General features: G+C 43.0%; 13 protein-coding genes across 16 annotated transcripts in view; 11 read left to right on the top strand and 2 right to left on the bottom strand.

Moving 5' to 3' along the window:
- The window catches only part of LOC110537935 (trypsin), a 10,251-nt gene extending 3,258 nt beyond the window's left edge, over nucleotides 1-6,993 (top strand). Inside the window, exons 2-6 of the mRNA XM_036938007.2 lie at nucleotides 1,808-1,828; nucleotides 1,951-2,113; nucleotides 2,608-2,876; nucleotides 3,869-4,017; nucleotides 6,378-6,993. Of these exons, the coding sequence (XP_036793902.2) occupies nucleotides 1,808-1,828; nucleotides 1,951-2,113; nucleotides 2,608-2,876; nucleotides 3,869-4,017; nucleotides 6,378-6,695 (920 nt within the window). The 3' untranslated portion in view covers nucleotides 6,696-6,993. The remainder of the gene's footprint in view (nucleotides 1-1,807; nucleotides 1,829-1,950; nucleotides 2,114-2,607; nucleotides 2,877-3,868; nucleotides 4,018-6,377) is intronic.
- A 15,521-nt stretch (nucleotides 6,994-22,514) lies between these two features.
- Nucleotides 22,515-26,200, top strand: saxo3 (stabilizer of axonemal microtubules 3). Its single transcript, XM_036938009.2, has 5 exons — nucleotides 22,515-22,848; nucleotides 23,555-23,734; nucleotides 23,834-23,950; nucleotides 24,274-24,368; nucleotides 24,601-26,200. The coding sequence occupies exons 1-5, from the start codon at nucleotides 22,747-22,749 to the stop codon at nucleotides 24,974-24,976; spliced, it is 870 nt and encodes a 289-aa protein (XP_036793904.2). The 5' UTR covers nucleotides 22,515-22,746; the 3' UTR covers nucleotides 24,977-26,200.
- A 31,848-nt stretch (nucleotides 26,201-58,048) lies between these two features.
- On the top strand, nucleotides 58,049-159,344 carry kcnc3a (potassium voltage-gated channel subfamily C member 3a). Of its 3 annotated transcripts, XM_090193002.1 has the most exons (5): nucleotides 58,049-58,681; nucleotides 102,590-103,550; nucleotides 122,893-123,096; nucleotides 149,007-155,157; nucleotides 157,357-157,489. In XM_090193002.1, exons 1-4 carry the CDS (start codon nucleotides 58,064-58,066, stop codon nucleotides 149,150-149,152), a joined length of 1,929 nt encoding a protein of 642 aa, XP_090049128.1. In that variant the 5' UTR covers nucleotides 58,049-58,063; the 3' UTR covers nucleotides 149,153-155,157; nucleotides 157,357-157,489. The 3 variants fall into 3 exon arrangements, with proteins under 3 accessions (XP_090049128.1, XP_021480088.1, XP_021480086.1); XM_021624413.3 differs by lacking the exon at nucleotides 149,007-155,157 and having other exon boundaries at nucleotides 58,064-58,681; nucleotides 157,357-159,344; XM_021624411.3 differs by lacking the exons at nucleotides 149,007-155,157; nucleotides 157,357-157,489 and adding an exon at nucleotides 125,896-126,042 and having other exon boundaries at nucleotides 58,064-58,681.
- A 3,958-nt stretch (nucleotides 159,345-163,302) lies between these two features.
- Nucleotides 163,303-171,871, bottom strand: LOC110537938 (apoptosis regulator BAX). Of its 2 annotated transcripts, XM_021624415.3 has the most exons (6): nucleotides 171,535-171,819; nucleotides 171,337-171,367; nucleotides 168,524-168,688; nucleotides 166,527-166,665; nucleotides 166,323-166,427; nucleotides 163,303-165,819 (listed from the first exon to the last, which is right to left on the bottom strand). In XM_021624415.3, the coding sequence occupies exons 1-6, from the start codon at nucleotides 171,554-171,556 to the stop codon at nucleotides 165,679-165,681; spliced, it is 603 nt and encodes a 200-aa protein (XP_021480090.2). In that variant the 5' UTR covers nucleotides 171,557-171,819; the 3' UTR covers nucleotides 163,303-165,678. The 2 variants fall into 2 exon arrangements, with proteins under 2 accessions (XP_021480090.2, XP_090049129.1); XM_090193003.1 differs by lacking the exon at nucleotides 168,524-168,688 and having other exon boundaries at nucleotides 171,535-171,871.
- On the top strand, nucleotides 171,566-185,454 carry aldh16a1 (aldehyde dehydrogenase 16 family, member A1). The gene is made up of 17 exons (XM_036938011.2): nucleotides 171,566-172,288; nucleotides 175,351-175,450; nucleotides 175,609-175,735; nucleotides 179,294-179,451; nucleotides 179,597-179,674; nucleotides 179,966-180,153; nucleotides 180,603-180,761; nucleotides 181,072-181,230; nucleotides 182,009-182,165; nucleotides 182,262-182,337; nucleotides 182,555-182,660; nucleotides 182,842-182,969; nucleotides 183,090-183,260; nucleotides 183,641-183,845; nucleotides 184,032-184,217; nucleotides 184,347-184,472; nucleotides 184,619-185,454. The coding sequence occupies exons 1-17, from the start codon at nucleotides 172,202-172,204 to the stop codon at nucleotides 184,784-184,786; spliced, it is 2,379 nt and encodes a 792-aa protein (XP_036793906.2). The 5' UTR covers nucleotides 171,566-172,201; the 3' UTR covers nucleotides 184,787-185,454.
- Nucleotides 185,455-197,840: 12,386 nt separating this feature from the next.
- On the bottom strand, nucleotides 197,841-202,189 carry LOC110537941 (ferritin, middle subunit). Its single transcript, XM_021624417.3, has 4 exons — nucleotides 201,824-202,189; nucleotides 201,370-201,516; nucleotides 198,497-198,622; nucleotides 197,841-198,194 (listed from the first exon to the last, which is right to left on the bottom strand). The coding sequence occupies exons 1-4, from the start codon at nucleotides 201,929-201,931 to the stop codon at nucleotides 198,039-198,041; spliced, it is 537 nt and encodes a 178-aa protein (XP_021480092.3). The 5' UTR covers nucleotides 201,932-202,189; the 3' UTR covers nucleotides 197,841-198,038.
- A 7,663-nt stretch (nucleotides 202,190-209,852) lies between these two features.
- Nucleotides 209,853-227,647, top strand: LOC110537940 (ferritin, middle subunit). The gene is made up of 5 exons (XM_090193008.1): nucleotides 209,853-210,244; nucleotides 210,539-210,685; nucleotides 214,987-215,112; nucleotides 215,383-215,555; nucleotides 227,473-227,647. Exons 1-4 carry the CDS (start codon nucleotides 210,137-210,139, stop codon nucleotides 215,536-215,538), a joined length of 537 nt encoding a protein of 178 aa, XP_090049134.1. The 5' UTR covers nucleotides 209,853-210,136; the 3' UTR covers nucleotides 215,539-215,555; nucleotides 227,473-227,647.
- Nucleotides 220,139-227,647, top strand: LOC110537942 (ferritin, middle subunit). The gene is made up of 4 exons (XM_021624418.3): nucleotides 220,139-220,492; nucleotides 220,800-220,946; nucleotides 226,871-226,996; nucleotides 227,292-227,647. The coding sequence occupies exons 1-4, from the start codon at nucleotides 220,391-220,393 to the stop codon at nucleotides 227,445-227,447; spliced, it is 531 nt and encodes a 176-aa protein (XP_021480093.2). The 5' UTR covers nucleotides 220,139-220,390; the 3' UTR covers nucleotides 227,448-227,647.
- A 24,690-nt stretch (nucleotides 227,648-252,337) lies between these two features.
- LOC118937702 (ferritin, middle subunit-like) lies at nucleotides 252,338-254,284 on the top strand. Its single transcript, XM_090193007.1, has 4 exons — nucleotides 252,338-252,629; nucleotides 253,010-253,156; nucleotides 253,387-253,512; nucleotides 253,925-254,284. Exons 1-4 carry the CDS (start codon nucleotides 252,528-252,530, stop codon nucleotides 254,078-254,080), a joined length of 531 nt encoding a protein of 176 aa, XP_090049133.1. The 5' UTR covers nucleotides 252,338-252,527; the 3' UTR covers nucleotides 254,081-254,284.
- Nucleotides 254,285-258,685: 4,401 nt separating this feature from the next.
- On the top strand, nucleotides 258,686-260,632 carry LOC149979250 (ferritin, middle subunit-like). The gene is made up of 4 exons (XM_090193004.1): nucleotides 258,686-258,977; nucleotides 259,358-259,504; nucleotides 259,735-259,860; nucleotides 260,273-260,632. The coding sequence occupies exons 1-4, from the start codon at nucleotides 258,876-258,878 to the stop codon at nucleotides 260,426-260,428; spliced, it is 531 nt and encodes a 176-aa protein (XP_090049130.1). The 5' UTR covers nucleotides 258,686-258,875; the 3' UTR covers nucleotides 260,429-260,632.
- A 4,463-nt stretch (nucleotides 260,633-265,095) lies between these two features.
- LOC100136295 (ferritin H-3) lies at nucleotides 265,096-266,983 on the top strand. The gene is given in 4 exon segments (NM_001124549.1): nucleotides 265,096-265,329; nucleotides 265,710-265,856; nucleotides 266,087-266,212; nucleotides 266,625-266,983. Coding segments are annotated over 4 exon segments (531 nt in total). The 5' UTR covers nucleotides 265,096-265,227; the 3' UTR covers nucleotides 266,781-266,983.
- A 4,405-nt stretch (nucleotides 266,984-271,388) lies between these two features.
- LOC118937701 (ferritin, middle subunit) lies at nucleotides 271,389-273,335 on the top strand. Its single transcript, XM_036938017.2, has 4 exons — nucleotides 271,389-271,680; nucleotides 272,061-272,207; nucleotides 272,438-272,563; nucleotides 272,976-273,335. Exons 1-4 carry the CDS (start codon nucleotides 271,579-271,581, stop codon nucleotides 273,129-273,131), a joined length of 531 nt encoding a protein of 176 aa, XP_036793912.1. The 5' UTR covers nucleotides 271,389-271,578; the 3' UTR covers nucleotides 273,132-273,335.
- Nucleotides 273,336-277,742: 4,407 nt separating this feature from the next.
- On the top strand, nucleotides 277,743-279,689 carry LOC110537949 (ferritin, middle subunit-like). Its single transcript, XM_036938013.2, has 4 exons — nucleotides 277,743-278,034; nucleotides 278,415-278,561; nucleotides 278,792-278,917; nucleotides 279,330-279,689. Exons 1-4 carry the CDS (start codon nucleotides 277,933-277,935, stop codon nucleotides 279,483-279,485), a joined length of 531 nt encoding a protein of 176 aa, XP_036793908.1. The 5' UTR covers nucleotides 277,743-277,932; the 3' UTR covers nucleotides 279,486-279,689.
- Nucleotides 279,690-283,384: the final 3,695 nt, after the last annotated feature.

The following is a 283,384-nucleotide window of genomic DNA, read 5'->3' on the forward strand; positions in this document are numbered from 1 at the left end:
CTTAATGAGTATGATAATTAAAACATCATATTCTTCACAGCAATGTCCCAAGTTATGCTATTGTTTCAAATAACTTTTTTTTGGTTTACACACAGAATAAATAAAAGACTATCCCTCAAACTACTGTTGTATATTCCCGTCATGATTGATTTGTTCTTTAACGATGAGAAATAGACTAGTCTAGCCCAGCCCACAATCTTCTGTCATTCACTGCTGAATTTCACCCACTTTACACAGTGATGTTGTTGGTTTAGATATTAAGATAATGAGAGTGAGAATATTTCTAACACAGGAGGTCGGTGGCACCTTAATTGGGGAGAACAGGCTCGTGGTAATGGCTTTAGTAGAATTAGTGGAAAATGATCAACTACATCAAACACATGATTTCCATGTATTTGATGCCATTCGTTCCGTTCCAGCCACTATGAGCTGCCCTCCCCCTAAGCAGCCTCCACTGAGTTCTAAGTAAGAGGGTTCAAACTTGAAATTCTGGAAATGGCTGTTTTCTTTCATTCCATCCTCCCTTTGGCCTTAGAATTACTTCCACTGAGCGGCATTGAATAGTATGAGCAAAGGGAGGTTGGTATGGCAAAAAATGCATCCGGTTAAACCACAAGTTTTGCCTATGACGATAACAGAAGGGTAACATTTCCAGTGGTGGAAAAAGTACCCAATTGTCATACTTGAGTTAAAGTAAAGATACATTAACAGATAATGACTCAAGTAAAAGTGAAAGTCACCCAGTAAAATTCTACTTGTGTCACGCCCTGGCCATAGAGAGGATTTTATTCTCTATTTTGGTGTAGGCCAGGGTGTGACTAGGGTGGGTATTCTAGTTTCTTTATTTCTATGTTTTCTGTTTCTATGTTTTGGCCGGTTATGGTTCACAATCAGGGACAGCTGTCTATCGTTGTCTCTGATTGGGAATCATACTTTTTTCCCTTTTGGTGTTGTGGGTAGTTGTCTGTGTTAGTGGCTTGTATAGGCCTAGTCAGCTTCACGTTAGTTTTTTTTTGTTGGCGACATTCAAAGTAAAAAGAAAATGCACGCTCACCACCTTGGTCCGGTCATTTCCCTGACGAAGTTCGTGCCCACTTGAGTAAAAGTATTTGGTTTTAAATATACTTAAGTATCAAAAGTAAATGTAATTGCTAAAATATACTTAAGTATCAAAAGTATAACTCCTTTCAAATTCCTTATATTAAGCAAACCAGATGGCATGATTTTCTTGTTTACATTTTTTTTACGGACAGGCAGGGCACACTCCAACACTCAGACATAATTTACAAACAAAAGCATTTGTGTTTAGTGAGTCCGCCAGATCAGATGACCAGGGATGTTCTCTTTACGTGAGTGAATTAGACCATTTTCCTGTCCTTCTAAGCATTGAAAATGTAACGAGTACTTTTCGGTGTCAGGGGAAAATGTATGCAGTAAATAATGGACTACATTATTTTCTTCGGGAATGTAGTAAAGTAAAAGTCCTCCAAAAAATAAATAGTAAAATGCAGATACTCAAACTACTTAAGTAGTACTTTTAAAGTATTTTTACTTAAGTACTTTACACCACTGAATATTTCTGGTTAGTGGGCTGTTTCAGTGAATGTCCTGTTTGTTATTTTTCCCTCTTACAAACCCGTGTTTTGTAAGATTTCACAGGCACTTTCTAATTCCAGCCAGGGTTAGTTCAGTGAATTTTTTCTTTTTACATAGTATTTAAATATTAGCTTATTAGCATGTCAATTTAAGTACTATAACTTGGTAACTGAAAAAAAACTTTAACACCAATCCACTTTCCCTCACCCAGGTGGCCATGCGCAGTTGGATGGTAAGTTATTACATACAACTGCAGAACTTCAAATCAGCTTTTGTTTTTTGTTGCTCTTTTTATAATGTGAGGGATTTGTGTGTTCTATCATGAGCCGCCTCTCATGGGTTTGTATCCTCCAGTGTGCGGCACAGCTCCTCTCAACACAAAGATCGTGGGGGGTCATAATGCAGTGGCGGGGAGCTGGCCATGGCAGGCCAGTCTGCACAGATCCAGTGGACATTTTTGTGGAGGCTCCCTTATCAACAAAGACTGGGTCCTGACTGCCGCTCACTGCTTCGCCAGGTAGAATGACATAACCTATCCCATCCGGGGTTGGGTTAAATGCAGAAGACACATTTCAGTTGAATGCATTCATTTGTACAACTGACTAGGTATCCCCCCTTTCCCTTTCCCCCCAACCTGTATATTATGCCAATGTGTGATTGAAACGTCTCTATACACTGTATTTGCCTATGTACTATTTTATCTACTGTATTCATGAATAATCACTTAATTCAGAGAGTTAATTCAAATGATAATGTATCTTGGTAATTTGAGGACAACTCTACCATGTAAATACAAAAACTTGAGTTAAAAACTTGAAAATTAAATTTCCTAACAAAAATGTATGTGCTTGCTAGCTTCTATGGTAGTCTGTCGATGATTGTCAAATAAGTGACTCCAGAGAGGTGACATTATCTCTCTAAAATACATGACAGAATTAGGTCAATTGTAAGAAAGCACACTAACAATCACACTTATAATCTTTAGCCTCAACTCCCTCCCTTCATTCTCAGCACCAGCACGTCTGGCCTGCTTGTCTACCTGGGCCGGCAAAATCAGAAAAGCGCCAACCCCAACGAGGTGTCCCGAACGGTCTCTCAGATCATCCGCCACCCCAACTACAACAGTGCAACCAATGACAATGACATATGTCTGCTGAAGCTCTCGTCATCCGTCACCTTCACTAACTACATTCGGCCGGTCTGTCTGACAGCAGGGGGCAGCACAAACTACAATGGCACCACTAGCTGGGTCACTGGCTGGGGCAATATCAATAGTGGAGGTTAGAACTGTTGGTCCCAATGCCGACTTTGCATTGTCAAGCCACAGTCAGGTCCAGAATTATTGGCACCCTTGATAAAGATTATTATTTTTTTTTTTAAACAATGAAATAAATCAAATCTTTCTTTCAATACCTCACCTTGCGAGGATAACGGCGCTGAGCCTTTTCCTAATATGAGGTATCTCAGACCATTCCTCCGTACATAATCTTTCCAGATCCTTGATATCCTTCATTGTCAAACCACAGGTTATCAATGGGTTTAATGTCCGGTGACTGCAAAAGGTTAATTTTGTGGTCAATTGACAATTTCTTTGTGTATGTTGATGTGTGCTTGGGGCTGTAGTCTTGCTGGAAGATCCACTTGTGGCAAAGTTTCAGCCTCCTGACAGAGGCAATAAGGTTTTTGTCTAAAATGCCCTGGTACTGGGTGAAGTTCATGATGCCATTGACCTTAACAAGTGGCCCAGGACCAGTGGAAGTAAAATAGCCCCATAACATCAAAGATCCACCACCATATTTGACAGTAGGTTTGCGGTTCTTTTCTGCTTATGCATCCTTATTTCGACGCCAAAACCACCTCTTTGTGGCCAAAGAGCTCTCTCTCTGTACTCAAATCTCATAAAACATATTAGGAAAAACGCTCAGTGCCATTACTTTTGCACGGCAAGGTATTGAAAAAAAGAGGAGCTAATCATTTTCACCCCTGTGTTTTTCAGATCTTTTTTTTAATTACATGTTCTCTGAGCAATTGTTTTAGTATAACATTTTCCATTCAATATAGCTCAGTATTCGTATTATTTGACAGTATTTTTTTGCCTCATCTTTATCAGGGGTGCTAATAGTTCTGGACCTGACTGTACAACCTTTACCTGTACATATGTCACTTTTTTTGTCCAGTTCAGTTTGTATCAATACAGTTGGAGCAGATCAGAAATGTATACAACGGTTTATCGGTAAAAGGTGACCTGTCTCTCATGGCCTCTCCTCCTCAGTGTCCCTGCCCTCACCCCAGACCCTACAGGAGGTGGAGCTGCCAGTAGTGGGGAACAGGAAGTGTACCTGTCTCTATGCTGGAGTGGGTTCAATCACAGGCAACATGATCTGTGCTGGTCTATTGGCAGGAGGAAAGGATTCCTGTCAGGTGTGTTTAATTCCAAATACTGTAGTTGCAGAGCTAAAGCTGCATTTTAGCTGCGGTTTGCAGAGCTATTATTTAAAGGTCATTCAAATAACTTTTTGTATGACTACTTTTTACTCTCGTGTCAAACTACCAGGAAGTCTGAAAATAGAGACCAGGTGGGGAGCTAGTAGTCTGAGTGGGCGGGTAGCTCACCTTGACTGACGGTTCTTTGAAAATATCTTTGTCAAGCAACAGGGATGCAGTGAGCATTGTCGCGCTGAGCATTGTTGCAAGCAAATTTGCTTACACACAAAGCAGCTCAAACAACATTGAAATTGCATGCAACATCCAATCCTGTCATACATCACATCATGCTTTCACAAATGATTTGTCCAACTATTTTGTTATTGTAACAGCATCAATATAGACAAAATGTTGGCTAAATCATTTATCTAGCTAGCCCAAATGGAATTGTCAGCACTGTTTATCAAGCTAGCTAGCTAACTCATTTTGGACAATTTCGATTGAAACTTTACAGGGTGAGGGCTGTCTGTGTATATTTAATTAAATATATATGTATTGACTGCCAAACAATCTTCATATATCATGACTATCTTCTTCTTTAAGGTTTTATGGTAGACTACAACTATTGCTGTATTGCCGCCACCTGCTGTATGGGGTATTGAAACAAAAACTATTATATTATGGGAAGGGGGGAGGGGCTACGTCATACGTCAAAAATAGATTAAAAAACCATCCCACTCCTTCAGTCGTAGTTCAAATCCCATCAGGTGCCTGTGTAAACAGAGCAAAAAACGCTCGGCCGCACTCACAATGATGCCTATTTTCTCCGATTTCCTCTCCGTTTGTGCAGTGCACTTGATAATCAATGCTACAAAGTCCACCTTCTTAACACGCAACATGTCAGGATCCCTCTGTTGACAAGGAACATCATCTTGTGTCTCTACTCCTACTACTTCTTTAACTCCACTCCTTTCTTCCACTCTTCTCGACGACTCCAGATAGGAGACCTTCTGGACAGCCCTTATTCTTGCCATTCTTCAGCCTAACAGGACACTTCAGAAATCCGGGTGCATCTTCACCACCACTTTTGCAGCATTTAGGCTCAGCTGGCGTACGATACCCCTCCCATCTACACACACATGAGACACGACCAAATCATTTGCCTTTATCACACTGCTCGGGTTTGGGTCACGTAGGCTCTCGCAGGGTATCTCATAAAACCCAAATACATGTGAGAAGGCAGACTCTTCATAAGAAAAACTCTTGAACGGATGGGGTGGGCTTCCTTACTCCATCCGCCATGCGGGCCAGACGTTGTGCACCAACCACTTGATCCAATTCTTCACGTATACACGTTGCATTTACTTCTAGCGCCACCCCAGAGAACACCCTTGATAGGTGCCCTGCTTCAAAGATCCACACAGGACGCATTCCAATCCAATATCTTCTTGAGGCGCAGAGCATGCTCCTTCTGTTCCATAGATACGCAAAACGACATGATAAGCCCACTTCTCGTTACTCTCATCGACGCCACCTCGTCCAACGCATCCACCATTTTTATAGAGACTTCAAAACGGATCTCCCAGGTAACAACATCAATTCAAAACCTTTACTCCGACCAAAAAAGAACCAGAACTAGGCTTGGATTTACTAGATTCCACGACCACTTCTCTTATTTCCTTTTGCATTTGCCACTGTAATCCAATTCCTCTCACTCTCATCTCCACGAGACACACCATCTGATTCAAACATAAAATCTGCTTCCGCCATTTTCCAATTCTAATGTCTCTTGATGTAATGACATAACAACTGCGTAAGCGTTTTTGGGCAACCCTTCCCCTGCTTTTGTTCCATGCTGGCCAAAGGCCTAGCTAGCCAGCTACTAGCTAACACCAGACACAGATGAAAGTGGAAATCTATCAGTATCTTTGCCTTGAATAGGGGACACCAGTAGACTATCTACCTAGCTATCTAAACACGCCTTCTGCGATGACAGTTACAAGGCGGTACATAATGAAATTAGGTAAGAGAATAATACATTACCATTGGCGTATTCAAATGAGAGGCTTTATGTGATGTCACATAAAGCCCTTAATAATCCCGCCTCCTGAATCCAAGTGTTTGACATGGGGGAGGGGACCAGTAACTTTATGATCCAACTTTATCAATGTAGAAGCAGCAGTAATAGTTTGTTCTGGTTTCATCCAAATATCATCCAATTTCAAGAAAAACAAGATTTTGACTGTGTAGGAACTTTTTAATGACAAATTAGAGATGATCACAAACCAAAACCCTGAGAACTTCTGCTGGTAATTGCATTGTTCACTGACCCTGATGTAACATTTGTCTCTGTACAGGGAGACTCAGGGGGGCCGCTAGTGAGCAAATCGGGCTTAGTCTGGATCCAGTCTGGTGTTGTGAGTTTCGGAGTAAGCTGTGCTAAACCAAATTTTCCAGGAGTGTATGCCAGAGTGTCCCAGTACCAGGCCTGGATCAAGAGCCAGATCAGCACTGACCAACCAGGCTTCGTCACCTTCTCCTCCAGTGGGAATAACTCTGACCTCACTGTCACCTGTGCTGCACTGTCCGGTGGGGCCACACACCTCCTCTCCTTCTCCCTCTCTCTCCTCCTATCCCTCTCTCCCATTCTCCTTTCATTTTATATTTTCTTATAGGGCATACACTAAAAGTGGATTCTATGTCCACTACACTTCTCATTGTATGTGAAAAGCACTGTAATAGTATGTTAAAACTTTCAACAATAAGTGATTGGTTTCATTCAATATGAATATGAATCTACTGAATCTACTCATTTTCTTCTTGTGATGTAAGTAATTAAGTTGGAGAGCAAATGTAATTGTGTTATGCTATAGGATTACATTTGGTTGATCATCCGAGCTCAGTTCATGATTGTTAAGAGAGTAACACAGACATCACACGTGATGATTAAATGGAAAGCTATTTTTATAATTATTTTACAAGTTGTGTATATTTTTCCATCTTGAGTATACTGTATCTGCAAATACTGTAGATACATTCTTTATAGTGAACTACAGCTATTTATCATTGAGCTGAGAATGCCTCTCAACAAGCATCTCATGTAATGGTGGAGTGGCAGGCAGGTAACTATCAGACTGCCATAAATACCAAGTGTGTATTCATTTAGACCAAGACCGTAGCAAACAGTTGCGAAACCATTTACTCTTTGTTTAATTGGTACTTTTTAAGGAGTGGGGCAGTCCCACTAATTTGTTTGCTTTTATTAAAGAACTAGAACAGTGTTGGAAAGACAGTGAGAGGGTGAGTCAAAGGACAGTGAGATAGATTCAAACCCATGCCGACTCTGGCATACATGTGTTCCAGGGTCCGCGGCTGTAACCACTGGACCACACAGGCCATGTTAAACCGTTTACTCTGGGAAAAGGGAAATGTTTTGCAACGGAAACAAGAGTTCCTATTGGACAAATTCAGGTATGTCCCGTTCCGTTCTGTTTGCTTCTGTTGGCTTCTGTTTGGTTTGTTTGGTTCCTAGTGAATATACCCCAATTGGTGACCCTCTTACCTGGATTGGGTCAAACAAACTCACTTAACCAGAGAGGTGATATCATCACTTTAGCTAAAATACATCACAGAATTGTACTTAAAATAAAAGGAATGACATGCATAAATGAATCAGCGGAAAACCAAATGTCCAATCATCAACTCAAATTTGAGTTCATACATTTACAGATCCAAAATGTATTGGCACCCTTGATAAAGATGAGCAAATAAATACTACAAATGAGATAATACAAATACTAAGCTATTTAAAAACAACAACAACAATTCTGAGCTGTATTGTTTGCTCAAAGAAATTGGAAATTATCTTATTTTATATATTATATATATATTATTTATACTATTAGCCTTTAAAAATGATAATCTTGGATTAGCTAACACAACGTGCCATTGGAATACAGGAGTGATGGTTGCTGATAATGGGCCTCTGTACGCCTATGTAGATAATCCATTAAAAACCAGCCGTTTCCAGCTACAATAGTCATTTACAACATTAAGAATGTCTACACTGTATTTCTGATCAATTTGATGTTATTTTAATGGACAAAAAAATGTGCTTTCCTTTCAAAAACGAGGACATTTCTAAGTGACCCCAAACTCTTAAACGGTAGTGTATATATTTGAAAAATTGAACATTGAAAATTCTGTGCAACTTCCAGCGTGTGTTTAATGTGAACACTGAGGCTGTACCCACTTTAAGTTACAGTTTTAACAGTGGCCATGTAGGCTACTGTGGCTATTTGATCATAATGTAGGCCTACAGAGTGGCCTACCATCAAAAACAATGGAGAAAATGCCTACCATAACATTTTAACATGGACATAGATGTTCTATAATTCAGCCTACAGTAGCACCCAATGTGTGGTGTTCAGTGTAGGTCTACATTCCATGAGACTTTTGAAGAAAAAAACATGCATGGCTTAACATTAACCTGTTTATCCACTTGTCCTTCAGACAAGGAGGTGACTGAAAATGTTGTGTTGTTTAATGCAAGAAACCACTTTACAAAATAAAATGAATGATTGTTCCCATACCATTATTACAGAGAATCAGACAAATGCTACCCTCTGCCTATTGGTTACTTAGCTTATTCAAGCCTGTCTCAAAATACAACACTGCCCTTTTAAGAAAAAAATAATCTCTTTACCTGATTTGCTTTTCAAAGATGTCTAGAAATGTATATGTTTTGTGCTCTGTAGGAAGCAATCGCGCCCTATTCCTGACTACAACTGATCTATAACTGAATCCTACAGACGAAGAACCATTTCTGTGACAATTTTTCCATTTTAAGATAACCAGTTATTTTTATATTATTAATTGTGTGTACCACATTAGGTGTTTTATGGTTGACAAATAATTCACCATACCCATATCTTCCAACAACGATTGATATTTTTTTGTTATTTCAAAAAATACTTTTTTTTTTATTGCCGTTTAAATTTTTAGAATGTGGAAGAACAGTTTATCTCCAGTGATGATTTCAGTTTGTGGAAGAACAGTATATCTCCAGTGATGATTTCAGTTTGTGGAAGAACAGTATATCTCCAGTGATGATTTCAGTTTGTGGAAGAACAGTATATCTCCAGTGATGATTTCAGTTTGTGGAAGAACAGTATATCTCCAGTGATGATTTCAGTTTGTGGAAGAACAGTATATCTCCAGTGATGGTTTCAGTTTGTGGAAGAACAGTATATCTCCAGTGATGATTTTGGTTTGTGGAAGAACAGTATATCTCCAGTGATGATTTCAGTTTGTGGAAGAACAGTATATCTCCAGTGATGATTTCAGTTTGTGGAAGAACAGTATATCTCCAGTGATGGTTTCAGTTTGTGGAAGAACAGTATATCTCCAGTGATGATTTCAGTTTGTGGAAGAACAGTATATCTCCAGTGATGGTTTCAGTTTGTGGAAGAACAGTATATCTCCAGTGATGATTTTGGTTTGTGGAAGAACAGTATATCTCCAGTGATGATTTCAGTTTGTGGAAGAACAGTATATCTCCAGTGATGATTTCAGTTTGTGGAAGAACAGTATATCTCCAGTGATGATTTCAGTTTGTGGAAGAACAGTATATCTCCAGTGATGATTTCAGTTTGTGGAAGAACAGTATATCTCCAGTGATGATTTCAGTTTGTGGAAGAACAGTATATGTGACATTTTGCATGACTCTTGTAAGATGTCCTTTTTTAACACCTGATATGATGTTTTAAGTACTTTCAAGTACAGATGCCCTTCATGTAAATAACTTAAATGCAATATGTAGTTAATTCATTTGTATGGAGGTTCATTTAAAGGTGGTCTATCAACTTTAGCACTGATGACTTTTCTTAAAAGTTGAGTCATGAAATCTTAGTCTCATTTTAAACGAAGCCCTCGATGTGAACATACCATAGAACTACCAAAATAGAATACAACTAAATTCATTCAATCAAAACAAGCACTACTTGTAAATATCAAATATGGATCCATGTGATGTGCCAATATGCATTGCAGGTCCCGAAGGTCAATATTACAAAACGTTCAGAAAAACATTCTCTTTGCGTTGATCAGCAATTAAGTTTTGAATTGCGTTAAACCCATGCTAAAGGCAAGAAATGTCCTTCTGTACTGAGGTGACAGCAGTAAATAAGTATTAACTGCTTAGAGTTCATGCTAAATGTGGTGACAATATACAATACTGTACATTGTAATGAATAAAAAAAGGGAATCCAGATCAAATGAATACTCACATACTGTATGTGATGACTTATTTGTTTTTAATTCATTCAGATTAAAAAAGGGTCAAATGATCACACAACATAATTATCAACAGAACACATTGTACATAACATTTTCTACACTGATACTGGAACAACATCTTAAAATGCAATTAATTCAATATATTGTGCTGGTTCAAATCATACACAAATTGATTCACATAGAAAACACCTACTATACATTTAATTTCCTACAATAGGGCTGACATGTCTTCTGAAATGTATTCAGATTCAATGTACTATACAGGTTCAGGGGATCACAAACTCACAGAAAAAACGGTTCATTATGTAGCTTGTTTTAACAACAAATTATTCACTCTGCAGTGATTCATAAAAAGAGTGTGCAGCATCTCTCAAGTAGTTGAGCAGGTCATCAGATCTTGGTACTTGTTTTTTTTTGATGGGCAGAGGACTCTCATATGCTCTAGGGTAGTGGCTTGCAAAATCAGGAGGTTGAGGTGTAGCTCCTTGTTGTGGTTTGGAGATCAGCCACGATTTCCATCCCTCAAATAGACTGTGGCTCTGTCTGGCGTACAGATTCCAAGGATCCTCAACTGAAATTGAAACAGAAACATGTTAAGTTCCTGACATCAATAAACAACTTTCACAGTCAAGCATTAAGATATTTTATTGTTAGAACAACATGTTGCATGTTGATGGGATGTTAGTAAACTATTCTCTGTGCAATACCTGTGACTTTTAACCACCTCACTGAGATGATCTGTAGTCCAGCTGGTTGCCTGAGGACAGAATCTGGGAGGTGCCTGAAGTCTTCACATTGCATCCTCATCACCTTGAATGGTTTTGCTGGTTGTGCTTCAAGTATCATCTTTGAAACATCATCAGGTGTATGTGTAACGGATGTGAAACGGCTAGCTTAGTTAGCGGTGCGCGCTAAATAGCGTTTCAATCGGTGACGTCGCTTGCTCTGAGACCTTGAAGTAGTGGTTCCCCTTGCTCTGCAAGAGCCGCGGCTTTTGTGGAGCGATAGGTAACGATGCTTCGTGGGTGACTGATGTTGATGTGTGCAGAGGGTCCCTGGTTCGAGCCCGGATATGGGCGAGGGGACGGTTTAAAGTTATACTGTTACATTGGGCGAGGGGACGGTTTAAAGTTATACTGTTACATTGGGCGAGGGGACGGTTTAAAGTTATACTGTTACATATGAAGGACTGACACCTTGCGCCTCTTCTCGATGGTGGCAAAAGATCGATCACAAGGAAGAAAAGAAGGACTAGAGAACTTCTGCTCAACTTGGGTAAAGTAACCCATAGAGACGAGCATCGACATCAGATTGAGCATCCGCCAGTTGTCATTCTGCCCACAGCATTCTGTCACTGAAGATGATCAACTTGCGCACCTCTGGTTTGCTGAGTGGCGTGAATTTTGTCTTTACCCACTTCAATATGCAGCTTGCCACCTCAATGGACCCTCGGTGTGCAATCCCTGCAGGATACAGTGTAACGTTACATATAACTAGCTAGCTACTGTAGCCATGTCGAATCATCCGGTGGAGAAAAAGTAGCTAGCTATGTTTCTTCTATAATCTAGCAATAACATTTGTAACGATAATGTATAAGTTAGTAGGCAACGAACTTTAGCTATTATGTTTTCTCTATAGTTACATGAGCAACTAGTTGGAGTTCATGGCACTTTGTTTGAGAAAAAGCACACATTACAATTAAAAACAAACAAACAAACCATGTAAAATAGGTGGTGTTGAGATGCGTTCAGATATTCAGAAGGAGGCAGAAGGTTTGGGTGCATAAGTGTTGATATTTATTTACAGTGTTCAAGTATAGTGGTAAATTGTAAAGATATTCACAATATTTACAATGCCAAACTGGATGAATATACCTAGGCTTACCCTGCTGCTACCTTAGCTAGGCAGGTTGGGGTGTACCAGGCTCAAGCAGCCTGCCAAGTCAGTTTTCCAAAACAGAAGTGAATTGCCACCTAAAACAAGGCCATCCTGGAATGTACCATAACTCACCATAACACACAACTGGCTAATACACACAAACATAATTATGTAAAAGTACCACATTACACAATATTTAAATATTCAAATATACAAACATTTCATAGTGATCAATCTACAAGACATCTACAGTTGAAGTTGGAAATTGACATACACTTAGGTTGGAGTCATTAAAACTCGTTTTTCAACCACTCCACAAATTTCATCTACTTTGTGCATGACACAAGTAATTTTTCCAACAGTTGTTTACGGACAGATTATTTCACTGTATCACAATTACAGTGGGTCAGAAGTTTACATACACTAAGTTGACTGTGCCTTTAAACAGCTTGGAAAATTCCAGAAAAATGATGTCATGGCTTTAGAAGCTTCTGATTAGAGGTCAACCGATTATGATTTTTCAACACTGATACCGATTATTGGAGAACCAAAAAAGGCCGATACCGATTAATTGGCCGATTTTTAAAATGTATTTGTAATAATGACAATTACAACAATACTGAATGAACACTTATTTTAACTTAATATAACACATCAATAAAATCAATTTAGCCTCAAATAAATAATGAAACATGTTCAATTTGGTTTAAATAATGCAAAAATAAAGTGTTGGAGAAGAAAGTAAAAGTCCAATATGTGCCATGTAAGAAAGCTAACGTTTAAGTTCCTTGCTCAGAACATGAGAACATATGAAAGCTGGTGGTTCCTTTTAACATGTGTTAGAATTGCGTAAATTCGAATCTGGTATCAGGATAAATATAACAATGAGTCACCGATTGTATACCATGTATTTTTTATTAGCTAAGTAATAAATGGCAAATGCAACTTTCGTATATACGGGCTCACTGTAATACCACGCAGGGCAGAACAGAGAACTGACAAGATGTATGTAAACAGTGTTCTTATAGAGGCTGGGCGTGGTTTAAACTTAACCAGCCTATCGCAGGCGCTCAGGCGGGTCCCCGCCTCTTGGTGCTTCTTGGAGTCCTCCCTCCGTCCTACTGTTCTGGTATCACCCCCTAGTTATAACAGTTGCCCAGTTCCTGCTATTGTGTTGTTCAGTATTTTTCCATCTCAGTTAAACCTTGTGATGACCACCCCTCCCTATACCTGATTAACCACAACTTTGTAAGATACAGCAAGTCACACCATGTGCTCAATATTGTTACGTACAAACACAAGGACAAAGCATCTGCTGGGCTGTTATCTACAGTTTTGCAACATGCAGGTCACACCATGTTACTCAGTTCTTGTCACACACACAAACAGGCAAGTAGCAAGCAGTTGTTTAATCTCATAATGATGCTCCAGTGCACAAATGCAGATACCTCACACAACCAACATCAGATAATATTTAATCATATATATGGTAATGGCTATAATGTAAAATACAGAATCCCACACATGAGTCTTCAATATTCCTAGGTAAGAAGTTTTAGGTTGTAGTTATTATAGGAATTATAGGACTATTTCCCTCTATACCATTTGTATTTCATTAAGCTTTGACTATCGGATGTTCTTATAGGCACTTTAGTAATGCCAGTGTAACAGTATAGCTTCCGTACCTCTCTTCGCTCCTCCCTAGGCTCGAACCAGGAACACAACGACAACAGCCACCCTCAAAGCAGTGTTACCCATGCAGAGCAAGGGGAACAACCACTCCAAGTCTCAGAGCGAGTGACGTTTGAAACGCTATTAGTGCGCACCATGCTAACTAGCTATCCATTTCACATCGGTTACACCAGCCTCATCTCGGGAGTTGATAGGCTTGAAGTCATAAGCAGTGCAATGCTTGACGCACAACTAAGAGCTGCTGGCAAAACGCACTAAAATGTTGTTTGAATGAATGCTTACGCGCCTGCTGCTGCCTACCACCGCTCAGTCAGATTATATGCAACGCAGGACACGCTAGATAATATCTAGTAATATCATCAACCATGTGTAGTTAACTAGTGATTATGATTGATTGATTTTTACAATATAAGTTTAATGCTAGCTAGCAACTAACCTTGGCTTACTGTATTTGCGTAACAGGCAGTCAGTCTCCTTGTGGAGTGCAACGAGAGGCAGGTGGTTCTAGCGGTGGACTTGTTAACTGTAAGGTTGCAAGATTGGATCCCCCGAGCTGACAAGGTGAAAATCTGTCGTTCTGCTCCTGAACGAGGCAGTTAACCCACCGTTCCTAGGCCGTCATTGAAAATAAGAATGTGTTCTTAACTGACTTGCCTAGTTAAATAAATAAAAAAAAATATATATTTTAAATCGGTGTCCAAAAATACCGATTTCCGATTGTTATGAAAACTTGAAATCATATGCCACCATCTACTTCTGATATGCTAATTGACATCATTTGAGTCAATTGGAGGTCATCATGGGAAAATCAAAAGAAATCAGCCAAGACCTCAGAAAAAGAAATGTAGACCTCCACAAGTCTGGTTCATCCTTGGGAGCAATTTCCAAACGCCTGAAGGTACCACGTTCATCTGTACCACGCAGCTGTCATACCGCTCAGGAAGGAGACGTGTTCTGTCTCCTAGAGATGAATGTACTTTGGTGTGAAAAGTGCTCATTCAATCCCAGAACAACAGCAAAGGACCTTGTGAATATACTGGAGGAAACGTGTACAAAAGTATATCCACAGTAATATCGACATAACCTGAAAGGCCGCTCAGCAAGGAAGAAGCCACTGCTCCAAAACCACCATAAAAAAATGCCAGACTACGGTTGGCAGTTGCACATGGGGACAAAGATCGTACTTTTTGGAGAAATGTCCTCTGGTCTGAAGAGACAAAATTGAACTGTTTGGCCATAATGACCATCGTTATGTTTGGAGAAAAAAGGGGGATGCTTGCAAGACGAAGAACACCATCCCAACCGTGAAGCACAGAGGTGGAAGCATCATGTTGTGGTGGTGCTTTGCTGCAGGAGTGACTGATGCACTTCACAAAATAGATGGCTTCGTGAGGAAGGAAAATGTTGTGGATATATTAAAGCAACATCTCAAGACATCAGTCAGGAAGTTAAAGCTTGGTCGCAAATGGGACTTCCAAATGGACAATGACCCCAAGCATACTTCCAAAGTTGTGGCAAAATGGCTTAAGGACAACAAAGTCAAGGTATTGGAGTGGCCATCACAAAGCCCTGACCTCAATCTTATAGAACATTTGTGGGCAGAACTGAAAAAGCGTTGGCGAGCAAGGAGGCCTACAAACTGACTCAGTTACACCAGCTCTGTCAGGAGGAATGGTCCAAAATTCACCCAACTTATTGTGGGAAGCTTGTGGAAGGCTACCCGACACGTTTGACCAAAGTTCAACAATTTAAAGGCAATGCTACCAAATACTCATTGAGTGTATGTAAACTTCTCACCCACTGGGTATGTGATGAAAGAAATGAAAGCTGAAATAAATCATTCCCTCTACTGTTATTCTGACATGTCACATTCTTAAAATAAAGTGGTGATCCTAACTGACCTAAGACAGGGAATTTTTACTAGGATTAAATGTCAGGAATGATGAAAAGCTGAGTTTAAATGTATTTGGCTAACATGTATGTAAACTTCAGACTTCAACTGTAATAATGATGGGTGTGGTTTTGATGCAACTGTTTTACTCTCCACAGTGTAAAATAATAACTCTAGTTATTAACAGCAACACTGGGGGCTATTTTACTCCACTGAGTGTTAAACTCACTCTGTAAGAGTGAAATTAACGCCTGAATCAACACTAGAAATATAACACTGAAATATCAACACTGGCCAATTTGCTGTGTACACTTTACATGTCTGGCGACGTCAGCAACATCTTTTTTGTTATGACACAAATTAGTAGGCTATTCTGCTGACACTGACAAACAGATAAAAATGACAACTATCTAATCTAGACCTACGAAAAGGGGAGATACTGTCATGGAAATTTCCTGTATTTACCAAATCATGAGAGCAAACCACACACAAGTCAGAGTTATCACAAAGTCCATCTTTAATTATATGAGCTCCATCACAACCCTGTGACTCTCAGATCAATTCAGTGTCTATCAATGAATTCTCTGAGAGTCCTTACACATTGCAACTGAGATCCTTTATAGCAAAGACACACATAGCCAGACAGCATTGGCCATAAATTATCGTTCAGATTTGTCTCCTAAACTATGTTCTTTTCTCGCTCTCTGAACCATAAAACAAAACCTATCAACAGGCATATATCAAATGCCCCCTCCTTGACAATAGCACAGAGACACAGTGACTGGCACACAGACATTGTGGAGCCAAGAGATAATTGATTTAAAAGATATGTTTACATATGAAGACAAGCTTGACCCCTCCCCTCTCTGCGGCCCAAATAACTTAGTCCTGACAGAGAACAGATAACTGCAAATGGCCACCACTATAGTACAACAAGATACATTCTGATGAGAAGTAACTCATAAGCATATCATGAAAATAAAACATCTTATCTATGTTACCCAACTAATTCTGATTATTAATTGTACAATATGATGTTCATCTAGCCTGGATGAGGAAATTATTGTCCCCCCCAAAATCTTTCCAGTGGCACTGATCCAATGATGAAAGACAGTGAATATGCACCTATTTACCAGGGATATGGCTAACGCTCTCCGCTGGGACCAATAAAGCTACTGTTCACTCAATTGGGAGTTGAGAATCTTGACAACTATTTACTTTGTCTTTGTTTTCAGCAACAGGAATTTGCTTTCTAAACTATATTTTTCCGACAATTGCATTTAGAAATATTGCGATAGGCCTATTAAAACGGCTTTTCACTGACAGCTGCAACTCAACAATCACCTATTTGCAGCGCACCACGCACACTGCCCAAGTTGTGCACTAAAAACAATCCACAGCTCATCTTTAAAGAAGCAAATTATCCTCTGTGGCCAAATCACACCCTTTGGTGCAGTATTTTAAAATATGTTATTTATTTATGTATAGACATGAGTAATTATATAGCAAATTTGGGCAAATGTTATTACATTTACTTTAGGGGAAATTTATAATCCCTATCCTATTGGATGTGCTGTGTATGCCGACGTCAATGTGAAAGTAACCAGTGCAATAAAACAGCTGGCCACCAGCCAGAGTTCAAATGTTATATCTAGCTTATGTCGGCAGTTTGACATTGTACATCATTATGTTATTGAATGACATGTGCCACTCATTCTGACAACCCACTCATCCGTAAAACAGCACGCTGTCGTAAACCATAACAATGTACAGTACGACGAACAGCACGTCGTACCACACATAACATTTACCCCCTTTCTAAAACCAGGGTCTGGTACCACATATTCAGCCCCCCCAACAAGTGGCTCTGTCCCTTGGGGAGCCCACAGAGGCTGTGGCTCGGGTGGTAGTAGTGGAGGAGGTCCATCAGGTGGCGTCTCTGGCCTGTATGTCAGTTTTGTGTTCCTTGCGGGGCAGGTACTTTTTTGAGGCGGCTGGCGTGCCAGCGTGATCCATTGCTCAGCATGAAGGTTGCGGCCTCCAGTTGTCGACTGACCTGCAAGGGGTCCTACCAGAATGAGGCCATTTTGTTGCACCGCTGAGGCTGTCGGGCTCGGACCCAGTCTGACACTTGGATGATCGGCTTCTTCACCCTGTGTGCGTTGTCGAAACTCTGTTTCATTGCCCTTTGTTGCCTGGTCACTCACTGCCTGCTTTTCTTGGATGTTCCTAGTCGCCGGTTCTGCTGCTCTCTGTGTTCTGAGTCTGTCCAGTGGCAGTTCCATCTCACGACCTAGCATGAGAGATGCCGAGGAGACCTGTGTTGTTGTGCGTTTGCTTGCTCTGTAGTGCATTATCATTGGGTTCAAAGCAGTTTGGAACGTGCACCCCTGGACCAGGTGCGCTCTGATGCCATCGTTCAGCTTTTGGTTGAAGCGTTCCATCCCTCCGTTAGCTTGTGGGTTGTAATAGGCCGTGTGGATGTGTTTGATTCACTTTTTGCTGAGATAGGAGGAGAACTCGACAGAGGTTAGCTGGGGCCCATTGTCCGTGGTGAGGGTGAGGGGTAGGCCCCACCTTGTGAACAGACTGTCTAGGATGTTCACAATGGCTTGTGTTGTGACAGTTATGAAAGGAACCACTTCTGGCCACGTAAAGTGGATGTCATATGCCACCACCAGTAAGCGCTGATGGTGAGGGACTGCATGCCCATGGATCTCGCCACAGATGTCCAGCTGGATGTGCTCCCAGGGGCGGGACGGCCACGCGAGAAGCTGCAGTGGGGGTGGGGCGGGGTGGACTTTCCTGTTTTCACACTGTAGCACAATCACTGGCCAGGGCTTCAATGTCGTGGTCGATGCCTGGCCACCACACAAGGTCTTGACATCGCAGCTTGACCTTCACTGTGCTCAAGTGACCCTCGTGCGCCATTGATAGAACACGTCAACGCAGGCCACTCGGGACCACAGTGCAAAAACCTTAGAGAGACCAAGACTTCTTCCCAGCAAGAAAATGTGTACTTCAACCTGGCGTAAGTTGCCAGCTCTTCTGGCACACGTGATGGCCATCCAGTGTGTATGTAGGTGTGCAGGGTAGACAGTGTGGGATCCTGTTCCGATGCTTGCTTCAGCTCATCCAGTGAGACGGCTGACTGAAGGGGAGCGTAGAGCATTTGTATGAGCTCTGTTTTGTTGTCGTCTGGCAAGACGGTCGGAGTTATCCCTCCCAGATGATTGTCATACTGTCTGAGGCGGTCGGCCCATTTTTGCAGCCGAAGTGGCTTGTAGCCAGTTCCTGCTGCTTACAGTAGTGTTGTGAGGGACTGGTGGTCGGTTTGGAGCGTGAACAGCCGGCCGTATAGGTGCCACCTTTCGCACGCCCAGACACAGGCCAGTGCTTCGAGTTCGCCCACAGAGTACCGTTGTTCAGTGGGGCTCAGGGCCCTTGAGGCAAATGCGACAGGGCTCTCAATGCCATTCTTCAGCTGTGAGAGGACAGCTCCTAGTGCTCCAGCTGCGGTGTCACAGGTGACAATGGTGGGGCAGACAGGGTCAAAGTGAGCCAAGACTGGGGCTGTGGTGAGTTGGCTCTTCAGTGAGCGGACCATGTCTGATCAGTCAGCCGTCCAGGCCCATGGCTCGTCCTTCTTGAAGAGCTGGTGATGGGGAGCTGAGGTCTGAGAGTAGTGGGGCAGAAACCGGAGGTAGTCGGCTGTCATGCCCAAGAATGAGGCCACCTGAGAGGCTGAGGTCGGTTCTGTGATGAGGAGAACAGCGTTCAATGTTCGACATGAGTGGGGCAATGCCCTTGGCCGACAGGCGGAACCCCACAAACTCGACGGCTGGAGCTGCAAAGGTGCACTTTCCACCATTCAGGGTCTGGTTGTTCCGCAGTAGAGCACTGAATACTCTGTTGAGTCGATGGTCATGGATGTGGAGGTCATGGCCGTGGACCACGATGTCATCCAGATAGACTGCCACCCCGGGTATTCCAGCGAAGATGGTGCTCATCACCTTCTGGAAGCACCTGGGGGCGGAGCTAAGTCCAAAAGGCATGCGTGTGTATCTGAACACACCAGCATGCGATGACCACGTTTGAAATCCAGGGAGCAGAGTTGACTGGCGCAATGATGCCTAGCTCCAACTGTGACTGGAGATCTTTTGTGACATCATCATGCAGTGCAAAGGGAATGCGCCACAGGGGCTGCATGACTGCGGTCACGTCCGGGTTCACTAGGGGCCTGTGAGCAAAAGCTGTGAGGCAGCAGAGTCTATCAAACAGAGTTGGCCAGTTCTTTTGCCATGTGCCGGTAACTTGGTGGATAGTTGACCCACTCATCTCTCAGTGTGAACCCCAAGCCTATGAAGAGGTCGAGGCCCAGGAGGTTGGCACCCCGCTTTGCAACGTGAAATGGGAATGATGGCAAACGCTTGCCGCAGTAGAGTACTGGAACCTGGAGTGTCCCTGCAATGTCTATCTTGGATCTACCACACCAACACAGGGTAGTGGAGCGCTGTTGGGAGTGGTAGGTGACTGAAAATCGTGTAAGCGGCAAGGTTGAGCAATGACACTGCAGTGCCAGTATCCAGTACAAAGGCAAACCCACCTCGACCAGCTAGCTGCACAGTGCATGTCTTGAATGACACATGGTTAGTGGAGACGGTTTGGATTTCAGTGTGTTCATGTTGAGAGTGAGATGAAAATAAGGGCCTGTTCTAGGTGGAGCTAGTATGCAGCTGGGGCTGAACGACACACATTAGCAAAGTAATTGTATTTTGAACAGTTGAAGCCCTTGAATTGTGAGAGCTAGACCCGCAGTTGCCACAGCTACTTCTGTTTGTTTATCAGTATGCCTGCTGCAGGGGCATGCCGGTGTATGTGTCCATGCAGCTATCAACGTGGGTGGGCGTGCACAGCGTGTGATCGTTGTAGTGCGCCTGCTCGGGCTGAAGCTGCTGCTGTGTGAGAATGGCTAGGGGCTGAGTGTATGCTGCGGAGCTGTCTGTTAGCATAGTAGAGCATTCCAAAGCCGCTTCAACCTGGACTGCTATTTTAATAGCTCCATCAAGTTGTAAATTATTCGATTCCAAAAGCAGTTTCTCCTTGTCTTTTCACATTACATCCCCTCTATCAACTGATCTCGTATTGAACTGTCCTATAGTTAGTTACAAGAGCTAGCCAATTCCCTCAGATTAGCCATGTTGCTTTGAATGCAGTCACCCGGGCGTCAGTGTCTTTTCCATAACCGGTAGCGTCGGAGGAGCACTCGCTCTTTCCCGGCGAAGTGGTTCAGTAGGATGCTGACTGCACCGGTGAATTGTAGGAGCCGATCCAAGCGCTCTGAAAATCATCTGTACCGAGGCAGTGACGGAGCAGTGCTGTCCTCCACTTGTCTGAAATTCTAGAAAAATCCACATCTTTGAGATGTGTTAAAACTTTCAAGACAGTTATTCCACGGGACTGGAGGTTCGCCAAGCACGACGAGGAATGGTGCTGGTTGTGGTAAACTAAATTCAGCCATCTTCGTCGCCAATGCTACATCTAGCTTAGCTGTCAAAGAACGCCACAGTTTCACATTGTACATCACTCTGTCGTGTAATGAATGACATATACCACTCATTCTGACAACCCATTAATCTGTAAAGCAGCACAATGTCGTAAACCATAACAACGTACAGTACGACTAACAGCACGCGTCCGTACCACACATAATATTCACATCTGTCTGTCTTGGTGTTTGTAAATAAATATTGTCACTTGTAGAATGTTTATTTTGTTTCCAATTGTTGACTAAACAAACCTGCTTCTGTATGAACTGAATTACAATAATTTCACTGATTTCAATAAATAAAACAAATAAAGGTGTTTTGAAACAGATCGTGCAAAATTGTGTTGAGAATATGGCCACATTTAATTTAAAAAAAGTTTTTTTAATTTTTTAATTTAAATTTTTTATTAACAAATCAACACAGAAAGTACATGAGGGAACACAAGTACATATAGACTACATACAATGGACAATGGAGCTAGGGGGTACAATATCACATTACAATTACACAAGGACCTAGGTAGGACACATACACTTACAATTTTAACAGCTTTTTTGTTAGTAGAGTATTTAACTGTCTTAAAATACAGTTCAATTTATTTTTGTAGTGTAAGAAAATGTTTTGTGTTTGTTTGTAAATGTACATGTGTGTACATGACATTTGGCCAAAAGAATCATGAAATGAATTACATAAAAATGTTTCAGCTTATTTCATTGTATGTAAAGAATCCAAGCAGTACATCTCTCCACAATAGTGTAAAATCTTCAGAAATGTGTTCAATTATAAATCTACTGATGTCTTAACACAGTTTTCTTACATGAATACAATGTCAAAAAAGATGCAACACTGTTTCTGGGTGGTCATTACAAAAGGAGCAATTTGAGTTGATGTTTTCCTTAAACTTCTTCATATATTGGTTGGCAGGATAATATTTATGAATAATATTAAAGGAAACTTCCTTAATTTTGTTAACAAGTAGGTAGGTATGTGTGTGGCAACATCCAAACTTTTTTCCAACATATATTATCAATAAATCCATTCCAATACGGCATGACATATGGTATAGATACAACATCCTGCTGAAACAAGGTTCGTATCGCTCTGTTGTTGAATGGACCAAATTAATTAAATACAAGTCCATTGTTGTTTGTCCATTGAGTGACGTGTGTGCGCGCGCAGAATTTTCGCTGGTAGCGTCTACGGTATCTATGACGATATTACCAAAACAAAGCATAATGTTCAAGCACTGTTGAAGCTCCTGTCGTGTTGTCTTTCCTTTTTTGCTGATTTGAAGAACATGTGTGATATCTCGTTTTCTTCATTCATGTAAACATATTTTTTTTCATGTAAACATATGGTATTTTAGTAGCTAAGTGAACAGGTAGTTCCTGTTGTTGGGTCAACTGTCACATCAATCCAATGGCTTTGTGGAAGGGACACAGGCGAGAGCTGGGACAGACAAGTGCAGGTGTCGGCCATATGTATGTGCAGCCCTTGCCTTTTTATGTGGAGAGTCACAAGGTAGGTTTAAGAGGAAGACGATTTACAATTTGAATTAGGCCTAACAAAGATTCAAAGAATTCTGATTATAAGTCTTATACATTTAGTAAGAGATGTGGCTCGGTAGGTTTGTGTTTCAGCAGCTATATTTTTCACCATCTATGGGCTATAGGCTATTTTATGATTATCAGTGTTTAAACGTGTTTACACCCACTCTCTCTAGCCTCGTTTATACCTGAGCTAGCATGTCCTGATCTTGTTCACATTCTGATTGTGTGCACATTTTCAGAAATATGGTCTTAAAATGTGTCTCATATATCCACTGTCAGCATTGTGACCAGATTTCCTGTATGCAAATTATTTGACAGCTATTCTTTCAAAATAATATTGCTATATACATTTTTTTAAGACACATTGATACCATAAATCAATAGTGCCACCTCTCAATGATTTTGGGATAATGATGATTTACATGGTTTCACAGTCCAGATCTGTCTACACTTGTAAGATATTCAGACCCAATGTGTGCCTGACTTCCTCCAAAAGTGGTCAAGGAGATCTGATCATAATCAGATCCCAATGCGTCTTTTAATAGTCTACCCTGTCTGAAAAATGTGGGTACAATCAGAATGTGGACAAGATTAGGACAAAGGATGCATGATAGAACCAGGTATAAACAAGGCTTCTCTCTCGCTCTCCACACACACACACATCTTGTGTGTTTCAGGGTGCATCTCTGCCCCCTCTGTTCCAGCGTTCTCCCCTGGTGTCCACCAGCAGTCACTTCTCTGTCACCTCACGCTTGGAGCACGACAGGAAGCCTCAGACGGGGCCCCTGGCCAACACACTGCACCCACGTGCCCCTCCACACTGGAACACACACTTCCTCAATGAGCTGGCACAACAGGTGAGGAGAGAGCGATTGAGTGTGTATGTGTGTGTCTGTGTCTTCATTCAAAGGTAGCACCTGATGGTTGTGTGTGTATGTCGTCCCCCCCCCCCCCAGCTCCGGGACTGTGGGACAGTGCGCCTGCTCTCTCAGCCAATCAGTGAAATGCAGGGCAGCTACAGGGGCCAGGCTGCTCCACATGGCCCCCTGCTGGACCACTACTGCACCCTGCTGGTAAACAAACAAACTGACAGACAAACTGACAATAATATTGGGAAATATTTCATTTTCTGACATAATGACATAGGGCCCAATTCAGATAAGTACACTTAACATGGACTTAGGTCTAGTTAATAAGCATGGATTTAAATAAAACATTTTTAACTGAAGCCAATGTTAAGTTAACTTCTCTCAATTTGTGAAATGGAAATTGTGAATACATCTACCTTTCAAAAGTAAACAATGGAGCCAGTTGAATGTGTGAGTGGAAAGGTGAGACTAAATGAATGAATGAATGTCCAACCTGTATTCTAACAGATCTGTATATCTTCTCTCAGGCACTTTATAGACAGCTTGATCCAGGCCAGACCCCGACTGTGACAGCAGATCCTTTAGTCAGCACAGCTCATGCATACTACAGGCGCTTTAGCAGGTACCACTACACCAGAGAAGTGTGATTGTGTGTGTGTGTGTGTGTGTGTGTGTGTGTGTGTGTGTGTGTGTGTGTGTGTGTGTGTGTGTGTGTGTGTGTGTGTGTGTGTGTGTATGTTTGTATGTATATATGTGTGTGTGTATTTCCTTTATTTCGCCACTAGAGGGTAGTGTGTGTTTGTGTGTGTCGTATCCCTCTCTCCCCTACCTTTCACCTTTTTTTCTCTCTTCAGGTCAGAGATTGCCCCTATCTCTGGTCTGGAAGCCCCTTCTTCCTACCTTAGCCTGAAGAAGAGCTCCACCCACAGCCGCCTGCCGGGCCACAAAGCCCCTCCCACCATGTCCTGCCACCCTTGGCTGCCCCGCCCCTCTGTGCCCTTACCCTTTGGAGGGAAACACAGCCTGTACAGGGACAGCTTCCGTGTGCTTGCCCCTCACCCTGCTCCCTCTGGTCCCTCGCCTGTTGCAATCCCAGACTGGCGACAACCCGGGCCTGAAACTGGTGCTGGAGGAGCTAAGAGAGGGCTTCTCAGGGACATCGTGGAGGTCCCCAAAATGTACCTGACAGAGAATCGTGTCTATGGGGGGAACCGGACCGTACTGGTCTGAGACCGTGCCGGACCGTGCTGGTGCGTGTGTGTGTATCAGAAAGACAACTACATGTGTGTATTTTTCCAGATGTCACCAAGTGCGATCTAAACTATACAAGGACCATGACCCCACTTTGGAGTCAACCGTCCCAGTGTTTTTTTGTGACTATTTATCAAAGGCCCAATAAACAGGTAGGGTTTGAAGAGGACTGTAGTGGACTGATTGATTTATCAATCACCACCAGTGATGCATGATCACAGGGTCCCAAGGGACACAACATATTTCAGGGAGTTGTATGAAAAAGGCTGCGAAGGCTGAGCTGAGATCAGTTTGGACATGAGTGTTTCTTATTGTTAATATTTTAATGGGAGTGGGCTAAGCGGGTCCAATATCTATGTTTAGGGGGTCCTTCAGTCTGGAGCTAGAGAGAGATAGACCAGGGCAGTATACTGTAAAAAATGACTGTATGTATGTATGTGTGTGCGTGTGTCAGGAAGAGAGAAATGCTGAGTAGGTTAGAGGTTATTTTGGCATCATCTCACAAATTACCCTCAGAATCCACTGGAGTCCCTCCGTCCTTTCTGCCTTTTTCTCTTCCGCCCACCTGCTCTCTCGCTCTTTCACTCTCCTCCCCCTCGTTCCTCCCTCCGGCAACATGCCAGACGGAAGAAGAGAGACAGAGAGAGAGAGATGGAGGGAGAGAGAGAGGGAAGAGATGGAGTAGGGTTAGATAAACATACGTATGTTTATACAACTCTACTCAATCTCTTCTCTCTCTCTCTCTCTCTCTCTCTCTCTCCCTCTCACTCTGTCTCTCTTCTTCCATCTGGCATGTTGGGGCAAATAAGGAGGTTAATACATAGAAGTAACAAATACATTAGGAATGATGTGCACTTAGCGCCAATTCAGAAAGAGAGGTAGATCTACGGTCGGGGAGAGAGAGCGAAAACAACAGAGAGAGCATTCAGATGAGCAAGTCAGAGATGTACAGCCTAAGCTGACAGAATCATTGCTTACCACATCTGTGTATTTGTATGTGTAGGCCTAAGTGCAACATAATTTATCTGCAGAAAATAAAAATGGATTTAATAGTTACACTAATATACAGTAACTACCTGTATTTGTGTTGCATGTGACTTGCCCAGATTCTATAATTTATCTGAACATGTATTTGAATATCAGGCTGTGCATTAATTAAAGGTTGTTGGCAGCTCTATAAAATAAACTCAGCAAAAAAATAAACGTCCTCTCACTGTCAACTGCGTCTATTTTCAGCAAGCTTAACATGTGTAAATATTTATACGATCATAACAAGACTCAACAAGTGAGACATAAACTGAACAAGTTCCACAGACATGTGACTAACAGAAATGGAATAATGTGTCCCTGAACAAAGGGGGAGGTCAAAATCAAAACTAACAGTCAGTATCTGGTGTGGCCACCAGCTGCATTAAATACTGCAGTGCATCTCCTACTCATGGACTGCACCAGATTTGCCAGTTCTTTCTGTGAGATGTTACCCCACTCTTCCACCAAGGCACCTGCAAGTTCCCGGACATTTCTGGGGGGAATGGCCCTAGCCCTCACCCTCCGATCCAACAGGTCCCATACATGCTCAATGAGATTGAGATCCGGGCTTTTTGCTGGCCATGGCAGAACACTTACATTCCTGTCTTGCAGGAAATCACACACAGAACGGGAATGGTGGCTGGTGGCATTGTCATGCTGGAGGGTCATGTCAGGATGAGCCTGCAGGAAGGGTACCACATGAGGGAGGAGGATGTCTTCCCTGTAACGCACAGCGTTGAGATTTTCTGCAATGACAACAAGCTCAGTCCGATGATGCTGTGACACACCGCCCCAGACCATGATGGCCCTCCACCTCGATCCCGCTCCAGAGTACAGTCCTCGATGTAACGCTCATTCCTTCGACGATAAATGCGAATCTGACCATCACCCCTGGTGAGACAAAACCGTGACTCGTCAGTGAAGAGCACTTTTTGCCAGTCCTGTCTGGTCCAGTGACGGTGGGTTTGTGCCCATAGGTGACATTGTTGCCGGTGATGTCTGGTGAGGACCTGCCTTACAACAGGCCTACAAGCCCTCAGTCCAACCTCTCTCAGCGTATTGCGACCAGTCTGAGCACTGATGGAGGGATTGTGCGTTCCTGGTGTAACTCGGGCAGTTGTTGTTGCCATCCTGTACTTGTCCCGCAGGTGTGATGTTCGGATGTACCGATCCTGTGCAGGTGTTGTTACACGTGGTCTGCCACTGCGAGGACAATCAACTGTCCATCCTGTCTCCCTGTAGCGCTGTCTTAGGTGTCTCACAGTACGGACATTGCAATTTATTGCACTGGCCACATCTGCAGTCCTCATGCCTCCTTGCAGCATGCCTAAGGCACGTTCACGCAGATGAGCAGGGACCCTGGGCATCTTTCTTTTGGTGTTTTTCAGAGTCAGTAGAAAGGCCTCTTTAGTGTCCATAACTGTGACCTTAATTGCCTACCGTCTGTAGGCTGTTAGTTTCTTAACGACCGTTCCACAGGTGCATGTTCATTAATTGTTTATGGTTCATTGAATAAGCATGGGAAACAGTGTTTAAACCCTTTACAATGAAGATCTATGAAGTTTGGATTTTTACGAATTATCTTTGAAAGACAGGCTCTTGAAAAGGAGTTTATAATTCAATCATGTTACCACGGTTTCCCAATTGGTATCATATTCATTTATTAATATCAATCAATTATTCAACTTTTATTGGGTTTTCCCACGCCGAACCATTGTCTTCCGACAGGTGTCATCATGGTTCCCCTCAGTCATTTGGGGTTTCCCCTACACGATGCTGGTAGTCCCTCCACATTATTTATTTACTAATAAAGTATCTGATATTGCACTAAGGATGCTACACTATTACCTTTCTTCAATAACTGTATACTTCCAAATGGTCTCTGGGCTGCTCTGACACCAATGTAGCGATCCTTAGTTGGGGGATTTAATAATGACGATCTACCCCGGCCAAACCCTAACCCGGACGACGTTGGGCCAATTGCATGATACATGTCACTGTATTTAAAGATGAACTCTGCCACTCCAAACAGGGCACCAGGTGAATCCCTGACCAGGTTTACCCTATCTGTGGGGGAGGAGGAAACAGAGTCAAATATGAATGAATAACGGATGAGTGAATTATTAATTAATCAATGGGATGAGTGAATTAATCAATTAATAAATAATCAATGGAGGAATTCATGAATGAATGGACTAATTAATTAATGCATTTTCTCATGGATATGCTCATTCAATTCTTCATAGGAAAGAGGATTAGTTATATTTTCTTCTACAATGTATAAGACCATGCTTCTGTCTAGCATTAGCTAGTTCATTTTCAAATAAAGAGGTTTGTGGGATGATTTAATCTGACAGTGTGGAAACTGGCAACTGATGTACTGATGCAAGTGCTATTTGCCCTACAAAATGTTGGCATTCAGATAGTTATTTCTGGCCACCCGTGAGACTAAATGTAATTCCTGTCTATCTCTTCTCTTGCGTTGATATCACATGATAAGGTTGAACTCTGGTTATTTTGATACTTTAAAAGGTCCTGAACAGCCATTCTGAAAAGTACATTTCTCTCATGACTAACTACCAGGAAGATTGAAAAGACAGGCTGAGTGGGCGGGGAGCTTATATTCATTAGATCGCCTTGACTGTCAGCTCTTTCAAACACCTATGTCAAGCAACTTTGATGCAGTGTTGCAGTAAAATTGTCACAAGCAAATCTGGTAAATACACAAAGCAACTCAAACATTGAAACTGCATTTATTATTAACTTTAAAAAAAATACATCTCCCGTTAGGCATGTCTCTTGTGATGCAGTTTACAGCAGCACTGATGGAGGTGTTGACTTGACAACTGTTTTCGCTGCATAATATTTAGAAGTTTTCCCTTTTCAGGTTTAGAAGAAGTGACTACTAAATGCTAACTCTCGTTTGTATTAGCTGGTAGCATAGCTAGCATACAGAAAACGGTGGTGGTTGTAAAAGTTGTTTTTAATTGTAATGCAGTTGATTGGTGACGATGACATGAACATGTATTGGGGTTGACATACAAGCATTATACTCAGACTTTTACCTGAACATAGTGTGAAAAACACATTTAAAACAACAGCCTAAATGTAGGTACATTTTGCTGGGAGCAATGAGGAGATTCGGGATCTTCCCCCACGGCATTTTTTCCTCACATGTTTCCATGACATTTCCATTGTTTTGGTCAAGTTCCATTGACTGCTTTTACCGCAGGGGGGTTCATGAGACATGAGCACACCCTAAATGCAGGGGGGGGGGGGGGGGGGGGGGTGGCTCTAAATAATGCAGGTTTAACCATTCTCCTATTTGTTTAAAATGACATTTGGGGGCCTCGTGATTGGTGCAGCGGTCCAAGGCCCTGCATCGCAGTGCTAGAGATGTCACTACAGACCCGGGTTCGATCCCGGGCTGTATCACAACCAGCCGTGATTGGGAGGCCCATAGGGCGGCGCAAAATTGGCCCAGCGTTGTCCGGGCTAGGGGAGGGTTTGGCCGAGGGGGCTTTACCTGGCTCATCGCGCTCTAGCAACTCCTTGTGGCAACCTTTCCTTCATGACCTGGCCTCTGTAAATTGATTTGAATCACCTTGATCCCCTCTGTCGAAGACATTTGGACCTTCTTTCTTTATATTTTCAGTGGTATTGTTAACAAACACGCCTCCATAAAGGAAATGAGAATTTAAAACAGGTCCAGCCCCTGGTTTGACCGTGATCTGGCAGAGTTACTCCACCTCAAGAATTACATTTGGCGATAGGCTCGGCACACGCATACTCAGGCTGACTGGCTGTCGTTCAGGCAAATGAGAAATAAGTGCACTCAGACTAACCGTAAGGCTAAAGTTATTTACTTTAAGGAGCAGTTCTCTCTCTGTGGGTCTAACCCCAAGAAGTTCTGGAAAATGGTGAAAGACCTGGAGTATAAACCCTCCTCCACACAGCTGCCATGTCTCTTAATGTTGATTATGTTGTTGTTACTGACAAGGAGCACATGGCTGAACTATTTAATCACCACTTCATTAAGTCAGGATTCGAATTTGACTCAGCCATGCCTCCTTGCCTGTCCAACATTTCCTCATCTCCCACCCCTTCTAATGCGACTATCCCAGATGCTCCTCCCTCTTTTTCCCCTGCCCCGCTACAAAGTTTCTCCCTGCAGGCGGTCACTTAGTCTGAGGTGCTAAAGGAACTCCTTAAACTTGACCCCAAAAAAACATCTGGATCCTTTCGTCTTTAAGGTTGCAGTCCCTATCATTGTCGAGCCTATCTCTGACCTTTTTAACCTGTCTCTCCTTTTTGGGAAGGTTACCATTGTTTGGAAGGCAGCCACGGTGGGTCCTTTATTTAAAGAGAGAGATCAAGCTGATCCTAACTGTTAAAGGCCCATTTCTATTTTGCCCTGTTTATCAAAAGTGTTGGAAAAACGTGTCAATAATCAACTGACTGTCTTTCTTGATGTCTAGAGTATTTTCTCTGCTATGCAATCTGGTTTCCACTCGGGTTATGGATGTGTCACTGCATCCTTAAAGGTCCTAAATGATGTCACCATTGCCCTTGATTCTAAGCAATGTTGTGCTGCTATTTTTATTGACTTGACCAAAGCTTTTGATGCGGTAGACCATTCCATTCTTGTGGGCCGGCTAAGCAGTATTGGTGTCTCTGAGGGGTCTTTGGCATGGTTTGCTAACTACCTCTCTCAAAGAGTGTAGTGTATAAAGCCAGAACATCTGCTGTCTCAGCCACTACATGTCACAAAGGGAGTACCCCAAGGGTCGATCCAAGGCCCCACGCTCTTCTCAATTTACATCAACAACACAGCTCAGGCAGTAGGAAGCTCTCTCATTTATATGCAGATGATATTCTTATACTCAGCTGGCCCCTCCCTTGATGTTGTGTTAAATGCTCTACAACAAAGCTTTCTTAGTGTCCAACAAGCTTTCTCTTCCCTTAACCTTATTGTGAACACCTCCAAAACAAACGTCATGTGGTTTGGTAAGAATAATTCCCCTCTCCCCACCGGTGTGATTACTACCTCTGAGGGTTTAGAGCTTGAGGTAGTCACCTCATACAAGTACTTGGGAGTATGGCTAGACGGTACACTGTCCTTCTCTCAGAACATATCCAAGGTGCATGCTATTGTAATCTCTCCTCTTTCACCCCAGCTGCCAAACGAACCTTGATTCAGATGACCATCCTTCCCATTCTAGATTACGAAGACGTAATTTCTAGATCGGCAGGTAAGAGTGCTCTCGGGCGGCTAGATGTTCTTTACCATTCGGCCATCAGATTTGCCATCAATGTTCCTTATAGGACACATCACTGCACTCTATACTCCTCTGTAAACTGGTAATCTCTGTATACCCATCGCAAGACCCACTGGTTGTTGCTTATTTATAAAACCCTCTTAGGCCTCACTCCTCCCTATCTGAGATACCTACTGCAACCCTCATCCTCCACATACAACACCCGTTCTGCCAGTCACATTCTGTTAAAGGTCCCCAAAGCACACACATCCCTGGCTCACTCCACTTTTTAGTTCGCTGTAACTAGCCTCTGGAGCAAGCTGCAAAAAACACTCAACTGGACAGTTTTATCTCCATCACTTCATTCAAAGACTCAATCATGGACATTCTTACTGACACTTGTGGCTGCTTAGTGTGATGTATTGTTGTCTCTACCTTCTTGCCCTTTGTGCTGTTGTCTGTGCCCAATAATGTTTGTACCATGTTTTGTGCTTTTACCATGTTGTGCTGCTGCCATGTTGTTATGCTACTGTGTTGTTGTCATGTGTTGATACCATGCTGTGTTGTCATGTGTTGCTGCCATGATGTGTTGTTGTCTTCTGTCTCTCTTTATGTAGTGTTGTGGTGTCTCTCTTGTCGTGATGTGTGTTTTGTCCTATATTTTTATTTTTAATCCCAGCACCCATCCCCGCAGGAGGCCATTTGCCATTCGGTAGGATGTCATTGTAAATAAGATTAGCTTCTTAACTGACTTGCCTAGTTAAATAAAGGTTAAATAAAAATGAAACATAAATTGTTGGTGTTTTACAAATAGTAGTCCACATAGATGGGCATTCCTAAAATGTAATTTCCGGTGACACTTTAGGCCGGTAGTAGGCAACTCTCACCCTGCAGGTTTTCTTTTCTACCTCATCATTTGGACATCTTTATTTTATTTCCACCTTCATGGATGTTGGTTTGTGGTCTGGATCCGGACCAAATTTGAACCAGTCATAGACATCTATGCTTGGTTCAGATTTTGTCCGGTCTGGTCCTTGATTCAGCCAAAACATAGATAACTATACATGACCTCTTTTAAACTTTCATTCAGAATGGAAAATAACCTGATTTCAATACCCGGAAAATACGTATTTTCAACTGTCATACAGAACTGAAAATAAACCTGATTTCAACGTCCGGAAAATACATTGTTTCACCTTTCATTATGAACCTAAATAGAACTTAACTTCAACGTATGAAAAATACATTATTTTGCTTACTGGGACTGTCCTAGTTTTGTGGGGGTAGCAATTATTTTGTCTCCACTAGGGCTGCAGAATGGCTAGAACCATCCCTGACCCCAAGTCTGCCCTCCTCATGCGCACTTTTTGTTCCGGCAACTCCTTATTTACAAAAACTTCTTCAGGATTGGTGGGTCACATGCGGGGCGGTTGAGCTAACGTAGGCTAATGCGATTAGCATGAGGTTGTAAGTAACAATAACATTTCCCAGGACATAGACATATCTGATATTGGCAGAAAGCTTACATTTTTGTTAATCTAACTGCACTGTACAGTTTACAGTAGCTACGACAGTGAAATAATACCATGCTATTGTTTGAGGAGAGTGCACAGTTTTGAACATGAAAACTTATTAAGAAATAAATTAGGCACATTTGGGCAGTTTTGATACAACATTTTTAACAGAAATGGATCATTGGATCAGACTAAAACTTTGCACATACACTGTTGCCATCTAGTGGCCAATATCTACATTGCACCTGGGCTGGAATAATACATTATGGCCTATCTCTTGCATTTCAAAGATGATGGTACAAAACAAAGCAAACCAAACGGTTGGTTTTTTCTTTGTATTATCTTTTACCAGATCTAATTCCTTTCACATTTCCACAAACTTCAAAGTGTTTCCTTTCAAATAGTACCAATAGTACAAATAGCCTGAGCTACAGGCAGTTAGATTTGGGTATGTCATTTTAGGCGAAAATGGACCATAAGGGGCCGATCCTTATTAAGCACTGCTTATGTAACCATACCAAATGTAACACATTTGAGTGTCCCGGATTTACGTTTACTATGTTACGTCTAGTCTATGAGACTGGTCTGCATGGGGCGATTCTCGCTTGGATAAAATAACATTCTCTCTCCTCAGTCAAATCAAATTAAATCAAATTAAATTAAATTGTATTGGTCACATACACATGGTTAGCAGATGTTAACGCAAGTGTAGCGAAATGCTTGTGCTTCTAGTTCCGACAGTGCAGTAATATCTAACAAGTAATCTTACAATTCCCCAACAACTACCTAATACACACAAATCTAAAGGGGTGAATGAGAACATGTACATATAAATATATAGGATGAGCGATGGCCGAGCAGCATAGGCAAGGTGCAATAGGTGGTATAAAATACAGTATATACATATGATATGAGTAATGTAAGATATGTAAACATTATTAAAGTGGCATTATTTAAAGTGGCATTGTTTAAAGTGACTAGTGATCCATTTATTAAGGTGTCCAGTGATTGGGTCTAAATGTTCGCAGCAGTCTCTCTGAGTTGGTGATTGCTGTTTAGCAGCCTAATGGCCTTGAGATAGAAGCTGTTTTTCAGACTCTCAGTCCCAGCTTTGATGCACCTGTACTGGCCACGCCTTCTGGGTGTTAGCGGTGTGAACAGGCAGCGGCTCGGATGGTTGTTGTCCTTGGATGATCTTTTTGGTCTTCCTGTGACCAGGAAACTGATAAGTGGTCAAGTGGTCGAGGAGTGTGTCAATTCGTTAGTAGGCAAACAGGAAAGTGTCCTCCACTCCTTGATAGCCCCTTTTCATCAAGGATACTCATGTATATCCTACCACAGAAGAGTTTTGACATCTGCCACACCCCACTGGAATCAGCTTTTGTTTTGTCAGAGGAGAAAAACATGCACAAGTTTAAAAACAATATGCTACTTATTGTTTTATCTATAAATGTTTTGCACAACTAACCACATTTGCTCTGAGCACTCGACCCATAGATTTTGGGATCCACCTCTCTAAACGTCATTTGCCTAATAATGCGCGAGTCGAGATCTGGACCGTCTCATTTCAATCGAACCCATTTCCATCCATATCCACTCTCCTCGCCGATTCCCCTCGACAATCCTCCTCAACAAACTTTAACCTTTTTTCAAAAGGAGATGAGAGAGGACGGAAGAGAGAGGACGCAGGAGGTGAGCACATCTAATTGACAAAAGGCCCAGGTGCCACCTATCCTTTCAATAGAGCTAAAGGGAGGGAGAGAGGGAGAGAAACAGAACGAGGGATTGGGATACCAAGGATTCGCTTGCATGGAAATCCAAATGAATGGCATACTATAATAAACAGAAATCAGAAGGGAGCAACAGGGCGAAGGAACCAAAATATAGCCTACCGCTAATCAGAAACATTTGCAACCCGGTCATTTTCGTTCTATACAGTACAAAATTCGGTACTGTACAAAATCAATGTGTGTTATTTCCTGACAATGGACTACGGAAAATGGACTACGGAAAACTCCACACAACAGATGTATGGAATGGGTCACAAGGTTAAGATTTGTATGAAATATACTTATAATTCACAGCAGACAGATCTGCTGTAACAACAGTTTTCATTATGTAGAGACTAGGGTCTGGCCCCCCAAATCCATACTAGAGCCATGTCTTCATGTATGGTCTATGGTACCGTACAGAACAGAAACATTTACTCATGCTCTGGAATGCTCTTCTCATGCTCTTGTCAAATCACATCCCTCTCAACAAAAACACTTTCATAATTTGTCATATTACATGTACAACCCATAGTATGGAAACTTCAGCTATGTAGTGTGTGTACTTTCCATGTTACAGTATTTAGTTTATAACATTTTTAATGACATCACAAAATAACAAACTAAATGATGTTAGTGTTCTTTAGATCGCCTCTGACCATTCCCCACGTTCTACGTTTGAAATATTGTTCCAGTATTCGCTTTTGAACATGTTAGAGTTTCAGTGGAAAAAAGTTCTGTTGAGACAAAGAACATTCCTTGGGGGTGAATTTCGAGAGCACAGGCATGGATCTTCTCCCTTGATTTACAACAGGATGTGAGTTGTTAATCCCCACTAGTTCTTTCCTTCCCCCTCTACAGATGAGAGGGGTCTGAGTGAAGTTATTCATTGCAAACCTGATCTGACCTATTTGGATTCTCGTGGACAGTCATGACAACAGTTCCAGACCATTATTCCTGCTCCACCAAACTTTACAGTTGGCACTATGCATTCAGGCAGGTAGCGCTCTCCTGGCATCTGACAAACCCAGATTTGTCCGTCAGACTGCCAGATGGTGAAGCGTGATTCATCACTCCAGAGAATGCGTTTCCACTGCTCCAGAGTTGAATGGTGGTGAGCTTTACACCACTCCAACCGACGCTTGGCATTGCACATGTTGATCCTAGGCTTGTGTGCGGCTGCTCGGCCATGGAAACCCATTTCATGAAGCACCCAAATGTTTTTTGTGCTGATGTTGCATCCACAGGCAGTTTGGAACTCCGTAATGAGTGTTGCAACCGAGAACAGATGGTTTTGATGTGCTACATGCTTCAGCGCTTGTGTGGCCTACCGCAGTGTGGCCTACTGCTGTTACTCTTAGATGTTTCCACTTCACAATAGCATCACTTACAGTTGACCTGGGCAATTGACCTGGGCAGTTGACCTGGGCAGTACAGAGCCATACTCTTTATATACAGTTTATTAGGTACACCCATCTAGTACAGAGTCGGACCCCCCTTTGCCTCCAGAACAGCCTGAATTATTCAGGGAATTCTACAAGGTGTCGGAAGCGTTGCACAGGGATGTTAATCCATGCTGATGCGATGGCATCACGCAGTTGATGCAGATTGGACAGTGGTACATTCATGCTGGGAACAGCCCGTTTCATCTCATCCCAAAGACGCTCTATTGGGTTGAGGTTTGGGAACTCGCTGTCATGTTCCAGGCAATGTTTTATCACTCCTCAATTGTCCAGTGTTGGTGATTGCATGCCCACTGGAGCCACTTCTTTTTGTTTTTACGTGATAGGAGTGGTGCCTGGTGTGGTCGTCTGCTGCAATAGCCCATCTGCAACAAGGATCGACGAGTTGTGAGTTCCGAGATGCCGTTCTGCACACCACTATTGTACTGTGCCATTATTAGTCTGTTTTTGGCCCGCCTGTTAACCATTCTCATTCAACCTCTCTCATCAACAAGCTGTTGTCGCCCACAGGACTGTCGCTGACTGGATGTTTTTGTTTGTCGCACCATTCTCGGTAAACTCCAGACATGGTCTTGCGTGAAAAGCAGAGGAGGGCTGCCGTTTCTGAGATACTGGATCTGGCGCGCCTGGCACTGACTATCATACCATGCTCAAAGTCGCTTAGGTCCCTATTTTTGCCCATTCTAACATTCAATTGAACAGAAACTGAATGCCTCGATTGTAACGGATGTCGTCTGGAGATAGAGAGGAGGACCAAGGTGCAGCGTGGTAAGTGTTCATGTCTTTTTAATAAACAAACTGAACACTGGAACAAAACAATAAACGATGTGAACAAAACGAAACAGTACCGTGTGGCCCAAACACTCACACGGAAACAAACACCCACAAACCAAAAGTGAAACCCAGGCTACCTAAGTATGATTTTCAATCAGGGACAACAATTGACAGCTGCCTCTGATTGAGAACCATACTAGGCCGAACTCAAAAACCAACATAGAAAAACAAACATAGACTGCCCACCCCAACTCACGCCCTGACCATACTAAGACAAAGACAAAAACAAAGGAACTAAGGTCAGAACGTGACATCGATGCCTATATGCCTGCTTTATATAGCAAGCTATGGCCACGTGACTCACTGCCTGTAGGAATGATCCATTTTTGTGAACGGGGTGGTGTACCTAATAAACTGTCCGGTGAGTGTAGATCTACAGGAGGTACAGTATATACAGTATAAATATATAGGTCTGGTTATGACTAGCTATGGCATTATTCTACAGAGTAGCCATTCCATTAGTGTCTGCTGATGATTCCTATCTAATCTTTTCAGCTCTCTTTCTCCTACACACTCGTCCTTTTCTTTCATCTATCCCCCTCTACTAGAAATCACTCTCTCTCCCATTCTTTCTCTGTTTCTTTCTATTCCCATTCAACCTATTGCCCTCTACTGACCCCACAAAGCCACAAGGCCCGACCTTTCACCTCAGACTGACACGCACACACACACACACACACACACACACACACACACACACACACACACACACACACACACACACACACACACACACACACACACACACACACTATCCTACTGACTCCCTCCCCGACTCCCTGGGATAAGAATAGGTTCCATCAAGTTCACATGTGATTTGGCTTAACACAATTATATCCCTCCTTCTCTCCCATTACTCCTTCTCTCTTTTTCCCTGTATTCCCGGAGTGCTTTACGTGGGCCTATAAAGAGGAGGTAATTAACCGCGAAGGGCAGTTTTATTAATTAGCTTTTAACGAGAGATGAGTGAAGAGAGGAGAGAAGGGGAGAGGAGGAAAGGGGTTAAAGCTATCTTAAGGATATTGTTAGCTCTAGATGTGGGAATAGACGGGATGGAATCGTTTCTGTCAGGAAACGCTTCACCTCTCCCTCTGTCTCTCGTTCTTTCCGTCTTTCTCTTTTTCTTCTTCTAGGGTGTGTTCATTTGATTCTCTCGTCTTTTTTTTGTCTGGGTTTGAGACAGTTCTCTATTCTCTTTCTCTTTTCTTCTTTCATTCTCTATCTCTCACTTTTTAGGTGTCTCTGTCCCTCTCTCTCTCTATCTCTCTCTCTCTCTCTTTCTAGTCTCGTTTATACCTGGCGCTGATCTGGTGCCTGATCTTGTCCACTTTTGGATTTCCCCCACATTTTCAGATGTGTGTCTACACATGGTATTAAAATGTGTCTCTTATCCGTCCACTGTGTCCACATTTTGTGACCATTTCCTGGTCACTCCCTGTATGCAAATGATTTCACAGATATTCTTTCAAAATAATATTTATTTATTTAAATTCTTGACGTCATAAGGTGGCACACCTGCCAATTATTTCAGAGGACAGGAAAATGATTTCTTAAATGGGTTCACTGTCCAGATCTGTCAACACTTGTAAGGGCATATCTACACTTGACACTTACATGCGATTTCTGAAATCAGAATTGATCGCATTGAAAAGACAGGTGGTTAAGCACGCAGCAGGTGGTTAGGGACGCGTTGTGTGGGGATAGCTCCTCAGTCTGGACGCAATCATGCTACCAAAAGTGCATACAGTGAGTGGCGTCATCAGCACTCCACCAACAAGTCTTCAGAAAACGTGCGTTTTGGGAGCGAGAGGCACCTTTTCATTATAACATTGTAGGAAATACTTCCCTAGCGTGTGAGGAAAGTATTTGCTGCTCTCATAAATACTAGCCAGCTAGTTAACATTTAGAGAAACAAACGTTTGTTTTGCTAGAGTTGTGCTAACCGTTTGCAATCCTTTTAGCTTTGCTAGCTAGCTTGTTAGTTAGCTACAAGCTAGCAACAAATAATCAAGTTGTTGTTGGGTTATAATCATATTTTGCCAGAATACATACTGGCATTTGAATATAGCGTGGGGAAAGGGTATCCTGACACAATGTGGACACGGTGGACACATTTCATCGGAATTCCATATTCAAATGAGCATGATTAGGGTGTTTGCATAGCTCTACTGTACAGTAATATACAACACCTACACTGAAAAACGAAAACACTTGATTTAGAGTAAACTGGACTCACTTTCCTTGGTGCTGACGCTGTTACACTTTCTCAGTGTAAGAAATGAACCGCTGTAGTGTTACAGTAAATCATTTTTGGGGTGTGGTTTTAACACTGTATGGTCTAAAGGCTCATTTGCATGTTTCACAGGGTGCCTTTTCTTGTCAAGTGAATGGTAGAGTTACCGCCCATTACTATTTGTTAGTGACAGAGACATGGTTATTGAATTCTTTCCTTTTAAAGGCCTGTGGCTTTTACCAAGTGAATACAAAGGCGAATGCTGTCATTACTATTTAAAACTGAGTGTAGCAAACATTAGGAACACTTTCCTAATATTGAGTTGCCCTCCCCAACGTGTTGAAAGCGTTCCACAGGGATGCCGGCCCATGTTGACTCCAATGCTTCCCACAGTTGGTTGCCCTTTGGATGGTGGACCATTCATGATACACAGGTTTGGGTAGGTTACTTTCTAAATGTAATCTGTTACAGTTACTAGTTACCTGTCCAAAACTGTAATCGGTAATGTAACTTTTAGATTACCCAGATGGAGACAGTGTCAAAGTAACAAATGTTTATTATTAGAACAGGCTATAACTTGGGTGACTGGAGTCTTTGACAATTTTATGGGCTTTCCTCTGACACTGCCTATTGTATAGGTCCTGGATGGCAGGAAGCTTTGCAGTGATGTACAGTACAGTGATGTATTGGGCCGTTCGCACTACCCTCTGTAGCCCCTTACGGTCAGAGGAAGAGCAGTTGCCATACCAGGCGGTGATGCAACTGGTCAGGATGTTCTCGATGGTGCAGCTGTAGAACCTTTTGAGGATCTGGGGACCCATGGCAATTTTTTCAGTCTCCTGAGGGGGAAAAGGTGTTGTTGTGGCCTCTTCACAACTGTCTTGGTATGTTTGGACCATGATGGTTCATTGGTGATGTGGACACCAAGGAACTTGAAACTCTTGACCCTTCTCCACTACAGCCCCGTCAATGTTAATGGGGGCCTGTTCGGCCCGCCTTTTCCTGTAGTCCACAATCAGCTCCTTTGTCTTGCTCACATTGAGGGAGGGTTTTTTGTCCAGGCACCACACTGCCAGTTCTCATAAGGCTTTACTTTGATGGCCTAGTTTAACCCTAACACAGTGGTGTTTAGAAACTCCTGGTTTACAGGCCACATCTGGCCTGCAACTCGAATTATGCTGGCTTGCAAAGTAAAGTGTAATTCCTATTGGAGTCCAGCATGAGTTTGGATATTCAACAGTTGTCGTTTTTATTCACCCACAACCTGCATTCAGAATGACTGTCAGGGTTAGGAAAGTTGATAAGAAGACTTTACTAATAAATTGTATCTATCTTAGTGTGGCATAAGATCAATGTATCAATCAATTGATGTACATGCAAAAACACAGATATTAAAAACAATCCTAAAAAATCTGCTTCCAGTATTAGCATGCTGGAAAATATGATATTGATGGGTGTGGTTTTGATGGGACTGTTTTACTCTTCAAAGTGTAAAACAAAAATTCTGGTTATTAACAGCAACACTGAGGGTTCTTTTACACTCTTAAAGAGTGAATTTAACTACTGAATCAACACTAGAAATGTCACACTGAAAAATCAACACTGGCCAATTTGCCATGTTGAAGGAGTGTTGTGCTGTGTGTGTTTGTGTTTGCTGTGAGTGTGAGTATTTTCTCTCCCCCACAGCAGTACCCCTAGTCTTAAGGTGATTCATGCTCACTGTCGACGACCTGGTGTGAGCGCCTGTGGTGCTCGTCTGTGTGTGTGTCTCTATTCGTCTCTCTCTCTATTCTCTCCCTCCGTTTATTATTCATCCCTACCTGACTCCCTCCACCCTTTCCTCTCTCCATCCACACCTCCTTCTTTCCCCACACCCCTCCCTCTCTCCCCCACCCCTCCCAATCTCCCACTGGTCTCGGCTGTTTATTCATTACAATTGGGCCTGCTGACACACATACACACACACACACACATACGAGGTAGGGTGCAGAGTAGAATTCTTCATGCAGTACCGGTTAACAGGTCATCAAAGAACAATGACAACCCTTTATTTTGTAAGGCGACAGAGAGAGAGAGAGAGAGCGAGAGAGAGAGAGAGAGAGAGAGAGAGAGAGAGAGAGAGAGAGAGAGAGAGAGAGAGAGAGGGGGGGGGGGGATAGATTTAAACGCTCACCAACACGGCAGCTAAAAAGTAGGGGAATACAATAGAGTGAAAGCCAGAGACAGATGGATATCGTAAACCAGCAGCACACTGCACCGAGAAAGAGAACGAGATGGGGGGGAGAAAGGGAGGGGGAGACTGCAGCATTTTGTCAGTCCGCAATACCCCAGTGTGTCCTCTAGATGTCTCCTGTGTACCACAATGAAAGAGATGCAGGCAGAGATAAGGAGAGAGGCACAGTAGAGAGGGAGAGGGAGAGGGAGAGGGAGAGGGAGAGGGAGAGGGAGAGTGAGAGGGAGAGGGAGATGCAGATACTCTACAGTGCATAACAGCCAGCCACATACGGTTGGGTAGATCTCTCTCCCTCTCTCTCTCGCTGTGTTCACTGTGTTCACTGTGTCTCCCCAGAGGTACTCATATTTATATGTGGTATTCATTATCTGCATACTTCCCCATTTGAATCCTCCTCCTCCTCTCCTCTCTTTCTTATTTCCTTCTTTCTATATTTGCTGTATTCCACCTCTTATTTTACTCTCACACACATTTCATCTCTTCTCTTCCTCTCTGGTAACCCCCCCTCTCAGAACCAGTGTACGTTTCTCTTTCCTCCCTCTACTATAATCACACCTTCCAGCCCCTCTCCTTCTGTCTCACCTCCCGTTTTTCTTCTTCTCTGTCTGCATCTTTTTTTCGCTTGCTTCGTACACTCTCATTCTTCTCGGCTTGCTTCTATCTCTGGCTCTATTCTGATGTTGTCGCATCCCATCATCTTACGCGCACACACACACACGCGCACGCGCGCACGCACGCACGCACGCACGCACGCACACACACACACACACACACACACACACACACACACACACACACACACACACACACACACACACACACAGCAAGGATTTTCCTGTTTTCCAGTAGAACCCATTTTTTTCTCAGTCAGCTCACCTCCCTCCTTCCCTATCTCTGTCTCCCTCTCTCCCTCTCTCCCCCTCCCAGGGCAGTGTCAGTACTGATCCTAGTCTCTGGGTCGTTAGTTCAGTCATTGTATTAACCTCTCTCCCAGGGCAGTGTCAGTACTGATCCTAGTCTCTGGGTCGTTAGTTCAGTCATTGTATTAACCTCTCTCCCAGGGCAGTGTCAGTACTGATCCTAGTCTCTGGGTCGTTAGTTCAGTCATTGTATTAACCTCTATCCCAGGGCAGTGTCAGTACTGATCCTAGTCTCTGGGTCGTTAGTTCAGTCATTGCATTAACCTCTCTCCCAGGGCAGTGTCAGTACTGATCCTAGTCTCTGGGTCATTAGTTCAGCCATTGCATTAACCTCTCTCCCAGGGCAGTGTCAGTACTGATCCTAGTCTCTGGGTCGTTAGTTCAGTCATTGCATTAACCTCTCTCCCAGGGCAGTGTCAGTACTGATCTTAGTCTCTGGGTCGTTAGTTCAGTTATTGTATTAACCTCTCTCCCAGGGCAGTGTCAGTACTGATCCTAGTCTCTGTGTCGTTAGTTCAGTCATTGCATTAACCTCTCTCCCAGGGCAGTGTCAGTACTGATCCTAGTCTCTGGGTCGTTAGTTCAGTTATTGTATTAACCTCTCTTCCAGGGCAGTGTCAGTACTGATCCTAGTCTCTGTGTCGTTAGTTCAGTCATTGCATTAACCTCTCTCCCAGGGCAGTGTCAGTACTGATCCTAGTCTCTGGGTCGTTAGTTCAGTCATTGTATTAACCTCTCTTCCAGGGCAGTGTCAGTACTGATCCTAGTCTCTGGGTCGTTAGTTCAGTTATTGTATTATTCTCTCTCCCAGGGCAGTGTCAGTACTGATCCTAGTCTCTGCGTCGTTAGTTCAGTCATTGTATTAACCTCTCCCGACTGTGGGCTACTGTGTGTGTGTGTGTGTGTGTGTGTGTGTGTGTGTGTGTGTGTGTGTGTGTGTGTGTGTGTGTGTGTGTGTGTGTGTGTGTGTGTGTGTGTGTGTGTGTGTGTGTGTGTGTTCCCTGTCTGCTCCTCTCTATCACTCTCATACAGTGCAGTCCTACGGACGCCCTTACTCGGCATGTTAGCTTAATTAATATTGTGTGTGTGCGTGCGTGCGTGCGTGTGTGTGAATGAGTGTACTACCATAGGTGTAACTGAATGTTTGTGATGTAGACCTGTAACCTTTTTGTAATGTTGAAGGTGGGTGCTGTCCGTGGTGCTGAAACCATATCCCACGTCTACTATTAGTAAATGACATATAATTTGCCTCTTGCTATGATCATAATCTCAGTATTCACGTTGACATGAACATGTTGTGATTTAAGTTGTTATGGCGACACGTTTGTTGGCTGTAACATGGTACGCTCTGAGAAGGGTCTATTGACAGCAACATTGTTTTTAAAAATCTATTTAAAGGGGCAATCTGCAGTTGCTACATCCATATTTTGAGTTAAGGATATACCCATTGATTCTTGAAGAACATAAGTTATAAATTCCTCATGAGCTTAGTTCAACTGTCGCAACCCATCAGAACCCAAAATATGATCTTGTTTTACTCCAATGTATGTGAACAATTTCATTGTAAACAAACACTGTATAGCCTTAAAACATGGTTAAACCATCCCTCAGCTGTTTACCGAAACAGTGGTGCGTTGTTGGTTTTCTAACTGCAGATTGCCCCTTTATTATTATTAACATGTTATAATTTAAATATTTATGGCAACATGATGAAGGTACAGTGCCTTGCGAAAGTATTCGCCCCCCTTGAACTTTGCGACCTTTTGCCACATTTCAGGCTTCAAACATAAAGATATACAACTGTATTTTTTTGTGAAGAATCAACAACAAGTGGGACACAATCATGAAGTGGAACGACATTTATTGGATATTTCAAACTTTTTTAACAAATCAAAAACTGAAAAATTGGGCGTGCAAAATGATTCAGCCCCCTGAAGTTAATACTTTGTAGCGCCACCTTTTGCTGTGATTACAGCTGTAAGTCGCTTGGGGTATGTCTCTATCAGTTTTGCACATCGAGAGCTCCTCGAGCTCAGTGAGGTTGGATGGAGAGCATTTGTGAACAGCAGTTTTCAGTTCTTTCCACAGATTCTCGATTGGATTCAGGTCTGGACTTTGACTTGGCCATTCTAACACTTGGATATGTTTATTTTTGAACCATTCCATTGTAGATTTTGCTTTATGTTTTGGATCATTGTCTTGTTGGAAGACAAATCTCCGTCCCAGTCTCAGGTCTTTTGCAGACTCCATCAGGTTTTCTTCCAGAATGGTCCTGTATTTGGCTCCATCCATCTTCCCATCAATTTTAACCATCTTCCCTGTCCCTGCTGAAGAAAAGCAGGCCCAAACCATGATGCTGCCACCACCATGTTTGACAGTGGGGATGGTGTGTTCAGCTGTGTTGCTTTTACGCCAAACATAACGTTTTGCATTGTTGCAAAAAGTTCAATTTTGGTTTCATCTGACCAGAGCACCTTCTTCCACATGTTTGGTGTGTCTCCCAGGTGGCTTGTGGCAAACTTTAAACAACACTTTTTATGGATATCTTTAAGAAATGGCTTTCTTCTTGCCACTCTTCCATAAAGGCCAGATTTGTGCAATATACGACTGATTGTTGTCCTATGGACAGAGTCTCCCACCTCAGCTGTAGATCTCTGCAGTTTATCCAGAGTGATCATGGGCCTCTTGGCTGCATCTCTGATCAGTCTTCTCCTTGTATGAGCTGAAAGTTTAGAGGGACGGCCAGGTCTTGGTAGATTTGCAGTGGTCTGATACTTCTTCCATTTCAATATTATCGCTTGCACAGTGCTCCTTGGGATGTTTAAAGCTTGGGAAATCTTTTTGTATCCAAATCCAGCCCAATTTTTCAGTTTTTGATTTGTTAATAAAGTTTGAAATATCCAATAAATGTCGTTCCACTTCATGATTGTGTCCCACTTGTTGTTGATTCTTCACAAAAAAATACAGTTTTATATCTTTATGTTTGAAGCCTGAAATGTGGCAAAAGGTCGCAAAGTTCAAGGGGGCCGAATACTTTCGCAAGGCACTGTATATACAGTTGAAGTTGGAAGTTTACATACACCTTAGCCAAATACATTTAAACTCAGTTTTTCACAATTCCTGACATTTAATCCCAGTAAAAATTCCCTGTTTTAGGTCAATTAGGATAACCGCTTTATTTTAAGAATGTGAAATGTCAGAATAATAGAAGAGAAGTATTTATTTCAGCCACATTCCCAGTGGGTAAGAAGTTTACATACACTCAATTAGTATTTGGTAGCATTGCCTTTAAATTGTTTCACTTGGGTCAAACGTTTCGGGTAGCCTTCCACAAGCTTCCCACAATAAGTTTGGTGAATTTTGGCCAATTTCTCCTGACAGAGCTGGTGTAACCGAGTCAGGTTTGTAGGCCTCTTTGCTCGCACACGCTTTTTCAGTTCTGCCCACAAATGTTCTATAGGATTGAGGTCAAATACTTGACTTTGTTGTCCTTAAGCGATTTTGCCACAACTGGGAAAATGCTTGGGGTCATTGTCCATTTGGAAGACCCATTTGCAACCAAGCTTTAACTTCCTGACTGATGTCTTGAGATGTTGCTTCAATATATCCACATCATTTTCCTGCCTCATGATGCCATCTATATTGTGAAGTACAACAGTCCCTCCTGCAGCAAAGCACCCCCACAACATGACGCTGCCACCCTCTTGCTTCACGGTTGGGATGGTGTTCTTCAGCTTGCAAGTCTCCCCCTTTTTCCTCCAAACATAACGATGGTCATTATGGCCAAACAGTTCTATTTTTGTTTCATCAGACCAGAGGACATTTCTCTAAAAACTACGATCTTTATCCTCATGTGCAGTTGCCAACCATAGTCTGACTTTTTTATGGCAGTTTTGGAGCAGTGGCTTCTTCCTTGCTGAGCGGCCTTTCAGGTTATGTCGATATAGGACTTGTTTTACTGTGGATATAGATACTTTTGTACCTGTTTCCTCCAGCATCTTCACAAGGTCCTTTGCTGTTCTGGGATTGATTTGCAATTTTCGCACCAAAGTACGTTCATCTCTAGGAGACAGAAAGTGTCTCCTTCCTGAGCGGTATGATGGCTGCGTGGTCCCATAGTATTTATACTTGCGTACTATTGTTTGTACAGATGAACGTGGTACCTGCAGGCGTTTGGAAATTGCTCCCAAGGATGAACCAGACTTGTCTACAATTTGTTTTCCTGAGGTCTTGGCTGATTTCTTTAGATTTTCCCATGATGTCAAGCAAAGAGTCACTGAGTTTGAAGGTAGGCCTTGAAATACATCCACAGGTACACCTCCAATTGACTCAAATTATGTCAATTAGCCTATCAGAAGCTTCTAAAGCGATGATGTCATTTTCTGGACTTTTCCAAGCTGTTTAAAGGCACAGTCAACTTAGTGTATGTAAACTTCTGACCCACTGGAATTGTGATACAATGAATTTTAAGTGAAATAATCTTTCTGTGAAAAATTGTTGGAAAAATGACTTGTGTCATGCACAAAGTAGATGTCCTAACCGACTTGCCAAAACTATAGTTTGTTAACAAGAAATTTGTGAAGCGGTTGAAAAAATAGTTTTAATGACTCCAACCTTAGTGTATGTAAACATCCGACTGCAACTGTAGATTATCGATTTGTTTCAAGAGAGAAAATTATATATATGTTGGTAACATAGTTGTTAATGTGGTAAACTGCATGTCGGTAAACTCCGAGAAGAGTATTGATGGCAGCATTGGTTTTGTATGATCTATTAGAATGTGGAACATAGAAGAATCCTAGTGCAATGGAGATTCCTATTGAAACACCTAGGTGACGAGGCTATGATGAAGTATTTGGTCAAGCTTATTCGTTCAGTTTATTCATTTGTTGATAACGCCTACTGTGCTGTAACGCTCGTCCTCTTCTTCTGACGAGGAGTAAGAGAGATCGGACCAATGTGCAGCGTGGTAAGTGTCCACAACGATACTTTATTTACGTGAACACTAAACTACAAAATAACAACGTGAATAACCGAAACAAACGAAACAGTCCCGAGTGGAAACAAACACTGACACGGAAAATAATCACCCACAACTCAAAAGAGAAACCAGGCTACCTAAGTATGGTTCTCAATCAGGGACAACGATTGACAGCTGCCTCTGATTGAGAACCATACCAGGCCAAACACAGAAATCCCAAAACATAGAAAAGGGAACATAGACAACCCACCCAACTCACCATACTAAAACAAAGACATAACAAAAGAACTAAGGTCAGAACGTGACATGTGCATTTGGAAAGTATTCAGACCCATTGACTTTTTCCACATTTTGTTAAGTTACAGCCTTATTCTAAAATGGATTACATTTATTTTTGCCTCATCAATCTACACACAATACTCCATGATGACAACGTGAAAACAGGTTTGTACAATTTTTTGATAATTTATTAATTATAAAAAACAGAATTATTACATAAGTATTCAGACCCTTTGGTATGAGGCTTGAAATTGAGCTCAGGTGCATCCTGTTTCCATTAATCATCTTTGAGATGTCTCTACAACTTGGTTGGAGTACACCTGTGGTAAATTCAATAGATTGGTCATGATTTGGAAAGGTACACTAGTCTATATAAAGGTCCCAGAATTGACAGTGCATGTCAGAGCAAAAAACAAGCAATCAGGTCGAAGGAATTGTTCGTAGAGCTCCTAGAAAAGACTGTGTCGAGACACAGATCTTGGAAGGGTACCAAAAAAATTATGCAGCATTGAATGTCCCCAAGAACACAGTGGCCTCCATCATTCTTAAATGGAAGAAGTTTGGAACCACGAAAAGTCTTACTTTCGCTGACCACCAGGCCAAACTGAGCAATCGAGGAAGAAAGGCCTTGGTCAGGGAGGTGACCACAAACCCGATGGCCACTCTGACAGAGCTCCAGAGTTCCACTATGGAGATTGGAGGACCTTCCAGAAGGACAACCATCTCTGCAGCACTCCACCAAGAAGGCTTTTATGGTAGAGTTGCCAGACGGAAGCCACTCCTCAGTAAAAGACACATGACAGCCCGCTTAGAGTTTACCAAAAGGCACCTAAAGGACTCTCAGACCATGAGAAACAAGATTCTCTGGTCTGATGAAACCAAGATTGAACTCTTTGGCCTGAAACCTGGCACCATCCCTATGGTGGTTGCAGCATCATGCTGTGGGGATGTTTTTTCAGTGGCAGGGACTGGGAGAATAGTCAGGATCAAGGGAACAGAGAGTACAGAGTACAAAGTACAGAGAGATTGTAAATGGATTTTTACAGTGCCTTGCGAAAGTATTCGGCCCCCTTGAACTTTGCGACCTTTTGCCACATTTCAGACTTCAAACATAAAGATATAAAACTGTATTTTTTTGTGAAGAATCAACAACAAGTGGGACACAATCATGAAGTGGAACGACATTTATTGGATATTTCAAACTTTTTAAACAAATCAAAAACTGAAAAATTGGGCGCGCAAAATTATTCAGCCCCTTTACTTTCAGTGCAGCAAACTCTCTCCAGAAGTTCAGTGAGGATCTCTGAATGATCCAATGTTGACCTAAATGACTAATGATGATAAATACAATCCACCTGTGTGTAATCAAGTCTCCGTATAAATGCACCTGCACTGTGATAGTCTCAGAGGTCCGTTAAAAGCGCAGAGAGCATCATGAAGAACAAGGAACACACCAGGCAGGTCCGAGATACTGTTGTGAATAAGTTTAAAGCCGGATTTGGATACAAAAAGATTTCCCAAGCTTTAAACATCCCAAGGAGCACTGTGCAAGCGATAATATTGAAATGGAAGGAGTATCAGACCACTGCAAATCTACCAAGACCTGGCCGTCCCTCTAAACTGTCAGCTCATACAAGGAGAAGACTGATCAGAGATGCAGCCAAGAGGCCCATGATCACTCTGGATAAACTGCAGAGATCTACAGCTGAGGTGGGAGACTCTGTCCATAGGACAACAATCAGTCGTATATTGCACAAATCTGGCCTTTATGGAAGAGTGGCAAGAAGAAAGCCATTTCTTAAAGATATCCATAAAAGGTGTTGTTTAAAGTTTGCCACAAGCCACCTGGGAGACACACCAAACATGTGGAAGAAGGTGCTCTGGTCAGATGAAACCAAAATTGAACTTTTTGGCAACAATGCAAAACGTTATGTTTGGCGTAAAAGCAACACAGCTGAACCCACCATCCCCACTGTCAAACATGGTGGTGGCAGCATCATGGTTTGGGCCTGCTTTTCTTCAGCAGGGACAGGGAAGATGGTTAAAATTGATGGGAAGATGGATGGAGCCAAATACAGGACCATTCTGGAAGAAAACCTGATGGAGTCTGCAAAAGACCTGAGACTGGGACGGAGATTTGTCTTCCAACAAGACAATGATCCCAAAACATAAAGCAAAATCTACAATGGAATGGTTCAAAAATAAACATATCCAGGTGTTAGAATGGCCAAGTCAAAGTCCAGACCTGAATCCAATCGAGAATCTGTGGAAAGAACTGAAAACTGCTGTTCACAAATGCTCTCTATCCAACCTCACTGAGCTCGAGCTGTTTTGCAAGGAGGAATGGGAAAAAATGTCAGTCTCTCGATGTGCAAAACTGATAGAGACATACCCCAAGCGACTTACAGCTGTAATCGCAGCAAAAGGTGGCGCTACAAAGTATTAACTTAAGGGGGCTGAATAATTTTGCTCGCCCAATTTTTCAGTTTTTGATTTGTTAAAAAAGTTTGAAATATCCAATAAATGTCGTTCCACTTCATGATTGTGTCCCACTTGTTGTTGATTCTTCACAAAAAAATACAGTTTTATATCTTTATGTTTGAAGCCTGAAATGTGGCAAAAGGTTGCAAAGTTCAAGGGGGCCGAATACTTTCGCAAGGCACTGTACATACATTTTCCATACATATTTTCCATAAACATTTTCCATAAACATTTTCCATACACATTTTCCATACACATTTTACATAGATGGTACTTTCATATAAAGCAGTCACATAACAATAATACATTACCAAACATAAGCTCCTTTAAGCCAACCCTCAGCCACTCTCAGCCCATCCCATCTATCACCGTAGAACACCCTCGTTTGGTTTCCATGTGCCATATATTTTGAGGCAAAGATGAACGAAGCAAAGTACAGAGAGATCCTTGACGAAAACCTGCTCTAGAGCGCTCAGGACCTCAGACTGGGGCGAAGGTTCACCTTCCAAAAGGACAATGACCCTAAGCACACAGCCAAGACAACGCAGGGAGTAGCTTCGGGACAAGTCTCTGAACGTCCTTGAGTGGCCCAGCCAGAGCCCGAACATGAACCTGATCGAATATCTCTGTAGAGACCTGAAAATCAGTGATGCCAACTTAGCAATTTTGTTGCTAGATTTAGCATCTTTTCAGACTAACCTGGCAACTTTATTTTCAAACAGCACCTAGCAACAAATGTAGCTACTTTTAAAAATGTATTTGGAACTTTTAGCAACTTTTGAAAAGTGACTCAAACGCTTAAATGCGCACAAAATTTTCCCTCTGAATGAAACAAAAACAATTTTCTCTGTCACACACTCAATCACAACACAGTGCCTGGCTGCAACAGTGCATTGTGAGTGATGTCAGCAGCAGGCACTCAGCTCGTGCACAGGAAGCAGCAGGCCAGCAGCAATTTCAGCAAATTGCAAATCATTGTTGGCTGACTGCAGCAGCAGTAGCACGGGTTCGATGAGCCAAACCCAATGAATATAGTTGGTCACAAATGTTTGATCTTGAACAGAACTTACAACATCAATCAACACGCCTCAATCAAAATTGTACAGCCAAAAGTACAGACAAGAGTGGGACTCTGTACCTGAACAAATGTCAAATCATATTTTTCCTGTGATGCCAAGTCAATTTGAGTAACGTTATTGTGTATTCTATGTAAAGACGCAGTTTTACGTTACCATGCAATGACATCACAACGTCATTTAGCAACTTTTAGCAACAAATCAACCTGCCTCTAGCAACTTACCCTGAAAATTAGTTGGCAACACTGCTGAAAACATATGTGCAGCGACGCTCCCCATCCAACCTGACAGAGCTTGAGAGGATCTGCAGAGTAGAATGGAAGAAACTCCCCAAATACAGGTGTGTCAAGCTTGTAGCGTCATACCCAGGAAGACTCTAGGCTGTAATCAAAGGTGCTTCAACAAAGTACTGAGTAAAGTGTCTGAATACTTATGTAAATGTGATATTTAATTTTTTTTAAAAAATGTATTTATAAAAACTGTTTGCTTTATCACTATGAGGTAGTGATGGGGGGGGGGGGTAATTAAATCAATTTTAAAATAAGGCTGTAACGTAACAACATTTGGGAAATGTCAAGGGGTCTGAATACTTTCCAATGCACTGTATAACATGGATCACCAACCTTTTATAGCATGAGAGCTACTTGAATGAAACATGTTGCGAGCTACACATTTTTTTCTAGCTTTCGGCACATTCTTTTCCTCTCCTCTCCCCTGCAAATCTTCCCCGGGTCCAAAGTGTACAAAAGCAAGTAGTGCACTGCACTGTTTTCTGTCACTATACCTGATAAAATAATAGTTAATAATCCGTTTTTTTCCTCTAAATTATGTTTTATATTTTTCCAAATTATGTTTTCTCAGTTTTATTTTTCCTGATTTTAGATTTATTTTTCACTCTCAAAATTACAATTGTTCATAGAGAAACAATGGAATGTGATGTTCTGAGTCCATGTCAATGTTTAAATCACATCAGAATACCTTTTTTTTAGAGGTTGCCTGGAACAAGACTAGCACATTTAGATTTTTGATTGGAATTCCCCTTTAATTGCGCATCTGGCCCTTTTTAATTGCACATCATTTCATGGCAAAGTTTGCAAATAACAATAGACACAAATTATATACTTACTCATGATATACTTCTGCCAGGTAAGCATACTTTGGAGTTAACATTTAAATGAGAAGGTTTTGGGGAAAGTATTTCTGTCGACCCACAAATGGTTATCACATCAAATGGATGTAGACAAACGTGCGCACCACACAGACATGCGGGCAATATTGCTGTTCAAATAATTGGCAGATATTGTGTTAGGTTTGGCTTTTTAAGCTAATAGTGGCTAACCACCATAATGTAAATGTTGCGTTGATTTAATAGTACCTAAGCGCTTGCGGTGTAACACGTGAAAATTCCATCTATTTTCAGAATTGTTTGCTCGCGATCCATCTGTCGGAGACCCCTGATCAACAACGTTGGTGTTTTACATTGATAAGCGCTTTCTGATGTAGTAATTGGCTGTTAGAGTAGCCTAATGGTTTTTGGAGACATTGCAGCAACAGACACATTTTTATTGTATTTATTGACCCTTTGTTTAACTAGGCAAGTCAGTTAAGAACAAATTTGTATTTACAATGACGGCCTACCCCGGCCAAAACCCTAACCCGGACGACGCTGGGCCAATTGTGCGCCGCCCTATGGGGCTCCCAATCACTGCCGGTTGTGATTCAGCCTGGAATCGAACCACACCTCTAGCACTGAGATGCAGTGCCTCAGAACGCTGCGCCACTCGGTAGCCCCCATATATAAAGGGCATGATGGTATATTATCTGAAATGTACTCCGTCATTACAGTAACGTTCCAGCAGAAACATAAATCACAGTAAATCTCGCCCTCGGGCTTCCTTCCTTTTCTCGCTCTATTTTTTTTCTTCTAAATTTCCGTCCACATTCGGAAATACCCGAATGTGTCACGTGTTTTCACTGACGCTGTCCATGGTGATGAAACGGACAACCACTCCAATCATCTACAATGCAGTTATTTATTCAAAGATTATGTGTGCTGACCTTTGGTGACTGTTTGTATACCGCAAATTAAATGTCATCATTGTAGAATAGTTTACTTTTATTTTTGTATCAATTTCTCCATGTCATGTTTCCTTCAAATTCCTAAATTTTCATATTTAATTATGACAGATATGAAAACCCCTTCCCCAAAAACAAAATATGACTGTCCCATACACACTTTTAATCAACAAATTTTACTTTGAGGCTTGTAGCCCCCCTCCCCTCTCTCTCCCTCTCTCGCCTTCTCTCTCTCTCTCTGCCTGTGGTTCCCTCCTTCCTCTCGGGGGGACTGTGGTCCGGTCCGTGGCAGTTTGCCTGGACTTAATGAAGCGATAGCATGAGGTAGCGGCACAGAGGACATCTGGAGAGGAGGGGAGTGTGTGTGTGTGAGTGGGGGGGGGGGCTTTCAACTCAGAGATGGAGAGAGGAGAGGAGGAGGGGGGTTTCAAACAGCACCGCCAGCAAAGTAACAGTCCTGCGGAAGTGAATAGCCAAAAGACAAAAGAACAGAAAGGGAGAGAGAGAGAGAGAGAGAGAGAGAGAGAGAGAGAGAGGCAGGGATGGAGGAGAAGGACATACAGAGGGGAGAGGAGGAAAGGAGAGATATGGGTGTGTGAAAAAGATAGGGAGGGAGGTAGTAAATGTGATGAGTGCAGTACCTTTACTGAGATGGTGGAAACAGAGATGGAAAGATAGAGAGAGAGAGGGTGGGGGGGAGAGAGGGAGAGAGGGAGAGAGCATGGGAAGGGCAGGAACATAAAGGAATGGTAAGAGGAGAAAGTGAGGGAAGGAAGGAAAGCAGAGAACGGTTAAGAAGACGGGTTCTAATTCGCCCAGTGAAATCTGATTATTTTATGCGGAACACGAGTGAGCCAGGGGAGGGAAGGAAGGAAGAGAGAAAGAGGGAGAGGGGAAGAGGAGTAGGAGAGAAGAGAGCAGAGCTGAAGTGGATGGATTACTTTGAGTAGGTAAAGGACAAAATGTGATTACGGTAGAGTGACAGGGCCATTCAGAAAGCGCGGGAGAGAGAGCGAGTAGAGAGAGATTGGAAAGATAGAGAGAGAGAGAGAGAGGGAGCCTCATTCTTGTTTTCACTGCAGCAAAAGATCATTCACTTTTCCAGCATGGACCCGGTCCCCGCTCGCAGTGCGGCTCTACGACCGTGTGTGCGTGCGTGCATGTGAGAGAGAGAGAGAGAGAGAGAGAGAGAGAGAGTGTGTGTGTGTGTGCAGATACAGATCTATGTAGTTGTGTGTTAACCCTCCATGTGCGTTATTAGCTCCCTCCTCTGAATCTCTCTCTCCATCCAGACTAATATCACTCCAAACTCTAAAGGGCACATACACTGTATAGTGGGATAATGCCTAGACGAATTTCTGCAACTCAAAGTCGTTTTCTTCTTTCTCGCGTCTTCTTTCGTCGATCCCCGTCTCTCGTCTCCTATTCTCATCTCCTACTCTCGTCTCTTTTCTTCATCTTCTCTCCTTCGTCCGCTCTGATCTGCAAGAGCAGGAATAGTGAAAGCCGGTCCTCCTGTAGGCTTTACTAGTGTGTTTCCCTTCATCCTTCGTTACAGATCAGTGCAGATGAAGGAAGGAAGGGAGACGCAGCCCTCGTTGTACAAGGGCACTGCATAGCCTACTACAGTACACACACACACACACACACACACACACACACACACACACACACACACACACACACACACACACACACACACACACACACACACACACACACACACACACACTGACTCTGCAAACACAGCAACGATATGAATAGGGCTCTGCTTACATACTACAACAGCAGTGTATCAACTATATGAAGAGTTGCAGTAAGGAGACCCTGTGCTTGTTTGTGAAGGTGCTGTAATAGCTACACACCAACGACTACACCAAAGGAGGAATGTAGCCACATGATAAGCTAATCCAGTGTAATCAATGGCATTGCATCGCCGCAGTAAGGGTTAATACAGTATCATCAGAATGTACTCAATCGACGACACGGCACGTTAGCTTTGCACTGAGCACGAGAGAGGGAGAGAAGAACAGAGGAGGGAAGAACAGAGAAGAGAGAGGGGAGGGAGAGGAGAGTGAAGAGGAAGAGGGAGAGAGATGGGTGAGAAAGAGGGAAAGAGGGGAAGAGTGAGTGCGTGAGAGAGAGGAGAACGAGAGAAAGAGGAGAGCGAGAGAGAGGAGAGCGAGAGAGAGGTAGAGAGAACAGGGTGCATTAACGGTCTGCAGTCTTTTCTCCCCATTTTGTGCAGCTCAGCAAATAATCGTTCTGCCTCTAGCTCTCCTCTCCCCCTCTTTGCGCTCTCCCTCTCTCTTTCCCACTCCACTCTCCCCTCTCTCCCATTGGATAAGCCTGAAACTTGGAGAGAGCGAGAGAAGGAGGGATGGATGGAGAGAGAGAGACGGAGGGAGGGGGCGTGAAACACTGTCATATTCATCTCACTCCTCTCCAATTGAAGAAAGTGTTTTAGTGAAATGGAAGGCAGGAGGACGGGAAGAGTGGGTCCATGCAGGGGGGAGAGAAAGAGAGAGGGGGGCGAGAATAGAGAGAAGAGAGGGACCCATTCGTTATGTAATATCACATTAAAACGTTACCTCTCCCCAATTCAACATTGCCCTACCGGTGTGTCTGTGTGTATGCACGTGTTTCTTCACTATTCCTCACCTTGTCCACTACAGACCGAGCACTAACGATAACACAAGGTTTCTCATGCAGTGCCCCGTATGTCATGCTCCATCTCATCAGTGTCTAGTCACCTGCTGTCACTATAGTAACCTGCACCTCCTAACCTCGCCTCATTTATCTCAGGTTAATTTGCTGTTGTCAACTAGCCTATAGAAATTGGTGAATTGGCCTGTTAATTAGCTGTGGTTTCAGTCACTATTGGGTGAAATGTTTCTCTAACTAGCCTGTAGGTTTAGGTGTATTTACAGTACCAGTCAAAAGTTTGGACACCTACTCATTCAAGGGTTTATTTATTTTTACTATTTTCTACATTGTAGAATAATAGGGAAGACATCACAACTATGACATAACACATATGGAATCATGTAGTAATCCAAAAAGTGCTGAACAAATCAAAATATATTTTATATTTGAGATTCTTCAAAGTAGCCACCATTTGCCTTGATGACAGCTGTGCACACTCTTGGCATTCTCTCAACCAGCTTCATGAGGTAGTCACCTGGAATGCATTTTAATTAACAGGTGTGCCTTGTTAAAAGTTCATTTGTGGAATTTCATTCCTTCTTAATGCATTTGATCCAATCAGTTATGTTGTGTCAAGGTAGGGGTGGTATACAGAAGATAGCCCTATTAGGTAAAAGACCAAGTCCATAGTATGGCAAGAACAGCTCAAATAAGCAAAGAGAAATGACAGTCCATCATTACTTTAAGAAATTAAGGTCAGTCAATCTGGAAGATTTCAAGAACTTTTCAAGTTTCTTCAAGTGCAGTGGCAAAAACCATCAAGCACTATGATGAAACTGGCTATCATGGGGACCGCCACAGGAAGGGAAGACCCAGAGTTACCTCTGCTGCAGAGGATACGTTCATTAGAGTTACCAGCCTCAGAAATTGCAGCCCAAAAAAATGCTTCACAGAGTTCACATCGCAGACAAACCTCAACATCAACTGTTCAGAGGAGACTGCGTGAATCAGGCCTTCATGGTCAAATTGCTACAAAGAAACCTCTACTAAAGGACACCAATAAGAAGAAAAGACTTGCTGGGACCTAGAAACACGAGCCATGGACATTAGACCGGTGGAAATCTGTCCTTTGGTCTGATGAGTCCAAATATGAGATTTTTGGTTCCAACCGCAAGTCTTTGTGAGACGCAGAGTAGGTGAACGGATGATCTCTGCATGTGTGGTTCCCACCATGAAGCATGGAGGAAGAGATGTGATGGTGTGGGTGAGCTTTGCTGGAGACACTGTCGTGATTTATTTACAATTCAAGGCACACTTAACCAGCACGGCCACCACAGCATTCTGCAACAATACGCCATCCCATCTGGTTTGTGGGAGTATCATTTTTTTTTCAATGGGACAATGGCCCAATGCACCTCGAGGCTGGGCGAAAGGCAGCCTAGTGGTTAGAGCGTTGGGCCAGTAACCGAAAGGTTACTGGATTGAATCCCTGAGCTGACAAGGTAAAAATATGTTGTTCTGCCCATGAACATGACAGTTAACCCACTGTTTCCCAGTAGGCCATCATTGTAAATAAGAATTTGTTCTAAACTGAGTTGCCTAGTTAAAGAAAGTTTACATTTAAAAAAAACAAAATTAAAAGGGACTATTTTACCAAGAAGGAGGGTGATGGAGTGCTGCATCAGAGGACCTGGCCTCCACAATCATCTGACCTCAACCCAATTGAGATTATTTGGGATTAGTTGGACCACAGAGTGAAGGAAAGGCAGCCAACAAGTGCTCAGCATATGTGGGAACTCTTTCAAGACTGTTGGAAAAGGATTCCAGGTGAAGCTGGTTAAGAGTGTGCAAAGCTGTCATCAAGGCAAAGGGTTTTCTTTATTTTTATTTTGAAGAATCTCTAATATTTTGATTTGTTTAACACTTGTTTGGTTACTACATGATTCCATGTGTGTTATTTCATAGTTTTGATGTCTTCACTATTATTATACAATGTAGAAAACAGTCAAAATAAAGAAAAACCCTTGAATGAGTAGGTGTGTCAACTTTTGGACTGGTACTGTATGTATGGGGCACACATTGGCTATGATCTATTTATATTTCAAACATTTGACCCTCATCTGTAGATTTGACCGTCATGTTAAAAAATCAACACCATACTCAACCCTTTTCCACTCAATATTCGACCCCTCTCTATTTCCCTCTCCACAGACTCCTCCCCCCCCCCCCTCCCCTTGTGTTCTCTCTCTTTTCCTCTCCCTCCCCCTTTCCCCTATGCTCAGTTCGGTGTCAGTCTCCTCTTTCAAAGGACGCAAGGGTGGGAACAAGTCGCCCAACAAAGCATGTTACAGTGCAGACATGACTTGTCCGCCAGACAGCGAGAAAATCGTAATAAACTGCGGAGGGGTGCGACACGAGACTTACCGCAGCACCCTCAAAACTTTGCCCGGTACCCGCTTATCTTGGCTTACCGATCCGGACGCGTTTAGCAACTTCGACTATGACCCCAAAATCGACGAGTTCTTCTTCGACCGCCACCCCGGCACATTCACATTCATCCTCAACTACTACCGCACAGGCAAGCTTCACTGTCCCAACGATGTGTGCGGCCCATTGTTCGAGGAGGAGCTCGCCTTCTGGGGCATCGACGAGACGGACGTGGAGGCGTGCTGCTGGATGAACTACCGTCAACACAGGGATGCCGAAGAGGCGCTGGACAGCTTCGAGCAGCCCGAGCCAGAGGAGCCGGAAGACGACCTGGAGCTGACTGCGGACGGAGAGCTCAAGAGGCTGTGCCTGCATGAAGACGGGCGCAAGAGGAGCTGGTGGAGTGTGTGGCAACCCTATTTCTGGAATCTTTTTGAGGATCCATATTCTTCCAAGAATGCCAAGGTGAGTCCTTCTTCCAGCACGATACATGCTGTTGCGATGCTTGTGTTGCGCGCGCTCTCTCTCTCTCTCTCTCTCTCTCTCTCTCTCTCTCTCTCACACTCGTTATGTCATTTCCTCTTTTAAAAATGTTGCGGTCCCACAGAAGTCTATTGCAGGTGCACAGGAATGTTAGTGTATTTAGAAGAGGGAGATCCCGCATAGCCTAATGCTTATTTAGGCTATATATTCAATATCCCTGACCTATTTTATAATGGACGTCATGTGTACAGACTGCAGTCAATGAAAGTTAGCTGCTATGTCCAAAGTTAATACGATGAGGGCGGGTGTGTTCATTGTGTTTCTGTCAGAATGACGGTGATGTTCGCTTTGATAGTGAAGGGAAATTAGTTCGAAGAAAAAAAAAACTGACTGTCATAAAACATCGGTTAGGGATTTCCAACAAGCAGCCAACTCAGACAAGTGCTGGTGTGCTTAGAAATTGTTACTGGTTGGAAATTGACTGTTGTGGGCCAGAGTGCGTTATTTTCTCTATTTTTGTTTAAATGATTATATGTAGCACCACAGTACGCTATAACAGTTGTGTGGGGAGACCCTCTCCCATGTACCTCGTTCCCTCTCACGCAGTCACTTGGTCGGTCCTCCATTCCTATACGCTTCTCACCTCGTCCCTCTATCCTTCTCCATTTTTACGCATTATTTCCCCGTTACCACTGCGTCTCGAGCGTACTGCATTCCCCCCCCCCCCTCCCCACACACACACACACACACGCGCACACACTTTCCCACGCTTGATTAAATTGTCGTTCTTTGTGGACCTCTAGTGCCGACTCCGTCGTTGTCGTCGAGTGCATCACTCAATCTCGATTAGCGCATTGTCTCCTCGCGCACTCTCTCGTCTTCCACACTGTTCACTCCCCTGTTGCGCATCTCTCTCTTTCTCCTTGCCTTTCACTCTCTCCATCCCACTTTCACCCCTCTTTCGTTTTAACAAGCCTTCTCGTGCTGCGTCCCTCCCCAGTCTATAGGCTACCTGCGTTTTGCGCACCCTGGCCGCGATTTTGGCGCATTTTAAGCAGCTAGTTTTGTAAACTACACTAGTGTCCACTTAGCTAACACAAGTAAAGTTAAAACCTAAATAAATGAATCATTAATGAATGGAACCATTGTCATGTTTGTGCCCACCACAGAAATTACTTCATTAACTCACCACTTTTCATTCTAATCTAGACCTAAACCTTTGACCATGCTCTCCTGCTGTTTAACCAACCTACCTGTTTGACCAACCTACCTGTTTGACCAACCAACCTGTTTGACCAACCTACCTGTTTGACCAACCAACCTGTTTGACCAACCTACCTGTTTGACCAACCTACCTGTTTGACCAACCTACCTGTTTGACCAACCAACCTGTTTGACCAACCTACCTGTTTGACCAACCTACCTGTTTGACCAACCTACCTGTTTGACCAACCAACCTGTTTGACCAACCTACCTGTTTAACCAACCTACCTATTTGACCAACCTACCTATTTGACCAACCTACCTGTTTGACCAACCTACCTGTTTGACCAAACAACCTGTTTGACCAACCTACCTGTTTGACCAACCTACCTGTTTGACCAACCTACCTGTTTGACCAACCAACCTGTTTGACCAACCTACCTGTTTGACCAACCAACCTGTTTGACCAACCAACCTGTAACCATTGAACTTGTCCTTCCTGCCAATCAACGTCTCCACCTTGTCTGCCGCAGTCTCAATCTATACAAGTGAATGGTTATTTTAGGCTTAGTTAGTTTAGGGTTTTTGTTGCCAACCAACATTATGAATGAAAGCTTTCCTTGCCTCTATATGTTGATTGACCAATTGCCTATCTCACTTTGCTTGTGGTGACATACACTTATGGAAAATTGTAAATGTGTACAGTAATTGTGTATTATCAACAGTAAAATACTTTAAAATGTTTTACTGCAGCACACTGTAAATTATGGGCATTGTGGGAAATGTTGTGAGATGGAAAAAATTGCTGTATTTAGAATGGCACTGTAATTCCAATATTTGTTGAGGATATATTTGTTGCACCCGTGAGTGAGAATGCTGTACCAATTTCACTTGTATGTAGTTATAGTGCCCCTTCAACTTAAAGTGTATAAAGGAGTGGCAGGTCTTAAAGTCTTAAACCCTAATGGTTGAGCATTTTGCCATGTCCTGTAGTCACTGACAGTTTGGAAGCCTCTAGAAGTGCAAGTGATATAAAACACAAAATATTCATTAATATACTGTAATGTTTGTAAACACTTTACCTAGCAGCCAAACTGCTTGCACCAATCCCTTGTAATTACAGTAAATGTAATTACGGTAAAATACTGTGAAATACAAACCCTGAAACTCGTTTAATTGTTTTCATTCATTTATTCACTCCGATTACAGTAGCATTACCTTTTTAAAAGTACAAGGCAGTGAATTTTACGGTATTGTACTGTGTCATTACACAGTACTTACTTTGATACTGTGTACTGTAAAATGAAATACAACATTTTACTTGCCGCTGAGCGGCCTGTAAGCTACTGACAAATTTACGGTAAGCCCTTTACAGTGTAGGCCTAGTCAGTGCAGTTGACATGCCAGCTATGAAGGAGACACACAGTAGCCCTATGTCACATGTGGCCCTGTAGGTATGACGCCCCAGCAGGTTGGTTATTCCCCTTCCATAAACATTCATCCCTTCAACATGACAAACCATATAGCCCATTTATCTTCAGTATGCTGGCCTTTGCATTGAAGGCTACCCACTTTTTTCCTTCGAGGTGATAGGCTATCTGTGTGTGAAAACAGGGACATCAACAGGCCTGCACCTGTGACAAATGAACAAAGACACATCTGCATGAGTATTCAGGTAGGACCACACATCTGCATGAGTATTCAGGTAGGACCACACATCTGCATGAGTATTCAGGTAGGACCACACATCTGCATGAGTATTCAGGTAGGACCACACATCTGCATGAGTATTCAGGTAGGACCACACATCTGCATGAGTATTCAGGTAGGACCACACATCTGCATGAGTATTCAGGTAGGACCACACATCTGCATGAGTATTCAGGTAGGACCACACATCTGCATGAGTATTCAGGTAGGACCGCACATCTGCATGAGTATTCAGGTAGGACCGCACATCTGCGGAGATGAGAGAGCATTCATAACCAGGAACTGTTGGCTGAAATGTGTTGACTGTTGAGGATGTGCAGGCCAGGCCTGTAACGTTACCTGTTACAACGGCTCACTTGTGGACACCTGCACCCAAACACAAATTAACACCTTCACGCAGGTAACACTGAACGCATGTGGTTCCCTTGGCAACAGGATGTATGCTATGCTGTATTCTGGCCCAGGCTACAGTAGGCTATTACAGGTATAGGCTTGACATATAAATATAATTAGTAGAATCAAGGTCGTTCCATAGAGAACACACAGACCTATTTAAGGTGTAAGGTGTCAAGAGAAGGCAACTAAGGGGTTCCGCTCTTGATTAAAAATGGGATAATCAACAATGGTCTGTATAGGGCTGATTGCTTCAGTTTAAGCCTGAGATCTTCGTACATGGAGTGACGTTAGAATATTCACGGTCACACAACAGGCGTAATTTATGCCAGAAGTTGTCCTGCGGGGGCGGCTATAGCTCCTTGTCCTTCTAAACACAAGTCCTTGGTAGAATGGACATTCTAATCTATCCAATGGGGTGGGTTTTTCGAGTTGTGTATCTGTTCTACAAAGTCTAACTATATGAGATGAACTTACCTGATGTTCTCTTCCTGGTGTGGTGGCCCTCTACCTGACCTCCAATGATGCTGTATTCATGGGAACACAATACTGCAGGCTTTTGTTTCCCGGAAGTTCGTTTTAGAGGGCGCAACGGGCTTAGAGTCAGAGTTTACGTCCTAAAAGGCATCCTATTCCCTATAAGAGTGCACTTCTTTTGGCCAGAGTCCTATTGACCCTGGACAAAAGTAGTGCACTATCGGGAATAGGGTGCCATTTGGGACGTAAACAGTGTGGCAGCTCCAGGTATAGAAGTTGCCCTCAGAAGCAGATCTGGGATCAGTTTACTATCCTCCAATCCTAACCTTACCCAATAGGAGGAGGGAATGCAGATATAACCTTAGATCAGTGTCTAGGGCCAATGTCACCCTACCCCAGAGATAAATTACAGCTAGGTCTCTTCCCAGGCTTACTCAGCAGGTAGAGTTGCCAAGATAACCCTCCTGGTTTGGGCATTTATCCCCTCCGACTATAAAGTGAAGTTATTTCAGCGGATTTTTCGAATGCTTGAGTGAAATTAATAAATGTAATCGATGTAAGTAGCCCTGATGTCAAATTACTTTTATAATCATTTAAAATTAGTTTTTTTTTTGTCATGGCAGACAGCAGAGGGTAAACACTGGATCGACCTATTGCTGATCAGTGCCCCTCTACTCTATCATCTAAAAAAAACTATTGGGGGGATACTCATAGAAGTATGTACATTTTATTGGGGCTAGTACTACTACTTTCACAGATGAGGGAGTTTACAGTGTGATGTGCATGGAGAAGATCCCTGGTAAGCTGAAATAACCACCCCATGATTGAGCATCCTGTAGGCTACAATGCTATAGCCCTACTGTGGGCTGATCCAAAACATGCTGATGCTTCTGAATTTACTTTTGCTTCGCACCGCAGGGTTGATTAGTAACATAGTGTAAAACAAGGGTAAGGTTTATAGCTTAAAACCAGTGGTGTAAAGTAACTTAAGTAAAGAATACTTTGAAGAATTTGTACTTTACTTTACTATATATATTTTTGGACAACTTTTACTCCATTACATTCCTAAAGAGAAAATATATATTTTTACTCCCATACATTTTCCCTGACATACAAAAGTACTTGTTACATTTCGAATGCTCAGGCAGATCAGCAATATGGTCAAATTCACGCACCTTATCAATATAATGCATTGTCACCCCTGCTGCCATTGATGATCTGGTGGACTAAACACAAATACTGCGTTTTTAAATTATGTCTGAGGCTTGGAGTGTGCCCCTGGCTGTCCATACTTGTACTTTTGTCATACTCTTTTACTCAGGTATGACAATCGAGTACTTTTTTCACCACTGTACCTAAGTACATTTTAAAATCAAATACTTTTAGACTTTTACTCAAGTAATATTTTACTGGATTACTTTTACATTTACTTGAGTCATTTTCTATTAAGGGCATCTTTACTTTTACTCAAGTATGACAATCTAGTACTTTTTCCACCACAGTTTATAACACAACAGAAGTAAACCAATCACAGATGACTTTGTGTTGTTTGGGATGGTGACATTTTGAACTTCATATTACAAGACATTGTGAAGAGAATAAAGAGGGTTATCCCAAGTGGGACGTGACTTTACACCACCACACACTTTGGAGGGAAGCGGAAGCACACCATCACCTGTGCCAATATGATTAATCCACCCCGGTAGTGGCTGTACTAGATGTAACTATAGCAGGGTCGCTACCACAATAAACCTCTTTCTCTCCTTCTCTCTCTTGCTCCCCCTCCTCGTGCTTAATTGTCTCTAAAAATCCATATCCATTTACGGAGACAAAGCTGTGCCGTGACCCAGATTATTGTGTGTTAAAAGAGTATTTTCTGTCGACTGGGCACATCAAGACAGCGTATTGCCCGGGCTGCGCCTGTATGACTGGTCTCTGGTTTGGCCTGGTTGTTGAGACTGCATGCAGGGGAAAAAGCATTCGAATCCGTTCATAGCCCTAAATATCTCAGATAAACCACCCCCTCTGTCCTCCTACTGTCATTCAGTGACTGGATGTTGTAGATGCTTGTGCTGCTGTCTCTTTCAGGCTTCCTTTGTAACAGAGATGTTAACAGAGCCGGGAATTAATGACTGAAGAATGAAAGCATGGTGAATCCTTGGTTTCAAGTGGAGTGAAATCTATCTGAAAGGCGTGGTTTGCGGGTTTATAAATTAGTGAGTGCAAAAGTGACCTTGCCTGCATATTCCTAAAGGTTTGGAGTATAGTAAGATACCAGGGACCTCATTTATCAAAAGTGCACAAAACTACTCTAAACCTTTCGCGCGCCAGTATTCCCGCTTTTTACTTGATGGGAAAGTGTGCATACTGTATCTCCACGCTAATCTCAGGCCATGCGTATGCACACCTAGTGGCTGATCAACTGTATTGCAAGCAAAACACATTTTTTTTTGGGGGGGGGGGGGGGGGGGTCGAGGTGTTTGATGCAGGGGAATTATAATAATGGTAGGCTCATACAAGCATTCAAACCTAGGCCTAATGATAAAACAGATGCATTTCCTGTTACTAAGATCATATAGCAGCAAGTCGCCTAATATGTTTATTTGACTTGTATTATATAGGCCTGAATCATAATTATATTGCAGGGCATGTCTCTCTCTTTCTGACATGACTGGTTTATACCCGCTACACAACAAATATTCATCTTCTATTTAGTCATCGTTATTAGTAAGTAGACCGTGGGCCTATGTCAGTTTTAGTAGGCTACAGTAGTGTTGTGCTATAGGAGCGCAACATAATAAATAACCTGTTTCAGACCCTATAACATGTATTGATCATGTATTGATAAATAAAATATTGCACAACAATTCGTATTTTGTGTGGGCTGTAGGCAGCATTTACTTTTAAATTGTTCAATAGACTTGCAGAATGCGCAGCCAGTGTTCGGCACTTGCTATAGGCGACATTTTTTTACTTCAAAAAAAAAAAGTATTTGCAAAATATTAAAACATTCTGCCCACACCTCTACAAAATGTTTTATCAAAATTGCCATTGCGCTGTAGAAACTATCATAGCCCAGTTCCAACATATCCTAATCCCGCAGCAAATGAGGGAGTTTTTGTTACCATAAAAGGTGAATGAGGGGTAAATGTGATAATTCTGTTTTTTATTTAAAATACATTTGTAAAAAAAATATTTCCGAATGCACACGGTGTGTTTGATAAATCCCACTAATTTGTTGCACATGCAAATTGGTTGATAAATGAGACCCCTGACTTTTTTGCAACATAATACATGTTGTGGTCCTATATGGCTCAATTGGTTAAAAGCAACGCTCGGATTGGGTTTTCAAATCCCGGCGCCACCCATGCGTAAAATGTGTGCACACTTGACTGTAAATCGCTTTGGATAATAACGTCTGTATTATATTATTATATGTTCTGAAAATGAAAGAAATAAAGGAAAACGGTGTGGAATGGAGAGGAAAAAGGGGCTGTAGCACAGCATTGATTAGGCTACAAAATTGACTACAGAGTCCCCGATTGGGTTTGATAGTGAGAAACAGCATATCGGTTGGGGGTGTCTTATTCTTTGCACGGCGGGTGAATGTCGTCATCGCTCTGCGGCGCCGACAGTGTATCCCTCAACTCTTTATCATATACAACACACGACTTGTTTTATTATCACGGATGCAGGGCTGTGCGCTGGGTGGCTTATTTTCACCTTCTAGCCCACCGGAGCCCTCTCCCCCCACTCTCCTACTCTCTCTCTCTCTCGTTGTGCTATAGCGTAGCACTGCGGTGCTGATAGTAGCTGACTTCGCGCCGATTTCTGCTGCAGCGCAGCACACGAAGCAGCGGTCTAAAAGGAGAGAAAAGGGAGAGGGGGAGGCGGAGAGATCGGGGGCTGTTTGTGCTAGCCCTTTTAAGACTTCGATCGAGAGTAAAAGCACTACAACTATTGTATGGGGTCGCTTTTCCCCTCTTTCGCGTATTTGTGTTTTGCTTAGCCTTGCAATCTTGGATGTGCGCATCCGCTTATTGATTAATCCATATGTCTCCGTGGCTGTCTCCACCAAATGGTGTTATTTGCAAAGCGAAGCCCCCACTTTACGCAGCGAGTTGAGCTGGCTCCCCCCCCCCCCCCCCCCCCACACACACACACACAGACACAGAGAGAGGGGAGGGGGGTAGTGCGGGTAGACGATAGCCGAGTACCCGCTGTTAGTGGCGATACCTGTCAAGCTCTAGAATGGCTGACTAGTCTCCCCTTTCACATCATGCCCGTAGAGGTTACCTCCTTTCGTGTACTACGCTTGCGCTGTTTAGTCAGTTTGAAGTATTCTGTCATATTTGTGTGTGTGTGCGCGCGCGCGCAGACTGACGGGCGTTCAATATCACACCTCTAGAGAGAAATTAACCCTCGTCCACCTTGTAAACTTCCCGAACGACCCTGGTCCAGTTTCACTCTTGTTACAATTACGACGCACACACACTGTGCTTTTGAGAATGTGCTGCTACAGAGGTTACCCCAGATATCAGAGGGAGCGCTTGATATTTGATGACATGTCAGGAAAAAAATCTGTTTAACCTCTGTGTGATCCAGCTCTGTTCATGTCACGCGCATCCTCACGCCTCTTGGCTGAAGACACGGTCGGTAGGTCATAGCTATGTTCCCCTCCCAGATATACCTGCGCTCGTGAGGAAAAATAAATAATATAACAAAAAAAATAAGTAAATTACTCTCTTTAGTACTAGGCCTAACGTACAGCGGAGCTGCGTATAGACCTGCTTGCTTGGTGTCACACTTTTGCCCCCAGCCCCACACCTGACTCCAATAATCAACAAATCACGATTTCCAGTTTCTAATGCAATTAGTTTAATCAGCTGTGTTTGCGAAGGATGGAGAAAAAGTTTGGCACAACACTGACCCCTGCGGCCTGGCTTTTTCATCCCTGCTCTAGTACCGGACAGCTCCACCCACACCTTCTGTATTTCAGCACTGGACAGCGATAGTCTGTTGGCCTATTTCAGCACTAGACAGCGCCTAGACCTCTCCCTTTTATTACTTTACTCGCCTTTCTACTTGTATGAACTAAAGTGTCTGACTACATAAAGGCTGCTCTTGCAATCTATTATGTTACAGCAATGCGACCAGACAAGTTGGTGTCACTTATAGCCTAGGTCTACTCATTGTGTCGATTGTCGAGGACGCGTTTAGGTCACTGAGATATCATTCAGTTCACGCTGCCGGTCTCGAACACTTGTTCGAACTTCCCTGACTGACTCAACTCTCCCAGGTCTCATTGTCTCCGTAAGACACGTCACCGAGGATCAGGGGAACATCTCAGCAAAGTTTATTCTCGAAACATATTGATCACTTTGTGTTATCCAACTCCAGTCCTCGAGTATCCCCAACAAACTATTAGCCTAAAATAAACAGTATGGTCTACTATACGTTTAGGGGCATCCGTTTTCCTAATGTTAATGGGCACACCCCCGGAAACTGCATAGCTTGCGAAATCTGTATTTTTCTTTCTATCCATAGTGTAAAAAAATGGCTAGCCTACTGCATGGCACATGCACAATACTATTCACCCAGGAATCAACTCATTGGTGACGTGGCCGTAGAGATCAAGAGCAAACACGTATTTGATGACTTTGATGTGACGTGTTCCACTTTTTTTTTAAATGGGGCTAAATCATTATTGTCTCGGTGTGTCGGTTGTCTCTTTCTCTCCCCAGGTGTTTGTAAACAATCTGTGAATAGGGGACCCGGGTGCCGAAAATAAACCGGCGTGTGTGAACTAGATTCCTTTGTACTGTATACGTCAAATGTGTGTCGTGCGCACTCCGACAGACTTACTCGCGCGCATGCTCGTGCCGGAAGGGATCTCACCTTTCTCCCGTCGGCAGTTGTATTTACCACCAGTCCTCTGGGGAGGCATTGGCCACTGGGAAACCTTTCATTCCCAGGCCGTATTGGTCTGTCTGTGGCCGATTTAAATGCTGCTTCTGCTGCGGATTGTCATTTCTGTGTTGTTCTTTAGTAAATGTAATGGGAAACGCATGTGACAGAGTCGCCTATTTGGAGGCTTGTTGACATTGCGTCAAAAACACGATCTCAAATTTCCTTGGGCATACAAATGTTGCACTCCACTCCTTTTACACCACCTTGCCGTTTTTCTGCTAAGGTTTCTGTTTGGCTGGATCCTATTTGTGATTCTGTCCCTCTACCGCCCCCCCTCCTCTTCTACCTCTAAATATAGATAGAAAAAGGGGAGATGGGCTGCATCTTTCCTCCTCTTTCCCATACTGACACGCACACCCCTCTTCCCCATACTGACACGCACACCTCCCCCGGTGGTTTTCGCTGGACGTTACTGCACCTCCGTTGCACATTCCCATGCAGCAGAGTGCTTTGCAGAAGCAACCCGCCACCGTGTGCATCAAAACCGCCCGTGGTTCTCTCCCCTTTCTCTTTTATTTTACCGATGTGCGTGCTGCCCGGCCTCAGCGGCCGGTTACTTGGCTTCCCTTACACAGCGCTGGCTGGTTTGCAGCGTGTACCCCAGCCACATTGTTTTCGCCCTTGTCGTCGTCGATTGTACCTGCTCGGAGTGTTTCGTGTGAATTGCATCCACTGCGGTGGCAGTGGGGCCCCTCCGCGGGGAGAGATGCGACAAACGTCGGGGGAACTGAAAGCTTTCAGCGCCGGTGTTCTCACATAGGGCCCAATCAAGGGGGCTTTTGAAAAAAAAAAAATCGTTATTTTAGGGAACACTAACTAATTTAACAGTTTTTTTTTTACATGCATGGTAGGTAATCTACCTACTGGTCACTTTATGTGTAACCTGTTTTTGAAGTAATCTAATAAAACAATTTTAAAAAGTAATTTATTTACAGGCAAAATGCAGACCATTGACTGTATGTAGGTTTATGTTTGAGGTAGGAATCATATAGGGTTTTGGCCCTGTGTTTCCCATAACAATATTCTGTTGTATAGAGAACAGGCTATGGTGCTGCACCACAAAACTTACATTTTTTCTCCTCCAGAATTGAGTAGCGGCAGAGACCACTTCCTATAGCCTTTCTGTCACACACACACACACACACACACACACACACACACACACACACACACACACACACACACACACACACACACACACACACACACACACACACACACACACACACACACACACTCTCTCTCTGTGTCAATCCTTGCATCATCTAAATTTGTACCTCCCCTTATGTACATCCTGTTCCTCAGTGTCCTTTCAGTTCATAGAGGACTGTCCCCATTCAAATACTTTGAACATGCCTACTTCCGTCCTTCTTTCAGTTAGTCAGGGACTGGCCCTGTTCAAATATTTAAAATTTGTATCCTTCCATCCATCCTTCCTTCAGTAAGTCAGTATCTGGCCCCGTTCAAAAACTCTAAACATGCATCCTTTCTTCCTTCGTTCAGTTAGTCAGGGACTGGCTCCATTCTTAAACTTTAAACATGCACCCTTCTGTCATCCAATCATGCACACCAGTAATAACCTCGAGAAACAGCTGAAAGGAAGGAGGCAGTCTGAAAGTATTGGAACCGTGCCCTGGAGTCAATGACATGATAGCCGCGCTAGCCCACTGAGCTAAAGACTTGGCGTTTGCCTCTGGGAGCGAACACAAGTCTCCAAGTCCCAGGCAAGGTGACTTGTAGTCACTAGAGTTTAGTTTGGCAAAATACCACCTCTCCCTTCACCTGATAGGGGACAGACAGAGGAGAGCAGAGAGCCACGGGGTGCTGCAGTGCAGATGGATCTTCCCACTGAGCACACACTGGATGAATCAACGTTGTTTCAACGTCATTTGTCAATTCATTGTGACGTGGAATTAACGTGAAACATACATTGGATTTGAAAAAAGTCAGCAACCAGTACTGTTTTCATCTCATTTCAACCGGTGCTGTTTTCATCTCATTTCAACCAGTGTTGTAATCATTGAAATGAAGGTCAACTTCAACTTAAACACATTGACTTAACTTGACTAACAGGTTGTTACATCAATCTAATATCAACATAATTAGAACTGTATACGTTGAAATTGCGTTGAAAATTCCACGTGGAAATATATTCAATATATTGGGGTGGTTGAAATAATGTTGAATTTCATATTTGATAAGACATATGTTACTTGACCTTGTTTCAATGTTGATAGTAAAATGCTATGTTTGAATCAACGTCATTGTTTCAATATTATGCCATCAGCCAAAATAGAGGTGTATTGAAATAAAGATGTGAAGCCGCAGTCCAACGATTCCTGCCCGAACAGTGACTCCTACTGGAGCATGAGGGGTAAATGCATTTCAGTGAGAACAAGTATACCATCTGAATGCCTACCTCTATGAACCCTACTTAGCTTTGGCAACAAGCTGCGTTTGATTCAGCTGAGGTGTCATGTCAACACATTTAGACATTGATTAGCTTCCATACTCTGCATAGACTACCTAAATAACATTGAATTGTTGAAGGTAACTCCTCTAACCTTTCTGACACAAGCTGCATGTGAAAGTAAACTGGAGTGAGGTTGGGTTTACGTAGGATACATTAACATCTGATTTGCCCAAACGAGACCGTCATTTAAATACAAGTCAATGTATTTCAGTTGACGTTTTACCCCCATTTCAATGTTTACAACGCTGGTTGAAACGAGATGAAAACAGCACCGGTTGATGACTCTTTTTCAAATCCAATGTATTTTCCACGTTGATTCGATATCACAATTCGTTGACACATTACGTTGGAACAATGTTGATTCAACCAGTGTGTGCTCCGGTGGGTTGGCTCTGGTCACTTTATGTGCTTAAACAGCTGATTTATGATCAGATCTAACCAGAACCAGTTAGAGCAAAAAAAATGATTATAAGTGGCCTGGGATCAGTTGAGGTATAATGTAAAGCGTAAAAGATAAGCCACAATAAGTTGTTACAAAAGGATTTCAGGTGAAGGGTCAAGCCAGTCATACAGGCTAGAGCTAAGGTATAGTGCTAGAGTTATAGCTTGTTAGAGAGACACTCAAACAACCTCTGAATGAACTTGATCCATTAAACTGCAACGTGAGATGATACGTTGTGGTGTTTGACCTGATAAAAAAACACCTTGGACAGCAACATTTGTCACATAAAAGGCAGTTTGTGCAAATGTTTTGTCCTTGTTCCTTCTATACTGCCTTTAATTCTATTCATAGGAACCATTATGGAGAGAGTTTTTCAATGAAAGGCACATTATCAATTCAATGTATTATTATCGAAAGGAGAGGTAAGCAGTGTGTTCATGTGACACAGGGCTTGTGTCCCGCTGGTCTACATCCTCTGGGGGAAGGGGTAGAGGTAGGGTTGGGAGGGTGCCTTTCCTGTTGACCCTGAGGGAACACTCTTTCCCCTTGTGTAAAAATGGCTAATTTGGCACAGGACAGAGAGTGAAAAATCCCAACACTTAAACACCCCTTTTCCTTCTCCTCTTTCTCTTCTCTCTTCCTCTCCCCTCCTCCACTTCCATTCCCTTCCCCTCCCCTCTTTCTCTCCCCTCTTCCGAATCAGTCTTCCCCTCTACCACTCAGTTCCCCATTTTCCCCCTCTTCAATTATTTTCCTCCTCTCCTCCACTTCCCTCTTGCTCTCCTCTCCTCCCCTTTTCTCCCATCCTCCACTCTCGCCTTCCCCTCTTCTCCTTCTGGTTATAGGATGGTGGGATGATTCTCATCCTCCACTCTCGCCTTCCCCTCTTCTCCTTCTGGTTATAGGATGGTGGGATGATTCTCATCCTCCACTCTCGCCTTCCCCTCTTCTCCTTCTGGTTATAGGATGGTGGGATGATTCTCATCCTCCGGAGAGAGAGAGAACTGGAAGCTTTTGGACATTTGTGGGATTTGTCAGGCAGATGTCAAATTCTCCTTACTTACTTACGGCCCTGTATTAGCCTCTTCAAATAGCCCTACAGGGCCCAGTTCAATCAAAACTGCTAACCAGGTTTCCGCGGTCAAGCAATGATGTTGCAAGAATACTTGAATTGTAATTGATTTGACACTTGAATTGTATATGTGTATTGATACACTCAGTAAAACCATGTTTAGGCCTACATTAGAAACCAAATCAATCTTTAGAACGTATCAATGAACGTCAATAGGCCATATCAAACACAACTGCCTCCCATTTATCACAAAATGGCGGAAAGTATTATCCCAGTTTCCCCTGTACAATGTAAAGCACATTGAGTTTGAGGAAACTGTTGTGTAATCTGTACTGTAAACACAAACCATGCCCATTATAATGCAGCTGTAATTTCCCAGAAGTGTACCATGTGAGGTGCTGCTGAAAAGGCCAGGCCTTCCATCCTTGATGAGTATTTATGGATCAGTGGAGATAAGTGAATGGCATTTGGATTACCAGTGGAGAAATTACACAGGAGTAGAGAATAGTTATTGTGGCCAAGCCCTTTGGCTGTGAGGCACACCTAGTCGAATCGAACATTGCCTAAGGCACAATGAATTGACAAGTAATACATTGCACACACACACACACACACACACACACACACACACACACACACACACACACACACACACACACACACACACACACACACACACACACACACACACACACACACACACACACACACACACACACACACACACACACACACACACACACACACACACAAGTGATGGTTTATAGCATACAGCAATTCCCTTGCACACTCTGTTTCTCACCCAACCTGCTCCGGATTCTCTCTCCCACAAGATTTCATTTTTGAACAGGGCAGGAGAAACTGATCTGAGGGAAGGAAAGAGAGATGGAGAGACAGAGAGAATACGTAGGGACAAATGGAGAAAGCAAGAGAAGGAAAGATGGAGACATCCTGTCTTTAAAACAGAACACAGAACACACACACCACACACACACACACACACACGTAATAAACCTCTCCGTCAATCTCTGTGCACCACGTCGATAACGTGATGATTTCCGTAAAGCCTCTGTGTGTTCACGATATTGAAATCCCTCATGGCACTTTCCAGGCAAGAACAGAGTGTATCGATATGTGTGCATGTATGTGTGAAAATGTGTGTGTTTGTATGTGAGAGTGTGTGTGTGCGCGTGCGCACTGCAGAGAAGAGGTCTGTGAGAGGAGGGAGACTCATGAAATGATGATGACGGTAATGCTGCAGAGCTCCGTATAGGGGAGGGAGAATGCGAGAGAGAGAGAGAGAGAGGGGGGGGGGATGAGAGTGGAGAGAGGCAGGCGGGAAGGAGGAAGAGAGAGAGAGAGAGATGCGGCGGAGCAAGAAGGAAGAGGAGGAGGCGGCGAGGGGCTGACGCTGCCTGGTAATGAAAGAGGGATGATTTGAGAGAGGAATGAAGGAGAGAGTAGCAATGGAGGGACAATCCTGAGCTTAGCAGTATCAAAGCACCTCAGGCCACAAACTGCTGGGGAAAAAGCCTACACGTGCAGAATTAAGGTGAATGGACAGACAGGGATACAAGACAGGACATAAAGAAGTAGAGAGAGAGAGAGAGAGAGAGAGAAAGAAGAGAGAGAGAGATTTGCCAAGAGGGATGGAAAGAGATGAATAGCAAAGTTCTGCATTTTAATATCTCTCTCGCTCCCTCTCTTTCTCTGTCAAAGTGTGAAGCGTGGGTACATTTACCAGCCAACCCAGTCAATCTCTGGGTGGCCCTGTCTCTGACAGTTTGGACACAGTTGGCCCGTGTGTGTGTGTGTGTGTGTTGTATTTAATGATGGAGAAGATTCCAGTGTGTCTTTGTGGAATAGCGGCTGCTCCGCTCTCTGCTGACTGTTCCTGTACAAATACAGACGCTATGACTCAGTGCCCAGATCCTGTGTGTGTTCATTCTCTAGGACAATTATGCTTTCCCCCCATGCAGTGTGTGTACTTTACTACAGAACATATGTGTGTGGAGTGGTTGATCAAGTGTTGGAGATAAACGAGAGAGAGAGAGAGAGAGAGAGAGAGAGAGAGAGAGAGAGAGAGAGAGAGAGAGACTGTAAAATACTGAGTGATGTGAGGGCACAGAGAGAGAAGAGAGACTGACAGAGGGAGGGAGGGAGAGCAGGAGAGGAGAGGCACATTTGCAAGGACAAACATGCATAGTGCACTGCAGTGATCAGGGTTGAATACTAAGCAGAAAAAATGCAATGCCTTCTCTTTTCCTGGTTTCACCTCAATGGACAGGGTGTGTGTGTGTCCCGGCCAAAGAGAGAGGGAGTGTGTCTGAGTCCGTCTGCATGTGTGTGTGCAAGAGTAAGACCAGTTTGTGTGTGTGTATTCCTGTGTGTTTATGGCTTCCTATTGCACTTACTGTACTTGCCACAGTCTAATCCACTGGAATACAATGTACACGATAAGCACTCTCCAAGACATAGGGGTTAGTGCTCTACTTACCTGAAGCTAACATTACCCTCTATACTTCACTGTTCTTCAAGAGTTTAGCTACCTGAGGCTAACATTACTTCACTGTTCCACTTTGTTTTCAATAGAATTCCTATGGTGTTCCTGTCCCTCCGTCCTTCCAAATCTCCATCTTTAAGATGTCCTAATTTCCATGATTATTCCCAAGGCTGCTGGGCTTTTTCTGTTCCCAGTCCCACGTGGGAGCATCTCCCTCCTCTTTCGGTCCTCCTCTTTCTGTCCTCCTCTTTCTGTCCTCCTCTTTCTGTCCTCCTCTTTCGGTCCTCCTCTTTCGGGTCCTTCTCTTTCGGTCCTTCTCTTTCGGTCCTTCTCTTTCGGTCCTTCTCTTTCTGTCCTTCTCTTTCGGTCCTCCTCTTTCTGTCCTCCTCTTTCGGTCCTCCTCTTTCGGGTCCTCCTCTTTCGGTCCTCCTCTTTCTGTCCTCCTCTTTCGGTCCTCCTCTTTCGGGTCCTCCTCTTTCGGTCCTCCTCTTTCTGTCCTTCTCTTTCTGTCCTTCTCTTTCGGTCCTTCTCTTTCGGGTCCTCCTCTTTCGGTCCTCCTCTTTCGGTCCTCCTCTTTCTGTCCTTCTCTTTCTGTCCTCCTCTTTCGGTCCTTCTCTTTCGGGTCCTCCTCTTTCGGTCCTCCTCTTTCTGTCCTCCTCTTTCGGTCCTCCTCTTTCGGGTCCTCCTCTTTCTGTCCTTCTCTTTCTGTCCTTCTCTTTCGGTCCTTCTCTTTCGGGTCCTCCTCTTTCGGGTCCTCCTCTTTCGGTCCTCCTCTTTCTGTCCTCCTCTTTCGGTCCTCCTCTTTCGGTCCTCCTCTTTCGGTCCTTCTCTTTCTGTCCTTCTCTTTCGGTCCTTCTCTTTCTGTCCTTCTCTTTCGGTCCTCCTCTTTCTGTCCTCCTCTTTCTGTCCTCCTCTTTCGGTCCTTCTCTTTCTGTCCTTCTCTTTCTGTCCTTCTCTTTCTGTCCTTCTCTTTCTGTCCTTCTCTTTCTGTCCTTCTCTTTCTGTCCTTCTCGCTCTCTTTCTTCATTTGTCTGCTCTTCCTCTTCGCTCCCTCGTCGTCCTCCTGCCCTTTCTTCTTATTCTATCTTTCTTTCTGTCTGTCTTCATCTCCCTATCTGTCACTCAGACTCTCTCTCCCAGGGGAAACGCGTGTCCACTTCTAAGGGCTCATAATGTTCCCTCCTTAGGGACGACAGGAAGTAATGTCCACTCGGGTGCTAAGACGTCTCCACTGACTTCTCTCCAGGAATGAAGTCCTTTTAGGACACAGGGACACTCAGACCCAACGGGATATGTGAGAGATCATTCCACTCTTTGGTAGCATCAATGCACACTCCTCGGGGCATGGGGATGTTCCCTCCCTATGTAGGGTACACTTTAGTCCCTGGTTAGTGAGGACTGAGCAGTAGTGTCATTACTGTTGAATGAGCTGGTTATATAAAAAATGGCCTGGATGCGTGGGACTGTCTCAACATCTATATGTCTCAATGGGCATGGGCAAAACACAGTATATGGATCAGGGAGGGAGGGAGAGAATGGTGTGGGGGGAGAAGAGAGAGGCGGCAGGGAGAGAAAGAGAGGTAGAACAGAGAGGGGGATAAAAGAGAGAGCTGGAAGAGAGAGAGTGGGAAGAGGGTTTGCTTGGATGGTTGGAAACGAACAGAATGGGGACCAGGAGGAAAAGGTGGGAGGATCATGATTTTTCAATTTCATTCAAGAGTAGGGTTTAGTATTTAAAAAAATAAATCTAGTCCATGCGAGGGGCATGTAATTTGTAATTGATGAATTTTCAATATTTCTCAGTGTTTTAGAACTAGTTGCGTAGCAGGTTTTTATCGATGTGTGCCTGATACCGCCCCGAATCTCTGACTCTTCGCTGGGCGCGCAATATCAAGTGCACCTGTAGGCTATTTAGTGTGGTCTCAATCAAATGCTCCACAGGCTATGGCCTAGGCTGCAGGAGCACAGAGCAAAGTTATATTCGTGAGAAAATGTACTTCCTTCTTTTGCGCTGCTGGGAACGGCGTAATTAAAACTAGGCTGCCTTGCTCTTACTGATCGAAACCTGTTGGCTGTGTAGCTTTTAAAGTGGCAGTTCAGGAAGAGAGTCAAAGGCTTCTTCCCGAAATGGGTATATACTTATACTCCCCCCAAAATTCTATACAGTGCACACAGACTAGCCTATTCTGTTCAGTTTGAGAGGGAAAGTACGACGATGAGAAGGAGGACCGGAAGTCAACTTTGACAGCTTGCTGCTACTATAATGGATTTGATAAACAATAGGTTTCTCACCCATGATGGAACTACACTGAACAAAAGTATAAACGCAAACATGCAACAATTTCAACGGTTTTACTGAGTTTACAGTTCGTATAAGGAAAAACAGTCAACTGAAATGAATTCATTAGGCCCTAATCTATGGATTTCACATGACTGGGAATGCAGATGTGCATCTGTTGGTCACAGATACCAAAACAAAAAAAGTAGGATTGTGGATCAGAAAACCAGTCAGCATCTGGTGATCACCGCTTGCCTCATGCAAATGATGGTCACACCAGAGCTGATCAGGCTGTCGATTGTGGCCTGCGGAATGTTGTCCCACTCCTCTTCGATGGCTGTGCGAAGTTGCAGGGTATTGGCCGGAACTGGAACACACTGCGGATGAATGGCACGACAATGGGCATTCAAATGGCCATCGATAAAATGCAATTGTGTTCATTGTCCGTAGCTTATGCCTGCAGTACCATAACCCCACCTCCACCATGGGGAACTCTGTTCACAACGTTGACATCGGCAAACCGATCACCCACACGACGCCATACACGCGGTCTGTGGTTGTGAGGCTGGTTAGACGTACAGCCAAATTCTTTAAAACAACGTTGGAGGGCAGCTTATGGTAGAGAAATATCATTCAATTATTTGGCAACAGCTCTGGTGGACATTCCTGCAGTCGGCATGCCAATTGCACGCACCCTCAACACTTGAGACATCTGTGACATTGTGTTTTGCGACAAAACTGCAGATTTTAGAGTGGCCTTTTATTGTCCCCAGCACAAGGCGCACCTCTGTAATGATCATGCTGTTTAATCAGCTTCGTGACATGCCATATCTGTCAGGAGGATGGATTATCTTGGCAAAGGAGAAATGCTCACTAACAGGGATGTAAACACATTTGTGCACAAAATCTGAGCTAAATCAGCTTTTTTTGTGCGTACAGTATGGGACATTTATTTTATTTCAGCTCATGAAACATGGGACAAACACGTTACATGTTGCACTTTTCTCTACTTTTTTGTTGTATATTTATCAGAGCTACTGAGATATCGACCTCACAATAATCGCTCATTTGACTAACTTGCACTGTGTTGCTGAAACCATGAAGCGGTAGCCGCGGCACAGTCAATCAGGCAGCTCATGGTGCTGCATCATGCACTCTAAATAGCCTACCTCCGTGTCTGTGAAGTTAGAACCAGGACTCGAATTGAGGGGGTATGAGTGTGCCATAGGCCTACCTTTTGGTTAAGAATATTGTTTTGTTCAATAAAAGCATAGGCATACCCCTTGTTAGCTTTAAAGGGATCCTTCAAGGATTTGTACAATGAGGCCCTTTATCCTTTATCAGATGAAGTTGTGCGTACGATTTGCATGTCTCTGTGTCCAGTAGGAAGGAAGTTAGAGTTTCACCAGCCAATGCTAGCGCTGGTTAACAACTACCTTCAAACGGCACACAGAGACATAAAAATGGTTCTCCACGTGTTCATCTGACTCTGGGGAAGTAGATACATGGCCTCATTCCCAAAATCCCGAAGTATCCCTTTAAGATTTTGAAGAGAATAAAACGATGATATGAAGGGATCTATATTAGCACTTTGGTCCTTGATGCTTTATGCCAGAAACAAGCTGTTAAAAAGAACTGGGAAAGAAGTGACTTGGAATGCATATGCGGACGTCTTTGTTTGGTTTCTATGACATTCCTTGGCTGAGCTACAACTTTCTATAGCAGAAGGAGACCGAAATAGACTTTGCTTGGGAAGTAATCTAATTCTGTCGCTATCAATTGATTAAGCTATTCACTTTCTGTGCGGTAGAAGACGTTTAAACCCAGACAGCTTTTAGGGAAACACTTGTGACCTTCTCTCGTTGGTTTAAGCCAATGGAAGAAGAGTAGCCAGCAGTTAAAGCTTTACATTTTTCTGCGTCTGCAGGCCTACTCTGTCTGGGGTGGAAAGGTAGGCCTACTCTGTCTGGGGTGGAAAGGTAGGCCTACTCTGTCTGGGGTGGAAAGGTAGGCCTACTCTGTCTGGAGTGGAAAGGTAGGCCTACTCTGTCTGGAGTGGAAAGGTAGACCTACTCTGTCTGGGGTGGAAAGGTAGGCATACTCTGTCTGGGGTGGAAAGGTAGGCCTACTCTGTCTGGAGTGGAAAGGTAGGCCTACTCTGTCTGGGGTGGAAAGGTAGGCCTACTCTGTCTGGAGTTGAAAGGTAGGCCTACTCTGTCTGGAGTTGAAAGGTAGGCCTACTCTGTCTGGAGTGGAAAGGTAGGCCTACTCTGTCTGGGGTGGAAAGGTAGGCCTACTCTGTCTGGAGTGGAAAGGTAGGCCTACTCTGTCTGGAGTGGAAAGGTAGGCCTACTCTGTCTGGGGTGGAAAGGTAGGCATACTCTGTCTGGGGTGGAAAGGTAGGCCTACTCTGTCTGAAGTGGAAAGGTAGGCCTACTCTGTCTGGGGTGGAAAGGTAGGCATACTCTGTCTGGGGTGGAAAGGTAGGCCTACTCTGTCTGGGGTGGAAAGGTAGGCCTACTCTGTCTGGGGTGGAAAGGTAGGCCTACTCTGTCTGGAGTGGAAAGGTAGGCCTACTCTGTCTGGGGTGGAAAGGTAGGCCTACTCTGTCTGGAGTGGAAAGGTAGGCCTACTCTGTCTGGAGTTGAAAGGTAGGCCTACTCTGTCTGGAGTTGAAAGGTATGCCTACTCTGTCTGGAGTTGAAAGGTAGACCTACTCTGTCTGGAGTTGAAAGGTAGGCCTACTCTGTCTGGAGTTGAAAGGTAGGCCTACTCTGTCTGGAGTTGAAAGGTAGGCCTACTCTGTCTGGAGTTGAAAGGTAGGCCTACTCCGTCTGGAGGGGAAAGGTAGGCCTACTCTGTCTGGGGTGGAAAGGTAGGCCTAACTTTTGGAAGTACCATGCTCAGCTTCATAATGAAGTCTCAGATTTATTTAGTTGCAAACAGGGACGGTTTCATTACAAACAAGACACGATGATTTGGCATTGGAGAAATATGATGAGATGAACACATAGGCCTTTCTCTCTGTCCATTCTTAGCCTGTAATTTTTGTCATTTGTGTGGTATTAAAAAAAAAAGATTCTGCTCAGGTCTCCAGTCATGTGAAATGACGTAGAATTGCATGACATTTTTTACAAAAGGCTTATTTTTCTCAGACCTGCAAATACGATGATATGATAAAAGCATTGCATGAATCTAAAGAAGGTATTTCCCGCCCTCATCTATTTCCACGGTGGCTTGCAAACCCACAACCTTCTGGCCCCGGGGCCCTGTGCTTATCAAAACTCCTGCATTGCCATGTGATGCTTACAGGACGAGGATCCGTTTCTAAAACGGCACATTTAGTCTCTGGTCCATCCTAGAAGTGAGGGTAAACGGTAGGCATGTTTTCTGTTATCCAATTTCTGTTTTAATTATTACTTTGGGTCTAGGGGATAGTCACTTGTTTTGTTTTTCAGGGAAGGTTTGGTTAAAGTATATTTTGCCGAAGGGAGAGCCTGTTGTCAAACTACTGTCTTCGACGTTATGTATTGGACATTCACTTAGATAATTCAAGTTTATCCGTATTTGCTTTTGACGGAAAGAGAGGGAGAAAGGACTAGAGAGGGAAGAGAAGGGAGGGAGTGAGAGAGGGGTAGAGAGAGGAAGATAGAGAGAGGAATAGAGAGGGAAGAGAAGGGAGGGAGTGAGAGAGGGGTAGAGAGAGGAAGATAGAGAGAGGAATAGAGAGATATACAAAGAGGTGGGAGAGGTGTATATATATATATACTGCTCAAAAAAATAAAGGGAGCACTAAAATAACACCTCCTAGATCTGAATGAATGAAATATTCTTATTAAATACTTTTTTCTTTACATAGTTGAATGTGCTGACAACAAAATCACACAAACATTATCAATGGAAATCAAATTGATCAACCCATGGTCTGGATTTGGAGTCACACTCAAAATTAAAGTGGAAAACCACACTACAGGCTGATCCAACTTTGATGTAATGTCCTTAAAACAAGTCAAAATGAGGCTCAGTAGTGTGTGTGGCCTCCACGTGCCTGTATGACCTCCCTACAACGCCTGGGCATGCTCCTGATGAGGTGGCGAATGGTCTCCTGAGGGATCTCCTCCCAGACCTGGACTAAAGCATCCGCCAACTCCTGGACAGTCTGTGGTGCAACGTGGCGTTGGTGGATGGAGCGAGACATGATGTCCCAGATGTGCTCAATTGGATTCAGGTCTGGGGAACGGGCGGTCCATAGCATCAATGCCTTCCTCTTGCAGGAACTGCTGACACACTCCAGCCACATGAGGTCTAGCATTGTCTTGCATTAGGAGGAACCCAGGGCCAACCGCACCAGCATATGGTCTCACAAGGGGTCTGAGGATCTCATCTCTGTACCTAATGGCAGTCAGGCTACCTCTGGCGAGCACATGGAGGGCTGTGCGGCCCCCCAAAGAAATGCCACCCCACACCATGACTGACCCACCGCCAAACCGGTCATGCTGGAGGATGTTGCAGGCAGCAGAACGTTCTCCACGGCGTCTTCAGACTCTGTCACGTCTGTCACATGCTCAGTGTGAACCTGCTTTCATCTGTGAAGAGCACAGGGTGCCAGTGGCGAATTTGCCAATCTTGGTGTTCTCTGGCAAATGCCAAACGTCCTGCGCGGTGTTGGGCTGTAAGCACAAACCCCACCTGGTGACGTCGGGCCCTCATACCACCCTCATGGAGTCTGTTTCTGACCGTTTGAGCAGACAGATGCACATTTGTGGCCTGCTGGAGGTCATTTTGCAGGGCTCTGGCAGTGCTCCTCCTGCTCCTCCTTGCACAAAGGCGGAGGTAGCGGTCCTGCTGCTGGGTTGTTGCCCTCCTACGGCCTCCTCCACGTCTCCTGATGTACTGGCCTGTCTCCTGTTAGCGCCTCCATGCTCTGGACACTACGCTGACAGACACAGCAAACCTTCTTGCCACAGCTCGCATTGATGTGCCATCCTGGATGAGCTGCACTACCTGAGCCTGTGTGGGTTGTAGACTCTACGACTAGAGTGAAAGCACCGCCATCATTCAAAAGTGACCAAAACATCAGCCAGGAAGCATAGGAACTGAGAAGTGGTCTGTGGTCACCACCTGCAGAACCACTCCTATATTGGGGGTGTCTTGCTAATTGCCTATAATTTCCACCTGTTGTCTATTCCATTTGCACAACATCATGTGAAATGTATTGTCAATCAGTGTTGCTTCCTAAGTGGACAGTTTGTTTTCACAGAAGCGTGATTGACTTTAGTTACATTGTGTTGTTTAAGTGTTCCCTTTATTTTTTTGAGCAGTATATATATATACAGTGCCTTGCGAAAGTATTCGGCCCCCTTGAACTTTGCGACCTTTTGCCACATTTCAGGCTTCAAACATAAAGATATAAAACTGTATTTTTTTGTGAAGAATCAACAACAAGTGGGACACAATCATGAAGTGGAACGACATTTATTGGATATTTCAAACTTTTTTAACAAATCAAAAACTGAAAAATTGGGCGTGCAAAATTATTCAGCCCCTTTACTTTTAGTGCAGCAAACTCTCTCCAGAAGTTCAGTGAGGATCTCTGAATGATCCAATGTTGACCTAAATGACTAATGATGATAAATACAATCCACCTGTGTGTAATCAAGTGTCCGTATAAATGTGCAGGTGCATTTATACGGACACTTGATTACGCACAAAAATGTAGATGTAGATGGAGATGGAGAGATTGCGTTAGAAGGCTCTCAAGTTCTTGAGGAGAACGAGGCTCAGCTCCCATGGAAGATGTTTTTATCAATGTGAGGTGACCTAACCATTCACAAGTACTGTTCAACACTCAACCCACAACTATGACACACATTCTCTTCTCTCTCTCCCCGCTCCAGCCCACTCATTCTCTCCCTCCCTATGCACATATGCACACACTTATAGTAACACATGCATACTGTACCTTTACATAATTGCATATTGTACATGCACACTCTCTCTCTCACTCACACACACACACACACACACTATCCCCATACTATTAGTTCTGAAAGTTTAGACACTTTAATGATCCATGCAAGGTTGATGTGTGCAGAGCAAAGTGTGTAGTGCACAATACATATTGCATAGTGTGGAGTCTGTAATGGAAAGTGGTGTATCGCAGACCAATAAGATGCTAAACTTTTAACAGCACCAACAACAGGGGAGTGTATTGTATTCATGATCATGGTAGCTCATCAGAATGGTTGTAGTGTTAAAAAACATGTTCATGTGCTGAATCTGACTGGGCTGGATGGGTGTACACCCTGTGGTCTCTAGAATGACACCTATTTCCTTATTTATTTAAAAATGTGTGCACTACTAAGGGAATAGGCACCCCACTGGCACCCTATACCCAAATGGCACTCACTGTGGAATAGGGTAGAGAGAGGTCATCACCGGGGCTCCAACTAATAAGACTATTAAGACTCATTCAGCTACAATTTCCGGGCTCTGAGTTTTCCCTGGACCTAGCCTCATTTGCTCCATCCATCCACCCCCTCCTCCACTCTTTCTCTGGCCCAGGACAGGGACCAGCTGCTGGGCCGCTGGGGTTCTCCTGGCCCCCGGCCCCTGTGGCTCCACCACTCTGTGGCTTTGTAGCTCTGGCCAGTTCCCACTCCCTCTGGTTTGCTGAGAGAGAGAGACAGATTTTTAAAAAAAAAATGTAACCAGCTTTTATTGGCACTATTCAAATCACACAGGAAACGGAATGAGCAAGATGCTGAGAGAGAGTAAAATGGGAGATTTTGAGAGGGAATGAGAGATAAAGAGAAAAAGAGAGAGAGCGAGACAGAGAGAAAGCGAGAGAGATAAATGTATAGTCGGAGGGAGAGAGAAAAATAGAGAGACAGAGAGGGAGGGAGAGCTGGCTGGTATGGTGCACAGTATGTTTGTTCTAACCTCCTCCCTCCCCCAGATGGCTCTGATGCTGCTACTGATGATGCTGCGACTGGTCCCTGCGTCTACCGCTTCACCCCTCTCTCTCTCTCTCACTTCCTCTTACCCTGCGCTCTCTCTTTCATTCTAGCTCTCTTTCCCTTTCTCTCTATCAAAGGGTCATTATTGGCATGGGAAACATATGTTTACAAAGCAAGTGAAGTAGATAATAAACATGAAACAAATGCAAAAGTTCCACCAATCTCATTCTCTCCTTCTCTTCCTCACGCACTCCCTGTCACAGTTCTCACTCTCTGTTCCTCTCACACGTTGATGCTATTCACATTATCCCCCCCCCCCCTCTTTCTCTTACACACTCTGGCTCTCGTTCCTCACCCCTCCCCTCCTCTTGCAGGGTCTTTGTATTTCACACTAGTGGGATTCTCTCTCACGTAAAACCCCACTCAAACACACACGTCTCTGCTTGGTGTGGTGCATTCAAACACACACGCGCACACACACACACACACACACACACACACACACACACACACACACTGACTGATTGCTAATCAATAGAGAATGGGTTGATGACCTCATGCACATTAAAGTGTCAGTAAGAGGTGGGCAGAGCCTTGCTGTCAATAATCAGTCACATCCCACACTAACACAGCCACTCCCACCACATAGGCCTATACCTCACAGTACGTGGAAGTTACCCAGGGTCAGATATTCTTACATCTCTCTTGTAGTTGAGGTTAGCGTTAGTGGTCAAGAAATCTGATGTTAGATCTGTGTTTCTTTTGTTAGATAAATCCAATACTGTCCAAAAATATATTGTTTTAAAACTACTACCACATGGATATCCCTCTACACATACTGGACACGGAGCTGTGCTGCTTTCGTATTATAATGGGCAAAATAAAGCAGACGATGTCACAGTGGTTGAAGCAGAACAGACGATGTCACAGTGGTTGAAGCAGAACAGACGATGTCACAGTGGTTGAAGCAGAACAGACGATGTCACAGTGGTTGAAGCAGAACAGACGATGTCACAGTGGTTGAAGCAGAACAGACGATGTCACAGTGGTTGAAGCAGAACAGATGATGTCACAGTGGTTTACAACCCACACCTCTCTCTCTCTCTCTCCCCCACAATGAATTGTTTATACCTCTCTCTCTCTCTCTCCCCCCCACAATGCATTGTTTATACCTCTCTCTCTCTCTCTCTCTCTCTCTCTCTCTCTCTCTCTCTCTCTCTCTCTCTGTCTCTCTCTCTCTCTGTCTGTCTGTCTGTCTGTGCATAGCCCTTTGTACTGGGGCATTATTCGAGTCGTGACTGATACTGCTCCCTATGGTATTCTCCATTCATGCAGCTCTAAAGACCTGTAGCGATCTCTTTCTGGCAGGGCCCCCTTTCAGTTATGACTGTATTGTGCAGGAGCCCGGAGCAGGATTTGGCAGCTGGCTGTTCTTGCCGTTCAGAACAGAGCCGTAGTCATTGCACCAATCTCTATCCACTAGCAGAGCTGGAGTGAGCACATTTTCTCTCTCTCTCCTTTCCTTTTTGCCTCCTCTTCTCCGATCTCCATCCTCCTCTCTTCTCCTTCTTTCCTGTTTTAGCACACTTGCTCTGCTCGCAAGGTTCCTTTTGTTAGCCGCTGTCAATATCCTCAGACACGACACACACGTGCACACAGTGTCACGTTCACACACGTTATGCAGTTTTGCCCCGTGGCTTTGGGGTTGTTTGCACTTCTATGTACTGTAACTACTGTACGGATGGATACTCTTTGTGCTATAGCCCTGTGACTATGCCACTGTTTCTCTCTCATTTCTCTCTCCTGCCTTGAGAGATCTCAAGGCAATACATTAGCGTCAAGCTCAAGTGCTCTCCCTCCCTCGCTCAACCTTCTCCCCTCCCAATATTTTAGAGATATTACATCAAAAATCGTACTTTTACCCCAACAAACCCTGTGTTTTCTGCTTTTGCCTTCTACGATCTGTGGATGCTTTTAGTTGATGGCTTCAATCTATTGATTTCTCATGAAAGACTTCTCCTCCGCCACTCTTTGTTTTTCATCCTATCGATTTTGTGATGTGCTGATTCAGTGCAGCGATCCCGCTTACGCGCTGCTTACGGCCCAAAGCAATTAAATGTCCGGGCTAGTGATGGTTGTCGGTCTTTCTTCTGCTTTAGTAGTTACTTGTCCCTCTGAAGCTTTGAAGGAATGATGTGTCGCTAACAGAGACAAATTCCTTTCCGGATTTTGCGCAGTTGGGTGGGAAACCTTGACATTTGACTGGTGTGAATGTGGAAGTATAGACTGCATCAGTGGTGGCTGGTGGCACTTTAAATCGTAGGATGGGCTCATATAATGTCTGGATTCCATATGTTTGATACGCTTCTGTTCATTCCATTCGAGCCATTACTATTGGCCGTCCTCCCCTCACCAGCCTCCATTAGACCATATAGGCCTATATAGGCTACTATAGCATTATGGCAGTTTTCCCTTCATTTGCGAGCTCAGTTGAAGCGTTTGGATATCTGTTCTAACCCAGATGTTAACTTCTCCCTGTCAGAAGCCTCTTTGTCAGGTAAAGGCCTAATGTAGTCGTTTTTATATCAAATCATTTCTGGGTAACAATTAAGTACCTTACTGTAATAGATTTCCATTCAAATGTTCTTAACTATTTCTCAATCAAGACTTGTGCTAGGACTGTCTGGGAGTGGAAAACTGAAAACTAGCTGTTATTGGCAGAGAGGTTTGGAACTCTTTCTTATTGGTCTATTAACCAATTTACCACCTGGCGAAAGCCGAAACTCCCACCCATGCAAACCTGCTGGTTTTAAGAACGTCCTGTGTAGATTGTATTTTCAACCAATTCACTATCAGGAAATAACACGGATCAAATTTCTTCACACTTTTACATTGTTAGTTTCATCAGCTGTTATCATGCAATATGACACAGGGGAAACGGAATTTTGACTACACTGGGCCTTTTTAAAGGCCATCATCATACTTAATGCTTCATAACAATTACAATTCATGAATTCAATTCTGCCCAGACTGCTGCTATTGGTTCTTCATTTGATCCCTCCCTTGAGACGGCCACACTTGGAAGAGCCAATCACGGCACTCTTGTCTGTTTTGAATTGTATGACTTTTGATGTCTGTTAAGTGATCAAGGGTATTTGGATTGTAGATGGGGTGCATTCAGAAAGTATTCAGACCCCTTTACATTTTCCACATTTTGTTACGTTACAGCCTTTTTATAAAATATATGAAATAAAAAATGTTCCTCATCAATCTACACACAATACCACATAATGACAAAGTGAAAACAGGTTTTTAGAAATACCTTATTTACATAAGTATTCAGACCCTTTGCTATGAGACTCGAAATTGAGCTCAGGTGCATCCCGTTTCCACTGATCATCCTTGAGATGTTTCTACAACTTGATTGGAGTCCACTTGTGGTAAATTCAATTGATTGGACATGATTTGGAAAGGCACACAACTGTATATATAAGGTCCCACAGTTGACAGTGCATGTCAGAGCAAAAACCAAGCCATGAGATTAAAGGAATTATCCATAGAGCTCCGAGACAGGATTGGGTCAAGGCACAGATCGTGGGAAGGGTACCAAAACATTTCTGCAGCATTAAAGGTCCCCAAAAACAGTGGTCAGGGAGGTGACCAAGAACCTGACAGCGCTCCAGAGTTCCACTGTGGTGATGGGAGAACCTTCCAGAAGGACAACCATCTCTGCAGCACTCCACTAATTATGCCTTTATAGGAGAGTGGCCAGACGGAAACCACTCTTCAGTAAAAGGCACATGACAGCCGCTTGGAGTTTGCCAAAAGGCACCTAAATGACTCTCAGACCATTCATCTGGTCTGATGAAACCAAGATTGAACTCTTTGGCCTGAATGCCAAGCGTCACGTCTGGAGGAAACTTGGCACCATCCCTTTGGAGAAGCATGGTGGTGGCAGTATCATGCTGTGGGGATGTTTTTCAGCGGCAGGGACTGGGAGACTAGTCCAGATCGAGGGAAAGATGAACGGAGCAAAGTACAGAGAGATCCTTGATGAAAACCTACTCCAGAGCACACAGGACCTCAGACTGGGGTGAAGGTTCCCCTTCCAACCGGATAACGACTCTAAGAGTCCCATAGGGCAGCACACAATTGGCCCAGCACCGTCCGGGTTAGGGAAGGGTTTTGCTGGAGTAGGCCATCATTGTAAATAAGAATTTGTTCTTAACTGACTTGCCTAGTTAAATAAAGGTTCAAATTAAATATTGTAAAGTCCGTGCACCAAAGAATTGAGGCTGTCCAGAGGTCAAAAGGGGGTGCAACTCAATATTAGGGATGTGTTCCTAATGTTTTGTACACTCAGTGTATAGTGCTAATAGTATATATTAGTATTGGCTAGGTTTGGGTTACAGTATATTACATCACACTTATAGCTTAAAATGATTCAGCAGAATAGTGGGTCTAATGTACAGTATGTCAGCGTCCCCTCCCCAACTCAAAAGAAGCTGACGTCATGACCGTGTCCTGACAGTGACAAGAGTGTGTGTGTCCTTACGGTGTTGTGTGTGTGCGCGCCAGCGTGTGTGTGCATGTCCTTACAGTGGGGTGAGGCTGACCGGAGCGTCATGGAGGTGACCGGACTACAAATAGCTCCTCTTTACATTTGCATCAGTTATTCCCCATGAGGTGTCAATAAACGCTGTGCCCTGCCTGGATGCTGCCTGCCTGGATGCTGCCTGCTTGGGCCTGGCTGTCTTCTGTCCTCTAGTCTACGCTCTATGTTTTATGCTTTGGCCTCAACTGCACACCGGCAGTTGGGTTCAGTCAAGGTGTGTGTTTTGTGTGTGTGTGTGTGTGTGTGTGTATTATGATTTGGTTAGATTTTTGTCTGTTTGTGTCTCTACACTCTTAGAACAAAAGTGCTATCTAGAACTTAAGGGTTCTTTGACTGTCCCCATAGGAAAACATTTTGAAGAACCCTTGTTGGTTCCAAGTAGAATATTTTTGTAGACCATGTAGAACCCTCGGTGGAAAGGGTTCTTTGCCTGTCCCCACAGGGGAACCTAAAATGGTTGTACCTGGAACCAAAAAGGGTTATCCTATGGGGACAGGCAAATAACCCTTTTTTCTAAGATTGTACTGCATCTCTTCACATTAAGACTTTCCGTGTGTGTGTGTGTGTGTGTGTGTTTTACCCTGCCTCCACTTCTTACTCATGAACTGTACTTGCGTGCTGTGTTGTCTATTCAGACTGGAGGTGGTGGTGCAGTGCATTAGTGTTTAGCAGGCTGGGTTGTTTTAGGTAGCAACTCTAGTATCTCTCTCTCTCCTCTCTCTCGCTCTCTCTCCCCCTTCGTTCTCTCTCTCTCTCTCTCTCTCTCTCTCTCTCCCCCCATCTCCCCTCTCTCTCGCTCTCTCTCCCCCTTCTCTCTCGCTCTCTCTCTCTCTCCGACTCAGTGCTACCACTCTGGTGAGTCCCTCCACAGCTCTGGGGCTGTCTAAGGTCTGGGGTATGAATAGAGCGCAGTGCTAATGCATGGCACACTGAAAAAAGGTCTGGAGAGAGAGATGGCTGGGGAGAGATGTGCCTCCTATGCACCCCACACTACCGTAGCACCCTAGGAACATGACAGGACTAGTTCCGCCATACACAGATAGATGGTATTGTTTCTAGGTATCTTACTGTTGCCGTTCAGTTATAAGAATAACTAATGCACATGTGTTTAGATGAGCACACACACACTTTCACACACACACTTTCACACACACACACACACACACACACACACACACACACACACACACACACACACACACACACACCCACACACACACACACACACACACACACACACACACACACACACACACACACACCCATTCCTTCTCTCTCTCTATGCCTCTTCCCCCTGTACTCGGGCTCTGGTCTAGCCCATGTGTTGTGTTGTACTGCAATATTTATACAACTGCAATATTAATCCCATGTTCTTTCTTTGTATATGGAGAGAGCAAAGTTTTCAGCTCCTCTGTACTGTGGTGTACAGGAGTGTTGGTGGCCAGTCAGTGGCTCGTCAGAACTCGTCATTTGGGACACTTCGGCCAGCTACAATGACATGGCGTTGGAAACCCCACCCCAGCTTGTTATTAGACAGAGAGGATAGAGAAAGTGGAAAGAATGGGAGGAGAGAGTGTCACATAGACAGCGGGTCAGACCGCTGGACCACCCTGGCCACAGGAAACGTACCGTTTTGTTAGTCATTTCATGTGATGGTAACAACATGCATTGTGTTATTGACGAGCCGATCATGACTGTGTTGTGGAAGGATGGCTCAGTGTATATGGGCAGCAGGTAGCCTAGCAGTTAGAGAGGTGAGCCAGCGGCGATCTTACGGGAAAGATCTGGTGGGAGTGAGCTGGCTACCAGAGCGTTGCTGGTATCAAATCCTAGATGCCGTTGCCTGCTGTTGTGCCCTTGAGCAAGGCAGTTAATCCCCAACGACAACTGTTCCACGGGTGCCCAGTGTGGCAACCCCCTGCTCTTACCTCTCCAGCCTGTATATGCATGTGTCTTTTGGAGGGTTTGGGATAAATCAGAAGTTAAATTTCGGTTGGACCTTGTGTACAATTGACAAATAAAGTCATCTTAAAGTACCAGTAGAATAGATAGCTAGGTGGTCTCTAGAGCTGTTCACATTCAGTAAGTGATGAGTTTAGTTTCATGGAACACCCTATGACAGTGCACCCTATATGACCGGTATTCACACTTAGGATGCACTTAAACCCTGCGTCTCTCTTGCTACCTCTCTTGACTTTCTCTCTCTAGTCTAACCTGATTCCCCTCTCTCTCTCTCTCTCTCTCTCTCTCTCTCTCTCTCTGTCTCTCTCTCTCTGTCTCACTCTCGGTTTCCCTCCCCCTCGGGGATGTTAGATCTGTGTTGTGCTGTATGATCTGACTATGATGACTTGTGAGTGGGGCTTGTCTTCATACAGCCTAATTGATGCTAATAGTCTGTTGTGATCTGCTGTCCCAAGCTCTCTTTCTCTCCCCCTTTACACCTCACTACCTCTTCTTCTTCTTCTCCCCCTCTCCTTCCCTTCTCTCGTCACTCCCCCTTTCCTGCCACCTCTCTTTTCCTTTATCCTGTATATCTCTCTCCCTCTTTCACTCTGCCTATTTCTCTGTCTCCCCCTCTCGTTCACTCGCTCTCGCTGACCCTCCCTCTCTCTCGAGATCCTTCTCTCAAATGTTCTTTCTTTCTCCCACTATCTCTTTTTCTCTCTCCATTTTTATCTCCCCCCTTTTATCAGTACTCTGAAGTTTTTAACTGAGAGACCATTAATGAGAATGTTGTTAATATCCACTTGTATGTGTTATTTTATGCACAAGCAGACCTGTGTGTGTGTGTGTGTGTGTGTGTGTGTGTATGAACTTCTTGATCCTGAGGCCACTTAGTTGCTTTCAAGAAGCCATGATGGCTTGTATTTTTGTTAAAAGGCATTTTTTTAGGGGTGAACTCCAGATTGCCTAATGGCCTATGTGCACGTCAGAGAACTGTGGAATGTTTCCAAGCGCATGTATTATTCAAACTAAACAATGGAAGGGTTAGAGAGGAGAAAGGGAGGAATGAGAGGAGTAAGACAGAAAGAAAAAGGAGTAAATTAAGGTGGAGGCACTAAGAGATAAAAATGAGAGATAGTTACAATGACGAGGGAAGAGAGAAAAATAAAAGAGAGAGGAAGAGATGGCCGTCTTACTTTAAACAAACAACTTTGAAGCTCATTACTTTTTCTTTATAAATGATTGAAGCATCTATGGAGGTTTAAAGGTTTTATGAAGGGTTCTTAAAGTTTTTCTTCGATTAAAGTGGGCCAGAGATGGCAAAACAGAAAGGAAAATCAGTGTGAGGAAGAGAAGGAGAGGAGAGGAAGAATAGCGGAGAGGAAGCTATAGGAGATCTGTGAGATTGAGGAGGCATTAATGAAAATTAGGTCACTGACTTGAGTGAGTGAGGGAGAGGGCTAGATTGGAGGGGAAAGGAGAGAAAAGAAAAGAGAGCGAGAGATTAACTTTGAGGGAGTAGAGGGAGGGAGGGAGGGAGGGAGGGAGGGCAAAACAGAGAGAGCTATGGGGATGATGATGAAGCCTGTGTTTGTTTCAGATTTTGATTAGAAATAGTTTAGATAATAATGTGGGTACAATTAGACAGTCGGGGTAGGCTTGGGTGGTATACCGTTTATAACATATACCCGGGTATTTGGAAATAGTCACTGGATGTTTTTTTCAATACCGTTGAAACTATTTCTTCTACGGTTTTTATTTTTTTATACATTTGAATATTTGTAGCTACTTTTTAAGTAAATACCTGCAGTCAACTTGTGCAATACATTCGGGGATAAAGCACATCGCGTTCTTCATTTCAACTGTCACATTATTTTTCATTAGGAAGTTTACCGGTAGTCCCCAGTCACATGGTGTTTGTTTACAAGCACACAATGATGAGAGACCGGAGCCCTGTGAGTCAATCACTGTTGTGCAGTAAGCGCCAGCTGATCTAGTTACAGTATGGAATTCACAACTAAATGTTTGCCAGCTAGATACAGTATCTTAATAGTTACAAGTTAACTGTCTAAAATGTGCTAAATTCTCTGCCGTTGTGAATTTGGTTTGCTAATTTAGTAGCTAGTTATCTAGATAAGTGGTGAGCTTCTTGCAAAAACAAGCTTCTCCCGGTAATGGCGGAGAATCCCCTCCTGTAACAAGAGCCTTCCTGTGTAATATTTGTTTTGTGCGTGCAGCAAACTGTGAGTAGCAGTTTTTGTGTTAATTGTAAAACAATATGGCCTGGGATGTCTATCCTGCAAATAGTTTTGTCTGAGACTGTATAAAATGTGCTCGTTAGCATTTAGTTAGCATTCGCTATGGGAATTTACTTGTACTTGTTAGCATTGCTAACCTTCGGATTACTTGTGTTCAGTGGCAGTATTACGGAATATCCCGGGACGGTACAAGGTCAGTGTGAAGCACAGGAGGTTGGTGGCACCTTAATTAGGAAGAATGGTGGAATGGTATCAAACACACGGTGTCTGCAGGTGTTTGATGCCATGCCATTTGCTTCGTTCTGGGCCATTATTATGATCCATTTTCTCCTCAGCAGCCTCATGTGGTATGAAGGTATGACAATCTGGATACCACCCAAACCTGATAAGGGGTGTCTTAGGAAGGATCACATTGTCTTTTCAAATACTCCTAGCTGTCTCGCCTCTTCTGATAAGGTCTTTTTCAGCAGTTAGTGATTTTGATATGATTAAAATCAATAACTGTTTAGAAACACCACCGTCATGTCCATTGACAAACCTAAGACCTTTCAAATGTCATCTCTCATTCTTAAGTAATCCTGCTGGTCACTTTACCAGGCAGACAGATCTACTGAGATCACACATTTATTTAGAAGACGTAACCACTGTAAATAATCACTTATTTATGAAGACAACGATTTATTCGTCAGTGCCACCTTCATCTCATGTTTTAATTGAATTCTTACTCTCTCGTAGACATCGGTCCAGTCATTTCTCTCTCTCTCTCTCTCTCTCTCTCTCTCGCTCTCTCTCTCTGTGTGTTCTCTTCCCCCTCCTCCTCTACTCTGCTGCAATGTCGAGGGTTTTCATATTGGTGCAGTGTTTAAAGATGTCCTCAGACCATTGCAGTGTTCAGTATGATGCTCAGATCATCGTTCATAATGCTATGTGTGTAGTACTAAAGCACTGTTTCGAAAGTCATATTATAGGATGATATGTCTGTCTGTCATAGTGTGCTGTCTGTATGGAGATGTGCTCTGTATTCTGATTTGGAAGCAGAAGAGGTTTGTCTGTGTGTGTGTCTGTCTGTGTGTGTCTGCATCTGTCTGTGTGTGTGTGAGACTGACAGACTCATTGACTCACTGCTTGTGTGTGTGTGTGTGTGTGTGTGTGTGTGTGTGTGTGTGTGTGTGTGTGTGTGTTTGTGTGTGGGTGTGTGTGTGTGTGTGTGTATTAGAGCTCAGAACAATATAGTCTTCAAGACAACCCCATTACTTCAGTGTGACTGAAAACCCACTACTAAGTGTTCTCCTCCCAGCACTACCCTCGTCACTGTCACGTTTACATCCGGGTGCGGTAGACCAGGGCTGTGTCTGAAATGGAACCCTGTTCCCTATGTAGTGCACTGCGTTTAACCAGGGCCCATGCATCCCCATTCTCCACCCTTCTCCCCAAGTGCGCATGTGCACACTTCCCTGCGTGCATTGAAAAGCATTGGATTGGTGTAAGCATTGGATTGGTGTAAGCATTGGATTGGTGTAAGCATTGGATTGGTGTAAACATTGGCTGGAGGAGTTCCCACCATTTTCCCTATATAGTGCACTACGTTTGACAGGACCCTGCACCCTAGTCCCCTACATAGTGCACTACTTTTGACCAGAGCCTTATGAGTCCTGGTCAACAGTAGTGCACTGTGTAGAGAATCGGATGGCATTTGGAACACAGGCGTACTGTATCATCTCAGGGACTCCCTAGGGAGCTTTAAGACGCAATGTGCTCAATGAACCTACAGGGCTTGTTCAGCACACTCTCCTCCTGTGTCTGAAAATGTCACTAGCCATCAAATCCTTGCATCCTTTATCATTGTTTCGTCCGTTCTTCGCCTCCCTCTCAGAGCTTATTCGAGGAGGTCAGAGGGGCGGGACCTTTGATCCGTTCCTCCAATGAGGGGAAGGTGAAGAATTGAGGGAACAAAGATTTAGGAAACAAGGACTGAGGAAGTAAGGATTTGACGGCACAGTCATGGACTCAAGGTTAGGAGGACAGTAGGAGGCGTGTGAGCTACGAGAAGAGGGGAACATCTCACCCTGCAACTGCAAAAGGGCCAGGGGAATGGCAGGCTTTTGCTTCAGTCAAGGTTACATACACACACATACTCACACCATCTATCATAAAACTTGCATGTCAAGGGAGGGAACCGTTAAATGTTTGATAAAGCAACAGAAAGAGAAAGATCCAATGGAAAGAGAAGCGAGATTTGCACACACAGACGAAAAAAAAAAAGAAGAAAAAAAAGTGTCCCCAAAAGTGGAGCTTGAGTGCAGGTGACATCACAGGCGACGGGCGGCGGTGTCTCTAGTCGGCACGGAAACGGGTCTCCTCATCATCAGCGTTTCCAGGCCACAGTGAGATGAGATGAGGCTCGTTAAATGAGTTCATGTTAATAGGCTGGGGGAATTAAGCAGCTCTCCCAGGAGTATCCAGACCACTCATTTGGGCTGTGTTTTGTTTGATTCTATTCCTCTGTTATGAGAAGATTGACCCGACTGCTGCTATTTGAGACACATCCTCAAAGACATCTATAATATAATGTACTGCATTAAGGGTAGATATACACTGGAGCCACTTGTCATTTTGGGCTGGGTTGGTTTGATATTCATAATGTCGGTTGAGCGTGTGTAGGCTCTTGTATTTTTGGAAATTAGAGTGATTTTGTTGTGTGTGTGTGTGTGTGTACCTGCGTGCCTGTATGTTTCAAGTTTGTGTTGTATGAAATGCAAGCTCCCTATCCAGATGTACGTGTTTCTCTCTATACTGAGATCTGAGCAGGCATTTTGCAAGACGACTGTACTCTGCAGCCAGGGCTCTGGAAGGACCCCGATACGTTCAGGCAGCTTACTGCATAGACCAGAGAGAGACAGGGGAAGGAGAGAGAGGGAAGGAGAGAGAGGGAAGGGGAAAGAGAGAGAGGGAAGGGGAGAGAGAGAGAGGGAAGGAGAGAGGGAAGGGAGAGAGAGAGAGGGAAGGGAGAGAGAGAGAGGGAAGGGGAGAGAGAGAGAGAGAGAGAGGGAGAGAGAGAGAGAGAGAGAGAGAGAGAGAGAGAGGGGGAAAGAGAGAGAGAGGGGGAAAGAGAGAGAGAGGGGGAAAGAGAGAGAGAGGGGGAAAGAGAGAGAGAGGGGGAAAGAGAGAGAGGGAGGGAGAGAGAGGGAAAGAGAGAGAGGGAGAGAGGGAAAGAGAGAGAATGGGAGAGCTAAAGATCTAGAAGTAGAGAGAGAGGGATTTTTGTGAGAAAGAAAGGGGAGGAGGATAGCGAGGGAACAGAGAGGGGAGGGCAACACTGCAGAGGGGGAAACAGCAGCAGCACCACACACACACACACACACACACGTATATAAGCGACTGTAATGACGTGTTACATAAAGGGAATTCATTGGGTGGCAGAGAGAGGGTGGCAGAGAGAGGGTGGCAGAGAGAGGGAGGCAGAGAGAGGGAGGCAGAGAGAGGGAGGCAGAGAGAGGGAGGCAGAGAGAGAGAGGGAGGCAGAGAGAGAGAGGGAGGCAGAGAGAGAGAGGGAGGCAGGCAGAGAGAGGGAGGGAGGCAGAGAGAGAGAGGGAGGCAGAGAGAGAGAGGGAGGCAGAGAGAGAGAGGGAGGCAGAGAGAGAGAGGGAGGCAGAGAGAGAGAGGGAGGCAGAGAGAGAGAGAGAGGCAGAGAGAGAGAGAGAGGCAGAGAGAGAGAGAGAGGCAGAGAGAGAGAGAGAGGCAGAGAGAGAGAGGCAGAGAGAGAGAGGCAGAGAGAGGCAGACTTATGGGCGATTCACAATATATATATATATATATATATATCTTGATTTTTTAAACTGTTTTCTCTAAATAAGCTTTGTTGTACTTTTAAAGGTAAAACACGCTGCATTTGAAACAGTGAGCAAACAGTGAGCAATACTTTAATGAATTCAGGGCTTGTGAACGTATACATTGGCTACCTAGGCCTTCCACAATAATAAGACCCACTAATAATGTCATCATTTTATCAAAATAGTTGAACTGTCTATGAAAATGCCCTTTTTATTGACACATTTTTACCAGAACCATGCACAATGCACATTCACTAATAATGATAAACCTGTTGTTGCAGGCACTATAGAGAATGAACACAGGTCTCATAAACAATCTCTGAAGCACAATCCCACATGCTAGTGAGTAGCCAGCTCATCTTTATATTTAACGTCTAGCCAACTGGGATCTATTTGCTAACAAACAAGGTAGAACAGTTGAATTGTTATGAACACACCCTTCTGTCTGTCTCCCCACGGGTTGAACAGCAGGCCAGCCTGTCCACTTTGTTCTTACACTTTTGCTTTTGCATCATTATAAAATATATTTGCACAGCTGTTTAGATGGTACAATGATTATCTACACTATACTTCCTTGTTTTGTCACATGAACTGAAATTAGGCAAACTATTCGAATTTTAACAACCAGGAAATGGAGGAGCGATTTCTGCATAATGCACCCTTTTAAGTTTTCCTCTATTATCGGAAAATAACGTGTCAATGTGTTTTGCTGTCCATACGAGCGATTCTGTTGGACCAAACCCGCAAATGCAAATGGCGAGTAGAAACCGCATGTTGTCAGAGAGGAAGAAGTACATTTTCCTATTTGTTGTTCTCAGTGGCAGGGGGAGGAGTTTGGCGTTTGTGTGTAAATTGGAAGGTGCACAGTCACAGCAGAAGGAGAGAGACCAAAAAGACAACACGAGAACAAGTGGACATAAACCCCCATAAAGAAATACAGGCATTTGGAATATCGTGCTAAAACATACATTTGAATGATTCAAATTAATTCAATATATCGCTGAGCCATAGTTGAGGCTGGGTTGTGGATTGGTTAGGTTGAGGCTTGGTTGAGTTAATTTGGGTTGAGGTTGTGTTAGGTTTGGTTGAGGCTGGGAAGAAGTTGGGTGAGGTTATGTTGAGTTGAAGCTGGGTTGAGGTTGGGCTGGGTTGAGGTTGAAGCTGAATGGGTTTAGGTCGGTTTTGTGAGAGCGTGAGGTTCCGTGTGCCTGAGATGAACAGATACTGTTGGGCTCCCGAGTGGCGCAGTGGTCTAAGGCATCGCAGTGCAAGAGGTGTCACTGCGGTTCCTGGTTCGAATCCAGGCTGCATCACATAGGGCGGTGCGCAATTGGACAGGGTTTGGCTGTCATTGTAAATAAGAATTTGTTCTTAACTGATTTGACAAGTTAAATAAAGGTTCAATTAAAAATACCATTGATCCAGAGGGGCTGATAGGAGAAAAGGCCCGGTGCTTTAAACAGGCACGCCGGCTCAATCAATAGACATTTATCTATGTGAGAGCGAACATGACATATCTGTTTCCTTAAGGGTGGCCGTCCATTGCCCACAGCATCGTAACTCACGAACCCCCATCTCTCTCTTTCTCTCCCTCGCTCTCTTCGTCTCCCTCTTCCTCTTTCCACCACTCTCTGTCTCTACTGTACAGTCGCACTCCATCTTGAACCCCGTCTCCCACCGTTTTCTGCCTCCGCCTCTCTTTTCCCCTAGCTCTCTCCCTCCCTCTTCTCCCTCTTTCTGTCTCAGTGCAGCTTCAATGAGATTGCAGCAGAATGCCCATACTGTATTAGCTGCATCTCTCTCTCTCTCACACTTATGGTCTGTTGTTCATGGTGTCTGGCGCCACCTGTCTTCCGTCTCTTATCAGAAGCACAGTACCACTGCAATGACCCAAAACGCAGCACAGCCACCCTGTTTATTTACATTCACTGTCAGCTGATAGGCCAAATCTATGGGTCTATTCTCATTGACGAGAATTAAGGAGAATTTCGAGAGATTCTAGGAGGTATCTATTCTCGAGAGACATTACTGTAATATTGCGTATTTCTCACGTCTGGAATGCAACCTCAGCACGACACTCGTTCTACAGTTGCCCCCCTCTAAGCAGGGGAGTGTAAACAGAATTACCCTTGAACCCAACATGCACATAGTAAAAATACTAATAGCAGAGCAATGTTTCTGAAACAGCTGAAATGTACAGACATTTTCATTATATTTTAAAAACTCGTTTTATTGAGTGTTCACCTGATATTGCATTAACCTGTTATATTTTAAAATTGCCGCCGTAGCTTTTACAAAGGGAAGCTCAACGGTGTTGACTTACATGATATAAAGAAAAAATCACTTTTATTTTCGTATGAGGAGGGGTGAACGTTCATGTTTGATATGCTAACATTACTAAGGAGCCAAGGACCTTACATGTTCTGTTTAAAGGTGAATCAGCACTGGAAGCCAAAACAGGCTCAAACTCCATCTCAGTTGCGGTACGGTTCTAGAAACATAAATCTCTCTACGTTCACATCAAAAATAATTTCACAAATGTAAAATACACACTGGTTTTAACAGTTGCAGCAGACAGTATTTTTTCAGTGACAACACGTTTGTGGCGTCCATCTTCCGTTTGCACAGGGTATTCGGAGACGCATATAAATAATTGGCACAGGTAGTCCACTCTTTCTCTCGTTAACATGCGCTGTAACATGGACATATGGCTGTGTGTGAACCTTAACCCTTTTAAAGGTGTCTAGTAACTGAACTTATTTTGTTATTTGTATTATTTCTCGCTGATATGAAGTATACGTTACTTATGTTTCCAAAACCGCACTACAAGCGATGCATGTTCCTTTTTTAGAGGAAGCGCCGGACCTTTTAATAACAAAACTCCCCTGGTCAGAATATAACGTTACTATCGTCAGAAGGTGATACGAGCAGTTACCGTCTATGAATGGGGTATTAGCCAACTAGCTGTGTTATTGTCATGCAAACGACATTTTAATGTGTGTACGCACGAGAAAATAAACCCTTTAATTGTCTGCACATGCGTGTGAATATGTTTTACGTTTTAGACACAAAGTCATAACATCGGAATTTAAACCTAACCCACACTGCTAACCCTAATGCCGAAACCCAAACCTTAAATGAAGACCAAAAAGCACATTTTTGTTTTCATGAATGTTTACAATATAGCAGCTCAGTTAAAACAATTTGGCTAATCTATATACAGTGCCTTGCGAAAGTATTCGGCCCCTTTGAACTTTGCGACCTTTTGCCACATTTCAGGCTTCAAACATAAAGATATAAAACTGTATTTTTTTGTGAAGAATCAACAACAAGTGGGACACAATCATGAAGTGGAACGACATTTATTGGATATTTCAAACTTTTTTAACAAATCAAAAACTGAAAAATTGGGCGTGCAAAATTATTCAGCCCCTTTACTTTCAGTGCAGCAAACTCTCTCCAGAAGTTCAGTGAGGATCTCTGAATGACCCAATGTTGACCTAAATGACTAATGATGATAAATACAATCCACCTGTGTGTAATCAAGTCTCCGTATAAATGCACCTACACTGTGATAGTCTCAGAGGTCCGTTAAAAGCGCAGAGAGCATCATGAAGAACAAGGAACACACCAGGCAGGTCCGAGATACTGTTGTGAAGAAGTTTAAAGCCGGGTTTGGATACAAAAAGATTTCCCAAGCTTTAAACATCCCAAGGAGCACTGTGCAAGCGATAATATTGAAATGGAAGAGTATCAGACCACTGCAAATCTACCAAGACATGGCCGTCCCTCTAAACTTTCAGCTCATACAAGGAGAAGACTGATCAGAGATGCAGCCAAGAGGCCCATGATCACTCTGGATGAACTGCAGAGATCTACAGCTGAGGTGGGAGACTCTGTCCATAGGACAACAATCAGTCGTATATTGCACAAATCTGGCCTTTATGGAAGAGTGGCAAGAAGAAAGCCATTTCTTAAAGATAACCATAAAAAGTGTTGTTTAAAGTTTGCCACAAGCCACCTGGGAGACACACCAAACATGTGGAAGAAGGTGCTCTGGTCAGATGAAACCAAAATTGAACTTTTTGGCAACAATGCAAAACGTTATGTTTGGCTTAAAAGCAACACACCATCCCCACTGTCAAACATGGTGGTGGCAGCATCATGGTTTGGGCCTGCTTTTCTTTAGCAGGGACAGGGAAGATGGTTAAAATTGATGGGAAGATGGATGGAGCCAAATACAGGACCATTCTGGAAGAAAACCTGATGGAGTCTGCAAAAGACCTGAGACTGGGACGGAGATTTGTCTTCCAACAAGACAAACATAAAGCAAAATCTACAATGGAATGGTTCAAAAATAAACATATCCAGGTGTTAGAATGGCCAAGTCAAAGTCCAGACCTGAATCCAATCGAGAATCTGTGGAAAGAACTGAAAACTGCTGTTCACAAATGCTCTCCATCCAACCTCACTGAGCTCGAGCTGTTTTGCAAGGAGGAAAAAATGTCAGTCTCTCGATGTGCAAAACTGATAGAGACATACCCCAAGCGACTTACAGCTGTAATCGCAGCAAAAGGTGGCGCTACAAAATATTAACTTAAGGGGGCTGAATAATTTTGCACGCCCAATTTTTCAGTTTTTGATTTGTTAAAAAAGTTTGAAATATCCAATAAATGTCGTTCCACTTCATGATTGTGTCCCACTTGTTGTTGATTCTTCACAAAAAATATAAAGTTTTAGATCTTTATGTTTGAAGCCTGAAATGTGGCAAAAGGTCGCAAAGTTCAAAGGGGACGAATACTTTCGCAAGGCACTGTATCCATAGCTAGGCCCATTTTCCTTTTTCTTTTTTTTTTAAGATCAAAGGGTATTCAATTAATTGGAGTGACAGAATATCTGACAAGACTGTTGTTTTTTTATGTAAAGATATAGCCTAATTGTATTATTGTCTGTAGTAGAAGCCTACATCCATATATGGCCAGTTATGTAAACTCTAGCATTGATTTATGCTGCAATAGATGTTCAATTGGTAATATAAATGTTTGTCTTCTTCTAATGCCTCTTAAGCAGGTGTACATTTATGAGTCTTGTCCTTGAGGCAGAACTGAGTGATTTCAGCTAATTTGCTGTGTCATCATATTGGTCTCTGACTTGTGGTCAGACTCGCTCAGGCGGAAACAAAGTGACATTTGCACCCATGCTGATTTGAATGTCATTGAAAGAACAGAAAGGTGTCAAATACATTTTGCGCAAACGTCTTTTCTGAATGTAAAAGTAATCCCAGAAGTAACCATCTAGTTTTTCAAAAGTATCTGTAATCGGATTACAATATTTTTGCTGGTAAAGTAACGAATTGCGGTCAGAGTTTTTAATTTTTGTTAGTAATCCATGTAATCCGTTATTCCCCAATCCTAACTGCATGGTTGCTATGTGGTTTGTTCAGTTGACCTGCTGAGTTCATAGAGTTTCTGTGTAATCGTTGGCGTTAGACCTAAAACTGTGTCAAACAGATCTATTTGTGCGTCTGGGAACATTGGTGTTTTAATGTTTTTTTTAATCAGTTTAGGTTAACCTCAGTTGCTGCATGTTTTCAGTGATACCAGTATGTGAATGACATTCATCTGTAAATCCATGTGATCCTTTGGGTTAGGCTTCGGTGAGAATTGAATGAGCCCAAGAAACATAATCCTGTAACTGGCAACTAAGTTAAAAGAAAAACTTGAAAACCTAACCATCTCTCTCTCCCTCTCTTCTCTCCTACAGTACTGTGCGTTCCTCTCCCTTCTGTTCATCCTCATCTCCATCACCACCTTCTGCCTGGAGACGCACGAGGCCTTCAACACCATCTACAACAAAACGGAGAACGTGACGGTGGGCAATGTGACGCGCCAGGAGATCGTCTACGAGGTGGTGACCGACGGCTGGCTCACCTATGTGGAGGGAACGTGCGTCATCTGGTTCACCATCGAGGTCATGATGCGCGTGATCTTCTGCCCTTGCAAGAAGGAGTTCTTCAGTAGCACCCTCAATATCATTGACTTTATTGCCATCATGCCCTTCTACCTGGAGGTGGCGCTGAGCGGCCTGGATTCCAAAGCCGCCAAAGACGTGTTGGGCTTCCTGCGAGTGGTGCGCTTCGTCAGGATCCTGCGTATCTTCAAGTTGACTCGTCACTTCGTGGGCCTGCGGGTGCTGGGCCACACGCTCCGCGCCAGTACCAACGAGTTCCTCCTCCTCATCATCTTCCTCGCCCTCGGAGTGCTCATCTTCGCCACCATGATCTACTACGCCGAGCGCATCGGCGCCGACCCTGACGACCCTACGGCCGCCAAACACACAAACTTCAAGAACATCCCCATTGGCTTCTGGTGGGCCGTGGTCACCATGACCACTCTGGGCTACGGGGACATGTACCCCGAGACGTGGTCGGGGATGCTGGTGGGCGCGCTGTGCGCCCTGGCGGGGGTGCTGACCATCGCCATGCCTGTGCCCGTCATCGTCAACAACTTTGGCATGTACTACTCACTGGCCATGGCCAAGCAGAAGCTGCCCAAGAGGAAGGGCAAGCACATCCCTCGGCCCACCATGCCGGGCTCGCCCAACTACTGCAAGCCAGACGCCCTGGCCATGGCCACCGCCGGGCCGGGTATGGTGAGCTCAGGCAGCCTGGGGGGAGGGGACTGCCCTCTGGCCCAGGAGGAGATCATCGAGATCAACAGGACAGGTGGGTAGATCAGGGGAGGGAGGAGAGGGATGGAGAGAGGGAAGGGGAGGAGAGGCGTGTGTGTGCACGCACCTGTGTATGTGTGTGGTGTGTTTGTGTGTGAGGATGCAGTATATTTGGAATCTATCTAGAGTGACTGACTGCTGGTGACCTGCAGCATCCCTCACACTAATATGACAATATTATGATCAAATTACACCGATCACTCTCTCTACATGATGCGGTGTCTCGGCTTGCCTGTGAGTCACATGTAACTAACCCAATGTACCACAACATATACCCCATGTCTGAATCACTGTACTGTAGTTAAGATACTGGAACAGTCTTAAATAGCACTCTGTCAGATTATGGTTCCCAACCATCACAATCCTCCCTTTCTACCATGACCGCATGTGTGGGTATGTGGTGTGTGTGTGTTTCCATCCCTCTCCAGTATGTAGAGTTAACCCGATTAGAGAGTGTGGGGAGAAATGAAGTGGATCTGTAACCATGTTAAATAGGGAAGCTGAGGCCGCACACACACACACGCACACACACACACGCACACACACGCACACACACACACGCGCGCACACACGCACACACGCACACACACACACACACACACACACACACACACACACACACACACACACACACACACACACACACACACACACGCTGATGAAGTCAGATAGACACCATAACTCTGTATAGAGCAGGGTGATCCCATAATCTAACCCCCCCAGCCACCCCTCCACCCTCATCCTTCTCTCTCTGCTGGGGAGCTCTCAACACGCCGGCTTTAACGTTTATAAATATTTGGTTGGGAAGATTGGCCTGTCAAAACGCTGTTTGACAGTGGACAGAAAAGCAATTAAACTTGAAGAGTAGAGCGGGTGGAGGGTTGGGGGGGGGGGGGGGGGGTGGATTGAGAGAAGGATTAGTTATGACAAGAGAGAACTTGAGAAGCATGTAAAATGGCATTAGAGAGGGCCCCTCAATTTACACATGTAGGCTACTCAGAGCGAGACACACACATGCATGTACACACACACACACAAGTACTGGAATCGGTGTTTGGCCTCCATTTAAATATTGAGTACTCAAAATGTTCAAATGCAATGCAGGTTACATTTAAAAGCGCTGACAACATGTCTGTCAGATGTGAGTATGTCAAGGGCAGTGAATGTTAAAGTTGTGTATCAGAACAAGCAGTATTTGGAACAACCGATGGCATACCACAAGCTTTTTTCGCCTTCAGCCATGTTTAACGCAAACATGCCAGTACTGTACATTTGTTTTCATGCGAGTACTCGAACACAGACATTACCTTCAAATACCTATCCCAAAAACACGCTCTGGCACACACACACACACACACACACACACACACACACACACACACACACACACACACACACACTGTTCCCATAGACTTCCAATCATTGAGCCAATGACTATACATTTAAAAGCGCATCTTGGCAGAAATATATATAAAATATTACATCATATTTTTTGTAGCGGTGGCAAAACTGTAGCAGTGGTGGGCCACTGCTGCTAAATGAATATGGGGAAACACTGCACTCACACACACTTACATACATTTGTACATCATATAGGCCTATTTCCCTCTTGCACTAGCCATCCACCCACACTAGTAATAAATAGGTGTGTGTGTGTGTGTGTAGACATGCCAGTCCCGATCAGCTGGTGTGTTCACACAGCCGAAAGAGCTCCTTCTGTCAGCACAGCTTACAGCCCAGGAGAGGAGACAAGTGTAGCGCAGTTGTTAGTCCCGTGTAGCGCAGTTGGTAGCACATGGCTGCTTGCAGCGCTAGGATTGTGGGTTCAATTCCCACGGGGGACCAGTATCAAAAAAGTATGAAAATACTCACCACTGAGTATTTTCTCACTACTGTAAGTCGCTCTGGATAAGAGTTTCTGCTAAATGACTAAAATGTAAATAAGAAGAGACAGGAGAGAGGATTGGTGAGGAGAAGCGGTTGCTACAAAACGTAACAAATACAATAAGAGCGGAGAGGTTTTGAACCTGATCTCTTTCCTGTTACCTTGATCTACTTTTCAATTCCAGTTTTTCTGTTTTGCTTTCTTTTACTCCATCTAGGCTCAGTCTGTTTGAAAGTTGTAGGGTCAGTTTCCACCTAGTCCTAGACTAAAAAAAAACGATTTAAATGAAGGATTTCCATTGAACATGCGGTTTAGTCCTGGGATCTTTTATTTCAGCTCGTAAGGCATGGTACTGACACTTTTCATTTGTACGGTCAAGATGGAGGCAGGGCAGTGACGCTAAGCGTGTTGTGTCTCACACTTTGTTTGTGTCAAGTGTTACAAGTTTTTATTACTTAGAGAGTTGTCATCAAACAAGTGGCAAAATCTAAAATCCTACAGGATCAAAGCAATCAATGTGTTAAAATCGCTAGTTAACCAAGCAGTGACCTCTGCCGGTTTCCACATGAAAGCCGAGAGAGGATGCATCCGTGCTGTGACTGACTGTCTAGACACGCTTGGGCCGACTAGCCTTGGATACTCCTCCACTGTCAGGTTTTCCATCTGTGTTCCGGCAATCTACCGGAGTCTTCTGACTCCTTTCCTGCCTTGCTGTGCTGTGTGGTGGAAGCCAGAGGTCGGTATCTGCGCTGTGACATAACGTCTAGATGCGCTGGGCTTCCTAGCTCAGGATATCCCTGCTGGGTGGACTCGCCACCGGTGATTGGCCCATCTACTGGGCCCACTGCTGCCTCACTGTGCGGTAGCATACTGCAAGGCGACTGGGCGCATTGACCATATCCACACACTGGGCGAAATCCCTGTCAGCACATTCCTGCAGCAGCTGTTGAACGCGCTAGCATTCTAAAATGCTGACCAGACCGCTCACGTGCGCCATCGTGCGCATGTTGATTTTGTCCACCCACCAGATGTGATCAGGACACGCAGGTTGAAATATCAAAACGAACTCTGATCCAACTATATTAATTTGGGGACAGGTCGAAAAGCATTAAGCTTGCTGTTGCTAGCTAATTTGTCCTGGGATAAACATTGGGTTGTTATTTTACCTGAAATGCACAAGGTCCTCTACTCCAACAATTAATCCAAAGATAAAAGGGTAAACCGAGTTAGTTTATAGTAATCTCTCCTCCTTCAGGCGTCTTGATTTTTGGACTTTATATGGTGGTTGGTAACCAACTTTAAGGTGCATTACCACCACCAACTGGACTGGAGTGTGGACCTCAGTTCATCTTTCAATCACCCGTGTGGGTATATACTCCTAAAAACCAATGACGAGATGGGAGAGGCAGGACTTGCAGCGCATCAAGTGTCACAAATAGAACCAAGTTCTATTTTAGCACCTGGCTATGCAGACTCTCATTGACGTGCGCGAGCAGTGTGGGTGCAATGATTGAATAACATGTATGTGTACATTTATTTTGCGACTCGTGCGGTGTGGTCAGCATGTAACTGTCACAAACTGGCTTGAAGCCCGTAACAAAAAGGGATACAATGTGGAGATAAGGAATAACAAAAAATATATTTATTAACTGAGGTAACCTAGAATTGAAGTCGGAAGTTTACATACACCTTAGCCAAATACATTTATAAATACATCTGTTTTTCACAATTCCTGACATTTAATCCTAGTAAAAATTCCCTGTTTTAGGTCAGTTATGATCACCACTTTATTTTAAGAATGTGAAATGTCAGAATAATAGTAGAGAGAATGATTTATTTAATCTTTTATTTCTTTCATCACATTCCCAGTGGGTCAGAAGTTTACGTACACTCAATTCGTATTTGGTAGCATTGCCTCTAAATTTTTTAACTTGGGTCAAACGTTTTGGGTAGCCTTCCACAAGCTTCCCACAATAAGTTGGGCAAATTTTGGCCCGTTCCTCCTGACAGAGCTGTTGTAACTGAGTCAGGTTTGTAGGCCTCCTTGCTCGCACACGCTTTTTCAGTTCTGCCCACAAATGTTCTATAGGATTGAGGTCAGAGCTTTGTGATGGACACTACAATATCCTGACTTTGTTGTCCTTAAGCCATTTTGCCACAACTTTGGAAGTATGCTTGGGGTCATTGTCCATTTGGAAGACGCAAGCTTTAACTTCCTGACTGATGTCTTGAGATGGTGCTTCAATATATCCACATAATTTTCATTCGTCATGATGCCATCTATTTTCTGAAGTGCACCAGTCCCTCATGCAGCAAAGCATCCCCACAACATGATGCTGCCACCAATGTGTTTCACGGTTGGGATGGTGTTCTTCGGCTTGCAAGCCTCCCCCTTTTCCCTCCAAACATAATGATGGTCATTATGGCCAAACAGTTTTATTTTTGTTTCATCAGACCAGAGGACATTTCTCCAAAAAGTACAATCTTTGTCCTCATGTGCAGTTGCAAACCGTAGTCTGGCTTTTTATGGAGGTTTTGGGGCAGTGGCTTCTTCCTTGCTGAGCGGCCTTTCAGGTTATGTCAATATAGTACTCGTTTTACTGTGGATATAGATACTTTTGTACCTGTTTCCTCCAGCTTCTTCACAAGGTCCTTTGCTATTGTTCTGGGATTGATTTGCACTTTTTGCACCAAAGTACATTCATCTCTAGGAGGCAGAACGGGTCTCCTCCCTGAGCGGTATGACGGCTGCGTGGGCCCATGGTATAAATTCTTGCGACTATTGTTTGTACAGATGAACGTGATACCTGCAGGCGTTTGGAGATTGCTCCCAAGGATGAACCAGACTTGTTGAGGTTTACAATTTTTAACTGAGGTCTTCAAATCAAATCAAAGTTTATTTGTCACGTGCACCGAATACAACAGGTGTAAACCTTACAGTGAAATGCTTACTTACAGGCTCTAACCAATGGTTTGTGTGTGTGTGTGTGTAGGTAAGTAAAGAAATAAAACAACAGTAGAAAGACATTTGAAAAAAGAGTGGCAAGGCTATATACAGACACCTGTTAGTCAGGCTTATAGAGGTAGTATGTACATGTAGGTATCGTTAAAGTGACTGTGCATATATGATAAACAGAGAGTAGCAGAAGCGCAAAAAGAGGGTTTGGCAGGTGGTGGGACACAATGCAGATAGCCCAGTTAGCCAATGTGCGGGAGCACTGGTTGGTCTGGACAATTTAGGAAGCATGTACATGAATGTATAGTTAGTGACTATGCATATAAAATAAGCAGAGATTAGCAGCAGCGTAAAAGAGGGGTTTGGGTGGGGGGCACACAATGCAAATAGTCCGGGTAACCATTGGTTACCTGTTCAGGAGTCTTATGGCTTGGGGGTAAAAACTGTTGAGAAGCCTTTTTGTCCTAGACTTGGCACTCTGGTACCGCTTGCCATGCGGTAGTAGAGAGAAAAGTCTATGACTGGGGTGGCTGGGGTCTTTGACAATTTTTAGGGCCTTCCTCTGACACCACCTGGTGTAGAGGTCCTGGATGGCAGGCAGCTTTGCCCCAGTGATGTACTGGGCCGTACGCACTACCCTCTGAATCAAATCAAATCACATTTATTTGTCACATACACATGGTTAGCAGATGTTAATGCGAGTGTAGCGAAATGCTTGTGCTTCTAGTTCCGACAATGCAGTAATAACCAACAAGTAATCTAACTAACAATTCCAAATCTACTACCTCATACACACAAGTGTAAAGGGATAAAGAATATGTACATAAAGATATATGAATGAGTGATGGTACAGAGCGGCATAGGCAAGATGCAGTAGATGGTATCGAGTACAGTATATACATATGATATGAGTATTGTAAGGTATGTAAACAAAGTGGCATAGTTTAAAGTGGCTAGTGATACATTTATTACATAAAGATGCAGTAGATGATATAGAGTACAGTATATACGTATACATATGAGATGAATAATGTAGGGTATGTAAACATTATATTAAGTAGCATTGTTTAAAGTGGCTAGTGATATATTTTACATCAATTCCCATCAATTCCCATTATTAAAGTGGCTGTAGTTGAGTCAGTGTGTTGGCAGCAGCCACTCAATGTTAGTGGTGGCTGTTTAACAGTCTGATGGCCTTGAGATAGAAGCTGTTTTTCAGTCTCTCGGTCGCAGCTTTGATGCACCTGTACTGACCTCGCCTTCTGGATGATAGCGGGGTGAACAGGCAGTGGCTCGGGTGGTTGTTGTCCTTGATGATCTTTATGGCCTTCCTGTGACATCGGGTGGTGTAGGTGTCCTGGAGGGCAGGTAGTTTGCCCCCGGTGATGCGTTATGCAGACCTCACTACCCTCTGGAGAGCCCTACGGTTGTGGGCGGAGCAGTTGCCGTACCAGGCAGTGATGCAGCCAGTCAGGATGCTATCGATGTTGCAGCTGTAGAACCTTTTGAGGATCTCAGGACCCATGCCAAATCTTTTTAGTTTCCTGAGGGGGAATAGGCTTTGTCGTGCCCTCTTCATGACTGTCTTGGTGTGTTTGGACCAATCTAGTTTGTTGTGGATGTGGACACCAAGGAATTTGAAGCTCTCAACCTGCTCCACTACAGCCCCATTGACAAGAATGGGGACTTGCTCGGTGCTCGTTTTCCTGTAGTCCACAATCATCTCCTTAGTCTTGGTTACATTGAGGGATAGGTTGTTATTCTGGCACCACCCGGCCAGGTCTCTGACCTCCTCCCTATAGGCTGTCTCGTCGTTGTTGGTGATCAGGCCTACCACTGTTGTGTCGTCAGCAAACTTAATGATGGTGTTGGAGTCATGCCTGGCCATGCAGTCGTGGTTGAACAGATAGTACAGGAGGGGACTGAGCACGCACCCCTGGGGAAATCCAGTGTTGAGGATCAGCGTGGCAGATGTGTTGCTACCAACCCTCACCACCTGGGGGCGGCCTGTCAGGAAGTCCAGGATCCAATTTCAGAGGGAGGTGTTTAGTCCCAGGATCCTTAGCTTAGTGATGAGCTTTGAGGGCACTACGCTGAACTGTAGTCAATGAACAGCATTCTCACATAGGTGTTCCTTTTGTCCAGGTGGGAAAGGGCAGTGTGGAGTACAATAGAGATTGCGTCATCTGTGGATCTATTTGGACGGTATGCAAATTGGAGTGGGTCTAGGGTTTCTGGGATAATGGTGTTGATGTGAGCCATTACCAGCCTTTTCAAAGCACTTCAAGGCTACGGACGTGAGTGCCTCGGGTCTGTAGTCATTTAGGCAGGTTGCCTTTGTGTTCTTGGGCACAGGGACTATGGTGGTCTGCTTGAAGCATGTTGGTATTACAGACTCAATCAGGGACATGTTGAAAATGTCAGTGAAGACACCTGCCAGTTGGTCAGCACATGCCCGGACCACACGTCCTGGTAATCCGTCTGGCCCCGCAGTCTTGTGTATGTTGACCTGTTTAAAGGTCTTACTCACGTCGAATACGGAGAGCGTGATCACACAGTCGTCCGGAACAGCTGTTGCTTGTCTCGAAGCGAGCATAGAAGTGATTTAGCTCATCTGGTAGGCTCGTGTCACTATGGGCAGCTCGCGGCTGTGCTTCCCTTTGTAGTCTGTAATAGTTTGCAAGCCCTGCCACATCCGACGAGCTTTGGAGCCGGCGTAGTATGATTCAATCTTAGTCCTGTATTGACGCTTTGCCTGTTTGATGGTTCGTCGCAGGGCATAGCGGGATTTCTTGTAAGCTTCCGGGTTAGAGTCCCGCACCTTGAAAGCGGCAGCTCTACCCTTTAGCTCAGTGCGAATGTTGCCTGTAATCCATGGCTTCTGGTTGGGGTATGTACGTACAGTCACTGTGGGGACGACGTCCTCTCTGCACCTATTGATAAAGCCAGTGACTGATGTGGTGTATTCCTCAATGTCATCGGAAGAATCCCGGAACATGTTCCAGTCTGTGATAGCAAAGCAGTCCTGTAGTTTAGCATCTGCTTCATCTGACCATTTTTTTATAGACCGAGTCACTGGTGCTTCCTGCTTTAATTTTTGCTTGTAAGCAGGAATCAGGAGGATAGAGTTGTGGTCGGATTTACCAAATGGAGGGCGAGCTCTGTACGCATCTCTGTGTGTGGAGTACAGGTGATCTAGAATTGTTTTCCCTCTGGTTGAACATTTAACATGTTGATAAAGATTTGGTAGAACTGATTTAAGTTTCCCTGCATTAAAGTCTCCGGCCACTAGGAGCGCCGCCTCTGGGTGAGTGGTTTTCTGTTTGCTTATTTCCTTATATAGCTGGCTGAGTGCGGTCTTAGTGCCAGCATCTGTCTGTGGTGGTAAATAAACAGCCACGAAAAGTATAGCTGAGAACTATCTAGGCAAGTAGTGTGGCCTGCAGTTTATCACAATATACTCAACTTCAGGCGAGCAAAATCTAGAGACTTCCTTAGATTTCGTGCACCAGCTGTTGTTTACAAATATGCACAGACCGCCCCCCTCGTCTTACCTGTTCTATCCTGCCGGTGCAGAGTGTATCCTTCTAGCTGAATATCCATGTCGTCATTCAGCCACGATTCCGTGAAACATAGGATATTACAGTTTTTTATGTCCCGTTGGTAGGATATTCGTGATCTCATCTAGTTTATTGTCCAATGATTGCATGTTGGCGAGTAATATTGACGGTAACGGCAGCTTTCCTAGTTGTCTTCTGCGGGTCCGGACGAGGCATCCGGCTCTTCTTCCTCTCCGTCGCTTCCTTTTGTGAATGATTGGTATGTCTGCCCTGTGGGGTGTTCGGAGAATATCGTGTGAGTCCTGCTTGCTGCTGTTGTTGTTGTTGAAGAAATCTTCGTCTAATCCGAGGTGAGTGATCGCTGTCCTGATATCCAGAAGCTCTTTTCTGCTGTAAGATACGGTTGCAGAAACATTATGTACAAAATAATTTACAACTATCGCGAAAAAAAAACCACATAGCACAATTGGTTAGGAGACCGTAAAACGGCGGCCATCTCCTCCGGCGCCATCATACCATCTTGGCCTATTTTCTTTTGATTTTCCCATGATGTCAAGCAAAGAAGCACTGAGTTTGAAGGTAGGCCTTGAAATACATCCACAGGTACACCTCCAATTGACTCAAATGATGTCAATTAGCCTATCAGAAGCTTCTAAAGCCATGACATAATTTTCAGAAAATGTCTAAGCTGTTTAAAGGCACAGTCAATTTAGTGTATGTAAACTTCTGACCCACTGGAATTACAGTGAATTATAAGTGAAATAATCTGTCAAAAAATCTTTGGGAAAAATGACTTGTGTCAAATGACTTGCCAAAACTATAGTTTGTTAACAAGAAATTTGTGGAGCGGTTGAAAAACAAGTTTTAATGACTCCAACCTAAGTGTATGTAAACGTCCGACTTCAACTGTATATGCAAATAAACAATGGTGTATGTATAGTCAGTAGTGTAAGTGAGTGGTCTCGTGTATAGATGTGATCACGAGGAGTGTTGAAAGATGCCAAAGCAAGCCGGTAACAAAAACACCACAACCAAAATCAAACAGTGTGTCTGCATGGAGAGAGCCTCTTCAATGATTGGGGAAGAGGTGTATATATCCCGGGACACACCCGGGCCCAGGTGTGTCCCATTTCGCTGACGACCCTCCCGGCTCCGCCCACCGACATCCTAATAAAGAAAACCAGAGCAAAGAGAGAGGATACGGCAGACAGAGTGGAAGGGTCGTCACAGTAACCAAGGCACGAACGCTCGGGCACCCACTTGGTTTCTAACGCTACTAGACGTGTAGGCTACAGCATTTTTTAGGGCATTTAAGGATTCAAAAGACTGACTGACATATTTTAAGTTGTTTTCTTTTTGTGGTAGTGAACTGTTGGATTCAGTGGTTAAAATGGGTGTTTTTGTACAAATGGTTTTAATTGCTGCATACATGGGTTATGGCTTATTGTTTTTGATCATTCAGACTGTGCAATCTCATCTCCCTAACCCAGAGATACCGCTAGACTCTACTCTAACTGATGTTATATCAGCTTTTATCTTTCAGAGGGATCCCATTGTGTTACCATTTGACTCCTACTGTGACATGTTCATAACACATTTCCATCTACAGGGTTTGGTCTGGCTGAAAACGGTGTTTGTTGTATCAGATGACTGTAGTTTGGATTATTTGAAATCATCAAAGTGCAGAGAGATTTGAGGAAGAAACAAATCATGGTGTTTTATTATTTGTCTGCTTTAGGTGTCAGGAAACATTCACCCAAACCCAGGCCCATTGGCTATGGATCAGGAAACATTCACCCAAACCCAGGCCCATTGGCTATGGATCAGGAAACATTCACCCAAACCCAGGCCCATTGGCTATGGATCAGGAAACATTCACCCAAACCCAGGCCCATTGGCTATGGATCAGGAAACATTCACCCAAACCCAGGCCCATTGGCTATGGATCAGGAAACATTCACCCAGGCCCATTGACTATGGATCAGGAAACATTCACCCAGGCCCAGGCCCATTGGCTATGGATGAACTTCCCACTCCAAATGATTTTAAAACTAGATCAGGGTTGGGACTGATGCATATTAATGTAAGGAGCCTAATGCCGGAAATTGACATGATAAAAGTCTAGGTTCACACTGCTGACCCAGATGTCTTAGTTCTGTCCGAGACCTGGCTTAAGAAATCTGTTCTAAATCAGTCTCGAGGCTTGGATGGTTATGATGTTTATCGCTGGGACTGGCGAAGTAAAGGGGAGGACGTATAGCCATCTATACTAGACAGATATGTGGCTACTGAGCTAAGGTCTTTTATCTAAACCAAAACAGTTTGAGTTTTTAGCATTGAAACTGCAGTTATCGAAAGCTGTGAACTTAAGATATAATGGGATGTCGTAGACCTCCACCTGCAAAAGTAGAATCCCTGGATTCTCTGGCTGAACTGATGCGTGGTTGGGGAGGAAATGATATGGTCCTATAAACTGGGACTGGTTATCTCCAAACTGTGCAATACACTGCATTTTACTCACATTATAAATGCAGTCACAAGACTCAGTCCAAAAGACATCTCTTAACTCAACACTTATTGATGTTATTAACCATCCCCATAAATACTCGGCCGTTGGTATTTTCCCTAATGATTTAAGTGATCGGTGTGCAGTTACTTGCGTTATAGACACCAAAAAGTGCCCCCTCGAGTTCATAGTCCAACTACATTTTACGCAGTTCTGTGAGCAGGCATTCCTGCAGCCTACGTCTGGAAAGCAGCCTGCGTCACGCCTTTACATACGGGTGGAGGGAGTTATCCCTGTTGGATAACTATCGTCTCATATCTAAACTGTCTGCACTGGCAAATGTTTTGGAAAACCGGTTGAACTTGCAGTTGAAAGACTTTCTTTACAATAACTCAGTTTTATCTCAATTCCAGTCGGGTTTTTAGAGCCAAACATAGTACAATTATTGCAGTAATTAAGGTTGTCGGTGATATTCTAGATGCTCAGGACAAGACAAATCACTGCCTTTTCACTTTTTGATTGACTTATCGAAGGCCTTGGACACTGTTGACCATGCCCTGTATAGACTAAAAAAGGTTGGTTTAAGTGTCGATTCATTGGATTGGTTCCAGAACTACCTTTCAGACAGAACACAGTTTGTAGCTCAGGAGGGTGTGACATCTGAGTTTACAAGGCTTACAAAAAGAGTTCCCCAGGGCTCAATTTTAGGTCTGATCCTTTTTAATTTACAAGGTATATACAGTGGGGCAAAAAAGTATTTAGTCAGCCACCAATTGTGCAAGTTCTCCCACTTAAAAGGATGAGAGAGGCCTGTAATTTTCATCATAGGTACACTTCAACTATGACAGACAAAATGAGAAAAAAAATCCAGAATATCACATTGTAGGATTTTTTATGAATTTATTTGCAAATTATGGTGGAAAATAAGTATTTGGTCAATAACAAAAGTTTATCTCAATACTTTGTTATATACCCTTTGTTGGCAATGACAGAGGTCAAATGTTTTCTGTAAGTCTTCACAAGGTTTTCACACACTGTTGCTGGTATTTTGGCCCATTCCTCCATACAGATCTCCTCTAGAGCAGTGATGTTTTGGGGCTGTTGCTGGGCAACACGGACTTTCAACTCCCTCCAAAGATGTTCAATGGGGTTGAGATCTGGAGACTGGCTAGGCCACTCCAGGACCTTGAAATGCTTCTTACGAAGCCACTCATTCGTTGCCCGGGCAGTGTGTTTGGGATCGTTGTCATGCTGAAAGACCCAGCCACGTTACATCTTCAATGCCCTTGCTGATGGAAGGAGGTTTTCACTCAAAATCTCACGATACATGGCCCCATTCATTCTTTCCTTTACACGGATCAGTCGTCCTGGTCCCTTTGCAGAAAAACAGCCCCAAAGCATGATGTTTCCACCCCCATGCTTCACAGTAGGTATGGTGTTCTTTGGATGCAACTCAGCATTCTTTGTCCTCCAAACACGACGAGTTGGGTTTTTACCAAAAAATTATATTTTGGTTTGATCTGACCATATGACATTCTCCCAATCTTCTTCTGGATCATCCAAATGCTCTCTAGCAAACTTCAGACGGGCCTGGACATGTACTGGCTTAAGCAGGGGGACACGTCTGGCACTGCAGGATTTGAGTCCCTGGCGGCGTAGTGTTACTGATGGTAGGCTTTGTTACTTTGGTCCCAGCTCTCTGCAGGTCATTCACTAGGTCCCCCCGTGTGGTTCTGGGATTTTTGCTCACCGTTCATGTGATCATTTTGACCCCACGGGGTGAGATCTTGCGTGGAGCCCCAGATCAAGGGAGATTATCAGTGATCCTTTATGTCTTCCATTTCCTAATAATTGCTCCCACAGTTGATTTCTTCAAACCAAGCTGCTTACCTATTGCAGATTCAGTCTTCCCAGCCTGGTGCAGGTCTACAATTGTGTTTCTGGTGTCCTTTGACAGCTCTTTGGTCTTGCACATAGTGGAGTTTGGAGTGTGACTGTTTGAGGTTGTGGACAGGTGTCTTTTATACTGATAACAAGTTCAAACAGGTGCCATTAATACAGGTAACGAGTGGAGGACAGAGGAGCCTCTTAAAGAAGAAGTTACAGGCCAGAAATCTTGCTTGTTTGTAGGTGACCAAATACTTATTTTCCACCATAATTTGCAAATAAATTCATAAAAAATCCTACAATCCGACCTACTTCAAGGTCCTGGAGTGGCCTAGCCAGTCTCCAGATCTCAACCCCATTGAACATCTTTGGAGGGAGTTGAAAGTCCGTGTTGCCCAGCAACAGCCCCAAAACATCACTGCTCTAGAGGAGATCTGTATGGAGGAATGGGCCAAAATACCAGCAACAGTGTGTGAAAACCTTGTGAAGACTTACAGAAAACATTTGACCTCTGTCATTGCCAACAAAGGGTATATAACAAAGTATTGAGATAAACTTTTGTTATTGACCAAATACTTATTTTCCACCATAATTTGCAAATAAATTCATAAAAAATCCTACAATGTGATTTTCTGGATTTTTTGTCCTCATTTTGTCTGTCATAGTTGAAGTGTACCTATGATGAAAATTACAGGCCTCTCTCATCTTTTTAAGTGGGAGAACTTGCACAATTGGTGGCTGACTAAATACTTTTTTTGCAGCACTGTACATGATATAGGGAAGACTCTGTTGACTCTGCAAATCTCCATCTGTACGCTGATGACACAATTATTTATCCTAGCGCGTCTAATATTGAGAAGGCTTTTCAGGACTTACAGTTGGCTTTTGATGTTTTTCAAAGGCAGCTTTTCCAATTGAAACTTGTGCTTAATGCATATAAAACAAAATGTTTGGTTTTCTCTTCCCTGAAAGTGAACAGATGGAGTCGCTTGCAGATTTGAACTATGAAAGGCCAGTAAATTTGTAGGGGCACCTCCTATAAGTATCTATGGATCTGGTTAGATGAAAGCTGAATTTTAAACAACACATGGATAACTTGACCAAGAAACTGAAGTTGGGTTTCTATTTTTGTGTATATATATATATATATATATATATATATATATATACATACAGTTGAAGTCGAAAGTTTACATGCCCTTAGGTTGGAGTCATTGAAGCTCATTGTTCAAGCACTCCACAAATTTCTTGTTAACAAACTATAGTTTTGGCAAGTCGGTTAGGACATCTACTTTGTGCATGACACAAGTAATTTTCCAACAATTGTTTACAGACAGATTATTTAAGTTATAATTCACTGTATTACAATTCCAGTGGGTCAAAAGTTTACATACACTAAGTTGACTGTGCCTTTAAATAGCTTGGAAAATTCCAGAAAATGATGTCATGGCTTTAGAAGCTTCTGATAGGCTAAAAGACATCATTTGAGTCAAATTGAGGTGTACCTGTGGATGTATTTCAAGGCCTACCTTCAAACTCAGCGATTATTTGCTTGACATCATGGGAAAATCAAAAGAAATCAGTTAAGTCTGTAGACCTCCACAAGTCTAGTTCATCCTTGAGAGCAATTTCTGAACACCTGAAGGTGCCACGTTCATCTGTACAAACAATAGTATGCAAGTATAAACACCATGAGACCACGCAGTCGCCATACCGCTCAGGAAGGAGACGCATTCTGTCTCCTAGAGATGAACGTACTTTAGTGCGAAAAATGCAAATGAATCCCAGAACAACAGCAAAGGATCTTGTGAAGATGCTGGAGAAAAAAGGTATAAAAGTATCTATATCCACAGTGAAACGAGTCCTATATCGACAACCTGAAAGGCCGCTCAGCAAGGAAGAAGCCACTGCTCCAAAACCGCCATAAAAAAGCCAGACTACGGTTTGCAACTGCACATGGGGACAAAGATTGTACTTTTTTGAGAAATGTCCTCTGGTCTGATGAAACAAAAATAGAACTGTTTGGCCGTAATGACCATCGTTATGTTTGGAGGAAAAAGGGGGAGGCTTGCAAGCCGAAGAACACCATCCCAACCGTGAAGCACGGGGCTGGCAGCATGATGTTGTGGGGTTGCTTTGCTGCAGGAGGGACTGGTGCACTTTACAAAACAGATGGCATCTTGAGGGAGGAAAATTACGTGGCTATATTGAAGCAACATCTCAAGACATCAGTCAGGAAGTTAGATCTTGGTCGCAAATGGGTCTTCCAAATGGACAATGACCCCAAGTATACTTCCAACGTTGTGGCAAAATGGCTTAAGGACAACAAAGTCAAGGTATTGGAGTGGCCATCACAAAGCCCTGACCTCAATCCTATAGAACTGAATTGAAAAAAACTTGTGTGAGCAAGGAGGCCAACAAACCTGACTCAGTTACACCAGCTCTGTCAGGAGGAATGTGTCAAAAATTCACCTAACTTATTGTGGAAGCTTGTGGAAGGCTACCCAAAACGTTTAACCCGAGTTAAACAATTTAAAGGCAATGCTAACAAATACCAATTGAGTGTATGCAAACTTCTGACCCACTGGGAATGTGATGAAAGAAATAAAAGCTTAAATAAATAATTCTCTCTACTATTATTCTGACATTTCACATTCTTAAAATAAAGTGGTGATCCTAACTGACCTAAGACAGTGAATTTTTACTAGGATTAAATGTCAGGAATTGTGAAAAACTGAGTTTAAATGTATTTGGCTAAGGTGTATGTGAACTTCCAACTTCAACGAACTCGCTCTCTCCCGCTCTCTCTCTCTCTTTTATATATACACTGCTCAAAAAAATTAAGGGAACACTAAAATAACACATCATAGATCTGAATGAATGAAATATTTTTATTAAATACTTTTTTCTTTACATAGTTGAATGTGCTGACAACAAAATCACACAAAAGTATCATCAAATTGATCAACCCATGGAGGTCTGGATTTGGAGTCACACTCCAAATTAAAGTGGAAATGGCCAAGTCAAATGGCCAAGTCAAAGTCCAGACCTGAATCCAATCGAGAATCTGTGGAAAGAACTGAATACTGCTGTTCACAAATGCTCTCCATCCAACCTCACTGAGCTCGAGCTGTTTTGCAAGGAGGAATGGGAAAAAATGTCAGTCTCTCGATGTGCAAAACTGATAGAGACATACCCCAAGCGACTTACAGCTGTAATCGCAGCAAAAGGTGGCGCTACAAAGTATTAACTTAAGGGGGCTGAATAATTTTGCATGCCCAATTTTTCAGTTTTTGATTTGTTAAAAAAGTTTGAAATATCCAATAAATGTCGTTCCATTTCATGATTGTGTCCCACTTGTTGTTGATTCTTCACAAAAAAATACAGTTTTATATCTTTATGTTTGAAGCCTGAAATGTGGCAAAAGGTCGCAAAGTTCAAGGGGGCTGAATACTTTCGCAAGGCACTGTATTTTTAAATGTAACCTTTATTTAACTAGGCAAGTCAGTTAAGAACAAATTCTTATTTACAATGACGGCCTACTGGTGAACAGTGAGTTAACTGCCTTGTTCAGAACGACAGATTTGTACCTTGTCAGCTCGGAGATTCGACCCAGCAACCTTTCGGTTACCGACCCAACTCTCTAACCACTGCCGTTATTTCGAAAGGTTCTTGTTCAAAGCACTTTTTTTTTTATCAGTGCTGGATTATGGTGACATTGTCTATATGCAGACCTCAGCAAGTACCTTCAACTCTGGACACTGTGTATCATGGTGCTTTAAGGTTTTGTGCAAATGCTGGATCACTCAATGTGATCTGTATGCTGTGGTGCAATGGACCACTCTCTCCACCAGGAGGCTAAAGCACTGCTGCACTTTTGTGTACAATGCATTGATGGGACAACTCCCTTTGTATCTATGTTCCTTACTGACCAGGTCAGCCACTCAATACAGTCTTCGTTCACTGTCACTGCTGTCCTTGTCTGTTCCTAAGGCTAGAACTGAGAAGAGATGGGGAAACGGATATTTTTCCCATAATGCCCCTTCATCCTGGAACATGCTTCAAAAGATATTCAAGTTAGGGAAGTTAGTGTCCTTGCCTGTTTTTAAGGCTCTGATCGACAACACTGTTTGTGACAACTGCAGTTGTTTCTAATCGTCAATTGTATCTTTAACTTGCGACTCTGTCTTTGTGTGTTTATTTAGTATTTTCCGCAATATTCTACGTACACGCTGCTATTTCCCTGTTTCGCCTTCTTGCCAGGTCGCCCTCGCAAAATAGTTTTTTTAACCTCAATGCTTCTGACCTGGTTAAATAAAGGTTCAATAAAAACAAATAGTCTAGGGCTAAGCTTAATCTGTGTCTGGGAAACCAGTCTGAAGTCTAAGGCCGTCCTAAATAGTAGGTCTTTTTGATTATGTGGGAAAAAAAATCCGTTTTTTATACTTTGTGAAATTTCAAAAATCCATTATACATGAAATGCCTGATGTCACAGTGACTTTGGCTTTTTTTTTCTCAGAGTAGAATTCTCTGCACACAGAGAGAGAATCGTCTTTTCACACCCACGTGTGTTCGACAACAGCTGAAGATGAACGAATAGAAATGAGAACACGAGAAAGTAAGTAAGCTATATACAGGGTCAGTTCCAGGGGTCAGTGCCAATAGCATATTTACAATGAACAATATAGCCTGACATGTTGCTTTAGTGTTGTTTGGAGTCAGAAGTACTAAACCCGCACTCAAAAACAACGGCATCAAGGAAGATTAAAGATGGCCTTTTCTTTTTTCTAATATGCTGTCAACTGTGTCCTTTTGATAAATAATGCAGGTATAAACAGGTAAATTAAACAGATATTTACAGATTCATCCAGAATATCACAGTGTTCAAACTGTGTAGCTATTTGGACATGAGATGGAGGAAGGTAAGACGCGGTAGTCAAGGGGAGAGAAGGTGGTGAAGAGGGGCAAAGAGGGAGGGAGGTACAAAGAGGGAAGGAGGGGCAGACTGTATAGTGATCTTCGTACTTCGGTTTTGTAGTTGGTAGAGTGAGTGATCTTCCCGAAGCCTCTTACTTTAATGAATCTTTGACCTCTTAATGTTCCGACGCCCCCTGGCTCCACTACCAGGTGTTGCTACAGCATCGTGTTATGCGCCTGTTTGAACACACACACACACACATGCTCACAGGCATCTGCACGCACGCACGCTCACACACACACGCTCAATGACATATACTGTACACGCTCACATATACACACACCTCTCTCCCTCTCTCACCACTTTCCCTTTCTCTGTAATATGCTATTTACTGAATGTCTCTCTCTCTTTCTCTCACACTCCCTCTCTCTCCTGCTCTCTTTACTCTCTGCAATCTCTGTTCCTTTCTCTCAGTCTCTCTGCCCCCTACAATCCCCCCCCTCGCTGTCTCTCTGTGTGTCGTTGTGAGGTTTGGCCCTCTGGGTTATTTCTGTAAATTGTTGAGCAGTAACTCACGTCAAATTAGATTTGACAGCTGTGTCGGAAGCTATAAGCACAAGTTACCCCGCAGCATCTCACCGTGTGTGTGTGTGTGTGTGTGTGTGTGTGTGTACTGCGTGTGTGTTAACTGTGTGTGTGTGTACTGTGTGTTTGTGCGTACGAGTGCGCATGTATGTGCATATCTACACTCTATAGTATCTCTGTTCCCCCTCCCTCTCTCTTCCTCCCCCTTTCTCTCTTTCTCTCGCTGTCCCGCCCTCTCTCTTTTGCAGTGTGTGTGTTAATGTAATGATGCTCAGCTCAGTGTGTGCGTGCATGCGTGTGTGTGTGGACCTGGTGAGGCTGGGCTCCTGCCTCCTCTCCTCCACTGCAGTGTTTTGGTCACATCACAGGACACTAATGTTCTTTTCTCCCCCCTCTTTGCCTCCTTTCCTTCTTCTCGCCTCACTGTCTTCACCATGTACAACCCGCACTCTCGCTTTTAACAATCTCATCCTCTCCTCTTCTATTCATTTTGCCCTTGTGTCTTCCTCCCCCTCTCTCGTTCTCACACATCGCCCTGCTCTCTGTCTCCTTCTTCGTTCCTGTCCTTCTCTACCTCCTTGTTCTTATTATCTCACCTTAAACCTAACTGCCATACCTTTCCCCATCCCCCCTTTTCCTGCTACTTGTTTCTTTCTCTGCCTTCTCGCCTCTCCATTTATCCCCCTCTTCTTACACATTCTTCCTTCTCCACTTCTCCTCCTCCTACCTCCTCTTCACTTCATCTCTCTCTCTTGCCCTCCACATTCTCTTCCTCCTCTCCATCCTTTTACCTCTCCTTTTTCTCTCTCCCACCCTTCTCCTTCCCCCCCATTCCTTACACCCCACCTATCCACCTTCTCTTTCTTCCACCGTACTTATTTCTCCCCCTCTCCCACCTCCTCACCCTTCTCTGTCGACTCTCCTTACCTCTTCTTACATGCCTCCTTGTCTTCCCCCTCCCTCCAACCCATCCCTCCCCTATCTTTCTCCTCCTTCCCCTCTCTCCCCTCTCTTCTTCCCCCTACCCCTCTCCCCTCCAGATTCCAAGCAGAATGGCGACGCTGCCAACGCAGCCCTGGCTAACGAGGACTGCCCCACCATAGACATGGTGCTTGGGGAGGAGAGGAGTCCTGCTGCTGGGGGTCTGGGAACCGGCGGGAGCCGTGAGCGTTATCCCCATGACCGCGCCTGCTTCCTCCTCAGTACTGGAGAGTTCCGTGCTACAGACGGCAACGTGAGGAAAGGTACGCCCGGGTCAGGCTCAGGGTCAGGGCCGGGGTCAGAGCCGGGGTCAGAGTCAGGGGCAGCGCTCCGCCATACCCAAGGGTTCAGTAGCTCGACACTCAGCAGCTCAACACTCACTGTGTGCTCATGACACTCCCATACACATATGGCACATACACACACACACAAACACACACACACACACACGTACAGAACTATACACTTCAGAGCTGGTTCAAGTACCTTAGGTCAAATACTTTAATTAAACTCAACAGTATTTGAGGTGCGTTTGATTCAGCTTTGGGTTTGCTTTTGGAACTATTCTATTGGTTCCATCGTACCAGGCAAACGTAATCAAGTGTAGCTCTTGGAGGAATTTGGCTTACAATTCCCACACACAATTCCCACATACATACGCACACACACACACACACACACACACACACACACACACACACACACACTACGGAAACTCCAGGTAGTTCCCTACCTCCTCTCCTCTCCCCTAACCTCTCCCCCTCCTCATATTCCTCATAACCAATCATTTTGACTGACAGTCACAGACCCCACCCACAATATCCACATGCTGTTTTGAGCTGTCTCACTCTCCAAACCTTCCTATATGAACTGGGCTATGCCACATTATGGCATGAGTGAAATATCAATGGATTGATATTTTGTTGTCCCAGTTCCCACATGCTGTATTCAATTCCATTGGCACCCCACGTCTACTACTGTACATCTAAATGTGCTGCGGTGCTTTCCATTCCCGTTTTGGACGCTGGGGTTGTAAAATAACATGTAGGTATTATTGCCAGAGTTTGGTACATATCAATACAATATCAGTAGATATCAATAGTGGTCCGTTGTAGCTCGGATGGTTGAGCTCGGCGGCTTGCATCGCCAGTGTAGTGGGTTCCACCTCCCATACGCAAAATGAATGCACACATGACGGCATGTCACTTTGGATAAAAAAATCTGCTAAATGGCATATATTATTACTCTATCATGAACCATATCGCCTTTCGACACACGGGCACTTTTACACATACTCTATTTCAACCCACCGGTTTAGGCTCGTTTTTCTTTTCTTCTTTCTTCAGCTTTAATGCACATTTTCACAGATCTGTACAGTACGGTCGCTGACTGAATAGCTATCACACTGCATCTGGCTGTCAATCTGTCTTCTACTGCCTGTGGTCATGCTGTCTATCCTATTCTGTCCTATCCTATCTATCTATCTATCTATCTATCTATCTATACACAAAAGTATGTGGACACCCCTTCAAATGAGTGGATTTGGCTATTTAAGCCACACCCATTGCTGACAGGTGTATAAAATCGAGCACACAGTCATGTAATCTCCATAGACAAACATTGGCAGTAGAATGGCCTTACTGAAGAGCTCAGTGACTTTCAACGTGGAACCGTCATAGGATGCCACCTTTCCAACAAGTCAGTTCGTGAAATTTCTGCCCTGCTAGAGCTGCCCCAGTCAACTGTAAGTGCTGTTATTGTGAAGTGGAAACGTCTAGGAGCAACAACGGCTCAGCCGTGAAGTGGTAGGCCACACAAGCTCAGAGCACAGCACGTAAAAATCATCTGTCTTCAGTTGCAACACTCACTACGAAGTTCCAAACTTCCTCTGGAAGCAACGTCAGCACAAGAACTGTTCATCTGGAGTTTCATGAAATGGGTTTCCATGGCCGAGCAGCCGCACACAAACCTAAGATCACCATGCCAATGCCAAGTGTCGGCTGGAGTGGTGTAAACCCATTGGACTCTGGAGCAGTGGAAACGCGTTCTCTTGACTGATGAATCACGCTTCACCATCTGGCAGAGAACGCTACCTGCCCTAATGCTTAGTGCCAACTGTAAAGTTTGGTGGAGGAGGAATCATGGTCTGGGGCTGTTTTTCATGGTTTGGGCTAGGCCCCTTAGTTTCAGTGAAGGGAAATCTTAATGCTACAGCATACAGTGACATTCTAGAGGATTCTGCACTTCCAATTTTGTGGCAACTGTTTGGGGAATGCCCTTTCCTGTTTCAGCATGACAATGCCCCTGTGCACAAAGCGAGGTCCATACAGAAATGGTTTGTCGAGATCGTTGTGGAAGAACTTAACTGGCCTGCAGAGAGCCCTGACCTCAACCCCATCGAACACCTTTGAGATGAATTGGAACGCCAGCTGCGACCCAGGCATAATCGGCCAGCATCAGTGCTCGACCTCACTAGTGCTCTTGTGGCTGAATGGAAGCAAGTCCCCACAGCAATGTTCCAACATCTAGTGGAAAGCCTTCCCAGAATAGTGAAGGCTGTTATGGCAGCAAAGGGGGAGACTAACTCCATATTAATGCCCATAAGGGCGAGGATCAGGTGTCCACATACTTTTGGTCATGTAGTGTATCTCTCTATCTATCTATGGATATATCTATATTGTGGCTCTCATTCTGCCTCTCATTTATTGGTCATGCTTTCTTCCTCTTTGTCTCTCTCTCCTCTCCATACCCTGTCGGCTTACTATCGCTCCACCCATCCATTCATCCTCCTCTCCCCTCTCCTCCTCCCCTCCACGCTTTCTCAATGGACATGCATGCTCTTTTTCATTTACCTTGTACCACTCACCTGCTTCTTCTTTCACCTGACATCCCCATGGTTCTACCTCCAACAATCCAACCCCTTCCACCCGCCATTTTGAACCGCCACCTCAACCTCAACCTAAAACGAACCCCTCCCCGCCCGGCCTGCCCCTGGCGTCCCCGATCCCAAATACACTCCTCTACAAACCCCACTCCAACACTCCCCTCACAACAAACACCAGACGCTGCAGCGGCCAGCCCGGCATCCCCCCCAGGAGAGGAGTGGTTCAAGCCGGAGGGGCCTCTGCTACAGCAGGACCTCAATGCAAACTCCGCCTCCTCCTGGATCAAACCATAGCAATACAGAGGTAACACAAAAGACACATACAGAAGTTTGGTTGAAAGCACAATGAGCAAAAACACAGTAACATGGCAAGTGTGCATCCACACACACACACGCACACGCACATGCACACACAAACACACACAAACCACATCAAAGCACACAAACGCACACACGAAGTAACATGGTATCCCCCCCCCGCCCCCACACACACACTCTTGAAAGGTTGTATGTTTAAGAATGCATGACAGTTAATTGCTTGTTACAGTAAAGCTTTAAGGTTTGGTTCAACATTTTCATGGTGGAATATGGTCCTAAGTGTAGGTTGGGAGGGTAAATGTGTGTGTGTGTGTGTGTGTGTGTGTGTGGGTGCGCGTGTGTGTGGGTGCGCGTGTGTGTGGGTGCGCGTGTGTGTGGGTGCGCGTGTGTGTGGGTGCGCGTGTGTGTGGGTGCATGTGCGTATGTGTGTGTGTTCGTGCATGTGTGTGGGTGCGCGTGTGTGTTTGTGTGTGTGTGCATACAGTGCCCTCCTGAATTATTGACACCCTAGAACAACACTGTTGGAACAAGAAAAGTCAGTGAAAACAGTGATAATTGTTATTTATCAGCTTGATCTTACACTCAAAATATCATATGAATCTGACCTTTAATTGAGTTAAAATTATTCATAGAAAAACATTTGTCATCAAGAAATACATTTTTTATTGAAAAACATGCACGTCACAATTATTGGCACCCCTGCATTTAGTGCTTTGGGCTTTGGGCCCTTTGCCAAGATAAAAGCTCTGAGTCGCCTCCTATGATGTTTGATGAGGTGGGAGAACACATAGGGAGGGATTTGAGACCATTCCTCCCATACAGAAACTCTCCCGATCCTTCAGAGTCCTTGGTCCTCGCTTGTGGACTCTCCTCTTCAGCTCACCACACAGGTTTTCAATGGGGTTTAGGTCAGGGGACTGGGGTGGCCATTTCAAAAGCTTGATTCTATGGTCAGTGAACCATATTAGTATGGATTCAGAGGTATGCTTGGGATCATTGTCCTGCTTGGATGACCCAGTTTTAGCCTCCTGGTAGAGGCAGACAAATTTTGGCCTAAAATCTCCTGGTGCTTGATGGAGTCCATGATTGCCTTGAATCCTAACAAGGCTCCCAAGGCCTTTGGAAGTAAAACATCCCCACAACACCACAGATCCACCACCGTACTTCACAATGGGAATTAGGTTATTTTCTGCATGACCATGGCTCTTCTTACGCCAAAACCACCTCTGGTGTTTGTTGGCCAAAACCTCTATTTTAGTCTCATCAGACCATAGAACCTGGTTCCAATCCAAGTTCCAATGGCATTTAGCATAGAACCTGGTTCCAATCCAAGTTCCAATGGCATTTAGCATAGAACCTGGTTCCAATCAAAGTTCCAATGGCATTTAGCAAGGCGCTTGCGTTTGGGGTTCGGTGACAGCAGAGGTGGCAACCCTTCCAAATAACTTGTTGGCATGGAGGGGGTGTTTAATTGTAGTTTTGGAGAGTTGGTGGCCCCAAGATGTAACCGTCTTTGGCAAGTCTCAAAACTGTGATTCCCTTGGAGTATTTTCAGGCTCGTGGCTATCTTTTTTTTTATAGCCATTGCCTGATTTGTGAAGGTCAACAACCTTTAATCTCATTTCATTTGTGTGTTCTCTGGCCTTTCCCATGTTGATGGATGACTAAGGGAGTTTAGCCAGTGTGTCACCTCATATTTATACCCCAGTGAAACAGGAAGTCATTGATGGACCACTTAAGACTTCCCAAATAGTCCGATGAAGTTAAAAAAGTAAAATATTAATCGAAACATACATGAATTACATTTTGTTCATAAGAATTTCTCGGGGTGCCAATTATTATTATTTATATATATATATATTTTTTTTTTTACAATTATAACTTAATTAAAGGTCAGAGTCATATGATATTTTGAGTTCAAGATCAAGCTGATAAACAACAATGACATTTTTGTCCACTGTCTTTTTTTCGTCATATTTCCCGAGGGTGAGAATAATTCTGGAGGGCACTGTACATCAATGTATGTTTGGAAATGTATGTGTTTACATCTCCCCACATTTAACACAGTTCGCCACAACTATGGCTTAGCCTTTGGTCAATTTCATTCAGTTCAACTTCTGCACTTAACCTTACATTACAGACACACACACACACACACACACACACACACACACACACACACACACACACACACACACACACACGGACAGACAGACGCACAACCTTTAACCTCCTTTTCTGCTCTCTGGATGACCCCAAACCCCCCTCTCAGTCCCTGCAGACCAGTGTAGTCCTCTGTCCCTCTCTCTCCCCCACTCTCTCTATTCTCTCTCTCTTTCTCTCTCTTTCTCTCTCACTCGACCTTCTCTTTTCTCTCTCTCGCCACCAAAACGCCACAACCGTTTTCCACTGAGGGGGGAGATAAGGTGCCCTGAGCGAATGGGGTCAATTCGACCTACATGACTCATTGGATCCAATAGAGGGAGAAAGAGAGGATGAGAGAGAGAGAGGAAGATAGAGAGGGGGCGCTGGGCTTAATTGTGCGATGGGAGGCTAAATGGCGTTATGTAATGTGATGTGAGCGATATGATGGCCACCTCCCCACCTCCCCCTCCTCATCTCCTCCCTCCCTCCCTCCATCCTTCCTTCCTTCCCCGAGACCTCGTCTGCAATCTCAGCTCCAGCCTCCACTCAAATTCACCGTCTCAGAACTCTACTCCTCCGCACACACAACACACAGGATTTCCCACCACATGTACTTGTAGCCTTCCCCTCGACTCCCCGTCTTCGAGCCCTGTTACACACCGTAAACTGAACCCTTCATGACCCATTAGACCAATTAAGCCACTACGCAACGCTACCAACATAACACAAGATTCTGAATGGGAGTGTGTGTGTGTGTGTGTGTGTGTGTGTGTGTGTGTGTGTGTGTGTGTGTGTGTGTGTGTGTGTGTGTGTGTGTGTGTGTGTGTGAATGAGCTACAGTGCGTGTGTTTGGCTGTGGATGTCCCTCTGTCCGTCGGCTAGCGCTGTATGCGTGCGAAGGTTTGTGTGTATATCTGTGTGTTTGTGTCGGCTGCAATGCTAGCCCTCTGTTCTCTGCTGTGCGTGTGTGTGTGTGTGTTAGGACCACCATGGAGAGGGGTGGGGGTGGGGTTGTGAGGGGGGCCATGTCTTCTGACGTGTCTGTTGTTGTTGTCTCCCTCCTCAGGTTGTGTCGTGTCATGCGTTTGTATGTCGGCTCTTGTTGCTCTGTGTTACACTTGTCTGTCTGTCGCTGTCCTCTCCCCAGTCTGTGTCCGTCCGTCTGTCGGGTTGTTGTGTCCTGCGTTTTCCTTTGTGCTCCCGTTGTTTTGGTTTTTGGTTTTGTGTTGCCGTGTCCTCCTCTCGCTCCTGTGGCTCTTTCCTCTGGTACGGTCTCCTCTCTCCTTACTCAGAGACACCTGTACAACTGTCCTGTTTAGCAGTGTACAAACAGTCACACAAACAATACACAAATCCAAGGTACTGTATAATCCACACACAATTGGAGAAAGAAAAAAAAACGGTGACTCATTTAAATCCAGATGATTGGACCAAATCAGTGTGAACATGTTTGTCTATATAAACTAGTAGCAGAGTAAAGGCCACTGGTGTGTACTGGTTCATTTCTTGAAGTGAAAGCTGGTTACTTCTCACTCTTTTCTGGAACTGACCTCCACTCTGAGGTGACCAGAACATTGTTTCATCACAGTACCAGGGGGGAGCCCAGGCCCTCTGTGCTGGTCCAGGGTCAGTCCATTGGACCTAAATCCTCTCCATTCTCCTTTACAACCCTAAACCAAGACTGACTCTGGATCATATCTATGCCTGCTCCCTAATCCCCAACCACCACAAATGTCCCTATACGAGTGGCATTGACTCAAGATGTCAAGCTATCGTAATCTATACAGCAGTAGACGTATGAATGTCAGTGGCTGGAGTGGGGGATGCATTTGGCTGTGCTGAAACACTGTTCCCGAGTCTAGTGCTTTTAAGGTGTGCTTCAGTCCTTTAGTGGGAGAGCACAAGGTCAGGCTAGATCAAAACGTAGAGGTCTAGTCTAGATACTGTACACACTTTGGGACTGAAAGGCTTACCGGCACTGGGCACCCCTCCACACACGTAGTGTTACATGCAGACAGACTGGCAGACAGACTGGCAGACAGACTGGCAGACAGACTGGCAGACAGACTGGCAGACAGACTGGCAGACAGACTGGCAGACAGATTTACTGGCAGACAGACTGATTTACAAGCAGACAGACTTACAGACTTACAGACTTACGGACAGACGGACAGACGGACAGACCAACCATCAGACAGACACAGTGCTACGTGCAGTTCCAGGTAAGTGACGGTAGTAGCCGTACGGTCTGTGGTGACTAGCTGACTGGTGTTAGTGGTGACAGAGTGTGTTGAGCCCCTGACAGCCCTGTAATAATAATAACAGAAGCTTCCTCCACACTCTAAAAGCGAAAAAAGCCATCCTCCAAAGGCGCCCCAAAATGGCTGCCGGCCTTCCGCTTTTAAAGTGGGATATAGTGCTTTAAACCTCCCCTTCTTCCTCCTCCTCCTCCTGGCGCTTCTCCATTGTTTCTGTGCCCGGAGTGGTTCTGCTGGTTTATGGCTTTATTTTAATGTGGTTTATTTTACGACGCGTGCAGCTTTGACCTCTGTTGACAAATGCTAAAGTGCAGAGGTCAGGAAAGGTTAAAGCTTGGAGGGTTGGGCACCTTACGTCTGTTCCCTGCGTCCCAATATCTGCCCTTACTCCCGAAGTGTGCGCTTGTTCACTACCCTCATGGACTTAAAAGAAAAAGATTGGTATGCCTAAAACATATGGTGGAAACTCTGTCTAGAGCAAATCCAATGGTTACACAAGTCCAATGCTTTTCAAATGCGCTGGGGGAAAGCACAAGCGTACACTTCAGGAGAAAGGACATATTGGGAAGCAGCCTTTCTCTCCCTCTGTCTGTAATACTTTCCTCTGATAAATATTGTATAGTGTAATAGTGTAATTGGTGTGTTTTGAGGGTGTGTGTCGATATTGTGTTGTGTTTTATGTACATGTGATGTGTGTATAATTTGTTTATTGGTGGTTATTATTTTCTTGTCTGTAATGTACTGTGGAATATATATATTTTATTTTCCCACCTCCTTTCCTTCTGTCTTTACCGCTCCTCTTCTTTTCCTCTCTCTCTCTCTCTCTCTCGCTCTCGCTCTCCCTTTTTCTCCTTATTTCCCACTGTTGCCAAGGAAACAGTGGAAGAGAGCATTCTGGGACTTTTGTGCAAAGCATTCTGGGTTAGATTATTAAAATGAATGATTTGCATAATTCTTTCACTTTAATAATGTGTAAAATGTGTTGCACTATGGGTTGTAAGTAGTCAAATCCGATAATGCTACATGTGGTCATCAAACTATGCTCCCACGATGCACTGAGTTCACGTTGTATCATTATACTTTTTTATTCTACGGTCTTTGTTTATCATTTTAGTGTTTTTCTTTTTATTCTCATGTACTATTAATTATAATGTATTATTTGTCGAAAGACCTCATCAAATCCAGAAGTGGCCTCTATCCCTATTAACCCTAGACAGACTGATCCGGGACCAGGGTGAATCCCCCTCCCTAAGGACTCCTAGTGGAGCAGAGTGCCTTTGTCCTGTAAGAGCTGATCTAGGACCAAAGTGTTCCCCTGGGGCTCTTACACCGAGAGCAGCTTGAGTGGCACTTACAGCCTGTCAGGCTCTGCTTTTAAAACACTGGAGTAGTCCAGGGTTGCTTCCGAAATGGCACCCTATTCCCTATGAAGATAACTACCCTCTATGTGCACTGGTCAAAAGTAGTGCACTATATAGGGAATAGGGTGCCATATGTGACTGGAGTGGGTTCGTTTAGAATCTGGGGTCCGTACAATTCATCTCTCTCATGTGCGCTGTTCCAGTTGATCTCCTCTACCATTGATTTCCCCCCATAGACACAAAGCACCACCGCCATTAGGCTGCTACTCTCTCTGTGCTGCACTCGGAATCAGTGATGGACGGAAGGAGATGCCATTCCACAATGGTGTTCTCTCTCTCTCTCTCTCTCTCTCTCTCTCTCTCTCTCTCTCTCTCTCTCTTCCTCTCTCTCTCTCTCTCTCTCTCTCTCTCTCTTCCTCTCTCTCTCTCTCTCTCTCTTCCTCTCTCTCTCTCTCTCTCTTCCCCTCCCTTTTTCTCTTTGACACTTTGTCCCTCCCCCCCTCTTTCTCCCCCCCTCCCCCACACACATTTTAATTAGCAATCTCATGGCACCCATTTTGTTATTTAAACCAGGCTGTCTTGATAATCAATGGCCTTTTAGAATGGACTTTGATTATTGGCAGCAGACTTTGCCTGGGGTTTGCCTCAGGATCCCTGTAGGTCTATATACCTGGGTATGTGATGCAGGGATGGTAAAACTGCAGATTAAAGACAAAGATAATATTGCACTTATATTGCTAATATTGACCATTGAACAACAGCCAATACAAAAAAATAAATCCAATGCTGTACATGACCATATGCGCTCAACCCCCCTCGATCTAAATCAATAGGATGTCTTTTAGAATCAGCAGGTGAAAAGACTGTCTGCAAAATCAGGCAGGCACGATTATATATTATGTTAACACATAGACTGGGATATACTGCATGTGACAGTGACATAGAGTCCGCATTATGTTAACACATAGACTGGGATATACTGCATGTGACAGTGACATAGAGTCCGCATTATGTCAACACATAGACTGGGATATACTGCATGTGACAGTGACATAGAGTCCGCATTATGTCAACACATAGACTGGGATATACTGCGTGTGACAGTGACATAAGAGTCCGCATTATGTCAACAAATAGACTGGGATATACTGCATGTGGCAGTGACATAGAGTCCGCATTATGTCAACACATAGACTGGGATATACTGCATGTGACAGTGACATAGAGTCCGCATTATGTCAACACATAGACTGGGATATACTGCGTGTGACAGTGACATAAGAGTCCGCATTATGTCAACAAATAGACTGGGATTTACTGGTTGTGACAGTGACATAGAGTCCTGGAGGGTGTGGGTCTGTGCATGCTTGTGTATGTGTGTGTGTTATTTATTGTCCTATCTCGGTCATTAACGCCAACATGGAATCATTTCTACTGTATATACTCTGGTTATCCTCTGTATATACAGAATATATATGTGTAACATACATCTATGGGTTATGTTCATTGTAGCAGTGTTAGTACAACAAACTGTTTCCTGTTTCTTAGATTACCTCCAATATTACCATAATACTAAACTAACCCTTTTCACCTCCATAGAATATATATTTCTCTGTCTGTCCTGTCTCCCCCCCTCTCTTCCTCTCCATCTTACTCTTTTACCCTCTCTCTCTTCCACCCTCCCCCTTTCTCTCTCTTTCTCCCCCAGTCTCTCTCTTTCTCCCCCAGTCTCTCTCTTTCTCCCCCAGTTTCTCTCTTTCTCCCCCAGTCTCTCTCTTTCTCCCCCAGTCTCTCTCTTTCTCCCCCAGTTTCTCTCTTTCTCCCCCAGTTTCTCTCTTTCTCCCCCAGTCTCTCTCTTTCTCCCCCAGTCTCTCTCTTTCTCCCCCAGTCTCTCTCTTCCACCCTCCCCCTTTCTCTCTCTTTCTCCCCCAGTCTCTCTCTTTCTCCCCCAGTCTCTCTCTTCCACCCTCCCCCTTTCCCTCTCTTTCTCCCCCAGTCTCTCTTTTCTGCCCTCCCTCCTCTCTCTCTCTCTCTCTCTCTCCCTCTCTTTCTTTTCCACCCCCATTCTGTCTCTCTCTCTCTTGTTCTCTCTCTCTCTCTCTCTCTCTCTCTCTCTCTCCATCATGTGCCACTATCAAGGTACATGCAATATGCATTAGGAAAAGAACAGTTGGATTAGATTCTTCAATCAGGAGGAGATGTAGTAGGTTTATTCATTCATCTATAGTGCCCCTCTCCCTCTCCCCATCGTAAGTAATGTGTGTTCTGCATGTGTGTTCATGTATGGTGTCCATGTGACATAGCAGAGAGCTGGCCGTCTAGGCCTCAGCGTGGTCTCCTATGAATCAACTCCATGTTCTTTGGGGATAAGGTGTTTGTGTTTTAAAACGGGGTTCAGTTTGTCATGCTATGTCTAATACATACAGATTGTCTACTGTATGTATGGTTACTGTGCCAATTGTGTTGTCTGTCATACATCCATAAATGTGAAAAATGTGTTTCAAATATTGCCTCGGGTGATTACAAATCTACATGTTGCTTCGTAATGTGACATAACAATAATCAGCCAATGCAAATATATAATACTTTGTATACAATATATAATACAAAAAAGTGGGAAAGTAATAAGAAACATTTATGCAAATTAAGATATTTAAAACTATTAAAAGAAAATGTACTATACTTTAGCAGTTTAAAACAATGTGCAGTATATGCATATATTTAACACTACAGTGATACCACAGTGATGCTATACTAATACCACAGTGATACGATACTTCAGTGATACTGTACTACAGTAATACTACTACAGTGATACCACAGTTGTACTACAGTGATACTGTACCACAGTAATACTACTACAGTGATACCACAATTGTACTTCAGTGATACTACAGCACACATATGATTGAACTCTATTGCTACAAAGGTATCTGCTGCACAATACTGGAGTATATAGCCTATACAGTATCTGACAACTACCTGAGCATGCATATTTATTTACATTCACTACCAACGATCCAAACACTAGATGTACTACAAAATGGCTGCCATAACAAAGTATATAACAACTCTGATATTGGAAACCTTATCTGCATGTGGATTTGCACTGGGGGAAATATTTGCCCCCTTGTACCCCCTTGTTTCCCTCAATCCCCTCAATCCCCTCCCCCTCTCAGACTAACTTCCATGTTCCATCCCATCCCCAGGACATCCCCAGTCATTGCACCTGCGTAGCATAACTAAAGTTTGACCTGAGGTACGTACAACCGACTAGCTTCCTGCCCTCCTCCTCTGTAATACAATCTTCACACTATCAAGCCAACCCGAACCATACTGAACCAAACTGAACAATCCTGAACCATACTGAACCATACTGCGCTGGCTCACAAATCTTATTTTCACATTGTCCATTCCAGCTGAGTTCCAGCAACTGTAGTGGATGCGTAACCACTAACCAGGCCAGCGCAGTACAGCTTGGTTTGGCTCGGCTCTGTTTGGCTCGGTAGTGTGAAAAGGGTACAGGAGGAACAAGCTGGTATGTCACGGCTTTGGCAGGAACAGTGCTGCATTCTGCTGCATTAAACAACCAGGCTTTGCCATGAAGTCCTTGTAGAGTGGCGTGAATGTGTTCAACCTGATATATGTAAGGATTTAATGCAAGAACGGAGTAGAATGACGTCCATTAGCTTTTACAAATCTAAACGTTTTTTAATAGTCTGAGATCTAATAGCATTGATCATCTTTGATAGTGAAGCAAAATGCATGTTTCCCAAGCTAGAACGCTTCGGCAATTGATATTGTGTGACCTCGCAACTTCTTGGCCAAACTATAGATCGCATACCAGCAGGCCAGCTTCAATTCATCTTGTTTTATGGTGTGTGTGTGTGTGTGTGGGTGCGTGCGTTCGTTAGTTTGTTTGTTCGAGTGTGTGTGTGTGTGTGGTAGTACAGTATGCATTTGTGTCAAGAATTAAGCTATGAAACAGAGTTAAGTTCTCCAGAGTGCTAATCAAACAATGGGAGTTCCTGATAAAGACAAAAATAGATCATATTTGTACCGTTAATTGGCAAATGTATTATTATTATAATTATTATAATATTATTTAGCACTCTTTGTTGATATTTATGGTTTGACATTTTTTTTGCGATAATTTAATGAACCATTTTTGCTTGTACTTCTATCTCTCTCTCTCTCGCTCTCTCTCTCTCTTTCTCTCTGTCACCCCCTAGTTGTAAGGTGCATGTTGCATGGCGTGTTGGGTGCTGTGACGGAGGTGATCTGGGTAACGTTAGATGAACAGTATGGCTAATGACTATTGGCCAATCAAATTGTCACTACCAACCACACATCCGCCTATCTATCCATTGTATTTACACACAGCCTAGTTCTAAGACATTATATAGGTCCGGGAGTTTTGTATAAACCACCTGATCCGAGCAAGAAATTCCCAAGGCTCTAGTTCAGAGTTATATAACGAGGGCCCAGAGTTTTCCCCAACCCTGTGACCTGACCAAGGAAAGCCTCCCGGCCCTGACTCATGACATTACAATTCAACAAATGAGTCATTACGCTTGGTATGGCTGGATTCCGTCCAACGGTCACCAGCCGTTACCAAAGGCTACCAGTGTTTACTCATGGTTACCACGTTGTTCTTTCCCACCTCAACCTCTCCTGAGCAGGGCCTTTGTCCCTATCCCGGTCCTGTCCTGGTCTCAGTGAGCTGAGCTAAGCAAGGCTTCGTGAAAGTCTTTTTTTTAAAAACATGTCATTACTGTAGGACACGATAGGCCAACTGGTTGGGGGGGTATCGAGCCCAATCAACCCCCCCCCCCTCCCCCCCACTCTTCCTAACACACTCTTCCTAATCAACTAAGAGCTGCAGGGCTGGGATTGATGAGGGCTGTTACAAGGGTCGACGTCTCGAACACGAGAGTTTGATTAGAGAAAGACCAATGCAGGAGGTTATCCTACACAGCTATGCACTGTACCTTTGAATAATAATAATGTGTGTACTGTACCCTACACCTAAAGTGATGCTAGTCAGATCCATGTGTAAAGATATCAAAACGGTAATTCATGCTAATGCGTAAATATACTGTAATTAGAGAGTAGACACATGCACATACATTTACACAGCATTCATTTGACACATTAACAGTACATGTTGTGAATCCAGAATCCTGGAAATGACTGTACCCTCAAACAGGCACACAAACCATTAAAACACACACACACACACACACTCTCTCTCTCTCATCACACCCACTCGGCCAAAGAGGAGTGGTCAGGTTGTGAGGAACACGATGACCCAGATCTGTCGCATAGCTGTACTACCCGGGCAGTATTACTCAGCATGCCTCCTGTTCACAGCACCAGCCCATGACTGGGTGGCTCCTATAGGCTATGTATTAATGTAAGAGCCTGACTAGCTAATCCGGCCGCAACAACATTAGCCCAGTGCTCCCCAACCCCAAACCTGCCCCATCGGTGTGGTGTTCTAAATTCCAGACAGAGGCACAATCTGTTTTCTGGAGAGGATGGAAGTCCAGTAATGGTATTAACACCTGGTAATTGTGATAGTAATTCAGTGTTGTATTATTTTGTTTTGTGTTCTTTTCAGATTTTTATATTGTTTGTGATGACCCATGTTTTGTCCCTCATTTTGTTTGTTGGTTTGTGTCATTTTGAGGAGAGGGATGGGAGCCTACAACCTCTCCCCGTGCTGTTGGCGACTATGGCCCACATTTAATCAACTACAGATATTGGAAGAAACCGCACTACCTGCTGAAAAAAAAATCTGCATAGGCCAGTCTTCGTTGCATTTCCTCTGGTGACCAGCCTTCGTTGCGTTTTCTCTGGTGACCAGCCTTCGTTGGGTTTTCTCTGGTGACCAGCCTTCATTGGGTTTTCTCTGGTGACCAGCCTTCATTGGGTTTTCTCTGGTGATCAGCCTTCGTTGGGTTTTCTCTGGTGACCAGCCTTCGTTGCATTTTCTCTGGTGACCAGCCTTCGTTGGGTTTTCTCAGGTGACCAGCCTTCGTTGGGTTTTCTCTGGTGACCAGCCTTCGTTGGGTTTTCTCTGGTGACCAGCCTTCGTTGCATTTTCTCTGGTGACCAGCCTTCGTTGGGTTTTCTCTGGTGACCAGCCTTCGTTGCATTTCCTCTGGTGACCAGCCTTCGTTGGGTTTTCTCTGGTGACCAGCCTTCGTTGGGTTTTCTCTGGTGACCAGCCTTCGTTGGGTTTTCTCTGGTGACCAGCCTTCGTTGCATTTCCTCTGGTGACCAGCCTTCGTTGGGTTTTCTCTGGTGACTAGCCTTCGTTGTGTTTTTGCCAGTGACCAGCCCAATCTGACAAGGTAAAAATCTGTCATTCTGCCCCTGAGTAAGGCAGTTAACCCACTGTTCCCCGGGCGCCGAAGACGTGGATGTCGATTATGGCAGTCCCCCGCACCTCTCTGATTCAGCGGGGTTGGGTTAAATGCGGAAGACCCATTTCAGTTGAATGCATTGTTGTACAACTGACTAGGTATCTCCCTTTCCTTTGTTGGGTTTTTGCCGGCGACCAGACTTCGCTGTGTTTTTGAGACTGATGACCAACAGTAAGCTGGTCACCCGCAAAACCAGCATCAAGTCCCATTATGCTGGCTTGAAAAGGAATTTAGAATTCCTATTGGAATCCAGACTAAATAGTGATATCCAATAATTGGACCATTCACTCACTTTCTATGCAAAAATGTAGATATTGAAACAAACAATTCTAAAGACAGCAATAGAGCATGCTGGGAAATATGATAATGATGGGTGTGGTTTCGGAGGCCAGCTGGACCAGCATACACACAAAGAAAAGGTTCTTCAGGGGTTCTTTGTCAGGGGTGATGTGTGTAACACTGCATATCAGGAAGGGTTCACTACTGTTGTGATGGTTGTGAAGAACCACCATGTTTTCTGTTTATGCTATAAAATGCACTGTTAAAAGTTTGTTATTTTACGGTACACTACAGGCTACTGCTTGCAGTAAAAGTAAGGTAAACAACAAGTTACTCAAGTTTTTCTGACAAATTATTATTATCATTTTTTCACCTTTATTTAACTAGGTAGGCTAGTTGAGAACAAGTTCTCATTTACAACTGCAAACTGGTCAAGATAAAGCAAAGCAGTGCAACACAAACAACACAGAGTTACACATGGGATAAACAAATGTACAGTCAATAACACAATAGAAAAATCTATATACAGTGTGTGCAAATGTAGTAAGATTAGGGAGGTAAGGCAATAAATAGGCCATAGTGGCGAAATAATTACAATTTAGCATTAACACTGGAGTGATAGATGAGCAGAAGGTGAATGTACAAGTGGAGATACTGGGGTGCAAAGGAGCATAAAGAAATTATAACAATATGAGGATGAGGTAGTTGGGTGGGCTATTTATAGATGGCCTGTGTACAGGTGCAATGGTCGGTAAGCTGCTCTGACAGCTGATGCTTAAAGTTAGTGAGGGAGATATAAGACTCCAGCTTCAGTGATTTTTGCAATTCGTTCCAGCCACTGGCAGCTAGAGAACTGGAAGGAAAGGTGGCCAAAGGAGGAATTGGCTTTGTGGGTGACCAGTGAAATGTACCTGCTGGAGCACGTGCTATGGGTGGGTGCTGCTATGGTGACCAGTGAGCTGAGATAAGGCAGGGCTTTACCTAGCAAAGACTTATAGATGACCTGATGGGTTTGGCGACGAATATGAAGCAAGGGCCATTCAACGAGAGCATACAGGTCACAGTGGTGGGTAGTATTTGAGGCTTTGGTGTCAAAACAGATGGCACTGTGATAGACTACATCCAATTTGCTGAGTAGAGTGTTGGAGGCTATTTTGTAAATGACATCGTCAAAGTTAAGGATTGATAGGATAGTCCGTTTTTACGAGGGTATGTTTGGCAGCATGAGTGAAGGATGCTTTGTTGCGAAATTGGAAGCCAATTCTAGATTTTATTTTGGATTGGAGATGCTTGATGTCTGGAAGGAGAGTATACAGTCTAACCAGACACGTAGGTATTTGTAGTTGTCCACAGAACCGTCCAGAATAGTGATGCTAGATGGTCGGGCGTGTGCGGGCAGCGATCTGTTGAAGAGCATGCATTTAGTTTTACTTGCATTTAAGAGCAGTTGGAGGCCACGGAAGGAGTGTTGTATGGCATTGAAGCTCATCTGGAGGTTTGTTAACACAGTGTCCAAAGAAGGGCCAGAGGTATACAGAATGGTGTCGTCTGCGTAGAGGTGGATCAGAGAATCACCAGCAGCAAGAGCGACATCATTGATGTATACAGAGAAAATAGTTGGCCTGAGAATTGGACCCTGTGGCACCCCCATAGAGACTGCCAGAAGTCCGGACAACAGGCCCTACGATTTGACACACTGAACTCAATCTGAGAAGTAGTTGGTGAACCAGGTGAGGCAGTCATTTGAGCCAAGGCTGTTGAGTCTGCCAATAAGATATGAAGGTGTTATTGCTGTAAGATGACGGTTTGCTGCTGAATGTTGGTTACTTGAGACTATACCCAACTGGGGGTTTGAACTGGTTGTTAATGACCTGAATGACCTGCTAACCCCACCAGGTCTGTGGGCATAACAGAGATTGGCCACAGAGAAACAACAAATGTCGGTACATATAAGTGTCTTATATCGACTGAAAACTTAAATTCTTGTTAGTATAACTGCATGGTCCAATTTACGGTAGCTATTACTGCGAAAACAAATGCCATGCTATTGTTTGAGGAGAGCTCCTAACAACAAAACACTTTTTTCACCGCGATAGGATTGATAAATTCACCTCTGAAAGTGAAATGTGTACTTAAATCAGAGCAAGATTTCAGAATGTATCATCGAAAGGGTCCCAGAGATAACATGAAGTGTCGTTTTGTTAGATAAAATCATTTTTCATATCCTAAAAAGGTCCATATAGTCTGCAAGATCGATTTTGTATTTCCACTCGTTCAATTTGCAAAGAAAGGAATCTGTGAAAATCTCACCCTAAACGTGTAAAATCACGTTCGTATGTATTCCTCAGAGATCCTAGAATGTAACAAGACTTCACTATATCGTTAGGGGTGTAGTACATCCTATAGGACACCATATTTGGTCAGAGAGCAACGCCTTCATGGCACGCCGATGATGCGGGCGGTCTTCACTTGAATGACTGTGTCTTTGTCAAATAAGCACCAATCAGGGTCAAATAAAGCCAACTAAATAGCTAGTGAGCTGGGCTTTACGGGAGTATCTGGAAACCCTGTGTCTGTTGCAAAATGTAGGTGCTACCCTTTTGAGATAGCATGCCTTTTCCTTTTGGACCAAAATTATAAGAATATTATGAAGTTATAAAAACGGATTGTTTTGCAAATGTTGAACGTATAATAAGGCAACTAATACTGGAAAAGCTAAATAAAAGTCCAAGTATACAGATTTGACCATTTTCTTGCAGAAAAATGTAATATGATTGCAAATGTTGCTCACGATTTGCCCATATATACCTAGGTGACTTCACACTAAATGTCCTGCAGCTTGCTCATACTTCAAGTTATCCGTCTGAACATACACTGCACAAACACTGCTGCCATCTTGTGGACACCATCGGAATTACAACCAGAGTGAATGCTGGAACTGGGACCTTTCTCTTGCATTTCAAAGATGGTGGTAGAAAAAAAACCTGTTTTGTTCTTTGTCATTTCTTCTACCAGATCTATTGTGTTATATTCTCCTACATTCAATTCACATTTCCACAAACTTCAAAGTGTTTCCTTTCAAACGGTACCAAGAATATACATATCCTTGCTTCAGGGCCTGAGCTACAGGCAGTTAGATTTGGGTATGTCATTTAGGCGGAAATTGAAAGAAAGGGGGCTATCCCTAAGAAGTTTTAAAGAGCTGCACTGTTAAGAGGTAGCGGCAGGGTAGCCTAGCGATTAGAGTGTTGGACTAGTAACCGAAAGGTTGCAAGATCGAATCCCTGAGCTGTCCTTCTGCCCTTGAACAGGCAGTTAACCCACTGTTCCTAGGATGTCATTGAAAATAAGAATTTGTTCTTAACTGACTTGCCTAGTTTAATAAAGGTTAAAAAAGAGGTTACTGTGCATTTCAGTAGTGATGAGAAACCAAGGCTTTCTGAAGGCTTTGAAGCTTTCACCAAATTGTGCTGAAAAACACTTCATTATCTGTTCACAATGTTGCATCTCCTGGTCAGCAATAAATAGCAGCGTATGATTATCATATCATATAAAGTCTTTCTTTCTCTACTGTTTTCATCAAAACCCCTATAATCAGTTGGAATACCAGCCTCACATCTGTCATCATGCTTCAAGTTTACTATTTTTCATAATCTGAATCTATGACACCATTTAGGATGCTGAAGACATATACTATACCAAATAAAACAAATGATTTGAACACCAGTGTAGAAAGTGTGGTTTCACGCAAAACAATTTTCTAAATAGTGTGCCTTCAACAGGATTCGACCTCATACCCTCACGTCCCTGAATTGTTCCCTACTCTACCTGATAAATTACTGGTCAGATTAAAGTATTTGTACAAAATCATTACTCGTATATTTGTAATTACAGTGTCCAGTAGAGGTCAATGTTTGAAAGCAGCTTGGAATCGAAGAAAGCACCTGAACCACGGCGAAATCAGTGGGATCTCTCATTTTGAAACTTACGGTTTGAAAAAAGCACGGAGTCGAACGAAGCCTCGGACATCATTGATGACGTACCACTGATAAAGGGATGCACGCATCGGCACACTGCTTCGAAGTTAGCTGCTTAGCAATTTCGACACATGCCTCGGGGCTCCGGTACCAAACGTAGCATGACTACATTTCACAGGTACTTAATGGAAATGAGTTTGGCTCGAAGTTGCTTTGAATTCTGCGTTACCTAATTGGCAACCAGTTAAAAATTCACGGTAACATAATAGCCAGTAACTTCTAGTAACTCACTGACAACTACAGTAACTGCCAGTAACTTACTGGCACCTTAACTGGCAACCTAACTGGCAGCCAGATGTCAGTAAGTTATTGTAAAGTGCACAGGAACTTACTTGCAGCCAGTAGCTCACTATACCTTCCCTGAACCTTTCTGATTACAAGATAGTGTATAACATTAGGTGACAACTACTCAGCATTCTTTGTGGTGAGCGCACTTGGGAACCAGCCTCACCTGGCCTCAACCTCTTGGTTGGTAGCAAACTGACCGTCCTGTCACACCATCAGGTCAGTGAGCATGACAGAGGTCGTCCACAGTAAGTTACTGTGAATTGTACAATAACTGCTTGCAGCAAGCTAACAGTAAGTTAAGGAAAATTAAACATGAACTTCCTGATGAAAAACGGCCATTAAGTTACTGGGAAATGCACAGCAACCTCTTAACAGCGCAGCTCTTGATTGTCACAAGCTCTTACAAAGATGTAGAACTGGGACCGGACAAATGAGGCGCTCAACCTTCATCTTCTTCCATGATGTCATGCACAAACAAACGTTTAAGGGCATGTCGTTACATACTGTGCTGGAATCAATCATGATCTGTCCAATTCTGTACAACCACGAAAATAAAAACCAGATAAATCCCTACTAACTTCTTCCTCACCGACTCCCAAAACCCCTCCCAAACCCCCCTACCCCATTAAACTTGACCTATATAATACTGAAACACTCCACCTGTAGGATTGTTCAGCAGTAACATTTATTATCCCCCAATGTCTCTTTTGCAGTCTCCACAATAACCTTAAACGGCAGGGTAGCCTAGTGGTTAGAGCGTTGGACTAGTAATGAAGGTTGCAGGTTCAAATCCCTGAGCTGACAAGGTACAAAACAGGCAGTTAACCCACTGTTCCTAGGCTGTCATTGAAAAGAAGAATTTGTTCTTAACTGACTTGCCTAGTTAAATAAAGATAAAATAAAAACCTTAAACCTGTGTTCTCCCCCTGCACAATTACAACACTTAACCTTCACATTGCTCCCACATTCACCGTAATCATGTTCCCCTTGACACATCTTTTCCTTCCTTTACATATCCCATTCTTTGACATTTAAAACACTGCAATGGGGACGGGACAACATCTCTGACATTGAAACTAAGGAATCCTCTCTGTACTTTCCCAGGCATAACCTTCTCAAACCTGAGCAGCACTGCTAGGCTTCACTTCTTTGACCCTCTTTCCTACTGATCAACCTTTTGGCCTCAATCACACTTCCTCCCCTTCACATGTTCTTTAATATTATCTGTGGACATAGATATCAGGACCACAGTGATGACTCCCCTCAATATAGCATAATCACCAGGGACATGGCTTTTAATCTTCTTCCCATTAAAGCTTTTCCATTTTCAGAATCTTGTCTTGCTGAGCCTGTCTACCACACGATATTAACAGTCTACCATTTCCAACGAACCAAGCTAATTTGACCTACATTTATCTCTACGGCATTAGTTAGTCAGGTAGGGTGTGAATGAGGCCCTGTGGTGTTTCCACTCCGACACATTATTACTTTTGCTTCCTACGTTGGAGCTCTTTATGCTTTCTTAACTAAACGCTCCACTGCTTTCAGTATCATGATCTCTCTTCTTCCTACGTCTTTCCACTACAGACCATTTCAGGTCCTTGACCCTCATCCTCCCGTTCCATACCATCGGGACTGACACCCATATTTGTTCGCCTTCCAGCACAGCTGTTGCTTCATCAACTTTTTCTCCATTTCGTCTGCACTACTCGCCACCATTCCGACTCCTAGACACCACACATTACACCTAGATGATTGCACCGATTTTCAATGTCTGCACTCATTGAGCAGCACACTGCACTGTGCGATAGTTCTACCTCCTCAACCTTCATCAACGTAACGATAAAACCTCTTAAACTGGTACAATACTTCCACTCACAATTGGCAGAAATACAACATATTTTAGACCATGCCCCCCAAATATGCTAATTTTCCCCGCCAGCACATTGCCCCCACATACATTTCAATGTGCAGTGAAAGTAAGGTAAACAACAAGTCATTTCAAAAACAATAACACCTTAAATCAACTGTAAAAAAAGCAATAATTGAAAGTTAACACGCACAAAATGCGTATCAGCCAATGAAAAGCGTTGATTTAATTGCATGTGACCGAATGCTAAGTTGTAGCTGGTCCCATCAGATAACATGGTACAAATGAACCCTATGCAAACTTCAACAGGTGGTACTGATTATATCCTGGCACAGGTGCGTCAGACAATTAAAATTGTCGAAGCAGTTGGAAGTGTCCTTGACATAACTAAGTCTAACAGCATGTTCATGTTCATCAAAGCAATTATCACATGTATTTGACTGACTGGTCAAATTGCTCTCTGTGTCAAGTGCCTAGTCCACGTAATTGTTGCAGATTGTGGCAAGGGTTTGAATCTCACATGAGTTTCCCCCCTTTGAAATGTTGATTTACATGTATTGTGTTAGTGTGCAGTGCTTGAATTGGACTAAAATAGGTGCCGGTACTCATTTTGGGTGCCGGTACTGTTTATATTTAAGTGCAGGAACTGTACAATACTTTTGAGCTAATATTTTATAAGGGTTGCAGTAGAACATTTTGAGGTGCCGGTACTCAGTTCTGGTGAGCTCGTGCCCACGTGTTATTGTGTTGAAAAGGGACGCCTACAGCCAACAGCTTGAAAATGAAGATTATGAATGAATTTAATATGGAGCTACCTCTTTCTTCAGCCTTGCCCACAAACACATACAAATCGTATTACATCGGCTATATTACATGGTCGTGTACACGTAAATGTAGGGCCACAACATTTTATAGGCTACGCATTATTAGAATCATCCACTTCATCGCATGCGTTTTGAATCGAGCATCAAGGACCGGCAGTGAACAGGTTTATGTTTCCCCGCGAAAGCACATGGATGTGTGTGAAACTCGTAAACAACAACGTGGGGTGTTAGTTTTAGCTAGTAGCCTAATCAAAGATGCATCAGTGCAATATTGGCACACGACATTTTGTTACAGCAGTAAACCTTGAATTTGCAGGTTTAAAATATCCCTCTAGTGGCCAGGGTTGACCTATTTTAAAGAAATGACATTGGTTGGTCGATATAAAGTCTAAGATCGTTCATATGCTGATGAAGAAGTTGTGCCAGGACATAATCAGTACCATTTGTTGAGGTTAGCATAGGGCTAATGTGTGCCATGTTATCTGATGAGACCAGCTACAATTTAGCGAGAGGGTTCTAATTGGAACTCAAAAGGTTTCCCCTACAGAGACAAATAAAAGGGTTCATGGCACCCTACAGTCATTCTGAAAAGTACCTTTTCTCTCATGGCTAACTACTGTACCAGGAAGTTTGAAAAGACAGGATGAGTGGGCGGGGAGCTTATATTCATGAGCTCGCTTTGACTGACAGCTCTTTGAAACTCCTATGTCAAGCAACTTGGCTGCAGTGTTGCAGTAAAATCCTCTCAAACTAATTTAGTGGTTCACTAAGCAACTCAAACAACATTGAAATTGCATTAATGATATCATTTTTAAAAATATATATATACATCTCCCATTTGGCATGTCTCTTGTGATGCGGTTCACAGCTGCACTGACGGATGTGTTGACTTGACAACTGCATCGCGGTTTTGAACGCCCCCTCATCTTCTAAACCATGGCAGTCATTCTGAATGCAGACTGTGGGAATCCTCTCTGGTTAGATTCCAATAGGAATTATACTTCACTTTGTAAGTCAGCATAATGTCCCTTGATGCTGGTTTTGATTTAGCTGTTACCAACAAAAACACAATGGAAACACAACGAAGGCTGGTCTGCCAGGATAACCAGCTAGACCATGCTGGTCAGACCAGTTAGATCCTACTGGTCGGCCAGCAGAACCCAGACCAGCACTGACCAGTATAGACCAGCATGAACCAGTTTGAAATGTATGCAGTTTTTTTTTTTCAGCACGGCTGCAGATTTCATTCAGACTATTGATGCTGTATGTTAAGGGTAGATGTGGTTTTACAAAATCAAAATATCCAATGACAATGTCTGAGACGGCGTAAACCACAGCGTGGCTTACCTTTTATCTGTGATTGATTGAATCGGATCCCAGGTTTATGTTTGATGACATGTGATGTGACTGCCTTTCCGCCCTCATTCATTCCTAACCCAGGGCCACATTCTCTATTATCAGTAACGATGAAAAGGGAAAAAGTCCTTCATGACAACAAAAACAACACAAAGAAAGGACACATTAGGAGGAGATGTGGCTGCTTTGAGTTTAGAGAACAGAGGATGATCAAACCGATCCTGTTATGCCACCTAACTTGACAATTATACTGCTTGGTCAGATGTATTGAGGTTTATATCCACTTTTTCCTCTGAATTGTATCTTGGAAAAGAGCGACTCACTCTTAAAGGGGTGGTGTTAGATAACGGTCATGTTCCCCTGCTCAGACGTTGCTGACGGCACAGTCAATGACGTGGCATGCAACCATTAGTTGATGCATGTAATGTCCGAGCATAGTAATGTGACTTTTCGCTCACTCTTAAAGGGATGGTGTTAAATTTAGGCTCACTCTTAAAATGTGGTATTGGATTTTTGGCTCACCCTTGAAGGGGTGTTGTGAGATTATGGCAGATGTAACAACATCTTGAGCTTGTGTCAAACCTTGATCTATTTTGCTCTACCTGGACATTCTCCAGGGTATTGACATCTGTTCTCTAAAAATGTCAAACAGACCGACACAAGTTGTAGGAAATGCTGAGGAAGTAGTGGCAAAAACGGCATTCTGAACGCCATCGCAATCACTAGTTGGTAGTAATGCAAATTTGAACACTAATCTGGCATAATAATATGTGCATAGAGGCTCTCCACAACATGAAAAGGTGCAAAAATTGTGTTTTATGTTTACGTTCTACTACATCCCTGGGGAAGAAGGTAGGCTTGGACCATGAGAGGGAGTATGGGCCTGCATTCACAAACCGTCTGAGTCGGAGGGCTGATCAAGGATCAGGTCACCTCTGCACATTCAAATATTATCCTATTCATTTTATTCGTTATGATCTAGAAGGTCAAACTGACCCGAGATCATTACTACTGGGGCTCCGAGAGGAAGGTGTAAATGGTGAATAAGGGGAGGCAGCCAGGTTCGGTTGGGCCCGGTGAAGCTGTCAGTGTTTTCATAAGGTCTTCCACCACACACACACGCACGCACACACACACACACACTCACACACACACAATAAATGTTCTGCTGATGTTTCTGTTCCCAAATCCTGACGACTTCACCAGGTCCAAATTGGTCACGTTGTTGTTATTCTGGGGAGGTGCTGAATAGAGCTTTGACTGTATGTACTGTTGCCCTGTCCGTCTGTCTGTCCCTCTGAAGTCCGTCTGTCTGTCTGGAGGATTAGAATTCAGTGTTGGAGGCTAAAACATCTGGATGCCGAGTCTGCCCTCTCTCTTTCTCAATATCTCCCTTTTTCTGAGAGACACATGAGTGTACTTCCCAATCTTTGTGTATGCCAGAGGGAGCTAAAAGTCACTGGAGCTTGACACCAGCTGTTTTATCCATCAGTACTCTCCCCCCCCCCCCCCTACTATATTCTACTGTACTCTACAGTGCTGTAATCTACTGTGCTGTACTGTGTATGCTGACACTACTGACAGAGAGCACCATTTTGTATTGATGTGGCAAAATTTTGATGCCATATTTTCATAACTCATTTTCCTGTTTTGTCCTGTCTCTCCCGTCTGTCTGTCTTTCTCTCTGTCCCTTGTCTGTGGCCTTAACACTTGATTTGGATTTTCGGTTTGACTGTTGATTTGACTTGATTTGGTATGATTTTTTATTTTTTTTTATTGTTTTTGTTTTTTGGAAACCTATTTATTCATAACAATCGCTATTCCTTGCTATTTCTAATCCATTATATATTTTAACGCGACATCTTTCTCTGTCATCCAAATGATATCCATATCCTCCTTAAACATGAAAAAATAACATTATAATCATTAAAACATTTTTTTTAACCACAAACATTTATGCAATTTAACTTTATTTTGTACCAAATGTCCTGCATTTAAACTTTTTTTAACCCTAAAACTACTTTTCCCAAAAACACCACTGTTAACTTCTGTCACCTCTCCGCTAACCCCTTGACCTCTAACCTAATGTAAACCTCTAACTATGACAACACGGTCACCACAGCGACAGGCTACGAGAAGTCTCGCAGCCTCAATAACATTTCGGGCATGTCAGGAGCCCCCATGCGCCTCACCCCCATCACCAACCCTTTCGAGCCCCCGGGAACCAACCTCCGCCGCTGTCACTCCCCCATCCCCTCCATTTTGTAGCGTCATGATGTGGAGAAGCAAGCCAACAAGTCAACTACAGAAGGAGCATCAGGAAAGAGAGACATACCAACACCACTGTAATCCCAGTGCTCCCATTTATATTAGTCCAATAGTGATAATGATAATGAGCTGTAGGGGGTGCCATTTAGCCACATTTAATAATGCTCTATATTGAAGGCCAGGTAGATGGGGACATGCAGTGTATAAGAGACTTAGAATGAATAGAGAAAATATCCACTATGACTACATGCACTTTCCCACCACATGCGATGTGCAATATGTTAAGCCAAGCCGAAGCAAAAATGTTAAGAGGTATTCAGCGTTAGTCTACAGCAATCTTACGCCTGTTGGAGCAATGAGAACACACATCACCACACACACACACACATACACTATCCCTCGCTCTCTCTCTCTCATACACACACACACACACGTATACTCTCACACACTTGCCTTATTAACAGGGATTGAGTGTAGGTTAGTGATTTGGACTGATAAATAATGTAGTGAGCTACAATAGCAGGCCTCCCTGTATTATAGTAAATGTGTGCTGTTCTTGCACTCCGTATTGCCACTAATCCTAAAGAGCTCCTTAGTCAAATGAGACTTGTTCTGATACTCTACACCCCCACACGACATCAAGCCTCAACAGCAAACCCATCCACTCACTCACACACACACACGCATCGCTTGTATTTGGGATGAGGAACACACTTACAGTAACTAACACCAACAAAATATCGAATATATATTAAAATGCATGCATTTGGGGTTTTTTGAAGAAAAAAAAATCACACAAAGAAATTCTTATATTTAACAGAAAATCTTTGAAAAGAAAAAGAGGCAAGCCCAAAGTAAGAAAAGTATTTTTTTAGTAGCACCCATAAAACAAGCCATGTACTGGTTAGTGCTAGATCTCCCAGGGGAGATGACTCAATGGACCGTTAAATGTGTTTCCGTGTGCTGAAAGTAGACTGTATCACACACACAGGCACACACTTATAGAGACTCACGACCGATCAAACAGCAATGTATCATTTTAAAAGCTGGGGGGTGCTAGAGAGTTGTACTATACTAGCATTCATTCACTACTACAGTTATTATCATTATCATTATTGATGTTATCAGTGCCATGTAGAGAGCTGGAGAGAACGCAAAGCGTTCTGGGGGCTTTTGTGCAATACACAGACTCTGATGAAAGCCTGAACAACGGCCATCAATGTTTTAAAGAAGAGATTCCGAATAGCATCCTAACCCACAGAGAGGGAGGACATAACAAGCTATTTTTATAATGGTTTTGAGGATTAAAGGGCAGAAGGGATGGATTCTCTCTTCTTTCTCTAGGGGGCGGGGTTAGGTGTGGTAGAGAAGATGGGGTGGGGGTGGAACTCTCATTCCCATTGGTCGGGAGCAGTGAAAGGGACCATCGAAGCAGGGATCGGTATTTCTCATCATTGACCATATACCGGCCCTACCCGCCCTCCCTGCCCTCTTGTATGCAGGTGCATGAAATTAAGCTTCTTTCTCTTTTTCTAAATATGGCTCCTCAGAAATCAAATCTGTACACATATCAAACTATACCTTTCAGTCTGCACATGTCAGTGTCAGGAGGGTGTGGCTATAATCAGAAGTGGCTTTGGGTCACCCGTCAGACAAGAGATCAATTTTGGTCTTTCACTTCCTCAATCCTTTGTTGTCTTCCTGTATCGAGCATTTCACCACATCGCCACACTCACAATGACTCCTATGATTTGAGTGTAGTGATTTTTTTTCAGTTTTCTTTTTTTCTTTTTCTCTTTTGTCCTTTTTGACCCCCACCCCCCACCCCCACCCCCACCCACCTCCCGGTCCTGGCTGCTGAACCATCGCTCCTCACAATAAAAGAGGGCACCGTGAATGGAGGATGGACTGACAGCGCTTGGTAGAAGAACAGAACGAAACAATGATCAAATTAACAAAAAAGGCAACATACATATATAGAAATATGCAATGTATAGAAATATATTTGTATCTATGTATAGTTAATCCTATGGAGATATGCTGTATATCTGTGGCGCACATGGGAGTTGTGTGGCTTTGAGCACACAGACATGCATCTACCTTTGGTCCAAGATGCAAGAGTGCCAATTCATCAGAATTATACATCATTCCTTTCTTTCTCACTGTTTTCTGGGGGGGGGGGGGGAGTGTTGAAGGAGGACAAATGTTTTCCCTCCATACCAGACATCAGAAAAAAAGAGACCAAAACTTCCTAAAATCCCAATTTCTTTTGAAATTTTGTTGAAATCTAGAAGATGACGAGGTTATAGTGACAATGTTTTAAAAAATATATATATATCTTGATATACCCAATGTCGATATTTTAATTATTGTCACTCTTATGGATTGTATATTTTCATTTTAGTGGTTGATTTACAGAAATGTTTATTTTTGTATTTTCCGATGTTACTGTCGATTTTATTATTGATATTTATTGGCATAGAATGTTGCCGCCTATTAAGGTAATGCTTATGTCTCTAACTGTTCGTATCCAGTTCAGTTGCTTGAAATGTGTCTGTTTGATTTGACGTGATTTTTGGGGGGGTTTGACCTTCCCATCTCTCCCTGCCCTCATTTCTCACTCTGCCACCTCCTCTCTCACTAGAGACAGAGGGTTGTGTAAGGACTGAAGGTTAAATCTTTTCACATTTCGTAGAACTGGCATTCTCTATGACTGACATTAACATTAGCCTTATAAAGGTGTGGACTGTATACACTCTAGATAGTGTTAAGCTAAAAAAGCTATTAGGGCAACCTCGCTCAGCCATCGAAGCAAAAAAAATACAATTAGACAAAACCCTTAGATAATTCAAAGCTCCGGACTCGTTCGGTTGAGAACTGTGTCCTCTACAGGCTCAAGTAATACTGTGAGAAGGTTTGACGTTTTATTAGTTTAAAATATGAACTGTTGTTGTGAGTCACGTGACTTAACTCCATATCTGCATTTCATATCTGCACATATCCAATAGTAGCCCGAGTGCCAGCTGATTCGTGCTCTATTACCAAGTCCTTGTCACTCATTGTCACATCAAACATGTCATGTTTAGCTTGCCAATGACATAGGAGTTGGATAGACAGCACAAACAGATCTGGGACCATGCTAATTCAATAGGAGTGGGTGAGAATCCGAAAAGCCTTCATCTGTGTAGTTTGAGGTGGGAGTGACAGGGAGGGTGAAAGCTTGACCTATGACTATGGTTGGGGTGGACTCCATTTTGATTGCAGTCAATTCAGGGGATGCATTGAATCTCAATTCATTCATTGAAAATCAGCTGTTATATTAAATGTCGGATTCGTTTCAATGAATGGTTTGGATTTTTATTCACCTCCAGAGTTGATATAATATAAATGGAATTCACCCCAACTTGCACTAGTACTCTACACCCAGAGTAATATATATGATAATATAGTTATATATGGTAGTACACACAGATATATTCCCTATATATGGTTTTGTTGACACCCAGACACCAGTCTACAAACTACCAAATCTATTTTTTATAATTGTCTCTCTTCATCCCTACATCCCTCCCTTCCTCCCCCGTCCTCTTCCTTGATCTAGTGCTTTGGGATTTTGTTCTTGTATTATAGAAATTCTTCTTATACCTGTTATTGGTCCAAATGTTCTGTACAGTTGTAAAGTTTTGACTTATTTCAGTCTTCATGGGGTTTCCATTGCAAGCAATAAGAAATTGATATGTCTATATCCATCATCAAGGAAATGTGATTTGAGAAGACATCAGATTTGATCATAAGCTTAATGAATGTGTATATATTTACTGTATATATTAAGTGCATATGAATGTGTATATTTCTATACATACACATAACATATAGACTAACAGCATGCTATTAGGGAAAAAAGCACTCGGCCCTCACAGTTTTGCCTGAGAAGAGTTGGGCTTATATATGCATGCGAAGATGTTCTAGGGTGGAAGAGACCATTGGTACCCTAATGGGGAGGGGGTTTGGGAAAGTTTTATTTTTTAAGGATGGGGAAGGGTAACCAGTGGTCTTGTGTAGCCGCTCTGTTATTTCTTATAGACCTTACTAGACTAACTGGCAACAATAATTACTTTATGATTTATCATTTTTGTTATCTTTTTACAGAGAACTATTCTGAGAGCGCAGTGCTTCTCAGGTATATGCAAAAAGAAGCAGTAACTGTGAATTAATACTAGAGAAAGAAATCGACGACTTCCTTTTTCCACGTTAATCAGAACACGTCCTCAAAACTCCATTTCCCTCGGTGAAAACCACATCGGCCAAAGCCCACCCAAACCTTACCGACTTTTCTACACACTTCCTCTCCTCTCTGTTCTCCCTCTCTCTTGTTCCATCAATCCATCCTGTTCTGTCTTGTCCCTCTCTTGCTTGAAATATCCTGAGATACAGTACATACCCAACATTTTAGGGGTTTAACGTTTGAAATGATACGATAACCTCCACTATGTGGAGGGAAAGCTCACACAACTTTTGCATTATTAGTGACATTTTTTGTTGTTGATAAACTAATAACCTGTAACCTGGGATATAATGTGCATTACTTCGTTTTGCTACACCTTGTGGTTACTTATTAGGACAGTTATTGAGTCATAGCAGATAGGAAAAACTAACCTTGACTGTCACGAACAATCTACAAATAGACTATACTTGCCCTCTGGTGGTAGAATTCACACGTAACCAACCGTAGGCTACAGACATGGATGACTCATTGTTGAGCAAAAATGCTATTCTACTTCCTTGTGCATCCTGCACATTCTTTAAACTTAGGTTGCATCTGAAATGGCACCCTAGTCCCTATATCGTGCACTACTTTTGACCAGAGCCCTATTATAGGGAATAGAAATATTCAATACCTACTGGGCACAACGTGGAATAGACATTGAATTAACATCTGTTAACATCAACGGGTAGTGAATCCCCCCCCCCCCCCCCCCCCCCCATTGCCACTGGGACAGGAGGGTGCTGCTCTTTGACAAGCAGTAGGAGGTGAGCATGTGACATTCTAGAATGGATCAGTAGAGGTTGTTGTGATAGGTGGTTATTTTGCTCATTATTGATGGGCAAGTTGATGGTTTAGTTAGTGGGTTCAGTTAGTAGAGTGACGTTCAGGTCTGTGTATCATAGCATGTTTTTGTTCAATCATTGCTTCAGACACTTTTTTTTAACCAATCCTAAGGTAGGAGAAGGACTTTTAAGATGCTGAAATGGAGGATGTTTTGTAGTCTAGCCAACAACTGACGTAGAAATGAATTGAACAATATCATCAGTGCAATGTTTTTTTTTGACGACACCTCTGTCTTCCCCCTTTTCCGCGTTTCCCCTTCTCCCAATCTTCATCAGTCTCCCACCGTTCACAACTCAGGTATATCTCTCTCTGTGTTGCTTTAAATCAGTGCTTCCAGACGTAATGTCTATCAGAGCCGAACAGAGAGAAGGTTTGAAATGTTTTGCTTCCTCTCTACTGTATGCATGGACCTGTAAATATTGTGCGTGTCCTGTGTTCTCATCCCAGCTCACCTATGTACCCTGTTATGTGATTCTGAGGTTGTTTCGTCCCTCCACTCTCCTCTCTCTCTCCGACACACACGTTTCACCCCATCTCGACCTATCCACTTTCTCCTATTATTTTTTTTGTATTGGTATTTTGAGATGTGCTATCTCTACTGCTTCCATTACAAAACCCAAAACTGAAACAACAGACTTTGGGGAAATGAAAAGTCCCATAAATGTTAAAGTTCCATCTCCCCTAAGAGTGGATTACAAACGTCTCCCGAGGATAGGAGTGGACAGAAAAAAAGGACAGAAAGACTGTCAGATGTTACGTATAATGTTTTTTTTTTTTGGGGGGGGGGGGGGGAGTAGGAACTGTATATTTAAAAAAAGGATTGTCATCAAAGGAAGAACCATGAAATGGAGGACAGTTTGGGGAAGAAAGAAAAAAAACTAAATGAGAGGAGGAAGTAAGCTGATCACTTCTCAGTGTAAGAATGTGTTTTGTGTTCTGTGTGCTGTTTCGCTCTGTGCTTCGTGTGCTGTGTTTTTGCAGTGTGTGTGTGTGTGTGTGTGTGTGTGTGTAACAGTGTTTTGTGTTGCGTGTGTTTCTGTGCTTCGCTCTGATTCATGTCAAATGTTTTCCTCCATGTTGCCTATCTGTTTGTGTAGGCTGTAGGATACATACAGTACTTTCAGAAAGTATTCATACCCCTTGATTTATTCCACATTTTGTTGGGATACAGCCTGAATTCAAAATTGATTCAATATTTTTTTGCTTCTCATCCATCTACACACAATACCACATAATGACAAAGTGAACCCTGTTTTTAGATTTTGTTGTTGCAAATGTATTTAAAATAAAATACAGAAGAATTTAATTTACTTAAGTATTCATACCCCATGAGCCAATACATGTTAGAATCCTTTTTGGCAGCGATTATAGCTGTGAATCTTTCTGGGTAAGTCTCTAAGAGTTTTGTACGACTGGATTATATAATATTTGCAGATTATTCTTTTTAAAATTGTTCAAGCTCTGTCAAGTTGGGTTGTTGATCATTGCTAAACAGCCATTTTCAAGATTTTCAACCTAATTTAATCCAAAACTGCAGGCCAGTCAGGAACATTGAATGTTACCTTGGCAAGTAACTCCAGTGTATATTTGGCCTTGTGTTTTAGATTATTGTTCTGCTAAAAGGTGAATTTGTCTCCCAGTGTCTGTTGGAAAGCAGACTGGAAACCAGGTTTTCCTCTAGGATTTTGCCTATGCTTAGTTCTATTCCATTTATCCCCCCCCCCCCCCCCCCCAAAAAAAAAATAAAAAAAATAAACTCCCTAGTCTTTGCCGATGACAAGCATAACCAAAACCAGATTGCAGCCACCACCATGCTTGAAAATATAAAGAGTGATACTCAGTGATGTGTTGGATTTGCCAAAAACATAGTATTAATTTCTTTGCTAAAATTTGTGCAGTTTTACTTTAGAGCCTTATTGCAAACAGGATGTATATTTTGGAATATTTTTATTCTGTACAGGCTTCCTTCTTTTCACTCTGTCATTTAGGTTAGTATTGTGGAGTAACTACAATGTTGTTGATCCATCCTCACTTTTCTCCTATCACATTAAACTCTGTAATTGTTTTAAAGTCACCATTGGCCTCATGGTGAAATCCCTGAGCAGTTTCCTTCCTCTCCGGAAACTGAGTTAGGAAGGATCCCTGTATCTTTGTACTGACGTTGTGTATTGATACACCATCCAAAGTGTAATCAATAACTTCACCACGCTCAAAGGGATATTCAATGTCTTTTTTTTCACCCATCTACCCATTTGGAAAACCTCCCTGGTCATAGTGGTTGAAATGTACTACTCGACTGTGGAATCTTACAGATAATTACCGCGATGAGGTAGTCATTCAAAAATCTTGTTAAACACTATTATTGCACACAGAGTGAGCCCAAGCAACTTATATGACTTGTTAAGCAAATGTTTACTCCTGAACTTATTTAGGCTTGCCATAACAAAGGGTTTGAAGACATTTTAGTATTTCATTTTGAATTATTTTGTTTAAAAAAAAATGTAAACGTAATTCCACTTTGACATTATGGGGTATTGTATTGTAGGCCAACAAAATGTGGAAAAGTCAAGGGGTATGAATACTTTCTGAAGTGCTCTCAAGTCTTGGTCTGTGTTAAGCTAAACTAACATTCCTGGTGGGCTGTAGTCCTGTGTGGGAATGACCTCCAAAATCACTGACTCAGTCCTTTTGGCTGGAAAAGCACCCTATTGGACTATGACTAACCAAAGAATTAAGAGGTAGGCAAACACCAGCAGACTAAACAGCCCACAAGGACTGAAACCACCCACACCAATTGTATTGGTCTTTCGTTTGCTTTATCCACTGTCAACCAGGTGAATCATTTGCTTTGAACAGTTGTACTCATCATAAGTAAACCCATCCAGTCATACAATCAAACACCTGGACTATAACTATTGAGAATGTTAAATGAATTCAAACTCCCATTCAAGCTCATGTTAGGTTAATCGTATCAGCTAAACTACCCTGGATCATGTAGGTTTTTAAACATCCAGTCGTAGCTGGTTGATATTTTAGGTTTGCTGGAACTTCCACTGATTCTTATCCTTGTTTCTCTCCTCTTTTTTTTCCCCAGTGTTGAGTTTCTAAAATTCCCCTTCCTGTCCAAGAAGAGGAACAACCATAGGACACAATTCACCCAGAGCTCCCTACTGGATTCACTGTGGGCTGGAGGAATACGTAACCGGAGAGAGAGAGAGAGAGAGAGAGAGAGAGAGAGAGAGAGAGAGAGAGAGAAAAAAGGAGAGAGAGCGAGAGAAAGAAAGAAAGAGAACTGAAGGTGATGGTGATAATGGGCGGATGATAGAGGACAACGAGAGTCAAAGAGATTTGTTCATCCCTCCGCACCAGAAGCATCCTTCGTTCCTGTGGACTCCTCAATCAGCACCATGCTGTAGAAAACAAACTCCAGACCAACATAACAGACTTACAGACTGAAACACATACCTTATGTCAGCATACTTTACCGTGTCTTACTATACTAAGTTTATTGACATTGAAATCCCAGACAAATTATAAAAGAAACAAAAAATAGAACAGAATGCCCCTAGGAAAGAGCCAAAGAGTTATGGGACAGTAGGACAGTGTTCCACAACTTGGTTGTCATCCTACTGTATCATAGACAATGCATGCTCTTAACCACTGTCAAATGTTCCCTTAGACAAATTACATGTTACCGGCTCTCAGATACAGTATATTCAATTGTTTTTAAATCTTTCTATTTGGTACTTCAAAGATCGGACATACAGTACGGTAGGCAACATAAACAAACTGCTGCAGTGGTCTGAGATTACTCAACACAGTCAGTGTGGACGTGACTACAGAAAAGGCGAGCCAGGTGCTAGCCAATGGCAAAACACATTGAAATAACAGTCATTTTACTGCTTTGCAGCCAAACACTATGCAAAGCTAGGAGGCCGACTGACCATTGCGTCCAGTGACTCCTGAGTCGGCCCACTATGGTGACGCTACCTGCTTATGTAAAGTCAGTCACAGCTGTTGGACTGTTTTCAGTGATTGACAGCCCTTCTCTTACCCTCTCACAAGAGACACAGAAGATACTGAATGATGGGCCACAATAGTAGAGCTACCAGTTATATAGTATACCAGGCCATTGGTCATTTCATAGAAACCTGCACATAGGTCTGACATACGATACACTCCCTGACTGACTGATGCTGACTCGTGTTGCATGAGAGAGGGTGTGGGCTGACCCTAACAGACCTACTCATCGACCACTTTGAAGGATTTGGGCCTAAAGAAAACCAGAGTATGTGTGCGCGTGTGAGAGTGTGTGCGCTGGAGAGTTGAGGAGGACGCCAAAGGAGAGAGACACTGGAAGCATGACCGCAATGCGCATGCCAAGAACGCCATCGACTGCTGGGAAAACGAGGACATACGTTGCCCTCTCTTTCTCGCTCTCAATCGCTCCCTCTCTTTATCTCCAACCCTCTGCATCTCAGCGTTGCTGCTCCTCCTCCGTAGCAAACTGCATGGCATGATCGAGAAAAAAAACCTGAGGAACGAAACGTAGAGAACAAAAAGGATGGAGAGAGAGACCAGAGAGACTTTATTTTTTAAACCAAACAATCATAGTCACATCAACCTTTTTCAAAAAGATCCAATTGGTAACTATTTGCAAGTGTCAAGATAACAAACGGCCAACTGCACGTTGAGAGAGTGGCTACTGTAAAGGTCTCTCTCCTTTCTGTAGAAAGGATGAAGGTCAAAGAGCACTGCACCTCTGGGGGGGATCACAAGGAAGTGCGAGAAAAGAGCGGGAAGAGGGTGAACTTTGATAAACAATTCCGGGAAAAAGTGAAAATGCATTTTTATTACTTTGTTTACCAGCATGACTATTCTGCATGAGTATACTTCTGCAAGCCCTAACCCCACCCCCCTCCCTAAAAAAGAGGGCTAGGAATTGAAAAAAATGTACAAAATTGAGACGAAACAAAAAATATTTATGTTATATGCAACTCATTTTAAAAAAGAGCAGGATTATATAAAAAAAAAATCTATATTTTGTTTTGGGATAATAAAAAAAAGGAATAACGAAAAAAATATATAGGATTGCAAGATACACATTGAACAATGTTTTCTTAGACAAATAAGATAAACACACACCACAAAATCTACCAGAGATGAACTGTGCGAGGAACTTCCCCTGATACTACAACTACTCTACTACTACTTTGATGACAACTCTTCTCCCTCTCTGCTACTTCTTCTTCTACTGCTCTCACTCTCTGGTCCTACCGCCCTGATTGCGCTCCCTGCTGCCAATTCACTGTCTTCCACCCCACTGTCCATCCAGGTCCCCTCTCCACTGTCTTGTCTGCATAACTCTGTTTAGTTGGACTGTGCTCAGATCCAATGGGTCATATTTACTAGGATCCAAACGGGCCGGGAACGGACTATACCTAAACTTGTCTAACAAGTTTTCCGCTGCAAACCTGTTTGCTACGGTGTGCACCAATGAATACGACCATGATGGACTCGGTTTTTTTGTTCTTTCATTCTCGTGCTCAAGGTGGGAGATGGCAGCTTCACCACCGGGACTCGGTTGTAGACTCTATAAGGTCTCGGCTAACTAAAGCAGTTTAGCGATACCTAGCAGAGATTAAACCTCACCCCGCCCCAAGGCTAAAAACCCACTGCGCATTGGGAGAAAGTATTTGATCTGGTGAACGAGATTAGCGAGGACCTAACACACAACAAATAACATGGATTGGATTGTGTAGCCCAATAATACTGTAGCTCTGACCCTGTACTGTAGCTAGCACCTGTAGCACTGCGCTGACTGGCCATAGATAAGGCTATATTAGCTCAGCCCTGATATTGTAGCTATACAATGCGTAGCTTTGTGCTGCTATGACATAATGTACTGTAGGCCCATCTCCCTGATTATGGGGATGTGTATAACATGTCGTTGTGGCATTTAACCCCCAAGTGCTGCTGGTGCCCCCGGCGTTGGTGAAGCAGCCATCTTTGCTCCATTTCCCAGGTGGGGATAGCATATTGGCCAGGAAAACTGCTGTTCAAAGATGCGTGAAGGGAACGCCAAAACTGTCTTATCTATTCTATTCTGTCATAATGAGCTTTGTTGTCGTTTCTGTTGATGAACAAAAGCTCTCGTTGACCTTCCACTACCCCTGCCTGTTTCGCAGTATGACTGTATGCATCGCACCAGGCACCTCACCACACTCTTAACAACAGATTTTTTTTGTTTTATTTCCCCCTTTTTTCCATGTTTCTTTTCAAGTGATTTTGTTGTTGTGTTCTGTTTCTAGGCCTGTATGTATAGGTAATGTCGCCAGTCACGGCAAACCCTTAGCTAGGCCCACATCAGAGTTGAGATAATATGTTGTTTATCCCCAATGAAGAGTGCCGTCATCTGAGCCGTGGTTAGTCTCTAGGTGACACTGGTCTAGCCGAGTGTTCCAGCAGAGCAGGGTTAATCTGAAGGGTGTTATTTAATGTTACAGTGGGGGAGGAGGAGAGGAGCGTTAATGTTTGAGGAGGGGGGGGGGGGGGAGACCTCACTTCAGACCGTGTCAAATACAATTTGGGTCACATTCATTTGCATATTGCTCGTTTTAGATTTTTGTCTCAAATGAGTGTTAACTTGTGTTCACTTCCCAAAACGGTTCCTTTGTTTTTGTTTGTTTATTTGTTATTAGGCAATGATGATGATTTTGATGATGTTCCAGAGAGGCTGGGGGCTAACTACTGAGAACTGAGCAACTAACTATGCAAGAGTTTGACTGTAGCATACGATTAACTTCAGTGTTTCATTGTGCCAAAGGAGTTCAGTGTGTTGGGTCTGTTTGTCTGTTGTGTGGGAGGGCAAGAATGGGGTAGGGTAAGGATGGAAAAAGGAGGCAGCTACTATATCTAGCATGGTGCATTGTTTACTGAAATGAATGGGGGTGTGGGGGTTAAAGTAATTAGAATAGGGCCCCCCCTGAAGATCTCTGGAGTTTGCTACTCAGGATATGTCCCTGTACTCACAGTTTTCATTTGATACACTGGATCTCTGTCATTCATCACCTTATGTCTGATTCCTCCCCCTTTTCCTTTTCCTTCTCATCCTCAACCCCATTCCTTTCACATTCATTCCTTCTCAACACCTGCCTACTCCTTCTCTCACTCTCTCCCTTTCTTATGGCACGATGTTTGTTACAAAAAATAATGATTTGATATGATAGAGATAAGTATCCATAGATTATGGAAGGACGCATCACTACTAGACATTTCATTCTGAAGATGGAAATGATTGTTTGTGAGGTAGAGAGGGAGAGGGATCGATCGGGTGCAAGGTGGATGGGAAGAAGAGGAGATGGGCACAACTGGCTTAGATACAGGTAAAGACAGAGGTGAATGGATCACCCCCCTCCCCCCCATCAACCTTCTGGTAGCACACCCCACACAGACACGTTAAATGGAAATATAGACCGTTCCATTTAAAATGTCAGGGGGGAGGGGGTGGGGGGTCTATTGTCAGAGCAATAATTTGTTCCAAACCCTCGATTTTGTGGGGGAGTCCAATGCCATTTACCTATACTTACTGTCAAAGAAAGCTTATCACCTGTAAAAAAGAAAAGGAAAAAAAAAGGAATCTGTTAAATACTTTATTCTGTATTGTTTTCATCTTGATTTTAAAGCATGCATCCACATCTAGTCTCTGAGTTTTGGGATGGGTTTTCACAAAACAGGTGGTGAATATACTGTGAATAACCGCCATCTTGTGTGAATGACTGTACTACCACTTTGTGTCAGTAGGAATGTGTGTGTGTGTGCTACCAGAAGACACGTTGTGCAGGTGGGGGTGTGTGTGATCCTCCACACCCACTTGAGAGGATTGACAGCTCAACACTTGCATAACTTTACTTGAAACCCAAATACAAAACATATCAAGAAAGGAGCAGAGTAAAGCCAGAAACCCCACTGTCATATATTCTCTTTCCCCGTCTTTCCTCCCTCTCATCCCCGTCTCCTATCCCCCTCTCTTTCTCTCCCTCCTCCACACATTTTTGAGGAAGAAGCTCTTTTTGCATCCTTGTTCTTGTGTTTTTCTAACATATTGTTTGAAGTTGAATTCTAATGCATGCGCGGGAGAGAAAAAAAAAGACGACTTAACTTATTTGTGAATGGCCAGAATGAAGTAACTCTCTTTTCGCCGGCAATCTCTGTCTTCCTCTTTCAGCCAGTGGTGAGATGATGGGGGGGAATATGCAAACTGAAACACTCTTTAAAAAAAAATGTTTATATCACTGTTTTATGTTCATTTTTTTGTTGTCATATTTTTTGTTTACTGCAGTGTGGCTTGACTGAAGTGATAGAAATACACTGGCTATCGTTCTATGTGTATTGCGCTTGGAAGGAAAGGGAGGTGAAATAGGCTCAGTTTCATGAGTCCGATATCTTTCCTAATACACATACAACCGTTTGGGAGATCTCAGCAGTGCTAGTAGCATTGTGCCAATCTGTCCATTCTGTTCCATTTGTACATGTCCCTCTGTCTTTTGCATCTGTACATCTCTATATATCATTATGCCTGTCACTTCTTCTGTCTATAACAGTAGATGTATCTCTTATTCTACCCCTCTAGATACAGATACGTCAATACCGTTGTTTTCTGTTAATTTTCCTTATTTGGTGTTTTGACTTAATTTCTTATAATTTGGTGCCTTGTTTACTCTTTTGTCTGATTCATGTTGTCGGTGATTTGTGTTATGAATTTTACATTTGAAAGAACATTGCACTACTAGCACCAATGCAGCTAATGTTTCTATTGGTCCTGCCAACTGTTGTGACTACATCGCCGCTAAGCGAATAAGGCACTGGGTGCAGCCATGCCACTTTCCTATCAGGGGAGAAAGAGAGGGAAGACAGAGACGGGAGAAGAGAAGGTTACTACAATAACACTGAATGGGGTTTATGCTATAAAGACTGATGCTGGATACAATTTTAATGTCATAACACAGAAAAAAATGAAATAATCAAGAACTGTATAAAATATATTTCAATGGAATGTTTATTATTTACCTTTTATATTTTTGAAATGTGTAAAGAAAAAATATGAATAAACAGTAATAATTTAACCAAGTTTGTGAAAAAAGAGACTTAAACACAGTTCTATTGTTAAAAGTATGAAAGTTTGAAAGTGAATGCTAATTAAACTTAAAACTCTTCTCCATTACAGATAGGAAAATAAAACAAGAATAATAAAACGAAATACCCACAAAATTAACTGGAAAAAACAAATCCAATTTAAAGAGAAAACGTCAAAAACGCTATAAAAATATTAAAAGCTTATGCCAAAATTTTCTATTTGTGTCCTGTGCATTTTTTTTGTACATTTAGCTAACAATTACTATCACGACTGATATTATGGAGCTGACTGACTGACTCATGTTGAGGACTTTTAGGAGTCATAGTTAACATGATTATTGCAGAACAAACATCGTCAAGTCATATTGATTTTGTTTGTCCTAATAAAATGTCCCATTTAATACATTACATTCAAGTCAAACGTCCCAGACGTTTTTTTGTTGTTATCAAAATACATGTTTCATAAACTTAAAAAAAGATTCAATCGGTATTCATGTGTTATTTCTGTATAATATTGTATTGAAAAATGACCTTTCTGTTAAAACCAATCACATAACATGATGCTTGGCTGTCTGTTATGCTTACACTCGTGTCTCATTACACTGGTTTCTCATTTCAGGCACAGATACCCTGGTCTAGCAGGATACCAACAAACATGATGATATACCCTTAAGGACAAAAACACATGATTTCACATGTGAAATTTCCACATTTTGCACATATAACATTTTATTTCACATGTGAAACCATGTGGTTTTGGAACACTTCATATGATATACATTTTTGTTGTTGCAGTTTCACATGTGAAAATCACATTTTCACATTTGAAATCATATTTACACGTGAAATAACTGTTCTCATGTGAAACCATTTGTTCACATGTATTCAATATAGAGTTCACACCACCCTTTCATGTGAGAGGGTGTCCACCCTTTCATGTTTTCACCTCACATGTGAATTGCAGTTTCACATGTGAAAGACTTTCAAATGTTGTGAGGTGTAGTTTCATAGTATCACTTGTTGATATTTTGCAATTTCATATCACGTGTTGCTTTAACATGCAGTCACATGTTATCACATTAACTTCCCATAAGATCACATGTTAAACACGTGAAATTCATGTATTTTTGCCCCCACACTTTGGTTTCATTAACTGTAGGTCAATATATACAGTGCCTTCAGAACGTATTCACACTCCTTTGTGATACAGCCTGAATTTAAAAATGGATTACTTCGAGATTTTGTGCCACTGATCCACACACAATACCCCATAATTTCAAAAGTGGAATTATACTTTTAGATTTTTTTTATACTAAGTAATAAAAAATGAAAAGCTGAAATGTCAAGTCAATAAGTATTCAACCCCTTTGTTATGGCAAGCCTAAATAAATTGTGCTTAACAAGTCCCATAATAAGTTGCATGGACTCATTGTGTGTGCAATAATGGTGTTTAAAACAGAATAATTTGCCACACCAACATTAGACAACTACACAGAAACCCCTAAAATGACTGAAATAAGTCAATTAAATCAACGAGAGAAAAGTCAGATTAACTGATGACTAAAATAGCAGTGCAGATGACACTCTTTTGCTAAGTGCAGAGATGTATAGAGTTTTTGTGTAGATCATTGACACATTTTTTTTATTAAAATGTGGAAAAAGTCCAGGGGGTGTAATAACTTTTTGAAGGCACTGATAAAAAGGAGTTTTATTTTATTTAAGGCTTATTTTACCAGGTAAGTTTGACTGAGAACACATTCTCATTTACAGCAACCACCTGGGGAACAGTTACAGGGGAGAGGAGGGGGGGGGATAAATGAGCCAATTGTAAACTGGGGATGATTAGGTGACCGTGATGGTATGAGGGCCAGATTGGGAATTTAGCCAGGACACCAGGGTTAACACCCCTACTCTTACAATATGTGCCATGGGATCTTTACTGACCACAGAGAGTCAGGACATGTTTTAATGTCCAATCCAAAAGACAGCACCCTACACGGGGGAATGCCCCCAATCGTTGCACTGGGATCTCTTTTTTTTTATTCTTTTTTTTTTTTTTTACCAGAGAAAAGATTGGCTCCTACTGGCTCTCCAACACCACTTTCAGCAGCATCTGGTCATCTTATTTATCCTGAGCAAACCAGAAGGTAGGTAACTAATAATCCATAGACTACGTAAACAAATGTATTTGTGTGTGTGTGCACGCCCACGTGTTTGCGTGTCATGTCACACAATTGCGTTTGAACCGGAGTGGAACTGTGTGTGTGTGTGTGTGTGTGTGTCAGGTCCTCCTGGCCAGTTTCCAGGTGATAACACTACCCAGTATGACACCGAGGAAGACCAGGATGAACGCTGAGGACCAGGTGCTCATAGGGGACATCTTCTCCACCTGCACACGTGCCAGCTCAGCAAAACTGTTCATCTGGGTAGAGAGAGAAAGATGGGGGGGAGGGGAGAGAGAGAGTGGGAACAAATAAAGATGAGGAGAGAGGGGAAGAAGAGAAAGGAAAGGGGGGGAGAAATACAATGGAGAGAAGAAAGAGGGCAGAAAGAAAGATAAATTAATGACAATCCAAGTTCTGTTTTCTCCAACAATAGTTAAAACCACAATTTATTTTTATGTAACCTATATTTAACTAGGGTTGTCAGTTAATAACAAATTCTTATTTACAATGACGGCCTACCCCGGCCAAGGCTTGGCCAATTGTGCACTGTCCTATGGGACTCCCAATCACAGCCGGATGTGATTCAGTCCGGATTCGAACCAGACTGAATCTTGCACTGAGATGCAGTGCTTAGACCGCTGCACCACTACTCTACAACCAATACCAAGTTTTTATCAATATAGAATATTGCCAATTTGGTTTATTTTAATTACAAAGGGGAAACACTTGTGGGCAGCCTCTGATGGTATCCATAGCTTACCCATCCTCCATGTTTCTGGATCCAATCCAGTAATTTGCTTCTGAAATACTCCAGAGTCCACTTCAGAATGTCCTTCACTAACTGGGGGATGTTAGCAATCACCACCTAACAGAGACAAAAAGAGTGATTTAAAACACACACACGCTCACTGATTGTTATTATTGGATGTACAGTACAAAGTAACAAAAACACTGTATAACATACCTTGACGGCTATCCTCCCTGCTACGTAAAACAGCACAGCAATTCTCTCCCAGGTGATTTGACTGTCCTCAAATACCTTTTCTACCAAGTTCCAGTAGCTGGTCTGGCTGGTCATTTTCCCCACCATTCCATCTATCGCACTGGAGGTAGGGTAGGAATTAGACGACTGACTTAGACCTTTGTAAACTAACACACAGATAGACACACATACAGTACCAGTCAAAAGTTTGGTCACACCAAACAGCCTTGATGACAGATTTGCACACTTGACAATCTCTCAACCATCTTCATGAGGTAGTCACCTGGAGTGCATTTCAATTAACAGGTGTGCCTTAAGTTAATTTGTGGAATTTCTTTGCTTCTTAATGCATTGAGCCAATCAGTTGTGTTGTGACAAGGGGAGGGGTATACAGAAGATAGCACTACTTGGTGTTATGGCAAGAACAGCTCAAATAAAAAAAAGAGAAACAACAGTCCATCATTACTTTAAGATATGAAGGTCAGTCAATACAGAACACTTCAAGAACTTTGAAAGTTTCTTCAAGTGCAGTCGCAAAAACCGTCAAGCGCTGTGATGAAACTGGCTCTCATGATTACCGCTACAGGAAAGGAAGACCCAGAGTTACCTCTGCTGCAGAGGATAAGTTCATTAGAGTTACCAGCCTCAGAAATTGCAGCTCAAATAAATGAGTTCAAGTAACAGACACATCTCAACATCAACTGTTCAGATGAGTGTGTGGATAAGGCTTTTATGCACAAATTGCTGCAAAGAAACCACTACTAAACTGGAAATGTGTCCTTTGGTCTGCAGTCCAAATTGGAAAGTTTTGGTTCCAACTGCCGTGTCTGTGAAACGCGGTGTGGGTGAACGGATGATCTCCGCATGTGTATTTCCCACCATAAAGCATGGAGGAGGAGGAGGGGGGGGGGTGTGATGGTGCTTTGCTTTGCTGTCTGTGATTTATTTAGAATTCAAGGCACACTTAACCAGCATGGCTACCACAGCATTCTGCAGCGATACGCCATCCCATCTGTTTTGCGCTTAGTGGGACTATCATTTGTTTTTCAACAGGACAATGACCCAACACACCTCCAGGCTGTGGAAGGGCTATTTTACCAAGAAGTAGGGTGATGGAGTGTTACATCAGATCACCTGGCCTCCACAATCACCCGACCTCAACCCAAATGAGATGGTTTGCGATAAGTCGGAACGCAGAGTGAAGGAAAAGCTGCCAACAAGTGCTCAGCATGTGGGAACTCCTTCAACACTGTTGGATGCCAAGAGTGTGCAAAGCTGTCATCAAAGCAAAGGGTGGCTATTTGAAGAATCTCAAATATATTTTGATTTGTTTAACACTTCTTTGGTTACTACATGACTCTGTATGAGGTATTTCAAAATGTTGATGTCTTCACTATTATTCAACAATGTAGAAAATAGTAAAAATAAAGAAAAACCCTTGAATGAGTAGGTGTTCTAAAACTCTTGACCGGTAGTGTACTCTAAATTCATATTTGTTTACCTACCCAGCAAACCAAAATTGGTTCCCAGAACATTCATTAGGTTGCGGCAAATGTTCTCATAACACAAAAATTGTCCAGTTGTGCTGATGATTATAGAGTGTTTGTATAAAACATTTGCCCGATGTTGCAAGAAAGTTCCCAGAATACATTAAGTTTTTGTTATTACATTACCTGGAAATCTAATGAGAACATTTGGGGAATGTCCTGTTGTGATTATTACAAATGTTGTGCACAACATTTTAGTGAATGTTAGGAGAACATTCCAAGGATATTTAATTTAAAAGATTTTCTGAAGAGTAAAAGGCTAATGTTAGATAACGCCCTAACTAGAACTTAATGTGATTCTTAGATAATGTTATGGGAATGTTCCCAGTTTGCTGGGTAGTCTTTGCATCAAATTCATCAACGTGAATTCACAAGAAGAACAGTTTGAGAAATTGAACAGGTACTGTAAGACACAAAGCAATGGCAACTGACTCGTCCAACTTCCCGTCCTTCTTGATGGCGTCTCCGATGGTCCGTATCATGATAGCTAGCTGTGACACAATCTTCTGCTCCTGATCACTCTCCACCTCCTGGGTTTTTGTGGAGACCACTACCGGGACGTCTGATGGCACCTCATCCAGCTGCTCCTGCATCACTCTGGGGATGAGAGAGCATTCTGGTCCAGAAACACTCCTTCTTAGAGCACATAGCTGGGGAGTGGGGCTGGGGCGGCAGGTAGCCTAGTCGTTAGAGCGTTGGACCAGTAACCGAAAGGTTGCTTGATCGAAACCCACTTGCTGACCAGGTAAATATCTGTCTCTCTGCCCCGGAACAAGGCAGTTAACCCACTGTTCCTAAGATGTCATTGTAAATAAAAATATGTTCTTAACGGACTTGCCTAGTTAAATTTTTTAAATTGCCTACTGTGTGTCAAACTAAACTACTGTTGTCACGACACACAGTGTCTGACGGTTTTCATTTCTTCCTTGCACTTAGCTGATAATGTAGAGAATACATCATTTTTTGCGGTCTGTTTTGTCAATTCCAAACCCCATGGAAAGTGCACACACATACACATCCAAGCAAGAGGCTGGAAGCAGCCAGTGGTATTAAGTACTTAAGTAAAAATACTTTAAAGTACTACTTAAGTAGATTTTGGGGGTATCTGTACTTTACTATTTATATTTTTGACAACTTTTACTTCACTACATTCCCAAAGAAAATAATGCACTTTTTACTTCCATTCAGACACTTTTCAAGAGAACATCCCTGGTTCTCTCTACTGCCTTTGATCTGGTGGACTCACTAAACACAAACGCTTTGCTTGTAAATTATGTCTATGTTAGTGTGCCCCTGGATATCTGTCAAAAATAATAATAATTAAACACACAAATTGTGCCGTCTGGTTTGCTTAATATAAGGAATTTGAAATTATTTATATTTTACTTTTGAAACTTACAGTTGAAGTCGGAAGATTACATACACTTAGATTGGCGTCATTAAAGCTCATTTTTCAACCACTCCACAAATGTCCTGTTAACAAACTATAGTTTTGGCAAGTCAGTTAGGACATCTACTTTGTGCCTGACAAGTAATTTTTCCAACATTTGTTTACAGACAGATTATTTCACTGTATCACAATTCCAGTATTTCAGAAGTTTACATACACTAAGTTGACAGTGCCTATAAACAGCTTGGAAAATTCCAGGAAATTATGTCATGGCTTAAGAAGCTTCTGATAGGCTAATTGACAACATTTGAGTCAATTGGAGGTGTACCTGTGGATGTATTTCAAGGCCTACCTTTCAAACTCAGTGCTTCTTTGCTTGACATCATGGGAAAATCAAAATAAATCAGATTTTTTTTTTGTAGACCTCCACAAGTCTGGTTCATCCTTGGGAGCAATTTCCAAACGTCTTAAGGTACCACGTTCATCTGTACAAACAATAGTACGCAAGTATAAACACCATGGGACCATGCAGCCGTCTTACCGCTCAGGAAGGAGACGCGTTCTGTCTCTTTTCGTACTTTGGTGCGAAAAGTGCAAATGACTCCCAGAACAACAGCAAAGCACCTTGCGAAGCTTCTGGAGGAAACAGGTACAAAAGTATCCACAGTAAAACAAGTCCTATATCGACATAACCTGAAAGGCCGCTCGGCAAGGAAGAAGCTACTGCTCCAAAACCTCCATAAAAAAGCCAGACTACAGTTTGCAACTGCACATGGGGACAAAGATCGTACTTTTTTGAGAAACGTCCTCTGGTCTGATGAAACAAAAATATAACTGTTTGGCTATAATGAGCATTGTTATGTTTGGAGGAAAAAGGGGGAGGCTTGCAAGCCGAAGAACACTATCCCAACCATGAAGCACGGGGGTGGCAGCATCATGTTGTGGGGGTGCATTGCTGCAGGAGGGGCTGGTGCACTTCACAAAATAGATGGCATCATGAGGGAGGAAAATTATCTGTATATATTGAAGCAACATCTCAAGACATCAGTCAGGAAGTTAAAGCTTGGTCGCAAATGGGTCTTCCAAATGGACAATGACCCCAAGCATACTTCCAAAGTTGTGGAAAATGGCTTAAGGACAACAAAGTCAAGGAATTGGAGTGGCCATCACAAAGCCCTGACCTCAATCCTATAGAAAATGTGTGGGCAGAAGGGAAAAGCGTGTGCGAGCAAGGAGGCCTTACAAACCTGACTCAGTTACACCAGCTCTGGCAGGAGGAATGGGCTAAAATTCACCCAACTTATTGTGGGAAGTGTGTTGGAGGCTACCCGAAATGTTGGACCCAAGTTAAACAATTTAAAGGCAATGCTACCAAATATTAATTGAGTGTATGCAAACTTCTAACCCACTGGGAATGTGATGAAAGAAATAAAAGCTGAAATAAGTCCCTCAACTATTATTCTGACATTTCACATTCTTAAAATAAAGTGGTGATCCCAACTGACCTAAGACAGGGATTTTTTTACTAGGAGTAAATGTCAGGAATTGTGAAAAACTGAGTTTAAATGTATTTGGCTAAGGTGTATGTAAACTTCTGACTTCAACTGTAAGTATATTTTAGCAATTGTATTTACTTTGATACTTAAGTATATTTAAAACCAAATACTTTACTCAAGTAGTATTTTACTGGGTGACTTTCACTTAGACATGAGTCATTTTCTATTACTGAAGTATGATAATTGGGTACTTAACCCACCACTAGAAGCAGCACAGGGCCAGCCACAGGTTTACAGCTAGGTGTGTCGATATGATGAGTCTCTGGTTATTTTTGAGTATCTGTGAAAGTGAAACTCACCTATTCAGCAGGACCTCTCCTACTCTGTAATCTGTAGAACAAATAAAACATTTAACCAAAAGCAGCTTAGATCTAAACAACAAAAAATAATTCTGAATGTAAAATAGAAAATAATTATGATAGCTAGCAATGACAATGTATTGATAACTTGGTAACATTGTTGCAGTGATGAGACATTGCACTGGCAGACCTAGCTACCTGATATCTCTGCACACGCCATTGGCAGTCCACACACAGCCAGAACGATAGCTAGCTACTATCACCGTAACTTCAGAAAACTTGCAGTATCGTAATTGTAGTTCTTCTCTTATAACAGAAAACTATTCTAGCTCTATTTGACAGACGATAGTTGCTGCTGTTTTATCTATATTAAGAAAATATTACATTCCTTAGAGATAATATGCAGAATCTACAAGCGCAAGAAATAAGAAAGACCAAAAGACGGTTACAAGACCAGACAGCAAAACGAAAGTGGAGAGCAGCGACCAGACAATCGGCGCATGCGCATTGTCAACACGGGTCCACACGCTAATGTGTCCGTGTAGAAACTGACTACCGTACACAACATGGTAGCTAGTTAATTTTTGTCCGGCTAGTTAAAGCAAAGATGGCAGCGACGAAGCTAGTAAAGTAGGGGGAGTTAGTGCGACAGAGCAGAACAATATTTCTTCATTCAACACGTTGCAGTTCGTCGTTGGGAACTTTTATTTTGATATCTAAACTCTCAGACCACAGATTTAGCTAAGCTAGCTAGCATTATTTCTGGTTAACACGCTGACGGACGACAGAGCAAGCAAGCCAGTGTCTGATGTATTCTTGTTGATGATCAATACAAGTTAAAAGTTTCTTCTTGCAACATTGTATAATGGCTGGCATTACCTCCAAGACAATACACGATATCTTTCAATCTATGGAGTACGGACCGAGTAGTTCCAGCACTGCTACTGCTCAGGTAAAAACAAAAAAAAAAACATTTATTTGCTGCACAAGAGTCGCGATAATGGTTGCATACGTCTAAGTAGTAGTAAGCCACATACCTTCGAGGTCAATTTACTCGAAATAAATAATATTTTGTTAGAATTTCACCCATGTAATGACTTAACTTCTCTCTCTCGTCACGTTTCACATCATGTTTTAGATAATAGGATTTATGTTTGCTGGCTATTACCATGTGAAGTCTATTACGGTAACTAACTCAAAGGCAGTCATGTGAGATGTGGTCCTGGGGATCAAGTTGGATGGGATATTCTGTAGAGAACAGCAGTCTCTCTGACTCTTTCAACAGTTAACCACCTAACATGTCCAGATTACGTTTCAGAAATGTATTTTTTGCTAGATTATGTGCAGTATGATGTGCTTGGAACTAGTGACAAGTGTATCCTGACCTCCCTACTCTGTGTTGGAGGTGTCTGTCTCTGCAGCCAATCAAATGTGACCACAGTTCAACTCAGAATTGGTCTCGTTCATGTCTACCTATCCATATTTTAATAGGCCTACATAAGTAGGGCTGACCCCAATTAGTTGTCTGGTCGATTGTTTGGTGGTTAGGCTGTTGGTCAACCAAGATAGTCGAGCAGTAACAAAAATATACAGTACCAGTTAAATGTTTGGACACGCCTACTCATTCCAGGGTTTTTTTTCTTTATATATCGTCTCTTCACTGTTGACGTTGAGACTATTTTTTTTTGTGGGTACTATTTAAAGATGCTGCCAGTTGAGGACTTGAGGTGTCTTTTTCTCAAACTAGACACTAATGTTCAAGAACTTTCTAGGTGGCCCCAAACCTTTGAACGGTTGTGTGTGTGTGTGTGTGTGCAGTTGAAGTTGGAAGTTTGCATACACCTTAGCCAAATACATTTGAACTCAGTTTTTCCACAATTACTAACATTTAATCCTAGTAAAAATACCCAGTCTTAGGTCAGTTAGGATCACCACTTTATTTTAAGAATGTGAAATGTCAGAATTATAGTAGAGAGAGTGATTTATTTCAGCTTTTATTTCTTTCATCACATCCGGGTTAGGCCGGTAGGGATATCCTTGTCTCATCGCGCACTAGCGATTCCTGTGGCGGCCGGGCGCAGTGCGCGCTGACCTGGTCGCTGGGTGTAAGCTGTTTCCTCCGACGCATTGGTGCGGCTGGCTTCCGGGTTGGATGCGTGCTGTGAAAAGAAGCAGTGCGGCTTGGTTGGGTGTGTTTCGGAGGAAGCATGGCTCTCGACCTTCGTCTCTCCCGAGCCCGTACGGGAGTTGTAGCAATGAGACAAGACAGTAACTACTAACAATTGGATACTACGAAATTGGGGAGAAAAGGGGGATAATTATAAAAACATTAACAATTAAACTTTCTGACGTTACATTTTTAAATGTTTAATTATTATCCCCCTTTTCTCCCCAATTTGGTTGCATAGGTCTAAGTAGTAGTAAGCCACATATTTCGTTCCAATTTCATTTGACCCACCAGAGTCTCTGGTGGCACAGCTAGCAGTGCAGTGCCTTAGATCACTGCGCCACCCGGGAGGCCCGTGGGTCAGAAGTTTACACACACTCAATTGGTAGTTGGTAGCATTGCCTTTAAATTGTTTAACTTGGGTCAAACGTTTCGGGTAGCCTTCAACAAGCTTCCCACAATAAGTTGGGTGAATGTTGGCCCATTCCTCCTGACAGAGCTGGTGTAACTGAGTCAGGTTTGTAAAGCCTCCTAGCTCGCACACGTTTTTTTTCGGTTCTACCCACAAGTTTTCTATAGGATTGAGGTCAGGGCTTTGTGATGGACACTACAATATCCTGACTTTGTTGTCCTTTTAAGCCATTTTGCCACAACTTTGGAAGTATGCTTGGGGTCATTGTCCATTTGGAAACACCCTTTTGCGACTAAGCTTTAACTGATGTCTTGAGATGTTGCTTCAATATATCCAGATAATTTTCCTCCCTCATGATGCCATCTATTTTGTGAAGTGCACCAGTCCCTCCTGCAGCAAAGCACCCCCACAACATGCTGCCACCCCCGTAGCTTCATGTTGGGATGGTGTTCTTCAGCTTGCAAGCCTCACCCTTTTCCTCCAAACATAACGATGGTCATTATGGCCAGACAGTTCTATTTTTGTTTCATCAGACCAGAGGACATTTCTCCAAAAAGTACGATCGTTTTCCCCATGTGCTGTTGCAAACTGTAGTCTGGCTTTTTTATGGAGGTTTGGAGCAGTGGCTTCTTCCTTGCTGAGTGGCCTTTCAGGTTATGTCAATATAGTACTCATTTTACTGTGGATATAGATACTTTTGTACCTCCAGCATCTTCACAAGGTCCTTTGCTGTTGTTCTGGGATTGATTTGCACTTTTCGCACCAAAGTACGTTCATTTCTAGGAGACAGAACGCGTCTCCTTCCTGAGCGGTATGACGGCTGCGTGGTCCCATGGTGTTTATACTTGCGTACTATTGTTTGTACAGATGAACATGGTACCTTCAGGTGTTTGGAAATGGCTCCCAAGGATGAACCAGACTTGTGGAAGTCTACAATTTTGTTTCTGAGGTCTTGGCTGATTTCATTTTTCCATGATGTCAAGCAAAGAGGCACTGAGTTTGAAGGTAGGCCTTGAAATACATCCACAGGTACACCTCCAGTTGACTCAAATGATGTCAATTAGCCTATCAGCAGCTTCAAATGCCATATCATTTTCTGGAATTTTCCAAGCTGTTAAAGGCACAGTCAACTTAGTGAATGTAAACTTCTGATCCACTGGAATTGTGATACAGTGAAATAATCTGTCTGTAAACAATTTGTTTGGCGAGTCGGTTAGATGTCCTAACCGACTCGCCAAACTATAGTCTGTTAGCAAGAAATTTGTGGAGTGGTTGAAAAACACGTTTTAATGACTCCAATCTAAGTGTATGTAAACTTCCGACTTCAACTGTGTGTGTGTGTGTGTGTGTGTGTGTGTATATATATAATTTCCCTATCCTCCATTGTATAGCCTACTCTCTCATACACACTGATGTAAGCTCTATCTTTCCTCAGGCTTGGCTTGAGTCTCATTCTCGTGCTCTCGGTTTGTTCATCGATGGAAAGTTTGTCCGTTCTGCAGACAGACAGACATGCAATGTGACCGACTCTTCAGGTATAAAGAGAACCTACAGGGGAGCTATCCCTTTAATTTAACATTGTTGTTCTATCTATATCTCTCGTCCTCCACTGCCCACTGTTTCCTGTTGTTATATTTTAAATGCATCATCAATAAAATACTATTTTGACATGGTTTTTCTCCCACCTCCCTAGGTGGTCCTGTTTGTAGTACTGTGTGTGCTGTGGATGAGGATGCATCCTTGTCTGTGTCCTCTGGGGCCAGTGGCTTCAAGGCCTGGAGTGCTCTCTCCTGTCATCTCAGAGCCAAGACTCTACTCCGGTAGCTACACACCACCCCTTTACCTCTGTCTAGGGTCCACTGATACACACTACACCCCTTTACCTCTGTCTAGGGTTCACAGATACACACTACACCCCTTTACATCTGTCTAGGGTTCACAGATACACACTACACCCCTTTACATCTGTCTAGGGTTCACAGATACACACTACACCCCTTTACCTCTGTCTAGGGTTCACAGATACACACTACACCCCTTTACCTCTGTCTAGGGTTCACAGATACACACTACACCCCTTTACCTCTGTCTAGGGTTCACTGATACACACTACACCCCTTTACCTCTGTCTAGGGTTCACTGATACACACTACACCCCTTTACCTCTGTCTAGGGTTCACAGATACACACTACACCCCTTTACATCTGTCTAGGGTTCACAGATACACACTACACCCCTTTACATCTGTCTAGGGTTCACTGATACACACTACACCCATTTACCTCTGTCTAGGGTTGACTGATACACCCCTTTACCTCTGTCTAGGGTTCACTGATACACACTACACCCATTTACCTCTGTCTAGGGTTGACTGATGCACCCCTTTACCCCTGTCTAGGGTTGACTGATACACCCCTTTACCCCTGTCTAGGGTTGACTGATTACCCCTGTCTAGGGTTGACTGATAAACCCCTTTACCTCTGTCTAGGGTTGACTGATACACCCCTTTACCTCTGTCTAGGGTTGACTGATTACCCCTGTCTAGGGTTGACTGATACACCCCTTTACCTCTGTCTAGGGTTGACTGATACACCCCTTTCCCTTTACCTTTATTTCCAGTGTTAATCTGCATAATTGTAATTATTCGCCTACCTTCTCATGCCTTTTGCACACAATGTGTATATATAGACTCCCCTTTTTTCTACTGTGTTATTGACTTGTTAATTGTTTACTCCATGTGTAACTCTGTGTTGTCTGTTCACACTGCTATGCCTTATCTTGGCCAGGTCGCAGTTGCAAATGAGAACTTGTTCTCAACTAGCCTACCTGGTTAAATAAAGGTGAAATAAAAATTTAAAAAAATCTAGGGTTGACTGATACACCCCTTTACCTCTTTCTAGGGTTGACTGATACACCCCTTTACCCCTGTCTAGGGTTGACTGATACACCCCTTTACCCCTGTCTAGGGTTGACTGATAAACCCCTTTACCTCTTTCTAGGGTTACTGATACACCCCTTTACCCCTGTCTAGGGTTGACTGATACACCCCTTTACCCCTGTCTATGGTTGACTGATACACCCCTTTACCCCTGTCTAGGGTTGACTGATACACCCCTTTACCCCTGTCTAGGGTTGACTGATACACCCCTTTACCCCTGTCTAGGGTTGACTGATACACCCCTTTACCTCTGTCTAGGGTTGACTGAAACACCCCTTTACCTTTATCTAGGGTTGACTGATACACCCCTTTACCTCTGTCTAGGGTTGACTGATACACCCCTTTACCCCTGTCTAGGGTTGACTGAAACACCCCTTTACCTTTATCTAGTGTTGACTGATACACCCCTTTACCTCTGTCAATGGCTCACTGAGATACACACTAATAATACTTAATGTAAAGTGCTTTTCTCACCTAAGACGCTGAAGAAAATAATACAAAATAAAATAATAACAATCAGAAACGCAGAACATTGTAAGCAGACCACAATCAAAGCTGTATACAGGTGTCGTCAGGAGAACAGAATTAACATAGGTCTTTGAAAGCTTTTCTGAACAGCTCAGTCTTTAGCATGTGCCTTAAACGAAGCCGGAGACTCTCCAGCCCTGACAGTGACTTGAATGCTGCATTGAGGTCCAGCACTATGAGGGTGCTGGCAGCCCCAGAGTCGTCATTCATGAGTCGTCATTCATGAGTCGTCATTCATGAGCTGTGTCCAGCTCGGATGCCCAGCTGGAAGGGCACGAGTAGGTTGTGAGTGGCCAGATGGCGTTGAAGTTGGCTTCACACAGCACGTTCGATAAGCTTACTCAGAAGTGGCAGGTTGAAGATGGGCCTGTCGTTCTAGAGGTTGTCGGGGTCAGAACCAGGCTTTTTAAGTACTGACTGCAGCGAGCCTGAGCTGAGGAGGGACACATCCAGTAGTTTCCACTGCCGTTGCCGATCAGCTGGGAGTAGTAGGATGTCTGAGCTTTAAGGCCTGTTTGTGGTCTTGCTGATGTCTCTCAAACATCTGCACGTGTACAGTTAGCCCACTTTACTTATACTGGCGCTCTAGTGAGAGAGCGTCAGCTCCTCGGTGTACCAGGGAGAACATATGGGGGGGAAGACGTTTTCAAAGGAGCAACTTCATCAAGTTTGGAGGCCAAGGCAGTGTCGTATCGAGCCACAGAGTGAGTAACTGGCAGGTCGGGGATGGATTCAGTAAGCTGGGCTGTGTTTTTATAGCTTTAAGACTCCTAACCCGAATCGAGTGTTTCTTGGGCTGGGTGGGGCAGAGGAATAGCTAGGGTGAAGGTGATGAGTTTGTGGTCGGGACAGGCCTGGCATAATTCCATCCCGTTTGGCCAGATCCACGCCTCTGATTACAGACCAGCTCTAGTGTATTGGGCTTTTTGTTGTGGGTGGCAAAGTCCACATGCTGTTCGAGTCCAAAGTTCTCCAGAATATCAGCCAGGTCAGTAGAGAGACTGCAGTCAGGGGAGTCGACATGTATGTTGACATCACCAAGCACCAGCATAGCAGGGCACAAGACTTAGGAGTGTTCGTAGCTCGGATAGTTCAGCAGGAAAGCCACAGTTGAGCTTTTTGAGGCCGATTTTCTAAAAATAAATAAAAATGATTTTTGTTATAATTATTTGTATTTTTTAAATCAACACAGCCAGTACTGACGCAGAGCCAGTGATCTTGAAAGCCACGCATTCGAAAGAGGAGACGGCTGTTACTGGAGTAGACTTCACAATAGTCAGTCCTGTAGATTCACAGCCAAAACCTCCACCCCATCCGGACGTGAGAGGGCAGTCCAGGTCGGTGTAGCCAGTTGCGGCGCATTGGTTGAGGGAAGATGTACTCATTGCCCTGACGCCAAGTCTCAATGAGGCAGAAAGTCCAGGCCTCTTATCAGTGACCACGTCATTCAGCAGTAAAATGACTGAATGACGTCCGCGGAATCGTAATGAGGGAAGGCGTGCTGCCGTTTCTGAATCTTTTGGTGCCCGACTTCGGTCCCGTCCGTGGTAGATGAGTTGAGATGACGATCTCGCTAGTCTGGTATTGGCTAGTTGATTGGAGAAGGAGCCAAATGTGTCCGCTAATTTAACAATGATGATAAAACCTTTTTAGAATGAGATTCCTGTCTTCTATACCGGATAAGCTACAACAACAACAAGTTGATAAACAATGCACATTTTAAAAACCGAATAATTATGAATAATTTTGCAGGAGTAAACTACCAAGGCTGGCACGAGGCGCCATCGCAACCATAAACACTACACTACAGACCACAATTTAATATCTAATAATTATGCCGGGCAAATTTAAAATGGCATTTTGAGAAGTGCTCTGTATTATCTGTATAACGTGTGTGTGTGTGTGTGTCAGGTTGGTGAGTAGCCTCCAGAGACACGGTCAGTGTCTGTCAGAGCTGTGTGACCTGGCCCAGTCTCCCAGTTCCCCTTCAGCACTGGTCAGACTGCTGCAGTACTACTCTGGCTGGGCTCAGCTCAGAGACTCACTCATTCCCGACTGGACACCACGTGGTAAGGCCATGCGTAGCGTGCGTGTGTTTGTAAGTGGATCTTTATCCACGCGTTCATGGGCGTAGTGGAGATCTTTCCTTGAGTGTTGTACAACTGTGATTGTGAAGTGTGTGTGTTGAATTTACTCTGTGTTTGTGTCTTTCAGGTGTGGTGGTAGTGGTTGTCTCTGACGACTGTTCTCTCTACTCTCTCATGCTGAAAGTCTTACCTGCACTGGCCATGGGTATGACACACACACACACAGGGAGAGAGTTGCAGAGGGAGAGAGAGTTGCAGAGGGAGAGAGAGTTGCAGAGGGAGAGAGAGTTGCAGAGGGAGAGAGAGTTGCAGAGGGAGAGAGAGTTGCAGATCCAGGCTATCTAATCAACATGACCAAAGGTCAATTTCCTGGAAAGTCATGGGCGGGAAAAAAGTTTCAAAACAGACCCTGTCACCTTCTACGCTGACAAAGATTCCCTTCGGGAAGGTAAAGCTTTACTCTACCATTTGTGACCTTAACGTTTCTGTTTCCCAGGCAACGCAGTGGTGGCGATCCCTGGCGTGGGGACAGCGCCTCCTGTTCTGTTATTGGCTCAGCTGTTTGTGGAGGCGGGACTTCCTGCGGGGGTGCTGAATGTGGTGACGGGCAGCGTTTTGTCGCTGGGTTCTAAAGTGGCTCAAAACCCGCACGTCAGCTATGTCACTTACAGTGGCAACAAAAAGGTGGACACACACACACACACTCGAACCAATGTGTTAGTCAGTAGTGCTTATGGATCCCTCTTGATGTCTTTTTCCTGTATGCATCTGCTCCTGCATCTTCTTTCTAGCTCTCATTTCACTGATCGCTTCTTTATCGAGGAATGTTTTCACTTGCTATGACTGTGATATGAGGTTGTTTTATCTACCCTTAGTTGAAACCACTTGACTGTAAGTCGCTCCGGATAAGAGGGTCTGCCAAATGACCAGAATTCTACGTAAATGTAATGGGACTGCAATTAGCTATGTGGCGTGAACGTTTTCCATTTGGTTACGGCAGTGAATTTGACAGTTGTCCCGTGACAGTCGTGTGTGTGTGTGTGTGTGCGTGTGCTTTTGATTGAACTTCCTCTTTTCTCTCGCTCACACTAACTAGTAACTTCCCTCCAATCTCTTCTTTCCTTCTTTTTCAGGATGGAGAGATTCTGTGCAGGGCCACAGCAGGCATGGGTGTTCCCGTCTCTCTCTCCCTCTCCCTCGGGGCCACCTGTCCCTTCATCATCTTTGAGTCTGCCGATATCGACAGTGCCGTGGATGGAGTGATAGAGACCGCCTTTAAGAAGAACAGAGAGGTGGAACAGATGGCTTTCTTTTCTCACTCGTTTTCTTTTTTTAAAGCCAAATCATTGAATGTATCGAGAGATTCCGGTGAAAGAACAAGCTGCAATCCGATCCATGGCCACAGGTGGTCAGTGTTGTACAGTATGACTGATCTGAACCTCTCCCTCGCTCAATTTAAAAAAAATAATATTTAAAGCCCCCATTTAAAGCAACCTCTCGCTGACTCAGTAGGCCTATATGACTTATCTGAACAATAGACCAATAAAATAACCTGCCCCCCCCCCCCCCCCCCCCCCCCTCTTTCTCACCCTCCTCTCTCAGTGCCAGTGGATGCTGTGTGTCCAGGAGTCTGTGTGGGACAGTGTTGTAGCCCGTCTGAAGGTTCGGATGGCAGGGATGAAGAGTGTTCCTCTCCTGGCTGAGGGGGACCGAAGGCTGGTGGACGCTGCAGTACAGGAGGCCCAACAGCAGGGGGCCACGGTCAGTCACGATATTTTCATTTAACATTTTTGTCATTTAGGAGACGCTCTTATCCAGAGTGACTTACATGAGCAATTAGGGTGAAGTGCCTTGCTCAAGGGGACATCGACAGATTTTTCACCTTGTCGGCTTCGGGATTCAAACCAGCGCTCTTTTGTTTACTGGCCCAACACTCTTAACCACGTACACCGAGTGTACAAAACATTAGTAACACCTTCCTAATATTGAGTTGGACCCCCTTTTGCCCTCATAACAGCCTCAATTCGTCGGGGCATGGACTCTACAAGGGGTCAAGCGTTCCATGACGATTCGGGCCCATGTTGACTCCAATGCTTCCCACAGTTGTCAAGTTGGCTGGATGTCCTTTGGGTGCTGGACCATTATTGGTAACACACGGGAAACTGTTGAGCGTGAAAATCCCAGCGGCGTTGCAGTTCTTGACACACTCAACCCGGGTTCGCCTGGCACCTACTAACATACCTCGTTTTTAAAGGCACTTCAATAGTTCATCTCGCCTATTCACTCTCTGAATGGCACACATACACAATCCATGCCTGAAAGCTGAAAAATCCTTCTTTAACCTGTCTTTTCCCCTTCATCTACTCTGATTTTGAAGTGGATTTAAGAAGTGACATCAATAAGGGATCATAGCTTTCACCTGGACTCACCTGGTCAGTCTATGTCATGGAAAGCGGAAGTGTTCCTAATGTTTTGTACACTCGGTGTACAAACTAAATTGTAAATAAATGGTAACCTAATTGTGTTTTGCTTGTATCAGCTGATCCAGCCGTGTCCCCCGTCCTCCTCCGGTGCTGCCTATCCCCCCACGGTGCTGTGTGGAGTAGCCCCCTCCTGCACCTGTGTGGTGACCCCATCCCCCGGCCCTCTGTTGCCCCTCCTCTCCTTCAGGAGCCACGGGGAGGGTGTCACTCTGGGTAAGGAGGACCACACCATACTGTTTCTATGACCACACTCAAACACCAACCACTAATGAAACACTCATCTATCCATCTGTTTATCTGTCTTGACAGGGAACCACAGCCCTCACGGCCAGGCTGCCTCAATCTGGACTGAAGACCTAACTCTGGCTCTGGAGGCTGCCAAGAGGTACAGGACACACACACGCACCCATACTTACTTACACACACACACACTATCTTGGTCTCCCAATATTCATCTCAAGTCACCATGGCTGAAAACATTTAGTGTGGTGTTCTTACTGCGTTAGATGTATAATTCCTATCACCCAGAAGCCACCTGACAAAATAATGGACTATCAGATATAACACACCTTATTAACCCTTCCTCGAACCTCTCTCCCCAGCCTGTCTGTGGGTGCAGTGTGGGTAAACTCCCACTCTGTGATGGACCCTTCCCTGCCTATCTCTGGCCACAAGGAGAGTGGCAACTGCATCGATGGAGGGAAGGAGGTATGGACAATAGCCATGTTCTGTCCCTGTCCAGAGGGAATTTAGTTGATAATGCGTGTAATTATCCAATCTTTTCTGATATTCACACATGCCTTCTAGAGTGTCGGGCTATAGGTTGTTTGTTGACAGTGTGCCTTATGTCAGAGTGTCTCCTAAATGACTCTTTCCTTCTCTCTTCCAGGGTCTGTTCCAATTCCTCCGCCCTTCCTCCTCGCCTCTACCCCGCTCCTCTCCAGCCTCTGTTGATTACTCCAAGTTTGGAACGGCGGCATCAGCGGCCATCATTCCAGAGGGATCTAATTCATCCAGGTGTGTGTGTGTGTGTGTGTCTTCATTGACTTCTTTTAAAGTTGCCTTTGTACTTATTCAGTCACTTGTAATGTTCTTAATTCCCTCTTTTCCTCCCTCCTGTTTCTATCTCTCCTTCAGTACCCCTCGTTCCTACCTGCAGTATGTGGGGGGTAAGCAGTGTAAGTCTGAGTCTGGCAGCAGTGTGTGTGTCCTGGCTCCAGGGGGGGGAACTGTTCTCGCCCACTGTCCTGACGGGGGGAGGAAAGACGTTCGCAACGCCGTGGAGGCGGCCATTAAGGTCCAACCTGGGTAAGCTCTGCTCTAAGCTGGATGTCAATCGACCAAACGTCATCGACAGTGTCGTCAGGGCGTTGCCGTTCTTGACACAAACCGGTGCGCCTGGCACCTACCACCATACCCCGTTCAAAGGCACTTACATTATTTTTTTTGTCTTGCCCATTCACCCTCTGAATGGCACACATACACAATCCTTGTCTTAAGACTTAAAAATCCTTCTTTAACCTGTCCCCTCCCCTTCATCTACACTGGTTTTTGAAGTGGATTTAACAAGTGACATCAATAAGGGATCAAAGCTTTCAGCTGGACTCACCTGGTCAGTCTGTCATGGAAAGAGCAGGTGTTCATAATGTTTTGTGTACTGTGTATATTTTCTCTCGCTCTCCTGACAGTTGGATGAAGAAAAGCCCTGTGGCCCGAGCTCAAAGCCTCTTCTCTCTGGCTGAGACCTTGGAGCTGAAGAGGCGGGACATGGCCGTGTCACTCCACTCCCAGACAGGCCTCTCATTGGAGAAGGCGGACATGGAGGTGGAGCTGAGCATCGCTCAGCTCTGTGATTGGGCCGCTCGCTGTGATAAGGAAAAGGGCGGAGTTCCGGTGAGAATTTATGTATTCTGTCCTAATAGTAGTAACGTCTGTATAATACTAGTGGCTGTTTGTGTTCAACACTTACTCACGCACCCCCAACGCTCTGGCTGGCACACAGGCCACCAACAAAGCCTCTCCACTTCAGGAGGTCAAACTGTATTTAAAGTGTCTCTTCTCTAACCTCCTTTTCTCTAGTCCGTCCCACAGTCCGGTTCGGCTCTGTCCATCCCCGAGGCTCTAGGAGTGGTGGGTGTGGTTCTCCCTGACTCCTCCCCCCTCCTCTCTATGGTCTCCCTGCTGGCAGCTGCTGTTGCCATGGGCAATGCTGTCATCATGGTGCCCAGTCCAAAGTACCCCCTGCCTGCTCTAGAGTTCATCCAGGTGAGTTCTGTCCTGCCCCCTGACATTTTGATTCAACTGTGTACTTGTGTGCACACGCTTGCTTGTGTATGCTGTTGCGTGTGTGTGCATGTATTTTTGCCCAAACACATCTGTTCCCTGTCTCTCTAGGTTCTCCAGTCCTCAGATCTTCCAGGAGGCGTGGTCAGCATTATAACTGGTGGCAGAGATCAGCTGACCCAGGCTCTAGCCAATCACAGTGTCATCAAGGCCATATGGTACTGGGGGAGTATGGAGGTGTGTATGAACCCTGTATACTCACACAACAACAAATAGCACTTAATTGCATTCCAGTAGAGTATATAAATGAGCTGTGTTATCTCTCTCTCTCACACACACACACACACACACACACACACACACACACACACACACACACACAGGGTTGCCAGTTCCTACAGCACACGTGTGCCAGCCCTCTGAAGAGCCTGTGGCTTCACTGCCAGGAGAAGGATGGAGGGAGAGACTGGGCCCAGCCTCATGCCTCACTCCAGGAAGAGATGTGGAGACAGGCCGTCCAGTGGAAGAGTGTCTGGATCCCCACTGCTTAGAGAGGGGGGGGGGGGGGGGAGAGACAGATGGGAGACAGTAGAGTGAGAGATTAAGTATATTAAAACAATAACATTTATTTGAAGTGAAGGGGGCGGGGGGTTGTAAGGGTCATTCTTAGTCGCGTTCTGGGAATGATTTTATGTAACGCACTTGACTATGAAACCTTCTTGGCTGTTCCAGTGCTTTCCTCCCATCAGAGGACTGTATGCTGATGACTCTGTGGTAAATAACACAAGATACATAGAGAGATGTTATAACCTGTATGGATCACTGACTTCTACCTCCAGTGCTCCTATGCCTGGTCTGATGCCTTAATAGCACTGGCGGTGATGCATACTCTACAGGAAGCCAGCTTTAGTCAGCCAACAATGCATTCATCATTTTGCCTTACTGTATGTTATCAATAAGGGATTGAGGAAGATGAGAAGTTAATACAGCTGTACCGATTATTAGTACCGTATTATGTCAAACTGTAGTAGTGTTCATAATCACAAAAGTAAGACATTCCTTTTGTGGGGATCTTCAACCGTGCCGGATAGGTCAGGCCTACTGTGTCAGCATGAGTAGTCTTCACGTTTTAGTCTTTTTGAAATATATATGATTTAAAAAGATTCTAAATAATGTACTTCTGATGTTCAAAAGCCCTAATAAAAAGATAATCACCTCATATCTTGTGCTCTCTTTTTAAGGAGTAGGCCATCATGAGATTGCTTTTTTCTGGAAGTGATTGTATGACTGGCATGTGTGTAACTTGCAGGAGGTCATGAATATATTTCTTTACCTCAATTGTATACCGTGATGAATTTAAACTGTTTGTCGCTAAATCCGGCATGACCTGGGACCATGTAAAAACAGCTAGCTGGAGTTTGTCTGAGTCCTCAGCTGCTATGAATTTAATGCTGAGGCTACATGCAGGCACCCTAGTCTGATGGCATTGTCTCACATTTCATTATTGTGTTGATAGTGCATCCTTTACGGTTATAATTGTATTATACAAGGGCAGTGCCTTTCCCACAATGTGGTCATTTCCAGGCCTAGTGCTTTATCATAGTCTTATAGCATACCTGCCATGGCTAAGGCTAGCTTCAGGCTCTACCTGAGCCTGCTTATTATACTGAACAAAAATATAAACGCAGCATGCAACAATTTAAAATATTTTACTAAGTTGGTTTGTATAAGGAAATCAGTCAATCTGTAACGGCTTTTCTCTTCTGAGGAGGAGGAGGAGGAGTAGTAGTAGTAGGAAGGATCAGAGGACCAAAATGCAGCGTGGTATGTATCCATAATGTAATTTAATGAGAACGAATACAAAAGAACAAGAGAATCAAAATGAAAACTGAAACAGTCCCGAATGGTGCAAACACTGAAACAGAAAATTAATCACCCACAACTCAAGGGTGAAAACAGGCTGCCTAAGTATGGTCCTCAATCAGGGACAACGATTGACAGCTGCATCTGATTGAGAACCATACCAGGCCAAACACAGAAATCCCAAATCATAGAAAAAAGATCATAGACTGCCCACCCCAACTCACGCCCTGACCATACTAAAACAAAGACAAAAACAAAGGAACTATGGTCAGAACGTGACACAATTGAAATAAATTAAGCCCTAATCTATGGATTTCACATGACTTGGCATGGTAGTAGGTGCCAGGTGCACCTGTTTGTGTCTGCAACTCTGAGTTTCATCTGAACCGTTGGTTTCTGAGCCCTCATCCTCTATGTACTTAATGCTGAGGCTACATGCAGACACCCTAGTCTGATGGCCATCTCTCATTTCATTTTTGTGCTGATAGTGCATCATTTACTGTTAGAATTGTATGCTACAAGGGCAGTGCCTTTCCCACATTCTGGTCATTGCCAGGCCTAATGCTTTATTATAGCATTAGCCTTATAGCATACCTGACATGGCTGTCTTCAGCCTTTATCTGGACCTGCTTACTTTTCGCCCATCCGTGTTCAGTGACATGTGATTCAGGCACTGCAATCATGCGTGTTTAGCTTTTGGGCCCTTCAATCAGATTAGCTTTAGCTGACATTCATATAGCGGTTGTTTTGGCGGAGTGAGAGGTGGAATTGTGTGTTGGTAGAACTGGCATTATAACTAAAGTGGACATTGCCATTGACTACACGGAGTCGCATTAACAGAAATCCCATGCAGCCTTGTTCTCCACAATGAAACCGGGGAGGAGACTGTGGATTTGTTTTCGTCTGTTAGTATGTTAGGTCATGCGATATCAGACAGCACTGGCCAATTTTGATGAAACTTGTATGAATGATGTGTCTTGCAATAGTGGTCTGACATTTACAAAATTACACAGATTGGCCACATGGTGGCGCTATAACAAGAGATTGCAAATGCAAAAAAATCAAAGGTCACGCCCTTCCCCCCATTTGACCAAAACTCATGAAATTTGGTACACACATCAATCTCCTCACAAGGAACAAATTTGACTCCGTGACCCATAAGGTCCACCCTGATGGATTGTCTGCCATTTTGAATTTGATAAACACTTACAACACTACTCTTCTGGCACCGAATGACCGATCTGCACAAAACTTGGACAAAGGTCTAGACTAGTACCTAAAACAACATGGATGCTACTGGCCAATAAACATTCACGTGGGTGTGGTCTGGTACATAAATCAGTCAAGAATATTTCTATTATAACAACATTTGGTACACGTTGTCATGACAGGCCTGTGAGGATCAGCTCTACAGAGATATCTCTACCTCCCGCAGAGGAGGAGAGGTATGGAGGTGGGGGGGGTTTTATGACCTCACGTCCGTTGTAAACTAAGGCTGCAGACCAACTCCTTTCTGGTCTCTAATGCGAGAGATCGGAATGTCCTTGTGCATTAGGGAGAATCTACTGCCCAAAAATACAGAACATCAAACAAATGGACCTTGGGACAATATATTTCATCATCCGAATAGGTGGGAATAATGATGGGTGGCATATGAAAATGTATGTCTATTTTATGGTGCTAATAAAAGTTAAGAGGATGTTATAATGAAAACATAATGAAAACCCCGCTCCGGTGCGGGGTGAAGTACCCACTCCGCTCGCGAATCCGCCAGCATCGGTGGCGGCTCTGGTGTGGGACCATGGGTCCGGACCCAGGCCATGGAGCTGGGTTGAACGCCGCACCCGGCCGGACTGGGCACCGGCGCAGAGGAAGGCTCCCGCCATGGAGCGGGACCGGACTCCGTGCCCGGACTGGACATCGGTGCAGAGGAAGGCTCCTGCCATGGAGCGGGACCGGACGCCGTGCCCGGACTGGACATCGGCGCAGAGGAAGGCTCCTGCCATGGAGCGGGACTGGACGCCGTGCCCGGACTGGGCACCGGCGCAGAGGAAGGCTCCTGCCATGGAGCGGGACTGGACGCCGTGCCTGGACTGGGCACCATCGCAGAGGAAGGCTCCTGCCATGGAGCTGGACTGGACACCGTGCCTGGACTTGGCATCGGCGCAGAAGAAGGCTCCGGCCATGGAGCTGGACTGGAGAGGAACACTGGAGGCCTGGTGTGTGGAGCTGGCGCAGGCGCCACCGGACTGGTGGCACTCTTCAGGGCAAGTGCGAGGAGGAGACACAGGACGTACCGGACTGGGAAGGCACACTGGAGGCCTAGTGCGTGGAGCCGGCACAGGTGGTACCGGACTGGTGACAACCTTTGCACGGTGAGTGCGGGGAGCTAGGACAGAACGTACTGGGCTGTGGAGGCGCACTGGAGACCTGGTGCGTGGAGCCGGCACAACTGGTACCGAACAGATGACAACCTTTGCACGGTGAGTGCGGGGAGCTAGGACAGAACGTACTGGGCTGTGGAGGCGCACTGGAGACCAGGTGCTGGGGGGCAGGCACACATGGTACCGGACATATGACACGCTCCTCAAGGCGAGTGCGGAGAGCTGGCACAGGACGTACTGGGCTGTGGAGGCGTACTGGAGACCTGGTGCATGGAGCAGGCACAGTTTTTACCAGATTGCTAGCACTCTCCTCAAGACGAGTACAGAGAGCTGACTCGGGTGGCATCAAACAGATAACACGCTCCTTAGGGTGAATGTTGTGCATCATACACCAACACAACAACTCTCTCATTTTTCTCTCCTCCAATTTCTCCATCAGCTCCCTGACAGTCTCTGACTCTCTCCATTCACTCTCCTCCAATTTCTCCATCCTCTCCCAGACTGGCTCTGGTTCACTCCTCGGCTCCGCCGACCACCCCGTGTGGCCCCCCCCCCAAAAAATTGGTCTGTCTTTTGGGCTTTCTATGTGGCCGCGAACCCCGGTGTCGTCGCTGTCCTCCCTTCTCTCCTTGCGTCTGCCGCCAAGGAAGGCGATCCTGTCCTACCAGGATTTCCTCCCAAATCCAGGATCCCTTCCCATCCAAGATCTCCTCCCAAGTCCAGGATACCTTCTCCTTCTGGGCACGCTGCTTGGTTCTGGTGTGGTGGGATTTTCTGTCATGATCGTCGTAACAACATTCGGACCAAAGCGCAGCGTGATATGGGTTCCACATGTTTAATGAATGAAATGCACAAAAACAATAAAGAACGAACGAACGAAACGTGAAGAACATGAAGTGCTCACAGGCAACTACACATAAACAAGATCCCACAAAACACAGTAGGTAAATGGCTGCCTAAATATTATCCCCAATCAGAGACAACGATAAACAGCTGCCTCTGATTGGGAACCATACCAGGCCAACATAGAAATACACACACTAGATCACCCACCCTAGTCACACCCTGACCTAACCAAAATAGAGAATAAAAAGTCTCTCTATGGTCAGGGCGTGACAGTAGTTGACAAACGGTCTATCAAAGTTGATCACATTAGCCTCCAAATAACTACACCAAAATCAGTAGCTACATACAGTGAGGGGAAAAAAGTATTTGATCCCCTGCTAATTTTGTATGTTTGCCCACTGACACAGAAATGATCAGTCTATAATTTTAATGGTAGGTTTATTTGAACAGTGAGACAGAATAACAACAACAAAAATCCAGAAAAACGCATGTCAAAAATTTTATAAATTGATTTGCATTTTAATGAGGGAAATAAGTATTTGACCCCTCTGCAAAACATGACTTAGTACTTGGTGGCAAAACCCTTGTTGGCAATCAGAGGTCAGACGTTTCTTGTAGTTGGCCACCAGGTTTGCACACTTCTCAGGAGGGATTTTGTCCCACTCCTCTTTGCAGATCTTCTCCAAGTCATTAAGGTTTCGAGGCTGACGTTTGGCAACTCGAACCTTCAGCTCCCTCCACAGATTTTCTATGGGATTAAGGTCTGGAGACTGGCTAGGCCACTCCAGGACCTTAATGTGCTTCTTCTTGAGCCACTCCTTTGTTGCCTTGGCCGTGTGTTTTGGGTCATTGTCATGCTGGAATACCCATCCACGACCCATTTTCAATGCCCTGGCTGAGGGAAGGAGGTTCTCACCCAAGATTTGATGGTACATGGCCCCTTTGATGCGGTGAAGTTGTCCTGTCCCCTTAGCAGAAAAACACCCCCAAAGCATAATGTTTCCACCTCCATGTTTGACGGTGGGGATGGTGTTCTTGGGGCCTCCTCCAAACACAGCGAGTTGAGTTGATGCCAAAGAGCTCCATTTTTGTCTCATCTGAACACAACACGTTCACCCAGTTGTCCTCTGAATCATTCAGATGTTCATTGGCAAACTTCAGACGAGCATGTATATGTGCTTTCTTGAGCAGGGGGACCTTGCGGGCGCTGCAGGATTTCAGTCCTTCACGGCGTAGTGTGTTACCAATTGTTTTCTTGGTAACTATGGTCCCAGCTGCCTTGAGAGAGCACCGCTCCTATCCCAGTCTCGGATGCGTCCACCTCCACTATGAACGCCAAAGAGGGATCTGGATGGGCCAGCACGGGTGCCGAGATAAACAGAGCCCTTAGTTGCCCAAAAGAACTGACCACTGCAGACATACAGGACCCCCCTTCAGCAGTGAGGTAATGGGAGCAGCCACCTGACCAAAACCCTGGATAAAGGTCCGGTAGTAATTGGCATACCCTAAAAATTGCTGCACCTCCTTTACCGTGGTGGGAGTCGGCCAATTACGCAAGGCTGAAATGCGGTCACTTTCCATCTCCACCCCTGATGTGGAAATGCGATAACCTAGGAAGGAGACGGCTTGCTGAAAGAACAGGCATTTCTCAGCCTTGACTTACAGGTCATGCTCCAACAGTCGTCCAAGTACCCTGTGCACCAAAGACACATGCTCGGCGCATGTAGGGGAGTATATCAGAATGTCATCGATATGCACCACTACACCCTGCCCGTGCAGGTCCCTGAAAATCTAATCTACAAAGGATTGTAAGACTGATGGAGCATTCATCAACCCATACGGCATGACGAGGTACTCATAATGCTCTGAGGTGGTACTAAACGCCGTCTTCCTCTCCCGGATATGCACCAGGTGGTATGCGCTCCTGAGATCCAGTTTTGTGAAGAAGCGCGCCCCCGTGCATTGACTCAATCGCCGTGGCGATAAGAGACCTCAATAATCAATGCACGGGCGCAGACCTCCATCCTTCTTCTTCACAAAAAATAAACTCGAGGAGACAGGTGACGTGGAGGACCGAATGTACCCCTGACGCAGGGATTCGGAGACATATGTCTCCATAGCCACCATCTCCGTTACGACAGGGGATACACGGGACTCCTGGGAAGTGCAGCGTCTACCTGGAGATTTATCGCACAATCCCCCTGTCGATGGGGTGGTAATTGAGTCGTCTTCTTTTTACAGAAGGCGAGAGCCAAATCGGCATATTCGGGGGGGATGCGCACAGTGGAGACCTGGTCTGGACTTTCCACCATAGTTGCACCAACGGAAACCCCTACACACCTCCCCGAGCACTCTCGCGACCACCCCGTGAGAGCCCTCTGTTGCCATGAAATGGTGGGGTCATGACAAGCCAACCAGGGAAGGCCCAGTACCACGGGAAATGCAGGAGAGTCAATGAGAAAGAGACTGATTCTCTCCTCGTGACTCCCCTGCATCACCATGGCCAGGGAGATAGTGGCTTCCCTGATTAGTCCGGACCCCAATGGTCGACTATCCAGAGCGTGAACTGGGAAAGGTCTAACCACAGGAATAATGGGGATCGCTAAACAAAGAGCGAGCGCTCTGTCAATAAAATTCCCAGCTGCGCCTGAATCTACGAGCGCCTTATGCTGGGAATGCGGGGAAAAATCAGGAAAACAAACAGGTACAAACAGTTGGACAACAGAGGACTCTGGATGAGAGTGGTGCAGATTCACCTGGGGTGACGCCAGAGTGCCCTGCCTGTTGCCTCGACTCCCAGAGGAACCTACCCGGCACCGACCGGCAGTGTGCCCTCTGCGGCCACAGATGGTGCACGAACTGGAACCATAGGCGGAAATCCCAGGGGGGACGGGGGAGACAAGACCCCCCCATCCTGGGAAAATATGATTTGTCCCCCCCAATATATCACTGTAAACATAACTATGTCATTTCAGTAATATTAATAATACGCAATGAAAGTACTTGTGCTGATTATAGACACTTAATAGCGCTTTTTTAAGTTTCAAAAGATTGCGACCCCCCGCCCTTTTCTTCACAATGGTTTGATCCACTGCCAGTTCTTTAGCTGGCAAGGTAATAGAGGGTTCGTATCTACTGTCCGAAAGGCACTCAATGCACGTTACTGATGTGAGGTTAATCCAGTCAATCGCGCCATATCAATGTTTCTTTTTAAAATGTTGGCAGGATTCACACACTAGCTGAATTTACAGAGCTAGCGCGCAAACTAAAGCAAACATTGACTATCAAGCTAGCTAGTACCTATTCCATTTATGTGGCGTCGTCAAAGATGGAATCTTTGCTATCGTCAGTTTATTCCAAGATCAGCATGCTGCTGTCGTGTTTCAAAGTCCCTGCGATAAGGTTAGCCATAAACTGAACAGAACTACACCCTCTTCTACCATTGTCTAAAATATATTTAATGGTCTCGTTGCAAAAGCTAAATTGTCGCCAGGGAACTTTTTAAATTTTTATTTCACCTTTATTTAACCAGGTATATACTGGACTGATAAGGAACAGTGCTATAACTATTATTATTAGTAGTAGAATTATAATGATTTAAACATTTGAACAAGTTGGGACAACCCTTCAGTTAACTACTGAAGGGTTAACTACTGTACCTATCAATTATCCAGTAGAAGTGATTAGGCTGTGTTACAGCTCTACTTTTGGTGTCCCCCTCAGGAATTGCTCTTGAGAAAATTTCATGTAATTGTCCCCTCCAAAGTTGATATCAGATTTTCGCGCCTGACTGGTGGGCGCTGGTCCACTCCAGAGGTCTCCCTGAGAGGCACGAGATGAGGGAGGACACCCTCTCTCTTCCCGAGGGAGCCGGGTAAACGGTGTCCAGGTATAGGTCCAGCTGTAACAGGAAACCCTGGCAACATGCCGCCTTCCCATCATACACCCCGGGAAGGGCGAGACGCATCCCACTGGGACCGGTTGCAGGAGGAGTGAATAGTGGAGGTTCGGTTTGCATTGTTGAAGGCGTTGGAGGACCTCCCTGTCTCTCCCAGCGGTCCAGGGTCTGGATAACTTGATCCATGATGGCACCGAGATGGTGGTTCACTTTCGCTTGCTCCTGGATGCGCTCCTCGACCCCTATACCAGGGGTATCTGTTCCTGCTGACTCCCTGACGGGTCGTGAATACTTTCAGGGGTGTTTAACTGGTGGCAGGAAAGTCAAACGCAGGAGAGCAGAACTTGGTGAATAGCCGGAGCAGTTCAATTTATAAAACTAATGGCTTACAAAACAACAAACACATGGGTACAAAACCTGTAGCGCACCAGTAAAACATAGCACAAGTACTTACAATAAACAATTCCCGACAAGGACATGGGGGAAACAGAGGGAAAATATACAACATGTAATTAAGGAATTGAAACCAGGTGTGTGCTAAAACAAGACCAAACAAATGGAACATGAAAAATGGATCAGCGATGGCTAGAAGACCGGTGACGTCGACCGCCGAACACCGCCCAAACAAGGAGAGGAACCAACTTCGGCAGAAGTCGTGACATAAAGGATAAGTTTGCTTGTTTGAAACTCATCACTGACAACTTTAGCATTTTAGGTAACCTTTCCCCTAACCTTAAACCTTTAATCTAAATCCTAATCTTAACCTTAGACCTAACCCTAACTTTAACCCCTAGCCTAGCTAACATTAGCCACCTAGCCACCGACCTACCGTTAGCCACAACAAATTGGAATTCGTAACATATCATATGTATTGCAAATTCCTAACATATTGTACAATTTGCAGTTCGTAACATATTATACGAAAAGGATGATGGACTTCCACAAATGAAAACATACCATACAAAACATATCATACTAATTAGAGTATCCCAGATTTACATTTACTACGTTACGTCTACCCCTGAGTCCAGGTTGTTCTAAGTGACCTTGTTTTAGCAGAAGGGCAAACAGAGCATTAAATTGCATTTTACAAAGTATTTTCTTAATTTTTTTAATGCAAATCTTTTCAGTAATGTTCAACCCAGAGAACATGTGTTAAGTTGTCACGACCGGGTCCATCATGTAACCAGCCGCAAAAAGTTATAAACAGTAAGTGATACTGTAAATAGTTATACATTAAATCAAATCAAATCAAATTTATTTATATAGCCCTTCGTACATCAGCTGATATCTCAAAGTGCTGTACAGAAACCCAGCCTAAAACCCCAAACAGCAAGCAATGCAGGTGTAGAAGCACGGTGGCTAGGAAAAACTCCCTAGAAAGGCCAAAACCTAGGAAGAAACCTAGAGAGGAACCAGGCTATGTGGGGTGGCCAGTCCTCTTCTGGCTGTGCCGGGTGGAGATTATAACAAAACATGGTCAAGATGTTCAAATGTTCATAAATGACCAGCATGGTCGAATAATAATAAGGCAGAATAGTTGAAACTGGAGCAGCAGCACAGTCAGGTGGACTGGGGACAGCAAGGAGTCATCATGTCAGGTATTCCTGGGGCATGGTCCTATGGCTCAGGTCCTCCGAGAGAGAGAAAGAAAGAGAGAATTAGAGAGAGCATATGTGGGATGGCCAGTCCTCTTCTGGCTGTGCCGGGTGGAGATTATAACAGAACATGGCCAAGATGTTCAAATGTTCATAAATGACCAGCATGGTCGAATAATAATAAGGCAGAACAGTTGAAACTGGAGCAGCAGCACAGCCAGGTGGACTGGGGACAGCAAGGAGTCATCATGTCAGGTAGTCCTGGGGCATGGTCCTAGGGCTCAGGTCCTCCGAGAGAGAGAAGGAGAGAATTAGAGAACGCACACTTAGATTCACACAGGACACCGAATAGGACAGGAGAAGTACTCCAGATATAACAAACTGACCCTAGCCCCCCGACACATAAACTACTGCAGCATAAATACTGGAGGCTGAGACAGGAGGGGTCAGGAGACACTGTGGCCCCATCCGAGGACACCCCCGGACAGGGCCAAACAGGAAGGATATTACATTACATAACTCTCAGTGCTAGAGGCGTCACTACAAACCTTGGTTCGATTCCAGGCTGTATCACAACCGGCCGTGATTGGGAGTCCCACAGGGTGGCACACAATTGGCCTAGCGCCGTCCGGGTTAGGATTTGGCCGTGATAGGCCGTCATTGTAAATAAGATTTTGCCTAGTTAAATAAAAAAAAGAACAAATTCTTATTTTACAATGACGGCCTACCCCGACCAAACTCTCCCCTAACCCGGACGATCCTGGTCCAATTGGTTCCCGAGTGGTGCAGCGGTCTACGGCACTGCATCTCAGTGAGAGAGGTGTCACTACAGTCCCTGGTTCAAATCCAGGCTGTATTACATCTGGCTGTGATTGGGAGTCCCATAAGGCGGTGCAGAATTGACCCAGTGTCATCCAGGATAGGCCATCATTGTAAATAAGAAGTTGTTCTTAACCGACTTGCCGAGTTAAATAAAGGTAAAAACTATATAATTATTTAATTCAGAAACATTTTTTAAAATGTTTTAAACACTTCTTTGCAGCTTTTGATGTTATTGATCATAATCTGCTGCTGGAAAAAGCATAAGTGTTATGGCTTTACATCCCCTGCTATATTGTCGATCTAGAGTTACCTGTCTAACAGAACACAGAGGGTGTTCTTTAATGGAATCCTCTCCAACATAATCTAGGTAGAGTCAGGCATTCCCCAGAGCAGCTTTCTAGGCCCCTTGTTGTTTCTATCTTTACTAATGACTTGCCACTGGCACTGAGTGAAGCCTGTGTGTCTCTGTATGCTGATGACTCAACACTATACACAGCCGGTGTAATCACTGCAAACCTTAAGAGCTGCAGTCAGTTTCAGAATGGGTTGCAAGAAATAAGTTAGTCCTAAATACATGAATTTCAAAAACTAAAGGCATTGTATTTGGGACCTAAAATTTAAACACTAAACCTCAATAAAATCGTGTAATGAATAATGTGGAAATGTAACATGTTGAGACTAAACTCATTGGAGTTACCCTGGATTGTAAACTGTCATGGTCAAAACATATTGATACAACAGTAGCTAAGATGGGGAGAGGTCTGTCCATAATAAAGCACTGCTCTGCCTTAACTATCAACAAGGTAGGTCCTTCAGGCTCTAGTACTGTCACACCTGGACTACTGTCCAGTTGTGTGGTCAGGTGCCACACACAAACTACTAGCACAACTCAGACACCAATGCATACCCCAGAAGACATGCCACCAGGTCTCTTCACAGTCCCCAAGTTTAGAACAGACTATTGGAGGTGCGCAGTACTACAGAGAGCCATGACATGGCTACTATTCCACATCAAGTAACTCAAGCAAGCAGTAAAATATTTAAAAACACAATAACAATCAAAATAGACACACACATGGATTTCTTGTTGTCGATATGTGGTAGAGTAGTGGCCTGAGGGTCAACGTGTTGTGAAATCTGTTTTGTAACGTTAATGTATAGAACTGCCTTTATTTCGCTGGACCCCGGGAAGAGTACCTGCTGCCTTGACAAGCAGGTAAAAGGGATCCATAAATGTTTGTTCATTTCAAGGAACATGTCACTTAGTCAGGTGCCATCTAGTGGCCATTTGGGTACTTCAGATTATCACAAAACTCAAACCCTCCGTGTGGCCTTATCACATTTAAAATCAAATGACAAAGCTGCAAAATATTACCCTAAATGAAAACCATTACTTTTTTTTTTTATGTTCTCAAATATTTTACCATGTCAGTATTTCATGGTTGTAAATGTTGGTGGCAGTTGTGTAAAGAAAAATGGATGAGTGGCAGAATTATTGAGAATGCCATTGTTGATCAAACACTTCAGGCTATTTTCCCCTTCAACCACCTGGTATATCCACTAAACCCATGTACTATATGGACACATGAAAAGTGGCAATATTTTCAGTTAAAGTATAAATAACCAAAATTAGGCTGCCTGTTAATTACAGAAGACTTCAGTAATTTTGGTAAATTACCAATAGCTTTGCAACCATATGACAGCTTCAATAAGCACTTTATGGTGAACGAGGGGCATTGTGATTATTCAGTTCTTTTGCTGGTAGAACTATTGGGCATCACCAACTGAAACAAAATTAGTCAATATTTAATTTGTCAGTAAGAGCCGAACTTCCCATCACTAGAGAAATACGGCATATGGATTTACCTCGAGGCTGTCTAATAACCTGTTGAGGTGCAGAGTTCAGGTCTACATTGACTGTAGTTACCCATTTCACTTTTATGGTAGAGTTGACAGTTGGGCACTTAATTGACATGGTGTCTGTCACATTTCTTGTAATAGTGCCCTCTGTGGTGAGACGTAATGTCCTTTATAAAACCTCATGTTGAACTTCTATTGTTATGACCCTCAGCCACTAGGAGGTCTCCAATTATCAGTATTTATCACTGGTATGAAGATACTCAGTAAGACGGAGCAAAGAACCTGAATAGACTGATACAACATCCATTACTACAGGTCAACACTTAAAACAACCTTTAGTGATATTTCTTTATTGTTTTACAAGATGCCTTGCCTCAAATACAGTAGTGTTGTCAACAGAAACACCAATGCTACAGCTGTGTTGCACTGCAACAGTTTAACACTCCCCTCCCTATAAATGCAAAGCCAGTAGGATCTATCAGAGAAGCCAGGAGTCCTGGTCTGAAGGCCGTAGTCTTGGGATGGAAGTAGTTTAGCTCTGGCCTCCCAGGGTGTGCTTGTCAAACAGGTACTCTGCCATCTTGTTTTTGACAGCATCCATCTTGGTGAGGTTGGTGATGTGGTCACCCAGCTTCTTAATGGCCTCCACCTGCTCATTCAGGTAATGGGTCTCCAGGAAGTCACACAGCTAAAGAGGGAAAACACAGGTCAGACAAGAGAATGACTACATACTACTGTAGATCCAGTAACACACAGGAGCCTGGTGGTAATGGCATAAGTGTAGATAATGAGGTGTTTGCAGCTGTCTAACTCCTGCATGACCTGCATTTTGTGTGTGTGTGTGTGTGTATAGTGGCATACACGAGTCTGGACTATTGTGTGCGTGTGAAGAGGCAGGTCACACAATCCTGTGTAATTAGTTAGCAGAGCGACAACAACCTGATCATCTCCTGAGACAGTACCTGTATTCTATGTGATGATATTACTTACATGGGGGTCAACCTTGTCAGAGGCAATCTTGTGCAGGTCCAGTAGGGACTGGTTCACATTCTTCTCCAGCTGCAGAGCACACTGCATGGCCTCCAGCCCATTGCCCCACTCATCACGATCTGGCTTCTACACAGGACAGTGAACACAGAAGGGTTATGGACTGCTAGCAGATGTTTCTATACATAATTAAAAGTCAACAGTTAAAATCAAAATCTGACAAACTGGAACCAATGTAAAAAGATCAAGCTGGAGTCATTTTAACAGTCAATATGAACAACCACATAAGCTGGAGTTTATGAAGCACATCATGGGTCCGGTGGGGCTCAGTCGATAGAGAATGGCGCTTGCAACACCGAAGGCTTCCAGAACCCCAGCTCAGAAAACACAACTCCTCAATCCTTCTCACGGATGGACCATTGCAGCAGACAACCACACAGGGTTACACTCCTATCAGCTTAAATCATTTTTAACAAGTGGCTCCATTGGGCAATTGAGTGGAAAAACATTGCCTGGAACAGCGAGTTCAGTTTACTGCACAGTCCCCAGACCTCATACCAATAGAGAATCTTTGGGATGAGATGGAACGGGCTGTTCACAGCATGACTATATCGCCGCACAATCTGCAGCAGCTTCCTGATGCCATCGTGTCAGCATGGACCAACATCCCTATGGAACATTTGACCCCTTGTAGAATGCCCAAAATAATTCAGGCTGTTTTGGAGGCAAACAGGGGTCTGAGTAGATGTGTTGAATCACTTAATTCGCACTCACTAGACTTTACCGCGACACACTACATAAGCCCACACACAAGCATAGTCACACATACTGATTGCCAAGTCACTTTAACCCTTACCTACATGTGCGTACTGTCAACTACCTTATACCCCTGCACATTGTCTCAGTACTTCTTGTATTTTACCTTGTTATTCTTTGCGTTACCATTTCCTTCTGTATTTAGCAAGTATCTCCTTAACTCTGCAGTGTTGGGAATGGTCTCGTAAATACGCATGTCACTGTAAAGTCGACACCTGTTGTATTCGGTGCAATAGACCAATACATTTTTTTTGAAACTGGGCAGTGAGCATATATTATATTAACATTGGGAGAGTTTGGATAGAGTAGATTGAGTTACACCCCTCGTGCTCTTTCAGTTCAGCGGTTATGACGGAATGGAGGCAGTGTGTTCAGGCTAGAGGTCGACCGATTAATTAGTGCCGATTTCAAGTTCATTACAATGGGAAATCTGTAAATAAATTACACTTTTATTTAACTAAGCAAGTCAGTTAAGAAAACATTCTTATTTTCAATGACGGCCAGGAACGGTGGGTTAACTGCCTCGTTCAGGGGCAGTAGATAGATTTTCACCTTGTCAGCTGGGGAGAACCAATCTTGCAACCTTACAGTTAACTAGTCCAACGCAATAACGACCTGCCTCTCTCTCCTTGCACTCCACAAGGAGACTTCCTGTTACGCAAATGCAGTAAGCCAAGGTAAGTTGCTAGCTAGCATTAAACTTATCTTATAAGAAAAGAATCAATCACAATCATTAGTTAACCACACATGGTTGATGATATTACTAGATATTATCTAGCGTGTCCTGTGTTGCATATAATCTGACTGAGCTTACAAGTATCTGACTGAGCTTACAAGTATCTGACTGAGCTTACAAGTATCTGACTGAGCTTACAAGTATCTGACTGAGCTTACAAGTATCTGACTGAGCTTACAAGTATCTGACTGAGCTTACAAGTATCTGACTGAGCTTACAAGTATCTGACTGAGCTTACAAGTATCTGACTGAGCTTACAAGTATCTGACTGAGCTTACAAGTATCTGACTGAGCTTACAAGTATCTGACTGAGCTTACAAGTATCTGACTGAGCTTACAAGTATCTGACTGAGCTTACAAGTATCTGACTGAGCTTACAAGTATCTGACTGAGCTTACAAGTATCTGACTGAGCTTACAAGTATCTGACTGAGCGGTGGTAGGCAGAAGCGTAAAAATTCATTCAAACAGCACTTTCGTGCGTTTTGCCAGCAGCTCTTCGTTGTGCGTCAAGCATTGTGCCGTTTATGACTTCAAACCTATCAACTCCCGAGATGAGGCTGGCGAAGTGAAATGGCTGGCTAGTTAGCACGCGCTAATAGCGTTTCAAGCTTCACTTGCTCTGAGCCTTGGGGTGGTTGTTTCCCCTTGCATGGGTAACGCTGCTTCGATGTGGTTGCTGTTGTCTTGTGTTGCTGGTTCGAGCCCAGGGAGGAGCGAGGAGAGGGACGGAAGGTATACTGTTACACTGGCAATACTAAAGTGCCTATAAGAACAAGGTTAATGAAATGCAAATGGTATAGAGGGAAATAGTCCTATAATAACTACCTAAAACTTCTTACCTGGGAAAATAAATAAATATATATATATATATACTTTCATATGTTCTCATGTTCTGAGCAAGGAACTGAAACGTTAGCACATACTGCACTTTTACATTCTTCAACACTTTGTTTTTGCATTATTTAAACCAAATTGAACACGTTTCATTATCTACTTGAGGCTAAATTGACTTCGATGTATTATATTAAGTCATAATAAGTGTTCATTCAGTATTATTGTAATTGTCATTACAAATATGATTATTTTTTAATCCGCCGATTAACCATATCGGCTTTTTTGGTCCTCCAATAAATCGGTATTGGCGTTGAAAAATCATAATCGGTCAACCTCTAGTTCAGGCCTAAGCAGTCAGGACATATAGATCAACCACTTGGTTCCAGGTAGAACCTTTTCAACCAGAGAACCCTCTACGAAGATGTTTACGTTCTTTTTTGTTGCGCAGTATACAAAGTAAATGTGTTTCTCGGCGGTCAGGTGCTCACCTTGATGTCCTGAAGGACAATGCGTCCACCTCTCTTGTTCTGGAAGGAGAGTAGCTTCTCGGCGTGCTCCCGCTCCTCGCTGCTGTTCTCCTTGAAGAAATGCGCGAAGCCAGGCAGAGCCACATCGTCGCGGGAGAAATAGAAAGCCTGGGTGGAAAGACAAAAGTGTGTTTAGAAACAACTGTCAAACAGGACGCATTCTATTAGTGAGGGATCGAAACATGATTGACACAGCAATATGATCCGGAAAATCATTAGCCGACTTTTTAACCTGCCAATTAACCTGTCAAGGAGATACGCTCTGTCCAAGGACATATTTATGAGCTTTATTTGAATGATACGTCTACCTCAAAGCTGTTAGTTGCCTAGGCGTACAGAAAAATATTTAAGCCCAGGCATAATAATAATAAAGCAAGAAACTGTTCCTCTTGGTAGCCAATTACAGTCTCCTTACCATTGAAGTGTAAGTATAGGAGGCAAACATCTCCATGTTGATCATCCGATTGATTGCAACTTCGCAATCGTGGTGATAGTTCTGGCGGACCTGAGACTCCATTTTCATTTTATATCAAAATTTACGGTACAAATATAGAGATTCTTAGATTATTTTACTAAAACAGTTCAAGTAAGTGTTACGTTATCAATCCGGAATGTTATATGGCGCTGGCAGAAGAGTTCCGTTCAATCACTGTTGAAGCAAAAAATTCTTCATGCGTCTTCCCAGAGTTGTGAACTAGAAGGAGCCTTGTTCGCTCTATTTATTGTTCCAAGCGGACCGCGTCAGTGAAATCCACCCTCTTCTTCGATGAGATTTAACGGCAGGTTGGCATCCAGTACATGTTGCATTACCGCCACCTACTAGACTGGAGTATAACTCCCTTATACTTAGCTTTTTTATATTTTTTATTAACAACCATACAACAAAAAATACAACAAATGCCCTACCATCTAACACTACACTCACAAAAAAAATAAAATAAATACCATACTCCACTATTTGCATCTATTTAGTCGTACTTCAGGCCAACAGCATGAAAGGATGGGACACTACCACTTAACACACCCTGTAACTCAAAATAAATCAAATCAAATTTTATTAGCCACATGCGCCAAATACAACAGGTGAAAATACAACCACCTCCGATACTTCGCCCTCATTCACTTCCATTTCTCCTCCTGTCTTCAACTCACTCTGTTTACACATTCTACCATTCTTCTTTAACAAACCATCTCGTTTTATCCCACCATTTTTAACCGACTCAAGCTCACCCTCTTCCTCCCTTTCTGTCTTAGACCTCCTCTGCCTCTCTTTTCCCCTCCATTCTTCTTCCATATTCCAAGTCAAATCAAATCCAATCAAATTTTATTTGTCAAATGCGCCAAATTCAACCTTACAGTGAAATGCTTACTTACAAGCCCTTAACCAACAAAGCAGTTTTAAGGAAATACATAAAAAAGGAAGAGATAAGAATAACACATAAGAGGAGCAGCAAATAACAATAGCTGAGCTATATGCAGGGGGTACCGGTACAGAGTCAATGTGTGGGGGCACCAGTGTCGAGGTAATTGAGGTAGTATGTGTATGTAGGTAGAGTTATTAAAGTGACTATGCATAGATAATAACAGAGAGTAGCAGCAGCGTAGAAGATGGGGGGGAGGGGCAATGTAAATGGTCTGGGTAGCCATTTGATTAGATGTTCAGGAGTCTTATGGCTTTGGGGTAGAAGCTGGTTAGAAGCCTTTTGGACCTAAACTTGGCGCTCCTGCTGTGCGGTAGCAGAGAGAACAGTCTATGACAAGGGTGTCAGGAGTTTTTTTAACAATGTTTGGGGTCTTCCTCTGACACCGCCTGGTATAGACGTCCTGGATGGCAGGAAGCTTGGCCCCGGTGATGTACACGCTCTGTAGTGCCTTGCGGTCGGAGGCCGAGCAGTTGCCATACCAGGCAGCGATGCAACACGTCAGGATGCTCTCGATGGTGCAGCTGTAAAACCTTTTGAGGATCTGAGGACCCATGCCAAATCTTTTCAGTCTCCTGAGGGGGAATAGGTTTTGTCGTGTCCTCTTCACAACTGTCTTGGTGTGCTTGGACCATGTTGGTTTGTTGGTGATGTTGACGCCAAGGAACTGATCCACTACAGCCCCGTCGATGAGAATGGGGGCGTGCTCGGTCCTCCTTTTCCTGTAGTCCACAATCATCTCCTTTGTCTTGATCACATTGAGTGTAACTCCCCTTCTGATAATACTGCACTTCTCCTGACATACATCTTGCTCTTGCCTTGTCAAGGGGCACCATTTAACCAGCTGTCACAATTTCCATTCAATCAGCACAAACCCCTCGGGCTTCACACAATCCAATTGTGCGCCGCCCTATGGGACTCCTGATCACGGCTGGTTGTGAAACAGCCCGGGATCGAACCAGGGTCTGTAGTGATGCCTCTAGCACTGATATGCAGTGCCTCAGACCGCTGTGCCACTCGTGAGCCCAATATAGTCAATCAAACTCAAATACCAATATTTTTCTGTATTACCTTAAACTCTTGATCTAGCTCTAACAGTTCAGAAAGTCACCACCATTCACGCAGGCTTGAGACAGACATTTTGGCTTTTGTAGAAATGGTATTTGATATACACCTTTCGGTTTCAAATGACATATTGTAGTTGACAAATGGTCTATCAAAGTTGACCACATTAGCCTCCAAATAACTACACAAAATCAGTAGCTACATACATCTAACCACACATAGGTTATTAAGCTAAAACTGTGAAGTGGAAAACGTTTTACAGCCAATGAAAATCAAAGACGACAGTTATAAAGTAACCTTCCTAACAACTTCAGTTCCCATGACCTGATCTTCCACAAATGTTGACAGGGTGCTTTCAGGGTGCTGGGTTATTGCTCAATACAGCCTTGTAGTTGAAACGTCATTGGTATTCATAAGAACTAGGTCTTCTGGGGCAGTATGCATCAAACGTCTCAGTGCTGATTTAGTTTCAGTTTTTGTCTTTTAGATCATATTGAATAACATTACATCTAATCCTATTCTGACAACAGGCTTGATACCTTTATACAGCCCCTGGTCTGTACTGGCCTAGTATGTAAGGTAGTGCCTCTACTCCAATTGTTTGAGAACAGAACCACCTTTTTCCTAATATGTAACCCAAAACAGGATCTATCAATCAGTTTGTCATAGCTACTATCTAGGTTCAGTGTTTGTTGAAAAATGATAAAGCTGCTTCAAATGTGGGTAAGGGTCTTCAACATAGACATAGAATCCGTGAAGTATGCGCCCTGCTCTCTGTTACTTTGATCAACTGTTCTAGACTGAACCTCACTTTATAGTGTAATGTTTTCATTATGAGCGCAAAGGTTTGGAGGCAATGAGACAAAGCCTCTTCAGACTGTTGGGAGTGACAGTAGACTTATGCTGAAAATTGTGCTACAAAAGGGCTGTGACATACTTCATAATTCTTTCTTTTTGGTGAAAATGACATCACTTTTGGACTAAATGATGTTTCATGCTTAAAGGATAAGTTTGCTTGTTTGAAACTCATCACTGACAACTTTAGCATTTTAGCTAACCTTTCCCCTAACCTTAAACGTTTAATCTAAATCCTAACCTTAACTTTAACCCCTAAACCCTAGCCTAGCTAACTTTAGCCACCTAGCTAACATTTGCCACCTAGCCACCGACCTAACGTTAGCCACAACAAATTGGAATTCGTAACATATCATATGTGTTGCAAATTCCTTACATTTTGTACAAATTCCAATTCGTAACATATTGTACGAATTGCAGTTTGTAACATTTCATACGAAATGGATGATGGACTTCCACAAATGAATACATACCATAGAAAACACATCATACTAATTGGAGTATCCCAGATTTACATTTACTATGTTACGTCCAGGTTGTTCTAAGTGACCTTGTGACCTTGTTTTAGCAGAAGGGCATATGTTGTTCTGCCCCTGATGAACAAGGCAGTTTACCCAATGTTCCTAGGCTGTCAAATTGATTTAAATTATTTATTTACTAACTAACTAAATGATAACACAGGATACACACACATGGTATAGGTTATTGATGATAAACTTAATACGATGAAAACAGGTCCCTAGTGGACTAACACCAACATGACTGCTTGTTTATCAAAAGAGGGAGGAGTAGAGAGAGGAAAAGGGAGAAAGAAAAATAGACAACACTTATACACTTGGAACTATGCTCACAGTAATCATAATACTTTGCACCCGACATGCCGCCCGTTTGAAGTAAGAAATAATACATGTATTTACGTGTTTGAATGTGTTCCTTCGTCGTTTATCTCTGTTGGACCCAGGCCAACCATCAGTCGCAAAAAGTACTATGATGAGTACTATGCGTGAATCGGGCCTTCATGTTTGAATTGCTGCAAAGAAACCACTACTAAAGGACACAAACAATAAGAAGAGACTTGCTCGGGCCAAGAAACACGAGCAATAGTCATTAGACCAGTGGAAATTTGTCCTTTGGTCTGGAGTCCAAATTGGAGATTTTTATTTCCAACTGCCGTGTCTTTGTGAGATGCAGAGTAGTTGAATGGATGATCACTGCATGTGTATTTCCCACTGTAAAGCATGGAGGAGGAGGTGTTATGGTGTGGGGGTGCTTTGCTGGTGACACTGTCTGTGATTTCTTGAGAATTCAAGGCACACTTAACCAGCATGGCTACCACAGCATTCTGCAATGATACGCCATCCCATCTGGTTTGGGCTTAGTGGGACGATCATTTGCTTTCCAACAGGACAATGACCCAACACACCTCCAGGCTGTGTAAGGGCTATTTGACCAAGAAGGAGAGTGTTGGGGTGCTGCATGAGATGACCTGGTCTCCACAAACCCCCGACCTCAACCAAATTGAGATGGTTTGGGATGAGTCGGATCAAAGAGTGAAGGAAAAGCAGCCAATAAGTGCCCAGCATATTTGTCTGTGCCCAACAATGTTTGTACCGTGATTTTTGCTGCTACCATGTTGTGCTGCTGCCATATTGTTGTCATGTTGTGTTGCTGCCATGCTATGTTGTTGTCTTTAGGTCTCTCTTTATGTAGTGTTGTGTTGTCTCTCTTGTCGTGATGTGTGTTTTGTCCTATTTTTTTATTTAATTTATTTTAATTTTTAGTCCCTGCCCACATCCCCGCAGGAGGCCGTTTGCCTTTTAGGAGGGCGTCATTGTAAATAAGAATTTGTTCTTAACTGACTTGCCTTGTTAAATAAAGGTTAAATAAAAAATAAAAAAAGCATATGTGGGAACTCCTTCAAGACTTTTGGAAAAGCATTCCAAGTGAAGCTGGTTGAAAGAATGCCAAGAGTGTGCAAAGCTGTCATCAAGGCAAAGAGTGGCTATTTGAAGAATCTCAAATCTCCTTCTCTGGTTCAGGCTGTTGAAAAGCTCCAGACTGCTTTTCAGTCACTTCAGGCCTCCCTTTATGGTCTAAAACTGGTCATGACCTAAATTCATGACCTTTACCAGAGCTAGAACTCTGCCAGAGAACATTAGCATTGTCACATCTGGAGGCTAATCCATTGAAAAAGTGTCATCCTACAAATACCTACAGTTGAAGTCGGAAGTTTACATACACCTTATCCAAATATATTTAAACTCAGTTTTTCACAATTCCTGACATTTAATCCTAGTAAAAATTCCCTGTTTTAGGTCAGTTAAGATCACTACTTTATTTGAAGAATGTGAAATGTCAGAATAGTAGTAGAGAGAATCATTTATTTAAGATTTTATTTCTTTCATCACATTCCCAGTGGGTCAAAAGTTTACATACACTCAATTGGTATTTGGTAGCATTGCCTTTAAATTGTTTAACTTGGGTCAAACGTTTTGGGTATCCTTCCACAAGCTTCCCACAATAAGTTGGGTGAATTTTGACCCATTCCTACTGACAGAGCTGGTGTAACTGAGTCAGGTTTGTTGGCCTCCTTGCTCGCACACGCTTTTTCAGTTCTGCTTACAAATTTTCTATAGGATTGAGGTCAGGGCTTTGTGATGGCCACTCCAATACCTTGACTTTGTTGTCCTTAAGCCATTTTGCCACAACATTGGAAGTATGCTTGGGGTCATTGTCCATTTGGAAGACCCATTTGCGACCAAGCTTTAACTTCCTGACTGATGTCTTAAGATGTTGCTTCAATATATCCAGTTACTTTTCCTGCCTCATGATGCCATCTATTTTGTGAAGTGCACCAGTTCCTCCTGCACCAAAGCACCCCCACAACATGATGCTGCCACGCCCGTACTTCACGGTTGGGATGGTGTTCTTCGGCTTGCAAGCCTCCCCCTTTTCCCTCCAAACAATGCAATGGTCATTATGGACAAACAGTGCTATTTATGTTTGATCAGACCAGAGGACATTTCTCCAAAAAGTACATTCTTTGTTCCCATGTGCAGTTGCAAACTGTAGTCTGGCTTTTTTATGGCGGTTTTGGAGCAGTGGGTTCTTCCTTGCTGAGCTGCCTTTCAGGTTTTGTTGATATAGGACTTGTTTTCCTGTGGATATAGATACTTTTGTACCTGTTTCCTCCAGCATCTTCACAAGATCCTTTGCTGTTGTTCTGGGATTGATTTGCACTTTTCGCACCAAAGTACGTTAATCTCTAGGAGACAGAACGTGTCTCCTTCCTGAGTGATATGACGGCTACGTGGTCCCATGGTGTTTATACGTGCATACTATTGTTTGTACAGATGAACGTGGTACCTTTAGGCATTTGGAAATTTCTCCCATGGATGAACCAGACTTGTGGAGGTCTACAATGTTTTTTTCTGAGGTCTTGGCTGATTTCTTTAGATTTTCCCATGATGTCAAGCAAAGAGACACTGAGTTTGAAGGTAGGCCTTGAAATACATCCACAGATACACCTCCAATTGACTCTAATTATGCCAATTAGTCTATCAGAAGCTTCTAAAGCCATGACATAATTTTCTGGAATTTTCCAAGCTGTTTAAAGGCACAATCAACTTAGTGTATGTAAACTTCTGACCCACTGGAATTGTGATACAGTGAATTATAAGTGAAATAATCTGTCTGTAAACAATTGTTGGAAAAAGGACTTGTGTCATGCACAAAGGAGATGCCCTAACCAACTTGGAAAAACGTAATTTAAGTATGCTCTCTCTAATTCTCTCTTTCTTTCTCTCTCTCTTTCTTTCTTTCTTTCTTTCTTTCTTTCTTTCTTTCTTTCTTTCTTTCTTTCTTTCTTTCTCTCTCTCTCTCTCTCTCTCTCTCTCTCTCTCTCTCTCTCTCTCTCTCTCTCTCTCTCTCTCTCTCTCTCTCTCTCTCTCTCTCTCTCTCTCGCTCTCTCTCTCTCTCTCTCTCTCTCTCTCTCTCTCTCTCTCTCTCTCGGAGGACCTGACCCCTAGGACCATGGCTCAGGACTACCTGGCATGATGACTCCTTGTTGTCCCCAGTCCACCTGGCCGTGCTGCTGCTCCAGTTTCAACTGTTCTGCCTGCTGATATGGAACCCTGACCTGTTCACTGTGATTACTATTATTTGACCATGCTGGTCATTTATGAACATTTGAACATCTTGGCCATGTCCTGTTATAATCTCCACCTGGCACAGCCAGAAGATGACTGTCCACCCCTCATAGCCTGGTTCCTCTCTACGTTTCTTCCTAGGTTTTGGCCTTTCTAGGGAGTTTTTCCTAGCCACCGTGCTTCTACACCTGCATTGCTTGCTGTTTGGGGTTTTAGGCTGGGTTTCTGTACAGCACTTTGATATATCAGCTGATGTATGAAGGGCTATATAAATACATTTGATCTGATTTGATTTAGGGGTGCCCATGGAGCTGGGGATCAGAAATGTCCCGTGCGAGAGAAGCAGGTTGAGGTTTCCAGTGTTAGAGTAACGTTAGTGCAGAAGTTGTCATATGCTGAGGCAGTTAAGAGGTAGAGGAAGATGGGTCAAGGGGGAGAGATCCAAAGAGGAGGGGTGTGAGTAGTAGATCTGTACCAATGCAGAGGGATAAACCAACAACTGATATATTTTTCAGTAAGATTGGAAATGTTTGGCATTTATAGTAATGGTATTTGGGTGTGCAAGACTTGACATCAGAAGAGTTTTATCTCTTATCTCTTATTCTTATCTGTATTTTTTTAAACTGCACAGTCGGTTAGGGGCTCGTAAGTAAGCATTTCACTGAAAGGTCTACAGCTGTTGTATTTGGCCCAGGTGACTAATACAATTTTATTTTATTTTATTTTGGGTTACAGGGTGTGTTTAAGTGGTGGTGTTCCATGCTTTCATACTGTTGGCATGAAGTATGACTAAATAGATGTAAATAGTAGAGTATGGTATTTATTATATATTTTTTGTTGGTGTAGTGTTAGATGGTAGGGTATTTGTTGTATTTTGTGTTGTGTTGTGTTGTTTTTTAAATAAGCAAAGTATAAGGGAGTTATACTCCAGTCTAGTAGGTGGCGGTAATGCAACATGTATTGGATGCCAACCTGCGGTTAAATCTCATCGAAGAAGAGAGTCGATTTCACTGACGCGGTCCGCTTGGAACAATAAATAGAGCGAACAAGGCTCCTTCCAGTTCACAACTCTGGGAAGACGCATGAAGAACTTCTTGCTTCAACAGTGATTGAACGGAACTCTTCTGCCCGCCTCCCGCGCGATATAACATTCCGGATTGATAACGTAATAATTACTTTAACTGTTTTAGTAAAATAATCTAAGAATCTCTATATTTGTACCGTTCATTTTGATATAAAATGAAAATGGAGTCTCAGGTCCGCCAGAACTATCACCACGATTGCGAAGTTGCAATCAACCGGATGATCAACATGGAGATGTTTGCCTCTTATACTTACACTTCAATGGTAAGGGGACTGTAATTGGCTACCAAGAGGAACAGTTTGTTGCTTTACCTAGTATTATTATGCCTGAGCCTAAATATTTTTCTGTACGCCTAGGCAACAGCTTTGAGGTAGACGTGTCATTCAAATAACGCTCTGTCCAAGGATATGTTTATGAGTTTATCTCATTGACAGGTTAATTGGTAGGTTACCAATGATTTTCCGGATCCTATTGCTGTGTCAATCATGCTTAGATCCCTCAATAATAGAATGAGTTATATTTGACGTGTTTCTAAACACACTTGTTTATCCACCCAGGCTTTCTATTTCTCCCGTGACGATGTGGCTCTGCCTGGCTTCGCGCATTTCTTCAAGGAGAACAGCGACGAGGAGCTGGAGCACGCCGACAAGCTACTCTCCTTCCAGAACAAGAGAGGTGGACGCATTTTACTCCAGGACATCAAGGTGAGCACCTGAGCGTCGAAAAACACATTTACATTGTATACGGATAGAAAAAATAACGTACATTTCTTCGTGGAGGAGGGTTCTGTGGTTGAAGTGGTTCTTGTCTCAGTTGAAAAGGTTTTACCTGGAACCAGGTGGTTGAACTATAATCTATGACTATAAAGGGTTCTTTAGGACTTGCCAATCTAGGGACTTTTTTTTTTTTCTAACACTGAACTTCAAGTTGTTTTGGATGAGTAGTCATTCATGTTAATACTGTGTTCATTGTAAGGCAGGCCCTGTGTGGCTGCCCTGGTATTAGAGCAAGGTGACCAGAGGAGATAATGTCCTGACTGCTTAGGCCTGAACACACTGCCTCCTTTCCTTCATAACCACTGAACTGAAGAAGCACGAGGGGTGCAACTCATCTACTCTATCCAAACTCTCCCAGTGTTCATATGATCACTGGCCAATTTCAAATCAAATTGTATTGGTCACGTGCACTGACTACAACAGGTGTAGACTTTACGGTGACATGTGTACTTACTAGCTCATTCCCAACAATACAGAGTTAAAGATAAATATTTGCAAAAAAATGGAAATGGTAAAGAATAACAAGGCTTTATTCAAGTACTGAGACCATGTGCAGGGGTACGAGGTAGTTGAGATATAATACAGTAGGTAAGGGTTAAAAGTGACTAGGCGATCAGGATATGTGACTGGTGTCAATGTGTGTGGACTTATGTAGTGTGTGTGGGGGGGTGTAGACTAGTGAGTGCAAAATAAGTGGTTAAACTCATCTACTCAGACCCCTGTTTGCCTCCAGAACAGCCTGCATTTTTTTGGGACATTCTGCAAGGGGTCTGAAATGTTCCACAGGGATGTTGGGCCATGCTGACACGCTGAAATCAGGCAGTTGCTGCAGATATTACGGCGACGTAGTCTTGCTGTGAACAGCCCGTTCCATCTCGTCCCAAAGATTCTCTATTGGTTTGGGGACTGTGCAGCGAACTTAACTCGCTGTTCCAGGCAATGTTTTTCCACTCAATTGCCCGTGGGAGCCACTTGTTTTTATCTGATTGGCGTAGAGGTCGTCTGACTCATTTTTCAACGCCAATACCGATTATTGGAGGACCAGACAAAGCCGATACCGATTAATCGGCCTATTTGTAATGACACTTACAACAATACTGAATAAACACTAATTTTAACTTAATATAATACATCAATACAATCACTTTAGCCTTAAATAAATAATGAAATGTATTTAATTTGGTTTAAATAATGCAAAAAAAAAAGTGAAGGTAGAAGTGTAATATGTGCCAATGTATAAAAGCTAATGATTAAGTTCCTTGCTCAGAACATGAGAACATGTGAAAAGGAACCACCAGCTTTCCTATGAGTCTTCAATATTCCCAGGTAAGAAGTTTTAAGTTGTAGTTATTATGACTTTCTTTCTACCACTTGTATTTCATATTCCTTTGACTATTGGATGTTCTTATAGGCACTTTAGTATTGCCAGTGTAACGGTAAAGCTTCCGTCCCTCTCTCGCTCGAACCAGGAACACATCGAAAACAGCCACCCTCGAAGCATTGTTACCCATCTCTCCACAAAAGCCGCGGCCCTTGCAAGAAGGCAAGGGGAACAACTACTTCAAGGTCTCAAAGCGAGTGTCACTGATTGAAATGCTATTAGCACGCACCCCGCTAACTAGTTAGCCATTTCACATCGGTTACACCAGTCTAATCTCGGGAGTTGATAGGCTTGAAGTCACACACCGCTCAATGCTTTAAGCACAGTGATGAGCTGCTGGCAAACGCACAAAAGTCCTGTTTGAATGAATGCTTGCGAGCCAGCTGCTGCCTACCACCGCTCAGTAAGACTGCTCTATCAAATCATAGACTTCATTTTATCATAGTAACACAGAAATCAGCCTTAGGTCATTAATATGGTCAAATCCAGAAACGAACATTTCGAAAACAAAACGTTTATTCTTTCAGTTAAATACGGAACCGTTCCGTATTTTACCTAACGGGTGGCATACATAAGTCTAAATATTCCTGTTACATTGCACAACCTTCAATGTTATGTCATAATTATGTAATTAGTTAGCAACAAGTCAGACGACCCAAACTGCTGCATGTACCCTGACTCTGCGTGCAATCAACGCAAGAGAAGTGACAATTTCCCTAGTTAAATGAAATTCATGTTAGCAGGCAATATTAACTAATATGCAGTTTTAAAAATATATACTTGTGTATTGATTTTAAGGCGACGCTTATGTTTAGGTAGACATTGGTGTGTTTGTTAAATCACCAATTTGGTGAAGTATACTATGATTCAATGATAAATTAACATATGACTTAGATCCCGTTAACGGGATCGATATGACAGCAGCCAGTGATTGTGCAGGGCGCCAAGATCAAAACAGATCTCATAATTAAAATTCCTCAAACACACAAGTGTTTTACACCATTTTAAAGAAACTTATTAATACCACCAGTGTCCGATTTCAAAAAATGCTTTACAGCGAAAGCACACCTAAGGATTGTTAGGTCTGTACCTAGTCTTAGAAAAACAATTTTTCCAGCCAAAGAGTCACAAAAAGCAGAAATCACTAACATTTGATCATCAGATGACACTCATAGGACTTCATGTTACACAATACATGTTTTGTTCAATAAAGTTCATATTTATAGCCAACAATCTGTTTACATTGGCGCGTTACGTTCAGTAATGTTTTGCTTCCAAAACATCCAGTGATTTTGCAGAGCCACGTCAATTTACAGAAATGCTCATAATACATATTGATAAAAGATACAACTGTTATGCATGGAACTTTAGATTAACTTCTCCTTAATGCAACCGCTGTGTCAGATTTCAAAAAAGCTTTACCGAAAAAGCACACCATGCAATCGGAATTCAGCGCTCCGAAACAAAACGAGCCATACAGATATCCCCCATTTTGTGTAGTCAACAAAGTCAGAAAAAGCATTATAAATATTCACTTACCTTTTCTCTTCATCAGAATGGAATCCCAGTTCCACAATAAATGTTTGATTTGTTCGATGAAGTCCAGTTATGTCCAAATACCTCCATTTTGTTCGCGTTTAGCCCAGTAATCCAAATTCATGAGGCGCGAGCAGGCAAAGTCAAAAAGTTTTGTTACAGTCCGTAGAAACATGTCAAACGATCTATAGAATCAATCTTTAGGATGTTTTTATCATAAATCTTCAATAATGTTCCAACCGGAGAATTCCTTTGTGTTCAGAAATGCAATGGAACGCAAGCTAACTCTCACGTGAACGCGCGTGACCAGCTCACACCACTCTGGCAGACCTGACTCATTCAGCTCCCATTCCCCCTCCTTCACAGTAGGAGCATCAAACAAGGTTCTGAAGACTGTTGACATCTAGTGGAAGCCTTAAGAAGTGCATTATGACCCCGTAGCCTATCAAATAGTGTCTATGAGTTGAAAAACTACAAACCTCAGACTTCTTACTTCCTGGTTTGATTTTTCTGTTTTTTGCCTGCCATAAGAGTCCTGTTATACTCAGACATCATTGAAACAGTTTTAAAACTTCAGTGTTTCCTATCCAAATCTACTAATAATATTAGCAACTGGGCCTGAGTAGCAGGCAGTTTACTCCGGGAACCTTAATCATCCAAACTACTCAATACTGCCATAAGATGTTAAAAGGCACCACGTTGATTATATGCAACGCAGGACAAGCTAGATAATCTAGTAATAACTACACATGGTTGATGATAACTAGTGATTATGTTAAGATTGTATTTTTTATAAGATCGGTTTAATGCTAGTTAGCACCTTACCGTGGCTCCTTGCTGCACTCGCATAACAGGTAGTCAGCCTGCCACGCAGTCTCCTTGTGGAGTGCAATGTAATTGGCCGTGATCGGTGTCCAAAAATGCCGATTACCGATTGCTATGACATCTTGAAACTCGGCCATTCCGATTAATCGGTCGACCTCTAGATAGGAGTGGAACCCGGTGTGGTCGTCTGCTGCAATAGCCCATCCGTGAGTAGGATCGCCGAGTTGTGTGTTCTGAGCTGGGCTTCTGGAAACCTTTGGCGTTGCAAGCGCCATTCTCTATCGACTGAGCCACACCGGACCCATGATGTGCTTCATAAACTCCAGCTTATGTGGTTGTTCATAGTGACTGTTAAAATGACTAAATCTGGATCTTTCTGCATTGGTTCCAGTTTGTCCAATATACTGATTTAACCGTTGACTTTGAATTATGTATAGAAACATCTGCTAGTAGTCCCTAGACCTTCTGTGTTCACTGTCCTGTGTAGAAGCCAGAACGTGATGAGTGGGGCAATGGGCTGGAGGCCATGCAGTGTGCTCTGCAGCTGGAGAAGAATGTGAACCAGGCCCTGCTGGACCTGCACAAGATTGCCTCTGACAAGGTTGACCCCCATGTAAGTAATATCATCACATAGAATACAGGTACTGTCCCGGGAGATGGTCAGGTTGTTGTACCTCTGCTAACTAATTACACAGGATTGTGTGACCTGCCTCTTCAGACGTATGAATGCCACTTTACACACACTGCAGCTCGTGCAGGAGTTAGACAGCTGTAAACACCTCATTATCTGCCCTTATGCCATTACCAACAGGCGCTTGTGTGTTACTGTATCTACAATAGTCTGTATTCATTCTCTTTTCTGACCTGTGCTTTCCCTCTTTAGCTGTGTGACTTCCTGGAGACCCATTACCTGAATGAGCAGGTGGAGGCCATTAAGAAGCTGGGAGACCACATCACCAACCTCACCAAGATGGATGCTGTCAAAAACAAGATGGCAGAGTACCTGTTTGACAAGCACACCCTGGGAGGCCAGAGCTAAACTACTTCCATTCCCAGGTTACGGCCTCATGCCTCAGACCCAGGAATCCTGGCTTCTCTGATAGATCCTACTGGCTTTACATTTATAGGGAGGGGAGTGTTAAACTGGTGCAGTGCAACACAGCTGTAACATTGAGGTGTTTATGTTGACGACACTACTGTATTTTGGAGACAAGACATCTTGTAAAACAATTAAAAAGATCGCTGAAGGTTGATGTTTTCTAAGTGTTGACCTGTAGTAATGGATTTTGTATCAGTCTATTGAGGTGCTTTGCCCTTTTACTGAGCATCTTCATACCAATGATAAATACTGGCAATTGTAGATCTACTAGTGACTGAGGGTCATAACAATAGGGAAAGTTCAACATGTTTTATAAAGGACATTACCTCTCATCAGAAGGCAAGAAATGTGAGACCACGTCAATTACGGGCCCAACTGTCAACTCTACCCATAAAAGTGAAATGGGTAACTACAGTCAATGTAGACCTGAACTCTGTGCATCTCAAAAGGTTATTAGACAGCCTTGAGGTAAATCCATATGCCGCATTCCTCTAGTGATGGGAAGTTTGGCTCTTACTGACCAAATAATTCTGTACTCATTTTGTTTCAGTTGGTGATGCCCAATAGTCCTACCTAACTGAATTATCAAAATAATAATCCTAAAGCCTCGTTCACCATAAGGGGCTTATTGAAGCTGTCATATGGTTGCAAAGCTACTGGTAAATTACTGAAGTCTTCTGTAATTAACAGGCAGTTTAACTTTGGTAATTTATACTTTAACTTAAAATATATTTTTAATGTGTCCGTATAGTACATGGGTTTCTATTGGCTAGACCAGGTGGTTGAAGGGGAAAATAGCCTAATGTGTTTGATCAACGATGGCATTTGCAATAATTCTCCAACTCATCAATTTCTTAACACAACTGCCACCAACATTGACAGCCATGAAATACTGACATGGTAAAATAATTGAGTAAATATTTTTTAAAGGTAATGGTTTTCACTAAGTTGATGGTTTACTTTGGGGTAATGTTTTTTGTCTATTTTTAAAGTATATTTTACGTGTGATAAAGCTACATGGGGGGCCTGAGATTTGTGAGAATCAGAAGTACCCAAAAAGGCCACTAGAAAGCACTTGACTAAATGACATGTTCCTTTACATTTACAAACATTCGCGTTATGGATCCCAATTACCTGCTCTCAAGGCAGCAGCTACTCTTCCTGGGGTCCAGCGAAATAAAGGCAATTCTATACATTAAAGTTACATTACAAAACAGATGTCGCCACACGTGTTTGCCCTCAGGCCACTACTCTACCACATATCGACAACACAAAATACATGTGCGTGTCTATAGTGCATATGTGTCTCCACACTCCCCGCTGCCCAATAAGTTGTATCTAACTATTTTTAAATCTAATTTACTGTTTGCATGACTTGATGTGGAATAGTAGCCATGTCATGTCTCTCTGTAGTACTGTGCACCTCCCGTAGTCTGTTCTGGACTTGGGGACTGTGATGAGGCATGTCTTGTGGGGTATGCATTGGTGTCTGAGTTGTGTGCTAGTAGTTTAAACTGACAGCTCGGTGCATTCAACATGTCAATACTTCTCATAAATACAAGTAGTGATTAAGTAAATCTCTCTACTTTGAGCCATGAGAGATTGACATGTATAATAATGTTAGCTCTCTGTGTACATTTAAGGGTGAGCCGTGCTGCCCAGTTTTTCGCCAATTGTAATTTTCCTAAGTCCATCTTTTTGGCACCTGACCACACGACTGGACAGTAGTCCAGGTATGACAATACTAGGGCCTGTAGGATCTACCTTGTTGATCGTTGTTAAGAAGGCAGAGCAGTGCTTTATTATGGACAGACCTCTCCCCGTCTTAGTTATTGTTGTATCAATATGTTTTGACCATGACAGTTTACAATCTAGGGTAACTCCAATAAATTTAGTCTCAACTTGTTACATTTCCACATTATGTTTAATTTTTGTAAAAAAAAATTATGTTTCTGAGTTAAATACTTATAATTATATTTTGTTGACCTTTATTTAACTAGGCAAGTCAGTTAAGAACAACTTATTATTTACAATGACAGCCTAACCAGTCCCTGGTTCAAATCCAGGCTGGATTATATCCCATGGAGCGGTGCACAATTGACCCAGTGTTTTCCATGGTAGGCTGTCATTGTAAATAATAAGGGACTGGTTCAAGAGTGGTACCTCTTGCACTGAGATGCAGTGCCTTAGACCACTGCACCACTTGGGAGCCAATTGAATTGGGATCTTCCGAGTTAGGGGAGAGTTTGGCCGGGGGAGGCCGTCATTGTAAAATACGAATTTGTTATTTTTTTATTTAACTTTTATTTACCTACGCAAGTCAGTTGAGAGCAAATTCTTATTTACAATCATGGCCTATCGTGGCCAAACCCTAACCCGGACGGCGCTAGGCCAATTGTGTGCCACCCTGTGGGACTCACAATCACGGCCGGTTGTGATACAGCCTGGGTTTGTAGTGACGCCTCTAACACTGAGAGTTATGGAATGGTTAACCATTTACAGTATTACTTACTGTTTATAACTTTTTGCGGCTGGTCACATGATGGACCTGGTTGTGACAACTTAACACATGTTCTCTGGGTTGAACATTACAGAAAAGATTTGCATAAAATATTTGCATATAAAATAAAAATATACTTTGTAAAATACTATTTTAATGCACTGTTTACCCTTCTGCTAAAACAAGGTCACCTAGAACAACCTGGACTCAGGGGTAGACGTAACGTAGTAAATGTAAATCTGGGATACTCCAATTAGCATGATATGTTTTGATTGGTATGTATTCATTTGTTGAAGTCCATTATCCATTTCTTATGTTATGTTACAAACTGCATTTTGTACAATGTGTTAAGAATTTGAAAACATATGATATGAATTCCAATTTGTTGTGGCTAACGTTAGGTTGGTTTATCAACTCCCAACCACTTGTTTCTTAACCACACGACTATTTTAAAGTTGACAGGAGAGGAGTATGTCACTGCATGAAGATGTTCTACCGAGATTTGAACTCCGATCGCAGGATTCAGAGTCCTGAACCATCAAACCCAACACAGAGTATTTTCTGAAGTGTTCAGATTTTCCTGTCATTTGTTCCCCCGGCTGAACAGTTGGAGATGAGATGATTGGTAGGCCATGTGAATAATTCAGCACAAAATCAAGGAAGGTTCTACTGATATTTGAACTCGGATCACTGGATCCAAAGAGCAGCTTGCTGAGCATCACATCATATTCTAAATCCAATTGGGAATTGTACATGAACAAATTGATGCGTTTTTTTTTTTGCAAATGTGGACTGTCATTCCTTCACATGTTGCAAATACTTCCAACAGACAACAATCTTTGGACAGCTATATTCTAGGTCCACGAGGCAGAGTAATTCACATGGTAGGTCGTACCGAGATTTGAACTCGGAATGCAGGAATCAGATTCCTGAGTGATAACTTTTACAGCGTTTAACCCTGTACTGAACACTCTCTGAAGGGTTCAGATTGTATTGTCCTTGGTTCATCGGAAAAACACAGAAAATATTTTCTTGCCTGAACCGGTATGAACTGGGCTACCCTACCATGTAACAACTTGGAAATACGCATATTTCCAACACGATTGATGTGATGAGGGAGAAAAAAATATTGAATATTTTCAGTTCTTTCGGGGCAGCAAGTTTTCAATTAACAAATGTAATAAGCGTTTCCTGTAGGCTAGCCAATCGTGCGTACTGAAGACTGCTTATCTACTCCCACCCACTTGTTTCTTAACCACACAACCATTTTAAAGTTGACAGGAGAGGAGTATGTCACTGCATGAAGATGGTTGGTCATGGTTGAGGTTTCCAGGGTTAGAGTAACATCAGTGCAGAAGTTGTCATATGCTGAGGCAGTTAGGAAGTAGAGGAAGATGGGTCAAGGGGGTGAGATCCTAAGAGGAGGGGTGTGAATAGTAGATCTGTACCAGTACAGAGGGATGAACCAACAAGTGATATATTTTTCAGTAAGATTGGACATTTTTGGCATGTATAGTAATGGTAATCAACTGTACTGCAGGAATGGAACGTAAAGTCGGAGGAAAGTAGAGGTTAAGGTGGCAGCTGCAGAGAGGTATTTGGGTGTGCGAGACTTGACATCAGAATAGTTTTTATTTCATATCTCTTATTCTTATCTGTATTTTTTTTAACTGCACTGTCGGTTAGGGGCTCGTAAGTAAGCATTTCACTGAAAGTTCTACTGTTGTATTTGGCGCATGTGACTAATAAAATTTGATTGGATTAATTTTGAGTTACAGCGTGTTTTAAGTGGTGGTGTCCCCTCCTTTCATGCTGTTGGCCTGAAGTACGACTAAATAGATGTAAATAGGGGAGTATGGTATTTATTATATATATTTTTGTGAGTGTAGTGTTAGATGGTAGGGTATTTGTTGTATTTTTTGTTGTATGGTTGTTGAATAAAAAATATAAAAAAGCTAAGTATAAGGGAGTTATACTCCAGTCTAGTAGGTGGCGGTAATGCAACATTTATTGGATGCCAACCTGCCATTAAATCTCATCGAATAAGTTCGATTTCACTGACGCGGTCCGCTTGGAACAATAAATAGAGCGAACAAGGCTCCTTCCAGTTCACAACTCTGGGAAGACGCATGAAGAACTTCTTGCTTCAACAGTGATTGAACGGAACTCTTCTGCCCGCCTCCCGCGCAATATAACATTCCGGACTGATAACGTAATAATTACTTGAACTGTCTTAGTAAAATAATCTAAGAATCTCTATATTTGTACCGTTAATTTTGATATAAAATTAAAATGGAGTCTCAGGTCCGCCAGAACTATCACCACGATTGCGAAGTTGCCATCAACCGGATGATCAACATGGAGATGTTTGCCTCTTATACTTACACTTCAATGGTAAGGGGACTGTAATTGGCTACCAAGAGGAACAGTTTGTTGCTTTACCTAGTATTATTATGCCTGAGCCTAAATATTTTTCTGTACGCCTAGGCAACTGCTTTGAGGTAGACGTGTCATTCAAATAAAGCTCATAAATATATCCTTGGACAGAGCGTATCTCCTTGACAGGTTAATTGGCAGGTTAAAAATTCGGCTAATGATTTTCCGGATCATATTGCTGATTCAATCATGTTTAGATCCCTCACTAATAGAATGCGTCCTGTTTGACAGTTGTTTCTAAACACACTTTTGTCTGTCCACCCAGGCTTTCTATTTCTCCCGCGACGATGTGGCTCTGCCTGGCTTCGCGCATTTCTTCAAGGAGAACAGCGACGAGGAGCTGGAGCACGCCGACAAGCTACTCTCCTTCCAGAACAAGAGAGGTGGACGCATTTTACTCCAGGACATCAAGGTGAGCACCTGAGCGTCGAAAACACATTTACATTGTATACGGATAGAAAAAAGAACGTACATTTCTTCGTGGAGGAGGGTTCTGTGGTTGAAGTGGTTCTTGTCTCAGTTGAAAAGGTTTTACCTGGAACCAGGTGGTTGATCTATAATCTATGACTATAAAGGGTTCTTTAGGACTTGCCAATCTAGGGACTTTTTTTTTCTTTCTAACACTGAACTTCAAGTTGTTTTGGATGAGTAGTCATTCATGTTAATACTGTGTTCATTGTAAGGCAGGCCCTGTGTGGCTGCCCTGGTATTAGAGCAAGATGACCAGAGGAGATAATGTCCTGACTGCTTAGGCCTGAACACACTGCCTCCTTTCCTTCATAACCACTGAACTGAAGAAGCACGAGGGGTGCAACTCCATCTACTCTATCCAAACTCTCCCAGTGTTCATATGATCACTGGCCAATTTCAAATCAAATTGTATTGGTCACGTGCACTGACTACAACAGGTGTAGACTTTACGGTGACATGTGTACTTACTAGCTCATTCCCAACAATGCAGAGTTAAAGAAATATTTGCTAAATAAAAATGGAAATGGTAAAGAATAACAAGGCTTTAAACAAGTACTGAGACCATGTGCAGGGGTATGAGGTAGTTGAGAGAATACAGTAGTTAAGGCATAAAAGTGACTATGCGATCAGGATATGTCACTGGTGTGAATATGCGTGTGGGCTTACAGTGGGGCAAAAAAGTATTTAGTCAGCCACCAATTGTGCAAGTTCTCCCACTAAAAGATGAGAGGCCTGTAATTTTCATAGGTCCACTTCAACTATGACAGACAAAATGGGAAGAAAAAAAATCCAGAATCACATTGTAGGATTGTTAATGAATTTATTTACAAATTATGGTGGAAAAATAAGTGTTTGGTCAATAACAAAAGTTTATCTCAATACTTTGTTATATACCCTTTGTTGGTTATGACAGAGGTCAAATGTTGTCTGTAAGTGTTCACAAGGTTTTCACAAACTGTTGCTGGTATTTTGGCTCATTCCTCCATGCAGATCTCCTCTAGAGCAGTGATGTTTTGGGGCTGTTGCTGGGCAACACGGACTTTCAACTCCGTCCAAAGATTTTCTATGGGGATGTGAGATCTGGAGACTGGCTAGGCCACTCCAGGACCTTGAAATGCTTCTTACGAAGCCACTCCTTCGTTGCCTGGGCGGTGTGTTTGGGATCATTGTCATGCTGAAAGACCCAGCCACGTTTCATCTTCAATGCCCTTGCTGATGGAAGGAGGTTTTCACTCCAAATCTCACGATAAATTCATTCTTTCCTTTACACGGATCAGTCGTCCTGGTCTCTTTGCAGAAAAACAGCCCCAAAGCATGATGTTTCCACCCCCATGCTTCACAGTAGGTATGATGTTCTTTGGAGGACAAAGAATGCTGAGTTACATCCAAACACGACGAGTTTAGTTTTTACCAATAAGTTCTATTTTGGATTGATCTGACCATATGACATTCTCCCAATCTTCTTCTGGATCATCCAAATGCTCTCTAGTGAACTTCAGACGGGCCTGGACATGTACTGGCTTAAGCAGGGAGACACGTCTGGCACTGCAGGATTTGAGTCCCTGGCGGCGTAGTGTTACTGATGGTAGGCTTTGTTACTTTGGTCCCAGCTCTCTGCAGGTCATTCACTAGGTCCCCCCCTGTGTGGTTCTGGGATATTTGCTCACCGTTCTTATCATTTTGACCCCACGGGGCGAGATCTTGCGTGGAGCCCCAGATCGAGGGAGATTATCAGTGATCCTTTGTCTTCCATTTCCTAATAATTGCTCCCACAGTTGATTTCTTCAAACCAAGCTGCTTACCTATTGCAGATTCAGTCTTCCCAGCCTGGTGCAGGTCTACAATTTTGTTTCTGGTGTCCTTTGACAGCTCTTTGGTCTTGGCCATAGTGGAGTTTGGAGTGTGACTGTTTGAGGTTGTGGACAGGTGTCTTTTATACTAATAACAAGTTCAAACAGGTGCCATTAATACAGGCAACGAGTGGAGGACAGAGGAGCCTCTTAAAGAAGTTATAGGTCTATGAGAGACAAAAATTGCTTGTTTGTAGGTGACCAAATACTTATTTTCCACCATAATTTTCAAATAAATTCATTAAAAATCCTACAATGTGATTTTCAGGATTTTTTTCTTCTTATTTTGTCTGTCATAGTTGAAGTGTACCTGTGGTGAAAATTACAGGCATCTTCTTTTAGTGGGAGAACTTGCACAATTTGTGGCTGACTAAATACTTTTTTGCCCCACTGTATGTAGTGTGTGGGGGTATAGACTAGTGAGTGCAAAATAAGTGGTTAAACCCATCTACTCAGACCCCTGTTTGCCTCCAGAACAGCCTGCATTATTTTTGGGACCTTCTACAAGGGGTCAAACGTTCCACAGGGATGTTGGTCCATGCTGAAATCAGGCAGTTGCTGCAGATATTATGGTGCTGTAGTCTTGCTGTCAACAGCCCGTTCCATCTCGTCCCAAAGATTCTCTATTGGTTTGAGGACTGTGCAGTGAACTTAACTCGCTGTTCCAGGCAATGTTTTTCTACTCAATTGCCCGCTGGAGCCACTTGTTTTTAGCTGATAGGCGTAGAGGTCGACTGATTAACTTCCGCGACGCATTTAAGGCCCTCCCCCGCCCTCCTTTCGGAAAAGCTGACCACAACTCCATTTTGTTGCTTCCTGCCTACAGACAGAAACTAAAACAAGAAGCTCAGGTCTGTTCAACGCTGGTCCGACCAATCTGATTCCACGCTTCAAGACCGCTTCGGTCACGTGGATTGGGATATGTTCCGCATTGCGTCCAACAACATTGATGAATACGCTGATTCGGTGAGCGAGTTCATTAGAAAGTGCATTGATGTTGTTCCCATAGCAACGATAAAAAAAATCCCCAAACCAGAAACTGGATTCATGGCAGCATTCGTGTGAAACTGAAAGCGCAAACCACTGCTTTTAACCAGGGAAAGGTGACCGGAAACATGACCGAATACAGTGTAGCTATTCCCTCCCCAAGGCAATCAAACAAGCTAAGCGTCAGTATAGAGACAGTCACAATTCAACGGCTCAGACACAAGGTATGTGGCAGGGTCTACAGTCAATCACGGATTACAAAAAGAAAACCAGCCCCGTCACGGACCAGGATGTCTTGCTCCCAAAGGCAGGCTACATTTTTTTGCCTGCTTTGAGGACAATACAGTGCCACTGACACGGCCTGCTACCAAAACCTGCCGACTCTATTTCACTGCAGCCGACGTGAGTAAAACATTTAAACTTGTTAACCCTTGCAAGGCTGCAGGCCCAGACGGCATCCCCAGCCACATCCTCAGAGCATGCCAGACCAGCTGGCAGATGTGTTTACGGACACATTCAATCAATCCTTATCCCAGTCTGCTGTTCCCACATGCTTCAAGAGGGCCACCATTGTCCCTGTTCCCAAGAAAGCTAAGGTAACTGAGCTAAACGACTACCGCCCTGTAGCACTCACTTCCGTCATCATGAAGTGTTTGAGAGACTAGTCAAGTACCAGATCACCTCCACCCTAGACTCACTCCAATTTGCTTACCGCCCAAATAGGTCCACAGACGACGTAATCTCAACCACACTGCCCTAACCCATCTGGACGAGGAATACCTATATGAGAATGCTGTTCGACTACAGCTCAGCATTTAACACCATAGTACCCTCAACTCGTCATCAAGCTCGAGACCCTGGGTCTCGACCCCGCCCTGTGCAACTGGGTACTTGACTTCCTGACGGGCCGCCCCCAGGTAGTGAGGGTAGGTTACAACATCTCCACCCCGCTGGTCCTCAACACCGTGGCCCCACAAGGGTGCGTTCTGAGCCCTCCCCTGTACTCCCTGTTCACCCATGACTGTGTGGCCACGCACGCCTCCAACTCAATCATCAAGTTTGCGGACGACACTACAGTGGTAGGCTTGATTACCAACAATGACGAGACGGCCTACAGGGAGGAGGTGAGGGCCCTCGACTGTGGTGTCAGGAAAATAACCTCACACTCAACAAAACAAAGGAGATGATTGTTGACGTCAGGAAACCGCAGAGGGAGCACCCCACTATCCACATCGATGGGACAGTAGTGGAGAGGGTAGTATCAAGTTCCTCGGTGTATGCATCACGGACAAACTGAATTGGTCCACCCACACAGACAGCGTTGTGAAGAAGGCGCAGCAGCGCCTCTTCAACCTCAGGAGGCTGAAGAAATTCAGCTTGACACCAAAAGCACTCACAAACTTTTAGATGCACAATCGAGAGCATCCTGTTGGGCTGTATCTCCGCCTGGTACGGCAACTGCTCCGCCCACAACCGTAAGGCTCTCCAGAGGGTAGTGAGGTCTGCACAACGCAAACTACCTGCCCTCCAGGACACCTACACCACCCGATGTCACAGGAAGGCCATAAAGATCATCAAGGACAACAACCACCCGGGCCACTGCCTGTTCACCCCGCTATCATCCAGAAGGTGGTCTGTACAGGTGCATCAAAGCAGGGACCGAGAGACTGAAAAACAGCTTCTATCTCAAGGCCATCAGACTGTTAAACAGCCACCACTGACATTGAGTGGCTGCTGCCAACACACTCACTCAACTCCAGCCACTTTAATAATGGGAATTGATGTAAAATATATCACTAGCCACTTTAAACAATGCTACTTAATATAATGTTTACATTACTCATCTCATATGTATATACTTTCCTCGACACCATCTACTGCATCTTGCCTATGCTGTTCTGTACCATCACTCATTCTCACTCATATTTATGTACATATTCTTTATCCCTTTACGTGTGTGTGTAAGGTAGTAGTTTAGGAATTGTTAGATTACTCGCTGGTAATTACTGCATTGTCGGAACTAGAAGCACAAGCATTTCGCTACACTCGCATTAACATCTGCTAACCATTTGTGTGACAAATCGATTTGATTATAATTTTTCAGCGCCGATACCGATCATTGGAGTACCAGAAAAAGTCGATAGAAAAAGGACGATTAATTTGGAATAATGACAATTACAACACTGAATGAACAATTATTTTAACTTAATGTAATACGTCAATACAATAATTTTAGCCTCAAATAAATGAGACATTTTCAATATGGTTTAAATAATGCAAAAAAAGTGTTGAAGGTAAAAGTGCAATATGTGCCATGTAAAAAAAGCTAACGTTTAAGTTCCTTGCTCAGAACATATGAAGCTGTTGGTTCCTTTTCACGAGTCTTCAATATTCCCAGGTAAGTTGTTTTAGGTTGTAGTTATTGTAGGACTATTTCTCTCTATACCATTTGTATTCCATATACAGTGGGGAGAACAAGTGTTTGATACACTGATTTTGCAAGTTTTCCTACTTACAAAGCATGTAGAGGTCTGTCATTTTTATCATAGGTACACTTCAACTTTTTGAGGCAGAATCTAAAACAAATCCAGAAAATCACATGATTTGTAATTAATTAGCATTTTATTGCATGACAAGTATTTGATCACCTACCAACCAGTAAGACTTCCGGCTCTCACAGACCTGTTAGGAGGGCTTCTTAAAGAGAAACTGTTCTCCACCCATTACCTGTATTAACGTCGTCTGCTGTAATAGCCCATCCGTGAGTAGGATCGCCGAGTTGTGTGTTCTGAGCTGGGCTTCTGGAAACACCTTTGTTGCAAGCGCCGTTCTCTATCGACTGAGCCACACCATGATATGCTAGATTTTATGAAGCACATGTGGTTTTTCATAGTGACTGTTAAATATTGTAATTTTATCTTTCTGCATTTTCCTGTTTGTCAATTAAGTCAGTTATACTTATTTATCTATGTATAGAAACATCTGCTAGTAGTCCCTAACCCTCCTGTGTTCTCTCTGTCCTGTGTAGAAGCCAGAACGTGATGAGTGGGGCAATGGGCTGGAGGCCATGCAGTGTGCTCTGCAGCTGGAGAAGAATGTGAACCAGGCCCTGCTGGACCTGCACAAGATTGCCTCAGACAAGGTTGACCCCCATGTAAGTTATGGTGGAACCACATGTATGTATCACATAGAATACAGGTACTGTCCCAGGAGATCAGGTTTTTGTCGCTCTGCTAACTAATGACACATGATTGTGACCTGCCTCTTCACACACACACGATAGTCCACAGACTCATGAATGCCACTATACACAATGCAGCTCATGCAGGAGTTAGTCAGCTGTAAACACCTCATTATCTGCCCTTATGCCATTACCACCAGGCGCTTGTGTGTTACTGTATCTACGATAGTCTGTAGTCATTCTCTTTTCTGACCTGTTTTCCCTCTAGCTGTGTCACTTCCTGGAGACCCATTACCTGAATGAGCAGGTGGAGGCCATTAAGAAGCTGGGTGACCACATCACCAACCTCACCAAGATGGATGCTGTCAAAAACAAAATGGCAGAGTACCTGTTTGACAAGCACACCCTGGGAGGCCAGAGCTAAACCACTTGCAGGCTACGGCCTCCAGCCTCAGACCAGGACTCCTGGCTTCTCTGATAGATCCTACTGGCTTTACATTTATAGGGAGGGGAGTATTAAACTGGTGCAGTGCAACACAGCTGTGACATTATGTTTTTGTTGACAACACTACTGTATTTTGGAGGCAAGGCTTCTTGTAAAACAAATAAAAAAAGATCACTGAAGTTTGTTTTCTAAGTGTTGACCTGTAGTAATGGATGTTGTATCAGTCTATTCAGGTTCTTTGCTCTTTTACTGAGCATCTTCATACCAGTGATAAATACTGATAATTGGAGACCTACTAGTAGCTGAGGGTCATAACAATAGACGTTTAACATGAGGTTTTATAAAGGATGTTACCTCTCACCACAGAGGGCAATATTACAAGAAATGTGACAGACACCATGCCAATTAAGGGCCCAACTGTCAACTCTACCCATAAAAGTGAAATGGGTAACTACAGTCAATGTAGACCTTAACTTAACTGCATCTCAACAGGTTATTAGACAGCCTCGAGGTAAATCTGTATGCCGCATGGGGTTGCAGCGTAGCCTAGTGGTTAGTGTTGGACTAGTAACTGACAGGTTGGAAGATTGAATCCCTGAGCTGACAAGCTACAAATCTGTCTTCTGCCCCTGAACAAGGCAGTTAACCCACTGTTCCTAGGCCATCATTTGAAAATAAGAATTTGTTCTTAACTGACTTCCCTAGTTAAAGGTAAAATACATTTCTCTAGTGATGGGAAGTTCAGCTCTTACTGACACAAAATAAATCTTGACTCATTTTGTTTCAGTTGCTAATGCCCAACAGTTCTCCTACCAGCAAACTAACTGAATAATCACAATAGTAATCCTAATGCCTCTCGTTCACCAAGGGCTTATTGGAGCTGTCATGGTTGCAAAGCTACTGGTAATTTACCAAAATTACTGACGTGTTCTGTAATTAACAGGCAGTCTAACTTTGGTAATTTATACTTTAACTGAAAATATTGCCACTTTTCATGTGTCCATATAGTACATGGGTTTCTAGTGGATAGACCAGGTGGTTGAAGGGGAAAATAGCCTGAAGTGTCTGATCAACAATGGCATTTTCAATAATTCTGCCACTCATCCATTTTTCTTTACACAACTGCCACCAACATTTACAACCATGAAATACTGACCTGGTAAAATTGAGTACATTTTTAAAAATTAAAGGTAATGGTTTTCACTAAGTTGGTTTATTTAGGGTAATGTTTTGTCTATTGTAAAGTTTATTTTACATGTGATAAAACCACACGGAGGGCCTGAGATTTGTGATAATCTGAAGTACCCAAAAGGCCACTAGATGGCACCTGACTAAATTACATGTTCCTTAATTAACAAACATTTGTGTTATAGATCCCCTTTCCCTGCTGTCAAGGCAGCAGCTACTCTTCCTGGGTTCCAGTGACATAAAGGCAGTTCTATACATTAAAAACGTTACATTACGAAACAGATTTCACCACACACGTGTTTGCCCTCAGGCCACTATTCTACCACATATCTACAACACAAAATCCATGTGTGTGTCTATAGTGAATGTTGTGTTTTTATATTTTTAAATATGATTTTACTTCTTGCTTGAGTTACTTGATGTGGAATAGTAGCCACGTCATGTTTCTATGTAGTATTGTGCACCTCCCATAGTCTGTTCTGGACATAGGGACTGTGAAGAGGCCTGGTGGCATGTTTTGTGGGGTATGCATTGGTGTCTGAGTTGTGTGCTAGTAGTTTAAACTGACAGCTTGGTGCATTCAACATGTCAATACTTCTCACAAATACAAGTAGTGATGAAGTAAATCTCTCTACTTTGAGCCATGAGAGATTGACATGTATAATAATGTTAGCTCTCTGTGTACATTTAAGGGTGAGCTGTGCTGCCCAGTTCTTGGCCAATTGTAATTTTCCTAAGTCCCTCTTTGTGGCACCTGACCACACGACTGGACAGTAGTCCAGGTTCCGACAAAACTAGGGCCTGTAGGACCTACCTTGTTGATCGTTGTTAAGAAGGCAGAGCAGTGCTTTATTATGGACAGACCTCTCCCCATCTTAGTTATTGTTGTATCAATATGTTTTGACCATGACAGTTTACAATACAGGGTAACTCCAATAAATTTAGTCTCCTCAACTTGTTACATTTCCACATTATTCATTACAATATTTAGTTGTGGTTTAGTGTTTAATTTTAGGTCCCAAATACAATGCCTTTAGTTTTTGAAATGTATGTATTTCGGACTAACTTATTTCTTGCAACCCATTCTGAAACTGACTGCAGCTCTTAAGGTTTGCAGTGATTACACCTACTGTGGTAGCTGATGTGTATAGTGTTGAGTCATCAGCATACAGAGACACACAGGCTTCACTCAACGCCAGTGGCAAGTCATTAGTAAAGATAGACAAAATAAGGGGCCTAGAAAGCTGCTCTGGGGAATGCCTGACTACCTAGATTATGTGCACTGACTCAACTCCAGCCACTTTAATAATGGGAATTGATGGGAAATTATGTAAAATATATCACTAGCCACTTTAAACAATGCTACCTAATATAATGTTTACATACCCTACATTATTCATATCATATGTATATGTATATACTGCACTCAATACCATCTACTGTATCTTGCCTATGCCGCTTTGTACCATCACTCATTCATATATCTTATGTACATATTCTTTATCCCCTTACACTTGTGTCTATAAGGTAGTAGTTTTGGAATTGTTAGCTAGATTACTTGTTGGTTATTACTGCATTGTCGGAACTAGAAGCACAAGCATTTCGCTACACTCGCATTAACATCTGCTAACCATGTGTATGTGACAAATAACATTTTATTTGATTTGATGTTGGAGAGGATTCTATTAAAGAACACCCTCTGTGTTCTGTTAGACAGGTAACTCTAGATCCACAATATATTTGGGGATGTAAAGCCATAACACTTACGCTTTTTCCAGCAGCAGATTATGATCAATAATGTCAAAAGCTGCAGAGATGGGTTTAAAACGTGTTTTTCTTTAAATAATTTAACTAGGCAAGTCAATTACAAACAACTTCTTCTTTACAATGATGGCCGACACTGGGTCTGTTGTGGGTCACCCTATGCTTATTAGTAACTGGAATAAGTCATTTCATAAATGCGTCAAGTGCAGCATCTGGTTGGTCCTCATTACACACCACAGAACAGCAAATATTCTTTACATCTTCAACATAGGAATCCCTACCTTTGCGACCCTAAGCTGTCATTTTTGACTGAGACTGTAAAAGCATGCTTTAAGCCATGTACATTTGTTGATCATTGCTAATCAAACAATGGTTTGCACTTAGTGGGACTATCTTTTGTTTTTCAACAGGACAATGACCCAACACACCTCCAGGCTGTGTAAGGGCTATTTGACCAAGAAGGAGAGTGATGAAATGCTGCATCAGATGACCTGGCCTCCACAATCACCCAACCTCAACCCAAAAATCAGATAAAGCAACACCTCACGACACAACGCCTCTCCCTCATTTGACCTCTATAGTTTGTGTGTATGCATTGAAATGTAAGCTATGTGTGTCTTTAAAACAAATGTATGTAGTTGTGTCCTTGAGCTGTTCTTGTCTATTGATGTTGTGTATTATGTTGTTTCATGTTTTGTGTGGACCCCAGGAAGAGTAGCTGCTGCTTTTGCAACAGCGAATGGGGATCCTAATAAAATACCAAATTGAGATTGTTTGGGATGAGTTGGACTGCAGAGTGAAGGAAAAGCAGCCAACAAGTGCTCAGCATATGTGGGAACTCCTTCAAGACTGTTGGAAAAGCATTCCAGGTGAAGCTGGTTGAGAGAATGCCAAGAGTGTGCAAAGTTGACATCAAGGCAAAGCGTGGCTACTATGAAGAATCTAAAATCTATTTGAAATATATCACTTTTTTGGTTACTACATGATTCCATATGTATTATTTCATAGTTTTGATGTCTTCACTATTATTCCACAATGTGCTAAATAGTACAAATAAAGAAACACCATTGAATGAATAGGTGTGTCCAAACTTTTGACTTGTACTGTATATGCTGCAACAGTCTATGTGTGGGGGGACTGGTGTAATTCTCCTGTCTTATCTGTATGCTCTCTCCTCCCCTCCCCCGTCCCGGAGGACCTGAGCCCAACGCCCATGCCTCAGAACTACCTGGCCTGAAGACTCCCCAGTCCACCTGGTTGTGCTGCTGCTCCAGTTTCTGCTGTTCTGCCTGCAGCTATGGAACCCTGACCTGTTCACCAGACATGTTACCTTATCCTGCTGTTTCGTTTCTCCATCTACCTCTCAACCTCTGAATGCTGGGCTATGAAAAGTTAACTGACATTTACTCCTGAGGTGCTGACCTGTTGTGTCCTCTATAACCACTGTGATTATTATTTGACCCTGCTTGTCACCTATGAACGTCTGAACATCTTGAAGAACGATCTGGCCTTAATGGTCATATGCAGTGCATTCAGAAAGTATTCAGACCCCTTGACCTTTTTCTACATTTTGTTAAAGAAGTTAAAGCCTTATTCTAAAATAGATTCATAGTTTTTCCCCCTCATCAGTCTACACACAATACCCCATAATGACAAAGCAAAAACAGGTTTTTAGACATTCTTGCTCATTTATAATGATTTAAAAAAAAATGGAAATATTACATTTACATAAGTATTCAGACCCTTTACTCAGTACTTTGTTGAAGAACCTTTGCAGCGATTACAGCCTCGAGTGTTCTTGGGTATGATGCTACAAGCTTGGCACACCTGTATTTGGGGAGTTTCTCCCATTCTTCTGTGCAGATCCTCTCAAGCTCTGTCAGGTTGGATGGGGAGCGTCGCTACAGAGCTATTTTCAGTTCTCCCCAGAGATGTTCGATCAGGTTCATGTCCGGCTGGGTCTGGCTGGGTCACTTAATGACATTCAGAGACTTGTCTCGAAGCCACTCCTGCGTTGTCTTGGCTGTGTGCTTAGGGTTGTTGTCCTGTTGGAAGTTGTACCTTCGCCCCAGTCTGAGGTCCTGAGCACTCTGGAGAAGGTTTTCATCAAGGATCTCTTCTCTGATCATCTTTCCCTCGATCCTCACTAGTCTCCCAGTCCCTGCCACTGAAAAACATCCCCACAGCATGATGCTGCATCACCATAATTCACCGTAGGGTTGATGCCGGGTTTCCTCCAGACGTGACGCTTGGCATTCAATCCAAAGAGTTCAGTCTTGGTTTCATTAGACCAGAGAATCATTTTTCTCGTGGTCCGAGAGTCTTTAGATGCATTTTGCCAAAATCTAAGCGGGCTGTCATGTGACTTTTACGGAGGAGTGTCTTCCGTCTGGCCACTCTATCATAAAGTTCTGATTGGTGGAGTGCTGCAGAGATGGTTGTCCTTCTGGAAGGTTCCCCTGTCTACACAGAGGAACTCTAGAGCTCTGTCAGGGTGACCGTCGGGTTCTTTGTCACCTCCCGGACCAAGGCCCTTCTCCTCCAATAGCTCAGTTTGGCTGGGCGGCCAGCTCTAGGAAGAATCTTAGTGGTTCCAAACTTGTTCCATTCATGAATGACGGAGGCCACTGTGTTCTTGGGGACCATCAATGCTGCAGACATTTTTTGGTACCCTTCCCCAGATCTGTGCCTAGACAAAATCCTGTCTTGGAGCTCTATGAACAATTCCTTGGACCTCATGGCTTGTTTGTTTTTTTGCTCTGACATGCACTGGCAACTGTGGGACCTTTAATATACAGTTGTGTGCCTTTCCAAATCATGTCCAATCAATTGAATGTACCACACGTGGACTCCAATCAAGTTGTAGAAATGTCTCAAGGATGATCAATGGTAACAGGATGCACCTGGGTCTCATAGCAAAGGGTCTGAATACTTATGTAATAAGGTATTTCTCGTTTTTGCAAACATTTCTAAAAACCTGTTTTCAGTTTGTCATTATGTGGTATTGGGTGTAGATTTATGAGGGGGAAAAGAATGTATTCATTTTAGAATAAGGTTGTAACGTAATAAAATGTGGAAAAAGTCAAGGGGTCTGAAATCTTTCCGAATGCACTGTATCATACTAAATGGCGGGATTCAAACTGACATCCCAAATCCTACAAATTTCCCCTGATGCCCTTGTGCACAGTCATTTCACAACATTTCTTAATATAATCAGGGGAGAAACACCCCAAAAAAAGAACCTTTGATGGTCACTGTTAAGAGGAAGATCCCAGCTTTCCATTCCTCCTACATTTATTTCTGCTTTTAAAAATAAGTGAACTGCACCATTTTAAAACCTGAGTTTTTAGAAACAGCTTGGTTTAGACGTTACAGGGGGTATACATATACAGCAATGCATCGCTAAGCCATGCTAGCATCGCCCAGAGTGGCTTGCCAAGTGTTTCTTAGCAAGCTAACACAGGCTAGGTATCAACAGCCAATCCAGTAGGAGTTGGAAACTACAGTGAGCTTCTATTGGTCAATCGTGCCATGATCTTGCAGAGTATTAGCATAAACTGCATGGTTGCGTCCAGTAAAACGGAACAATGGGCAGCATTGAATTCAACGGACACGGTAAAGTGCTGAACAAACAAATGAAAAATTGTCATTTCCCCCAGAGGGCTAAATGTATTTTATTTGTATTTAATTAATTTATCTAGGCAAGTCAGTTAAGAACAAATTCTTATTTACAATGACGGCCTACCAAAAGGCAAAATACCTTTCACGACAAGAGAGACAACACAACAATACATAAAGAGAGACCTAAGACAACAACATAGCATCATAGGCAGTAACATGAGTCCACTGTAACAGATAGGCCTACATTATTCCGTTTTTATACATTCCTGGCTGAGTACCAGTGGAAAGTTTGGGACAGTCAAGTCAGCAATAGTCTATGTTGCTAGCAACAAGATAGTGTTTTGTGTTCATGATTTAACTCACTGGTTCTCCATCCTGGTCCTAGGGACCCAAAGGGGTGCACATTTTTGTTTTTGCCTAGCACTACACAGCTGATTCAAATGATCAACTCTTTAAAAGGCTTTGATTTGAATCAGCTGTGTAGTGCTTAGGGAAAAAAACTAAAAAGTGCACCCCTTTGGGTCCCCAGGACCAGGTTTGAGAACCACTGATCTAGCTAATGATTAGCACACTGGGGTAAATGTAGATGGGCAACCCCATGCAACCCCATAATACAGGTTATCATGCTTATTGCTAATTAACACACCTGCCAGATAATATGGACCGATATGGTATTGAGATCATTTCTACAAAGTAAAATTATATTTTAGATGGTGTCAGCATAATTTTTTGCATTCATTTTGGAGTAATAAAATTAGTCTAAAAAGTCCAAAGTAATTAGCCTTTCTGTTTCCAGGTTAGACCAACACAATACTTTTATTCATAACAGAATCTTCAGCCTATTAGGACTGGACATAAATTCCTATACAACAGATGGGTCCCATTATGCCTGGCGAAAACCAAACACTGCATTCCACAGTAAGAACATCATACCAACGGTCAAGCATAGTGGTGGTAGTGTGATGGGCTGGAGATGCTTTGATGCCTCAGGACCTTGATGACTTGCCTTAATAGAAGGAACCATGAATTCCGCTCTGTATCAGAGAGTTCTACAGCAGAATGTCAGGCCATCCGTCTGTGAGCTGAAGCTGAAGCTCAGCTGGGTCATGCAGCAAGACAGTGATCCAAAACACACAATCAAGTCTACATGGAAATGGTTAAAAAAAACAATACATTTTACGTTTTTGGAATGGCCTAGTCAAAGTCCAGACCTAATCCCAATTTAGATGGAGTGGCCGGACTTGAAATGAGCTTGAAAACCCAACAAATTACGCCGAGTTAAAGAAGTTCTGCATGCAAGAGTGGGACAGAATTCCTCCACAGCAATGTGAGAGACTGATCAACAACTACAGGAAGCATTTGGTTGCAGTCATTGCAGCTGAAGGTGGCAATACCCGTTATTGAGTGTAAGGTGGCAATTACTTTTTCACACAGGGGAATTGGGCGTTGTGTAACTTGGTTAATTAAATAAATAAAATAAGTATCATTTTTTTTGTTATTTGAAAACTCATGTTCCCTTTATCTAATATTAGGTTTTGGTTGAAGATCTGATAACATTCAGTTACAAAAACATGCAAAAATAGAGAACATCATTAAGGGGGCATTTATTTGTACTTTTTTACGGCACTGTATATATACACTGAGCGTATAAAACATTAAGAACAACTTCCTAATATTGAGTTGCAAACACCCCCTTTACCCTCAGAACAGCCTCAATTCGTTGGGGGCAAGGACTCGATCTACAGGGTGTCGATAGCGTTCTACAAGGATGCTGGCCCATGTTGAATCCAATGCTTCCCACAGTTGTGTTAAATTGGCTGGATGTCCCTATATGAGGTGGATCATTCTTGATACACACAGGAAACTATTGAGTGTAAAAAAACAAGGGGTTTGGTGGTGATATTCTAAACTGTTAATTAGACCTACAGTATAAAGTAATATTGAAAAATATTGTTACTTGAGTTGTGATTGGGGTGTATTGGCCAAATGATCAGGAAAGTTGTTGGTGTATTTTTTCTACTTTAGGTAGCCTGGTTTCACTTTTGAGTTGTGGGTATTTGTCTTCCGTGTCAGTGTTTGTTACCACACGGGACTGTTTATTCACGTTTATTGTTTTGTTCCAGTGTTCTGTTGTGTTTGATTAAACATTATAGACACTTACCACCCTGTGCATTGGTCCTCCAATCATTCTCACTACTCCTCCTCAGAAGAGGAGGACGAGATCCCTTACAGAAACACCCACCACCAAAGGACCAAGCAGCGTGGTAACGGGCAGCAGCAGCAGCGAGATCAAGACTACTGGACATGGGAGGAGATTCTGGACGGCAAGGGACCATGGGCACAGGCTGGAGAATATCGCCGCCCCAAGGCAGAGCTAGAGGCAGCGAAAGTCGAGAGGCGGCGTTATGATGAGGCAGCACGGCAGCGCGGCTGGAAGCCAGAGAGGCAGCCCCAAACATTTCTAGGGGGGTCACACGGGGAGTGTGGCGAAGTCAGGTAGGAGACCTGTGCCAACTTCCCGTGCTTACCGGAGGCACCGTGTTATGCGGGGGAGCGCACCGTGTCCCCAGTACGCAGTGCTCAGCCCGGTGCGGTACATTGCTGCGCCTCGTATCGGCCGGGCTAGAGTGAGCATTGAGCCAGGTGCCATGAAGCCGGCTCAGCACATCTGGTCTCCAGTGCGTCTCCTCGGGCCGGTGTACATGGCACCAGACTTACGCATGGTGTCCCCGGTTCGCCAGCACAGCCCAGTGTGGGCTATTCCACCTCGCCGCACTGGCCTGGCTATGGGGAGCATTCAACCAGGTAAGATTGGGAAGGCTCAGTGCTCAAGAGCTCCAGTGCGCCTTCACGGTCCGATCTATCTGGTACCACCTCCACGCACCAGCCTTCCGGTGGCAGCCCCCCGCACCAGGCTGTCTCTCTGTCTCCTCCCTACAGGTGCTACCGCCTGTCCAGCGCTGCCAGAGTCTCCCACCCGCCGCCCGGCGCTGCCGGAGTCTCCCGCCCGCCCTCCCGGCGCTGCCGGAGTCTCCCGCCCGCCCTCCCGGCGCTGCCGGAGTCTCCCACCCGCCCGCCCGGCGCTGCCGGAGTCTCCCGCCCGTCCGGCGCTGCCGGAGTCTCCCGTCCATTCGGGACCCATTGCTAGGGTCCCCAGTCTGAGGTTGGCGGCGAGGGTTGCCGTTCGAAAGAGGCCACGGAGGCGGTTGAGGAGGTGGACAAAGACTAGGGTGGAGTTGGGTCCACGTCCCGCGCCAGAGCAGCCACCGCGGACAGATACCCACCCAGACCCTCCCCTATAGGTTTAGGTTTTGGGGCCAGAGTTCGCACCTTTGGAGGGGGGTACTGTCACGTTCTGACCTTAGTTCCTTTATGTCTTTGTTTTAGTATGGTCAGGGCGTGAGTTGGGTGGGTTGTCTATGTTCGTTTTTCTATCATTTGGGATTTCTGTGTTCGGCCTAGTATGGTTCTCAATCAGAGGCAGCTGTCAATCGTTGTCCCTGATTGAGAATCATACTTAGGTAGCCTGGTTTCACTTTTGAGTTGTGGGTGTTTGTCTTCCATGTCAGTGTTTGTTACCACATGGGACTGTTTCGTTTATTCACGTTTATTGTTTTGTTCCAGTGTTCTGTTGTGTTTCATTAATAAACATTATGGACACTTACCACGCTACGCATTGGTCCTCCAATCCTTCTCGCTACTCCTCCTCAGAAGAGCAGGACGAGATCCCTTACAAATGCCTTAGTAAGTTACATAGTTTATGTTACTACTGTTCTCTCCTTCTTACCTTTTTTTCCTAGTCTCAGCAAGTTTTTGCCCACTCACCACCGCTCAAGTCTGATTCCACAGTCATGAGACCCAGTCGCCTTCCACCATTGTCACGGTGATAGCGGAAAATAATGGCCTTCAGGCCAAAGATGGTGGATAAATGAAGGTAGTTCACTCAGGCCTTTTACCACTGTCTGCTGAAGGGGAGGGGGGTTCTCCATAAACACCAATGCGATAACGGTCTGCTTTGTCCTTGACTTCCATTGAAACAGAACCATTGAGGGAGTGAACATCTTGCTTCCTCTTCTGTCTCTGCTTGAGACTCCAGAATGCTGAGTCACAATGACAAGGCAGAAATACAGCCAGGGCAGAGCCTGAGTCATTCCATACTGTAGTAGAACCAACAGGAGGTTATGACAGGAGAAAGAGTGGGAAGGAGGGAGACAAATAGGAATAGAGGGGGAGGGGAAAAGAGTACAGACTAAAAACGCTGTGTCACCCTTCAGAACTTCAAGAGAAAGAGTTCTGTAATGGTTAATCATTTACAGTACTACTATCACTTCTGTTTATAACTTTAAATTAAGAACATTCTTAGGTTGCACGATAAAATTGTAATGCTAAGAGATGGATAGAAATGTACAGGGTGGGTACCTGGAGGAAAACAGGGGAGGGTCATGCTTTTTCTATTTCAGTCAAGGGGAGGGTTTAGTATTTTTATTGTTTTATTTAGTCCAGGGGAGGGTCATGAAATGTGTAATTAATGAATTTTCAATATTTCTCAGTGTTTTAGAATTAGTTGCTTATTAGGCTATATATCGATACCCTGATTCCACCCTGATTCCACTCTGCTGGGAGTGAAATATGGCTACAAAGTGCATGCTCAGAGAAGCACAGAGCAAAGTTATATTTCTAAGACAGCTGCTAGGATAGCGTAAATAAAACTAGACTGCATTACACACTGCAATGGATATTCCAACCCCGAGGCCTGCTCTGCCCTTGCTGATCAAAACCTTTTATATTGCTGCCTAACCAATGCTGTGCTGTGTAGGTCTACAGTGGCAGTTCAGGAGGAGAGTCAAAGAATTCTGTTCCCCATGTAAATCTTGGTGGGGCAAAACATGTAGATGCATGCCGGCAAAGCAACTACACAACACAACATAACACTAAACAATACATTTATTGCACTTTAACGGTGCCCAAACTGTTAGGGCCTACATAAAGCTGTTCCAACAGCAGTCCCAACACCTTACTACTACTACAACTGGCAGCAATACAGTTCATTCAGTATCAATTGCTGACTTTAAAAAAAACACATATTTTATATGGTTGATTTGCCATATCAGCCTTTTCTACTGACAATTGAGAAGTACAAATTATGGCATAAGGGGACGACGAGCGGATAAGAGGCAATCCGTAATTTCGATTAAGACATTAATGTGTGAGGTAGGACGAACGTAGTCAATATAACTATTTGTTCAGCACTTTTGAAATGTACAGTGACAGAATTCAGAACATGGGCTGTTCTTACAGTATTCTCCCTGTGCACCAAGTCAGAACCACAGGATAAATAAAGGGGGCATATAAGCAGACAATGAAAGCTCTGACAATATTTGATGATGACATGTCTCTAAAACAGGCTGTAGGCTACATGTGCACCACCAAGTCAGAACAGTAGGCTAAGTTATGAGGGGGAAAAGGACCCAATTATTAGCGGAAGGGACATGGGCTACTAACAGCTTACTACACAAGATACACTTGGTATTACCTTCTTAGCTACAGTATGCATATCTCCCTGGCATATTACATATTACACATTACAGACATATTACATACATAATTTATCACTTCTGGACTCACCTGTTTGTGCTGTGCTCACATGAACAGGAAGGTGGTGCGGCGGTCCTTCGTGGGCAAATTTTGTCATCAAACTTCGTCATCAAATTCTGGCATTATCTGGATTTATGGTGCTTTCAAGACAACTGGGAAATCTACAAAAAAACAAGTTTTTTTAAAATTTTTATTTTATTTTTATTTCACCTTTATTTAATCAGGTAGGCTAGTTGAGAACAAGTTCTCATTTGCAACTGCGACCTGGCCAAGATAAGGCATAGCAGTGTGAACAGACAACACAGAGTTACACATGGAGTAAACAATTAACAAGTCAATAACACAGTAGAAAAAAGGGGAGTCTATATACATTGTGTGCAAAAGGCATGAGAAGGTAGGCGAATAATTACAATTATGCAGATTAACACTGGCATTGAATCATGAAGTCAGTGATCTTCAGGTCGGAGCTCTAGAAAGATGCCTGAGTTCCCGACTTGGAATTCCAAGTTGGATGACCGTTCAAAACGTATTTTCTCAGTCGGCGCAAAGTTTTTTTCTGAGTTCCCCATTGTCTTGAACTCACTGAAGTCTGAGATTTCCCTGTTCCAAGTTTCCAGTTGTTTTGAACTCAGCCAATACATAGCCAATGTTGAATGTTTATCCTTTTAAGCTTGGAAAAGACAACCTTAAACCCTGACTTGGACCACACACCAACTCCACTGAATAGTAGGCTAGTGATTGCTTTGCAATGCTTGCAGTTAGCCACTGATTCCTTACAAACCACTCATTGTTGAATTTGCAATTACCAATTTGTTGTGCAATGTTTATGTCTAATTGCTGATGAGCACCGATACGTTTTATCTATCATTTCTCTTCAGAATTTCCTGCATACGACAAGGGTTGAAAAGGATTTGCCAGTAGATTGTCAACTTCATTCATGATGATGACTGCTAGCTTGCTAACGAAGATTTTGAAAGTATGATGTTGACATGATCAGTCCAATCAAAGCTACGGTAGATATAACGTGATTTGATATAATTTTATCTGTGGCCAATGACCTTGAGCCTCCTCAGATGGGCACTTCTAATGTAACTATATGGTAGCACCCAAGGGGCTTGAATTTCCGAGCTCTCCAATATATTTTGCTGTCCCCATGAGTGACAGAACACTAAGCCAATCACGGCGCAAGAAGAGAACACTACCAATCCCTACGCTCAGTATTTCCTGGCTGCCCCACCACCACCACAGAAAGCACTGAGCTAGGCTGAAACACCTGCATTTTGGAGGTGCCTTACTCAAGAAAGCAAAAAAGAGACCATGTTTGTATGTGGTTTTATTAACTTAATGATTTTTATTTTTGGTACATTGTTTGCAAACTGATATGTGACACGTATTAATGCCAAACTAACATGCAAAACAGGTGAGGCTCAAACAAAGCTAAACTAGATTAACAAAGCTGCCCTGAATGACAGGTCGTCACTGGATAAGATGAACACATATCTCCATGTCCATTCTTAGCCTGTAATTTGAGTAATTTGTGTAGTATTAAAAAATATTCTGCTAATATGTAAAATTACGTAGAGTTGCATGAAATGTTTATAAAGGCAGCAAATCTTTCTTGAACCTGCAAATACGATGATAGATTCATGCAATGCTTTTACTATAATTTAGATCTTTCCACCCTTACTCTTGTCCATAGGGGTCTGTGAAAACTCAACCTTCTGGCCCTCAGAGCTCTGCGTTATCTACATTCCTGCGCTGCCATGTAGTGCTGACTGGACAAAGAACAGTTTCTGAAACGGCATATCTAAGGCTCTGGTGTCTCCAAGAGGTGAGTTTAAACTGTAAGGATGTTCTCTGGTATCCACTTTGTTTTAATCATTTTTTGGGGTCTGAGGAGTGTCACTTGTTTTTTTCTCAAGCGTTCAGGGAGGGTTTAGGTCAAATATAATTTGCTGAAGGTAGAGACATCCATTTCCATTTCAGAGATGTCCGATTATCTCTGTGTAACCCTTATTATAAATAACGTTTACTCCTGAAGTTGGCCCTTCAGCAAAAACAAGGTCACTTTGAATGAGTAAGGGTTGCAGCTGACTAGCAACAGTTCATGAGGGTTTCTGCTGACTAACAACAGTTCATGAGGGTTTCTGCTGACTAGCAACAGTTAAGATGACAGAAATTACAGGTTCGTTGGTCCTTTTGTGATACTATGCAAATGACTCAAGATCTCAATCCTCCTGATCTGAACCTTGGATTACAATCTCTCCTGGCCCATAGACTAGGTTTACTGTCAGGGTAAGGATTTATAGCTAGGCCTATATGCTTTGGTTTAAAACAACAAACTTATCCTTTATGCATGACACATAATTTAGTTCAAAAGTGATGTCGCTTATCGCAAAGAAAAGGAATGCTAGGTATGTCACAGGCCTTTTGCAACACCGGTTTAAGCATACAGTAAGACTGTCACTCCCAAAAGTCTGAAGGGGCTTCGTCTCATTGTCTCCAAAACTTTGTTTGCACACATAATGAAAACATTAGAATATAAAGTGAGGTTCAGTTTAAGAGTTGGTCAAAGTAACAGAGAGCAGAGAACACACTTCAAGGGCTTTCTATGTTCAACCACCCTTTCCCCGTTAGAAGCATCATTATCATTTTAAAACAAACAATAAACCTAGATAGTAGCTATGACAAACTAATAGAGACGATTTTGGGTTACGTACTTGAATAAAAGGGGATTGTGTACTCAAACAACTGGATTAGCATACTTGGCCATGACAAACTAGGGGTTGTTTAAATTTTGTTGTCAGAATAGAAGTGCTGATATAGGATCAGGTCCTCCCTGTCCATGTAATCGTACATATGTATTAATTTCTTTTGACAAAAAACATAGACAAAAACAATTTACAACTTAACATTTACATACTGTAATGCACATATGTCAGAGTCAAGGCCCGCGGGCCACATCCGGCCCGCAAGAAGGTTTTTTACGGCCCCTGGGATGATCTTGATTTATTATTAGAACCGGCCCGCAGCAAGCCGGCAGCCCGCAGATCTTTTACACGCACCAATACTACATTTCCCACAATGCCAAGGTGACGCACCGAGCAGTAGGCTGCTTCATTTCAATATTTATTGGCACAGCAGTCGTCAGCATCACAGTAAAATTAACTTTCAGATACCCATCAAAAATGGCAAAACGGAAGGTGGATACTGAGAACCGGGGGTTTCAAACAAGGTGGGAGTCGGAGTATATGTTCACGAAGGTAGCTGGAAAACCTGTGTGTCTTCTGTGTGGAGAAAGTGTGGCGGTACTGAAAGAGTATAATCTGAGACGACATTATGAAACGAAACACGCGGACAAAAACAAGAATATGGACATGGAACAAAGGCTACAAAAGGCAGAGGAATTAAAACGAGGCCTCAAATCTCGACAGGCTCTGTTCAAAAAAGCCAAATCACAAGGCCAGGCTGCTGTCAAGGCCAGTTTTATTTTGGCAGAAGAGATCGCTAAATCAGCCCGGCCATTTACGGAGGGGGATTTCATCTTCAACTGCATGATTAAAGTTTGTGACGAAGTTTGCCCAGAAAAAAGGCAACTCTTTTTAAATGTGAGTCTGAGCAGAAACACCATTGCCGAGAGAGTAGACCAGTTGTCCATCAATCTAAAAGAGCAGCTTGTGAAAAAGGGAAAAGATTTTATTGCATATTCCTTGGCTGTGGATGAGAGCACCGACATTTCTGACATTGCCCAGTTGTCAATTTTCATCCGCGGAGTGGACTCCAACCTAAGCGTGACAGAGGAGTTTTTGGCTTTACGTCCTATGCATGGCACAACTACGGGGCATGATTTGTATGAAGAGGTGTCAAGATGTGTAAATGAGATGGAGCTGCCTTGGGAAAAACTCGTGGGTTTGACAACCGACGGAGCACCTGCGATGTGTGGACACAGGAGCGGACTGGTGGCGAAGATACGGGAAAAGATGCAAGAGGAAAACGCGACAGGTGAGCTGACAGCTTATCATTGTATCATACACCAGGAAGCGTTGTGCGGTAAAGCCTTGAAAATGGAGCATGTAATGAGCATCATCACGCGCACAGTTAACTTTATCAGAGCCAAAGGTTTGAATCACCGCCAGTTCAAGGCATTTCTGACGGAGTTAGAAACGGAGCATGGTGATTTGCCTTATCACACAGAGGTGCGATGGCTAAGCCAGGGAAAGGTGCTTCAAAGATGTTTCGAGCTTCGTGAGGAGATTTGTCTGTTCTTGGACAGCAAAGGGAAAGACACAACACAACTCCGAGACGAAATGTTTCTGTGTGAAATGGCTTTTCTGTGTGACATTACGAGTCATCTGAATGCAATAAACTTGCAGCTGCAGGGTCGGGATCGTGTCATCTCTGATATGTACAGTACAGTGAAGGCATTTAAAACCAAACTGACTCTGTGGGAGACGCAGATGCGGAAAGAAAATTTGAGCCACTTTCCCAGCTGCCAGACCATGAAAGAGAAGCTCTCTACCAGTGCGTTCCCGAGCACACAGTTGGCTGATAAAATAGGTATGCTTGCCGCTGACTTTCGACGCCGATTTGCTGACTTTGAAGCACAAAAAAGCAGGTTGGAACTGCTCGGTAACCCATTTGCTGTTGACGTGGAAAGCTCACCACCAAACCTCCAAATGGAGTTGATTGACCTCCAATGCAATGATGCACTGAGGGCAAAATATGCGGCAGTGGGTGCTGCGGAGTTCGCCCGTTTCCTCCCCGGCACAATGCCCCAGCTGTGCATCCAGGCTGCTCAAACGTTGTCTATGTTTGGCAGCACATACCTGTGTGAACAACTGTTTTCTTTGATGAACCTGAACAAAACATCACACAGAAGTCGACTTACTGCTGAACACCTCCACTCAATTCTGAGGATTTCTTCAGCTCAGAGCCTTACCCCGAACATTGATGAACTTGTGGAAAAGATGGGACACCACCAAGTATCACCCTCAACCTCAAACAAGTGAACATTACTGTGCAATCACATATTTAGAGTTTTTACTCAGTTCAAGTTTAAAAGTTAAAATTTAATATTTGTTTTCACTGCATGTTACTTCTCCTTAAACAAAGTGTTGTTTTTGATTAATAGATTTTTGCACTTTATTTTTTTGTATTTCAATCCAATTATATTTTAAAAATATTTCAGTTGAGTGGATGATAGAAAATTGCTATTATTGTTTTTTCTTTGAAGTAAATTTAGCCCACTTTTGCTAAAATAGAAAATATAGTCTACTGATGGTGCCTTGAATACCGGTTTCTTTCATTTAATGTTCATGTTATGGGGATATTTATATAAAGGAAATTTGTCTTTTGTGTCTGTTGAAAATTAAAGATTACTGACAGAGCCATAAGAAAATATTGCTTTATTTATCTGATCATATTGTAATATATTTGTTAGGTTTTCAGTAGGTTCAATTAGGTTCACTAGACTATATGCGTCATTTAAAAAATTTTCAATGAACATTCGAACAGTCCGGCCCTCGTCTTGTAGCTGATTTTTTTATTTGGCCCTCCGTCCATTTGACTTTGACACCCCTGCTGTAATGTATACACAGAGAGTCAGGAAGCAGGTGCAGAAGGAGGGTTTAATAACAATGAATCAAGGCAAATGAACAAAATAGGGGATGCGTACTGAACATGAAAACAGAACAATACTGCCTAATGAATGAGGCTACTGAGGGCTAAATAATGGGATAGTAAATCAATGCGCCGGAAGCACTCGTCGACTGCAGGGGCCTCGGTCTGGCTCGGAGTCCACGGAGCCCAGGCCGGCTGATTTCCCAGGATGACCTAGAAGGGAGTCAGCCCGGTGTTGGAGTGATGAAGTGAGTTCTGTCTGTACTCCGCCTAGGGAAAGAACCGGGCCCACTCCCCCTGTCGGTCCTGGCAGTGACTCCCTAGGAACCTCCCCAGCTCCCAGTTGGTCCTTTCTACCTCCCCGTTGGACTGAGACCGGTACCCGATGTGAGATTGGCCTTGGCCCCCAGCTCTTCTCCACGGTCGGAAACGATGTCCTCCGGAAGGCCATAGTGCCAGAAGACCTGCTGAAACAGTGCCTCAGCGACCTGGATAGCGGTAGGGAGACCAGAGAGAGGGATAAAATGGAAGGATTTGGAGAATCTGTTCACAACCATAACCGTGGTGAAACCATCAGACAGAGGGAGATCAGTAGCGAAGTCTATGGACAGATGGGACCCAGCCCGCTGAGGTAATTGAAGGGAAAGTAGTTTTCCTGCTGGAGTGTGCCGGGGGGATTTGGTTGGGCACATATGGAGCAGGAGTTGACATAGCGGGCGACATTCTGCGCAAAGGTGGGCCAACAGTACTTATCAGAGAGGGATTGGATAGCGTGGGTGATACCTGGGTGTCCAGCGGTGAGGAATGTGTGAGCCCAGGTCAACAGCTGATCTCTTACCACCATAAGGAAGTAGATGCATTCTGGAGTGCAGGTAGCAGGAGCGGGTTTCCTCTCCAGAGCCTGGCGGATGTCACATATTCAAGAAAGCACATCACCCAGAAAAGTATGGCATCAAGATATGAGTGGCCTGTGACGCACAATCCAGCTACGCTTGGAAGATGCAAGTCTACAGTACACAGGGAAGCCAACCGGTGGAGGCCCGAAGAAGAACCAGGGGTTGAGGGTTGTGCTTGATGTGACAGATGGACTGAGGGGGCACAATGTCACGTGTGACAATTTCTTCACCTCTTATGAACTCAGCCAGCAGCTCCTGAAGAGGAAGATCACCATGGTTGGCACAGGTAGAAAGAACAAGCCTGAGCTCCATCCTAATATCCTCGCAACAAGAGGGAGAGAGGCCTTCTCATCAAAGGTTGCCTTCACCCCCACCATCACTCTAAGAATGTGGTCCTCCTGAGCACACTGCACAAAACGGCTGAGATCAGTGATCGTGAGGACAGGAAGCCAGCCATCATCCTGGACTACAACCACAACAAAGGCGGTGTGGACAACCTGGGCAAGGTGATTGGAACTTACAGCTGCAAGAGGATGACTGCCCGCTGGCCCCTGGTCATCTTCCAAAACATCATTAATGTGTCCTCATACATTGCCTTCGTAATATGGAACAATATCAATCCTACCTGGATGCCTGATAAGCAGAACAAGAGGAGGGTGTTCCTGGAGCAGCTGGGAATAGCACTTGTAACCCCATACAATAAAAGAAGGGAGCGCCTCCCCCGCACAGCAGCCTCTGCAGCGCTTGTGAAAGCTGTTCATTATACACCTTGTGGGTGGAATCTTGTCCTGATCCACCTGAGGCTGCAGCTGGGCCAAGCAAGAGGAGATGCCAATTCTGCCCCACAAAGAAGGACTGTAAAACAAATAATATGTGCTGCACATGTGAGAAATACATCTGCAAAGTCCATGCACACACACTTGCATACTGTCCTACATGTGCTAATTAGAGTTGGTTGATTTATGTTCTTTATGTTTTTGTTTTGTATCTATTATCTTATTTCATTCATATTTATTGTTGTTGTTTATACACCTTGTGGGTGGGGGCAAAGGTTAAAAATGGGAGAAGACTAGCATTTTGTAGTTGAATTCCTCATTGTACAGTACATAAGAATATCACTATGTTGACAAAAAAGTTCAAGACTTATTGTTTCCCTTCAATAAAATACATTCAAAACTACTTTCTGCACATTTCTGCTACTTTCTTAGGCTATACAAGTAATATCTCTTGCCAATAATATTACGTTTATACCTATGCAGTACCTTTAGCAATAATAATAATAATAATAATAAACCTCTACTTTAGTAAATAAAACAATTATGATAGTTGTAATAAAACAAGTGGTGTCCACTGATTAAACGCAGTCTTTCTACTGTGTGAAGAGGGGAAAACCCGGATAATCACAAAGGTTGTGACACATGACAGTTTGTTCCTTTGGCAGCGAATACAGCCTCACATCTTCTTGGGTGTGACACTACAAGCTTTGTACAGCTGTATTTGGGGTGTTTCTCGAATTCTTCTCTGCAGATCCTCTCAAGCTATGTTAGGTTGGATGGGGAACATCGCTGCACAGCTATTTTCAGGTCTCTCCAGAGATGTTCGATCGGTTTCGGGTAGGGGCTCTGGCAGGGCCACTCAAGGACGTTCAGATACTTATCCCGAAGCCACTCATGCATTGTCTTGGCTGTGTGCTTAGGGCCGTTGTCCTGTTGGAAGGTGAACCTTTGCCCCCCCAGTCTGAGGTCCTGAGTGCTCTGGAGCAGGTTTTCATCAAGGATCTCTGTACTTTGCTATGTTAAGCTTTCCCTCGATCCTGACTAGTGTCCCAGTCCCTGCCATTGAAAAACATCCTCACAGCACGATGCTGCCACCACCATGATTCACCATAGGGATGGTGCCAGGTTTTCTCCAGATGTGCCGGTTGGCATTCAGGCAAAAGAGTTCAATCTTGGTTTCATCAGACCAGAGAATCTTGCTTCTCATGGTCTAAGTGTCACGCCATGATCTGTTTCACCTGTCCTTGTGATTGTCTCCACCCCCTCCAGGTGTCGCTTATTTTCCCCAGTGTATTTATCCCTGTGTTTCGCATATCTCTGTGCCAGTTTGTCTTGTCAAGTCAACCTGCGTGTTTTTCCCGTGTCCCTGCTTTCTTATCTCTCTTGTGCTTGTCCTCCCAGTTTTGAACCTTGCCTGCCCTGACCTCGAGCCTGCTTGCCACTCTGTACCTCCTGGACTCTGACCTCTTTTTCCCTGTCCATGACCCTTCTCTTGCCTGCCCCTTGGAGACTAATAAATATCAGAGACTGGAAACATCTGCCTCCCATGTCTGCATCTCACCCTGTGCCCTTATACTGAGAGTCCTTTAGGTGCCTTTTGGCAAACTCCAAGTGGCTGTCAAGTGCTTTTACTGAGAAGTGGCTTCCATCTAGCCACTCTACCATAAAGGCCTGATTGATGGAGTGCTGCAGAGATGGTTGTCCTTCTGGAAGGTTCTCCCATCTCTACAGAGGAACTAACCGCCTTAAAATTGATTTTTTTGTTGTTGACAATATTCTGAACAAATATTGTAATCACTGCTCTGCAACATATGCTTCAACAATGAATGCATTTGCTGTGCTAGACCTAAGGGATAATGTTAGCTTTATAATTGTTCTTTTATGTTCAAAATCTAGAAAACCATGCCAGATTGCTAAATTAGCCCTGGAGCATTTAATATAGCTATAAAACAAAACATGTTTGGAGATTTGCATTACACATTAATGAATAATCTAATGTTAGCATTAAACATTCAAGGCCTTTAAACACTTGTTGGACAATAATTGTACAAATGAAATGCCTTTTTATGGTGTCTGGCAAAATTGACAAAATCCACTTAGTTGCATTTACTGAAAAAAATAGGTTGTTCCTTTACATAGTGTTAATAGCTGATACTTTGGGGTGTCAAAATATAATCTTAACAAAAACAAATATGTATAAAAAAAGTTGATTGTCCCATCTTTTAAGAATCCCTGAGCTCTAAAACAGTAAAAGTTCTCTCTGCCCCATGGCAAAAAAAAATTCATAGCTTGTAGCTACACTAAATATGATATAACCGAAGGTTGTTGTTATCCAGCATTTCTGGACATTACAGGTAAGCCTAATCAAAACACTGCAATAGACTCTACAACTAACCTGGTATTGGCAGTACTCTACTAGTTATCCTAAACATGTCCATTTCCAGTTGCAAATGGTTCTAGAAATACCAGAGAAAACACAGATTGATAGTAAATAAAAATATCTGAGTTTTCTCTGGTGTTTGTGCACTTGCCTGTTTCCTTTTCTTTGCAGGTTTTGCCTTACACAATCTAGTGCAGGAGTATTCAATTTACCCTACGAGGTCCGGAGCCTGCTGGTTATCTGTTCTACCTGATAATTAATTGCACACAGCTGGTGTCCAGGTCTAAATCATTAGACCTTAGAAGCAGTGGAACTGGCTTCTAAGTCCAGAGTGGAGTTTGAGGGTTATAGTGCATTTTAGAGTTGAAGAGCACCAACCACAGATGCTCGCTAGACCATCTCGAAGACTAAATTCAATATAGAATCAGTGTGACGAGGTGACAAAGAGATTGTTTTACTATTGTAACACGCAGTGAATGGAATTATATTGTCCCCGTCAGGAGCCCAGGATTTTGCCGTAGATGATATTGTTCTTGGCCCTGGACACCAGAATGCTCCTAGAGAGAGGGGGGAATAGTAAAGCATGTATTGATGACATTTCTACTGTCTCCATTAGAGGCTTATGCTTTTGGCATAGATGGTAAAGCTCTCCATTCTGGACTGCAACATTGTACGATTGTGCCCCCCCCCATGGCACTTGACTTGCTATATACTGTACTTTGATTCGTAGCTTACACTATATTTAGATACTTCAAATACTGCCTGAGACACCTTTGCTGTATGTCTCAATACTCAATATATGGTGTTTGTTCGAATGTATATGCATGAAATGTACATTATGGAAAACATGCCTCAAACTCAGTCATAATTAGTAGTAGAATCATGGATTGGCAAGAATTTGGCAGCTTCAACTTTTAGAAGATTAGCAGGATAGTTAGGCTAATAATTTTAACCACCTACAGTAAAGATATTCACGTTCACTTACATTTAGTATTTGAAAATCAACCTCTTTTTCTATAATCCTGCAGATTCTTTATCATTCTCCAACGCCTCCAACATTACGCATGCCTAGTTTTTAAACCTCCATTCTAGCATACATGACACACACATATTTATCTACACGCTTTTATTTGGATTTCTAATGAAAGTATATGATTGAATGTTTCTTTAAGCCTGCAGCTTCTCACTTGAAAAAATACATCTAATCAGCCCAAAACATAACAAAAAATGTCCCTGACAGATAGCTAATAAAACACTAGCCTCATGAGCAGGCAAATTGACAGTTACAGTAGCAGGCTAGGCTAGTCAAACTAACATTGGCTAGCTTTAAAAAATGTTTTGTCTAAATGGTGAACGGAGTTACCTCTTCATGGGACAATTTGTATTGCATGCTGCATTTTTCAAGTGCACTCAAAAACAGATGTTTAACTCAAACAGTTTGAGTTTTCAGACCTCACTTGAGGCTGTCTTTACATCCTAGATAGAAACCGTGTTAAAATATACTTTTTATGAGAAAATGTGCAAGAATTGAAGGTGCCAACAAATGTTATAGTTATTATAAGAATGTTTTACTGTCATATATATGAAATCTGCTCGTCCCTCGATGGGGATCGATCAACTTCACATTTTTCCGGCTTCTGCCCACAACCTATAGTTGCATATTTGAATTAGTACTTGAGAGAGTAGCCCCCCATTCACATTATATTCCATATTCTGAGCCATAGGCCTATCCAAGCCTTTTACACGTATTAATGTAGTTGGTCCAAAGTGGGCATCGCGGCACTCACTTTTTAATGAATTGATACTGCAATTAAAGTGTGTAATCCTGTCAGCAGTTTCTTGACTTTGAGTGCCTCGACTCCTATAAAGTTAATTTATTTATAAGTTACTTTATTACTGTAGTCTTTGATTTTCATTAGCTGTAAAAAGTTTTACACTTCACAGTTTTAGCTTAATAACCTATGTATGGTTAGATGTATGTAGCTACTGATTTTGTGTAGTGATTTCTAGGCTATTGTAATCAACTTTGATATACCATTTGACAACAACAATATGTCATTTGAAACCGAAAGGTGTATCAACAAATACCATTTCTACAAAAGCCAGCCTTTCTTTCTCTGTCCACTACTGTATTCCCATACCTCATATTGAAAAATGAGCTGACATAAAAAAAAGTGTGATAAACCCTACAGTTTTTCTTTTGACTGCATTCTGTAAAATGTAAATAATTAAGCTACATATGCTATTGAAACATGTGCTCTTAGAGAATGAAACAGAAGTTTACAGAACTGCATCTGAAAGTTAAATTCCTTTAATATTCCAAATCAAAAGTAGAAGTAGACTATTTCTCAATTAGCCTAATATTAGAATGAGTGTTCAAATTCTTCTTATTTTCTTCTAAGGATATAACACACACACATTTTTCAACAATAACTTCTGTAGTTAGACCTGCACTGTAGCATTGCTTTTGGCTGATACTGCTGCTTTAGTTGTTTCCAATAGAATGTTACTTTGAAATAAACAAAGTAAGAACGGACCGAGATGAAGAGGTCAAGGCGAGAGCATTTACTCCGCCCATAATATGTCTGCGTGAGATAAGCCCATTTTTTTCAAATTACTTGAGGATTACGATCGAATAGAAGTTTCGTAATGTTTAAGCTTTTACAAATGTACTGATATAAGTGGATGCATGTGGCATTCCGGAAACTTTGAGAAAAATGCAGTTTATTTGTGCGTGGTGTTCACACGCGTACCTCCTCTGTCATTGGCTAGAATGGTCCCACCTGATCTTGCCTGTCTTCAATCGTTGAGCACATGTATTTCCATTGATAGAGTGGTCACTCGGCTCTCTTGTCAATATAATAAATACTCTTTGCTTTAGGTCATGTGTATGAGTGGGCTCGTCTTCAAATGACCCGCCTAGTTCCTGTTGAAATTCTAAAGGTGATTGGCTACGCTCTGTGAGGGTGGATTTCACTGACGCATTCCGTTTGGAACAATAAATAGAGCGAACAAGGCTCCTTCCAGTTCACAAGTCTGAGAAGACGCATGAAGAAGTTCTTGCTTCAACAGTGATTGAACGGAACTCCTCTGCCTTCGTCCCGCGTTATCGAACATTCCGGGTTGATAACATATCACTGACTTGAACTATAATAGCAAAATAGTCTAAGAAACTCTATTTTTGTACTTTTCATTTCGATATAAAATAAAATCTGACGAGATGGAGTCTCAGATCCGCCAGAACTATCACCACGATTGCGAAGCTGCCATCAACCGGATGATCAACTTGGAGATGTTTGCCTCCTACACCTACACCTCAATGGTAAGGGGTCTACCAAGATGACCGTTCTGTTGATCTACCTGTGTTATTATGCCTGGGCCTAAATGTCTTTTCACTTTACTTTTCTGTATGCCTAGACAATTAATAGCCAATCTCAACTCCGTGAAGTACATTTGAGTTGTACTTGGCTAGGCCATTAAGAGCCTTCGGGTAGATCTAGCATTCAAATGAAGTTGGAAATCTATCCTACCTTGGTCAGAGCGCGTAACAACTCATTGACAGGTTAAATGTCAGGTTATCAAGTAGACAACGGACTAGACTAGACTGATTCATCCCTATCATCAAGCTTAGTTGCCACAACAACAGAAAAAGAGAGAATGCTGTCATATTTTTTAACTACAATGTTTTGTTTATCCACCCAGGCTTTCTATTTCTCCCGTGACGATGTGGCGCTGCGTGGCTTCGCGCATTTCTTCAAGGAGAACAGCGATGAGGAGCGGGAGCACGCCGACAAGCTACTCTCCTTCCAGAACAAGAGAGGTGGACGCATTTTACTCCAAGACATCAAGGTGAGCACATGAGCATCGAACACATTTAGATTGTAGACTGATAGAAAATGTCTTTACTCCATGGAGTGTCCAGCGTTAAGTTGATCTAGAGAACCTGGAGTATTGCTAAACATACTGCCTCTAACCACTGAACTGAAACAGTGTGAGGGATGTAACACTGTTCACTTTATCCAAACCTTAACGTTTGCTAGTAGTCCCTAACCCTCCTGTGTTCACTCTGGCCTGTGTAGAAGCCAGAACGTGATGAGTGGGGCAATGGGCTGGAGGCCATGCAGTGTGCTCTGCAGCTGGAGAAGAATGTGAACCAGGCCCTGCTGGACCTGCACAAGATTGCCTCTGACAAGGTTGACCCCCATGTAAGTTATGGTGGAACCACATGTATGTATCACATAGAATACAGGTACTGTCCTAGGAGATGATAACTAATGACACAGGATTGTGTGACCTGCTTCACGCACAATGCAGCTAATACGTAAGGGGCCGCTGCTTGTCTAGTGGTTAGATTGTTGGGCCAGTAACAAAGGTCAGCTAGGGGATTCAATGCAGCAACAAGGTAAAACTATTCTGCCCCTGAACAAGGCAGTTAACCCACTGTTCCACGTTAGGATGTCATTGTAAATAAGTGTTTGTTAACGGACTTGCCTAGTTAAAAATGTTTACTGCAGACACCTCATCTGTCCTTATGCCATTACCACCAGGCTCTTGTGTGTTACTGTATCTACAATAGTCTGTATTCATTCTCTTTTCTGACCTGTGTTTTCCCTCTAGCTGTGTGACTTCCTGGAGACCCATTACCTGAATGAGCAGGTGGAGGCCATTAAGAAGCTGGGAGACCACATCACCAACCTCACCAAGATGGATGCTGTCAAAAACAAGATGGCAGAGTACCTGTTTGACAAGCACACCCTGGGAGGCCAGAGCTAAACCACTTCCATCCCCAGGCTACGGCCTCCAGCCTCAGACCAGGACTCCTGGCTTCTCTGATAGATCCTACTGGCTTTGCATTTATAGGGAGGGGAGTATTAAACTGGTGCAGTGCAACACCGCTGTAACATTGAGGTGTTTATGTTGACAACCCTACTGTATTGGAGGCAAGGCATCTTGTAAAACAATAAAACATTTCACTTAGGTTTTTGTTGGGATTTTCTAAGTGTTGCCCTGTAATGATGTTTCAGTCTATTCCGGTTCTTTGCTCTTTTACTGAGCATCTTCATACCAGTGATAAATACTGACAATTGTAGACCTACTAGTGGCTGAGGGTCATAACAATAGGAGAAGTTTAATAAAGGACGTTACCTCTCACCACAGAGGGTGTCATTTACCGTATCTGGTAATAGTGCCATGTAAATTAAGAGCAGAAATTGTCAACTCTAGGGCCATAGGATTGAAATGGTTACCTACAATTGATTTATACATTTTACGCTGTGGATCACAAGTTTATTAGACAGCCTAGCGGTCAATCAAACCTGTTAACCAGCTGTTATGGTGCTTTTTTATGGAGTTTTGCTATTACTGACACGAAATTAATCTTTCTATTTATTTCAGTTGGTAATGCCCAATTGTTCCCCTACATCAAAGAACTGAATGCTCCAAATAGTAATGAGTCTTCAAGCCTCATTCACCATAAGGGGCTTATTGGAGCTGTCATATGGTCGCAGAGCTACTGGTAATTTACTGAATATGTTCATTTTGGTAATTGACAGGCAGGCTTAACTTTAACTGGAAGAGATTGATCGACATTGTAAATGTGTCCATATAGTACATGAGTTTAAAGTAGACCACTTGGTTAATGGGGAAAATAGCCTAATGAGAAGTGTCTAATCAGCAATTGCATTTTCAATAATTGCTACTTTTCACAACTGTCACCAACATTTACAACTAAGAAGTGGTAAAATTGAGTGGTAAAATTGAGTACATTTTTATGGTAATGGTATTCACTAAGTTGGTTAATATTTAGGGTAAAGTTTCACAACTGTCATTCTATTTGAAAACATATTTAACATGAAAAGGCAATACAGAGGGCCAGAGTTTTGGGATATTCTGACATACCCCAAAAGGCCTTGAGATGGCATCTGATTAAATTGCATAATCTTTAATTTACCAATTGTATTTATGGATCCCTATTAGCTGATGTCAAGGCAGCAGTTACTCTTCATGGGGTCTGGCAAATGAAAGGCAGTTCTATACAATAAAACTAACCTTTCATTACAAAACAGATTTCACAACACATTAAGATTTGCCCTCAGGCCACTACTCTACTACCATATCTACAACACAAAATCCATGTGTGTCTATAGTGCAAATGTCTCTTCACTGTCCCCACTGTCCCATAAATTGTATTTTTATCTAATTTTAAATCTTATTTTACTGCTTGCATGAGTTACTTGATGTGGAATAGCAGCCATGTCATGGCTCTCTGTAGTACTGTGCACCTCCCATAGTCTGTCCTGGACTTGGGGACAGTGAAGAGACCTGGTGGCATGTCTTGTGGAGTATGCATTGGTGTCTGAGTTGTGTGCTCGTAGTTTAAACTGACAGCTGGGTGCATTCAACATGTCAATAATTCTCACAAATACAAGTAGTGATGAAGTAAATCTCTACTTTGAGCCATGAGAGATTGATATTTATAATATTAATGTAAGCTCTCTGTGTACATTTAAGGGTGAGTCGTGCTGCCCAGTTCTTGGCCAATTGTAATTTTCCTAAGTCGTTTTTGGCACCTGACCACATGACTGGAGAGTAGTCCAGGTGCGACAAAACAAGGGCCTGTAGAACCTTCTGTCGTGTCTTTGGATATGCCATATTAAGTGATATGACATGCTATTCTATAAAATAATTTCTCCGTAATTAATATTACCTGATTGAGCTAATCATGTAAATGTAATTAACTAGAGAGTCGGGGCACCACGAAATAATATTTTTTGAGCTGTTTCTTCCGAATAAACTCTTAAAGAACTAGTAATATTTTACATCAATATAGCAGTCAATATTAATCGTCACCTTAATTCAGTCTCATCTGAAAGTTGTAAATTCTTGGTTATCTTCACGAACCCTGGCTAACAAGTTGAATCAGCAATCCAAAATTGGGTTTAATTATTTATGTACCAAATACCTAACTAATCACACAGAATTACATATACAAAGAATGAATTATACCTCGATTACAAATTACGTCATAAAGGAAAACGTCCCTAGCGGGCGGAACAGATATGACAGCTTGTTCCACAAAACAAAAGGGTCTGGGTTTGAGTGAAAGAGCGGGAAGACTGAGTATCAAAGGAAGAAGCTGTGCTATCATAAATACAGTATCTTATGCATTCTAAATTACCGCCCATTTGGAAAAGGAAAATGCAATAAATATTTACTCTGAGCTGCGCTTCGGTAGGTTGGTGGTAGATGGAAGGCCGTGTTGCCCAACCTAGTCCTTTGTCCTTTGAAGAATGTCTCTGCTGGTAAATTGGATAAGTTGTAGTAACGTCATTGTGTGGTAGATGGGATACTCTGTCTGTTCCTTCCTAACCTGCGTTTGCAGCTGCTGTTGCTAACTCAACGGCTAGGAGGTATCACTTCTGTAGTGAATAAGAGTTCAAAGTTCATACCATTCACAACCAAAGCTCACGATGATGTTGGCTTCGTTCTGTAGTTATTATCTGAACCATTCTGACATCGGACCGTCGTCCTCACATCCTCGGAACAGGAGGTTATATTGTCGTCAAGGCTTTATATAGGTAGGGAGAGGAGGGCGTGTTTGAAAAGTTTTATAGCCCATGTCCCTTCACAGGGGCGGGCCACTGATTGAGCAGAGCCTTATGAAAACCCAAATCTCACATTTTAGAAGCTAAAATCACATTTCATCGCATCACAAATACTTTCATATTCAAACATTTAAATTGAACAACAATTCCATGTGAATCCGATAACTCTGATGTGTAGACTTTCCACTGTAGAGTTTGTCATCTTATCATTGATGAGAATGTATCAGATGACAACCGAACTGACATGACATTCCTTAAGTACCACCGCATATGTTCAATTGGTCGGATTACCAGAATATAGTTCATTTCCCGCCACCTTCTGATGTTACCAGAATCTCTATGTTAACCAAGGGGTTTGTAAATGTAACATCAGTAGGGTAGAGAGAGGAAAAAGGGGGGAAGAGGTATTTATGACTGTCATAAATCTACCCCCAGGCCAACGTCATGACACTACCTTGTTGATAGCGTTGATAAGAAGGCAGAGCTTTGCTTTATTATGGACAGACCTATCCCAATCTAAGCTACTGTTGTATCAGTAGCTAAGAATATGTTTTGACCATGACAGAAGTTTAGTCTCAACTTGTTACATTTGCACATTATTCATTACAAGATTTAGTTGAGGTTTAGGGTTTAGTGTTTTAATATTATGTCCCAAATACAATGCCTTTAGTTTTTGAAATGAATTAATTTAGGACTAACTTATTTCATGCCACCCATTCTGAAACTGACTGCAGCTCTTAAGTGTTGCAGTTATATCACCTGCTGTGGTAGCTGATGTGTATAGTGTTGAGTCATCAGCAAAGATACACCGAAAGGTGTATCAACAAATACCATTTCTACAAAAGCCAGCCTTTCTTTCTCTGTCCACTACTGTATTCCCATACCTCATATTGAAAAATGAGCTGACATAAAAAAAAAGTGTGATAAACCCTACAGTTTTTCTTTTGACTGCATTCTGGAAAATGTAAATAATTAAGCTACATATGCTATTGAAACATGTGCTCTTAGAGAATGAAACAGAAGTTTACAGAACTGCATCTGAAAGTTAAATTCCTTTAATATTCCAAATCAAAAGTAGAAGTAGACTATTTCTCAATTAGCCTAATATTAGAATGAGTGTTAAAATTCTTCTTATTTTCTTCTAAGGATATAACACACACACATTTTTCAACAATAACTTCTGTAGTTAGACCTGCACTGTAGCATTGCTTTTGGCTGATACTGCTGCTTTAGTTGTTTCCAATAGAATGTTACTTTGAAATAAACAAAGTAAGAACGGACCGAGATGAAGAGGTCAAGGCGAGAGCATTTACTCCGCCCATAATATGTCTGCGTGAGATAAGCCCATTTTTTTCAAATTACTTGAGGATTACGATCGAATAGAAGTTTCGTAATGTTTAAGCTTTTACAAATGTACTGATATAAGTGGATGCATGTGGCATTCCGGAAACTTTGAGAAAAATGCAGTTTATTTGTGCGTGGTGTTCACACGCGTACCTCCTCTGTCATTGGCTAGAATGGTCCCACCTGATCTTGCCTGTCTTCAATCGTTGAGCACATGTATTTCCATTGATAGAGTGGTCACTCGGCTCTCTTGTCAATATAATAAATACTCTTTGCTTTAGGTCATGTGTATGAGTGGGCTCGTCTTCAAATGACCCGCCTAGTTCCTGTTGAAATTCTAAAGGTGATTGGCTACGCTCTGTGAGGGTGGATTTCACTGACGCATTCCGTTTGGAACAATAAATAGAGCGAACAAGGCTCCTTCCAGTTCACAAGTCTGAGAAGACGCATGAAGAAGTTCTTGCTTCAACAGTGATTGAACGGAACTCCTCTGCCTTCGTCCCGCGTTATCGAACATTCCGGGTTGATAACATATCACTGACTTGAACTATAATAGCAAAATAGTCTAAGAAACTCTATTTTTGTACTTTTCATTTCGATATAAAATAAAATCTGACGAGATGGAGTCTCAGATCCGCCAGAACTATCACCACGATTGCGAAGCTGCCATCAACCGGATGATCAACTTGGAGATGTTTGCCTCCTACACCTACACCTCAATGGTAAGGGGTCTACCAAGATGACCGTTCTGTTGATCTACCTGTGTTATTATGCCTGGGCCTAAATGTCTTTTCACTTTACTTTTCTGTATGCCTAGACAATTAATAGCCAATCTCAACTCCGTGAAGTACATTTGAGTTGTACTTGGCTAGGCCATTAAGAGCCTTCGGGTAGATCTAGCATTCAAATGAAGTTGGAAATCTATCCTACCTTGGTCAGAGCGCGTAACAACTCATTGACAGGTTAAATGTCAGGTTATCAAGTAGACAACGGACTAGACTAGACTGATTCATCCCTATCATCAAGCTTAGTTGCCACAACAACAGAAAAAGAGAGAATGCTGTCATATTTTTTAACTACAATGTTTTGTTTATCCACCCAGGCTTTCTATTTCTCCCGTGACGATGTGGCGCTGCGTGGCTTCGCGCATTTCTTCAAGGAGAACAGCGATGAGGAGCGGGAGCACGCCGACAAGCTACTCTCCTTCCAGAACAAGAGAGGTGGACGCATTTTACTCCAAGACATCAAGGTGAGCACATGAGCATCGAACACATTTAGATTGTAGACTGATAGAAAATGTCTTTACTCCATGGAGTGTCCAGCGTTAAGTTGATCTAGAGAACCTGGAGTATTGCTAAACATACTGCCTCTAACCACTGAACTGAAACAGTGTGAGGGATGTAACACTGTTCACTTTATCCAAACCTTAACGTTTGCTAGTAGTCCCTAACCCTCCTGTGTTCACTCTGGCCTGTGTAGAAGCCAGAACGTGATGAGTGGGGCAATGGGCTGGAGGCCATGCAGTGTGCTCTGCAGCTGGAGAAGAATGTGAACCAGGCCCTGCTGGACCTGCACAAGATTGCCTCTGACAAGGTTGACCCCCATGTAAGTTATGGTGGAACCACATGTATGTATCACATAGAATACAGGTACTGTCCTAGGAGATGATAACTAATGACACAGGATTGTGTGACCTGCTTCACGCACAATGCAGCTAATACGTAAGGGGCCGCTGCTTGTCTAGTGGTTAGATTGTTGGGCCAGTAACAAAGGTCAGCTAGGGGATTCAATGCAGCAACAAGGTAAAACTATTCTGCCCCTGAACAAGGCAGTTAACCCACTGTTCCACGTTAGGATGTCATTGTAAATAAGTGTTTGTTAACGGACTTGCCTAGTTAAAAATGTTTACTGCAGACACCTCATCTGTCCTTATGCCATTACCACCAGGCTCTTGTGTGTTACTGTATCTACAATAGTCTGTATTCATTCTCTTTTCTGACCTGTGTTTTCCCTCTAGCTGTGTGACTTCCTGGAGACCCATTACCTGAATGAGCAGGTGGAGGCCATTAAGAAGCTGGGAGACCACATCACCAACCTCACCAAGATGGATGCTGTCAAAAACAAGATGGCAGAGTACCTGTTTGACAAGCACACCCTGGGAGGCCAGAGCTAAACCACTTCCATCCCCAGGCTACGGCCTCCAGCCTCAGACCAGGACTCCTGGCTTCTCTGATAGATCCTACTGGCTTTGCATTTATAGGGAGGGGAGTATTAAACTGGTGCAGTGCAACACCGCTGTAACATTGAGGTGTTTATGTTGACAACCCTACTGTATTGGAGGCAAGGCATCTTGTAAAACAATAAAACATTTCACTTAGGTTTTTGTTGGGATTTTCTAAGTGTTGCCCTGTAATGATGTTTCAGTCTATTCCGGTTCTTTGCTCTTTTACTGAGCATCTTCATACCAGTGATAAATACTGACAATTGTAGACCTACTAGTGGCTGAGGGTCATAACAATAGGAGAAGTTTAATAAAGGACGTTACCTCTCACCACAGAGGGTGTCATTTACCGTATCTGGTAATAGTGCCATGTAAATTAAGAGCAGAAATTGTCAACTCTAGGGCCATAGGATTGAAATGGTTACCTACAATTGATTTATACATTTTACGCTGTGGATCACAAGTTTATTAGACAGCCTAGCGGTCAATCAAACCTGTTAACCAGCTGTTATGGTGCTTTTTTATGGAGTTTTGCTATTACTGACACGAAATTAATCTTTCTATTTATTTCAGTTGGTAATGCCCAATTGTTCCCCTACATCAAAGAACTGAATGCTCCAAATAGTAATGAGTCTTCAAGCCTCTCATTCACCATAAGGGGCTTATTGGAGCTGTCATATGGTCGCAGAGCTACTGGTAATTTACTGAATATGTTCATTTTGGTAATTGACAGGCAGGCTTAACTTTAACTGGAAGAGATTGATCGACATTGTAAATGTGTCCATATAGTACATGAGTTTAAAGTAGACCACTTGGTTAATGGGGAAAATAGCCTAATGAGAAGTGTCTAATCAGCAATTGCATTTTCAATAATTGCTACTTTTCACAACTGTCACCAACATTTACAACTAAGAAGTGGTAAAATTGAGTGGTAAAATTGAGTACATTTTTATGGTAATGGTATTCACTAAGTTGGTTAATATTTAGGGTAAAGTTTCACAACTGTCATTCTATTTGAAAACATATTTAACATGAAAAGGCAATACAGAGGGCCAGAGTTTTGGGATATTCTGACATACCCCAAAAGGCCTTGAGATGGCATCTGATTAAATTGCATAATCTTTAATTTACCAACAATTGTATTTATGGATCCCTATTAGCTGATGTCAAGGCAGCAGTTACTCTTCATGGGGTCTGGCAAATGAAAGGCAGTTCTATACAATAAAACTAACCTTTCATTACAAAACAGATTTCACAACACATTAAGATTTGCCCTCAGGCCACTACTCTACTACCATATCTACAACACAAAATCCATGTGTGTCTATAGTGCAAATGTGTCTCTTCACTGTCCCCACTGTCCCATAAATTGTATTTTTATCTAATTTTAAATCTTTTACTGCTTGCATGAGTTACTTGATGTGGAATAGCAGCCATGTCATGGCTCTCTGTAGTACTGTGCACCTCCCATAGTCTGTCCTGGACTTGGGGACAGTGAAGAGACCTGGTGGCATGTCTTGTGGAGTATGCATTGGTGTCTGAGTTGTGTGCTCGTAGTTTAAACTGACAGCTGGGTGCATTCAACATGTCAATAATTCTCACAAATACAAGTAGTGATGAAGTAAATCTCTACTTTGAGCCATGAGAGATTGATATTTATAATATTAATGTAAGCTCTCTGTGTACATTTAAGGGTGAGTCGTGCTGCCCAGTTCTTGGCCAATTGTAATTTTCCTAAGTCGTTTTTGGCACCTGACCACATGACTGGAGAGTAGTCCAGGTGCGACAAAACAAGGGCCTGTAGAACCTTCTGTCGTGTCTTTGGATATGCCATATTAAGTGATATGACATGCTATTCTATAAAATAATTTCTCCGTAATTAATATTACCTGATTGAGCTAATCATGTAAATGTAATTAACTAGAGAGTCGGGGCACCACGAAATAATATTTTTTGAGCTGTTTCTTCCGAATAAACTCTTAAAGAACTAGTAATATTTTACATCAATATAGCAGTCAATATTAATCGTCACCTTAATTCAGTCTCATCTGAAAGTTGTAAATTCTTGGTTATCTTCACGAACCCTGGCTAACAAGTTGAATCAGCAATCCAAAATTGGGTTTAATTATTTATGTACCAAATACCTAACTAATCACACAGAATTACATATACAAAGAATGAATTATACCTCGATTACAAATTACGTCATAAAGGAAAACGTCCCTAGCGGGCGGAACAGATATGACAGCTTGTTCCACAAAACAAAAGGGTCTGGGTTTGAGTGAAAGAGCGGGAAGACTGAGTATCAAAGGAAGAAGCTGTGCTATCATAAATACAGTATCTTATGCATTCTAAATTACCGCCCATTTGGAAAAGGAAAATGCAATAAATATTTACTCTGAGCTGCGCTTCGGTAGGTTGGTGGTAGATGGAAGGCCGTGTTGCCCAACCTAGTCCTTTGTCCTTTGAAGAATGTCTCTGCTGGTAAATTGGATAAGTTGTAGTAACGTCATTGTGTGGTAGATGGGATACTCTGTCTGTTCCTTCCTAACCTGCGTTTGCAGCTGCTGTTGCTAACTCAACGGCTAGGAGGTATCACTTCTGTAGTGAATAAGAGTTCAAAGTTCATACCATTCACAACCAAAGCTCACGATGATGTTGGCTTCGTTCTGTAGTTATTATCTGAACCATTCTGACATCGGACCGTCGTCCTCACATCCTCGGAACAGGAGGTTATATTGTCGTCAAGGCTTTATATAGGTAGGGAGAGGAGGGCGTGTTTGAAAAGTTTTATAGCCCATGTCCCTTCACAGGGGCGGGCCACTGATTGAGCAGAGCCTTATGAAAACCCAAATCTCACATTTTAGAAGCTAAAATCACATTTCATCGCATCACAAATACTTTCATATTCAAACATTTAAATTGAACAACAATTCCATGTGAATCCGATAACTCTGATGTGTAGACTTTCCACTGTAGAGTTTGTCATCTTATCATTGATGAGAATGTATCAGATGACAACCGAACTGACATGACATTCCTTAAGTACCACCGCATATGTTCAATTGGTCGGATTACCAGAATATAGTTCATTTCCCGCCACCTTCTGATGTTACCAGAATCTCTATGTTAACCAAGGGGTTTGTAAATGTAACATCAGTAGGGTAGAGAGAGGAAAAAGGGGGGAAGAGGTATTTATGACTGTCATAAATCTACCCCCAGGCCAACGTCATGACACTACCTTGTTGATAGCGTTGATAAGAAGGCAGAGCTTTGCTTTATTATGGACAGACCTATCCCAATCTAAGCTACTGTTGTATCAGTAGCTAAGAATATGTTTTGACCATGACAGAAGTTTAGTCTCAACTTGTTACATTTGCACATTATTCATTACAAGATTTAGTTGAGGTTTAGGGTTTAGTGTTTTAATATTATGTCCCAAATACAATGCCTTTAGTTTTTGAAATGAATTAATTTAGGACTAACTTATTTCATGCCACCCATTCTGAAACTGACTGCAGCTCTTAAGTGTTGCAGTTATATCACCTGCTGTGGTAGCTGATGTGTATAGTGTTGAGTCATCAGCAAAGATACACCGAAAGGTGTATCAACAAATACCATTTCTACAAAAGCCAGCCTTTCTTTCTCTGTCCACTACTGTATTCCCATACCTCATATTGAAAAATGAGCTGACATAAAAAAAAAGTGTGATAAACCCTACAGTTTTTCTTTTGACTGCATTCTGGAAAATGTAAATAATTAAGCTACATATGCTATTGAAACATGTGCTCTTAGAGAATGAAACAGAAGTTTACAGAACTGCATCTGAAAGTTAAATTCCTTTAATATTCCAAATCAAAAGTAGAAGTAGACTATTTCTCAATTAGCCTAATATTAGAATGAGTGTTAAAATTCTTCTTATTTTCTTCTAAGGATATAACACACACACATTTTTCAACAATAACTTCTGTAGTTAGACCTGCACTGTAGCATTGCTTTTGGCTGATACTGCTGCTTTAGTTGTTTCCAATAGAATGTTACTTTGAAATAAACAAAGTAAGAACGGACCGAGATGAAGAGGTCAAGGCGAGAGCATTTACTCCGCCCATAATATGTCTGCGTGAGATAAGCCCATTTTTTTCAAATTACTTGAGGATTACGATCGAATAGAAGTTTCGTAATGTTTAAGCTTTTACAAATGTACTGATATAAGTGGATGCATGTGGCATTCCGGAAACTTTGAGAAAAATGCAGTTTATTTGTGCGTGGTGTTCACACGCGTACCTCCTCTGTCATTGGCTAGAATGGTCCCACCTGATCTTGCCTGTCTTCAATCGTTGAGCACATGTATTTCCATTGATAGAGTGGTCACTCGGCTCTCTTGTCAATATAATAAATACTCTTTGCTTTAGGTCATGTGTATGAGTGGGCTCGTCTTCAAATGACCCGCCTAGTTCCTGTTGAAATTCTAAAGGTGATTGGCTACGCTCTGTGAGGGTGGATTTCACTGACGCATTCCGTTTGGAACAATAAATAGAGCGAACAAGGCTCCTTCCAGTTCACAAGTCTGAGAAGACGCATGAAGAAGTTCTTGCTTCAACAGTGATTGAACGGAACTCCTCTGCCTTCGTCCCGCGTTATCGAACATTCCGGGTTGATAACATATCACTGACTTGAACTATAATAGCAAAATAGTCTAAGAAACTCTATTTTTGTACTTTTCATTTCGATATAAAATAAAATCTGACGAGATGGAGTCTCAGATCCGCCAGAACTATCACCACGATTGCGAAGCTGCCATCAACCGGATGATCAACTTGGAGATGTTTGCCTCCTACACCTACACCTCAATGGTAAGGGGTCTACCAAGATGACCGTTCTGTTGATCTACCTGTGTTATTATGCCTGGGCCTAAATGTCTTTTCACTTTACTTTTCTGTATGCCTAGACAATTAATAGCCAATCTCAACTCCGTGAAGTACATTTGAGTTGTACTTGGCTAGGCCATTAAGAGCCTTCGGGTAGATCTAGCATTCAAATGAAGTTGGAAATCTATCCTACCTTGGTCAGAGCGCGTAACAACTCATTGACAGGTTAAATGTCAGGTTATCAAGTAGACAACGGACTAGACTAGACTGATTCATCCCTATCATCAAGCTTAGTTGCCACAACAACAGAAAAAGAGAGAATGCTGTCATATTTTTTAACTACAATGTTTTGTTTATCCACCCAGGCTTTCTATTTCTCCCGTGACGATGTGGCGCTGCGTGGCTTCGCGCATTTCTTCAAGGAGAACAGCGATGAGGAGCGGGAGCACGCCGACAAGCTACTCTCCTTCCAGAACAAGAGAGGTGGACGCATTTTACTCCAAGACATCAAGGTGAGCACATGAGCATCGAACACATTTAGATTGTAGACTGATAGAAAATGTCTTTACTCCATGGAGTGTCCAGCGTTAAGTTGATCTAGAGAACCTGGAGTATTGCTAAACATACTGCCTCTAACCACTGAACTGAAACAGTGTGAGGGATGTAACACTGTTCACTTTATCCAAACCTTAACGTTTGCTAGTAGTCCCTAACCCTCCTGTGTTCACTCTGGCCTGTGTAGAAGCCAGAACGTGATGAGTGGGGCAATGGGCTGGAGGCCATGCAGTGTGCTCTGCAGCTGGAGAAGAATGTGAACCAGGCCCTGCTGGACCTGCACAAGATTGCCTCTGACAAGGTTGACCCCCATGTAAGTTATGGTGGAACCACATGTATGTATCACATAGAATACAGGTACTGTCCTAGGAGATGATAACTAATGACACAGGATTGTGTGACCTGCTTCACGCACAATGCAGCTAATACGTAAGGGGCCGCTGCTTGTCTAGTGGTTAGATTGTTGGGCCAGTAACAAAGGTCAGCTAGGGGATTCAATGCAGCAACAAGGTAAAACTATTCTGCCCCTGAACAAGGCAGTTAACCCACTGTTCCACGTTAGGATGTCATTGTAAATAAGTGTTTGTTAACGGACTTGCCTAGTTAAAAATGTTTACTGCAGACACCTCATCTGTCCTTATGCCATTACCACCAGGCTCTTGTGTGTTACTGTATCTACAATAGTCTGTATTCATTCTCTTTTCTGACCTGTGTTTTCCCTCTAGCTGTGTGACTTCCTGGAGACCCATTACCTGAATGAGCAGGTGGAGGCCATTAAGAAGCTGGGAGACCACATCACCAACCTCACCAAGATGGATGCTGTCAAAAACAAGATGGCAGAGTACCTGTTTGACAAGCACACCCTGGGAGGCCAGAGCTAAACCACTTCCATCCCCAGGCTACGGCCTCCAGCCTCAGACCAGGACTCCTGGCTTCTCTGATAGATCCTACTGGCTTTGCATTTATAGGGAGGGGAGTATTAAACTGGTGCAGTGCAACACCGCTGTAACATTGAGGTGTTTATGTTGACAACCCTACTGTATTGGAGGCAAGGCATCTTGTAAAACAATAAAACATTTCACTTAGGTTTTTGTTGGGATTTTCTAAGTGTTGCCCTGTAATGATGTTTCAGTCTATTCCGGTTCTTTGCTCTTTTACTGAGCATCTTCATACCAGTGATAAATACTGACAATTGTAGACCTACTAGTGGCTGAGGGTCATAACAATAGGAGAAGTTTAATAAAGGACGTTACCTCTCACCACAGAGGGTGTCATTTACCGTATCTGGTAATAGTGCCATGTAAATTAAGAGCAGAAATTGTCAACTCTAGGGCCATAGGATTGAAATGGTTACCTACAATTGATTTATACATTTTACGCTGTGGATCACAAGTTTATTAGACAGCCTAGCGGTCAATCAAACCTGTTAACCAGCTGTTATGGTGCTTTTTTATGGAGTTTTGCTATTACTGACACGAAATTAATCTTTCTATTTATTTCAGTTGGTAATGCCCAATTGTTCCCCTACATCAAAGAACTGAATGCTCCAAATAGTAATGAGTCTTCAAGCCTCTCATTCACCATAAGGGGCTTATTGGAGCTGTCATATGGTCGCAGAGCTACTGGTAATTTACTGAATATGTTCATTTTGGTAATTGACAGGCAGGCTTAACTTTAACTGGAAGAGATTGATCGACATTGTAAATGTGTCCATATAGTACATGAGTTTAAAGTAGACCACTTGGTTAATGGGGAAAATAGCCTAATGAGAAGTGTCTAATCAGCAATTGCATTTTCAATAATTGCTACTTTTCACAACTGTCACCAACATTTACAACTAAGAAGTGGTAAAATTGAGTGGTAAAATTGAGTACATTTTTATGGTAATGGTATTCACTAAGTTGGTTAATATTTAGGGTAAAGTTTCACAACTGTCATTCTATTTGAAAACATATTTAACATGAAAAGGCAATACAGAGGGCCAGAGTTTTGGGATATTCTGACATACCCCAAAAGGCCTTGAGATGGCATCTGATTAAATTGCATAATCTTTAATTTACCAACAATTGTATTTATGGATCCCTATTAGCTGATGTCAAGGCAGCAGTTACTCTTCATGGGGTCTGGCAAATGAAAGGCAGTTCTATACAATAAAACTAACCTTTCATTACAAAACAGATTTCACAACACATTAAGATTTGCCCTCAGGCCACTACTCTACTACCATATCTACAACACAAAATCCATGTGTGTCTATAGTGCAAATGTGTCTCTTCACTGTCCCCACTGTCCCATAAATTGTATTTTTATCTAATTTTAAATCTTTTACTGCTTGCATGAGTTACTTGATGTGGAATAGCAGCCATGTCATGGCTCTCTGTAGTACTGTGCACCTCCCATAGTCTGTCCTGGACTTGGGGACAGTGAAGAGACCTGGTGGCATGTCTTGTGGAGTATGCATTGGTGTCTGAGTTGTGTGCTCGTAGTTTAAACTGACAGCTGGGTGCATTCAACATGTCAATAATTCTCACAAATACAAGTAGTGATGAAGTAAATCTCTACTTTGAGCCATGAGAGATTGATATTTATAATATTAATGTAAGCTCTCTGTGTACATTTAAGGGTGAGTCGTGCTGCCCAGTTCTTGGCCAATTGTAATTTTCCTAAGTCGTTTTTGGCACCTGACCACATGACTGGAGAGTAGTCCAGGTGCGACAAAACAAGGGCCTGTAGAACCTTCTGTCGTGTCTTTGGATATGCCATATTAAGTGATATGACATGCTATTCTATAAAATAATTTCTCCGTAATTAATATTACCTGATTGAGCTAATCATGTAAATGTAATTAACTAGAGAGTCGGGGCACCACGAAATAATATTTTTTGAGCTGTTTCTTCCGAATAAACTCTTAAAGAACTAGTAATATTTTACATCAATATAGCAGTCAATATTAATCGTCACCTTAATTCAGTCTCATCTGAAAGTTGTAAATTCTTGGTTATCTTCACGAACCCTGGCTAACAAGTTGAATCAGCAATCCAAAATTGGGTTTAATTATTTATGTACCAAATACCTAACTAATCACACAGAATTACATATACAAAGAATGAATTATACCTCGATTACAAATTACGTCATAAAGGAAAACGTCCCTAGCGGGCGGAACAGATATGACAGCTTGTTCCACAAAACAAAAGGGTCTGGGTTTGAGTGAAAGAGCGGGAAGACTGAGTATCAAAGGAAGAAGCTGTGCTATCATAAATACAGTATCTTATGCATTCTAAATTACCGCCCATTTGGAAAAGGAAAATGCAATAAATATTTACTCTGAGCTGCGCTTCGGTAGGTTGGTGGTAGATGGAAGGCCGTGTTGCCCAACCTAGTCCTTTGTCCTTTGAAGAATGTCTCTGCTGGTAAATTGGATAAGTTGTAGTAACGTCATTGTGTGGTAGATGGGATACTCTGTCTGTTCCTTCCTAACCTGCGTTTGCAGCTGCTGTTGCTAACTCAACGGCTAGGAGGTATCACTTCTGTAGTGAATAAGAGTTCAAAGTTCATACCATTCACAACCAAAGCTCACGATGATGTTGGCTTCGTTCTGTAGTTATTATCTGAACCATTCTGACATCGGACCGTCGTCCTCACATCCTCGGAACAGGAGGTTATATTGTCGTCAAGGCTTTATATAGGTAGGGAGAGGAGGGCGTGTTTGAAAAGTTTTATAGCCCATGTCCCTTCACAGGGGCGGGCCACTGATTGAGCAGAGCCTTATGAAAACCCAAATCTCACATTTTAGAAGCTAAAATCACATTTCATCGCATCACAAATACTTTCATATTCAAACATTTAAATTGAACAACAATTCCATGTGAATCCGATAACTCTGATGTGTAGACTTTCCACTGTAGAGTTTGTCATCTTATCATTGATGAGAATGTATCAGATGACAACCGAACTGACATGACATTCCTTAAGTACCACCGCATATGTTCAATTGGTCGGATTACCAGAATATAGTTCATTTCCCGCCACCTTCTGATGTTACCAGAATCTCTATGTTAACCAAGGGGTTTGTAAATGTAACATCAGTAGGGTAGAGAGAGGAAAAAGGGGGGAAGAGGTATTTATGACTGTCATAAATCTACCCCCAGGCCAACGTCATGACACTACCTTGTTGATAGCGTTGATAAGAAGGCAGAGCTTTGCTTTATTATGGACAGACCTATCCCAATCTAAGCTACTGTTGTATCAGTAGCTAAGAATATGTTTTGACCATGACAGAAGTTTAGTCTCAACTTGTTACATTTGCACATTATTCATTACAAGATTTAGTTGAGGTTTAGGGTTTAGTGTTTTAATATTATGTCCCAAATACAATGCCTTTAGTTTTTGAAATGAATGAATTTAGGACTAACTTATTTCATGCCACCCATTCTGAAACTGACTGCAGCTCTTAAGTGTTGCAGTTATATCACCTGCTGTGGTAGCTGATGTGTATAGTGTTGAGTCATCAGCAAAGATACACCGAAAGGTGTATCAACAAATACCATTTCTACAAAAGCCAGCCTTTCTTTCTCTGTCCACTACTGTATTCCCATACCTCATATTGAAAAATGAGCTGACATAAAAAAAAGTGTGATAAACCCTACAGTTTTTCTTTTGACTGCATTCTGGAAAATGTAAATAATTAAGCTACATATGCTATTGAAACATGTGCTCTTAGAGAATGAAACAGAAGTTTACAGAACTGCATCTGAAAGTTAAATTCCTTTAATATTCCAAATCAAAAGTAGAAGTAGACTATTTCTCAATTAGCCTAATATTAGAATGAGTGTTCAAATTCTTCTTATTTTCTTCTAAGGATATAACACACACACATTTTTCAACAATAACTTCTGTAGTTAGACCTGCACTGTAGCATTGCTTTTGGCTGATACTGCTGCTTTAGTTGTTTCCAATAGAATGTTACTTTGAAATAAACAAAGTAAGAACGGACCGAGATGAAGAGGTCAAGGCGAGAGCATTTACTCCGCCCATAATATGTCTGCGTGAGATAAGCCCATTTTTTTCAAATTACTTGAGGATTACGATCGAATAGAAGTTTCGTAATGTTTAAGCTTTTACAAATGTACTGATATAAGTGGATGCATGTGGCATTCCGGAAACTTTGAGAAAAATGCAGTTTATTTGTGCGTGGTGTTCACACGCGTACCTCCTCTGTCATTGGCTAGAATGGTCCCACCTGATCTTGCCTGTCTTCAATCGTTGAGCACATGTATTTCCATTGATAGAGTGGTCACTCGGCTCTCTTGTCAATATAATAAATACTCTTTGCTTTAGGTCATGTGTATGAGTGGGCTCGTCTTCAAATGACCCGCCTAGTTCCTGTTGAAATTCTAAAGGTGATTGGCTACGCTCTGTGAGGGTGGATTTCACTGACGCATTCCGTTTGGAACAATAAATAGAGCGAACAAGGCTCCTTCCAGTTCACAAGTCTGAGAAGACGCATGAAGAAGTTCTTGCTTCAACAGTGATTGAACGGAACTCCTCTGCCTTCGTCCCGCGTTATCGAACATTCCGGGTTGATAACATATCACTGACTTGAACTATAATAGCAAAATAGTCTAAGAAACTCTATTTTTGTACTTTTCATTTCGATATAAAATAAAATCTGACGAGATGGAGTCTCAGATCCGCCAGAACTATCACCACGATTGCGAAGCTGCCATCAACCGGATGATCAACTTGGAGATGTTTGCCTCCTACACCTACACCTCAATGGTAAGGGGTCTACCAAGATGACCGTTCTGTTGATCTACCTGTGTTATTATGCCTGGGCCTAAATGTCTTTTCACTTTACTTTTCTGTATGCCTAGACAATTAATAGCCAATCTCAACTCCGTGAAGTACATTTGAGTTGTACTTGGCTAGGCCATTAAGAGCCTTCGGGTAGATCTAGCATTCAAATGAAGTTGGAAATCTATCCTACCTTGGTCAGAGCGCGTAACAACTCATTGACAGGTTAAATGTCAGGTTATCAAGTAGACAACGGACTAGACTAGACTGATTCATCCCTATCATCAAGCTTAGTTGCCACAACAACAGAAAAAGAGAGAATGCTGTCATATTTTTTAACTACAATGTTTTGTTTATCCACCCAGGCTTTCTATTTCTCCCGTGACGATGTGGCGCTGCGTGGCTTCGCGCATTTCTTCAAGGAGAACAGCGATGAGGAGCGGGAGCACGCCGACAAGCTACTCTCCTTCCAGAACAAGAGAGGTGGACGCATTTTACTCCAAGACATCAAGGTGAGCACATGAGCATCGAACACATTTAGATTGTAGACTGATAGAAAATGTCTTTACTCCATGGAGTGTCCAGCGTTAAGTTGATCTAGAGAACCTGGAGTATTGCTAAACATACTGCCTCTAACCACTGAACTGAAACAGTGTGAGGGATGTAACACTGTTCACTTTATCCAAACCTTAACGTTTGCTAGTAGTCCCTAACCCTCCTGTGTTCACTCTGGCCTGTGTAGAAGCCAGAACGTGATGAGTGGGGCAATGGGCTGGAGGCCATGCAGTGTGCTCTGCAGCTGGAGAAGAATGTGAACCAGGCCCTGCTGGACCTGCACAAGATTGCCTCTGACAAGGTTGACCCCCATGTAAGTTATGGTGGAACCACATGTATGTATCACATAGAATACAGGTACTGTCCTAGGAGATGATAACTAATGACACAGGATTGTGTGACCTGCTTCACGCACAATGCAGCTAATACGTAAGGGGCCGCTGCTTGTCTAGTGGTTAGATTGTTGGGCCAGTAACAAAGGTCAGCTAGGGGATTCAATGCAGCAACAAGGTAAAACTATTCTGCCCCTGAACAAGGCAGTTAACCCACTGTTCCACGTTAGGATGTCATTGTAAATAAGTGTTTGTTAACGGACTTGCCTAGTTAAAAATGTTTACTGCAGACACCTCATCTGTCCTTATGCCATTACCACCAGGCTCTTGTGTGTTACTGTATCTACAATAGTCTGTATTCATTCTCTTTTCTGACCTGTGTTTTCCCTCTAGCTGTGTGACTTCCTGGAGACCCATTACCTGAATGAGCAGGTGGAGGCCATTAAGAAGCTGGGAGACCACATCACCAACCTCACCAAGATGGATGCTGTCAAAAACAAGATGGCAGAGTACCTGTTTGACAAGCACACCCTGGGAGGCCAGAGCTAAACCACTTCCATCCCCAGGCTACGGCCTCCAGCCTCAGACCAGGACTCCTGGCTTCTCTGATAGATCCTACTGGCTTTGCATTTATAGGGAGGGGAGTATTAAACTGGTGCAGTGCAACACCGCTGTAACATTGAGGTGTTTATGTTGACAACCCTACTGTATTGGAGGCAAGGCATCTTGTAAAACAATAAAACATTTCACTTAGGTTTTTGTTGGGATTTTCTAAGTGTTGCCCTGTAATGATGTTTCAGTCTATTCCGGTTCTTTGCTCTTTTACTGAGCATCTTCATACCAGTGATAAATACTGACAATTGTAGACCTACTAGTGGCTGAGGGTCATAACAATAGGAGAAGTTTAATAAAGGACGTTACCTCTCACCACAGAGGGTGTCATTTACCGTATCTGGTAATAGTGCCATGTAAATTAAGAGCAGAAATTGTCAACTCTAGGGCCATAGGATTGAAATGGTTACCTACAATTGATTTATACATTTTACGCTGTGGATCACAAGTTTATTAGACAGCCTAGCGGTCAATCAAACCTGTTAACCAGCTGTTATGGTGCTTTTTTATGGAGTTTTGCTATTACTGACACGAAATTAATCTTTCTATTTATTTCAGTTGGTAATGCCCAATTGTTCCCCTACATCAAAGAACTGAATGCTCCAAATAGTAATGAGTCTTCAAGCCTCTCATTCACCATAAGGGGCTTATTGGAGCTGTCATATGGTCGCAGAGCTACTGGTAATTTACTGAATATGTTCATTTTGGTAATTGACAGGCAGGCTTAACTTTAACTGGAAGAGATTGATCGACATTGTAAATGTGTCCATATAGTACATGAGTTTAAAGTAGACCACTTGGTTAATGGGGAAAATAGCCTAATGAGAAGTGTCTAATCAGCAATTGCATTTTCAATAATTGCTACTTTTCACAACTGTCACCAACATTTACAACTAAGAAGTGGTAAAATTGAGTGGTAAAATTGAGTACATTTTTATGGTAATGGTATTCACTAAGTTGGTTAATATTTAGGGTAAAGTTTCACAACTGTCATTCTATTTGAAAACATATTTAACATGAAAAGGCAATACAGAGGGCCAGAGTTTTGGGATATTCTGACATACCCCAAAAGGCCTTGAGATGGCATCTGATTAAATTGCATAATCTTTAATTTACCAACAATTGTATTTATGGATCCCTATTAGCTGATGTCAAGGCAGCAGTTACTCTTCATGGGGTCTGGCAAATGAAAGGCAGTTCTATACAATAAAACTAACCTTTCATTACAAAACAGATTTCACAACACATTAAGATTTGCCCTCAGGCCACTACTCTACTACCATATCTACAACACAAAATCCATGTGTGTCTATAGTGCAAATGTGTCTCTTCACTGTCCCCACTGTCCCATAAATTGTATTTTTATCTAATTTTAAATCTTATTTTACTGCTTGCATGAGTTACTTGATGTGGAATAGCAGCCATGTCATGGCTCTCTGTAGTACTGTGCACCTCCCATAGTCTGTCCTGGACTTGGGGACAGTGAAGAGACCTGGTGGCATGTCTTGTGGAGTATGCATTGGTGTCTGAGTTGTGTGCTCGTAGTTTAAACTGACAGCTGGGTGCATTCAACATGTCAATAATTCTCACAAATACAAGTAGTGATGAAGTAAATCTCTACTTTGAGCCATGAGAGATTGATATTTATAATATTAATGTAAGCTCTCTGTGTACATTTAAGGGTGAGTCGTGCTGCCCAGTTCTTGGCCAATTGTAATTTTCCTAAGTCGTTTTTGGCACCTGACCACATGACTGGAGAGTAGTCCAGGTGCGACAAAACAAGGGCCTGTAGAACCTTCTGTCGTGTCTTTGGATATGCCATATTAAGTGATATGACATGCTATTCTATAAAATAATTTCTCCGTAATTAATATTACCTGATTGAGCTAATCATGTAAATGTAATTAACTAGAGAGTCGGGGCACCACGAAATAATATTTTTTGAGCTGTTTCTTCCGAATAAACTCTTAAAGAACTAGTAATATTTTACATCAATATAGCAGTCAATATTAATCGTCACCTTAATTCAGTCTCATCTGAAAGTTGTAAATTCTTGGTTATCTTCACGAACCCTGGCTAACAAGTTGAATCAGCAATCCAAAATTGGGTTTAATTATTTATGTACCAAATACCTAACTAATCACACAGAATTACATATACAAAGAATGAATTATACCTCGATTACAAATTACGTCATAAAGGAAAACGTCCCTAGCGGGCGGAACAGATATGACAGCTTGTTCCACAAAACAAAAGGGTCTGGGTTTGAGTGAAAGAGCGGGAAGACTGAGTATCAAAGGAAGAAGCTGTGCTATCATAAATACAGTATCTTATGCATTCTAAATTACCGCCCATTTGGAAAAGGAAAATGCAATAAATATTTACTCTGAGCTGCGCTTCGGTAGGTTGGTGGTAGATGGAAGGCCGTGTTGCCCAACCTAGTCCTTTGTCCTTTGAAGAATGTCTCTGCTGGTAAATTGGATAAGTTGTAGTAACGTCATTGTGTGGTAGATGGGATACTCTGTCTGTTCCTTCCTAACCTGCGTTTGCAGCTGCTGTTGCTAACTCAACGGCTAGGAGGTATCACTTCTGTAGTGAATAAGAGTTCAAAGTTCATACCATTCACAACCAAAGCTCACGATGATGTTGGCTTCGTTCTGTAGTTATTATCTGAACCATTCTGACATCGGACCGTCGTCCTCACATCCTCGGAACAGGAGGTTATATTGTCGTCAAGGCTTTATATAGGTAGGGAGAGGAGGGCGTGTTTGAAAAGTTTTATAGCCCATGTCCCTTCACAGGGGCGGGCCACTGATTGAGCAGAGCCTTATGAAAACCCAAATCTCACATTTTAGAAGCTAAAATCACATTTCATCGCATCACAAATACTTTCATATTCAAACATTTAAATTGAACAACAATTCCATGTGAATCCGATAACTCTGATGTGTAGACTTTCCACTGTAGAGTTTGTCATCTTATCATTGATGAGAATGTATCAGATGACAACCGAACTGACATGACATTCCTTAAGTACCACCGCATATGTTCAATTGGTCGGATTACCAGAATATAGTTCATTTCCCGCCACCTTCTGATGTTACCAGAATCTCTATGTTAACCAAGGGGTTTGTAAATGTAACATCAGTAGGGTAGAGAGAGGAAAAAGGGGGGAAGAGGTATTTATGACTGTCATAAATCTACCCCCAGGCCAACGTCATGACACTACCTTGTTGATAGCGTTGATAAGAAGGCAGAGCTTTGCTTTATTATGGACAGACCTATCCCAATCTAAGCTACTGTTGTATCAGTAGCTAAGAATATGTTTTGACCATGACAGAAGTTTAGTCTCAACTTGTTACATTTGCACATTATTCATTACAAGATTTAGTTGAGGTTTAGGGTTTAGTGTTTTAATATTATGTCCCAAATACAATGCCTTTAGTTTTTGAAATGAATGAATTTAGGACTAACTTATTTCATGCCACCCATTCTGAAACTGACTGCAGCTCTTAAGTGTTGCAGTTATATCACCTGCTGTGGTAGCTGATGTGTATAGTGTTGAGTCATCAGCAAAGATACACCGAAAGGTGTATCAACAAATACCATTTCTACAAAAGCCAGCCTTTCTTTCTCTGTCCACTACTGTATTCCCATACCTCATATTGAAAAATGAGCTGACATAAAAAAAAGTGTGATAAACCCTACAGTTTTTCTTTTGACTGCATTCTGGAAAATGTAAATAATTAAGCTACATATGCTATTGAAACATGTGCTCTTAGAGAATGAAACAGAAGTTTACAGAACTGCATCTGAAAGTTAAATTCCTTTAATATTCCAAATCAAAAGTAGAAGTAGACTATTTCTCAATTAGCCTAATATTAGAATGAGTGTTCAAATTCTTCTTATTTTCTTCTAAGGATATAACACACACACATTTTTCAACAATAACTTCTGTAGTTAGACCTGCACTGTAGCATTGCTTTTGGCTGATACTGCTGCTTTAGTTGTTTCCAATAGAATGTTACTTTGAAATAAACAAAGTAAGAACGGACCGAGATGAAGAGGTCAAGGCGAGAGCATTTACTCCGCCCATAATATGTCTGCGTGAGATAAGCCCATTTTTTTCAAATTACTTGAGGATTACGATCGAATAGAAGTTTCGTAATGTTTAAGCTTTTACAAATGTACTGATATAAGTGGATGCATGTGGCATTCCGGAAACTTTGAGAAAAATGCAGTTTATTTGTGCGTGGTGTTCACACGCGTACCTCCTCTGTCATTGGCTAGAATGGTCCCACCTGATCTTGCCTGTCTTCAATCGTTGAGCACATGTATTTCCATTGATAGAGTGGTCACTCGGCTCTCTTGTCAATATAATAAATACTCTTTGCTTTAGGTCATGTGTATGAGTGGGCTCGTCTTCAAATGACCCGCCTAGTTCCTGTTGAAATTCTAAAGGTGATTGGCTACGCTCTGTGAGGGTGGATTTCACTGACGCATTCCGTTTGGAACAATAAATAGAGCGAACAAGGCTCCTTCCAGTTCACAAGTCTGAGAAGACGCATGAAGAAGTTCTTGCTTCAACAGTGATTGAACGGAACTCCTCTGCCTTCGTCCCGCGTTATCGAACATTCCGGGTTGATAACATATCACTGACTTGAACTATAATAGCAAAATAGTCTAAGAAACTCTATTTTTGTACTTTTCATTTCGATATAAAATAAAATCTGACGAGATGGAGTCTCAGATCCGCCAGAACTATCACCACGATTGCGAAGCTGCCATCAACCGGATGATCAACTTGGAGATGTTTGCCTCCTACACCTACACCTCAATGGTAAGGGGTCTACCAAGATGACCGTTCTGTTGATCTACCTGTGTTATTATGCCTGGGCCTAAATGTCTTTTCACTTTACTTTTCTGTATGCCTAGACAATTAATAGCCAATCTCAACTCCGTGAAGTACATTTGAGTTGTACTTGGCTAGGCCATTAAGAGCCTTCGGGTAGATCTAGCATTCAAATGAAGTTGGAAATCTATCCTACCTTGGTCAGAGCGCGTAACAACTCATTGACAGGTTAAATGTCAGGTTATCAAGTAGACAACGGACTAGACTAGACTGATTCATCCCTATCATCAAGCTTAGTTGCCACAACAACAGAAAAAGAGAGAATGCTGTCATATTTTTTAACTACAATGTTTTGTTTATCCACCCAGGCTTTCTATTTCTCCCGTGACGATGTGGCGCTGCGTGGCTTCGCGCATTTCTTCAAGGAGAACAGCGATGAGGAGCGGGAGCACGCCGACAAGCTACTCTCCTTCCAGAACAAGAGAGGTGGACGCATTTTACTCCAAGACATCAAGGTGAGCACATGAGCATCGAACACATTTAGATTGTAGACTGATAGAAAATGTCTTTACTCCATGGAGTGTCCAGCGTTAAGTTGATCTAGAGAACCTGGAGTATTGCTAAACATACTGCCTCTAACCACTGAACTGAAACAGTGTGAGGGATGTAACACTGTTCACTTTATCCAAACCTTAACGTTTGCTAGTAGTCCCTAACCCTCCTGTGTTCACTCTGGCCTGTGTAGAAGCCAGAACGTGATGAGTGGGGCAATGGGCTGGAGGCCATGCAGTGTGCTCTGCAGCTGGAGAAGAATGTGAACCAGGCCCTGCTGGACCTGCACAAGATTGCCTCTGACAAGGTTGACCCCCATGTAAGTTATGGTGGAACCACATGTATGTATCACATAGAATACAGGTACTGTCCTAGGAGATGATAACTAATGACACAGGATTGTGTGACCTGCTTCACGCACAATGCAGCTAATACGTAAGGGGCCGCTGCTTGTCTAGTGGTTAGATTGTTGGGCCAGTAACAAAGGTCAGCTAGGGGATTCAATGCAGCAACAAGGTAAAACTATTCTGCCCCTGAACAAGGCAGTTAACCCACTGTTCCACGTTAGGATGTCATTGTAAATAAGTGTTTGTTAACGGACTTGCCTAGTTAAAAATGTTTACTGCAGACACCTCATCTGTCCTTATGCCATTACCACCAGGCTCTTGTGTGTTACTGTATCTACAATAGTCTGTATTCATTCTCTTTTCTGACCTGTGTTTTCCCTCTAGCTGTGTGACTTCCTGGAGACCCATTACCTGAATGAGCAGGTGGAGGCCATTAAGAAGCTGGGAGACCACATCACCAACCTCACCAAGATGGATGCTGTCAAAAACAAGATGGCAGAGTACCTGTTTGACAAGCACACCCTGGGAGGCCAGAGCTAAACCACTTCCATCCCCAGGCTACGGCCTCCAGCCTCAGACCAGGACTCCTGGCTTCTCTGATAGATCCTACTGGCTTTGCATTTATAGGGAGGGGAGTATTAAACTGGTGCAGTGCAACACCGCTGTAACATTGAGGTGTTTATGTTGACAACCCTACTGTATTGGAGGCAAGGCATCTTGTAAAACAATAAAACATTTCACTTAGGTTTTTGTTGGGATTTTCTAAGTGTTGCCCTGTAATGATGTTTCAGTCTATTCCGGTTCTTTGCTCTTTTACTGAGCATCTTCATACCAGTGATAAATACTGACAATTGTAGACCTACTAGTGGCTGAGGGTCATAACAATAGGAGAAGTTTAATAAAGGACGTTACCTCTCACCACAGAGGGTGTCATTTACCGTATCTGGTAATAGTGCCATGTAAATTAAGAGCAGAAATTGTCAACTCTAGGGCCATAGGATTGAAATGGTTACCTACAATTGATTTATACATTTTACGCTGTGGATCACAAGTTTATTAGACAGCCTAGCGGTCAATCAAACCTGTTAACCAGCTGTTATGGTGCTTTTTTATGGAGTTTTGCTATTACTGACACGAAATTAATCTTTCTATTTATTTCAGTTGGTAATGCCCAATTGTTCCCCTACATCAAAGAACTGAATGCTCCAAATAGTAATGAGTCTTCAAGCCTCTCATTCACCATAAGGGGCTTATTGGAGCTGTCATATGGTCGCAGAGCTACTGGTAATTTACTGAATATGTTCATTTTGGTAATTGACAGGCAGGCTTAACTTTAACTGGAAGAGATTGATCGACATTGTAAATGTGTCCATATAGTACATGAGTTTAAAGTAGACCACTTGGTTAATGGGGAAAATAGCCTAATGAGAAGTGTCTAATCAGCAATTGCATTTTCAATAATTGCTACTTTTCACAACTGTCACCAACATTTACAACTAAGAAGTATTGACATGGTAAAATTGAGTACATTTTTATGGTAATGGTATTCACTAAGTTGGTTAATATTTAGGGTAAAGTTTCACAACTGTCATTCTATTTGAAAACATATTTAACATGAAAAGGCAATACAGAGGGCCAGAGTTTTGGGATATTCTGACATACCCCAAAAGGCCTTGAGATGGCATCTGATTAAATTGCATAATCTTTAATTTACCAACAATTGTATTTATGGATCCCTATTAGCTGATGTCAAGGCAGCAGTTACTCTTCATGGGGTCTGGCAAATGAAAGGCAGTTCTATACAATAAAACTAACCTTTCATTACAAAACAGATTTCACAACACATTAAGATTTGCCCTCAGGCCACTACTCTACTACCATATCTACAACACAAAATCCATGTGTGTCTATAGTGCAAATGTGTCTCTTCACTGTCCCCACTGTCCCATAAATTGTATTTTTATCTAATTTTAAATCTTATTTTACTGCTTGCATGAGTTACTTGATGTGGAATAGCAGCCATGTCATGGCTCTCTGTAGTACTGTGCACCTCCCATAGTCTGTCCTGGACTTGGACAGTGAAGAGACCTGGTGGCATGTCTTGTGGAGTATGCATTGGTGTCTGAGTTGTGTGCTCGTAGTTTAAACTGACAGCTGGGTGCATTCAACATGTCAATAATTCTCACAAATACAAGTAGTGATGAAGTAAATCTCTACTTTGAGCCATGAGAGATTGATATTTATAATATTAATGTAAGCTCTCTGTGTACATTTAAGGGTGAGTCGTGCTGCCCAGTTCTTGGCCAATTGTAATTTTCCTAAGTCGTTTTTGGCACCTGACCACATGACTGGAGAGTAGTCCAGGTGCGACAAAACAAGGGCCTGTAGAACCTTCTGTCGTGTCTTTGGATATGCCATATTAAGTGATATGACATGCTATTCTATAAAATAATTTCTCCGTAATTAATATTACCTGATTGAGCTAATCATGTAAATGTAATTAACTAGAGAGTCGGGGCACCACGAAATAATATTTTTTGAGCTGTTTCTTCCGAATAAACTCTTAAAGAACTAGTAATATTTTACATCAATATAGCAGTCAATATTAATCGTCACCTTAATTCAGTCTCATCTGAAAGTTGTAAATTCTTGGTTATCTTCACGAACCCTGGCTAACAAGTTGAATCAGCAATCCAAAATTGGGTTTAATTATTTATGTACCAAATACCTAACTAATCACACAGAATTACATATACAAAGAATGAATTATACCTCGATTACAAATTACGTCATAAAGGAAAACGTCCCTAGCGGGCGGAACAGATATGACAGCTTGTTCCACAAAACAAAAGGGTCTGGGTTTGAGTGAAAGAGCGGGAAGACTGAGTATCAAAGGAAGAAGCTGTGCTATCATAAATACAGTATCTTATGCATTCTAAATTACCGCCCATTTGGAAAAGGAAAATGCAATAAATATTTACTCTGAGCTGCGCTTCGGTAGGTTGGTGGTAGATGGAAGGCCGTGTTGCCCAACCTAGTCCTTTGTCCTTTGAAGAATGTCTCTGCTGGTAAATTGGATAAGTTGTAGTAACGTCATTGTGTGGTAGATGGGATACTCTGTCTGTTCCTTCCTAACCTGCGTTTGCAGCTGCTGTTGCTAACTCAACGGCTAGGAGGTATCACTTCTGTAGTGAATAAGAGTTCAAAGTTCATACCATTCACAACCAAAGCTCACGATGATGTTGGCTTCGTTCTGTAGTTATTATCTGAACCATTCTGACATCGGACCGTCGTCCTCACATCCTCGGAACAGGAGGTTATATTGTCGTCAAGGCTTTATATAGGTAGGGAGAGGAGGGCGTGTTTGAAAAGTTTTATAGCCCATGTCCCTTCACAGGGGCGGGCCACTGATTGAGCAGAGCCTTATGAAAACCCAAATCTCACATTTTAGAAGCTAAAATCACATTTCATCGCATCACAAATACTTTCATATTCAAACATTTAAATTGAACAACAATTCCATGTGAATCCGATAACTCTGATGTGTAGACTTTCCACTGTAGAGTTTGTCATCTTATCATTGATGAGAATGTATCAGATGACAACCGAACTGACATGACATTCCTTAAGTACCACCGCATATGTTCAATTGGTCGGATTACCAGAATATAGTTCATTTCCCGCCACCTTCTGATGTTACCAGAATCTCTATGTTAACCAAGGGGTTTGTAAATGTAACATCAGTAGGGTAGAGAGAGGAAAAAGGGGGGAAGAGGTATTTATGACTGTCATAAATCTACCCCCAGGCCAACGTCATGACACTACCTTGTTGATAGCGTTGATAAGAAGGCAGAGCTTTGCTTTATTATGGACAGACCTATCCCAATCTAAGCTACTGTTGTATCAGTAGCTAAGAATATGTTTTGACCATGACAGAAGTTTAGTCTCAACTTGTTACATTTCCACATTATTCATTACAAGATTTAGTTGAGGTTTAGGGTTTAGTGTTTTAATATTATGTCCCAAATACAATGCCTTTAGTTTTTGAAATTAATGAATTTAGGACTAACTTATTTCATGCCACCCATTCTGAAACTGACTGCAGCTCTTAAGTGTTGCAGTTATATCACCTGCTGTGGTAGCTGATGTGTATAGTGTTGAGTCATCAGCAAAGATACACCGAAAGGTGTATCAACAAATACCATTTCTACAAAAGCCAGCCTTTCTTTCTCTGTCCACTACTGTATTCCCATACCTCATATTGAAAAATGAGCTGACATAAAAAAAAGTGTGATAAACCCTACAGTTTTTCTTTTGACTGCATTCTGGAAAATGTAAATAATTAAGCTACATATGCTATTGAAACATGTGCTCTTAGAGAATGAAACAGAAGTTTACAGAACTGCATCTGAAAGTTAAATTCCTTTAATATTCCAAAT

This window comes from Oncorhynchus mykiss, chromosome 12, assembly GCF_057628025.1.
Source record: "Oncorhynchus mykiss isolate SJ-2025 chromosome 12, ASM5762802v1, whole genome shotgun sequence".
In the NCBI taxonomy this organism is placed as follows: Eukaryota; Metazoa; Chordata; class Actinopteri; order Salmoniformes; family Salmonidae; genus Oncorhynchus; species Oncorhynchus mykiss.

What these genes read in the sequence shown, in the direction of transcription:
- saxo3 (XM_036938009.2), top strand. Translation starts at nt 22,747, where the DNA reads ATGGCTTTGTGGAAGGGACACAGGCGAGAGCTGGGACAGACAAGTGCA. An exon ending in TTTATGTGGAGAGTCACAAG is followed by an intron (nt 22,849 to 23,554) that starts GTAGGTTTAAGA and finishes TGTGTGTTTCAG; the next exon opens with GGTGCATCTCTGCCCCCTCT. An exon ending in ACCACTACTGCACCCTGCTG is followed by an intron (nt 23,951 to 24,273) that starts GTAAACAAACAA and finishes ATCTTCTCTCAG; the next exon opens with GCACTTTATAGACAGCTTGA.
- kcnc3a (XM_090193002.1), top strand. Translation starts at nt 58,064, where the DNA reads ATGCTCAGTTCGGTGTCAGTCTCCTCTTTCAAAGGACGCAAGGGTGGG. An exon ending in CATCGAGATCAACAGGACAG is followed by an intron (nt 103,551 to 122,892) that starts GTGGGTAGATCA and finishes TCTCCCCTCCAG; the next exon opens with ATTCCAAGCAGAATGGCGAC. An exon ending in AGACGGCAACGTGAGGAAAG is followed by an intron (nt 123,097 to 149,006) that starts GTACGCCCGGGT and finishes CGGTCACCACAG; the next exon opens with CGACAGGCTACGAGAAGTCT.
- LOC110537938 (XM_021624415.3), bottom strand. Translation starts at nt 171,556, where the DNA reads ATGGCGTGTGCAGAGATATCAG. An exon ending in GGCGTGTGCAGAGATATCAG is followed by an intron (nt 171,368 to 171,534) that starts GTAGCTAGGTCT and finishes TTTGTTCTACAG; the next exon opens with ATTACAGAGTAGGAGAGGTC. An exon ending in AAGGACGGGAAGTTGGACGA is followed by an intron (nt 166,666 to 168,523) that starts GTCAGTTGCCAT and finishes CCCTACCTCCAG; the next exon opens with TGCGATAGATGGAATGGTGG.
- aldh16a1 (XM_036938011.2), top strand. Translation starts at nt 172,202, where the DNA reads ATGGCTGGCATTACCTCCAAGACAATACACGATATCTTTCAATCTATG. An exon ending in CCAGCACTGCTACTGCTCAG is followed by an intron (nt 172,289 to 175,350) that starts GTAAAAACAAAA and finishes ATCTTTCCTCAG; the next exon opens with GCTTGGCTTGAGTCTCATTC. An exon ending in GGTACTGGGGGAGTATGGAG is followed by an intron (nt 184,473 to 184,618) that starts GTGTGTATGAAC and finishes ACACACACACAG; the next exon opens with GGTTGCCAGTTCCTACAGCA.
- LOC110537941 (XM_021624417.3), bottom strand. Translation starts at nt 201,931, where the DNA reads ATGAAAATGGAGTCTCAGGTCCGCCAGAACTATCACCACGATTGCGAA. An exon ending in TTGTCCTTCAGGACATCAAG is followed by an intron (nt 198,623 to 201,369) that starts GTGAGCACCTGA and finishes TGTCCTGTGTAG; the next exon opens with AAGCCAGATCGTGATGAGTG. An exon ending in CTGACAAGGTTGACCCCCAT is followed by an intron (nt 198,195 to 198,496) that starts GTAAGTAATATC and finishes TTCCCTCTTTAG; the next exon opens with CTGTGTGACTTCCTGGAGAC.
- LOC110537940 (XM_090193008.1), top strand. Translation starts at nt 210,137, where the DNA reads ATGAAAATGGAGTCTCAGGTCCGCCAGAACTATCACCACGATTGCGAA. An exon ending in TTTTACTCCAGGACATCAAG is followed by an intron (nt 210,686 to 214,986) that starts GTGAGCACCTGA and finishes TGTCCTGTGTAG; the next exon opens with AAGCCAGAACGTGATGAGTG. An exon ending in CTGACAAGGTTGACCCCCAT is followed by an intron (nt 215,113 to 215,382) that starts GTAAGTAATATC and finishes TTCCCTCTTTAG; the next exon opens with CTGTGTGACTTCCTGGAGAC.
- LOC110537942 (XM_021624418.3), top strand. Translation starts at nt 220,391, where the DNA reads ATGGAGTCTCAGGTCCGCCAGAACTATCACCACGATTGCGAAGTTGCC. An exon ending in TTTTACTCCAGGACATCAAG is followed by an intron (nt 220,947 to 226,870) that starts GTGAGCACCTGA and finishes TGTCCTGTGTAG; the next exon opens with AAGCCAGAACGTGATGAGTG. An exon ending in CAGACAAGGTTGACCCCCAT is followed by an intron (nt 226,997 to 227,291) that starts GTAAGTTATGGT and finishes TTTTCCCTCTAG; the next exon opens with CTGTGTCACTTCCTGGAGAC.
- LOC118937702 (XM_090193007.1), top strand. Translation starts at nt 252,528, where the DNA reads ATGGAGTCTCAGATCCGCCAGAACTATCACCACGATTGCGAAGCTGCC. An exon ending in CCTACACCTACACCTCAATG is followed by an intron (nt 252,630 to 253,009) that starts GTAAGGGGTCTA and finishes TTATCCACCCAG; the next exon opens with GCTTTCTATTTCTCCCGTGA. An exon ending in TTTTACTCCAAGACATCAAG is followed by an intron (nt 253,157 to 253,386) that starts GTGAGCACATGA and finishes TGGCCTGTGTAG; the next exon opens with AAGCCAGAACGTGATGAGTG.
- LOC149979250 (XM_090193004.1), top strand. Translation starts at nt 258,876, where the DNA reads ATGGAGTCTCAGATCCGCCAGAACTATCACCACGATTGCGAAGCTGCC. An exon ending in CCTACACCTACACCTCAATG is followed by an intron (nt 258,978 to 259,357) that starts GTAAGGGGTCTA and finishes TTATCCACCCAG; the next exon opens with GCTTTCTATTTCTCCCGTGA. An exon ending in TTTTACTCCAAGACATCAAG is followed by an intron (nt 259,505 to 259,734) that starts GTGAGCACATGA and finishes TGGCCTGTGTAG; the next exon opens with AAGCCAGAACGTGATGAGTG.
- LOC118937701 (XM_036938017.2), top strand. Translation starts at nt 271,579, where the DNA reads ATGGAGTCTCAGATCCGCCAGAACTATCACCACGATTGCGAAGCTGCC. An exon ending in CCTACACCTACACCTCAATG is followed by an intron (nt 271,681 to 272,060) that starts GTAAGGGGTCTA and finishes TTATCCACCCAG; the next exon opens with GCTTTCTATTTCTCCCGTGA. An exon ending in CTGACAAGGTTGACCCCCAT is followed by an intron (nt 272,564 to 272,975) that starts GTAAGTTATGGT and finishes TTTTCCCTCTAG; the next exon opens with CTGTGTGACTTCCTGGAGAC.
- LOC110537949 (XM_036938013.2), top strand. Translation starts at nt 277,933, where the DNA reads ATGGAGTCTCAGATCCGCCAGAACTATCACCACGATTGCGAAGCTGCC. An exon ending in TTTTACTCCAAGACATCAAG is followed by an intron (nt 278,562 to 278,791) that starts GTGAGCACATGA and finishes TGGCCTGTGTAG; the next exon opens with AAGCCAGAACGTGATGAGTG. An exon ending in CTGACAAGGTTGACCCCCAT is followed by an intron (nt 278,918 to 279,329) that starts GTAAGTTATGGT and finishes TTTTCCCTCTAG; the next exon opens with CTGTGTGACTTCCTGGAGAC.